Genomic DNA, 237,261 nt, shown 5'->3' with positions numbered 1-237,261 from the left:
ATCCCACCAACCGCCTGCCTGACTCTTGATCCGCCCTGCTTACCCTAACTGCAACCCTAGCTCAGCACTGAATTACTGTAGTACTACTTGCACTACTAAGGTCGCACTACACTTTGGCTTGTACTGTCATGGTCTGGTTTGCTAGAACCTGAGGTGTAATATTTTCACACAAGGTGGTGGGTATATGGAACAAGCTGCCAAAGGAGGCAGTTGAGGCCGGTGCTATAACAACATTTAAAAGACATTTGGACAGTTACATAGATAGGCAAAGTTTAGAGGGAAGGTAGACATAAAATGCTGCGGGACAGGCAGCATCTCTGGAGAGAAGGTATGGGTGACGTTTCAGGTCGAAACCCTTCTTCAGTCTGAAGAAGGATCTCGACCTGAAACGTCACCCATTCCTTTTCTCCAGAGATGCTGCCTGTCCCGCTGAATCACTCCAGCATTTTATGTCTACCTTCGTTTTAAACCAGCATCTGCAGTTCCTTCCAACACATGTAGGTTTAGAGGGATATGGGCCAAACATGGCACGTGGGATGAGCGTAGATGGGGCATTTAGGTCGGCGTGGGCTGAAGATCCTATTTCTGTGCTGTACGACTGGATGACTAATAACTGATAATTGATGTTGTTTGTCGTTGTGTTTAATGTGCCTGTAAAGCTGCAGTAATCACTTTATTCCTACGGTCCTGGTACGTATGATTAAATACTCTTGACAACAGGTCCTTTGCCTATTGCATCTGAGCTACTCCCATTTGCCTGCATCTGGTCCAAAACCTCCCTATCCAGGTGGCTGTCCAAATGTTGTACCTACCTCAACCACTTACTCTGGCAGCTTGTTCAATGCAGCATTTTGTGTGAAAAATTGTGATCCCTTTTTAAAATCTTTCCCCTCTTATCTTAAACCTATGCCCTCTAGTTTTACATTCCCCTACAAGATGAGTGTGGCTATCCAACTCATCTATTCCCCTCATGAGTTTATAAACCTCAGCCTCCCACACTGCAGGGAAGAAAGCCTCCGCATATCCTTCAAACTCAAAACCTCCAGTAAAGATAGCAATTTTATAAATCTTTATTTACAGTCATTCCAGTAAAACGATGCCCTTCCTCCAGTAGGAACTGGAATTGTATACAATACTCCAAATGTGGCTTTACTAAAGTCTTGCACAGCTTTTATTTCATCATTGCTCACAAAATCTGTCAATTATCTACTAAGACTAAACATCTAAGTTTCATTTTCAGTCATAGTCTTATACCTTAGATGCTTTTTAAAACTTCTCGTTTTACGCAAGTCTTTTTCACTTTAAAACCGACTACAATTATAGTATGGTTAAAATAGTCTCCAAAGTGAAATAGAGATGCTGCATCTGAAAATGATCAAACATGAATGTACACAAACCCAGTTAGAAACATAGAAAAATAGGTGCAGGAGTAGGCCATTCGGCCCTTCGAGCCACCATCGCCTCTCAATATGATCATCTAAAATCAGTACCGCGTTACTGCTTTTTCCCCAAATCCCTTGATTCCTTTAGCCCTAAGAACTAAATCTAACTCTCTCTCGAAAACATCCAGTGAATTGGCCTCCACTGCCTTCTGTGACAGAGAATTCCACAGATTCACAACTCTCTGGGTGACGAGGTTTCTCCTCATCTCAGTCCTAAATGGCCTACCCCTTATTCTTAAACTGTGACCGCTAGTTCTGGACTCCCCAAACATCGGGAATTTTTTTCCTGCATATAGCCTGTCCAATCCTTTAAGAATTTTATGTTTCTATAAGATATCCTCTCATCCTTCCAAATTCCAGTGAATACAAGCCCAGTCTACCCATTATTTCATATGTCAGTCCCGCCATCCCGGGAATTAACCTGATGAACCTACCCTGCACTGCCTCAATAGCAATAATGTCCTTCCTCAAATTAGGAGACCAAAATTGCACACAATACTCCAGGTGTGGTCTCACCAGGGCCCTGTACAACTGCAGTGGGACCTCCTTGCTCCTAAACTCAAATCCTCTCGCAATGAAGGCCAACATGCCGTGAGCTTTCTTAACCGCCTGCTGTACCAGCATGCTTACTTTCAGTGACTGATATGCAAGCACACCCAGGTCTCGTTGCACCTCCCCTTTTCCTAATCCACCATTCAGATAATAATCTGCCTTCCTGTTCTTGCCAGCAAAGTTGATAACCTCACATTATACTGCATTTGCCATGCATCTGCCCAAACACCCAACCTATCCAACTCACTCAGCAGCCTCATAGCAGCTCACTCTGCCACCAAACTTTGTGTCATCCGCAAACTTGAAGATGTCACATTTAATTCCCTCGTCTAAATCGTTAATATATATTGTAAATAACAGGTCCCAGCACTGAGCCTTGCGGCACCCCACAAGTGTTTAAGAAGGAACTGCAGATGCTGGAAAATCGAAGGTACACAAAAATGCTGGAGAAACTCAGCGGGCGCAGCAGCATCTATGGAGCAAAGGAAATAGGCAACGTTTCGGGCCGAAACCCTTCTTCATACTGATGGGGGGGTGGGGAGAAGAAAGGAAAAAGGAGGAGGAGCCTGAGGGCTGAGGGATGGGAGGAGACAGCCCGAGGGCGGGGAGGAGACAGCAAGGGCTAACACAATTAGAATTCAATTTTCATGCTACCAGGATGCAGACTCCCCAAGCGGAATATGAGGTGCTGTTCCTCCAATTTCCGGTGTTGCTCGCTCTGGCCATGGAGGAGACCCAGGACAGAGAGGTCGGATACGGAATGGGAGGGGGAGTTGAAGTGCTGAGCCATCGGCACCCCACAAGTCACTGCCTGCCATTCTGAAAAGGATCCATTAATTCCTACTGTTCGCTTCATGTCTGCCAACCAGTTGTCTATCCATGTCAATACCCTACCTCCAATACCGTGTGCAATCAGACCCAATGTGTCAAAATGGAATTGATGTAGATAGGCAAAATGTGATTGCTTAGACACTTCATATTGCCTGAGCTGTTGCATTAATTTCAATGCTTCAAGGGTACAGACGCAGTGAACTTCCTTTTTCGCAAAGTTATAAGCTTTCTATAAATAGGCACAATCATACTTAAGTACAAGAAGTGTAGGAATAGATTATATTGAGTACACAAGAGTCGCCATGTCTCTGGTGCCATTTTGTATCATTCAAGTCAAAGGCTGAAAAAATGTATCAAATTGTGAATATTTACAGGTAGACCCAGGGAGTGTGAATATTGGCTAGGGATTTGGGGAGTGTGTGAACATTTAGTAGTGGACGCGGGGAGTGTGTGAATATTCAATGGGGGTCCCAGGGCGTGTTTTCAATCGGTTTATCCTTGCCTGGAGAGCAATTTCCCAATCTGCCCAGCAGAGCCACACATTTTTTTACTCGGATGAACCTGAAATTTTTTTTTCTCTGCATGGATTATTATGGCCGTTTATCACAGAAGGATGAAGCTTTCTCCTGATATCTGTGTGAGAGTATTAACAGCTCCAGCACAACAACGATTTATGGATTGCATAATTTAATTATTCATCTTTCACATAGGGCTGTTAAAAATCATTAAGCAGCTTTTTTCTGGACACTGGTAGTGGAACTTGCAATTATTAAGAGCATTCAATCTGAAACCCTGAGACTTGTAATATATTACCAGCCGCATTTTACTGGATTACATTCTGGCCTAGATTCCAATCAGAGCATACCTTCAGAGAATTGAACACAAAACACTGGGCCAACATTACAATAACACAATGTCCTGGCCAAGTTATCCTCCCTTCATCTCTGGATCACCTAAACAAGGACACCTATTTAAAGGACTATTGCTCGTCTTTAATACCATAATCATATCCAAACTTGTCTCCAAATTCCTGGACCAAGAAATCAGCAACACCGCAAGGATGCATTCTCAGTCCCCTGCTATACTGCCCATACGCTCACCGTTGTGTGCAAAATTCAGCTCGAACCCCAGCTATAAGTTTGCTGATGACACCACTGTGGTGGGCTGAATCACAAGCACTAACAAGACAGTGCAGGAAGGAGATAGAGACCTTAGTGACATAGTGACAAGTTTTCTGGCGAAGGAGCTAATTATTAATTTCAGAAAATGTGATGGAGCACACACCAATGGTGGAAATGGTTGAGTAAGAAGGAACTGCAGATACTGGTTTAAACCGTAGACACAAAAAGCTGGAGTAACTCAGCGGGAAAGGCAGCATCTCTGGAGAAGGAATGGGTGACGTTTCGTGTCCAAAGAAGGGTCTCGACCTGAAACGTCACCCATTCCTTCTCTCCAGAGATGCTGCCTGACCTGCTGTTACTCCAGCTTTTTGTGCCTATCTTCATGGAAATGGTTTAGAGCTTCAAGTTCCTTGGTGATACGATATTATTGCCAACGATCTGTCGTGGACCTGACACAGGTACAGCTTCTTCCCCTCTTATCAGGCATCTCAACGGTCCTTCCATAAATAGTCACAAAACGCTGGAGTCACTCAGTGGGACAGCCAGCATCTCTGGAGTGAAAGAATGGGTGACTTTTCAGTCAAGACCCTTCTTAACCCGGTACTTCCATAAACTGGGTTAGTCCAATTCACCTCAATCCTTTGTGGACATTGGATTTTATCTATGGAACTGTTGTGCCGCAATGCTAAGAACTATATCCTGTATTGCCTCTCCTTTTCTCACAACCTTTTGTCTTTTCTTCTCTGACCTTTGTCCAACCATTTGCCAATCATCCCCCACCTCACCAATCAGTTGTCCTGGCTCCACCTCTCTTCCAGCTTTCCCCACCCTAGTACAGTCAGTCTGAATAAGGATCCCAACCCAAAATGTCGCCTATCCATGTTCTCCAGAGATGCTGCCGTACCCGCTGACTTACTCCAGCACTTTGAGTCTTTATTTGTCTGCTGTTCCTTGTATATCCCTGTGGAAGTCCTGAAATCTGAAATAACAAATAAGGCAGCATCGGTGGAATGAGAAACTTAACTTTTTCTCACTAAGTTTCTTTGTCAGAACTGAGAGAGGAACAAGGTAAACACAACAAGATGGAGTAACTCAGCAGTACAGGCAGCATTCCTGGAGAGAAGGAATGGGTGATGTTTCGGGTCGAGACCCTTCTTCGGACTGAGAGCCTGAGAGAGGAACAAATTGATCTGGACAGCAGAGAAGGAGGGGAAGAGTAATCAATTATCTACAATACTGATGCTTATTGGGATAGGGATGGTTTACTCTATTTGGCTTTGTGTGAATACACACCAACACACACACAGAAACCGGGAAGAGAGGTAGGGTCAGGACAAGCGATTGGTGGATACAGGTGAGGTGAGGGAAGTGTAAAAATAAAAGTTTTTTATTAAGCCAATGATTACATACTTTATACAAATGTATCCAACATCAGTGGATGGTAGTTTAAAAAAAGACAAATATAAATAAGAATCAATTTTAAATGCTGGAGGAAACATTAGCTTAATATGTATTAAATGATAATTAGTGGATTATACCTTTAAGATAGCATTAAAATGAAAACAATGTTTTAAATGATGCAAAACAGCAAACATATTTAAGTAAATGTTTGGACACAAATATGTACTATCTAACCATTCCAAACTGCTGCAATGACAGTAAAGATAATTAATTACCATCAATCTATCTCTAGAACAGAGATCTGCGGCACGGTGGCGCAGCGGTAGAGTCGCTGCATTAGCGCTTGCAGCGCCAAAGACACTGGTTCGATCCCGAATATGGGTGCTGTCTGTACGGAGTTTGTACGTTCTCCCCGTGGGTTATTCTCAGAGAACTTCGATTTCCTCCCACACTCCAAAGACATACAGGTTTGTAGGTCAATTGGCTTGGGTTTGTATACATGGTATAAGTGTAAAATGTCCCTGGTGTGTGTTGGCTTGTGTTAACGTGCGGGGATCACCGAAGGGCTTGTGCCTGTTTCCGTGCTATATCTTTAAACTAAACTAATATCACTTGGAACCCAGAGACTTATTGAGCATTGGGGATGTGATGAACAAAAAGGAAAGCTATTCACTGAATGTTTCTTGTAAGAATCTTTTCAAAGTTCAGCAGTGCCTTACATGTGCGTTGCATTTAATATCAATATACCACTTCGGGTGTTGTGTACTACAATGAATGAATCAAGTTTCATGAATATACAATTGCCCAACTTTTAAAGGGCCGTCAAACTATCAACAACGTTAACATTCATCTCAGTTTGCTCCTTGCACTACATGCATCGTTATGACAATGTCCATGGCTCAGGGCTCATCGCTGATATGGATGCATTGACGCAGACTTGATGTTAGTTTTTATGGTGCTTGGCATTTTACCTGGAAAAAAAAGAAGATATAAAACTGAAGGTAATCACTTTTATACTTCTAATCGAGCTCGCAGAAAGTACCGAATGTGACACCTGTGATAATTATACAGCATCCTTCATAATCAATAAATATTTGATTATTTTGTGACTTTGATAAAACATATATTATAATCGCTATCAACGACAAATGCAAGAACTGAACTTAATTCTGCAAAGTAATTCAGTTCCAGATTGAATTCCTAAAATAAGGGGAATAGAACATTTGAATGATAATAGAGCATTTGAACTGATAAATATATATTTTTTAAATGCCCACTTCCTCTATGCCATATACCGTAATTTTTTTGCCCTTTTAAGAACACATGTGGCACATTTTGACAGGCTTACTCTATATATTCCACAATTTTCCTTGAAATCTTAAGTGTATTCCCATTTGTAAAAGAATGTTCCAACCAACTTCCATTTTTACCCCTCTTAGTCTTCATATTTAAATCTTTAACTTGTATTGGAACTGCGTAACGAAGAACAATTCGCCTGTATTAAGCCAACTTCACTTAAATAGTTATTATTCAATGTTGCTAAAGCCTACTGGGTTATGTATTACATTATCAAAGCAGAATTAAAGATGCTTATATTTAAAGTGAGAATTCCTTTTGGATAATTAGAGATTCTCAAAATGAGAGGATGGCAATTTTGAGATGATGCAACTGAAGTTTTGATGATGATGAGTAACATTTTTGAGTTACATTATAAAGCTTAACAAATACACAAATAACCATGTTTTGGCAACAATACAACTTTCTACCAACACAATAGAAGGGAATACTGATACTGTACATGTACTGCTTACCTGGCTGACCTTGCTGTGATGGAACTTGGCCAGGCAATCCCTGTTGGCTAGGGCCACCTTGAACTGTCACCTGGGATAGGCTTGGACCTCCCTGCAGGCCACCTCCTGGAACAGATTGACCCGCAGGTACTGGGCCACCTTGGGGCTGTCTAATTAGTTTCGATAATCCTTTTCCAAATCCAATTGCTGCCACGAGAGCATTGGTATCAGCTGGGTTGAAGGTCTGCTTGCTCTGTCGTAAGGCTAAAAGAAACATTGCAAGTTCAAATGCTGCAAATTCTCACCAATATTAAATGTCTCTACAAAGTTAAAATTGGCCAGATCTTACTGGCCGGGACCTCATCTTCCTGGAATCCCTTCCCAGGTCTGCTGGGTAACAGAGCCTCTGGTGATGCAGTGAGGAGGCTCCATACATCATATAAAAAGTCACTTAAAAAACAGAATCAGTCTTTCAAATCTATCAATGAATCCCAGGCTTCAGCAATTTACTGTGTATGTTTTAAAAGCTGGATACTGCAGTCAGTCAGTTGTATCCAGCCAGTTTCTTTAGCATATCTATAAATCTTTAGTTTGCAGAAAAAAAGTATTGCGTTTATATAAAAAAAACGAACTGCACTTTTTAGTAATTAGAAAATAGATTACATGTTCTGCCTCCTTTCCTCGCCCAGGATGCATTGAAGGCAGAGCTTGAATGGAGAAAGACAAGAATTAATTGCCAATATTTAGCCCAAGTACTGAGGGTCTGAATTTACTAAATTATCATCCATGACACCGTACAGAAACTTTTTCTCAGTAACTAACTGAGATGCTCAGAGATGCAACAGATAACCATGTGGATGGATGACATAAAATATTAAAATATAGGCATCAGGTTTGAATTTAGGATCAACATGACTAACGGAATTATCTGATTCTTCTGCTTGTAGTGGCACAGTGGCGTAGCGATAGAATTGCTGCCTCAAAGCACCACAGACCCGGGTCCAATCCTGATCACAGGTGCTGTCTGTATGGAGTTTGCATGTTCTCCCTGTGACCACGTGGGCTTTCTCCGGGTACTCCGGTTTCCTCCCATATCCCAAAGAATCGCAGCTTTGTAGGTTAATTGGCTTCTGTAAATTGTCCCTTGTGTGAAACAAAGAGGAAGATGGCTGAACTTTATTGCCTTCCCTCACAGTGGGAAATGTTGATTTTGCTGTGTGGGGATGTTCATGTTAAATTCTATTGTGTATTGTGTTCTTTTTATTTGTATGGTAACTCAAATCTCACTGCACCAATTGGTGCACGTGACAATAAATGTAACTTGAACTTGGATGTGAAACTGGGATAATATAGAAATCGTGTACAGATGATCGTTGGTCGGCGCAGACTCAGTGGGCCAATGGTCTGTTCCCATGCTGTTATCTCTAAACTATGCTGTTAACGATGTGGCGATTAGATTTCAGAGCGCTTTTAACATTTTATTAGAAAATTGCACTTTAACAATTATGAAGTATTCTTTTGTTTGTCGCATACCTCCACTCTCAGACTCACGCTCTTCCCGGGTGTTGTTGAGTTTGTCAAGTAGGTTGCTGCACATTTTGTTCATAGACTGGACATATTTCTGCAATGGCAGTAAAACAATGTTGAAACATTACATGTTCACCAAATCAATTAATTAGCCTTAAAATTGAAACATGTCTAGAGCGAATGAGGGACTAAAAGAAATGAACTTAAGTTACGTAAGAAGTAGTACTGAAGAAATTTATGGGACCAAAACTCAACAAATCCCAGTATTGAAAATGGTGTTCTCTACCAACATTACATATATTCTTATTAAGATTAGTTTAAAAACTAGTGTGTAATGAAGCACATGAAGCTCGGAGTAAATGGTAATTATGCAGTAATGATAATTGCAACAATAAATACAATGGTCAATACAATACAGTAGAATGGTGCAAAGTTTGTAGTGCAATCTGAAGTGGGGCAAATAAAAATACTAAAGCATAATAATCGAATTAGGTGAACTTAAGAGTAACTCAATAAAACTCTAATGATTTGTTAAACATGATTTCTCCTTCATAAACCCATGTTGACTGACCAGTCTCATTATTGTTTCCAAGTATCCTTCTTTGATTCTAGTCTATCCCTGAGAATTGATATTGCAGTTTTAAATTTTCTCTTCCTGCATTCCTGAAGGTGAGGGTTACAGTTGCTACCTCTCAATTTGCAGGGACAGGACTGGGATATATGGTTTAAAAGATCATATCCAGTGAACTTGTTATCTATTTAGTGATCACTTTCAAAACTTTGGGATGTAGGTCCTGGGATTTTGAGCAAAACACAAAGTGCTGGAGTAACTCAGTGGGTCAGGCAGCAAATGTGGAGGGAATGGATAGGCGATATTTCAGATCAGGACCCGTCTTCAAACTGCTAGCAGTAGGGTAGGAGAAAACTGTAAAAGAAAGGTAGTGGCGGAAGTTTGTTTTGCTTAAGATTCCAACATCTGCAATTCGGTGCGTTTCCAGATTCTGGGATTTATTGGTTTTCAATTCAAATAATTTCTCCATTACTATTTTCCATTTAACTAACGGTAATTTCAGCCCCTCACTTACTCTTGACATGTTGTTCCCCATTATTTCCAGAAATTGCATTTCTTCTTCCTTGAAGATGGACATAGAATGTATATAGGACAGGGATACTTAGTAGAAGATTATAAAACGCCGAGAGGCACAGGTAGGGTAGCAGTTTGAATCTTCTTCGTAGGGTAGAAATGTACAATGCAAGAGATTTATGGTGAGAGGATGGGAGAGGGGGGGGGGGAGGAAGTTTAAGGGAGATATGCAGGGCATGTCTTTTTTTACTCAGGGACTGGTAGGCGTCTGGAACACACTGCCATGGGTGGTGGTAGAAGCAGATGCGATAGTGGTGTTTAAGACACTTTTAGAAAGGTAAATGAACATGCAGGACATGGAGGGATTTGAATCAAGTACAGACAGGAGTTGGTTTAATACGGCATCATGTTTGACACAGACATCGTGCGCTGAAGTGCTGTACTAATGTATGTTAAACATTTCCAAATGAAAATTATGCTGTACCTGGGCCACGTCAGGTGCCAGACGTGCTGCCTCTGCACTCAGTTGCTTTTCCTGTTCTTCAACTTCTGGATCTGGTTTAGTTCGGAGATGATCTGGAACCACCTCGTGACTGAAAACGGGAACTCGACCCTCTGTTAGTTTCTATGAAAGAAAGGCATGAATCGGCAGACAAGATTATAATCACCGAAACATTTCTAAACCTTGTAATTCCATAAGAATAAAAGGTGCAGTTTAAGTTTTGAAAGAAAATCAATACTTCTCTCAAAAGTATAGAAAGTTATATAATCAGAACAAAATTCTTCATAGGTTGCTGAGAGAAGCAATGGTAGAAGTTGCAGAGTTACTGGTCATATGCCTTTAAGCCTCCAAAGAATTACAAGTGATGTGCCCTTTTCTGGAGAATTACAAGTGACGTCCCCTTGTTCAAGAAAGATTACAAACATAAACACAAGAAGCATAGTTCAGTCTGTCTAGCTTCAGGGACAGGAAAGCTGTTGAAGATAATAATCTGAGAAAACATGAGCAGATACCCAGAAAATAAATAAATATCAACAAAGATTTATTAAAGAAAAATGACGTAGCACAATTAAAATAGTTTCACTATTACTCAGGCTTCCTTCCTTAAGCTGTTTTCTAGTACATTGATTTCTGTACTGGTTCTTACTCTTGATGAACTCAAAATGTCATACCTTTTTACAGCCTTGTTGACGTCTTAATATGGTTCCTTTCTTCTGCTTCCTTTCTGGATGTCTCTATCTCTAAGTCCCCTACAGCCTGTCTGTCTTTTTTTATTTTTTGTCTAGTTAAATGTAGTGTTGGTGTTTTTTAATACTGGTTTTAAATGTGTATATGTGGGGGGCGGGGGGGGGAAACTGTTTAAAATCTCTTCCCTGTCCGGGAGACCCGACCTTTTCCCTGTCGGGTCTCCGTTGTCGTTGGGGCCTAGCACCGTGGAGCGGCCTCCAACCTGAACGACCCGGGGGCTCGAGAGACTGCGGAGCTGCGGACTACTCACCATTGTGGGGCTGGCCGGCCTCGGAGCGTGGGGAGCGGTGGTGACTCGCTGCTGCGACTCGACTCCTGGGACTCGGAGGCTCCAGCAACGCAGCCGCAGGTCCGGTGGACTGGGACATCAGGAGCTCACGGGTCCGGGGGGAGAGAGAGACCGCTTCCCGGAGCTCCCGCAACGTGACTTCTCCAGTCGCGGGGTTTGAACGACCCGGCGCGGCTTCATGGCCGGGGGACATTACAGCGCCCGCCGGGGGCTCCAACATTGTGACTTTTAGACCGGGAGCGGGGCCGTAAATCGCCCGGCACGGCCTAAAATGGCTGTGGGACTTAGCATCGCCCGCCTGGGGCTTGGACATCGGGAGAGAAATGGAGAACAGGGGAGAGAAAAGACTTTGCCTTCCATCACAGTGGGTTCACTGTGATGGATGTTTGTGTGAATTAAATTGTGTGTATGTCTGTAGGAAATTGTCTTTGTATGTATGGCTGTGGAAACAGAATTTCGTTTGAGCCCCACTGAGGTTCAAATGACAATAAATGGTATTGTATTGTATTGTATTGTCAGGGAATTGCTGGCTGACTTAAAACCCATAAACACTCGCTACTATTTTGGTTACACTTTGTGACTTCCACTGCTCACTAGGAGGCAGAGCCTTTGAGGAGTCTCATATATTTCTCGCATCGTTGCTTATATCCCCTTTCCTCCAGAACATGACAATAGACAATAGGTGCAGGAGTAGGCCATTCGGCCCTTCGAGCCAGCACCGCCATTCAATGTGATCATGGCTGATCATCCACAATCAGTACCCCGTTCCTGCCTTCTCCCCATCCTTAACTCTGCTATCCTTAAGAGCTCTATCTAACTCTCTCTTGTGGGGCTGGCCGGCCTCGGAGCGTGGGGAGCATCCAGAGAACCAGCCTCCACCGCTCTCTGAGGCAGAGAATTCCACACACTCACACTCTGTGTGAAAAAGTTTTTCCTCATCTCCGTTCTAAATGGCTTACCACTTATTCTTAAACTATGGCCCCTGGTTCTGGACTCCCCCAACATTGGGAATATGTTTCCTGCCTCTAGCGTGTCCAAACCCTTAATAATCTTATATGTTTTAATAAGATCTCCTCTCATCCTAAATTCCAGAGTATACAAGCCCAGCTGCTCCAATCTATCAACATATGGCAGTCCCGCCATCCCGGGAATTAACCTCATGAACCTACACTGCATTCACTCAATAGCAAGAATGTCCTTCTTCAAGTTTGGAGACCAAAACTGCACACAATACTCTAGGTGCGGTTTCACTAGGTCCCTGTACAACTGCAGGACCTCTTTGTTCCTATACTCAACTCCTCGTGTTATGAAGGCCAACATGCCATTCGCTTTCTTCACTGCTTGCTGTACTGCATGCTTACTTTCAGTGACTGATGAACAAGGACCCCCAGGTCCCGTTGTACTTCCCCTTTTCCCAACTTGACACCATTTAGATAATAATCTGCCTTCCTTTTTTGCCACCAAAGTGGATAACCTCACATTTATCCACATTAAACTGCATCTGCCCACTCACCCAACCTGTCCAAGTCACCGTGCATCCTCATAGCATCCTCCTCACAGTTCACACTGTCACCCAGCTTTGTGTCATCTGCAAATTTGCTAATGTTACTTTTAATCCCTTCATCCAAATCATTAATATATATTGTAAATAGCTGCGGTCCCAGCACCGAGCCTTGCGGTACCCCAGTAGTCACTGCCTGCCATTCTGAAAGGGACCCGTTAATCCCTACTCTTTGTTTCCTGTCTGCCAACCAATTTTATATCCATGTCAGCACCCTACCCCCAATACCATGTGCTCTAATTTTGCCCACTAATCTCCTATGTGGGCAAGGATAGAGCAATTCAGCGCAGGAACAGGCCTTTCTGCCCACACTGTGCCAAACATGATGCCAAGACCAACCTTTATCTGCCTGCACATAATGCATATCCCTCTATTCCCTGCATATCCAAGTGTTTATCCAAAAGTCCTTTAAATGCCACTATCGTATCTGCCTCCACCACCACTCCTTGCAGCGGGTTCTTGGGACTCACCACCTTCTATGTTACAAAACCTGCTCACATATATCCGCTAAACTTTGCCTCTCCCACCTTAAAGCTATGCCCTCTAGAATTTAATATTTCCATCTTGGGATCTAGGTTCTGGCTGCCTACTCGACCTATGGGTCTCTTAATTATATATATTTCTATCAGGTATCCCCACAACAGAGAAAATATAATGGCTGCTCACATTTCTAGGGTGCTACTCGAGTACTGAATATGTTCCAAAATACTTTGCATTGGGAGCAATAAAGGTGAATTCTAAATAGCTACTCTAGATACAATCTCTTTCCTAAAATATTTGTTTAGATTAATAAATCACTTAATTGTAACTAAATAATTAATTTAGCTATATGGAGTTGGCTCAGCACTTGATATTTTTCACCTTTCAAGACTGAAAATATAATGAGAACCTTTTGATAATTTATAGAAAGTGCTTCACTGTGAACAGAATTAATTCATAGCTGGGCTGTATGAATTTGTAAGATTAAAAGGTAAAGTCATAAATTTCAATGCAGCCATTTGTGGAAGATATCATTAGGTAAAATATTATTACCCAAAATAATTTTACACAGCCTGCATACAGAGTGAACAACAAAATCAGTCTCAATTTCCTTGTGTTGGACTGCTACCAACCAGCATCCCCCCCCCATCCCACAGAACTCAAAGGTTTTTATTATGTGCAGGAAGAAACTGCAGATGCGGGTTTAAACCGAAGATAGGCGTAAAATAATGATTTCTCCAACTTCAAGTAATCCCTCTCTCTCCATCCTTCCCCCACCCAAGTCACGGCAACTTTTCATTCTCACCTCGCAAACAGCTAACAATGGCCTGTGTCCTTTATCTGTTACTTTTTTGCATATCTTTCATTCAAATATCAAGCAGGACACATCCCACCCTGCCAACCACCTTTGTACTCTGCTACCCTCGGGGAGGCGATTCAGGTCACCGGTAGACTTAAAAATAGTTTCTACCCATGTGCGATAAAAGAGCTAAATTCCAACAGAGAACACTGGGGAAGCAAAATATAATTCCAAGAAATGCCGCCAAATTCTTTTAAACTCTTTTAAAATACTTATTTATTATTTTACTAATAAGTGTACATATGTGTTAATGGTTGTCGTGTTTGTATTTTTTTTAACCGGAGGAGATGAAATGGAATTTCGTTGCACAGTTTGTGCAATGACAATAAACGTATTCATTCATTCATTCATTCATTTGTCTATATCTGTCTACAGAGAAATAGAGAAAAATAGATGCAGGAGTAGGCCATTCGAGCCAGCACCGCCATTCAATATGAACACGACTGATCATCTAAAATCAGTACCCCGTTCCTGTTTTTTCCTCATATCCCTTGATTCTTTTAGCTCTAAGAGCCAAATCTAACTTAATCACCATCATCAATCTTTAGTTTCCCTTTCCCGTGACTTTCAGTCTGAAGAAGGGTCTCGACCCAAAACATCATCTATTCCTTCTCTCGAGATACTGCGTGTCCCACAGTGTTACTACGGCATTTTGTGTCTATCTAAGGTTTTAAAAAAGCATTTTGTAACATCATGCCTTACTGAGATACTTATCAGGATTAAAATTGCTCCCGAAATACTCAGCAGGTTAAGCAGTACTTGTGAAGCGAGACAGTTACATTTTCAGCTCAGTGTTTGACGAAAGTTCATTGAGTTGAAAGATTAATTGTCTTTTTTGCATAAATCTTGCATGACATGCTGTGTTTATTTCTTCAATTATCTGTTTTTATATGCAAGACTCAGTATGTTGCTTTGTGTCACGTCTTTCCTTTCCTGCTTGAACTGGATGAATGTCAAAGTTATGAAGACAAATAACTTTTTTTTAAACTCTTGTCATTAAGGCATCATCAACCCATCCTATTTCCTTGGTCATTTTCTTGCTTTCACTGTCATATCGTTTTCCACGATACTCCTTTTTTGAAACATAATATAACTCCCCCTGTAAATTAATTGTTAAGTATTGAAGAATTCTGCTAGTAAACGTAGAATACAGAGGGAATTCAACTGGCTCTGCAATGCTCACCTCATTGCAAATAGTCACCATTCTTACTCTTTCTAAAGATATCTTATTGCACAAGGAGACCTGGGTTTGAGAAATCCAAGCATTACTGAAATAATGTGATAGTTGGATTCACGACATACCATTAATTCATCATCACGGTCAGGAGAGAGCAGCAATGGGATGATGACCTGATTTCTTAGAATCGGTGTTTTATCATTCCGTAGGAGCTTGTTCAAGGTGTTCAGCTGCCCAGATACCAGGGCAAAGTTGTCCAAGACTGAGGGCCTGTAGAACAGTTGCAATATGGGTAAGGCTCAGGCAGCTGCAGGAAACTTTACAGCTGATAAGATGTACGTACATCACAATTTGTAAAGAACATGGCAAGGCCTTTTTTTTTTTAGTATAGTCTTAATCGGAGTGAGAGAAAGGATCGAAATAAGCATATTTTGGACTTGAGCTTGTCAGGAAGCAGTGTGCCATAGACAGAGGACACATAGTAAGAAAAGGAACAACTGATATAAGCAAGTAGCAGATATTCAAACATATTAATGCTTACAAGTAGTAATCAATGTTAAGTTGAAAACTAATCGCTGTACATTTATGTTTCATTTTGCAACTTGGCTCTTGCTTACATCAATGGCTCCAATATAAATTATATACCTACTGACTATCACTTGTTACTCCTAACAGAATTCAGGCAAGGAACCCTTCCCTTCTCAATATTCAATGACAAAAAATAAGGTTTTGTGACCCCCCTTGCAAAAAATGAAGAGAAGTAAGGACAACCATTAAAGCCACATCCATGATATGCTGACTCCTGCTTGGGTGATCAATAATAAATATGCCAATATGCGGTTTTGCATATTTAAACCCACTCTGTTCAAGCTGGTTTGCAGATTTCTGGATTTTAAGGTGATATTTTCAAACATACATTGATGGAATTTGTATGTCAAAAAATATTTGCAATTGAGAGAAGGGAGCATGCTTTCAATGGGCATCATACCAGTTCATTCGGTCAAATTCATTCTCTAATTTCAGGATGAAAGCTGCCAAAGAGTTCTTCAGATCAGCCACACGACTGATAATTGCGTCCACTGATGACTCCAACTGCTTTTCTTCTTGTGGCTGTGAAAAGTGAACATTACATTTTCAATTGCATATTGCATTTTGACTGAAGTTTAATTTCAGAGGTGAAACAAGAATAACTTTGTTTGGTAATTTGGCTGCATTTTAAAAATAATGAAATCCAGGAGTCCTGGTAATTCAAGCTGTATCTAAACTTTGAATTCAGAATCCAATCGTGGGGCTGTACAGCATGGAGACAGGCCCTGCTGCCCATGACGACCAAGTTGCCTAACTGATCGAGTCCCACTTCCCTGCGTCTGGCCCACTTCCCTATCCTTGTTATTTTCCAAGTGTATTTAAATGTCACAATTGTAGCCGCCTCTACAACTCTTCCCCCCCCCCACCAAAGTTTATAAAACATCGAGGGGCATAGATAAGATGAAATAGTTAGTCTTTTCCCCACATGGTAGGAGTGTCTGAAACAAGAGGATGTTGGTTTAAGGTAAAAGGGAAAATATTCAAAATGAGCTGTGTACCACTATACTCATTAGTGCCAAATGCTTCTAGATGTAGCAACATAACAATGGTATCAAATAGTTTTCCATGTTGGTCAAAGATTTTGTAAGGATGCTCATTTTTCATTCTCACTTCCATTAATAGCTCCAATCATGTCTAATACAACCTGCGATACTGTTATCCCTCTGTAGCATTCATTGATGCCAAACAAATGTAACTTCTGCAATACTTCTGATATTGCAATTTAAGAGATTACCATGTCATTTGTCTCATTTTGTTGCCGCCCTTGTACTAAGACAGTTGCGTGTAATGTTACATTCTGATGCTACTACCGATGAAGATGACAGTTTCAATCCACTGGTCATAGCCCTACAATCAAAAAACAACCCTCCACCTTCTAACTCCTGCCACTAAACCTATTTGGAAGCCAGTGGCTAGCTTACACTAGGTACCATGTACTCAACTTTCTGGACTAGCTGACAATACAGGACTTTGTCAAAGGCCATACTAAGGTCTATATAGGCAACATCCAGTGCCCTGCCCTCAACAATCCCCTTGGCGATCTCTTTAAAAAATCCCAAATACATTTGTGGGGCATGATTTCCTATGTGTATCCTTAATCAATATTGGCTATCCAAATGCTGGTGCATAGTGCCTCTCGGAACCCCCTCCATTTTCTTACACACCATTGACGTCAGGCTCACCGGCCTGTAGTTCTCTGTAGGTAGTGGGAGCCTGCTCCCATTAATGAAAGGTTAAAGATTAATTGCTTTGGATGATGTGTCTGCTCGGAACTGGGGAAAGGGACATTTGGTGAGTCCATGTCTCTTCAATATAGCGTGCAGCCGGAACATCAAAGACAGGAGTAGGAATAGCCATCTGGCCGCTTCAAATCTACTGTGCCACTCTTCGCAATCACAACTGGTCTTCTATCTCAAACACCATTTTCTTCCACCATCTTCTTCTCATGACTCCCTCAATATTCAGAAATCTACTGATTTTGGTATTGAATGAACTCAGTGACTGAGTCTACCTAGCCTTCTTGGTGGAAAATGGCAAACGTTTATCACCCACCGACCTAAGAAATTCCTCCTCATCTCAATCCAATAGTCACCGCTTGATCTGAAATTCCAGACCCTGGTTTTAGACCTCAGTCGGGTTCCAGCCAGCCAAACCCTATAAAAATGTTCCAATTTTCAATTAAATCTCCTTGGAGTCTTTTGAACTCTCCTCACATGGCAGATTCACCTCCTTAGCGTTGCAAATTTTTGCTGCACTCCATCATCAACAATGATGATGGGGTGCAGCAGGTCTCCCTTGCAGATTGAATTTAATGAATTCTACCTGCTGTTTGGGCATCTCCGATCTCCAGCAAAACATATTATGAGCAAACAAAAATGTACATCTCTGGAAGAGCAGATTTTCTTTACTCTTCTCCTCAAATTCCTCTCCTTCATCTGTTTGTTAAAATCAATAGCTGTATAATCTCCTCCTCCCCCCCCCCCAAGATGTCAATGCTCTTCCAGTCCTGGCCTTTCCCCATCAGTGACGACATCATCCTGTGCTCCAGGTCATAGTGATACAGTGTGTAAACAGGTTCTTCGACCCAACTTTCCCACACCAGCCAACATGTCCCAGTTACACTAGTGCCACCTGTCTGTACTTGGTCCATATTCCTCCAGACCCGTCCTATCCATGTACCTGTCTGTTTCCTAAATGTTGAGATAGTCCCAGCCTCAACTACCTCCTCTGGCAGCTTGTGTCATATACCCACCATCCTTTGTGTGAAAAAGTTACCCCTCAGATTCCTATTAAATCTTTTCCCCTTCAGCTTAAACCTATGTCCTTTGGTCCTTGATTTCCCTACTCTGGGCAAGAGACTATGTGCATCTACCCGATCTATTCCTCTCATGATTTTGTGTACCTCTATAAGATCACCCCTCATCCTCCCACCCAGCAAGGAATAGAGGCCCAGCCTACTCAACCTCTCCCTATAGCTCACACCTCCTAGTCCTGGCAACATCCTCATAAATCTTTTCTGAAGCCTTTCAAGCTTGACAATATCATTCCTATAACATGGTGGCCAGAACTGAACACAATATTCTAAATGCGGTCTCACCAACTTCTTATACAACTGCAACATGACCTCACAACTTCTATACTCTGACAGATGAAGGCCAATGTACCAAAAGCCTTTTTGACCACCTTATCTACCTACGACTCGAACTGCAAGGAACCATGCACCTGTACTCCTAGATCCCTCTGCTTTACAACAATCCCCAGAGGCCTACCATTTACTGTGTAGGTCCTGCCCATGTTGGACATCCCAAAATTCAACACCTCACACTTCTCTGTATTCTCAGCCCAACTGGCCAATCGATCCAGATCCTGCTGCAACCTTTCACAACCATCTCCACTATCTACAAAACCACTCACGTTTGTAACATTAGCAAACTTGCTAATCTTACCCTGTATGTTCTCATCCAAATCATTGATGTAGATGACAAACAGTAACAGGCCCAGCACCGAACCTTGAGGCACACCACTAGTCACAGGACTCCAGTCTGAGAAGCAACCTTCCACCATCACCCTCTGCTTCCTTCCATGGAGCCAATTTGCTATCCATTCAGCTATCTATCCTTGGATCCCATGTGATCTAACCATCCAGAGCAGCCTACCATGCGGAACCTTGTTGAGCGCATTACTGAAGTCCATGTACACAACATCTACAGCTCTGCCCTCATCAACCCTTTTGGTCACGTCTTCAAAAAAAATCAATCAGATGTGTGAGACACGACCTCCCACGTAAAAATCCATGCTGACGATCCCTAATCAGCCCTTGCCCATCCAAACGCCTGTATATCCTATTCCTCAGAATATTCTCCAGTAACTTTCCAACTACAGATGTTAAGCTCATCGGCCTATAGTTCCCAACATTTTCCCTGCAGTCCTTCTTGAAAAGAGGCACAACATTTGCCACCCTCCAGTCTTCCGGCACCTCTCCTGTATTTAAGAACGACTTGTAAATTTCAACCAGGGCTCCAGCAATTTCCTCGCTAGTTTCCCGCAATGTCCTCGGATATATCTGATCAGGCCCTGGAGATTTGTCTACCTTCAAACGACAGTACCTTCAGTACTTCTTCGACGGTCAAACTCTGCTGCTCTCAAGACAGGGTTGGGATTTCGTTTCCTGAACCTCTAATGCTCTCCTACATAGATGCAGGAGTAGGCCATTCGGCCCTTCGAGCCTGCACCGCCATTCAATATGATCATGGCTGATCATCCAACTCAGTATCCCGTACCTGCTTTCTCTCCATACCCCCTGATCCCTTTAGCCACAAGGGCCACATCTAACTCCCTCTTAAATATAGCCAACGAACTGGCCTCAACTACCTTCTGTGGCAGAGAGTTCCAGAGATTCACTCTCCTGCCTCTCGTTGGGCGCTCACTCGGGGACAACGTCCGAGCCGAGCCGAGCTCTCACCCACATGTGCTGGCACCGTGAGTTATTGGCCTGAGTTACTGTGGTGATTGATGTTGGCGCTGCAATGAATGAAGGAATGGTGTTGATGTTGTTGCTGCCGCCGCCGCCGCCAGACTTCCTTCAGCTCATCAAAAGGACAGAATGCAACGTCCTCGACCGCCGCAGACGGGTGATTTCCCCCCCCACCCCCACAAAATGTCCACTGTTCCGCACCAGCCGAGGGAGGGAGGGGACAGGGGGAGTTTCCACGACCGCCGCCATCTCTCCCAAAGACCATATAGCGGAGCATCTTTCACCTCACCTGCATCGCCGCCGCTCCGCACAGCCGGAAGACAGCGCCGCTTCCGCTTCCGCCTCCGCCTCCAGAGCCAGGGGGTGAGAGGTCAGGCGGCTCGGGGCCGTGAGGAGGCGACAGCGGCAGCAGCAGCAGCAGCAGCGGCAGCAGCAACACCGGGAGCGGGGAAAGCGGGCGGAGGTCCCGGCATGAGATCGGGCACCGAGCATGTCCGGCGGCGAGAGAGACTCGGAGGTACAGTAAGCCCGAGCCTGGGGCACCGGCGCTGCAATGGGAGGGAGGGAGGGAGCTGTCAGCGGTGTGTAAACATTGGCTTACGCTGTGTGTGTGTGTGTGAGGGCGCGGATGGCAGCTGCACTGGGCGGGGGCCGGCCGGGAGTGCGCAGGGTGGAGGTGGCACAGGGTGTACACATGGTGTGTGTATAGGTTGGACGAGGTGCAGGGTAACACATGGTGTGTGCACACAGGGTGGGGTGGACCACTGCACACATGGTGGGCACAAGGTGGGAGACGCACAGGGTGTGTACATGGTATACTCAGGGTGGAGAGGGCAGTGTGTGTGCACAGGGTTTAGGGGGCACGGTATACACATGGGTGGCACAGGGAGGTGGGGCACAACGCATATACAGGGTGTGCACGGGGTGGATGGGGAATGGATGTGCACAGGGTGGAGTGGGTACAGTGTGTTCACATGGTAAGCAAAGGATGGAGGGGCCATAGGGTGTACACATGATATGCACAGGATGGAGGAGCCAGAGGGTGTACACATGATACGCACAGGGTGGGTGGGGGAGACACAGGGTATTCACAGGGGGTGCACAGGGTGGAGGGACAATGTATATGGGGTGGAAGGGCCAGGGTAAACTCCGGGTGGAGGGACAGGAAACACGGAGTAGGGTGCGGTGGTGGTCATGATGTGCACTGAGTGGGGTGGGGAAGCTGTGCATTGGTTTGGTGGGCATGGTGCATACAGGATAGCGAGGCACAGTCTACTGAGGGCTGGAACTGTCATGTGCAAGGATGAAGAGGCAGTGAATGGAGTGGGTGTGTGGAGGAGGTAGCATCCAGGGTAAGGGTGCAGAGGCAGTACACAGATGGCAAGGTGAGAGGCATGGTCCAAGTGTGCTCATTGTGGGGGCGATGTTGACTGTGTGCTCGGTACAGTGTGGGTAAGGTGTCCTGTGGTCCTGTGTACATAAGATGGAAGTGACATCATGGTGTGCAGAGTTTGTATTTCCTGGATGTGGAAGGGGGGCATTTTCTCTGGTGGGGAGCAGATGAGTTACAGTTCCTCTGTTCCCTGGGCATTAGGGGTGGCATGATTCCTGGATTCCTTTAGCATATGGGGCATGATGGCTGTGTACCCCTATATTGTGGGTGGGGTTGAATGATTCCTATGTTCTTTACATTCTGAGTTTATTCAATACCATATTTTTGGCTGCCTAATTGAAGTTCTCTTGGAAATCGAGATCAATAATATCTTTTGCATTACCCCTATTTACTTTTACAAAATTCATTATTGGAGATGTAAAATTTTCCCTTTAAAGTCCTCTGCTGACTACTAATTGTTATATATTTTTCTAGATCTTCATCTATTCTCTTTTGTGGGGATTTCATTATATTCTTTACACATGTAATTCACTGATTTCCTCTAATATTGGTTAATTGACTTTCACATTTAGAAGTAAACAATAATGATGTCTAGCATGTAGGTATTAAGAAGGCTACATTCTGCTAACACAAAATATAGGTCAGTTTAGAGATACAGCTCGGAAACAGACCTTCGGCCCACCGAGTCTGTGCCAACCAGCGATCCGTGCACACTAACACTGCACACATTAGGGACAATTTACAATTATACCAAGCCAATTAGCCTGCAAAACTGTATGTCTTTGGAGTCTGGGAGGAAACCGGAATAAAACCCACGCAGGTCACAGGGAAAACGTACAAACTTCGTACAGACAGTACCCGTAGTCAGTATCAAACCCGGGTCTCTGGTGCTGTAAGGCAGCAACTCTACTGCTGCACCACCATGCTGCCCATTTTGAAGTAAAAATCTGCTGCGAGGTTGGCACAGTGATGCAGCTAGAAGAATGCTGCCTCTCACGTTAACTTTTTGTGATCACGATTTATGGTGCTGTCACCGGAGTTTGCATGTTCTGCCGGTCAGCATGTATGGTGGTGGGTGCATAGAGCAAGCTGCTGGAGGAGGTAGTTTGGGCAGGTACTATCGCAAAGTTTAAGAAACATTTAAACAGGTGCATGAAGAGGACAGGTTTTGAGGGATATGGGCCAAATGCAGGCAGGTGGGACTAATGTCGATGGGACATGTTGGCTGATAGGCCTGTTTCTCCACTGTATAGCTGTCTTACAGTGCCAGAGACCTGGGTTCAATCCTGACTACGGGTGCTGTCTGTGTGAGTTTGTCCATTCTCCCTGTGTGTGGGTGTCACAGAGTGTGTGGGTTTTCTCTGGGTACTCCGGTGTCCTCCCACACCCCAAAGACGTACAGGTTAGTTAGTTTCGGTAAAAATTGTATATTGTAAACTGGTGTGCTAGGGTACGAGGTGCTAGTGCTAGTGTATGGGGTGATTACTAGTCGGTGCAGAGTGGACCTCTAAAAAAGGTCTGTGGGTAATGGGATAGTTGAAAATCAGAATGATCTGCTGCAAGTATCACTTGATTCTAGATCGATTGTTAATTGACAATTCCTTTTATATGCAAGAATATTGAGTGAAGCTGGATAACAAATAAACAATGAATGATGGCAAAAGTGGGATTTAATGGCCCTTTCTGGTCCAATGTTTTAGTGGGACAATGATTTTCTTGTGTTGTCGGATATTTATGTGTATTATATTTTTCCTAGGTGGAAGAAGCAGGACAGGTTTTCCTGCTTATGAAGAAGGAATATCGGATATCCCGCAACGTGAGATTAGCTTGGTTTCTCAGCAAGCTCAATCAAAACATTCGCCCAATGTCGCAGTCAGAGCTCGTGAGTGAAAGGACTGGGCCTGCATGTGGGGGGAAGCTGGGATTTGTTAAAAAAACCCATGAAACCAGACATTATTCTTGCCTGCCTCTAGCAATCTGGGCATGCACCCTGAAGATCAGCTGTATGAGGAACTGAAATGAGCTCGATATGCATGCTCAGTATCACATACTCACTAAACCTAAAAGTAGAATCAGTGGAAACCAGTGCTATTTTTGTACTCAAAAAGATGCTGATACGCATGTTAATTAAAAAATCAACAATTCTTGTCCATCAATATAACCCCCTCTTCTGATTTAATTTCATGATCAGTCAACTTCTAATGTTATGAGTTTAGTTTATTGTCACGTGTACCGAAGTACATTGAAAAGCTTTTGTTGCCTGCTAACCAGTCAGCGAAAAGACAACACATGATTACAATCTAGTCTTCCACAGTGTACAGATACAAAGGGGATAACGCGACTCGCGCTTAGTACAAGATAAAGTCCAGTAAAGTAATGTAATAAACAATTAACTAAACCATATAAAACAACACGTTAAATCTGAAACATTATTAAAATACTATATTCTAAAATAATTTACCAAACCAAATTTTTGAACAGATTTAACTTTTTGGAAATGTCTTACTGGTGCATACCGACTCAACAAAAAAAAGATAGTCCGAAAAAGGGTCTCAACCAGAAACATCACCCATTCCTTCTCTCCGGCGATGCTGCCTGTCCCGCTGAGTTACTCCAGCTTTTTGTGTCTACGGTTTAAACCAGCATCTGCAGTTCATTCTTACATTTTTTCTGCTTCAACAAAAAAAAACACTTGTTGAAACTAAATTTATAATGATCCAAATTTCAAATTAGCTACTTGACTAGAAAAATTGTAATTTCTATAGTAAATCCATTTCTCATTGTGTGATATGCAAAACTTTGTTAATCTCTTCACTTAGAATTCCAAGAGGGGTCTCCATTAGTGAGAAATATAATTGGTGTCACAGCGGAACATATGTAGTGAAAAATGGATATACCAGGAACTTCTGGAATCTTGAACAAACAAAAAGTGTTGTAATAACTCAGTGGGTCAGGCAGCATTTCGGGTCTGGACCTTTCTCCAGAATGATTATATTATAAAAATCCAATTGATCGAAAATCCAGATGATCCAATATGTGATTCGCTTGCTTCTGTATCCCATGATCTCTGCAAGCTTGTTGGGGCGCTGTTTCAAATCAAATCAAATCAAATCAAATCAACCTTTATTGTCATCTTGCAAAGCAACAATTGTACAGTGCAAAATGAGAAGACGTTTCCCAGGGAATACCGGTGTGCCAGGGCATTGCACATAAAACTTAAACATTTCAAACATAATAACAGTAAAATCAATCCAGTCCCATATGAAACAGTATAAATGGTTAAAAGCAGGTAAAACAGCAACATGAAAATACAGTAAAAACAGTCATTAAAATGTCCAGGGCAGCTGATTTGAGTGGCCAGTGCCAGAGTTATTAAAATGTCAGTGCAAAGCCGCAGAATCGGGTGGAGTGACTGCTTAGCAGCCTCACAGCCTGTGGCAGGAAGCTGTTTAGCAGTCTGGTAGTCCGGGCTTTGATGCTACGGTATCTCTTGCCTGATAGCAGGAGATCCAGATGTGTGTGGAAGGGGTGCAGTTTGTCCTTAGCTATTCTCAGAGCTTTTTTCAGGCAGCGGCTCTGGAACAGTTCTTGTACCGAGGGTAGGGAGATGCCAATGATCCTCTCTGCTCCCCTCACTACCCTCTGCAGAGCCTTCCTGTCTGAGCAATTACAGTTGGAGTACCACGTGGTCATGCAGTACGTGAGTACAAACTCCACCATGCCCCTGTAAAAAGTCCTGAGGATGTTGGTGGGGAGTGAGGCCTGTTTGAGTTTCCTTAGGAAGTGCAGTCGCTGATGGGCCCATTTGACAATCCCAGTGTTGTTCCTGGACCAGGTGAGACTGTCTGTAATTTGCACTCCGAGGAACTTTATGCTCTCCACTCTCTCCATCGTGGTGCCACTGATGTTGAGGGGTGTGTGTTTTGGCTGCGACCTCCTGAAGTCGACAATCATCTCCTTTGTTTTGTCATTTAATGCTAATTTGGTGTTACCGCACCAGTCCACTAGTTGTTTCACTTCCTCCATGTACATCGATTCATCATCTCCGCTGATGAGTCCCACCACTGTTGTGTCATCTGCAAATTTTATGATCTTATTGTCCCTGAATCTGGCAGCACAGTCATGTGTGAGCAGTGTGAACAACAGCGGGCTGAGCACACAGCCTTGAGGGGAGCCGGTGCTCAACGTGATCGAGCCCGAGGTGTTCTTGCCAACACGGACTGACTGCGTGTAAAGAAGTGTCATCAACACACTGTAACTTTACTTAGTTTATTCATACTGTAACATACTGTAACATTACAATGAGCACTAGCTGTACGTGGTCTGTCACGGGAACTAGAGAGAGAACAGTGGGTGGGGAGGTTGTAATTATACTTGTGATATGGGGAGTGGTTAGTAGTGGTGAGGTAACTATATTAAAGGTACATGCACATATCATCTACATCCTTCCCCTTAGAAACAAAAGCAACAAGGTAGTGACAGGGCGACCACGTCTCATTCGCTATACACGGTTACGCGAAGTCGCCATGACGGACAGGCGGCTTGACAACACGTCCTGACCGGGTTCGCATCTCGCCATCCTCCCTCCCTGCAGGAAAAAGTGGAGCAGGTGCAGGTGCAGGTGCAGGTGGCCGAACTGGAACAGGGGAGCTGGGAGGAGACGGAGAAGAAGGAGGGGACGCGGGCGCAGCGGCGGGCAGCGCGCGGGCAGGCGAGGGGGGCTGAGCCGGAGGAGGAGAGGACTGATAGAGCTGAGAAGGCAGCGACCGAGGCATGCGAGGAGCGGCGGGTGGAGCAGGAGACTGCAGCGGAGGAGCAAAGGGGTCCGTGGGCGGTGGTGGAGGCTCGTTGACGAGCCGCAGGTGTTGGCGGGACCGGCGGTAGACTGTACCCACATGGTCAACCAGATAGGACCTAGGCGAGCCCGCGGAGCCAACGACGGTGGCGAGCCTGGAGTGACCGGAGGGGGACTGCATGCGGACGACTTGACCGGGGAAGAGGCGCGGAAGGGGGCGGCAGGACTTATCATGGGAGCGCTTCTGGACCTCGTGCTTAAGGGCAATGCGTTCCTGGACAACAGCGGGTTTGAGGACGGAGGGCATGAGGGAGCGCTGGGCCATCGGGATCGGGGGCCTGGTGGTGCGTGACATGAGCCGCTGAGCAGGGGAGCACATGGCAGGGTCGCGGGAGATGTTGCGAAGGTTAAGGAGGGCAAGGTAAAAATCGGAACGAGACAAGCGACTATGTTCCAGCAAGTCCTTTGCACTGCGGACGGCGCGCTCGGCAAGACCGTTGCTCTGCGGGTACTCAGGGCTGCTGGTGTAGTGGTGGAAGTTCCAGCTGGACGCGAAAGCTCGGAACTCGGCGCTCGTGAACTGGCTGCCGTTGTCCGACTGCAGGCTGGCCGGGGAGCCGAAGGTAGCGAAGTGGCAGCGCAGCTTATCGATAACGGCCGAAGAGATGAGGGAGCGCAGCTGGTCAACCTCGAACCAGTTGGAGTAAGAGTCGACGAGGACCAGGAAGTGTTTGCCTCACCATTCGAAAATGTCAGTGGCAACCGCCATCCAGGGTAGTTCGGGTGCAGGCTGCTGTAGAAGCAGCTGTCGTTGCTGGTGGGGGGCGAGACTGTTGCAGGTGGAACACGAAGAGACCCTCTCCCGGATGTATTGAGCCATACCAGGCCAGTAGAACTGGCTCTGGGCGTGAGACAAAGTGGCCTCGGCCCCAGGATGACCGCGGTGGGCGGCCTGAAAATAGTGGTCGTGCAGTGCAGCAGGCACAACAACCTTGTGTCCCTTCACAATCACGCCGTCGTGCAGTACGAGCTCATCACGGACCAGGAAGTAGGGCACGGCACCAGCCGGCAAAGCGGAACGACGGTCGGGCCAGCCCTGCTGGATGACGGCAGCAAGCTGTTGCAGGGCAGGATCACTGGCAGTGTGCTGGACCAGGGACTGCATCTGCTGTGAAGGGACAATATTCACATTGAGCACCATCAGGTCAGACATCTCATAGGGGTGGCGATCGGTGGACGTCAGCGGTGCGCGGGATAGCTTGTTGGCCACGAACACGTCTTTGCCCTTACGATAGACAATCTCAAAAGTAAAACGCTGGAGCTGCAGCATCATGCGCTGCAGTCGGGACGAGGCAACATGGATCGGCTTGTTGAGGATGGTGACAAGCGGCTGGTGGTCGGTTTCGATGGTGAAAGTGTTGCCCAGAATGTAGTCCTTGAACTTCGAGCAGGCAAACACCACAGCCAGCAACTCCTTCTCTATCTGAGCATAGCGTTGCTCGGCCTGGGTCATGGTGCGGGACGCGTAGGAAACAGGCAGCTGCAGGCCGTCGTGGAGCTGCAGACAAGTTGCACCGAGCCCGAACTGAGAGGCGTCGCAGGTGATGACAATGGGATGCTTCAGGTCAAAAATTTTGAGTGTGGGGGTACTGATCAGTCTGGATTTCAGGACGTCGAAAGCTTTCTGGTGTTGAGGGAACCAAGCCCAGGCAGTGTCCTTCTTAGTCAAGTCCCTCAGGGGCGCGCTCAGCTCGCTGAGGTCGGGGATGAACTTCCCCAGGTAGTTGACCATGCCCAGGAAACGTTGCAGGCTGGGCACGTCAGTGGGTGAAGACATCCCGGAGATGGCAGTCGTCTTCTGCGGGTCGGGTTTCAGCCCCGAGGCTGTGAATACATGTCCAACATATGTGACCTCTGGGACGCGGAATCGGCATTTCTTGGGGTTCAATTTCAAGTTGATCTTCCGGGCCCGGTCCAGGACTTGGCGGAGGTTGAAGTCGTGCTCAGCGACGTCCTTACCATAGACCAGGATATCGTCAACGATGATGGCACACGGTAGACCGGCGAACAGTTGTTCCATTGTCCGTTGGAACACTTCGTTAGCAGAGTTGATCCCGAATGGCATTCGGAGGAACCGGAACCTGCCGAAGGGGGTGCTGAAAGTTGTCAGGTGGGAGGACTGCTCATCGAGCGGTATCTGCCAGAAGGAGCTCTTGGCATCGAGAACAGAAAAGACTGTGGCCGGGCCAACCTGTGCAGCGACGTCCTCTACTGTTCGCATGGGGTAATGCGGGCGTTTGATGGCAAGGTTTAGGTCTTTGGGGTTGATGCAAATGCGTATCTCGCTTTTGTCCTTTTTCGCGGCAACAACCATGGTGGAGACCCACCGGGTGGGTTCGCTCACCGCCTTCAGGATGTCCATTGTTACCATGCCATGCAGCGTCGATTCAACTTTATCCTTCATGGCGAAGGAGACACAGTGTGGTGGACGGATCACTGGATCGACCTTGCGGTCGACAACAATCTTGTAGTTGCAGGGCAGCTCGCCCAGCTCGTCATCAAAACGGTCAGGATATTCGATCAACGGGTTCATAAGGGCCTGCACCTTGTGGATGTCACGGTGGAAGGAGACTAGGCCCAAGTCCTGGCATGCTTGGATGCCCAACAGGGTGATGCAGTTGGAATCGAGAAGATAGAAAGTGAGGGGGCGAGAGGTTTCCAGTATCTTGCAGCGCAGAGTTGCCTTTCCCACAGGAACGAGCACTCCTCCCCCGTAAGCATGCAAAGTGGAGCGATCAGAAGTAACTTGCTCATTAGCCCTTATCTTCCTGAAGAGGCTTGTTGACATTACATTTGCGACCGCCCCAGTATCAATCTTCGCGGTGAAGGTCGAGTTGTTCCCAGTTACACGAACTGAAGGGTCCGTTATCAGAGCAGGTGCATCCAACAGTGAAAATATGCTGGTCTCCCCCTGGGAGGAATCCGAGTCAGACATAGGGAGTTCGTCAGGCTGGTTCTGGGAACCGAGCGCGCTATCAGCTTGCACCAAGTTGTTTAACATACGCCGTGGAGCAGCAACAGGCTTCCCACGGGAACGGCAGGCAGCAGAGAAATGGTTCAGTTTCCTGCAGTAGTTGCATGTTTTACCCAAGGCAGGGCACACATTGAATTGATGAGTGGCAAAGTTGCAATTGGGGCACCGCTGTGGGGTGCCTACCCTTGGAGCAGTGCCGGACCCCCGTGGTCGTGGCGGGGCCGTGTACCGCCGACGGCTAGCAACGCTGGCAAAGTTAATATCGTGATCAGCCGGTGACACCGCCGAGGTGACAGCTTCGGCCAGACGGCAGGCGTGCATAGCCTCGTCAAAAGACAGGCCGGGCTTCCGCAAAAGTTCAGCCCTCAGCTTTTTATCGCGTAGACTATAAACCATAATGTCCCTGGTCAGTTCATCGGGGGTCAGCGTGCCAAGGCGGCACCGCCTGGCCAGGTGTCGCAGCGCAGCGACGTAATTCTCAATAGATTCACCCGAGTTCTGACGCCGCCCGAACAGTTTAAAACGCTCTAAGATGCAGTTAGAGGGGATGTCGCACATCGCGGTAAACTTAGCCAATAAACATACCGGGTCCTGAGCAGTGTCACCCGCAGCGTAGACGAATGATTCAGACCGTTCCAGGGCATCGGGACCAGCCAGGTTGAGAAGCAGAGAAGCTTTGACTTCAGGGGTGGCGGCAGGATGGGCGATTGTGACATAGTGGTCGAAGTCACGTCTAAAGACATCCCAACGATGGGCAATGTCTGAATCGAAAACAAGCACATCGGGCTTGCGGCAAGAAGTGGCTATAACGAGGAAATAGAGAAAGGGAACGGGAAACTGGGGCAAAAGTAAAGAAACAACCGATAAATAGGAGGCGCAAGGGTAGGAGATATGACACCATGTAAGGAAGTGTCATCAACACACTGTAACTTTACTTCGTTTATTCATACTGTTACATACTGTAACATTACAATGAGCACTAGCTGTACGTGGTCTGTCACGGGAACTAGAGAGAGAACAGTGGGTGGGGAGGTTGTAATTATACTTGTGATATGGGGAGTGGTTAGTAGTGGTGAGGTAACTATATTAAAGGTACATGCACATATCATCTACACTGCGGTCTCTCTGTCAGAAAGTCCAAGATCCAGTGACACAGGGTGGTGTTGAGGCCCAGCAGGGTTAGTTTCTCCACAAGTCTCTGTGGGATGATGGTGTTAAAGGCTGAGCTGAAGTCAATGTACAGGATTCTGGCGTAGGTGTTTTTGTTTTCCAGATGAGTGAGTACTGTGTGCAGCGTGGTAGAGATGGCATCTTCTGTGGAACGGTTGGGCCGATAGGCAAACTGGAGGGGGCCTAACCACGGGTTGACCTTAGACAGGGTTCTCCGTGTGTCCATTGAGTTTATGATCAGGACTGGCTGGTCGGTTTGTAAGCAGGGGCTGGCTCTCCCCTTGGGTGTGGTGTTTGCTGCATCAAAACGTGCAAAGAAATTGTTCAGTTTATCTGGAAAAGAAGTGTCGGTGTCAGTTTCCTGCTGCCTTGCCTTGTACCCCGTCAGTGTTTGGATTCCCTTCCACATCCTCCTGGTGTCTCCTGTGTCCCTGGATTTTCTTTGCATAGGCACGTTTCGCTGCCTTGATTCCTTCTTCCAGTGCAGTCCTGGTAGATCGAAGAGCGGCTGTGTTACCGGCTCTGTAGGCTGCATCAATGGCCCTCAGCAGCGAGCGCACCTCTGCTGTCATCCATGGCTTTTCATTTCCACGTGCAGTGAAGGTTTTAATGACAGTGACATCCTCGGTGCACTTAGCAATGTAGCTGGTTACAGTTTCTGCGTACTCCTCGATGTTGATGAGGTCATCATAGGATGCTGCTGTCCTGAACACATCCCAGTCAGTGTGCAGGAAGCAATCCTGCAGTGCTGAGTCTGCTCCCTCTGGCCAGACCCTGGTGTGTTTTCTCTCCGCTCTGACTTGTTTTTGCAGTGATCTGTAGGCTGGTGTTAAAAACACTGAAATGTGGTCAGAGTGGCCCAGGTGAGGGCGTGGGTCTGCCTTGTAAGCCTCTGGGGTGTTGGTGTAAACCAAGTCCAAGATGTTCTCTCCCCTGGTCTCAAAATCCCCATATTGCTTGAATTTTGGGAGCACAGTCTTAAGGCTGGTGTGATTAAAATCCCCGGCCACCACAATAAAGCTGTCAGGAGATTTGGTCTGGAACTCACTGACGGCGTCATGCAGGGCTCCCAGTGCTTCGTTGGCCTTAGAATTTGCGTTAGCATTTAAATGTATGTTGGGGTATTTGCTGGAAGTATAATAGCTTGGAAAATCTGCCAGTCAGAGACTGCCAAAGTCCTGTGGATGCCAGAGTTTAACTATATATTGTAAACTTTTGCATTAAACAATCATAAGACATAGGAGCAGAATTAAACTATTCGGCCCATTATGTCATTAAAAAAACCCATTCGATCGTGGCTGATCTATTTCACCCATTGTAGATTGGCTATTTCATACTAGCCAATTATAGTGTTTGTTAGTAGTAACTCCGCCTCCTATGTTCTTCATATTATCAAGAGCTTGCTTACGCTAGTTAGAATGAATAGCAGCTCGGAGATGTGATGACTACAGATCCTTGCTGTATGTAGATTGCTGTATGTCAGAGAGCGAATCTTGCCCATTCCGCTCATGTTTATCGGGTTTTATTTTCTTCTGTTTATTTTGTGTGTTTTTTAATCTTAATCATGGCAAACTCGTGTCGCCGTCCAAGTCCTCTGATCTTTGATTCTGACATTGCTGAATGCTGGCGTCTTTTTGAGCGTGACTACACTAATTTGGCTCGCATCATTCATCAAAATTACCCCCCCCCCTGTTTAATTTGGTGGGATGAATGAATCGTGCTGACAACTTCACTTTTGCTCCTGCTGTTTTGGAAAATGACGGTCAGGTCAGAGTGCCTGCTGAAACAATCGACAACCTTGCGGTTGATCAGAAAGAGCTGTGTGGCCTGCCCTCTAACTACATTATTGAACTACATCATTAACTCACCCAGGATAAGCAGGTGAGAGCAATGCTTGACAGCAAGCCACGAGGTGAGCTCCTTTGCAACACTGATTTAACCTTAGAACAAGCAGAACATGCCGGTCGTATTTCTGAGATAACGTCTCCCCATATTGACTCTGCGCCCTTCAGTCAACGTTCGCAGCATAGTGTTAATCTTACAGACCTCTCCCCTCGCAACCCCCGTGCTGGGTCTGCAGTTTGTCGTCAATTCTGTGCTGCCTATGGGAAAACCTGCAATTTCTGCCTATACAACAGCTACTCTCTCAATATAAAGAACTGTTTAACGATGAGCTTGGCAAATACCACAGTGCTGTTGATCCCAAAGTTACTCCTGTGGTCAGAGCGCCACATCATGTTCCGTATGCCATGCGCGACCGAATACACACTGAACTCAAGCGCATGGTCTCCATGGGTGTTATTGCTGATGTTACTGACCCGTCTGACTGGGTTTCCACCCTGGTCGTTGCAACAAAGAAAACCAAGGAGGAGATCCGTATCTGCATAAACCCCAGAGATCTTAACACTGCCATCAAACGCCCGCATTACCCAATGCGAACGATAGAAGAAGTTGCTGCCCAGATAGGCAACGCAGCAGTATTCTCAGTTCTGGATGCCAAAAGCACGTTTTGGCAGATTCCACTGGACCCAGATTTGTCCAAACTCACCACGTTCGGCACCCCCTTTGGCCGATACAAATATCTGAGAATGCCCTTTGGCATCAACTCCGCCAGCGAAGTTTTCCAACGCACTATGGAACAAGTGTTTGCAGAGAACCCACGCGCTATCATTGTTGATGATATTCTCGTCTACGGACACGATCAGGCTGAACATGACGCCAATCTGAAGAAAGTACTTGACCGTGCCAAAGATATTCATCTTAAACTCAATCCCCTGAAGTGCAGGTTTCGAGTTCCAGAGGTTACTTTCGTCGGACATGTGTTCACAAGTGATGGTCTCAAACCAGACCCGTCGAAAACTACAGCTATCAACAAAATGTCTGAGTAAAGACGCTAATTATAGGAAGGATGTCAACAAAATAGAGAGAGTACAGAGGAGATTTACTAGAATGTTGCCTGGGTTTCAGCAACTAAGTTACAGAGAAAGGTTGAACAAGTTAGGGCTTTATTCTTTGGAGCGCAGAAGGTTAAGGGGGGACTTGATAGAGGTCTTTAAAATGATGAGAGGGATAGACAGAGTTGACGTGGATAAGCTTTTCCCACTGAGAGTAGGGAAGATTCAAACAAGGGGACATGACTTGAGAATTAAGGGACAGAAGTTTAGGGGTAACATGAGGGGGAACTTCTTTACTCAGAGAGTGGTGACTGTGTGGAATGAGCTTCCAGTGAAGGTGGTGGAGGCAGGTTCGTTTTTATCATTTAAAAATAAATTGGATAGTTATATGGACGGGAAAGGAATGGAGGGTTATGGTCTGAGCGCAGGTATATGGGACTAGGGGAGAATACGTGTTCGGCACGGACTAGAAGGGTCGAGATGGCCTGTTTCCGTGCTGTAATTGTTATATGGTTTATATGGTCTGTTCCTACTGACGTTGTGAGCTTACAAAGGTTCCTCGGAATGTTCAACTACCTTGGTACATTTATTCACAACCTCAGCGACATATCTGCCCCCCCTGCAGGGAACTGACACACAAGGACGCGGCTTTCGACACTCAAATTGCAGCTGGCTAGCGCACCTACTCTCGCCTACTTTGCTTTGGAATTACCAGTAACGCTCACCTGGGCTCAGCGTGGCTACAGACCACTACCGATGGCGATTTCAAGCCCGTTTCGTATGCACCCCGTAAGCTGACTGACACTGAACAGCGTTACGCCCAGATTGAAAAGGAACTGCTCGCAGTAGTTTTCGCCTGAATTAAATTCAAGGACTTTAACTTTGGAAAGTCTGTGACTATCGAGACTGACCACCAGCCGCTGGTCACCATTCTGACAAACCCATCCACGCTGCCCCAGCACGACTACAGCAAATGATGATGCAACTACAGCGATTTGATTTCAGCATTGTCTACAAGAAAGGCAAAGACATGCACATAGCAAACACGCTATCTAGAGCCCCGCGTAAAACCAATGAACAACAACTCTCCGAACAGGACCAATTCTCAGTATTGAAAGTCCCATCGTTGTGCAAAGTTTTTAAAAGCTTGGCTGGTGAACTGTCAGCCGTTGTCGGACTGGATATGTGCAGGGGAGCCGACAGTAATGAAGGTTTTGTTTGTGCCAACTGACTGTCTGAGCAGCCTAGCAGAACACACGGCTGCTGATGAGACCTTACAATTGCTCTCTGCTGTCATCCGGCATGGCTGGCCGAATAAGCAACACAGCACCCCGCTCGAGATACGCCCATACTTTCTGGTTCGCGATGAACTCGTATTACAGGACGGAATTATTGTCAAGGGCCACAAGGCAGTGGTCCCAGCAGCCCTCCGGGACAAATACTTTGACGACATCCACAGGGGCCACCCTGGCGTGGAGGCAACCCTCCAATGGGCGCAAAGCATGTTTTACTGGCCCGGAATGACCAAATACATACGAGAAAAAAACGAAGTTTGCGCCATCTGCAAAAGTCTGACGCCACATCAACAAAAGCAGCCTCTACTGCCGCATCCAGAACCCCTTCTCTCGTGGTCCACGTTAGCCACTGACATCTTCGAATGGCATGGGAAACACTATCGAGTCTTTGTAGACTCTTACTCCGGCTGGTTTGAAGTCGACTTACTTCAAACCACTACTTCTGAAGCGGTAATCGGAAGGGTTTGCAGGCCACCCGTTAGATATGGCGATTTTGTGTAATTCTGCAAATGTATTATTAACATCCCTCCTATATTGCTTAGCCACCGGTGCTTCTTTTGTTTCTGCAAGGAAGGATGTAGATTGGCTATTACACACTAGCCAATTATAGTGTTTGTTAGTAGTAACTCTGCCTACTATGTACTTCATATTATCAAGAGCTTGCTTACGCTATTTAGAATGACTAGCAGCTCGGAGAGGTGATGGCTGCAGATCCTTGCTGTATGTAGATTTAATAAATATGTGTTGTATCTTGATGTGTGTTCGAGTCGACTCATTACACCCATTCTTCTGTCTTCTAACTGTAACATTTGATGCCCTTACTAATCAAGAACCTATCAATCTCTGCTTTAAAAATACCCAAGGACTTGGCCTCCACAGCCATCTGTGGCAATGAATTACACCCTCTGGTTAAACAAATTCCTCCTCAACATTCTAAAGGTATGTCCATTTATTCTGAGTGTACCCTCTGGTCCTAGACTTCCCCCAGCACTGGAAACATCCTCTGCACATCCACTCTATCTAGGCCTTTCATTATTTTATAAGTTTCAATGGGATCCTCTCTCGTATTGGAATTTCACCATGGCAAATTTCACAACATGAATTCCCGTTCAGCTTTTTTTGATAAATTGTAGTAAACACAAACATTACCACGTGTTCTAGGGAGGCAATGGAAGAGTCTTCAGTCGTTGCAGTTTTCCTACTTTATTTATTAGATAAATGCCAGTTTTACACCAGAGCTTTCTTTATGAATAAAATGTGGAATTGTATGTATTTTTAAAATGAATGACACATATATTTTCTTACAACAATGTAATAATTTGATATTTTGTCTTTTTTTATAGCTCAACTCCAAGAATGAACTGGATGTTTTCAGTGTCCTACCAAAGGGCTGGCAGCAGGGTGACCCTGTTACTGCTCACACTTACCAATTAGTACCCTCAACCCATATTACCTTTCTTGCTCAGCGATATAGGTTTGTTATTGAATTGGATCTCAGTCCATCCACGGGGATTGTGGTAAGTAATTGTCTTATTGGAAGGAGAACACTGGATAACTTTGCATCTGATAAACATTGTGCACTTAATTATCATTTAAGTTGATGGCATAAGATGTACGCTTGTTACAAACGTTTTCTGCTCATTCATAGGAGAAAACAAAAGTTCACATCATAATTAAGAATCAGGGTAATGTAACAGTGGTTCTTGAAAATTATTTGGAGCCTGACTTACTGAGTATTTCCAGCATTTCATTCTGATGTCCAGCATCTGGAGACTTTTTTTTTACATTTCCAGAGCACAGCTGCAGATACAGCAAGGGTGGTCACAAAAAACCAAACTTGAAGACGTGCAGATGTTAAGGGGTTGTATGTCTGGAGGAGGTTACAGAAATGGGTTGGGGCAAGATTCTGGATGGATACAAAAATAGGGGTGGAAATTTAAAAACCTGGTTGCAATACTTCAAAAGTAATCAATTGAAGTACTGAAAAAGTTAAGGAAACATTCTCCCAATGACTTGCTTTTGAGGTATTGCTATAATGTTTGGTCTAGGGATATATGGAAGGTGAAAGGTTCTTCATAGATCTGAGATTACTTACTTTTTGATTATGCCTGCTGTTGTATTATGCACAATACACAGTATTTTATTTTATTCTTCACATGTTTAAATTATATTGTTTTATTTTTAATTATCTACTGTATATCGTGTGGTTATCCTAGCGAGCAAAGCACCAAGGCAAATTCCTTGTATGTATACATACTTGGCTAATACAATTTATTAAATTCAATTCAAATACACATTTGAAACTAGTTATTGAGGGTTTTCTCTTTTCCAACATATTTACTTTTCACATTAAGTGAAACTTTTGTTTGTTTTTCCAGGATGATTCCACTGGTGAGCTGATCTTTGATGAAGTATTTCACGCACTCTCTAAATGTTTGGTGGAATTGTTGCGACCATTTAAGATCCCAGGTACAGACATAGTGTTTCAGCCTGAGATCTTCATTACAATCCTTGCTTATTCTTCCATCATAGGACTTCAAACTCATCAGGTGAGTACCTTTTTTGTTAATTTTGAAGATCCCTTTGCCTTGCCTGAGACTGCCTATTTGTATATAAGTTACCAACATTGTGTTAGTGAATTAAAATTATGATATTAAAGATGAAAGGAAGAAACGTTTTTGGACATATGTTCAAAATTATTGCAGCCTCCGGAAAAGATAAATGATAAATTATTTTTAGAGTAATTCAGCGTGGAAACAGGCTATCTGGCCCTGCTTGCCCACACCGAGTAACATGTCCTATCTACACTAGTCCCACCTGCCTGAAGAATAAAAGTAAAAAAAACACATTTGAAATCTGATATGGATTGGGAAATGGGAAAGGGGTAGCAACACTTATAGGGGTGTATTATAGACCGCCAAATGGGGAGCGAGAATTGGAAGAGCAAATATGTAAGGAAATTGCAGATATTAGTAGTAAGCACAAGGTAGTGATTGTGGGAGATTTCAATTTTCCACACATAGACTGGGAAACACATTCTGTAAATGGGCTGGATGGGTTGGAGTTTGTAAAATGTGTGCAGGATAGCTTTTTGCAGCAATACATAGAGGTACCTACTAGAGAAGGGGCGGTGCTGGACCTCCTGTTAGGAAATGAGATGGGTCAAGTGGCAGAGGTATGCGTTGGGGAACAGTTCGGGACCAGTGATCACAATACCATTAGTTTCAATATAATTATGGAGAGGGTCAGAACTGGACCTAGGGTTGAGATTTTTGATTGGAGAAAGGCTAACTTTGAGGAGATGCGAAAGGATTTAAAAGGAGTAAATTGGGACAGTTTGTTTTAAGGGAAAGATGTGGAAGAGAAATGGAGGACATTTAAAGGTGAAGTTTTAAAAGTACAGAATCTTTATGTCCCTGTTCGGTTGAAAGGAAATAGTAAAAATTGGAAAGAGCCATGGTTTTCAAGGGAAATTGGACACTTAGTTCGGAAAAAGACAGAGATCTACAATAATTATAGGCAGCATGGAGTAAATGAGGTGCTTGAGGAGTATAAAGAATGTAAAAAGAGTCTTAAGAAAGAAATTAGAAAAGCTAAAAGAAGATATGAGGTCACTTTGGCAAGTTAGGTGAAAGTAAATCCAAAGGGTTTCTACAGCTATATTAATAGCAAAAGGATAACGAGGGATAAAATTGGTCCATTAGAGAGTCAGAGTGGACAGCTATCTGCAGAGCCAAAAGAGATGGGGGAGATATTGAACAATTTCTTTTCTTCGGTATTCACCAAGGAGAAGGATATTGAATTATGTGAGGTAAGGGAAACAAGTAGAGTAGCTATGGAAACTATGAGATTCAAAGAAGAGGAAGTACTGACACTTTTGAGAAATATAAAAGTGGATAAGTCTCCAGGTCTGGACAGGATATTCCCTAGGACATTGAGGGAAGTTAGTGTAAAAATAGCAGGGGCTATGACAGAAATATTTCAAATGTCATTAGAAACGGCAATATGCCGGAGGATTGGCGTACTGCGCATGTTGTTCCATTGTTTAAAAAGGGATCTAAGAGTAAACCTAGCAATTATAGACCTGTTAGTTTGACGTCTGTGATGGGCAAATTAATGGAAAGGATACTTAGAGATAATATATATAAGCATCTGGATAAACAGGGTCTGATTAGGAACAGTCAACATGGATTTGTGCCTGGAAGGTCATGTTTGACTAATCTTCTTTAATTTTCTGAAGAGGTTACTCGGGAAATTGATGAGGGTAAAGCCGTGGATGTTGTATATATGGACTTCAGTAAGGCCTTTGACAAGGTTCCTCACGGAAGGTTGGTTAAGAAGGTTCAATGGTTGGGTATTAATGGTGGAGTAACAAGATGGATTCAACAGTGGCTGAATGGGAGATGCCAGAGAGTAATGGTGGATGGTTGTTTGTCAGGTTGGAGGCCAGTGACTAGTGGGGTGCCACAGGGATCTGTGTTGGGTTCACTGTTGTTTGTCATGTACATCAATGATCTGGATGATGGTGTGGTAAATTGGATTAGTAAGTATGCAGATGATACTAAGATAGGTGGGGTTGTGGATAATGAAGTAGATTTTCAAAGTCTACAGGGAGATTTATGCTGATTGGAAGAGTGGGCTGAAAGATGGCAGATGGAGTTTAATGCTGATAAGTGTGAGGTGCTACATCTTGGCAGGAGAAATCAAAATAGGACGTACATGGTAAATGGTAGGGAATTGAAGAATGCAGGTGAACAGAGGGATCTTGGAATAACTGCACAGTTCCCTGAAAGTGGAATCTCATGTAGATAGGGTGGTAAAGAAAGCTTTTGGTGTGCTGGCTTTTATAAATCAGAGCATTGAGTATAGAAGTTGGGATGAAATGTTAAAATTGTACAAGGCATTGGTGAGGCCAATTCTGGAGTATGGTGCACAATTTTGGTCACCTAATTATAGGAAGGATGTCAACAAAATAGAGAGAGTACAGAGGAGATTTACTAGAATGTTGCCTGGGTTTCAGCAACTAAGTTACAGAGAAAGGTTGAACAAGTTAGGGCTTTATTCTTTGGAGCGCAGAAGGTTAAGGGGGGACTTGATAGAGGTCTTTAAAATGATGAGAGGGATAGACAGGTGCGGCCCGGGCTGTCGCCGAGGGAGGACGGACGGAGCCGCGGCTCGAGAGACTAACAGAGGCTAAGAGGTTTGCCACGCACTGCAAGGGAGCAGTGGACCAGACAGGAAGAGCGGACGGAATTACCACTAGACAGCCAAACCAGTAGGTAATTTACGGCTGGGGTGAGTACTTTCCCATTTATAGGAGGTAGGATTATATAAATAAGGGGTGTATCAATACAGTAATCCGGGTAGGGGATTCTTAAATAGGACCAGTTAATTACTTATATAAGATGGGCGGCCAGGAGATATGCCAATACTGTGAGATGTGGGAATTTGTCGACACCATTGATGTAGAAGATCCCTACAGCTGCAGTAAGTGTTTGAGGCTAGCGGAACTCGAGCTCCGCATTGATGAGCTGGAGACCCAACTTCATACGCTGCGGTACATCAGGGAGGGGGAGTATTACCTGGATGTTTTGTGCCAGGGGATGGTCACACCGACCAGTTTAACTAATTCAGTAGTCAGTGAGCAAGGAAAGGAAGGTGTGGCCATAAGCGAGGCAGGTAGGGGGAACCAGGAGGAGATGCGGCAGGAGCCACAGCCCTTGTCCCTGACGAGCATGACCGAGGCTCTTACTCAATGTGAGGACGGGATCAGGGGCTGTGGGAGGGATGAGCAACCTGGCTGCAGCACCGTGGATCGGGGCCATTCAAGAGGGGGGAGTTAGAAGAAATGCCGTTGTGATAGGGGATAGTATTATTCGGGGGGTAGATAAGGTTCTCTGCGGCCAGCAGAACATGTCCCGAAGGCTGTGTTGCCTACCCGGTGCTAGGGTTAAGGATATCTCTGCGATGCTGGAGAGAAATTTGCAGAGGGAGGGGGAGGATCCAGTGGTCGTGGTCCATGTGGGGACCAATGACAGGAAGGACGAGGAAGGAGGATCTGCTGAAGGAGTTTGAGCAGTTAGGGAATAAATTAAAAAGCAGAACCTCGAGGGTACTGATCTCCGGATTGCTACCTGAGCCACGGGCCAAATCGGCGAGGGTACGTAAAATTAAAAAGCTGAATGCGTGGCTCAAAGACTGGTGTGGGAAAAATGGGTTTGGTTTCTTGGGCCACTGGCACCAGTACTGGGACAGGGGGGATCTGTTCTGTGAGGACGGACTTCACCTGAACGGTGCTGGGACTGGGGTCCTGGCAAATCATATAACTAGGGCAGTAGAGAGGTCTTTAAACTAAGTAGCGGGGGGGGAGGTATCAAGGGGGGTAATAACGGCAGGGGTAGAGGAAATAGAGCAGGGTATCAGTGGGGAAGCGGAAAATCAAAATGTGACAGGAGGATCCAGAATGTGTGAAGATAAAGCTCTAGATGTAAAAGGGGCAAAAACGGAAAGGAAGGGTAGTAAAAATCATCTGAAAGTGCTTTATCTAAATGCACGGAGTATTCGAAATAAGATAAATGAATTAACGGTGCAATTAAGTATATATAGTTATGATATCGTGGCCATTACGGAGACATGGCTGCAAGGGGATCAGGACTGGGAGTTAAATATAGAGGGGTACTCGACAATTAGAAAAGATAGACAGGAAAGAAAGGGAGGAGGGGGGGCCCTTTTAATAAGGGAGGGAATAACGGCAATAGAGAGGAAGGATATTGCGTTGAAGGATCAGGATAGTGAAACAGCTTGGGTACAGATAGAGAATAACAAGGGGAAAAAAACACTAGTGGGTGTAATTTATAGACCTCCAAATAGCTGTGACGCTGTTAGTCAGAACATAAATCTGCAAATAGTTGACGCATGTAAAAAGGGAACTGCTGTAATCATGGGGGACTTCAATTTTCATATTAATTGGGCAAACCAAACTGGGCAGGGTAGACTAGAGGAAGAGTTTATAGAATGTATTAGAGACGGGTTCCTAGAACAGTATGTCACAGAACCGACAAGGGGGGAGGCAATCTTGGATCTGGTCCTGTGTAATGAAGCAGGATTAATTAAAAATGTCATAGTTAGGGACTCGTTGGGAACAAGTGACCACAATATGGTCGAATTCCATATTCAAATAGAAGGGGAGCAGGTTGAAACTCAGGCTAGGGTGCTTAGTCTAAATAAGGGGGATTATGAAGGTATGAGGACTGAGCTGATCAAAGTTGACTGGGATAGCAGACTCAAGAATAAGACGGTACATGAGCAGTGGTGTACGTTTAAGGATCTACTGTATAACCTTCAAGAAAAATTTATTCATATGAAGAAAAAAAGGGGTAAGGGTAAGAACAGTCAGCCATGGCTCAGTAAAACTATAAAGGATAGTATTTGGCTGAAGGCAAGGGCATATAAGGTAGCCAGAGATAGTGGGAGGGTAGAGGATTGGGAAGCATTTAAAGGTCAGCAAAAAATAACTAAGAGATTAATTAAGACGGGGAAAATAGACTATGAAAGGAATTTAGCGAACAACATAAAAACTAATAGTAAGAGTTTTTATAGCTATATAAAAAGAAAAAGGGTGGCTAAGGTGAACGTTGGTCCATTGGAGGGTGAGACTGGAGAGTTGTTGGTGGGGAACATGGAAATGGCAAAGGCATTAAACGAGTATTTTGTATCAGTCTTCACCATAGAAGACACAAAAAATATTCCAACGCTGGATAAACAGGGGGCGGTAGGAATGGAGGAGCTAAATACTATTAAGATCACCAAGGAGGTGGTATTAGGGAAATTAATGAGACTGAAGGAGGATAAATCCCCTGGGCCTGATGGATTACATCCAAGGGTCTTGAGGGAGATAGCGGTGGGGATTGTGGATGCATTGGTGATAATTTTCCAAAACTCCCTGGAGGCAGGAACGGTCCAAGTGGATTGGAAAATGGCCAATGTAACACCTATATTTAAAAAAGGAAGTAAACAGAAGGCGGGTAACTATAGACCGGTTAGTCTAACATCGGTGGTGGGTAAAATGTTAGAGACAATTATTAAAGAAACACTAACGGGGCACTTGGATAAACATGACTTCATCGGACAGAACCAGCATGGTTTTGTGAAGGGGAAGTCCTGTTTAACGAATCTGCTCGAATTCTTTGAGGAAGTAACAACCCGGGTGGATAAAGGGGAACCGGTGGATGTGGTATACTTGGACTTCCAAAAGGCTTTTGACAAGGTGCCACATAAGAGACTATTGCTAAAAATAAAAAATTATGGGATTGGGGGTAATATATTAGCATGGGTAGAGGATTGGCTAACAAATAGGAAGCAGAGAGTGGGGATAAATGGTTCATACTCGGGATGGCAACCGGTAACTAGCGGGGTTCCGCAAGGGTCGGTGCTGGGACCCCAGTTGTTCACAATTTATATAAATGATTTGGAGGAGGGAACCAAGTGTAATATATCAAAATTTGCGGACGATACAAAAATGGGAGGAAAAGTAGGGGATGAGGAGGATAGGAAGAGTCTGCAAAAGGATATAGATAAGCTAGGTGAGTGGGCAACAACTTGGCAGATGAAATTTAATACTAATAAATGTGAAGTCATTCACTTTGGGGAAAAAAAATGATAGGGCAAGTTATTTTCTAAATGAGGAGGAGCTGCGTTGTAATGCAACGCAAAGGGATCTAGGGGTATTAGTACATGAATCACTAAAAGTTAGTATGCAGGTGCAGCAAGCAATCAGGAAGGCCAATGGAGTTTTGGCCTTTATTGCTAGGGGGATTGAGTATAAAAACACGGAGGTCTTGCTGCAGCTGTACACAGTATTAGTGAGACCACATTTGGAATACTGTGTACAGTTCTGGGGTCCATACTTAAGAAAGGATGTACTAGCCCTGGAGGCAGTGCAGCGAAGGTTTACAAGATTAATTCCTGCAATGAGGGGATTGACATATGAGGAAAGGTTAAGTAGGCTGGAACTCTACTCTTTGGAGTTTAGAAGAATGAGAGGCGATCTCATTGAAACATATAAGATCGTGAGGGGCCTTGATCGGGTGGATGCACCGAGGATGTTCCCAATGATCGGGGAAACTAGAACTAGGGGACATAGTTGCAGAATAAGGGGGGGCTCTTTTAAAACTGAGATGAGGAAGAACTTCTTCACCCAGAGGGTGGTTAATTTATGGAATTCACTGCCCCAGGGAGCAGTGGAAGCAGAAACGTTAAATATATTTAAGTCTAAAATAGATGGTTTTTTAGCTGCCAAGGGGATAAGGGGCTACGGGGAGAGGGCAGGGATATGGACCTAGGTATGGTTAGTATAGTAAGACCTGAGTGATCTCCTGGACAAGTGTCGATCGCCTGGATTGGGGTCGGAGAGGAATTTCCCGGATTTTTTTCCCGAATTGGACCTGGGTTTTTATCCGTTTTTTTGCCTCCCCCAGGAGATCACGAGGTTCTTGGGGTGGAGAGGGGTGATAGCGGTATAAAGGGGAGGGTAGTGTCTTGTGTTCTGTGTCTTGTGTCTACTGTTTGTGGGTAAGTGTGTCTGTTTAGTGTTCAGCCATGAGCGAATGGCGGTGCGGGCTCGACGGACCTGGTGGTCTACTCTCGCACCTACTTTCTATGTTTCTATGTTTCTATGTTAGACAGAGTTGACGTGGATAAGCTTTTCCCACTGAGAGTAGGGAAGATTCAAACAAGGGGACATGACTTGAGAATTAAGGGACAGAAGTTTAGGGGTAACATGAGGGGGAACTTCTTTACTCAGAGAGTGGTGGCTGTGTGGAATGAGCTTCCAGGGAAGGTGGTGGAGGCAGGTTCGTTTTTATCATTTCAAAATAAATTGGATATTTATATGGACGGGAAAGGAATGGAGGGTTATGGTCTGAGTGCAGGTATATGGGACTAGGGGAGAATACGTGTTCGGCACGGACTAGAAGGGTCGAGATGGCCTGTTTCCGTGCTGTAATTGTTATATGGTTATATGGAAACACAATGATTTAAATAGATGGGGCTTTTTGTTTAACGTGCATCTGCATAGCGAGAAATAGAGTTAGCATTTCTTCAGAAGGGTTGTTAGCATGAAACATAATCCTGTTTCCCTCTCAACAGCATTACCAGATGCTGTCTAAGCCGCTGAATAGAGTCATAGTCAATAAGTGTTTTAGTTGCCTAAACTACGAAGCGTTTCTATTATTTTCTTTTTGTATGTTCATGCATAACTCTGTATTCTTTTTCTATATATTTACGGGATAAAATCAGAAGTAATTTCTGCACACAATTCATCCTTTGCCTACATATTTCTTTAGCTGGAATACCCATGTAAATGCCGAATGCATGTGCTTTACCTACCTTTTATATGTTGATTAATCTTTATCTTCTCTCGAGAGAACAAAGGAAATGGAGGCAGTAGTAGACTATTCGCCCCCTGTGCCCACTTTGCTATTCAAAATGAGCATGGCTGATCTTTCTCCTCAGCACCATTTTCATGCTCAGATCTTGTGTCCCCTGGCTCTCTTAAGATCTAAAAATCTATCGATCTCTATGAATATGGCCAGTGACGGCCTCCACAGCCCTCTCGGGTAAAAAAAACCCAGTCTGCTTATGCTCTCCTCTTGTAACAAACCTAGCATTTCACTAAAGTTAGGAAAGGGCGTTCACATCGCGGCCCTGTTTCCAGTAATCTTTCCACCACCACGCACAAGAAGCGCAAGACAGACACCATTGTACGCAGATGCCGAGAAGTGTGTTCAGCTCTGGCTGAACAACTTCTAATCTTGTGTGTGGACTCGATAAGAAGTAATTAGTTGAAGCAATTGTTATTTAATCCAATGGCAGTAAATAAGACAATCGAGGTATGGATACCATTCTGCTTTATTTTAGATGCAAGTGCTTTCCAATGATACAGAAGAGCGTATCTTTCACCACTTGCATTTGGAGCAATTAAAAATCCAGTCCAGGTGGTCATGATGAAATTTCTGATTCCAAATTCCCTTGTTAGTATCAATCCTCTTCAAGATACAAATGGAACTAAACAAATTACAGTGTCCCAAATCAAAAATAGTGGAAAAGAAAATGAAGTAGGATTCCAATACTGGTTGAGGATAGGAATTCAAAACACGCAAATAATGTATTTAAACTATTGTCTCGTTGAATGTGTAACGTGCCTAGTTGGAAGAAGACATACAATTCTTTGACTTCTAAACCTAAATCGAACACTCCCAGTTCAATGAGACAATAGTTGGGGCAAGATAGTATAAGCTAATGAATTACAAAAGGTATCTGGAAGAGGTGATGAAATCTGAAGTTACCAGAAATGTTATGTTGGAAATCTGAGACACAAAACACAATGGGTTTTTAATCTGAAATTAGTTGCATTTATTGATGAAGACCGCAATGTGCCTAGTTGGAAGATGACAAACGATTATCCAAGCTTGTGATGGTCACTTCACCAGTTTCAGTCAATTGGCTACTTCAATTTCTCTTGTATGTAAGACTTGGCATTATTTGTCTCTTGGCAATTTCAGGTTCAATTTGGGCTCTGTATATTGCTTCTCCTGAGATAAACTCTCAGCTATCATCTCTGCTATTTGTGTCATTCAATCTTAGATGGTCCATAGCCCTGTCACAGATCCTCGCTTTGTTCTTTCTGCTCCTTTCCCTCTGAATCTGCCACATAAAAAGTTCTAACTTTTCCCAGTTCCAATGGAATGTTTGACCTGAAATGTTGATGTCCACAGGTTCTGCTTGACCTGCTAAATATTTCCAGCATTTTGTGTTTTAAAAATTTTCAGCATTTGAAGGATTTCATATACAGTACGGATTGCTCCTCGCCTTTTATTGGCATAAGACAAGTTAATTTAAATAAGACCATTCTGGCCAAACTAACTGATTACTTTTTTTACACAAGTCTATCACATCACTGCTGTTTGTGCCGGGTTGTATGTCATTAGCAAATATTCTTACAACTGAACTTGTCAATGTCTATTCACTATAGGTTTTGGTTCAAGGCTGTCTGTTGGATCAAGCCAATTTAGAAACTTACCACCAGAATATCTATCAACAATTGCGTGCATTTGAAAACAATGTAGCTGAAGTTCTTCAACAACATTATAAACCCAAAGTGCAGGTCTGTATCTCAGAAGCACAGGAATGAAAACTTTAATTGCATAGCATGGTCTGGTGGTTTCTGTGCTAATTGAGTCTTGAGAGTCTAGAGTAAGACATGAAATTTGTATTTTAGTGTGTAACAAAGTGACTTTTATAACGGAGTACTTAATACCTTTCTAATGTGTGTGTTACTTTTGAACCAAGTGCACAAAATAAGGTGGTAAACTGAATCTTAGATGCAAGGCGGGGAAGCATTCCAAATCAAGAAGTAATAGTTCTGATTTGATAAAACAAGGAATTTACTTATTTCTTTCTTCCTTCCCATTGTTAACGAGGACATTTCTTGAAGTACTTTTTGCACCTTGTATTATAAGCAGAAAGTGAAACCATCTGATCTGAGATTGGAGATCTGATATTCTGTGCTTAATATGGGCAGCACAGTGGTGCAGCAGATAGTGTTGTGGTCACAATGCTGCAACCACTGAAGCAGTGGCTCTAGGATCTATGCCATTGTGCTACCCAACTGTCTATAACATGTGAATGTTGTGACTTTAGGTCTGTGCTTGATAGCTTTCTCAATTGAGTCACTGGTCTCCAGATATTGCAAATTGGATGCTGCAAGGTCTATTTGGCTGAGGTAGACAAAATTGCTGGAGAAACCAGCGGGTGAGGCAGCATCTATGGAGCGAAGGAAATAGGCAACGTTTCAGGCCGAAACCCTTCTTCAGAGTTCGGCCTGAAACGTTGCCTATTTCCTTCGCTCCATAGATGCTGCCTCACCCGCTGAGTTTCTCCAGCATTTTTGTCTACCTTCGATTATCCAGCATCTGCAGTTCCTTCTTAAACATCTATGTGGCTGAGTGTGACTTTGCCACGTTTGAATTTAGTGCCTTGCTCCATCCTAGGTGTTCCTTCCACTTTCATCCTTTCTCAGTTTGAGTGTGGTGCTAACGGTACACCTGAGTGGTTTGCCAAACCAGTTAGCAGTGAACCACAGTCATATTTTGACCAGACCAGGTAAAGACAGTAGATTAACCATAACCATATAACAATTACAGCACGGAAACAGGCCATCTCGACCCCTCTAGTCCGTGCCGAACACATAATCTCCCCTAGTCCCATATACCTGCGCTCAGACCATAACCCTCCATTCCTTTCCCATCCATATAACTATCCAATTTATTTTTAAATGATAAAAACGAACCTGCCTCCACCACCTTCACTGGAAGCTCATTCCACACAGCTACCACTCTCTGAGTAAAGAAGTTCCCCCTCATGTTACCCCTAAACTTCAGTCCCTTAATTCTCAAGTCATGTCCCCTTGTTTGAATCTTCCCTACTCTCAGTGGGAAAAGCTTTTCCACGTCAACTCTGTCTATCCCTCTCATCATTTTAAAAACCTCTATCAAGTCCCCCCTTAACCTTCTGCGCTCCAAAGAATAAAGCCCTAACTTGTTCAACCTTTCTCTGTAACTTAGTTGCTGAAACCCAGGCAACATTCTAGTAAATCTCCTCTGTACTCTCTATTTTGTTGACATCCTTCCTATAATTAGGCAACCAAAATTGTACACCATACTCCAGAATTGGCCTCACCAATGCCTTGTACAATTTTAACATTACATCCCAACTTCTATACTCAATGCTCTGATTTATAAAGGCCAGCACACCAAAAGCTTTCTTTACCACCCTATCTACATGAGATTCCACTTTCATGGAACTGTGCACAGTTATTCCCAGATCCCTCTGTTCACCTACATTCTTCAATTCCCTACCATTTACCATGTACGTCCTATTTTGATTTGTCCTGCCAAGATGTAGCACCTCACACTTATCAGCATTAAACTCCATCTGCCATCTTTCAGCCCACTCTTCCAACTGGCATAAATCTCTCTGTAGACTTTGAAACTCTACTTCATTACCCGCAACCCCACCTATCTTAGTATCATCTGCATACTTACTAATCCAATTTACCACACCATCGTCCAGATCATTGATGTACATGACAAACAACAGTGGACCCAACACAGATCCCTGTGGCACCCCACTCGTCACTGGCCTCCAACCTGACAAACAACCATCCACCATTACTCTCTGGCATCTCCCATTCAGCCACTGTTGAATCCATCTTGCTACTCCACCATTAATACCCAACCATTGAACCTTCTTAACCAACCTTCCATGAGGAACCTTGTCAAAGGCCTTACTGAAGTCCATATACACAACATCCACTGCTTTACCCTCATCAATTTCCCGAGTAACATCTTCAAAAAATTCAAGAAGATTAGTTAAACATGACCTTCCAGGCACAAATCCATGTTGACTGTTCCTAATCAGACCCTGTTTATCCAGATGCTTATATATATTATCTCTAAGTATTCTTTCCATTAATTTGCCCACCACTGACGTCAAACTAACAGGTCTATAATTGCTAGGTTTACTCTTAGACCCCTTTTTAAACAATGGAACAACATGCGCAGTACGCCAATCCTCCGGCACTATTCCCGTTTCTAATGACATTTGAAATATTTCTGCCATAGCCCCTGCTATTTCTACACTAACTTCCCTCAATGTCCTAGGGAATATCCTGTCCGGACCCGGAGACTTATCCACTTTTATATTTCTCAAAAGTGTCAGTACTTCCTCTTCTTTGATCCTCATAGTTTCCATAGCTACACTACTTGTTTCCCTTACCTCACATAATTCAATGTCCTTCTCCTTGGTGAATACCGAAGAAAAGAAACTGTTCAATATCTCCCCCATCTCTTTTGGCTCTGCAGATAGTTGGCCACTCTGACTCTCTAATGGACCAATTTTATCCCTCGTTATCCTTTTGCTATTAATATAGCGGTAGAAACCCTTCGGATTTACTTTTACCTTACTTGCCAAAGCAACCTCATATCTTCTTTTAGCTTTTCTAATTTCTTTCTTAAGATTCTTTGTACATTCTTTATACTCCTCAAGCACCTCATTTACTCCATGCTGCCTATAACTATTGTAGATCTCCCTCTTTTTCCGAACCGTGTCCAATTTCCCTTGAAAACCATGGCTCTTTACAATTTTTACGATTTCCTTTCAACCGAACAGGGACATAAAGATTCTGTACTCTTAAAATTTCACCTTTAAATGTACTCCATTTCTCTTCCACATCTTTCCCATAAAACAAACTGTCCCAATTTACTCCTTTTAAATCCTTTCGCATCTCCTCAAAGTTAGCCTTTCTCCAATCAAAAATCTCAACCCTAGGTCCAGTTTTGTCCCTCTCCATAATTATATTGAAACTAATGGTATTGTGATCACTGGACCCGAACTGTTCCCCAACGCATACCTCTGCCACCTGACCCATCTCATTTCCTAACAGGAGGTCCAGTACCGCCCCTTCTCTAGTAGGTACTTCTATGTATTGTTGCAAAAAACTATCCTGCACACATTTTACAAACTCCAACCCATCCAGCCCATTTACAGAATGTGTTTCCCAGTCTATGTGTGGAAAATTGAAATCTCCCACAATCACTACCTTGTGCTTACTACTAATATCTGCAATCTCCTTACATATTTGCTCTTCCAATTCTCGCTCCCCATTTGGCGGTCTATAATACACCCCTATAAGTGTTGCTACCCCTTTCCCATTTCTCAGTTCCACCCAAATAGCCTCCCTAGACGAGCCCTCTAATCTATCCTGCCAAAGCACTGCTGTAATATCTTCCCTGATAAGCAATGCAACACCTCCACCTCTTGCCCCTCCAATTCTATCACACCTGAAGCAATGAAATCCTGGAATATTTAGTTTCCAATCACAGCCCTCCTGCAACCATGTTTCACTGATCGCCACAACATCATACTTCCAGGTGTCAATCCAGGCTCTAAGTTCATCCACTTTTCTTACAATGCTCCTAGCATTAAAATATACACATTTAAGAAACCCACCCTCTCTTGTTCTCTGATTATTTTCTTTTTCTTCTCTCTCCCCTACATTTTGGGTCAGAGTGCTACCATTCTCTGCCCCCTGCTTCACACACTGACTGCTAGCTTTCCCAATTTGAGTCCCTCCCCCCAACCATACTTTGTTTCTCTTCAAGGACATTGATGATCAGATTTTGGTTTATTTTGGCAATTTATCAGTTTTTGTGATAATTGGACAAATTGCCTTTTTTCCATATCCCAGATTAACAACCCAATTTAAATTCCACAGTTGGTGTGGTTTGATTTGATCTCTTATCTCTGAATCCAGGTGTGCCAATTATTCCAGCAGTTTAACGACACCACCACCACAACTGTACTAATGTCAGATGACCTGTGAGGGATGGATTCACAGGAAGGAAATTGATTAGGATTTCTCTACAAGGTTGCATATTAAAAAAAGTGTTTTCAAATCCTTTAACCTTTGTTTTGCTTTCATTTACAGTGCATTCAGAAAGGCACATGACCCTTCACTTTTTCCACATTTTGTTACGTTACAGCTTTATTCTAAAATGGATCAAATTCTTTTTTTTTTTTTTTTAAATCATCAATCTACACACAATACCCCATATTAAAAAAGCGAAAAGTTTAGAAAATTTTGCAAAGTAATTAAAAATAAATAACTGAAAATATCACATTTACCCGTTACTCAGTACTTTGTTGAGGCACCTTTGGCAATGATTAAAGCCTCAAATCATCTTGGATATGATGCTATAAGCTTGGCACACCTGTATTTGGGTAATCTTTCCCATTCTTTTCTGCAGATCCTCTCAAGCTCTGTCAGGTTGGATGGGGAGCATCGATGCACAGCTATTTTCAGGTCCCATTAGAGATGTTCGATCGGGTTCAAGTCCGAGCTCTGGTTGGGCCACTCAAGGTCATTCACAGACTTGTCACGAAGCCACTCCTGCATTGTCTTGGCTGTGTGCTTAGGGTCGTTGTCCTGTTGGAAGGTGAACCTCTGCCCCAGTCTGAGGTCCAGAACTCTTTGGAGCAGGTTTTCATCAAGAATCTCTCTATACTTTGCTCTGTTCATCTTTCCCTCGATCCTGACTTGTCTCCCAGTTCCTGCCGCTGAAAAACATCCCCACAGCATGATGCTGCCACCACCATGCATCACCGTAGGTATGGTATTGGCCAGGTGATGAGCAGTGCCTGGTTCCCTCCAGACGTGACGCTTGGCATTAAGGCCAAAGAGTTAAATCTTGGTTTCATCAGGCCAGAGAATTTTGTTTCTCATCGTCTGAGAATCCTTTAGATGCTTTTCGGCGAACTCCAAGCAGGCTGTCATGTGCCTTTTACTGAGGAGTGGTTTCTGTCTTGCCACTCTACCATAAAGGCTTGATTGGTGGAGTGCTGCAGATATAGTTGTCCATCTGGAAGGTTCTCCCATCTCCACAGAGGAACTCGAGCTCTGTCAGCGTGACCATCGGGTTCTTGGTCACCACCTTGCCCAAGGCCCTTCTCCCCCGATTGCTCAGTTTGGCTGGGCGGCCAGCCAGCTCTATGAAGAGTCCTGGTGGTTCCAATGTTCTTCCATTTAAGAATGATGGAGGCCATTGTGCTCTTTGGGACCTGCAATGCTGCAGAAATTGTTTTATACCCTTCCCCAGATTTGTGTCTCGACACAATCCTGTCTCGGAGGTCTACGGACAATTCCTTCGTCTTCATGGCTTAGTTTTTGCTCTTTCATGCACTGTCAACTGTGGGACCTTATATAAACAGGTGTACGCCTTTCCAAATCATGTCCAATCACTTTAATTTACCACTGGTGGACTACAATCAAGTTGTAGAATAATCAATGGAAACAGGATGAACCTGTTATTTTTAATTACTATGCAAAAATTTCTAAACACCTGTTTTCACCGCTTCATTCTGGGGTATTGTGTGTAGATTGATGATAAAAAATATGAATTTAATCCTTTTTTTAAATAAGGCTGTAACGTAACAAAATGGAAAAAGTGAGGTGGTCTGAATACTTTCTGAATGCACTGTAACTAGTTGCTACCTGCTATTTTATAAATCTAATCTCTTTTGTCTTGTAATTGCAGTGTGATCGGTCAACTTTATCCCAAGGAGATACTGCTGATGTTTTTTATGATCAGTCTTCACAGAAGATACCTTTTTCCATGGTTACATCTGATATGGGGCTCGTCAACATGATCCGCAATGGCATTCTTGCACTTCAGTTACTGCCATCCAACTCCAGTGCAGGTTAATATTATTTCCACGAATGTCTTTAAAAAAAAAAAAAAAATCCTGATGTTTAATTCCTCTGCTTCGTAGAAATCGTATATAAATATGCTTTTTAGAAATAGGCCCTTTGACCCACTGAATCCACGCAGACCTCTGATCGCCCAGCAACGCTAGTTCGATGTTATCCCACTGCGTACGTATTAGGGGCTGTTTTATAGAGGCCAACGATTGTTCTCTTCATATCTCAACCTCGTCAATAGGTTTATTTAGGGTAGGGTATGGAATCTGGGAATCCCATTGTGATAGACATATTTGGACAGTATGCAACTATTGTTTGTTTATATAACATTAGCTCGAATGCCTGAAATGAAGGCAGGTAAGTGCTTCAGGTAAGAGGACACCTGGAGAATAGAAAAATAAAACAGGAAGAAATTCTTAAGATTGAGGTGTCCTCAGACTCTCAGGAGGGGCAGAGGATATTTTGTACATTTAGTCATCCTTCCTCATATGGGTGTTGAATACCCATTGCTAAAGTTCTGCCAAGTGTTTTCCACTGTGAAATGATCTTTTCAACTTGATACTATCCAAAATAAAATGGAATGACTTCTTGTGAATTCCACAAAAAAATATAAAGAATTATCGTGGCCTGGAATTTATAATTAAATGTTTAATTGGACCTTCAGCTGAACTCCGTTTTTGTTTCAGTTTTTGTAATTATGAACATTTTAGATGATTAAGGTTAAACATTCATCAAGCAATGGGATTTGTCTGAACCCTGAGCCAGAAATAGATACCAAAATAATAATTGTAATATAAGATAAGGTTCACTTTTTGTCAGTGGATTTGTGTGGCAGCAGTGCATTGTCCTTGCAATATTCCCATTAAATGATATTTACTTGCTTCCCTTACAGGTATAATAATCATTACTGACGGTGTAACAAGTGTACCAGATATTGGAGTGTGTGAGACGTTGTTAAACCAACTACGCTGTGGGATGATTGCCTGTTCCTTTATACAGGTAACTTAAAAAACAAAACAAGTCTTTGACCTCAAAATAGCAGCCTGTTTTTGTATGATGCAACCATTATTTTGCGTTTTGCAGGTTGGAGGTGTCTACTCGTATGATTGCAGTTTTGGTTATGTACCGAACTTGGAACTAATGAAATTCATTTCCATGGCAACGTTTGGCTCGTACATGCCCACGTGCCCGGAAATTACTGAGAATAACCTGAACATGAATGCCTGTCACAAAGCGTTCCTACTGTACAGCTTCTTGAGACCCGGAGAGTCCATGAACCCAGAGTATTACTGTGGCAAGTATATTGACAGAAATTTCTAGGATGTTTGCAAGAATTGATAGTTTTTGTTTTATATACATTGCTTTTCTTCTTTAAACCTAGTGTCTCAGCACAAACTATTCAATGAACATCTCGTGTCTGCCAGCAGTAATCCTGCACTGGCCATGAGACGGAAGAAGCACGCTGAGCATGAGGTGCATGCAGACCTTGTCAGTGTTGTGTCTGTAAGATTGCGGGAGGGCTACACTGTGAAGGAACTTAATATCACCAAAGGTAAATAAAAATGCTGTTATTGGTCAAACCTTTGAGGAGGACATTAGTGTGATAGGACGTGGTAGAGTCGCTGAGTGGGATAGATTCAGTTGATTGGGTGACTGTGAAGATTGTGCAGTTAGATTTCATGATAGTGTGATCACAACTAAGTACTGTTACTATCAAGGCAAAACTAACTTTGGAGAATTGGATTTCACAACCAAGACCTGTAGAGTTTATCTTCAACTCAATGTCTTGATAGGGACTCTTTTGGTTGACTTTGGTTCAACTATGGGATGATATATGTTTTTTTTATTAAGTACCCAACATAAGAGTGTGCTGAAATGCAAGATACTTTGCTTTTTTCCCCAGTAATCTGAAATTCAAGTATTTATTGTTCATTTTCTATTCTTAATGCAATGACCTTGTGTAAGATTCTGTATTGGAATGAACACCATTCATTTAGTTTTAGTCCTTGTTCTGCGAAGCCAAAGCTTTTCTGCCAATACCAGGAGATGTGTTGGAGAATGAGGGCACATTCTCCACTTTCTGGATGAGTGCAGCACTAACACCACTCAGAGCTTAACACCATTTGGAACAAGGCAGCTCACCTGATATCCAGCTCACCATTTGCAATGTTTACTCCCTCCACTGACTGATGTTTTACCAAGAGGACAGTATGTACCACAGCAGTACCTTTCATATTCTGCCGGACAGAGATCGGAAGCGCACGGTGCGTGGGAACCTACAAGTTCCCCTTCTTCTCACATACTTTTCAAATCTAGAAATGTGTTGTTAGTCATTTTGATACTTGGTCTGAATCTTGAAGCTAGCCACCCAATCACACTGGCACTGTTTCCACCAGAAATGTGCAGCTCACAATGCACGAATGAGCACGAGGAATGCTCTGCCATGAAAGGTTTGAGGCCAAGTGGCGAGAGGTGGGATTGATATGAGGTGGGATTGATATGAGGTTGCTTTGGCAAGTAAGGTGAAAGTAAATCCAAAGGGTTTCTACAGCTATATTAATAGCAAAAGGATAACGAGGGATAAAATTGGTCCATTGGAGAGACAGAGTGGACAGCTATCTGCAGAGCCAAAAGAGATGGGGGAGATATTGAACAATTTCTTTTCTTCAGTATTCACCAAGGAGAAGGATATTGAATTATGTGAGGTAAGGGAAACTAGTAGAGTAGCTATGGATACTATGAGTTTCAAAGTAAAAGAAGTACTGACACTTTTGAAAAATATAAAAGTGGATAAGTCTCCAGGTCCTGACAGGATATTCCCTAGGACATTGAGGGAAGTTAGTGTAGAAATAGCCGGGGCTATGACAGAAATATTTCAAATGTCATTAGAAACGGGAATAGTCCCCGAGGATTGGCGTACTGCGCATGTTGTTCCATTGTTTAAAAAGGGTTCTAAGAGTAAACCTAGCAATTATAGACCTGTTAGTTTGACTTCAGTGGTGGGCAAATTAATGGAAAAGATACTTAGAGATAATATATATATAAGCATCTGGATAAACAGGGTCTGATTAGGAACAGTCAACATGGATTTGTGCCTGTAAGGTCATGTTTGACTAATCTTCTTGAATTTTTTGAAGAGGTTACTAGGGAAATTGACGAGGGTAAAGCAGTGGATGTTGTCTATATGGACTTTAGTAAGGCCTTTGACAAGGTTCCTCATGGAAGGTTGGTTAAGAAGGTTCAACTGTTGGGTATAAATGCAGGAGTAGCAAGATGGATTCAACAGTGGCTGAATGGGAGACGCCAGAGGGTAATGGTGGATGGCTGTTTTTCGGGTTGGAGGCAGGTGACTAGTGGGGTGCCTCAGGGATCTGTGTTGGGTCCTTTGTTGTTTGTCATGTACATCAATGATCTGGATGAAGGTGTGGTAAATTGGATTAGTAAGTATGCAGATGATACCAAGATAGGGGGTGTTGTGGATAATGAAGAGGATTTCCAAAGTTAAACAGAGTGATTTAGGCCATTTGGAAGAATGGGCTGAAAGATGGCAGATGGAGTTTAATGCTGATAAATGTGAGGTGCTACACCTTGGCAGGACAAATCAAAATAGGACGTACATGGTAAATGGTAGGGAATTGAAGAATACAGTTGAACAGAGGGATCTGGGAATAACCGTGCATAGTTCCTTGAAGGTGGAATCTCATATAGATTGGGTGGTAAAGAAAGCTTTTGGTATGCTAGCCTTTATAAATCAGAGCATTGAGTATAGAAGCTGGGATGTAATGTTAAAATTGTACAAGGCATTGGTGAGACCAAATCTGGAGTATGGTGTACAATTTTGGTCGCCCAATTATAGGAAGGATGTCAACAAAATAGAGAGAGTACAGAGGAGATTTACTAGAATGTTGCCTGGGTTTCAACAACTAAGTTACAGAGAAAGGTTGAATAAGTTAGGTCTTTATTCTCTGGAGCGCAGAAGGTTAAGGGGAGACTTGATAGAGGTCTTTAAAATGATGAGAGGGATAGACAGAGTTGATGTGGACAAGCTTTTCCCTTTGAGAATAGGGAAGATTCAAACAAGAGGACATGACTTCAGAATTAAGGGACAGAAGTTTGGGGGTAACATGAGGGGGAACTTCTTTACTCAGAGAGTGGTAGCGGTGTGGAATGAGCTTCCAGTGGAAGTGGTGGAGGCAGGTTCGTTGGTATCATTTAAAAATAAATTGGATAGGCATATGGATGAGAAGGGAATGGAGGGTTATGGTATGAGTGCAGGCAGGTGGGACTAAGGGAAAAAAGTTGTTCGGCACGGACTTGTAGGGCCGAGATGGCCTGTTTCCGTGCTGTAATTGTTATATGTTATATGTTATATGTAGGCATTTCATGGCCAGTTTCCATGCTGTATGATTCTACAAATTTGTAACTAAGATCCATCAGTTCCAGAACCATTCTGGTAAATGTCTTGGTTTTTATTTTTGTTTATTTATGGGATGAGGTGTTATTGACATTGCCCTTATTGTTTCAACATCTGGAAGTTTGGAATGATTGGCAAATTTGGAAATGTTACAGTATTCCAATAACCAAGTCATTTATATACATCCTAAGCACAGCAATCATAACACTGAAGATTGTGGAACAGTGCATTCTATCATCCCTCGAATCTGAAAAAAACAAAACATTTTGTTTAACTTTCTACTTTTTTATCTTAGAGTCACAGAGTCATCCAGCAGAGAAACAGGCCCTTCGGCCCAACTTGCCCATGCCGACCAACATGCCCCAATTGACCTTAAGCCATTTAAAAAAATCCCTGCTGGCAATTAACGATACTGCTCCATGGTCCTGACTTTTTATGGTCAGCCTTTTATGTGGGAGATTTGTGATTTATATATTTTTCCTTTTGTTCATTTTCCGATGTTAGCTGGAACTCAGTTAGAAGTCAAGCTGGTGCTTCTTTGGAAACAGAACATGAGAATCGAGTACCTGGTGGTAGCTTCTTGGCCCCTGGATCCAACCAAGCGTTTGACCTGGGTGGAGGTAACAATGGAGGGCAGCTATGACATGCTCCATGATATTAGCTGTACCATAAGGAAACCCATTACTAGCCCATATCGCACCACAGTAATCCGTCGTTTCTGGACGACTCTGCAGAGGTAAGTATATGGAATGACATGGTTTTAATAACAGTTGAGAATTGTAAATACTAGCAGAACAATGTTTTGATTTGTGATTGGAAGAAAGAGAGAGCAAAAGCTCTGAGTTCCTGTGTATAAAGAATAAATAGGCTGATGTCTATTTTCTATACTTTCTCAGCATTAATCAGACGGATCAGATGCTGGTGCATCTCAAATCTTTCAACACAATTCCTGAACACTACACTATCCCGGAAAGCACCAAGAATGGGGTTCCGTTATTCTACATCCCTCCAGGGTCTACAGCACCGGTATTTTATAGTTAAATATGTTGCTAATATATAAATTGATCTTTGAAGAAATATAATAAATGTTATGGAAAATATACAGTGTCGTCCATAATGTTTGGGACAAAGACCCATCTTTTATTTATTTGCCTCTGTAATCCACAATTTGAGATTTGTAATAGAAAAAAAAATCACATGGTTAAAGTGCACATTGTCAGATTTTATTAAAGGCCATTTTTGTACATTTTGGTTTCACCATGTAGAAATTACAGCTGTGTTTATACATAGTGCCCCATTTCAGGGCACCATGATGCTTGGGACACATGGCTTCACAGGTATTTGTAATTGCTCAGGTATGTTTAATTGCCCCCTTCATGCAGGTATAAGAGAGCTATCAGCTCTTTGCTCCAGTCTTTCCATCACATTTGGAAACTTTTCTTGCTGTTTATCTACATGAGGACCAAAGTTGTGCCAATGAAAGTCAAAGAAACCATTATGAGACTGAGAAACAAGAATAAAATTGTTAGAGACATCAGCCAAACCTTTAGGCTTACCAAAATCAACTGTTTGGAACATCATTAAGAAGAAAGAGAGCACTGGTGAACTTACTAATCGCCAAGGGACTGGCAGGCCAAGGCTGATGACAGAAGAATCCTCTCTTTAATGAAGAAAAATCCCCAAACACCTGTCCGATAGATCAGAAACATTCTTCAGGAGTCAGCTGTGGATTTGTCAATTATCACTGTCTGCAGAAGACTTCATGAACAGAAATACCGAGGCTACACTGCAAGATGTAAACCACTGGTTAGCCGCAAAAATAGGATGGCGAGGTTACAGTTTGCCAAGAAGTACTTGAAAGACAACCATAGTTCTGGAAAGAAGTGTTGTGGAGATGAAGATTAACTTATATCAGAGTGATGGCAAGAGCAATGGAGGAGAGAAGGAACTGCCCAAGATCCAAAGCATACCTCCTCATCTGTGAAACACGGTGGTGGGGATGTTATAGCCTGGTCATGTATGGCTGCTGAGGGTACTGGCTCACTTATCTTCATTGATGATACAACTGCTAATGGTGGTAGCATAATGAATTCTGAAGTGTATAGACACATCCTATCTGTTCAACTTCAAACAATGCCTCAAAACTCATTGGCTGTGGTTCATTCTACAGCAAGCCAATGATCCCAAACATACTGTTAAAGCAACAAAGGAGTTTTTCAAAGCTAAAAAATGGTCAATTCTTGAGAGACCAAGTCAATCACCCGATCTGAACCCAATTGAGCATGCCTTTTATATGCTGAAGAGAAAACTGAAGGGGACTAGCCCCCAAAACAAGCATGAGCTAATGATGGCTGCAATACAGGCCTGGCAGAGCATCACCAGAGAAGACACTCAGCAACTGGTGGTGTCCATGACTCGCAGACTTCAAGCAGTCATTGCATTCAAAGGATATGCAGCAACATACTAAACATGACTACTTTCATTTGCATGACATTGCTGTGTTCCAAACACGGTGCCCTGAAATGGAGGCACTATGTATAAACACTGTTGTAATTTCTACATGGTGAAACCAAATTGTATAAAAATGGCCTTTATTAAAATCTGACAATGTGCTCTTTAACCACATGTGATTTCTTTTCTATTGCAAATCTCAAATTGTGGGGTACGGAGGCAAATAAATAAATGATGGGTCTTTGTCCCAAACATTATGGAGGGCACTGTGAGTTCATAGTACATGCACTCCACATTTTACGCATGTTTCATTTATGTGTCTTTATAATAACGCGTTTGTTCCTTTAATACCAAACCTTGATTTACACGCTGTTGTTTTCAGAATAACATGCTCAAATGTTTTGCTGACAGCATAGTCACATATATGTTTAATTTACCCATTTTTGAATTGCATGCTGCTTTTCAAGCACATAACCCCCGCATAAAACTGTAATTGATATTGTGGACTACTTAACATCCTGTACATATAATCTATGCATACAGGAGGCAAAATAACTGCAAAATGTGACAAAAAATTGCATGGATATTGAGTGTCTCTCGCAATGTACTGTCAAATGTGACCTTTCCATCTGTTTCTATTTAAAAGTACTCTTGACCGTGGATATTTACATAACTCCCTTTTGAGTATCCTTAGTTCCATTAAAATAATGCCAGCAAACTTTGCTTTTCAGTTTGTAAGCTTGCCAACTCAGTGGTAAGGTTTAGAAGAAGGAAAAGGGAAAAGATGTTGCATTTTTCAGAAGCCTGTCATTGATTTTGATTGAACAAATTTCGGGAATAAACATTATAGTTTAAACGTGGTCAGACCTTTAGTGATTTGTCATGTCTCTAAAGTGAAACATTAGCTAATCAATAATTAACTATTCCCTCAACAGAGGATGTGCAGTTGTTGCTTGGTTAAGTAACTGGACAAACACTCTGAGACCTGTTCGATTTATGTGGAGGGCTTGAATGTGTATAACACAATGCTATCTGGGCAATTGAGATTGAATTAATTAAGTATAACAGCATTGGTGAACAAGAAAGCTACCTTTATAAAAAATCCTTTCCTGATCTTGCCTGCCTATAGTCACAGACACACGGCAGATCGAAACAAAAGATTTGATGCACTGAGGTATAACAAATTCTTAATGTGCAAGTAACAATGAAACAATAGGGTTTTTTGTGTCACAACTCTATTCCTTGGGCTTTATTCTTTGGGCTGATAGCATACTGATTCAACAATAAGATTTAAATGTTGCAAGTTTAATTCCTTTTAGGTAGTTTTGGTGGGGAATGCTCGGACACGGGCCCTTCGCCCCAAGCAGCCCATGCCAACCAAGATGCCCTATGTACACCAGTCCATCCTGTCTACATTTGCCCTATATCACTTTAAACCTTTCCTATCCATTTACCTGTCCAAATGCCAAACTATAGATTACAAGAAAAAAATAAGGACACATTTTAATTTCTTACCCAAAGTTTCTACAAGTTGTTTTGGGTAATACTTGATGTGTTACCAAAGTAAATGTTAGATTGGGAAATGAATTCTGACCGAACTGTGGAAGTCTAACACAGATAAAACTTCAAAATAATAAAATTAAAATTAAGAATTAAAATTCTTTACATGCAAGGTGATCAATACTGAAAGAACCGATGAATAAAATAATAGAAACAGGAGGCCTGGAATCATTTAAAACATGGCTACCACAAAGTAGGGACTTTAATGTTGTTTTGGACAAGTAAGTTTGAGGACACCTGTCATTAAATCATAGACCATAGAGGCCTTTCAGTCCTTTTGCGCAGGTGCCAGCCAGCTCTTTGCAAGAACTATCCAGTTCTTCAAAATAATTTGATGCGTGAGTGGGAGTCAAACATCTTTTGTATCAGTACGAATGAGGTATTGCTGCAGCCTTTTCTGGAATAATGACCTAGCTTAGCTTTCAATGAAGTAAGGTCATTATCTGTGCATTAATTCTGTTATGATTGAATTATTCATTTTTATTGCCATTATGTATGCGATATTAATACATCGTCTTCTCTAGGTATTATCACTGCAGCATAGTGGTGCTAAGGACTCCAGTCAATCCCAGTTTGCCTCTTATTGGAAACCGATATTATCTATGGATGCCAGTTTCTGGCAGCGGTGGCTCCACATGCATCGCATTGGCATTCTGCTGGAACATGATATGTAAGTTTATAGTCACTGGATTTCTGTGATTCTTGATTTTGGATCTTTGGATTTTGAGAAGAAATCGTGCTGCTTCTGCACTAATGTTGCAGTTTCGTTAGAACTTAACCTTACGAGGAAGAAGATGTAGTCCATCATTGTTCTTGATTGATTACTCCTGTGCTTTGCCTCTCATAAACAATTTAGTGTCGCTAATACTTGTTTTTAATGCATTTCCAGCCCAGTGCCAAAGCACATCCATACTCCTGGGAGTAATGGCCGTTACAGCACCATCCAGTGTCGCATTTCTCTTTCAGCACTAACTTCCCTTCTAAGGGATTGGAGTAGTTTTGTGCTGGTAGAAGGATATTCGTATGTTAAACTCCATTATAAGTAAGAATTCATTTTTACTTAATACTTTCTGCGTATCGAATTTGGGAGGTTAAAGTTCATGGTGCATGCCGCATGTTACAAATGTCTCCCAACAAAAACAACATACTCCACATGTAAAAGTGATAAGGCACTTAAGATTGAAGGCTTAAGTTGAAATGTTTCTATAATTTAGTGCCATTGAAGTACTAGATAATCATGCCTTTTGCAATGTCAACTTGCTAAAGCCAAACTGTTTAAGATGCATAAGAAGGAACTGCAGATGCTGGAAAATCGAAGGTACACAAAAAAAGCTGGAGAAACTCAGCGGGTGCAGCAGCATCTATGGAGCGATGGAAATAGGCAACGTTTCGAGCCTGTCTGAATCAGTCTGAAGAAGGGTTTTGGCCCGAAACGTTGCCTATTTCCTTCGCTCCATAGATGCTGCTGCACCCGCTGAGTTTCTCCAGCTTTTTTGTTTAAGATGCTTATATCTTTTATGGAACCATTTGAGAAAAAAATATCGTGCTGAAGTGAGGAAACTCTCAACATAAGGTTTGAGTACTGGGATGGGGAGTCATTGTTATGTGTTGGAAATAAGTACTTCTGCATCCAATTTTTTACACCATTTTAAAGTATTTCATGAATCAAAATATATGTTTTCATTGACAGTGGAGCAGATCAGCCTCCTTCTTCCTTTTACCTTGTACGGGTTATTTCCAAAGCTCCATGCATGGTACTTCGTCTCGGGTTTCCTATTGGAATGCAAGCACAAGCTAGGACTAAGGTATGTCTTTTGGAACAGGGTATTGCTCGGTGGTTTAGAGCCCATAGTTACAGGGTTTAAGCTCCCCGACATTGAAGAATCGCTGATTATATTTCGAAATCAGGATGGTGTGTGACTCGAGGGGAACCTACAGGTAGTGATGTTCCCATGCACCTGCTGTCCCTGTCCTCAGTGTTAGAGGCTGTAGGGTTGGAATGTATTGTAGGCGCAACCCTTGGCGGGTAATTGCGGTACATTATGTAGCGGGTGCACAAAGTGCAACCATTTTGAACTAATGGTATGAGGGAAAGAATTGTTAATTGGGTGCCAAGCAGTCTCCAGCTTTTTTTAATTTTTGCATTAAATAATATAATTTGGCCGGCATGGTGGTGTAGTGGTAAAGCTACTGCCTTACAGCGCCAGAGACCCGGGTTCGATCCTGACTACAGGTGCTTGTCTGTACGTAGTTTGTACGTTCTCCCCGTGACCTGCCTGGGTTTTCTCCGAGATCTTCAGTTTCCTCCCACACTCCAAAGATGTACAGGTTTATAGGATAATTGGCTTGGTGTAAATGTGAAATTGTCCCGAGTGAGTGTAGGGTAATTTTAATGTGCGGTGCTCACTGTTCGATGCGGACTCGGTGGGCCGAAGGGCCTGTTTCCGCACTGTATCTCTAAACTAAACTTGCCTTATGTTTAGAAATGCTCAAAGTCTGGAGTAGATTGCTTTTTCCAGTTTCTGTGATATTTTGGTTGTTTTCCCTTCTCACTAATTGGCATAACACTTTTTAATTGCTATACTGTATCCATTATGTCACTTTTCACAAAGCCATTCTGATTTGGTCACTTAAAGGAAGAATGGTATTTATGCTAAACTTGATTAGGTTATAAATTATCTTGCGTTAGGATGCGAGTGTCACCTGGAAAACAAGCACTGAAATATTCTAAAATGAGTGTAGGCTCTAAATTAAATCTAAAATTGAAGTAACATAATGGTAAAAAAAAATGTCTCAGTGTAAAAGGTCAAACTACATTCTCATGTAACAGTTTAAATGTTTAAAGTTTAAAAAACACAATTTAGGATTAATCCATCAAATATCCATCCACCAAGAACGACCTTTTCTAGGTGCAATAAACACTCAAACTTGTTTCACTGGATTGTACAGTTAAAATTTCAAGTGGAAATTGACTGGAGTTGTGAGGCATGTTTTTAAGCCATGGATTGAACACCCCTGCTGCAGCTACAGTCTTAATGGATTGCAACAGGAGGAATTCCTTTATTCCCTGGAGATGATACACAGGTACACTGGAGACGCACAAGACCGCACTCTGGAGTAAACCAAAACAAATTGCTGGAAGAATTTAGTGGGCCCAACAGCATCTGTGAAGGCAGAGCCAAAACAAAGCAAGAATGTGTGACAAATTTAATGAACAGCTAATTGGAATTGGCAGTAGGGACAATGACGTTGGCGTAAAGTTGGGTCCGGTGGTTGTCCTCATGGTGGTGTTTGAATTGAAGAATTAGTTATTAGAGTCATAGAGTGATACAGTGTGGAAACAGGCCCTTCGGCCCAACCTGCCCACACCGGCCAACGTGTCCCAGCTACATTAGCTCCACCTGCCCGGTTTGGTCCATATCCCTTCAAACCTGCCATATCCATGTGCCTGTCTAACGGTTTCTTAAATGTTGGGATAGTCCCTGCCTCAACTACCTCCTCTGGCAGCTTGTTCCATATACCCCTTGTGTGAAAAAGTTACTCCTCAGATTACTATTAAATCTTTTCCCCTTCACATTAAACCTATGTCCTCAGGTCCTCAATTCACATACTCTGGGTATATATTGAATGAATGGCAGAGTAGCTTTGGAGTTGAATAGCCTCTGTCTGCCCTGAATCTAAGTGCATAAATATGTACAGTAAATATGAACATGAGTGTTTGTTTCATTTTATGAAAGTACTAATGCAATGAGGGATCAAATATGTGGTGACAATCCATAGGAATGAGGTGCTTTTTTTAAATTACCATTAGATGTCAAATTATTCACAATACAAAAATTATCCTTGAAATTAAATAATCTATCAGTACTAACCCCAATATTGAACAATCCTGCATTCAAACCATCTCTTATCGACTAAACATATAAACAATGGGATAGACTGGGGATTAGGAAAATAGGAGATATGTATGAATTGGGCAAATTGTTATCATTTCAACAATTAAAATCAAAATTTAAACTGAATGATAATCAATATTTTAAATATATACAGATATGTGACTTTATGAAGAAATATATACATAGATTTCAAACTATATTTTTAGACCCTTTAGAAGAAGCAATGAATATTAAGGCTGATTCACAAAAACTAATATCATATTTTTATAATAGTATATTAAATAGAGAATTACCCTCAACAGAGGCACTAAGAGAAGATTGGGTACATGAACTGATGATAAAGATCCCGAAAGATAGATGGGGAAAAGTATCTGATGAACACACATAATTGTTCCATTAATGCAAGACATAATTTAATTCAATTTAAATTATTACATAGACTACATTATTCAAAAACGAGGTTGAATAAATTCTACCCAAACGTCACTCCCAGCTGCGATAAATGTTTGTTTCAAAACGCCAATATAACACATTCATTTGTAGGATGTACAAAGCTGAATAAATTTTGGAGCGATATATTTGATATATTTACAAAGCTCTTCAAGTCAAGAATAGAATCTAATACGGAATGGATTATATTTGGAATAATAGTAGAAGAATTCAATTTAAACAAAGACCAAAAAGTATTCTTTAATTATGCGTTAATAATTGGAAAGAAATTGATACTTAAATTTTGGATAAATACAGCTATACCAACTATTAAAATGTGGATTAGGAATATGACGGACATAGTACAACACCTTGAAGAAATGAGACCGCCTAATAGATAAATATGACCAATTCTTAAGGAGTTGGTCCCCTTTCATCGACTTTTTGGAATCATGTGATGCAGCAGTACCGTAAAGATTACTGATTTCAGGTCAGGTCGTGAATAGATTTACATCTCCGAACAAAGATTTGAAAATTTCTTTTTTAAGGGTCTTTTTCTCCTATTTCTATTTTCTACTTTTTCTTTTCTTATATACACACTTCACGTTTTTCTATTTTCTACTATCTATTTTTTCTCTTTTTCTTCTCTCTATTTTGTTTTTTTTACTTCCTTTTCAAAAACATGAAACTAGAGGTTGTACATAGAATGTATTACGTTATGACATCGTTGACACCTAAAATTAGGCACCACTATTATTTTGTACTGTATTAACTTCTAAAAAAATTAAAAAAAAAACAACAAAAAAAAGATGTCAAAAACTCTTTTGAGTTTGTTTGTCAGTGAAGTATTTAATGACGAGGAGTCAACTATTTCACCATTTATAGTAAAACAAAATTCCAGTTTTGGCCAGTGTGGCCTGAAATTGAGTCTGTGTGTTTAGCATGGTGAATATTGACTCCATAAATAGTTCTCTCTTGTGTTGAATATGTTCTATTTGTATTGCCAGATTGTGGATGAGCTACAAAACCAAATACTCTCATTGCGATTTCCCCAGCGGGTGCAGAGCAAAGAAGCAACGCCAAAAGTCAAGCGAAAACTGCTCGGAAATGCCTCTCCTTCAAAATCTCCCCCACTTCCCGCCACCCAGCTAGCACTTTCTGATCGACCTTGTGTTGTAATATTGAAGAAGCCACTGGAAAAACTCCTCCTCAGGTATTGGCGAGTAGAAAATGAGTTGGAAACCCCTGCTTTGTCAGCTCACCCCTTCCAGCGTTTTCCTGAATCCGTAACTACATAAAGACGCTAATGAATAAAAAACAACGTGTAACGATAATCAGCATATCCACACATTGGTATGCCTATATCGGGACCAATATGAATATTATCATGTAGCAACATTAAAATTAAAAAGGGGCGTGAATTTAAAAAAAAAAATATATATATATATATATATTCATATTTCTATAATGTTTGAAAATAAAAAATATATAACAATGCCACAATTGTACGCACATGATAAGAAATAGAAGCAAGATTAGGCCATTTGGCTCTCACATGCCTGCATCATCCTTCAGTAATATCATGGATCTTTTAAAACAAAATCTCAGTTATTTCTTGGTGTTAACCTCAAGTCTTTTGATTCACCTGGTGTTTATAATTGTCCTGTGAACTGTCCAATTCGAGAAAAAAAAAATCTGATGTTTTACATTCAAGGTATGAGAAGCTACCAACAGACTATCGGACTCCCTTTATCTTGAACCTGGACAACTGTGGACATCTTGCCTCAATGTCAGGAGCAACGACAATGACAACCAATCGCACAGCTTCATCCACGTTGGCCTCCCTGTCTCGTTACTTCTATCATCAGCGCTGGGTGTGGTCTCTGCAGCCAGCTTTGGGGCCATCACTACCCATTATTTCAGCAGCACAGATCCTATCTACTCTTACTGAGTAAGACTATTACTAATCAACCCACCTTTATAAGCGATTAATTTGATGATGAAGGTTCTCACAACGATTTGCAGTGTTCTTCTCCACATCCATTTGTCATGTGTTATATTCCACGTTTAAGATGTGGGTCTCGACCTGAGATTTTTGTCTAGTTCCAGCTCAGCTAGTTATTTTCCATGTGTTGCTGTTCATTGTTTCTTAAAATATGCATGTGTGAAAGCGTAAGACTGAATATGCACGGAATTCTGTAGTTACACAGCTATTTAAAAAAAATAGCGCAATGCAATAAACAAACCTTACTGACGATAGACAAAAAAAGCTGGAGTAACTCAGCGGGACAGGCAGCATCTCAGCAGCTAAACAAACTACTGTATGGGTTGAACTGAACATGTTGCAGTGATCTGTGTTTACAAGATACCATCTGCTTCAGATGTTTCCTACTACGTGGCAATGGCAACAAGCCATGCGCAAGGGGTTCTCTTCATGGGAACACGTTGTGGATTATTTCTTTTAATTGGGAAATTCATATTTCCTAAGAAAAAGTAGGAATTCACCATTCTGGTCTGAAAATCGAATTTTTCTTCGCAGTGGCAAGTGCTTTCCCTAACCATTTGCCTCCTTGCTGGAGTGGCATTTGCCTGGAGCTGAATATCATGGAACAACTTGTTCTACATAGATGACGCTATCCTGATTAACCAGCTCCACCCAAAAACACTTTGAATTTTGAATAATTTACTAACATTCAAAAATATTCAAAAAACATCTAAAGCGATGGAAAATAAATCATATTAAAATTAAATTATTAAAATAATGCTTAAATTGTTAGAACCTTAAAACAAATATATTTAAGACTGATTAAAAAGGTTTCTTCCTCACAGCCGGTTCTATCTATCAAAATGCATGGAGTTGCTAAATTTGGTGTATGTGTAGAAAGGATGATTTCCCCTTATAATTAGTGGAGATTTCGACCTATACATTCATACAGAAGTCTTGAACTTCCTGACACTCAACAGATCTGTGTGGAATTGTTAACATGTCTCAGAAAGATTTGGGCCAGTGTTATGTCTGGAAGATCCATGAAAGATATTTTCTTTGGAAAATATTTATTTAGATTCATATATTTGTAATACTGTGTTAGTATTTGCAGAAGACCACAGGATGGGAAACGTTTCAAACTGTAGTTTAAATAGTTTCATTACTTACTTTGGAAGTTTGGAAGAAACAGTTGAAATCCTTTCTTGATTCATTGCATAAAAAATGAAACTTAAGATACTGGAGGGGTAAAAAGGAATATATTCTGCAAGGAAAAAAAGGAAAGAATTCTGTCTGTATCACCACAGTAAATAAAGATCAGCAATGACAAAAATCTAATAAAAACAAAGTGTTGGACACATTCAGCGGATCAGGCAGTATGGTATGGTGAGAGAAACCTAGTTAATTTTTAAACCACTGACCTCCTTTCATTGCTGTCTGGTAGAACCATTACCTTGCAGAACCCGATCTCCTCGAGTTAGCATTTTCTCTGTGTGAACACGTGGATTAATTGACCACTGTTTATTGTTCTCAGTGTTCAAACGAGTAGTGAAATCTGGAGAAGTTGATGGGAATGTGGGTAGAACAAAATGGAATTAAAGTAGGATTATTGTAAATGTGTGTTTCAGTTAATATAGTAGACTTGGTGGACTGAAGGGCCTGTTTCCTTTATAATCTGTTTAGTAAATGGAGATTAATTAATCTCCAATCAGCAACAGTATAACCTTTGTCCTAACTCTCCTATTTTCCTCATTTTACAATGTAGGATTCGTTTGTCTGAAGGGTTCCATTTTGCAGCAACTGGAGATGGTATTGTCACCATGGTGATTGAATTGCCAATAAGGGTAAGGATAAAGTGCTCCATAGAATGGAAAAACTTGTCTGGACGTGACTGTGAATTCTGATTGGAAATAATAATCCTTATTTTAAAAGGAACTGGTCTATGAGTGAGAAGGATACATAAGAATCTGCCAAAGAGATTTTACAAGTATTTTAAAGGAAAAAGGCACCTAGAGAGAGAAAAGAACCCTGTCACAAACCATGGTGGTCATCTACGCTTTGAACTGCAGGAGATGAACAAGGTCCTCAATTAATATTTCTCCTCTGTTTTTACCATGGAGAAAGTCGTGAAGACTAGGCAATTTGGAAAATTAATGCAGATGTCTGAGGACAATCTATCAGTCAAAGAGGAGCTGGCTGTTCTAAGATGTTTGCTGTTAGAACAATCTCCTGGGCCTGATCAGAGATATCCATGGACACTGGGAATCTAGAACAGAAATTGCAGGAGTCCTGACGTAGATATATGAATCACTGTTAGACTTGGGTAAGATGCAGGAAGACTGGTGGGTGGTTAATGTTGTGCCTGTATTTAGGAAGGGCTGCAAAGAAAAAACCTGGAGATAGACACAAAAAGCTGGAGTAACTCAGCGGGACAAACAGCATCTCTGGAGAGAAGGAATGGGTGACATTTCGGGTCGAGACCCTTCTTCAGACCTGGGGTCTTTAGAGCAGTAAACCTAAAATCTGCTGTCGGAAAGTTAGTGGAGAAGATTCTGAGGGCTAAGATATCCACGCATTTGGAAAGCCAAGGGTTGATAAATGTTAGTCAGCATGGTTTGTGCATGGAAGATTGTGTCTCATGAATTTGATTGAGTTTTTTGAAGAACTAACCTTGAAGGTAGGCAAGGGCAGGGCCATAGATGTGGTACATTTGAACTTCAGCAAGGCGCTTGAGGCATTTTCAGATGAGGCGATTTTTTACATCATGGCGTAAATCTCTATCGGAATATGTAAAAATGTCACCGCCTCGTGTTTTCGAGGAGGTGTGAAACGCAGACGAACAAATACACACACACACTCAAATACACAAATAAATACACACACACATCCAAGATCAGAGTTTTATACGTGTAGAGAAAGATAGATGATGGTAACTTGTTCACACAGAATGTGATGGTTATTATAGTGAACCGCCACAGGAATTGGTTGAGATAGGTACAAGAACAGCATTTAAAATTCATTTGGACAGTTATATGTTTATGAGAAGTTTAAAGATGTATGAGGCAAATGTCGGCAAATGGGACTAGTTTAGATCATTCGTTGGCATGAATGAGTTGGGCTGAAGGTCTTGTTTCTGTGCTATATGACTCTGACTATAAGATTTGTTTACTGTGAGCTCTCTTTAATTAACTGGTTGCAGACTTTCAGATAAACACATGTATACTTCAAAAGTCAATTATTCAGTCCTGAAAGTCAATGCGAGGACTTTGTTTTGTAACTTAAGTGCACCCTTTACAGCAACATTTCATAAATGTTCTTGGAATGGTTTCTCTGGGCCTGTTTGGAGCTGTTTACTAATGCAGTTTGTGTTGATACAGGGCAATTCGAGATCCGAAGATGATAATGATGAGCTCCACACGTGCCTGGTCCAGTACATCACCTTTCCACCTTACTCCACTTCAACTAAAGACAGGTAAAATTTCAATGAGTAAATCTTTTGTTAGTGATTTTTATGCGGTTTGGAGGCAGGAATCCCTTTGACCTGAGCAAAGCAGATTAAAGAGCATTATCTTTATAGTCTTGATGCGCAAACAAAATTACTTTATTAAATATTTAGTAATTTTATCATGGGGTTTCGATCTGAATAGATACTCCATGAGAGATCTTGCCATTTTAATTTTAGATACGTGGGAACATATTATGGTAATTTAATGCACAGATTTATTTGTGGGTGAGGTTGTTAGCATGACCAGCATTTATTATCCATCCCTAATTGCATTTGTGCAAACTTTGAACTGCTTCAGTCTTTGTGATAAATGTTCTGCACAGTGTTGTGGTGAAGAAATTCCAGATCTTGAATCCAAAATCAATTAATAAGTGATCTATGTTTTTAAGTCATGATAATTTGTGACGTGGAAGGGAGTTTGGAGGTGGTGAGATTTCCATTTTGGCTGATGGTGTACAACCTCTTCAGTGTTGTTGGAACTGCTTTCAATCCAGCAAATATAAAGTACTTTGTCGATCTTGTTATGGGTGGTGCAAAGGCTTTGGGGTGTGAGAAAGTGAGCCACCTTCTGCAGTCTTCAGCATCTGACTTGCTTTTAATGCAACTGGTCCATCCACTACACATCCATAAAGGAAACCTTCAGCCTTGGCTGTGCTATTCATTAACCCTTTCACATTCTTCATAATCAGTTACCCTCGTCAAACACTAGCCCCCTATTATCAATAGTAGTCAGTTTTATTCCTCACATACACATATATATGCAGTGAAATGAATTTGCCAGCAACGGTACAATTAAAAAAGACCACACAATACACAATAAGATTTAACACAAACATCCACAACAGCATTCTTCACTGTGGTGGAAGGCACTAAGTTCAGTCAGTCTGATCAGTCAGTCAGTAATATCAAAGATCTTTTAATTCCTTACTCTTAATTACATGTTTCTACCCATTGGATCCAGGGGTAAAGATTCACACATCACTTGTATTGTTATCATGTTCGGTGCAGAAAATAAACAGATCATCTATTATAAATCACTAAATGGACAACTAGTCATTACAATTGTTCATCAGTCTGATCTGTTATTAACTGCAGAAGTTGATCATTTTTTCTATTTTTGTGATGTTATTATATATCAAATGTTATTTGCTTTATTTTCCACAATAGCTTGCTGAATTCTTTGTTGACAGGAGGTTCAAACGCAACTTCATATCTGCCTCCAATGTTCTCTTAGTTTTTCTACAGATGATGATAATGACACAGAGGTTGAGGCCATTGAACTTGACACAGAGTTAAATTTGGTGACTGAATGCTGGGTGGAGCCTCAGAGTGGCTACGTGGTCACTCCTGCTGATAGTCGAAAGTACTTGAATGGATTGTCTTATTTAGATGTTCCAAAAGCGGTAAGTCACTTGGAAAGTAATTTTAACTTGGTCTGCTGATTGGCAACCCATCCATCTTCTGAAGAATAGTCTCGACCCAAAGCGTCACCTATTCCTTCTCTCCAGAGATGCTGCCTGTCCTGCTGAGTTACTCCAGCATCTTGTGTCTATCTTTGGTGTTAACCAGCATTTAAGGCAGAGATAGATAGATTCTTGATTAGTAAGGGTGTCAGGGGTTATAGGGACAAGGCAGGAGAATGAGGTTGAGAGGGAAAGATAGATCAGCCATGATTGAATGGCGTAGACTTGAAGGGTGAAATGGCCTAATTCTGCTCCCATCGCTTATGAACTTGTGAATCTGCAGTTCCTTCCTACACACATCATCCATCTTCTTCTTTGACTGATTTTAACCATTTACAAAATGCCTGTAGTTACCCCAAACCTGTGACCTCTACCAACAGGAGGAACAAAGGCAGCTTATGCAAGAGAGAACCACCATTGCATATTTCCCTTCAGGTTGTGCACTATCCTGACATGGAAATATATTGTAGTTCCTTATTAAAAGCCTAAAACTACCCACTTGGGAGCACCTTCACCAAAAAGGCTCCAGTAGTTGAATAAGGCATCTTACCACCAACATTTGAAAGATATTCAGGAATGGGCAATAAATGTTGGAAGCATTGGCCATTGCCAGTGACATCCGTGTCTGGTATATGAATAAAGAAAAAGATTTTTGGAATTAGTGAGTAGAAATCTGCCCAGAGGGAGAATATATACGAACCAAATGCTATTGATCATAGACTGTGATAAGAACATACGAAAATGATGCAGGAAGAGACCACTTTCCTGCCCAATCATTATATTCCCTAATCATCTAGCTATGTTATTTAACAGAGAAATAAAAAGTTAAACTGGGGAAAGGGTAAAAGGGGAGAAGCAGAGTTATCATATGAAAATGATAATAACGTATTATGAGTGTAGAAAAAGTTACACATGTTTATTGTGCATACCTGGTACTATGCCATGCGTGTTTTATATGCTGGTGTCGGACCCACAACTATGTCCTCCTTTTACTGAACATGTTTATGTGCTTGTTTAAATGCCACTTAAATGTCATGATCGTATCTACTTCCTCAATCCCAGTGGCAGTGTGTTCCAGGCACTTATCACTATCCCTTAAAATAAATATTCCTAGCGCAGCACTTTTAAACCTTCCCATCTCCCTCAATGCCCTCCAGTATTTGACATTTGCACCCTAGGTAAAATGTCTCTACTCTATCTGTGCCTCTTATGATTTTATAAACTTCTATCTGGCGTCTCCTTAGCTTTTGACATTCTAGAGAAAACAATTCCAAGTTTGTCCAACCTCTCCCTATAGCTAATATTCATGAATCCAGACCATATCCTGGTGAACCTCTTCTGCATCTTCTCTGAAGCCTCCCCATCCTTCCTGGAATGCAGCAACAAGAAATGCACAAACATGGGTCGAACCAAAGTTTTACAAGTTTTGTATTTTGTATTTTATATTTTGCCTGGGATGAATAGTTGATACTATTTTATGATATTTTAATAAATGTGACTTTGCTTTGTAGATTTACCCACAAGACCACGCATGTGTATCTTCCTTGTTGACTTTTGAACATCTAAGTCAACTTTGTCAGAATAAAGAATCCATCCTGCCAATGTGGGGGTCAAGGAGCGCTGAAGGTAGGGATCAAAGGTCACGGAAACCAGGAACCTAGTAAACCTCAGATCCTGTGAGTGTAGCAAATTATTGAAGAATTAGCTTTCCCAAATAATGACAGATTGTTCTGTGACTTATAACCCCTATCCACTCACACCAGGAAGCATTAATACCCTGGAGCATAGCCCCACTCCATCACCTTTGTATTAATTAATAAGATCGGTGAGGTAATTCCTGGCTGAAATCTCCCTGAATCTGTTTAATCAATGTATTCATCCCTACGCAAATCGGAACTATTGAAATATGTGTATTTTAAGTATAATATTGTCATTATTTGCATCCTATAATGTTCTTTGATTTAAAACTTTTCATCCTAGTTTTCATCCCCCAGCATGGCCACATGTCTCCTGGTCTTTCTAAGATCCTCTTCCACCCTTTAAGACCTTTATGCTCCATTTATGTGGACTGCCATCTTATTCATTGTACCCTCTTGGCAATGACTGGCTAAGGCCCTAAGCTTTGGAATTCTCTTCGTAAAGTTCTCTGCCTCTCTATTTCTGTTTCTTCCTTCGATACTCCTTAACGCCGACCTCCTGCTGGTAATAATTGATAATTATTCCATTACTCTCGTGAAGCATTTTAGACCTTTCTTACTGCATTAAAGATAATATGAGTGCAATCTTATTACTGTATTGATATGAAATGCATTGTTTAGATTATTAATAATAGCTAACTAGAATGCCTTTTAAAATCCCTTTTCCTCCAGAGATGCTGCCTGACCTGCTGAGTTACCCCAGCACTTTGTGTCCATGCCATTGGAATCTTTTGATTAACTCCATCTCTTCCATCCCTTTTGGGAAATTCTTTAGGCTTGTGAACTGAATGCCACTATTACCGAATGGAACAATTCTTCACTAGTTATAATCATTGAGTTCTCCAGTGTCAGTTATAGTATATAGCATGGGACAGAGTAAATTTATACCTACTTGGTCATTGGTGCATCTCAACTGCAGCCCAATAAGAGTTGACTGTACTATAAGGAATGAGGTAATCAGGCTGAACTTGAGTCCGTTAGACATTACACTATTATTGATTTCCATTTATATCACGGAAATGTTAATCTTTGTCCTTGATCCATTAGGCGAAGATGTTTACAAAATTTACATTACCATTGAGCTATTGATTTTGAGTTGTCTCTGCAGTCTGATCCGTTGTAGATGGTATTAAGTCAAGTCTTTGTTAAAGATTACCATTGATTCCTGATGTCAATCTTTATAATCAAGATTTCTTGGAATTAGTGGATTGACCAACATGCTAAAATATACTGAAAGGCAAACTTAGATTTAGGATTTTCATTTGACCGCATTGAATCTTTATGGAACTATTTCTTAAGTAGTCGACAGAGAAAAAGAAATAATGTATGAGGAAAGCAGTGATATTAAAGAGTTGTGGTCAACCTTTCTAAACATGGTGCTGCGTTTTAACTATTTAATAATAGTATAATACGGAATTGTGTTTATCATCATGTCCAATTAATAGGTATCACACATTTTAATTGCCATATGCACCAATACCAGATGAATGAAAATCTCACTTGCTTTACAGGCACATTAAAAACAACACAACAAATAAATATGCAAAAAATGAGCAGTTATTTTAGGCAAACCAAAATAGGTAGTGCAACTTTAGTAGTGCAAAGTCAAAAATATTCGGTGCTGAGTTAGGGTGGGAGGAAGTTTTTCTTGAACCTAGACAGAACAATTCTCAGACACTTCAACCACCCTCCCAACAGTTGCAGCAAGATGAGAGCATGGCCTGGGTGGTGTTGGTCTTTGATGATATTAGCTGGCTTCTTGAGGAAACAATTCCTGTAGATCCCTTCAATATCTGATGGACTGGACAATTTGCACCACTTTCTGCAGCCTCCTTCATTCTTGAGCATTTGAATTACAAAACCAGTTGTAATGTCACAAGTCAGCATGCTTTCCATGGTACAATTTTTCTACGCTTGTTCTCCTTTCACACAAAATGGAAGGGAAAACTTGGTAATTTAAAATATCAGCTAGATATTTTTTTAGATTCAGTAACTTCTAACTTCCTAATTTTAATCGTGTCTATTCATTTTAAGCATTCGCTATAATAAATCTTCAATGCTTGTGCAGGCAAGTTATTTAATGTCTTACTCTTTCACAACATCTAAAATATTTTCTGTTCCAATTTCCTTTTTAATATAACCCACCCTTAATTGGCAGTTAAATGCCCTATAAATGTGCACCGGAGGGATAAGGTAGAGCTTTCATTAACATGATGCACTGTTTTCAAACTACTGTGGGATATGTGCAGACAGGAGCAATTGTTTGATTGGAAGAAATGTTGGTCAATGGAATAGTCAGGAATAATATACATGGGACTGAAGCCTCCTAATAGCCCTTGCGTTCCCTCTCTCTCCGTCACCTTCCCAGTTCTCCCACCAGTCTTACTGTCTCCGACTACATTCTATCTCTGTCATTCTATCTACATTCTATCTCTGGCTATTGTTTCGCTGAACACCTCCGCTCAGTCCGCCTTAACCTACCTACTTGATCTCCCAGTTGCTCAGCACATTAAACCCCCCTCCCTTTCCCAATCTGACCTTTCTGTCCTGGGCCTCCTCCATTGTCAGAGTGAGGCCCAGCGCAAATTGGAGGAACAGCACCTCACATTTTGCTTGGGTAGCTTACACCCCAGCAGTATGAACATTGACTCCTCTAACTTCAAACGTCCCTTGCTTTCCCTCTCTTTCCATCCCCTCCCCCTTCCCAATTCTCCCACCAGTCTTGCTGTCTCCGACTGCATTCTATTTCTGTCCTGCCCACTCCTCAGACATCAGCCTGAAGAAGGGTCTCGACGCTAAATGTCACCCATTCCTTCTCTCCAGCGATGCTGTCTGTCCCGCTGAGTTACTCCAGCATTTTGGTGCCCAATGTTCATATTCTTGGGAAAGGTTTTGTTGTTTTACAAAACATTGTACATAGTTCCCCCTGGACATGTTCTATTTTTCTGAATGTTAATTGAATACTGAGTTAAAACCGGAGTCAGTGGATAGTAATAGTTATGAGTGAAAGTCATCTTTTTTTTTTAATCAATCCCGGGATTTAGTGTTTTCTGCAATGCCCCAACTCGTGTACAGCCTTGATCAATTAAGCCTAGATGGAAATCATGGCCTATATGGCATGCTGCTACAAATACGCAGTACCTTTGACTGGACCATCATTTATAGTTTCTGCGTGGCCTGTTTGATTTTTGCAGATCAGCAAAATCTAAAGTTTTCAATAAGTTAACAAATTGATTGTTGTGTAATTGCTTTATGCTCCCTGCAGCTATTATTATTGTCTGCTTTATTGCAAACCTTTGACTGGAATGTTTTATAATTATTCCTATTATTCTGCTTGAGGGTTGGTGCATTAGTTTCCATAGATTTTTTATTTACCTAATTATAAGCTATTTGATACACTTGCTTTTAATTAAAAGTGACATCTATAATTGTCGGAGAATACTACATATGGTGTGTCTTTCAGTCAATAACCAACTACATTTGAACCCTCTCTCCATTCCACAGTCCACCTAGAACCACTACCTTTTTCTTTTTGTTTAAGCAGATGACAATGAAGGAGAGAACGATTTCATTCGAACTATTCCATTTCAGTTTGATCTGATGAAGCTGTTACCAAAATGCCAACAAATTGAGTTACTTTTTCCCACTTTGACTAAAGGTAAAGTACCAGTGTGTTTTTCTGAAAATGCGAAACTTCCACATGGGAAGTCTTAAGTAAAGATGCACCTGAATTGCCGTTATGTTATCCAGTTCCACTTGTTCAGTTCAGTTTTATTTGTCATATGTAGGTTAACACAGGCAAATAAAACATGAAAGAAATTGATACTTACATTTTGGAAAAATACAGCTATTCCAACTGTTAAAATGTGGATTAGGAATATGACGGACATAGCACGCCTTGAAGAAATGAGACTCCGACTAATAGATAAATATGACCAATTCTTAAGGAGTTGGTCCCCTTTTATCGACTTTTTGGAATCATGTGATGCAGCGGTACCGTAATGATTACTGATTTCAGGTCAGGTCGTGGATAGATTTACATCTCCGAATAAAGATTTGAAAATTTCTCTTTTAAGGGTCTTTTGCTCCTATTTCTACTTTCCACTTTTTCTTTTCTTATACACACACTTCACGTTTTTCTATTTTCTACTATCTATTTTTCCTCTTTTTCTCTTCTCCAATTTTTCTTTTCTTCCCTTCTTGTCTTTCTTATTTTCTTTTCAAAGACATAAAACTAGAGGTTGTACATAGAATGTATAATTACGTTATGGCATAGTTGACACCTAAAATTAGGTCCCACTGTATTGTTTTGTATTGTACTAACTTCTAATAAAATAAAAAATAAAAAAAATAAATAAAAAACACAGGGTCAACGGTACAATGAAATGTTTTTGACAAGACAACGGGTCATGATATTATGATATTATACCATTGCTACATCACTTGCTTGCTAATCTAAGATTACAGATAACATAGGGACAGGGGTCAGGAGATAAAATTAGTACTATCCAGACGTGTCTGAAGAATGAGTAGAAAATCCCTTTTTATTGAAATTCATTTTTATGGATTCTGTTAATTTAAAGTCCATGAATAGCACAGGGGAAATGTAACTTGTTGAGCTCACTCAGTCTCAGTCTGAAGAAGGGTCTCGACCCAAACCCATTCCTTCTCTCCAGAAATGCTGCCTGTTCTGCTGAGTTACTCCAGCATTTTGTGTCTATCTTCGCACCAAAGGGTAGGATTGACTCTGGTTGCGGTGACTTTTGAGACAGCAGCATCACCAGCTGCGTCACTGGGCCTGCCCATAATGACTAAGTTGGCAAGTGGTTTTGACATGGGATGAAACTATTCTCAGTTTTGTGGTGTGAGGGCTTGTTCTGAGAAGCCCACGTGACCACTAACATTACACAAGGTCCTAGTGCCACTCGGCTTCATGCTAATCAGTTTTAGGAGACTTGTATTCACTGGGCTTTGTTTCTTTCTGGTAGACCCATTCAAAGTGTGACACCATCTGTCTGTTTGATGCTCTTGTGATCTATTCCCCCAAATCTATTTGAAGGCTGGGTTCATGTGTATAAGCTGATCATCTGTTGTCTCTTTTCTTTCAGGAGAGGATGATGAAAGTTCAAAGGAAACAAATTCTTTGCCCAATGAGATTCTATTGAATCTTTTCCATGGCTCTTTGCAAGAGACCCTCAGTGACCGGGAATTGCCATTGTCTGACTCTGATCATGCAACTTTTATGCAGCAAATTGTTCAGCGGGATCGAAATGGTCATTCCATTCCTTTCAATTTACCAGCTGCAAAAGGTAACATTATGTGGATAGTGCTACATTAGTCTGTATCAATCAGTAAACCACAAGATTTGACTTTTTTTTGCATTAGTTCACGATCTATTGACTGTGTCAAAGAGTGGTTGTACTTGTTAACTGTGTGTTTCAAGAGCAGGATTCTGCTTCAATTCAAATTTCAATCAATACCAACTAAAGCAAGCGAATTGAAGAAGGATCTCGACCCGAAACGTCACCCATTCCTTCTCTCCAGAAATGCCGCCTGTCCCTCTGAGTTACTCCAGCATTTTGGGTCCATTGTTCTTGTCTGCCAATTGAGTTCTGTGGTTATAGGGCATGAAAATAAATTCATAAAGTTAATGCAATCAGACTAATGCTCCTGCAGATTGATTAATTGTTATTTACTGCTTCTTACATAGAAGAACCATTGAAAGTGTCCAAAAAGCCAGAGAGGCAAGAAACCGTGATGTCATTGCATACCCTGGGGAGTAATAAAGAGGTCATGGGTTCAACCAGTACCTTGCAGGTGAGTGTGGGAAAATGTAGTTGTAATGTGGGGTGACAGACACTGGATTGTTAAACGCATCCAAAATCTTTTCCTTATTGTGCAAGAACCCCCCCCCCCGATACGAATACTGCCTAATATAAACTGTATTGAAACTTCAGACCTTCAAGGTTTTGTTTGTGTTAAGAATTTAGAATTTCTGCTTTAGTGCCTGCCAATTCCAAAGGGAAAAGAATCAAGATGTTTCAAATTTGACAAGCTTCCTTCTAATTATATAACTGAGATAATGATGATGAATGAAAATTGTATTTGAAGAATGGTAATGCCCCTTGGGTTGAGGCTGGGCTATTACATATAGCAACAAATTGGAGAAATATCACATTCTTGACACTGCATTAGTCATTGGTATGCTGGTTTTGTGTTTTAGATTGAAAAGTCAAGATAATCTTCTCAGGTTTATATGGTGAAGAGGAGAGTAATATGACAATGTTTCAACTACTAACCAATTATTTAATCTAAGACTGCTTCCAGTGGTTGTCTGCTGCAATTGGTAAACTTCCACATTGCTCAGAAATGATAATGACCCATGCCATGTGCAAAATTTTATCAGTTAAGTTTGAGAACAGTTTTTTCTTTTGTCCAACAAACAATCTGCTGGGGGAACTCATCACATCACACAGCATCTTTGGGGGGGATTTAGACAGTGGTCGTTTTGGGTTTGGATCATTCGTCAACCCAACAATCCCAACTCAAAATATCAACTGATCGGCTCCCCCCCCCCTCCCCCCCCACAAATGCTTGACCCATTGAGTTCCTCCAGCAGAGTCTTTTGCTCCAGATTCCAGTATCTGCATTCTCTTGTATTTCAAGAGAAAATAGTGATAAATGTGTTGCCCACAGCTGTTATCTAATACGAAGAATGATTGTGTCACGGTGAACTTAATCACTTGAGATACATTTAGAACAAATGATGAATGGATTCTCCTTTTTGATCATGTCCTAGGATTTAGCTTTTAACTTCAAGTTCTTGACAATGGTAATAAAATATTTATACAGCCTTAAAGAAGTTGGGTACTGTTTTATTATGATTGCCTATTTATGCCTGCAGGTCGCATGCAATTGTTTTAATAGTTCCCAATTCAAGATTTTCCTCTTGTGTTCCATACTTGACACAATATGCATTCCCTAAACAATGTTTCTAAATGGAGAAAGTGTTTTTGTTTGCAAATTACATTTTTACTGTATTAAGTATAATTATGGTGGTCTCTAAAGGGTGAGCGGGTAGGAAAAGCTTGTGATATTTTAAATATTTTGTTAGTTTTTATATTCATCAATCATTTGTTCACATGGGGAGGATGAGGAATACAGGAAGTTTAGTTTAGAGATATAGTGTGGATGTAGACCCTATGGCCCACCTGCGCCGACCAGTGATCACCTGTACACTAGTTCTATACACACTAGGGGCAATTTGCTGAAGCCAATTAACCTACAAATCTGGACGTCTTTGGTGTGTGGGAGAAACACCCGGCGAAAACCCACGCGGTCACGGGGAGAACGTTCAAACTCCGTACAGACAGCACCCACACTTGGGACCCTGGTGTTGTAAGGCAGCAACTCTTCTGCTGCACCACCGTGCTGCTGGAGAAACGTCATGGCTGATTATCTAATCAAGGAAGATTAAGAATGGGCAATACGTGCTGGTTTTGCCAGTGATTATATTTCCCGCAAATGACTAAAATATGCTGGCACTTCCTGTTGTCGGAGGCAGCTTCAGAATTATTTGTTTGAAATTGCATTACTTAATGATTTGTAATAAACTTGTTTCTCTTGATTAGAGTGTTGGAAATACTGACATGACAGAAGATAATGTAATTCCAGTTGAAAATGAGAGTACTCCTCAATGGAGATGCTACACCAAATTTGTGAATGCGCAGCAAATCCTACTCACCTTTTTACCAGCCACCTTTACAGGTAAATTTTACCAATGTATTTTTATTCTTGGGCTCTCAAGTGTTTTAAGAGGGAAATTAATTTTCACTCGCCTGTTATCACAATTCATTTCACATGTTCCAGTCTCTTGGTTGTATATGATGGATTTTGATGCTCAGACTGTATGTCACTTCCATTTTTGTCAGTTTCTCTGTGTTGTGTTTGAAGATTCACTGCGAAAGATGGGGGGAGTGATTGTTTCAAACCATGTCAGTTTTAACTAAAATAATATCGTTCTTGGTGAAAGTATTTCAAAGGAAATATCATTTTCCATGAATTAAATCCGCATGCCACCGAAATCCTGGCAACAGGTCAATCTCCCACTCCATGGTTATTGAAGTAAGATGGACAATGAGAGACACCTAAGGAGCTGCACAAAATAACTTGTGCAACAAGATATAATGCCCGTCCTTGTACCTCCTCCCTCGACTCCATCCAGGGTCCCCAGCAGTCCCTCCAGATGAGACAGAATTTCACATGCACCTGATGTAACCTCATCTACTGCATCCGGTGTTCCCGATGTAGCCATCCGTACATAGCGAGACCAAGTTTAGACTCGGCGACCGTTTTGCCGAACACTTACTCTCGGTCCGCTAAGGCTCTCCCAGCTGCTAACTACTTTATCTCCCCTTCCCATTCCCATTCTCATTCCCATACTGATCTTTCTGTCCTGGGTTCCTCTATTGCCAGAGTGAGGCCACCCTCAAATTCGAGGAACAGCACCTCATATTCTGCTTGGGTAGCATTCAACCCAATGGTATGAACATTGAATTCTTCAGTTTTAGGTAATTTTTACAAACTCTTTCCTTTCCCCGTTTTCTTTCTCCCCCCCAACACATCCCCCTCCCCCTCCCCCTCCCCCCACACTTTTTTGCACCCAATCTCTTCCTCTGAAACTTGGCTGACCTTGCACCAGTCCCCCACCCACCATTAAATGTCCATTAAGCAGCTTCACAGTTCGCAACTATGCATCCCTCTTGGGCTAACACCTGGCTCTGCCCAACATTTGGCCTATCAGGGAACTTCCTCGCCTGGGGTCATCTGTTGCCGGCCCTGATTTGTCCTTATTTTTGTTTCCATTTTGTTTCCTGCTCTCCCTATTACAATTAGTCTGAAGAAGGGTCCCAACCTGAAATGTCACATTCATTTTCTCCAGAGATGCTGCCTGACCCACTGAGTTACTCCAGCATTTTGTGCCTAACTTGTGAAACAAGTTTGAGTGGATACAATAATTTTTTTTTTTTAAACCAAAAAACCCTGTCTCTAAATCTTTAGTTCAGATCTCTCTGTCCCTTAATCTTTCTTTATGCAGCAAGCATTTCCTTTATCTGAAATCACTGTGTGCTATCAGGGGTGATGTGGGATTATTCTTAGTTAGCATGTTGTTGCACTATTGTCAGAGGTTGGACAGATGTTGGACATCATGGACAACCACCGTGCTAAAATATTCCTCCTAGAGTATTAGTAAGCAGGTGTGCATGTTGGTTCATGCTGGACTTTATTTGAAAATTATGGTGATAAAATAAATAGAAACAATAATTAAGGATTAGAAATGAAAATGTCTTGTGTCCAATTTGTTCAAAAAATGTGAGTTGTAAAGTTTAAACTATCCAAATTCATTTTCATTAAAAATGTACTTCAAATTCAATCAGTAACAGATGTTTTTTTTGCATAAAGACCCCTATTAAAATGAACAGCTTCTTCCCCTCTATCATGCTTATGAATTATGTTTATAAATATAAATGAATTATAAATGAATTTCATTTATATGAAAAACTTTCACCTCTCCCCCATTGTGCACATTGGATTTAGTCAATATAACTAACGTACTACAGTGTTGAGAACTATATGTTGCTCTCTGTATCTTCCCATTTGCTATTGTACTAGAGTTTGACATGATGGTATTTATATGTGGTATTTCTGTTCTGGTTGGATTGTATGCAAATCAAAGCTTTTCACGTGATGCTAATAAACATTAAATAACTTAATTTCTAACTGATAATGCAATAGAGAGTAAATAATTCACATTACATATTTTCTTTAAATAATTTTCTTTCTATGCTCTTTTTTCTATTAAGATATGCAGCGTCTAATGGGTCCCGAGATCGACGAGAGTACAAAAAATGCTGGAGTAGGAAACGAAAAGCTGTTACAAGTAGAAATCGAGTCAAGTTTGAGTGAGCATTTGGGAGGATTAAGCGCAACCTCAACCGTAAAGAAATCTGAAGTGGGTAGTTTTGGCGGACTTGATTGTGAAGCTGGCCAAATCACAATGAGTGCCTCAAAGAATAGTAGCACCAAGATAGATTCTATATCTCCAGCGCAAGAAAATCAGTCTGCTCAGCCTACATCATGTTCGTCTCCAATCTCGAAAATTGGCAATGAAATGTCATTATTTGATCTAGAAAAGGAGAATGTACAGCCCGATACAGGTAATGGTTGTTCTCAGTGTAACGATAGCTTCTGCATTCGCGCAATAAAGTGCAGTAACTCTGTTGGTAGCACACATTATCTCAGCCTGAAAGCTGTAGATTCAAGTTTAACAAGTTTTATTTTACCCTTGAGCTCAAAATCTAGGGTCACTTTCCAAAGTAGCACTGTATGAATGGTGCGGCATGGACAATGCCATCTTTTGGGTAAGATTATGCCCTCTCAATTGGATGCAAAAGACCCCAATGAATCAGGAAATGTTGCCATTGTTCCGGCCAACATTTACTCCTCAGCATGTAAATGTTCTAGATTACAATAGTGTCTCCCTTTAAACACTTTGAAATGTGAGGAAGTTGTAGGATCTACTGAATCCCACGACAGAAAGCAAAGAACATACGACACTTAGCTGAGCAAGACACCTTGTGTCACGTTTATTCCAGAAGCCCCTTTTACCTACATTCTCACTAATCATAACCCATGTGCAGATAAGTGCGTCTGCCCTTGGAGTTGTTATTGAGCTCTTGTGGCTGGACTTTCTCGTGAGGCTGCTGGCGAGTCGCCAGTGGTGACAGGTTGTATGCAAAACCAACGTGGGCGTGAAGGCGCCACAAAGTGGGGGAAGAGGAGGAGAGGGGGGGGAAGAGGAAGGAGGAGGGGGGGAAGAGGAGGAGAGGGGGGGGGGAGAGGGGGGGGGGGGGGGGGGGAGGGGGGGGGGGAGGAAGAGAGGAGGAGAGGGGGGGGAGAGGGCGGGGAGGGGGGGGGAGGGGGGGGGGGGGGGGGGGGGGGGGGGGGGGAGGTGGGGGGGGGAGTGCCTTTTTACTTCAACCCAAACCCAAACAACCATTAGCAGGCAGTGCTTTTTACCTCTAACCATATTTTCATTTTCAAACCAAATTAAGGGTACTCACAGTGCTGTAGACATTTGTCAGTGTCATTCAGAGCTCTGATTGAGGCACACCACTTGCAGAGACTGATTGAGGCACACCACTTGCAGAGACTGATTGAGGCACACCATTTCCTGGTTTTATAGTCCCTCCCCCTCCCTCCAGCAGGGGCAGCAGAGAGAATGGGGAATTTTGTAAAAACATTAACATCTCTGTCAATTTTCATCGACGGGAAAAATCCTCAGCACACATGCGGCGGAGGGGGGCTCTGAGCGAGGTTACCAAAAATGACAGCCGTAGGTGGCGGCGTACTCTCAGAAATCGCAGCACAGAAAGCCAAAACCGGTCAAGAACAGACTTTTAGTAATATAGATGCAAATTTGTCTTTCTTTAGCATTCTATTGAAATATTCTGGCATTCGTCCTTTTTGGTTAGGAGTTCAACAATGGATGATTTTATCAGTGCTTGAGCATTCATTAGAATGTGTTACGAAGCCATTCTGATAACTGGCCCATTTGGCATTACTGACACTTATTCTAATACACACTGCCAGGTAGTCAGTATTTGTTTTATTATTATTATCTTTTTTTTGTTGCTTAATGAATCTGCTACCAACCTGCATCACCCTCCTCAGATACCGACTCTGGATCTTCAGAAATGAATAAGGAACGAGTGGAGTTCAGTTTACCCCCGAAGAAAGACTTTCACATCTCGTTTAGCCGACAGTCATCTCGGATTGACTCCAATGATCCAAACCGGCTTCAATGTCCCATCTACGTATACAACTGTTCACTAGATTCATTGAAAGAGCAACTTGTGAATTCTTGCATAGAGCGGTCAAACCGGGACATTTATATCAGGTATGGGCTTTGTCTTTCTTTATTTCTTTCTGGTCAGAACATCCTCGCCCACCATTGTTGGAACCTCAACTTCCTTCTTTCTATTAAAATAGGATTGATTTACTTCTAAACACAATGCTGGATATAATAGTCATGAATTATTTCTAAGTGATCCTGACTACGGTGCTGTCTGCATGGCGTTTGTAAGTTCTCCCCATGACTACATGGGTTTTCCCTGGGTGCTGTAGTTTCCTCCCACACTCCAAAGACGTTGAGGCTTGTAGGTTAATTGGCCTTGGTTAAAAAAAAATAATTGTCCCTAGTGTGTAGGGTAGTGCTAGTGTACGGGTATCACTGGTCAGCGCGAACTCGGTGGACCGAAGGGCCTGTTTCTGCGCTGTATCTCTAAACTAAACTGAACAGGTTATATTGATCTGTTTAAGAAGGAACTGCAGATGCTGGAAAATCGAAGGTACACAAAAAAGCTGGAGAAACTCAGCGGGTGCAGCAACTGCTAAGCCTATCACCTGCCACTGATCTTGAGTGTGCTTTCTGGTGTAAACTCTGAACAAGATCCGAAGCATTACATGAGCTTCCCACTGGAAATCCAACAGGTGCTTTGACAGTTAAGCGATGTGTCTCAACTAAATCCGTCAAGCCTTTAAAAAGTGGATGGCGTACTAGTACTGTGTTTAGTGCTGCAATCTCACAGCTCTCTGGACTTGGCTTCTATTAATTCAGTTAATTAGCTGAGGCAAATTAATACTCCGAGGCAAAAGAAGTGAGCAATGAGTAACAAGGCTGCAAAGAAATAAGAGGAAAGGTATTGGGACTGATAGGTTTGCTCTGCTGGGAGCTGGCATGGGCCTGATTGTTCAAATGGCCTCCTATGTTATGACAAATAAATTAAACGTTGCTTTTAAATAGCATAAATGTGAACACAATTAAATTAAAAATATAACTTCTCTTGCTGCTCTTTCTTCAAATACCTGTACACGGAATTTTTGAGCCTTTGCCAGGTTCACCAAATAGATTCCCCAGCAATAGTAAGAGGAAACTGGAATTCCACATTCACCACAGTGTCAAATCGTAATAGGAACAATAGTGACAATCTATCGGGAAAGTTTTGTAAGCCTTGTTTAGTAAAGGTGTCAAGGATTATGGGGAGAAGGCAGGAGAATGAGGTTGAGACAGAAAGACAGATCAGCCTGATTGAATGTCGGAGTAGCCTTGATGGGCTGAATGGCCTAATTCTGCTCCTACAACTTATGACGTTAGGTCTTCTGTATTTGTGTATGCTTGCACTCATATCCTGAAGCTGCGCACAGTTACTCATACAATCTTTTATTATTTTAGTGAAACCGTGACTAAAATTGTCACTTTTGAGTTTGCATTTTTAATGATAAATAAATGAAAACACATGTTTTATCAAAAAAATACACTGTTGACATTGGCTAGGAGCTTCTATGATAGTTTGAGGATGACTTAAACTGGTAACCTTGATTGGCTTTGACATGGTGACATCAGGAGTCGGCAACCTTGTTCTGCATAGGGGCCAGGACCCATGTCTGAGTGGATGATGGGCCATATCTATCGCCATAGTGTGACACTTGGTGTTTTTCGCATTTGTTTTCATGTGTTTTTCAATTACTTTTCTGCAGTTCCCAGGTCCCTCGTGTGCCCTGGGACTAGCTGCAGTTCCCAGATCAGTTTGAGTCCCCGGTACTAGCTGCAGTTCCCAGGTCAGCTCGTGTCCCCGGGACTGACTCTAGCGCACAGGTCGCCTGTGTGCCCCAGGACTAGCTGCAATTCCCAGATCAGCTCGCGTCTCTGGGACTGGCTACAGTTCCCAGGTTACAAAAACGAATTGAAAAAAAATACGGCTGCGGGCCGCTTGATTTCAGGTTACGGGCCGGATATGGCCCGTGGGCCGTGGGTTGCCGACCCCTGGCTTACATAACGCGCCCTTATTTTAGTGCTGTAATTTGAAGAAATAAGCAGTATGCATGCAATGCATATGTAATGGTCAGGCAGATGCATAAGAGCAGACATTGGATTGCAATTGCATCCTTATCTGGGTTAATTATATTTTTTAATATTCTGAATAGAACTGTTACAGCCTCTGGTATTGAGATTAAAGGAATTGATGACCAAGTTAGTGATGCGGTCATATTCTGGAGAAAATAATAGGCACAAAGATGTGCTTTGGTAGCAGACAGCAAAATTTAATGAAAAAAAATTAAACGGAAGATTTGTTTTTCGTTGATGCACATTTAGCTACAGTCAGTTTGCTGGAGTCAATGCCAGCCTCCGGGCTTTGAAGATCTCATTTAAGATGATAATTGGATGCAATGGGGGCCTCGGGAGAGATGATTATCTTTCGAAGCAATGTCTCCTCATTGGTTTCTTGGGGTGCAGGAAACTACTTGGTAAATAGAAGGCAGACGGTAGTGCACTTCTTTGGGTGATAACGTACCAACTGAAGAAAACTTAATAAAGGCTTGGTTTTACAAAGATCTATTGCTGATCTTCAGGAGATGCAGTAGCTTGATCCAAACACTCTCTTAAACAATCACCATAGAGAGATGGAAGATCTCTGGAGGCTTTTAAAGAGATTGGAAGGTGCTCTGTATGGATTTATTTTTTTAAAAAAGAGGCCATTTGAATACATGCCAATGTGGAATTTGGATTTAGTTGAGATTAGTTTGGAGATATCGCACGGAAACAGGCCCTTCGGCCCACCCGAGTCCGCGTTGACCAGTGATTCCCACACACTTACACTATCCTACACACTATGGATAACTTTACATTCATACCAAGGTAATTAACCTACAAACCTGTATGTCTTTGGAGTGTGGGAGGAAACCGAAGATCTCGGAGAAAAACCACGCAGGTCACGGGGAGAACGTACAAACTCCGTTCAAACGAGCACAGAGACTGCGAATACTGCAAATCATCTCAGCTTTTTTTTGTCAGTGGTTCCTACAGGCACTCCTTGGATTAGGAACATACAATTTATTGTCACCAGTACGTAAAGACAAGTTGTGATCCTTCGCCTGGGTTGAGTAGGCGTGCTCGCTCAGCCTCTGAATTAGGTGGTTGGTATTACAGTGCCTGCTTGGTCTTCCGTCATTACCGCTCCTGTGATCCTTGTTCACAAGGTTTTTATTCACTTGTGAACAGTTTGGACTCACAGGAATGGAAGCCTTTCATATAACCATATAACATATAACCATATAACAATTACAGCACGGAAACAGGCCATCTCGACCCTTCTAGTCCGTGCCAAAAAGACCCAATGACCGTGCCATGACCCAAGAATTGCCTGAATTTCCATTGTGTGCAGTTTTATAAGGAGATTCTTTGACCGCTGGCTCCTGGGAAAAATCGAGTGTTTAACAGATCTTAATTAATTCTATAATGAAAACAGTAGAGCCAGCAGCATCCTGCAAAATCGCCATGCCTTCTGTATGGAAGGATTGAAAGGCGGAGGTGAATATTTACCAATTGTCAGTTACAGTTACATCTTTGTGATTTATCTTGCCTGATGCCTCAACTGCAAAATATGGGCGGTTTCCTTTAATATCTTTATAAACGTAATCTATTATCATAATTAATATGTCTGACTGGAATGTATAGGAAGGAACTGCAGATGGTGGTTTAAACCAAAGGTAGACACAAAAAGCTGGAGTAACTCAGCGGGTCAGGCAGCATCTCTGGAGAGAAGGAATGGGTGAGGTTTTGGGTCGAGTCTTCTGAAGAAGGGTCTCGACCCAAAACGTCACCCATTCCTTCTCTCCAGAGATGCTGCCTATCCCGCTGAGTTACTCCAGCTTTTTGTGTCTGACTGGAATACATTTTTTTGTAAAATAAGTCAATCAGTGGTATATGTCAGAGGGGTATATTTGATCACTTCATGGGGTTCTTATTTAAAATATAATTAAAATAGAAGGGACTGTATATACTAAACAGGTCAGATTCATCTGTGGAGAGAGAAATGAGGTTATCATTTCAGGCCAATTACCTTTTCATTGTCTGAATGTCAGTCTGAAACGTCACCCACTCTTTTTCTCCAGAGATGCTGCCTGACCCGCTGCGTGACTCCACACATTGTGTCTACCTTTTCATTAGAATTGATTAATTGTTTTGTTTTGATCGTAGGATCCATATTGTATTGGACAAGGATATGGTTCTCAATTGCTAATAATTGTGTCAACATTGATTTAAGGTCCATGTCACAGGAAAAATCGGCAAGCTCATCGTTGATGGATCCAGTATTACAATTCCACAGGAACAAAGAAGTTGGCAACTATTGCTGCTTATTGCAAGAGCACTATCATCAATGTTATGTAAACGGTAAAAGCAGTCACCTGGTTTTGCTGAGGGTACATTGCTCCCTCAAAATGCCAAACCTCACCAGCATTTATCCCAATTTGTGTCAACATTTGAAATGCTAGATAGCCCTAATCTTTAACTTTGCACATCCGTGTTCATCTATTTAAAAACTTATATATTGGGAAGCATTATGATCAACATAACCAATCACATTTTTGCATGTTATCTAGGATTTGTGATCTAATGGCAATATTCCCCCCCCCACCCGCCTTCCCAATTAAAAGTGTTGTTACTTATACTTATTAGCATATAAAAATTGTCATTGGCTGCTTCAGAAATATTGAAAACTGCTAATTGATTGAGACATTGCAGATATGTAGTTTGACCTCATTGTTAGTGTTCCTTTTCTGCAACCCAATTCTAAAATAATAATTTCTTCATGGTACATTTCAATTTTGAAAAAGAAAACCCCTGTAACTTGTGAACGTGAAAATGCTCCACGATAGCAGAGATTTTAAAAATCCTCACTTATTTTAGTTAACAACTGTTTTTTAAACACTATTGAATGTGCTTCGTGTAACTGTTTGTCAAAAAGAAAATAATTGTATGAAGCAATTGATTTTTCTTTTATGTTTTACTCGCATTGAAATTATAAATAGGCTTAATTTGCTCATGGCATTTCCAGCATTTACTTCTAAATGTCTTATTTTTAATACTAGTCAACAAGCTACTTCATCATTATGTAGAGATTTCTTTTAGCTAATTAAACCAGAACTGACTGCACATCAGTCATCCATGCGGCATAATTTCATTGGACAAACATTAAAATCATTAGCTTTGAAAAATTACGTAATCCCCGTGTCCATTTTCTCCCCGTCTAAAAATGTAATTGATTTTAGATTGTCAAAAGTTAGCCTCAATGTGTTGCTCTCCAGAGAAATGTCCTTTCAAGTGTCCAGTTAGTAGTAGGCATTAACACTCTATACACTGTGAATGAGGGAGCCATCTTCTAGCTTCTAATCTGACTGCCATACAAGCACCAGACAAACTTTCTCCCTTTTTTTAAAGAAATAAGTTTAAACCATTTTTGCCAAATGTGAGAAACTTGTGGATTTTCTGGTCACCAAGATTTAGATCATATCTCCGTGACATTGTCTGCCTTCTGGAATTGTCATATTTTCATAGCTTGCATTAGCTTAGAACATTTATCCTTTTAGTTTCTCACTCACATTTCCTCAGATCATATCACTATATCTCAACTATAAAATTAATCTCCTTCTCACTGCATCGTTGATGTATTCAAGAGAGTGTTAGGGCTAACGGAATCAAGGGATATGGGGAGAAAGCAGTGATGGGGAATTGATTTTGCATGATCAGCGATGATCTTATCGAATGGCGGTGCTGGCTCGAAGGGCCGAATGGCCTACTGCTGCACCTATTTTCTATGTTTCTATGTATCCCTCCCTATGTGACCTTTAAGCCTTATTTTCCTGCTAATAAATGACTACAGATTGCCATCCATTGCCCTTTAGAACTTGCATATCTCTGCTTTATAACATTAAAACAACCCACTTATCTGTCTTAATAGTATTTACTTTTCTAAGGTCCTCAGTTATGTAAAGGCCTTTTAACTGTGTGTCCTTTCCAATTCCTAAAATCATATTCAGCTCTGCATCAAAGTAATGAATGGCATCCTCTAAAAGGTGGGGCACGATCACTCTGTATGTCAAAGGTGATGTGTAAATGCTGTTTTTTTGTGCTGACCCATTTTTTTTAACTGATTCATTTAACCAATGCAAAACATAGATGATCTTAGGAATTAAATTTCTACCCTGTTTAGTAAAGCATGGTTCTCGTTTTGCATTTAGCTAGATTTTTTGAGTAATGTTTATAGTTAAAGGAATTTAAACTATGATATGTAACAGGATTAACTCAAGAAGAAAAGATTAATTCGCAATAATTCATTCCCTGATATTGTGAATTAATCTTTTTTTTTTCTCTTCAATATTTGTAATATTTACCTTTAGTACAGGTGAATATTTTGAAATCATCATTAAGGCCTTTTTTTTTAACCCTCTCAAAGGTGTATTTAGGAGCTTGCAGCAATCCTATTACATCAGCTCTCAGGATCTACTAACAGCTACAGATTACTGTGAGGAGGTGTTACAGGAAATCGATATCACAGCTTTTCTGCAGACACTGTGTGGACACATAAGATCGTTCCGTGAAAGTCATGACCTGCAGCTGTGGAGTGATCATGAATCTAATCCCACAAAGTTTATGATTGGAGGAGGTAACATTGAGGATGAAAGAGTGCAGAGGGGTGTTCTTGCTTCTACCTCAAGGTAAAATGTTTCTTGGTGTTACCTTATTACCTGTCCTTTAACTTCAGTCTGTAATACCATCAAGTGGCCCTCTGCATACCATAAATAATGATGACCGATTTGTAATGTTAGGATCCTTTATGATCAAAGCATTAAAATTCTTAAGAGTCAAGAATGTTTAATTGTCATATGTATCAGCAATGGAGTTGCTGTAGCTTAACAGTGCATAACACACAATATAGCATAATCAATAATATAATAAATTATTAACAGTAATACTAGCTAACCATAATAGTGCAAAACCAAAGTCGTTAGTGCAATTGAAAACACTGCCCATGGAAGATTATAGTCGCTGAGGTAGGGGTTAGTGTTGTGCAAAGCCTGATGGTTCACTCTGGGAAGAAGCTATTCTTGAGCCTGGTGGCCACGGTTTTCAGGCTCCTGTACCACCTTTCTGATGATGGTAGGGAAATGAGAGCATGGCCAGGGTGATGTGGGTCTTCGATACTGGCTGCCTTTTAGATGCAGCACTTCCTATAGATTCCGTTGGTGGGGAGGTCAGCATCTGTGATGGACCAGGCAATGTCTACAAAACCACAACCGCTTATAAAATTATTTACCTTCATTCATATCATTCAATCTACCCTTTAACTTATAGAGCTAATATTTCAATGAATTATTGATTCGGCAACAATTGACATTTTTAACCTAGTGTTCAGAAGATATTCGGGCCATGAAGAATTTCCTTGGTTTCCCATTCACCAACACAAAGCATTAATTATGATCAAGTTTTATAAAAATTATGAGAACTCATATTATTAAAACAAACAAGGTTAGTAGGAAATTGTGCAGCAGATGCTGGTAAATCTGCTGCACTGATCTACAGTGGCTTGCAAAAGTATTCATACCCCTTGAACTTTTCCACATTTTGTCACGTTACAACCACAAACGTAAATGTATTTTATTGGGATTTTATGTGATAGACCAACACAAAGTGGTTCATAATTGTGAAGTGGAAGGAAAATGATACATGGTTTTCAAATTTTTTTACAAATAAAAAACTGAAAAGTGTGGCGTGCAAAAGTATTCAGCCCCCCTGAGTCAATACTTTGTAGAACCACCTTTCGCTGCAATTACGGCTGCAAGTCTTTTGGGGTATGTCTCTACCAGCTTTGCACATCTAGAGACTGAACATTTTGCCCATTCTTCTTTGCAAAATAGCTCAAACTCAGTCAGATTGGATGGAGAGCGTCTGTGAACAGCAATTTTCAAGTCTTGCCAGAGATTCTCAATTGGATTTAGGTCTGGACTTTGACTGGGCCATTCTAACATATGAATATGCTTTGATCCTAACCATTCCATTGTAGCTCTGGCTGTATGTTTAGGGTCGTTGTCCTGCTGGAAGGTGAACCTCCGCCCCAATCTCAAGTCTTTTGCAGACTCTAACAGGCTTTCTTCCAAGATTGCCCTGTATTTGGCTCCATCCATCTTCCCATCAACTCTGACCAGCTTCCCTGTCCCTGCTGAAGAAAAGCATCCCCACAGCATGATGCTGCCACCACCATGTTTCACAGTGGGGATGGTGTGTTCAGGGTGATGTGCAGTGTTAGTTTTCCGCCACACATAGCGTTTTGCATTTAGGCCAAAAACTTCAATTGTGGCCTCATCTGACCAGAGCACCTTCCTCCACATGTTTGCTGTGTCCCCCACATGGCTTGTGGCAAACTGCAAATGGGACTTCTTATGGCTTTTTTTCAACAATGGCTTTCTTCTTGCCACTCTTCCATAAAGGCCCGATTTGTGGAGTGCACGACTAATAGTTGTCCTGTGGACAGATTCTCCCACCTGAGCTGTGGATCTCTGCAGCTCCTCCAGAGTTACCATGGGCCTCTTGGCTGCTTCTCTGATCAATGCTCTCCTTGCCCGGCCTGTCAGTTTAGGTGGACAGCCATGTCTTGGTAGGTTTGCGGTTGTGCCATACTCTTTCCATTTTCGGATAATGGATTGAACAGTGCTCCGTGAGATGTTCAAAGCTTGGGATATTTTTTTATAACCTAACCCTGCTTTAAACTTCTCCACAACTTTATCCCTGACCTGTCTGGTGTGTTCCTTGGGCTTCATGATGCTGTTTGTTCACTAATGTTCTCTAACAAACCTCTGAGGCCTTCACAGATCAGCTGTATTTATACTGAGATTAGATTACACACAAGTGGACTCTATTTACTAATTGGATGACTTGTGAAGGCAATTGGTTGCACTGGATTTTATTTAGGGGTATCAAAATAAAGGGGGCTGAATACTTTTGCACGACACACTTTTCAGTTTTTTATTTGTAAAAAAATTTGAAAACCATGTATCATTTTCCTTCCACTTCACAATTATGCGCCACTTTGTGTTGGTCTATCACATAAAATCCCAATAAAATACATTTACGTTTGTGGTTGTAACGTGACAAAATGTGGAAAAGTTCAAGAGGTATGAATACTTTTGCAAGCCACTATATATCCAGAATCATAAATTTAACAATCACCTAAAACAGTAACATGCGAGGAAAAAGTAGCAGATGGAAAATTCAGAATCTTTTAACAAAGGAAAGAATAATTATTTTAAACAGAAACGTTAAGAGTACCAAAAATTAGAGTAGAAATGGGATTGAATAATTTTCTTGCAGAGATCAGGTAGCATTATAGTTATCTGTTTGTCCTTATACAGTTGTGTAAAAAAAGTAGAATTCTGTGAGTTTCCAAGCAAGGTTCATGGTAATTGTCATTGATGTGAGGTAATGGGGACTCCATTAAAGGCAGCATGTATTGGGTAAATTTTGTACCATCATTTCACAACTATTACTGGAAATTACTTCAGTACGTTGACTAGAGATGTGAAGAAACACTGTCGGGGAGCATCAAATCAGTAACGATTATAATATTGTTAAGTTTCAGTTTTTCTGGTCACTTGCTTGTTTTCTGTTTTGCTACATCAGCATAGAAACGGAAGATCTCAATGAACCGGATTTGAGGAGTGTTGCATCTAGTGTTGCATCTCCTGTGACACAAGAAGAAACTAAAATAAAGAAGGTCTACCCAGAATTTCCAGTCTCTCTTCTTCAATCCAACCAACAGTGTGAAGTCTACCCCAACTTGCACAAAATCATTCAGGTAAAACATTGAGTTAACAGCAACTTCAATAAATTTAGACGGCATGAATGTAAAGGGGATAAAGAAATACCTGGAATGATGACAGGGCTTGGTATGAGGGTAGCTATTCTTACAGATTGGGTAACCACAATAATTTTGACAGCAGAGGAGAAATGGAGTGAGTGTATGAAAGATTAATGAAATACATAGGTCATGTTTGAGGCAGAACATCCATAGAAACACAAGTAGGTTATTCAACCACTCATGCCGCATCCTCCACTTGGTAAGATTATGTCTGATCTTTAGCATTAGTCTCACTTTCCTGTTTGATTGCCCTAATAACTGAATCTCTTTATTGAACTTGATGTGTTACCGAACCTTTACAGCTCTTTTGTTTTACGAATTGTAACGAATCACGACCAATGCAAAGACATTTCTTCTAATCTCTTTTTTTGAGACTCTGATCCTCGTTCCTGATGCTCAGCCTATGGGAAGCATTGTTCCTGCATCAAACATAAGAGTTTTGTACATTGTAATGAAATCACCTTTTATTTTATTAAATGCAAGATAATATAGGCATAGTATGCTTAACCTTGCCACATTCTCCTCATCTTAGGAATCAATCACATATGCCCTTTTTGGGGCGGGGATTCCAGTTGTGGTCATACCAGATCCATGTTTAATTGCAGCAAGACATTATGAGAGTCATACCCATTTGGCCCAACTTTCCCACACCAGCCAACATGTCCCAGCTACATTAGTCCAACCTGCCTGCATTTGGCCCGTAGCCTTCAAAACCTGTCCTATCCATGTAACTGTCTAACTGTTTCTTAAAGGTTGGGATAGTCCTTGCCTCAACTACCTCCTCGTACCATACACTCACCACCCTATGTGTAATTACTCACTTTTTTTTGCAATAAACACCTGCCTTCGTAATTAATTGCTGTACCTGCATATTAATTTTCAGTGACTCGTGTACAAGGTTACGCACATTCCACAGAGCACCCACACCTTTCAGATTATCACCATTAAAAAAAAACTCAACCTTGCTATTTTTCCACTGAAAGTGGTTGACCTCACATTTTTCTGCACGTTGTTCATTCAAATGCTCATAAGAGACTCAAATTAACCAGGTGATCTTATTTTTACATATGTGTCGCAGCTCTTACCATTTTCTTTTTACATTTCTTAATACACTGCTCTTTTACTCTGCATACCATGTTTTGGGGCTTTTCCTTTGAATGACTAAATATTCTAACATCTGCTGAAGGAAGTGATCTCATTCAGTAAATCTGTAGTATTTAATGATCAATCCCAGTCTGCAGTGACAGAAAAATAAAAATTTATTAGCATTTGCCATAATTTGTTTGGGCCTTTGCTTATTTGATGGTCTTTCACAATGCAAATTGATTATTAAAATGTAGATTTAAAACTAACAGCTGGCAAAATAAATGTCCAACAAGTATCAATACCTTATTTTAAAACTTGTGTTTACAGGACAAATTCCTTGAGATTGGACGGCAACATTTCAAGACCGTGCCTTCAAACCCGTACTACTTCTTTTACTGTTCTCCCACAGCCAAAAAAGAGGCAAGTTTGCACTGGCCTGCACTGTAATTGGGAATTGACTTTAAGATGTTGAAAAGGATATTAAGTCAAGCTCCAAATTGTGTGTCTAAAGGAAAGGTGCAGATTATCAGCACTGCAGGTCACAAATTAAACAATACTGTTACAATTGTGATAATCTCAATGAGATTATCGGAATCAGTTGTGTTGTAAAGAGCAACTAATTTCAGATTGTTCATGCTCCCTGATCATAATTTAACTGAAACTTCAATAGAAATATTACATAAATAGGAATAACCTCTTGAGAGAGGAGCTATTTCACTATTTTGCTTTAATTTATCCTGCAAATTGTTTCACAGGCATGATAATTGCGTTATTCTCACAGCCCACATGTCCACTTGTAAATTATTATCACGACTCATCTATTGGAAGCATCAGAACCACACAAGGCCAACCTGTTTGATAACCAAAGGTAGACACAAAATGCTGGAGTAACTCAGCGGGGACAGGCAGCATCTCTGGAGAGAAGGAATGGGTGACGCTTAGGGCGGAGACCCATCTTCAGATTGATTGATAATCATATGTGTACTTGCTTGGTGGTTTAAGATTTGGAAGAGTGAAGTAAATAGGGAAATTCACATGCTCTCTCTACACTTCATGAGCAGCCTTGAAATATTTTACGTAGCTAATCTTTCACAATTTCTCAAGTTTGAGATTGGCATTTCTATTCTTAGGAGGAAAAATGGAAGGATTTAGCACAGAATTATACTAAATGTAGTGCTTTTATTTTAAAATCCCCTTCATCTTGTGATGTTAAATTTTTGTGGAATAAGAGATTGGTAACATTTATTGGCATTCATCTGCATATATTCAATTGTCAGGAAGCTCAAATCTTAATCTAATAGGTGCTGTAATTGTTTTTACCATAGTAGCGCACCTGTCGTGCAGCAGAGGGAAGAATGATCATGACTGCCCCAAGCAAGTGCACTTTGCTGCAACTGTGCATGTTTCCATAGACTGCATGTAAATGCTGTAAATAAATATATATTTCTTCTGACTGATTGATCTGCCTTCATAGAAAATAGGTGCAGGATGAGGCCATTTGGCCATTCAAAATGATTATGGCGGAACTTCCAAAATCAGTACCCCTTTCCTGCTTTTTCCCCATATCCCTTGATTCCGTTAGCCCCAAGAGCTGGATCTAATGGGCCTGTCCCACTTCTGGCAATTTGTCCGACGACTGTCACAGTCGTAGCAGGTCTCCGAAAAACCGGCGACTGGACCCTCCCTACAACAATGTCTACGACAACCTACCATCTAGTCGACGACAAGCTATGGCAAGCTACCGACAACCGGCGACCCAATCATCGCGACTTGGGACGTCCACCTACGATCACACCTACGACAACCTACGACGACACCTACGACAATCTATGACCACACAGGCGACAACCTACGACAACCGGTCAACCTACGTCCACCCGCGACAAGCTACGACCCTGTCGACGACAACTGAAAACAATTCAGTTGCCAGTACCTGTCGCCGGTTGACGTAGGTTGACGTAGGTGGTCGCCAATGGAATTCACCAAAGTCCGCACCCGGTGACAAACAACGTCACCTGGCGACAACCTGTGTCATCCTGGCGACAATCTACGACAGCACCTATGACAGGAGAAGACAAGCTACGTCAAGCCCACAGTCGCCGAAAAGTTTTGAACATTTCAAAATCCAGCGGTGACCAGAAAAACTTTACGACACTTTAGGCGACTTGAAGGGACTACTCACGACCATACAAGCGTCACCCCGTGACCATGTGAAAACAGCCTAGTTGCTAGTAGTCGCCAAAAAAAACGCCTAAGTGGGACAGGGGTATTACTCTCTTGAAAACCTCCAGTGAATTAGCCTCCACTGCCTTCTGTGGCAGAGAATTCCACAGATTCACAACTCTCTGGGTGAAAATGTTTTTCCTCATCGCAGTCCTAAATGGCCTACCTCTTATTCTTAAACTGTGACCCCTGGTTCCGGACTCCCCCAACATCGGGAACAACACTGTAGTAGATCCCTGTGAAGAATCTCCCATCCAGTATCTAGTTTGATGGTTTAGCAAGGGCTGATGAACTCTGCTTTACAATAAAAATGCCCTCAGGACTGGAATGCCAAATGAGCTTGAGGTATTTCAGTTGCAAGTAGAAGTTGTGTTCCTTTGGTTGTGTGTCAAACGGGTGGTCCAGGCTAATGGCTTTTCTTCATTAGCCGTTTTTATCATTTGTGCTTAGAAGTGAAATCTAATGGCTGGTATGAAAAGAATGGTAACTCTTGCAATGGAGATTTTCTGAATTACACTTTGCTCTGAAATTTATAGGAAGAAAATTATCAGGATGAAAGGCAAAGAAAACAGAATGACGAAAACGATCTCTCTGAGTTGGAGATGGCAGGGGAGGACGGTGAGATGCTTTGAACTTTTGCAATGTGGTCTGATTGCATGTTGTGACCACTAATTTAGTTATTAATTTCTCAATAAGGAAGCTACCGAACTTGGGAATTAAGTTTATGTTAAATACTATACATATTGTTGACATCCATAATTTTTGAGTTGGATGAAATATGGTCAGATGCAAAGTGTTTGGGCATCTATACTATATTTGATCAATATATTTTGCTATTCTTAGAACTGTTAACTTTATGGATTGTAGTTGCATCTTAAGCATGACTATTGAACATGGAATTTGCAAGTTCAATACCTGATTATGATTTGGGTATGGCATACAGTTTTATAAAGTGTAATTAAAAGAAACCACATGTATTTGTGGTCTTGGGATTCTACAGCTCAAACCTAATTAAATTTAAAATGTAATTTAATTTCAAGCTCTAAATATTTCCTCTCACAATCTTTATATTTCACAATCCTGTGGCAACTATCCTTGTGGTTGTCAGAGATGACGAAGATAGATGATTTTGAGAGAAGAACCCACTGAACATTGGATTAAACTTGTTCTCAATTCCTTTTAAAATGTTTCAATATCAAATAATTCTGTCAGCCATTAAAATGTAATTAATATCTTACTCTGATACTATGATCGTGATGTTTTATTGAATTGTGCTGCCCTTTCTCTAAAAATATAATTTTAATGCATAATTCTTGGCTTTGGTTATCAAACCAAGCGATTGGCAAAATTTGCCGTAAATGAGGGGCAGAGGTACAAGATGAGGCGAGTCACGAGAAAGCAAACGTGGCTGTGGTAATGGGTCTGGGTTAAGATGTGATCCTAGAGTTGGAGGGAAATGGGAATCAGGTACAAGATGGAGGCTTTACACCCCAGCGGTATGAACATTGACTTCTCCAATTTCAGGTAGTCCTTGCTTTCTCCCTCCTTCCCCTCCCATTCCCAGCTCTCCCACAGCCCACTGTCTCCGCCTCTTCCTTTCTTATTCCCCCCCCATCCCCACATCAGTCTGAAGAAGCGTCTTGACCCGAAACGTCACCTATTCCTACGCTCCATAGATGCTGCCTCACCCTCTGAGTTTCTCCAGGATTTCTGTTTGCCGTAGATGAGAATCACTAGCCAGCAATGGTAAATGAAGGGTTTTGCAGGAGCAATTAACTCTGCATTTATTTTCCTGAAATCTGACAGGTAGTACGTCTGGATGTTGTGTGGTGACGGAGAGTGATCCAGATCTGGAGGTGGAATATAGGGAAAAATCTGACAAGGAATTACAGGATGCCGATTCCCTCTCTGACACCAACACGGTGAACAGAGACGATGATTCATTCAGTGTTCTTGGGGGAGATTCTTTAAATGAGCAAGACTTTCCTGATCAGGAGATGCCACCATTATTTATTCATCTTACTTGTTCCCTTGGCGGAAAGAAATGCTGTGGGCCGTTCTCGGTGGAGTCCATACCAGTGGAGTCACTGCCCACGTGCCTTGGTAAGTGCAAAGTTGAAGTTTAGAAGGAAAATTGAGGTAATGACACAGATTCATAAAGCTTAGAACCAGACTCTTAAATCCACCCTCTCTGTGCTGACCATCAGGTAGCCATCTGCACTGATCCCATTTGTCAGAACTTGGTCTGGAGCCTTCTAAGGCTTGGCGATTCAAGTACTTGTCCAGATACTCCTTAAATGTCGTGAGTCTCTGTCTCCACCTCCCTCTCAGACAGTGCATTTCAAATTCCCACCACCCTCTGAAGGGGAAGAAAAAATCTCCCTTATCTCTCCTTAAACTTTTAACCCTGTGCCCTCTGGTTGCTAGTATAGCCACTAAGTTTACAATGAAAACGTACTTAATTTATCCATTCTCTCCTCGTAACTGAGACCATCCTGGACAGTGTTCTGGTGAATCTCTGATTGCAGTCTAATGACACAGCTAGTGACACATCCCTGTACATCTGTATTTGATGAAGGCCCGTAAATGGCAGATGAGCCTCCAGCTTTAAACTGGTAAATTAGCTGTTAACCAAGAGGGAACTAGCTGCTTTAAACTGGAACCATGTTCAACCAGGAACATTAGTTCTCTCTCTTATGACAGTCTTTTTTCAAGAGTCATTTAATATTATACTGGAAATTGTTTCCAATTGTTTTGTTCCTTTGTTTAGGTGAAATTATCAGCAGCCTGGAGAATTTTCCAGTCAAATCGATCGATCTAAATAATCTTGTTATCACCTTGGATATTTTTGTGCTGACTCTTCCCTTGGAAATTGAGATTATGCCTGTTGATGTAAACCACCACAGGTAAGTTGAGAGGCAAGTTTGTAGTTTTGCAACTTTTGGAACAGAGAACAGCACAGCATAGGAACAGGCCCTTCAGCCCACAATGTCTGTGCTGAACTTGAAGCCAAGACCAACCCTTATCTGCCTGCACATAATCCATTTCCCCCCCATTCTGTGCATATCCACATACTTATCCAAACATCTCTTCAATGCCACTATCATGTCGGCCTCCACCACCAACCCCGGCAACGCGTTTCAGGCACTCACCACCTTCTGTTTATTTTAAAAAAAGCCTCGCACCTCACTCTTAAACTTTGCCCTCTCACCTTAAAGCTATGCCCTCTAGTATTTTATATTTCCATCCAGGGATGTCTGCCCTATCTACAGTTAGACAGGTACATGGATAGGACAAGTTTGGAGGGATATGGACCAAGTGCAGGCAGGTGGGACTAGTGTAGCTGGAACATGTCCAATGTGGGCAAGTTGGGCCGAGGGGCCTGTTTCCACACTGTATCACTCTATGACTCTCTCAGGCCTATCTAAGACCTTTCTCTCAGGTCTGCCTGCAACCTCTGGGGTTCCAGAAAAAAACAATCCAAGTTGTCCAAGTTGTAATCCAGGCATCATTCTGGTAAATCTCCTCTTTACCACCCTACCTACTTGTATTGCCACTTTCAGGGAGTTATGGAGCCAGACTCCAAGTTCTTTCAACATCAATGTTGTTCATGGTCATGTCATTAATTGTATACTTTCCCCTTGCATTCAACCTCCCAAAGTGCAACACCTCACACTTGCTCAGATTAAGCTCCACCTGCTATTTCTTCACTCATTTCTGTAGTTGATCGATACGCCGCCGGACACTTCAACAGCCTTCCTCGTAGTCCGTAACCCCAGCACTCTGGGTATCATCTGCAAATTTACAATATATTAAAATATAAAAAATTTGCAAAATATTCAAATATATGTAATGCAGAACACTTAATTAGCATTTTCATTACCTGTGACATTATTCCTATTACTTAGCTTTAGTATGTTAAGTAACATTTTATATAACCCATAGCAAACATTTTATGGAGCCCATGAGCAATTTTTCTTGGTCTTTAGTTTAGAGATACAGCAGCGGAAACAGTCCCTTCAGCCCACCGGGTCTGCGCCGACCAGCGATCCTCGCATATTAACACTGTTCTATATACACTAGGGACAATTTTTACATTTACCAAGCCAATTAATATTCCGCTTGGGGAGTCTGCATCCTGGTGGCATGATCATTGAATTCTCACAATTCTGTTAGCCCTTGCTGTCTCCTCCCCTTCCCAGCTCTCCCTCAGCCCTCGGGCTCCTCCTCCTCCTTTTTCCTTTCTTCTCAGGGTTTTGGCCCGAAACGTTGCCTATTTCCTTCGCTCCATAGATGCTGCTGCACCCGCTGAGTTTCTCCAGCATTTTTGTGTACCTTCAATTAACCTACATACCTGTACATCTTTGGAGTGTGGGAGGAAACCGAAGAACTCAGAGAAAACCCATTCAGGTCATGGGGAGAATGTACAAACTCCATACAGACAGCATCTGTAGTCGGGATTGAACCTGGGTCTCCAGTGCTGCATTCGCTGTAAAGCAGCAACTCTACCGCTGCGCCACCATACCGCCTGTCTTTTAACACCGATTTCAACTAATGAATAGGCAATCTCAAGAGGGCTCTAAACTGTAGTTATTGCCCACAGAGCCCTCTGCTCTAGTGCCCTGACGCACAGTCATGTGCCATTTTGAGCTTGCCAGTTTCCAGCACTTGTTAAAGACTTTTGGCTCATCAAGATTTAGTTTCCCCACAAGAGCCAGCTAATCAAATTCTAGTCTGATGCTTGTTCCCCATAATGTGCCCCTTATTCTCTTGATAAGAATCTTTAGAGAAGGCTGAGTAGGTTTGTGGAAAAGAATTCCACTGACTTACTTGCCTCATTAAAAAGTAATATACTTGTACATGTGCACATTAGGTATGTGCATAGGACAATAAAACTCGACTAATTTTAACCAACAATTTTTTTAAATTTGCAATTACCTTCAATTTGTATCCTTTTGTGACTATCTGGCCAATCGAGCTGAAAAAAAACGAGTTATTATCTGCAACCATTACAAGGCCACTCTGGCAAGAAGCTAACATAACAATATTGTCATTTGTACAGATTGCGTACTTGGGTAGTGTTAAAGTAAGTGGAAATCCATTTACCCAAACAAGCAGTGGTTGAATATAAAGATGTCTGAAATATGAACAGATGTCTTTGTGTGATGTTCAATTTCAGGCTACATTGACTTCCTAGTACTTTTCCCAAGGACAGCTGTGCTATTGCAGATTAATTTTGTAAGTAATTCTTTGCAAACATATTCCTGTCCCTAGGTACACATCGGAAAGTAGCAGTTCCATGAACCGATCACCAGGACAACCATCATCGTATCGATCTGATGAAGAGCTAATGCAAAACATGGATCAACATGTTTCCACCACAGATGAGAGGTGCAGTCTTCTGGGAAATTGTATTAAAATAATTCAATCTGTTGCAATTGCTTGTATAAATGATTAATATTTACATAATCTGTCATGTTTGAAGGATCAATACATAATTTTAAAAATGATTAAAAATAAATGTAATCAAAAGTAAAATATTAAGTTTACAATACAAAACATGTTGTGAACCCCGTCCTCTGCCAATATAATATCCTGAACAGAAGGCTCAATAAATTCTAGGGCAAATTACTGCAAATGCTGGAACTCAGAAATAAAAACATAAAATGCTATAAATTCACAGCAGGCCAGGCAGCATCTTTGAGATTCTGATGAAAGGATTTGAAAAATTAACTTTGTTTCTGTCCCCAGAGATGTTGCCGGACATGATGAGTATTTCCAGCATTCTATGTTTTTAATTTGGATTATCAGAGCATTAAGAAGCCTCTTACAAATACCCATTATACATTACCGATAATTTCAGTAGGAAGCATTGACAGTTGAACTACAGGGAATGTCATCAGATGCTCAGACATTTTGTTCATAAAATCATTTTTTTCTGGCTTCCCAGACTTCATAACTCAAAAGTTCAGAGCTTTGAATTTAATTTGTGGACGTTCAATCAAAAGACTTCTTGGATGCCAAGAAGCACCACATCATGTGGCACAGGTTGGCTTACTTGGACTGTCAATTACTAAAAGGACTTTACTTTTCTGAATCCATGCTAACGTGTTTTTAACAGGATTATGAGTGCATAAGTAATATTTGCCATTACTTCTAATTCTCAGCACTGATCCTTTACTTGAAATGGAAGTGACATAGTTGGTCATTTTGGATAGGAGCGCAATAACCCCTTTTCAGTCTACCAGAGGTCCCCAGCATTCAAAGATCTGCCTCATAATGATCATCATCATATCATAAATCTTCCTATCTGCCTTGTGACTGTCCATAACTTCTGTCTTATTTATTGTGAACTAGTAGATTATACTTAGATTATTTTAGTTTAGAGAAGGTATTTTGCTTATGTCTTCTTTTGTGAATAGTTAGAGAGAGTAGTCATCAGATATTTGTTTAAGAAGGAACTGCAGATGCGGGAAAATCGAAGGTACACAAAAATGCTGGAGAAACTCAGCGGGTGCAGTAGCATCTATGGAGCTCCATAGCTGCTGCTGCACCCGCTGAGTTTCTCCAGCATTTTTGTGTATCCGTCATCAGATATTTATTGTTTTGTGCTTTTCCTCACCTATAGTGTTATTTATTATTCATCTCTATTTAATATCAGCTTAGCTGAAAAATTGTATTGATACAATCCAATTAGTGTCACTGACTATTCTTTTACATGTTTCTGCTCCTGAGTTTATTCCATTTAGGAATAAATCTACCCACAAGATTTATGATTTTGTACAAGCCATTCTTCTTTCTTTTAATTTGGTCATCTACTGTATCTCTGAAATTATCTATTCAGTTGGTGTCTATTAGTTTGCCAAGTTCGGATTCTGCATGAGCAGCGTTTTATTTGTTTTACTTTTCTTGTACTGAAGTACAGCCATTACTGTCATTGTATTCATTTTGGTTCTTATTGAATTTCTCTTTCATATTTCCATATCTGTCTCTTGGTTTTGAATCTTGCTGATGCAAGATGCTAAAGCTCCATCATTTTGTAATTCCTACCCCAATCCTCGTACTGACAGTATTATGGAGTCCACTAATTGCCAGTTCTGCTCCTTCATTTGGATAAAACAAAGTGAATGCAGAATCTAGTTATATCGCACGGCATCGTACATGCACTGGATCAAGAAGTAGTAATCAAACTTTGAGACTGGTGTCAAACTGCTCACAATGAACTTAGTAGGGTCAGAATTAAATAATTTAAAAATATGAAATTTGACCCCAACCTACTTAATTTGCATGTACCACCTAGTGGCTGTGTTTAGTTTAGAAATACAGCCTAAAAACTGGCTCTTCGGCCCACCCTGTCCACGCTGATCGTCGACTTTCACACAAGTTCTATGTTATCTCCTTTTTTTTCAACCACTCCTTACACATGAGCAGCAATTTACAGAAGCCAATTAACCTACACACCCGCATATCTTTGAGGTAACCCGGAGGAAACCCACATGGTCACAGGGAGAACGTGCTAACTCCGCATAGACAGCACGCGAGGTCAGGATCAAATTCGGGTCTCTGACGTTGTAAGGCAGCAACTCCACCAGCTGCACCACTGTGCCGCCACAATGTTCTACCTTGCTAAAATGAAACCTTTTATTATAAGATTTAAATCCAGTTCTCAGTGTGGTTTTAATTGTATTCGTTTCCTGCTGGGCTTAGCATGATTTCTAGTGTTTTTTGTCATTATTTTCCAGGATTGCAGAGGCTTTGAGTGATCCACTTTCCAAACTGCCAACGTTGCACAAACAAGCTGTCCTTGCTACAATGGATGAGGTAATGTCAAGAATATTGATCAATGTGTTGGAAACAGCCATTTTGCATTTTAGAAGGTAAAACACCTTTAATTTCTTGTTCTGGTCCGTAGACATCTCAGTAATACAAAATCACTCAGTGTTACAGTGATTTTTCGAGGCAATCTTCAAAAGCTGGATAAAAACATTCTCCATCCAGATGCTTTAAACTGTCCAATATCAATTGAAAGTCCGAATTTAAGTGTTTCCCATCTTGCCTACAGTCGCTAATATGAATGGAAACATGAAATATGAACCAAAGAAAAACATGTATACGATGGCTATGTAACCCATTAAGTCAGTCTCTGCTTATGCTTGTAGATAATATCTTCAATGATTAATCCTGCAACTACATTTGTAATCATTGAAAATGATATCTATTTAAAACATTTAATATGGAAATAAATCCTGTAGCACTCGATTAAGTAAAATCGTAAATTGCACTGAATTGAAGAAGATATAAGGTGCGATAACTTGAAACTTGATTGAAGACCAACCAAACTCATCCTCAAACCCCTGACCTAGGACTCGGCATCTTCCCCCTGCAACAATATCCTTGACTTCATGAACCACAGGTCGCATTCATTAAGGATAGGCGACAAAAGATCCTCCACAATATTTCTCAACACTGGTGCCCCACAAGCCTGGGTACTCAGCCGCGCACTATACTCCCTACACTCTAACTACTGTGTGGATGAACTACTGTGTGCTCTAACTACATTTACAAGTTTGCAAATAACATCACCGTAGTGTGTTGGATCTCGAACAATGACAATGCCGATATCAATCTCCAGAAGGAGATAAGTGCTGAATAACAGCAGCCAAAATAGCAACTGCTTTCTCAAATGTCAGCAAAACAAAGGAACTAGTTATTGACTTCAGGAAAGTGGGGTGGAATGCACAAGCATCATTGCATCAATGATGTGGAGATGGAGATTGTCAAGAGTTTAAAGTTCCTAGGAATAAATATTACTAACAATATGTCCTGGTCCAACCACAAGAAAGCACATCTTGATTTTTGACATGGCTTTAATGACTTACTAATATTTACAGATGCATCATAGAAACAACTGGATTTTTCTCAGATAGGCTTGGAAACCTCTTGGCCCAAGACCACAAGAAATTGCAGAGTTTTGGAGGCAGCCCAGTCTATCACGACTCCATCTACACTTCATGCTGCCTTGACTAAGCAGCCAACATAACCAAGCACCACTTGGTCATTGTCACATGTGGGGCAGAAGATACAAAAACTTGAAAGCATGTACCACCAAATTCCAGAACAGCTTCTTCCCTGCTGTTATTACACTCTTAAATGGACATCTAGTAGGTTAAGGCTGTATTCCCCATCTCACAATCTCATCCCAGTACTGGGGTCAAGGAAAGAGCGTCCACGTCGCGGCCCTGTTTCCACCAATCTTTCCACCACCACGCACTAGAAGCTACAAGACAGACACCATTGTATGCAGATGCCGCGAAATGTGTTCAGCTCTGGCTGAACAACTTCTAATCTTGTGTGTAGACTCGATAAGAAGAAGACCTCAGTACTTGCACTTTTTCATCTGCTCTTTCCCTGCAGTGTTAACTCTAGTCTGTTTCCTTTCTCCTTTGCACTACCTGGTGTATGGTGATGCAACCAGTTGGTATGCTCTCCACCATATACTTACAGATGTTTAATAAGAGTATTTGGCGACATACTGAATTTTCTAAGGAAGTGGATGCGTTGATGATTATTCTTGGCAATTTTTTCATTGTGCTGGGCTCAGGATGGATCTTCAGAGATGTGCATGCCCAGGAACTCAAAGCTTACTCAATTGTACATCAACTTCATTTTTCCATTCAAAATAAATTGTGACCGATTACTTTTTGGCTCTCTTTATTTAGCATTAAGAATCAAAACACACGTGTTTCATAACGTTTTGTGTGGTTTGCCTGTTGCCTATTGTTTTCTAAGTTATTCTGAAATGCCATCCTTTCTTTAGATTCATTGGCTCCTAGAAGATGAAATTGTTTCAGCACTGCGCCATTCAACAAATATTACTTTAGCTACTCTACAGAAAGTATCAGATCATGTGTCCAGATCAAAGGGCAGGCCCCGATGTCACAGCGAAGTGGTTCCTTTGCAGTTTGTTTTTGGACCGGAGCAATCACTGGAGAAATTTAAAGAGGTACACGGAATAATGAAGCTTAGTAGTAGTTTGTTACATTTACAAAAAGAAGCTGACCAAAAGAAACCCCATCAGACCATTGTTCTGCACACACATTTGCAAGACAATGAGCAATGTTACTAACTTGCTAAGGTCACGAAGGTACATATTGCAAGGTTTTAGACCCCATATGAGTTGGCAGGAGTTTAAACATTAAGTTAAAGACAATGTAATGCACACACTCCTCCTCACAATAAGTCTTGAACTCGCCCAAGAGCAAAGTTCTGTTGTATTAAATCTAAACTAGGAGTTATGGAATCAGTATCCTTTAGTACAGAAAAAGGTCCTTTGACCTATCAAGTTCTCAGTGTCCATCAAGCACCAATTTACGCAAATTTATTTTTGTTCTCTTCTCATTCCCATCAACTTCCTCCCAGATTCTGCCACCCACCTACATTGGAGTGGCCGTTTAACATACAATCCTGCGTATCTTTGGGATTAGTTTAGTTATAGAGATGCAGCGTGGAAACAGGCCCTTTGACCCACCGAGACAGTGCCGACCATTAATCACCCATTCACACTAGTTCTATCCTACAGACTAGTGACAATTTATAGAAGCTAATTAACCTACTAATCTGCACATCTTTGGAATGTGGGAGGAAACGAGCAACCGGAGGAAACCCAAGCAGTCACAGGGAGAACGTACAAACTCCACCCAGACAGCATCCTTAGTCAGGATCGAACCCAAGTCTCTGGCGCTGTAGACAGCAGCTCTACTGCTGCACCACGGTGCTGTTCTGCAGTAGGAAACTGGAGTACACAGAAACCTACTGGTCATGGGTACAACCCGATAGATGTAACACTGGTCTGAACCTGTATCACTGGAACTGTGAAACATCCTTTTCCATTCCAGTCTTGCCAGGATCTAACAAGAGTCTAGACCTCATCACTCGTTTGTTATGCCATTGTTTTAACTCTCACTTCATCTGTTTTTTTCAATGTAAGGAATTTAAGCGGATGAATCTTCCAGGGTACCACCTCAATGGAGAAGCAAACAACTTTTATTACTTATCTGTGAGCCGCCTGCATGTGCAGAGGGCAGAGGCAGGGCAGAAGCTTTCCCCAGAACTCCGAAAGCAAAGCCTGGAGAGCGAGTGCCCAGCTGTGGCGATGGCTAGTGATGAGAGTGCAGATGCAGAAGTAGCTCGGATCTGCCATCAACGCCAGGAAGGTTGGACAAAACAAGTTGAAGTAGCCATACCATTGTCTGTAATTGACGGAGAGAAGAGTGAAGAGAAGTCACAGGTAACGGTTTTAAGTAGTTTCAATGCTTGAGAGTTCAGTTGGTTAAAGCAGTGATGCTATTTTTCTGCACAGTTGATGTGTAAGCTCTGCAGAAGTGGACTGTAGCAGTGATGGACGGTTTTGTAGCTGCTGAAGTAATTTCATTCATGTTCGATTGGATTTCAGATATCGTAATGTTTTGAGAATTAGATGAACAGCATGGTTTTGGGATCGAATGTACTAGTCTTTAAAAAAGTTGTTTGTTTATTTAAAGCCGATTCTTGGTATACATTTTCATATTGCATGGGCTTTGTATCGGGGGAAAATGAAGAGCCACCAGATCGGTAATAAAAAAGGAGCTGGTTTATACCAAAGATCTTTACAAAATACTGGAGTAACTCAGTGAGTCTGGCAACATCTCTGGAGAAAATGGAGAGGTGACATTTCGGGTCGGTATCTATCTTCCGACTGATTGTTGTTGGGTGGGGGGGGGGAGAACTGTTAGCAAGAAAGCAAATCGGGGATGGCAACAGATGAAATCAGGCAGGGAGTTTCCCTGATAGGCTGATTGGTGGCTAGGGGCGGTGTGATCCCAAGAGGGATATATATCGTTGCAAACTGTGGAACTGGTTAACCGATTTTTAGTGTACGAAGGGGGATGGGCAAGGGGAGTGTTTGTAGAAGTTACTTAAAATTGGAAAATTCTACATTCATACTGCTGTGTTGTAAGGTACCCAAGGAGATTAGGATGTGCTATTCCTCCAATTTGCACGTGGCCTCATTCCGGCGATGGAGGAGGCCCAGGACAGGTCAGAATGGGAATGGTAAAGGGAGTTAAAATGCTTTGCAACTGGGCGATCCAGTAAGCTTTGGCGGACTGACGCAAGTGTTCAGCGAAACGGTCACCGAGTCTCCGCATCGCCTCGCCAATGTACAGGAGCCACTAGATCAGTGCTTGGCTTAAAACAATTTCACCAATTTCAAGAAGTATAGACTATGGTGACAGGTTTATGTCTATGGCAATAATATAAATTAATGATAATCTGGATGTGTGCATGATATACAGCAGGGGTTCTCAACGTTTTTCGTTCCGTTTACCCCTGGCAACTTGAATAGCACATAACAATGTTATTTCACTTATTTATGAACATCTAATGATGAACAGATGCTAGAACCAAACACAGTCAATCAATGAGAAAAAATATGTACAAATCCAGAATCAACAAATGTACCACCTGGGTAGGCGAAATTTACCCCAGGTTGGGAACCCTTGGTATACAGGATTAGATTAAGATATAGAGCAATACAGCAGAGGAATAGGCCCTTAAATCCATGATGTATGTGCGAACTGTGACACCAAACTAAATTAACCCTATTTGCTTGCCCTTATGTGAAGTATACATTGCCCACATATGTTCATTAAACTTGTCCCTCCCGCCTCAAACCTATGCCTACTAGTACTTGACATTTCCACCCAGGGAAAAAGGCTCTGACAATCTATCCTATCAATCCCTCTCATAATTTTATATACTTCTACCATGTAATCTCAGGGCCTCGAGAGTGAACAGTCCAAGTTTATCAAGAGGTCCAGCACTGACTCCGTGTTGAAATCCACTAGTCACAGCCTTCCAGTCAGAATAACACCACTTCTCTCTGACTTCTATGGCCGTCAACTTTGAAACTAACCTCCCAAGACATCATGGATCCCATGTAATGTAATCTACTGGATCAGGGTACCAATCATTGAACCTTGTTGAATGCTCTACTAAAGTCTAGGACGACAAGATCCACTGCCCTGCCCTCTACATTCATCTTTGTTCCTCTCAAAAAACTTGGGTTCGTAAGACATGACCTCCCCGGCATAAAGCCATGCTAATTAAGAACATAATAAATATTTCTTATTAAGTAAATAAATCCATGCTAGATTTCATCTTTCTTTTTCTTCTTGACTGAACAGGCAAAATTTGGGAAAAGTTAATATTTTGACCAGTAAGTGTGGGGTCAACATAAGCATTTAAAATAGTTATGCACAAGCGGTAGTTGATATTTCAGTCTGCCAAAGGAAGGAGTGGAATTGCTAACAAATATCATGAACATTGTTCTTCTGGAACTCATTTTCATTGCCATTGAGAGTCAGAGAGGAATCTCCTCAATTTGTCCTGGATCATCTTGGCTCCACGTATTCAGTTCTTCAAGTGGATTTAGATGGCTGTTGCTGTGTAAGAGGGCAGTGAAGTGACTGATGTTTAATTGGACAATAACTGTATGCGGCAGGTTTGATCGGCTTGCTGGCCCTTCCATTTCTGCCAGTTTCATATGTTATTTTAGTTGATTATGAATGGTACATTGAATTAAACGTGGTTCGTGCCTTTTTATGGTGCGTTTTTCCAGATTTCACTTGAGGAAAGTAAACTGACTTCTGAGAGAACAGTAATAGCAGCAGGACCTAATGGAGCATGCCCTGCATCAGCTGAACTACTGGAGGAGAACATGGATGGGAAAAACTACCTCCCAGTCACACAACCTGACCAACAGGATAGGGGATTTACGGTGATCAGGTCTGAGGGAATCCTCACCAGCCCGCCTCTCCTGCAATCGAGCCCAGGTCCTGAGAAAACTCAGGTGGCAAATCCACCATCGCAGACGTCTTCTGCTGTGAGTCTTGCCGAGTCTGTACAGTCCATTATACCTGGCAGTACAGGTATGTCATTTTTTCATCTAATACAGATAATAACTTGGCAGGCATGGTTCTAATTTATTTTACTGTCATATACACCAGGATGCAATGAAATTCCTAGTTCACTTGAAGCTCACAGAATGAACGGTATATATACAGTAACTATAATGCAGTAATAAATGCAATGACAAGTAGCAGAGTGGTGTGATTTGTCTGCAATCCGAAGTAGTGCAAAAATAATTGAAGCACAATAACGGAATAACCAAATGATGTAGAGTTAAGAGCAAGCATATGTGGCAGCAGAGCCGGAAAAGGGGTGTGACAAAGATGATGGGTTCAGGAATCTGACAACAGCAGGAAAGAAGCTGCTCTTAAGTCTGGATGCCCAAGCTGTCAATCTCTTGTATTTACTCCCAGCTGATAGAAAAGAGAACAGAATGGTAGGCATCCTGTCAATACTTTCAAGCTTCCTGATGCAGCGCATCATGGAAATAGACTGGTTGGAAGAAAGTCACAAGCATGTGATGGACTGGAGTGTCTTCACTACTCTCTGTAGGTTCATGCGGTCAAGAGCAGAGTGCTTGCCATGCCAGGCCGAGATGCATCTCGTCAGAGTACTTTGTATAGAGCATTTGTAGAAGCTCGGGGGAATCCTCGTATTCATGCCAAATGTTTTCCGATGACATTGAAAGTAAATATGGCGACGTGATTTCATGATCATCACAACAGTGTGAGGGACCAGGTTAGGATGCTGGTGATATGGATGTCCTGGATCTTGAGTCGGTCAACCATCTCTACAGATGCTCTGTTGATGAGGATGGGTTTGTCGTTTCCTTAGATCATCGTGCTGACATTGAGGGCTAGATGATTGACCTGACACTTTGACACAGGTTTCTCAATCTTTCACCTGTACTTTGTCTCATCGTTGTTGATCTGGCCAACAACAGTGGTATCAGTGGCAAACTTCATGATTGAGTAGGTATTGTACTTGGCCACACAGACATTGGTGCACAAATCTTCTTGATACGCTGCATTCCCATTTATATAGGTGTATAATAATTTATTTTCATTATACTTTCGATATTTTCTCTTAGTCCCCAAATTTGTTGTTCTCTCTTTGGGATCAATAATAATAACGAAGACTACCCCCAGCTGGCAAGGGCTCGTGTCACTTGACCTTTTGGATTTGGGGATTTTTGAGCAATTATATAGATGAACTGTCAATCAGATAAAAACTGGCATTGATTTTTGGCTACATGAGAGTTGGAATCAAACCATGAAACTTAGAGAAATGTCAATCTGTATTGTCCTCTTTTACCCCCCCCCCCCCCCCCCCCTTACTGGTGTGTATCTTGCCCTCATGCTGTGGAATTTGTTTTTCTCTTTCCCCTCTCTCTTATTCCTCTTGTAATGTTTGTTTGGCTATCCATTGTATGCCTTTGTGAAATTCCTGACCCCCATCTTTTGTCTCTGTACTCTTAGGTTATGGCAAGCACAGACCTAGCCGAGTACAGAGTGTGGTCTCCAGTCAGGGCAGCCTGGATTCTGATCTTTTAGGTGAGAAACATTTATCTGTGACCTTTTTCTTTTCAACCCAAAATATTTTATGACATTGAAGCACGTGCATGGAGCAAATGCACATGCTTCAATGTCATAAAATAAATTTCCAGAAAGATTAAGCACTGTCAGCCTCCTGTGCCATAACAATCCCAGGACTCCTGATTTCCCAAGGTTCTGTATCACAGCAGTAAGTACAGTATCATATCTCTAAGCTACTGCAGGTGATGGAAGATTGGTTACAATCTGGCTCCATGCCCATATTATAGAAGCTTGTGTTTTCTGGTTGGGAAACAACAAATAAAGCAGAGCTTTCAGTTCTTGCTGTATGAGGCAACAGATAAGGATTTATCTGAACCACATGTAATAACCTGAACTACTTGTATCTTTTCAGAAAGATTAAGGCACGCTCTTTGGAAAAACTACGCTTTAGGCTGAACTGCATATTAATGATTAGAATTGTTATCCTGTTATGATGCTGTTTTAGAATGCAAAGGGACTTGAGAGTGCTGGTGCAGGATTTCCAAAAAGTTAATTTGCAAGTCGAATCGTTCGTAAGGAAGGCAAATACATTTATTTCAAGGGGACTGGAATACAAAAACAGGGATGTAATACTGAGGTTCTATAAGGTGCTGGCCAAACCACATTTGGAGAATTGTGAGCAATTTTGGTCCCCATAGCTGAGGAAGGATGTGCTGGATCTGGAGAGGTCTTGAGGAGGTCTACAAGAATCATCCCAGGAATGAGTGGGTTAGGACCGGAGGTCGCAACTTAGAATTTAGAATTAAAGGATGTTCCTTTAGGAAGGAGATGAGGAGGAATTTCTTCAGGTGGTGAATCTGTGGAATTTGGATTTTTGGAATCCATGGATATTTTTAAGGCAGAGATAGATAGATTCTTGATTAGTATGGACGGCAGGGGTTATAGGGAGAAGGCAGGAGAATAGGGTTAGGAGGGAGTGATAGATCAGCCATGATTGAATTGCGAAGTAGGCTTGATGGGCCGAATGGCCTAATTATTCTTCTATCACATGACCTTTGACTTTGTGATCATTTATTATGTAAATATGTGACAAATGAACAGTCTAGATGGTCGACCACCATAACAAAACAAAACAATCTTTTCCCTTCCCGTTTGATGTTTTGTTGGCATTTGTCTGCATCTCGTTTTCTTCTGCAATTACTTCATCAAAGGGAGTACAACCTTACTATGGACAGGCTTCACAGTGTCTGTTTCATAAAACATTGGAGCAGAATTAGGCCATTCAGCTCATTGCGTCCACTCCACCATTCAATCATAGCTGATCTCCCTTTCCCTCAACCCCATTCTCCTGCCTTCTCATCGTAATGGTTGACACCTTCTTAATCATGAACATATCAATCTCTACCTTAAAAATACCTAATGTCTTGGCTTCCACAGATATCTGTAGCGAGGAATTCAACAGAATCACCACGTCAGGCTAAATACATTTCTACTCATCTCCATTTTGAAGGCACTTCCTTTTATTCTGAGGCTTTGCCCTCTGATCCTAGAGTCTTCCATTACTAAAAACACCCTTTCCACGTCCACTTTATCTGGTCCTTTTGTTATCCGGTAGGTTTCAATGAGATCCCCTCCTCATCCTTCTAAACTCCAGCGAGTACAAGCCCAGAGCCATCAAATGCTCCTCATACGTTAGCCTTCAAAAGCTGCTCATACGTCAGCCTTCAAACGCTCCTCATATGTTAATTGTGTCATACGTTCTTTTGTGTCATGACTTGCTCTTTCAATAATAATCACCCATTTGTTGGTTATTGTTAAACACTTTGCACTTTCAAAATTTTGTGCCTGGGTTCTTTTCTAAACCTTGTACCTCTTAAAAGAAACCCTTTACACTGAGGTATAGAAACATAGAAAATAGGTGCAGGAGTAGGCCATTCGGCCCTTCGAGCCTGCACCGCCATTCAATATGATCATGGCTGATCATCCAACTCAGTATCCTGTACCTTCTCTCCATACCCCCTGATCCCTTTAGCCACAAGGGCCACATCTAACTCCCTCTTAAATATAGCCAATGAACTGGCCTCAACTACCTTCTGTGGCAGAGAAGGTGCTTTTGTGAAAGACTATCACAATAATTTGTAACTGCTCAGAGGCTATACATTCATTCATTCATTCTGAACCTGTATCATGCCTGCAAAGGACGTGTAATTCCTGTAAATCTTTTATTGCATAGTCAACACAGGCACAAAAGCCTTTATCTTCTCCTTTTTCTGTTGGATGCATGCCAAGATAAACACGAACCACAGATGAGATCTCTTATTTAACCCCAAATTGGGCATTAATCTTGTGACTTTGTTGGTCTTTCTGGCACTTGTGAACCATTATCCTGTGCATTTGTTCATCCAGCTATCTGGAGAAAGAATTCTCCTTGAAAGGTTAAATGTGATGCTTACCTGATTACGGTGGTCGTGAATTAATGATTCTCTACTTGTCCATTTATAAACAATAGACAATTGACAATAGGTGTAGGAGTAGGCCATTCGGCTCTTCGAGCCAGCACTGCCATTCTATGTGATCATGGCTGATCATCCCCAATCAGTACCCCGTTCCTGCCTTCTCCCCATATCCCCTGACTTCGCTATCTTTAAGAGCCCTATCTAGCTCTCTCTTGAAAGTATCCAGAGAACCGGCCTCCACCGCCCCCTGAGGCAGTGGAGCATTATCGTCAGCGCCTAAAAGCACGTCAAAGGGCATTAATTCCGTTTTGGGGGCTATTCACAGGTTATGATGGAGGTAGCAGTGACTCTGAGTGTGATGGTGCCACAATGAATGAACAGGATCCCAGATGCCCGCTGATGCCTGAATTTTGGTTGATCATCCGAATTCATCAAGATCGAGTTGAAGTTTACTCTCACACACGGTTTGTATAAGATGCCGTCCTAATAATGAGATATACCTACTCTGTCTTTGTAGTTGAGAGTTTCGGGAAGTATTGTATCTTAATCTATAAAGGAAATAATGTCAAATGATGATCTGAAGTTACACTGTAGATGCTTACTAAGTAAGGAAGGTGAATGATTCATGATTATGTCAGTTATTTTCTAACATGTTAGCTTGGTAAATGTTTTGTGAAATCAGATTGTGCTACTGTTTGTTGATGGCATTTATATTCAAACTTTGTATTAATTTAATTGTCAACCCGCCATCTCTCTGGGTTCTTGAAAAGCACATCAAATGAAAATGTCCAAACTCGGTAAGGTAAAATTAAATTTGTTTTGTTTTAGAAATCTAATTGGAATAAAGGATGAATCTACCGTTGAAAAAGAGGAAGAACTTGAGTATTTGCAGCTCCATCGAACAGTAGTAAAGAAAATTGGCGAGATTTGTCGTGTGGTCAACCAGGTAATTGTGAACGTGAGATTGAAGATTGTTTTGCATTTTGGAATTGTGATTTTGGTCTGGTGTTAATCTGAAGGCAGCTTCCGGCAGGGGAGTGAAATAGTCAGAAGTGCCAACTCAGCAGATCGTGCAACGTGCGTGGCACATATCCCCATGAAGATAGACACAAAATGCTGGAGTAACTCAGCAGGACTGGCAGCAACTCTGGAGAGAAGGAATAGGTGATGTTTCGGGTCGAGACTCTTCTTCAGACGTCTCTCACCCATTCCTTCTCTCCAGAGATGCTGCCTGTCCCGCTGAGTTACTCCAGCATTTTGTGTCTACCTTTGATTTAAACCAGCATCTGCAGTTCCTTCCTACACATATCCCCATGACACTGTTTCAGCTGTATAGGAACTGTATATCATTTGAAGTCGTGGCTCCTTTTGTATGCGGCACAGAACAAGGACTACATTTAGATTCAATAATATATCTGCTTTTTCTTTGGTGACGAAAAGAGTGTATCTACACTATTAGAAAGGAGCCATGGCTGGAGGTAGCTGAGGAGTGAGCAGCCAGAGTGCAAAGCCTCAGTCTTGCAGGGACTGCAGGAAGTGTTTTAACAAGCGAATCTAGTTCAGAAAAGTGAGTCCATTTGCTGAGTAAGCATTTCCCCCTATATTTAAGGCTGCCTTTCACATTGCCTTGCCAAACTCAATCTCGTCATGTCTAACATATCAATGCTCGCACTCATTCAACAATCTGTAGCAGTTATCCTTTTTATGCACTTTTTAACCTCCATTTGTTCAAGTACTATTGCTGCTCAATTCAGCAATGAGTGGAATTTATCTGTGCTTTTGTTTTTAAGTGAATGCACCTCATTGTTCGTGTGGCTTTCATCTGGTCATACTCCAAGTAAAACTCAGTACGTCCACCCTATCTATTTCCCACATGATCTTGCATACCTCTGTTAGATCACCCCTCATCCTTCTGCGCTCCAAGGAATAAAGTCTTAAGGGCCCGTCCCACTTGGGCGTCATTTGTGCGTCATTTATGCAACATCATTTACGCGTCACGACGCACGACGCGGCATGGTGCGCATTACATGCGCATGGCGACGTAGGCAGTGACGCGCGGGGCGCCCCAGGATTTTGGGATGTACAAAATCTTCTCGCACCATCTGCGTGACGCGCAGATGACGCCCAAGTGGAACAGGCCCTTTATCCTGCCCAACCTGTCACCACAGCTCAGTCTCTCAAATCCTGTTAGCATTCTTGTAAATCCTTTCTGCTCTCTTTCCAGCTATTGACATCTTTCCTATAACAGGGTGAGCAAACCCATTACTACAAACGTGGCCGCACCCATGTCATATAGTGGCCCTGTAAATCATCCAGCACAATGACGAAGAGAGTTTGGTTTGCAGAAAGGAGTTTTGTAACAAAATAACATTTACGTTGAAGGGATGTGGCAGTAATTTCAGAAATATATAACACGGGGATATCTGCAAAACAATGAGTGGAACAGAAATAGGAGCACGGGGGAAAAACTGGATTAAAAACTAAGATGGAGAATCTGAGGTGTGAGCAGCCAGAGTGCTGGCTCTGGCTTGCAGTTGTAATAATTGGGATTTAAAATTTCACCATTTATTTCTGTTAATATTATTACAGTAGGATCTGGCATTCATGTAGGGATAAGGACAATAAAGATGATAATCATGAGGCTGAAATCATCAATATTTTCAACCAAAATATACCACCTCACTTTTACTGACACTGAATTTCACCATCTTATTGATCCTGTGTTATTGCTCATTATGATCCTATTAGTGTACTCTACAAAACTGAAGATTAATACTAATCATTCCAGGAATGATGAAAGGCAAAGTAATGTGCCAGATCAAATGGAATTAGGGTTTCGGGCTCATGGGATGTTAAGAATAAGACCCGACGTAGGTTAGGTCATTTATATAAATACAAACCTTATGCAGTTTTGGGTTTTCTGTTTCATTTTACATAGAAGTGAAAGTTGCAAACCAACGACAAATCTTAGTACAAATGAATTGGGTGGGTTTTTTTGCCACATATCTGGATGTGCAAGCATCTTGAAGCATCCTAAGACTATGAAAGATAATATATGAATATAATTTCCTTTTTATCCATAGTGAACAGAATCCATTCCAGAACAAAGGCCCGAGAGGACACCTTTATTGACGTTCAATCTGACGTTTATTGACCACTTGAGAAATTCATTTTAATTCCAACTTTCATCTTTCTCCATTTCGATATTTAATCTCATTTCTCTCTGCACCAATTTTTGTACCACTCAATGTACTCCAGTGGTTTCCTGTGTTATATCTCGCTACAGGCTTTCTGGAAATGCTGCGAGAGCTCTTTCAACATTAATGTTGGTTTTTTAAAGCTTATTTTCTCTTCTGTAAGCCTAGTTGGTGGCATTTAATTATTTTTTCTTCTGCAGGATATTTTGTAATTACATTTTTAATTAAAGATTACAAAATTGACCCAACCATTGATGTCAAGTAAGTTTAATTGCAATGATCTAGGCTAGTTTTACATTCTGTTTAAAATAGTGGTATCATTGGCCATTCACTAATCCCTTGGAACACATTTACTCTCAAACTCAGAATGTAATTTTTCTGCCAGCTCTTACCCTATTTAGCTTAGAACCCTAGGAATTATACTATTATTTTCAGTTTCACCCATTTTAAAATAAATTGATTCTCTTTTCCTCTCTTTTCATTTACTATATAATCTTTATCAAATTGCTTTTGACTGTCTCCGAATTTACTTCCAGTCGAATATTCCTCTTGTGGACATTGAAGCAAAATGTTTAAGTATGCTGTTAGATTTCCACTTTTTCTTTACCATTGATGCCCGAGGAAGAATCTGAACAAGATTGGTATGGAGAGAACTCCAATGTACTGCACTGAATGGGAATCTGTTCCTTCTGTACATCGCAATCTGATCCTTGCTGCAACTCGACTGTACCTCGGTACACATGACAATAAACTAAACTAAACTGCACCAAACCAATCTTTGCACTCTTGCCCAAACAACCATTAGCAGTATTTAGCCCATGATGATGATGACGTTGCTTGATCTGGAGCTGGTCACCAACACTGACCGTTAACTCATGTTTTGTTATGTGCTTTGTTTCTGTTTCTCAGCGTTTGTTGCTTCAGGATCTACACGATAGTCATGTATGCAATTCCTTACTTGTGGCTGAGAGTGAAGAAGATATTTGGAAGAATGAAACCCCATACACTTCATATCGCCCGCGGATTATCGCCAGTGATGGTATGTAATTATTTTCCTAATCGGCCAGCTTTGTTTAATTTATATGGGACGTTTTACTCTTTTCTTTCTGAAATACTAGTAAATCTATAGGATGTTGTAACCAAAACAAAATATTTAAAAATCTTTTTCTAATGTGTTGCAATTTAATTATTTTTATTATTCCTTTATTCAACAACAGGTCATTATAGAGTGTGCCACTTGTTGGAGTATATCAGGTTCAGGCATCTTATCCAAAAGTATGTAGATGTAGAATTAAATCTTGGTTGAAAATCAAAATGATTTAGGCCCATGTCCTAGATTTCAAACCCATTCAACCTCACCATCCCCACTAAGGGCAGAAACCCTATACCCTGCCTATCCTATAAATTTCATTATAAATTCTCAGAGCCAATACAACATTATTCAATATAATCTTTCCCTATTATTTAAACGTTTGGATCCCAATAATATTAATTCTAACACCATTCTTTTTTTTATTTTTTTAAATAATATTTTTATTAGAAGTGGACATATTATATAGTATAGTTACATATTATCGTAAAAACTTTTCATATACATCAGTCATACATTATTAAAATTTTCAATTGTCGATTACTTCTGCTTCTAGTGTTTTTTTTATATAGAAAAAGAGTGAAAGAGAGAATAAAGAGTTACAAATATCAAAAAAACAAAAAAGGTGGAATGGATTACTTATAATATGTCATTGGAGATAGGTTCGTAGATTATAAAGTATGACTTTTCATCTAATCCTGAGTTCAAGTTTCAGTTGGGTTTTCGTGCTGGGCCAATCTATCCCGTCAGATAATTAATGAATGGAGCCCATATTTTATCAAAAAGTTCTTGTTTGTCCATTAAGACAAGTCTAATTCTTTCTAGATATAACCATATAACCATATAACAATTACAGCACGGAAACAGGCCATCTCGTCCCTACAAGTCCGTGCCGAACAACTTTTTTCCCTTAGTCCCACCTGCCTCCACATTTTAATTGTGGGGGTTGTAGGGCCTTTCCAAAATTTTAATATTAATTTTTTTCCGGTTATTATACTGTAGTCGAGGAAATTTCTTTGGCTTGTTGTGAGTGTTAAACTTTGCTCTGATATTCCAAGAATATGACCATTCTGAAGTTCAGTATCTTTGCTATGAATATAGCCATACCGATGATAATAGACGATAGGTGCAGGAGTAGGCCATTCGGCCCTTCGAGCCAGCACCGCCATTCAATGTGATCATGGCTGATCATCCCCAATCAGTACCCCGTTCCTGCCTTCTCCCCATATCCCCTGACTCAGTTATCTTTAAGAGCCCTATCTAGCTCTCTTGAAAGTATCCAGGGAACTGGCCTCCACCGCTCTCCTAGGAGTATATCAGAGAATTCCACAGACTCGCAACTCTCTGTGTGAAAAAGTGTTTCCTCATCTCCGTTCTAAAAGGCTTATACAATACAATTACAATTACAACACAATACAATTCAATTTATTGTCATTTTAATATTATCCTTTATTCTTAAACTGTGGTGCCTGGTTCTGGACTCCCCCAACATCAGGAAAATTTCCTGCCTCTAGCATGTCCAAACCCTTAATAATCTTCTATGTTTCAATGAGATTCTCTCTCATCCTTCTAAATTCCAGAGTATACAAGTCCAGCCACTCCATTCTCTCAGCATTTGACAGTCCTGCCATCCCGGGAATTAACCTTGTAAACCTACGCTGCACTCCCTCAATAGCAAGAATGTCCTTCCTTAAATTAGGGGAGCAAAACTGCACACAATACTCCGGGTGTGGTCTCACTAGGGCCCTGTACAACTGCAGAAGGACCTGTTTGCTCCTATACTCAACTCCTTTTGTAATAAAGGCCAACATGCCATTTGCTTTCTTCACTGCCTGCTGTACCTGCATGCTTACTTTGATTGAACAAGGACTCCCAGATCCCGTTGCACTTCCTCTTTTCCCAACTTGACACCATTTAGATAATAAACTGCCTTCCTGTTTTTGTTACCAAAGTGGATAACCTCACATTTATCCACATTAAAGTGCATTAAACTATGTTACCTTTCTACCCCCTTAGATGTACAAGTTAATATTATTATTGATTTTTTTGAGGGGTCTGAACACTTCATTTTGGTGCTCCATTTATGTAGATCCCTAAAAATTACTTTGGAGCACCACTTTCTGGTCCTTTATGCATTTTGAAATCCATCCACAATTTTTTTAATATTGGTATTTCTTTGTAATTAGTTTAGAGATACAGCATGGAAACAGTCCGTTAGGCCCACTGAGCCAACCATCTATTACCTGTTTACACTAGTTCTGTTACCTCACTTTTTCATCCATTCCTCACGAACTTAGGGGCAAGATACACAAAAATGCTGGAGAAACTCAGCGGGTGTAGCAGCATCTATGAAGCGAAGGAGATAGGCAATGTTTCAGGCCGAAACCCTTCTTCAGTCAGACAATTTTGTGTACCTTCGATTTTCCAGCATCTGCAGTTCCGTCTTAAAAACCTTGGGGCAATTTGCTGAGACCAATTAACCTAGAAACCCGCACTTCTTTAGGATGTGCAAGGAAACCAGAGCACCCAGAGGAAACCCACATGCTCACAGGGAGAATGTGCAAACTCCACACAGACTGAACCCAAGATCATGATCGAACCTGCGACTCTGATACTGTGAGGCAACAACTCCACCAGCTGTGCCACTGTAGCCTTCTTCTCTGATTTACATCTATTTTTGTGATTGTCAAACTCATAAATTCCCTTACCTTATGTCTATGCCATAACTATTATATTATCCAATACACGTTTTGTGAGAAAGTATGACAAATTTTCTTCCATTTCATGAATCTGTCTCAAAGAGATCCAAATGTAAAAGCAATGTACCGTGGTGGTTTAATAAACGAAAACAAACAAACTGGTGGTATTGAACAGCTGGGGAAACATCTGTGAAGAGAGATGAATTCTTTGGTGAATGATGTTGCTCCGGAATTGTACAAAGCTGGGGCGGCACAGTGGCACAGTGGCGCGGTGGTAGAGTTGCTACCTTCCAGCGTCAGAGACCCGAGTTCGATCCTGACTATGGGTGCTGTCTGTAGGGAGTTTGCACGTTCTCCCTGTGACTGGGTGCGTTTTCTCCATGTGCTTCGGTTTCCTCCTGCATTCCAAAGACGTACAGGTTTGTAGGTTAATTGGCCTCTGTAAACTCTCTAGTGTGTAGGATAGAACTGGTGCACGGATGAACACCAATCAGAGAGGACTCGGTGAGACAAAGGGCTTGTTTCCGTGCTGTATCTCTAAACTAAATTGGGGGGTTAACACATTGGAAGTTGCAAGGAAAAGGGAAAGTGGAAAAGAGGAGGGATCAAGAGAGATTGTTTGTGATGGGATGGAACGTGGGAGCGATTAATAGCAAGCAAATGATTGTGAAAATCCAAAGGGGACAATGATGTGGCTTGAAAAGTAACGCTTGATTGGTTTTAGGAAGGTGGAGATGGAAAAAGCAGGATTATTAACTACAAAAAGATAGCACTCTGGTCACTGAAAATCTGAATTTAAAACTTATTTACTTACTTACTGCCTATTATGCCTCCTGGCATGTAGGGCAGCAACGAAGGCCCTCCACTCAGCAGTGTTGATTCCTTCAGTTGTTGTTTCCGTAACATATTTGTTTTACGAGACATGGTTATTAGCCCTTGTGCTCAACCTCCAACCTGAGGGCCAGTGGATCGCTCTTCGTCTCGCCTCTACCCTTCGACCTGTCCAGCATGGGAGACCCTAACAGGAGTCGAATCTCCCACTGGCATAGCTCTAGGGGTCACTGAGACACACAAGCTCCCCGACCACGACAAGGTTGCAATCCAACGGGGAGAATTTAAAACAAAGTAATGCAAATGCACCACATTTTAAATTGTTGAAATTGAGTCAATATTCCAGGTATATCTGAAACTGAGTTTTATAAGGTGTCAGCTTACCTTCCTTTATATCTTGTGTGACCGTGTTCTAAATTCAAGATCCCAGATAGGTTTTTAATCAGATTCTCAACTTCAGCCACCTTCAATTACATGGACATGTACACCAAGGCCTCTCTGTTTCTACAATTGTAATTCCAACTTTGGTGTCATTTATAAATAATGTTGATGCTTCCATACTGCCAGCTTTAAGTCATGAAATTATACTGTAAGAAGCAGGTGCCCCAGCACTGATCCCAGGGGTACATCACTGTTTACTATATCCAGTCTTAAAATTAGCCCTTTATACAACTTTTTTTTGTCTTTAAAGTAATTTATTATCCATGTTGCTCCCCTTTTCTATGAGCTTCACCTTGGTAACAAGCTAATTATGGGGCACTTTAGTAAACATCTTGTAGAAGCTTCCATATATTTATCAACCATATTGCCCTCATCAAGCTTTTTCATTACCTTGCCTCAACTCTCAATTAGATTATTTAAACAGAATTTACTATTTGCATACATACTTGTCCAAAAGCCTGTTAATTTGTCCAGGATTAATTTGTTAGATTAAAGTGTCTGGCCACTAATTAGTGGTTTAATTCTTGCTGACTTTTTAACAATTCTCAATTGCGTGTCATTACCTCCATATCCGAGCTGATTGTGGCCTGATCCACATGCAGTTTATGTTTTTACAAGCTTTGTTATTTTGAACATGTGCCTTTTTTTGTATCCCATTTGAACCCAATGATTTATCTATTTTTCTTACAGGCTGCTTTACTGGTCGCTTCCCTTCATAATCCATTTAGAATTTAATTTCCCTCTTATTTTAGCTGTGGTAACATTTCCCTCAATAAAAACAGATGCATAGTTGTCATTTAATTCTCTAACTATGTCTTCAGCTGCGATCCTAATCAACTCCATCTTTCCATTTATGATCCATTCATTATGTATATGCATATCATTGCTGCAAATTAATCATAAACTCTTTAACCCTTATTTCTTATTTTGCTTCCTCTCCGGACATTCTAAATTTGGCCTGGTTCTTGCTTGCATTATCAATCTGAAAATTTAATATCTATCATGTTTCTCTGTTTCATTTTATTACTGATCTCTTTTATCATTTAGAAAGATAGCGCTTTGGTTGTGGCCTCCTTGTGAAGGCAAATCAGTTCAGGACATTAACATAAACTGCATCAATAAATATTCTCTTCTCTGCTAATTTAGTTAGTTCCTCAAAATTAGCTAGATACAGTGTGTACAAAGTATCCATTACACAAACATGTTCATTTCCATCAGCACCAATGTTTCCTAAGTAACTTTGACCTTGATTTATAGATTTCTGTAACTTCCCCACATTAAATGTTGAATTACTAAGACAATAATATCCCGGTGTCTCTCCATCATACCTCCCTAATAATTAATTGATCTTAATTGATCTTATTGACAGGTAAGTTTAAATATGGCATAAATAAATAGAAATCTAGAGTCATAGAGAAATGAAAACAGGCCCTTTGGCTCAACTAGTCGATCTCAACCAGGAGCCCATCTAAGTTAGCCCCATTTGCTCGTGCTTGACCCACATCCCTCTAATTTCTTCCTATCCATGTACCTGTACAAATGTCCGCTAAATGTTATTTTATCTGCCTCGCCACATTGCAGTTTTTTCCACCTACGCACCACCCTCTGTGAAAATGTTGCTTCTCGGGTTCCTATTAAATCTTTCCTTTTCACAAACCTAGTTCTTGAATCTCCAACCCTGGGGAAAAGACTGTGCATTCACTCTTTCTGTGTTCCTCTTGATTTTATACACCTCTATAAGATCACCCCTTGGTCTCCTATGCCCAATCTCTCACTAACTCTCCTCAAGTCTAGTGCAGCAGGATATTTATGAAGAAAGGAGTGAAACTAAATTCATTGCAGTAAGGGTTATCCCCCATTTTTCAGAAATGTATTTTGCAAGATTATAAGAAAAGGTTGGATTTGACTGCTTTCCTGTAAGGGTTATCACAACTCAGTAATAAAAATGACTGAGTTACAAAGATAATTCCACTTGCATCAGGATAAGTCCGCCTGTGATTTCAACCCATAGATCTTCTGTCATGTTCAAGTCAATGTGTTTGAAATAAAGCTATTAAACTCTACAATCAAAAGGATTAACAGATGTACACCTTCAAATTGCTATGTTAATAGCCTTGATGTAGTTTCGTCTTAGTTTAACATCTTGTAATAGCGCAGTAATCACATAGCATGTATTACTGTCTACATTTTTACATTTATTCTATTCCTCATAAATTGCTGCAATTTTAATAAGAACTGATTTAATTGCTTTCTGAACCGAGGGAGACGGCTTCCATTTAATTTTATCTGTTATGTAAAAATATCTCATAGTTTCCGTCACAAGCACAATTTACTTTGTGTTCCCCCTAAGTCTGTTTTTGAAGGAATTGTGTATTTGTTTAATTATTCCCCCTTAAATCACAGATTATTCAGCAGATGATACCTACCAAGCAAGGGATTACTTGGCTGCCACAATGCAGTTTATACCAGGCCATTTTGCATGTGAAGTGGTGTGGAAAACCATTATACATATTCATCCTCGACTGAAGATGGGACCCAACATGGGTGTTGCAAGAGGTGGGCTAAATTTAGTTGATCTAGCAATGCATGTTCAACAGTTTTTGGATTCACTGCAAACCTGAGCAGATGTTCTCAATAATTAATAGGTATATAAAAATTATGAAACACTTCCATAAGTAAGATAGAGCCTTTTTTCGAGTAGTGGGGGAATCTGGAATGAGAAGACATAGCTGTAAATAAGAGGCCGGTCGTTTAAATTAAAAGCATGTTGAAATTTCTTCTTGCAGAGGATGGCGAATCTCTGGAATTCTCTGCCCCAGAGAGTTTTGGAGGCTTGCTCTTGAAGTATGAGAAGGTGCATAAATATCTGTAAGGTCTGGAATTGAGAGCTGTAGGGATCTGGTCATGGGCATTGAGTAAATTGATTGTGACTATAATGAATGCCGGAATAGGCTTGGGCTGCGTGGCTTACTGCAACTAATTTTTGTGTTGTAGTCACTTAATTTGTATGTGGCCATCTCCCACCATCTGGTCTTGGATCAGAGTGGTGTTCCCATTGGCCCCAGGCTAAATGGAATCCGCATTAAAAGATAGTTTGTAACTTTATTGACATTATCCCAAAAACCAAACAGTATTTTGAAGCACACTTATTAGTAAATTACATGCAGGTGTTTTGAAATATGGTGGAAATTCTCAACAAACCAGGCGTAGCTGTGCTTCAGTTGAAGAAAAACACCTCCAATGTTAATTTGTCATTTCCCTTGATAGATGCTATGCCTGCCCTTCCAGATGTGTTCAGCCTTTTCTAATTTTCTTTTGTTCAAAATCTAGTTACAAAAGCTCGCAAGATGAGATAAACCTATATTGAACTATGTCTAATTCTGGGCACCACAATTTAGGAACAACTTGAAGATATTGAAGAGGTTACAGAGGAGACTTACTCGAAGGTTTATAGTGCTGAAGTATTTCAGTACACAAATAAACTCTGGAAGCCAAGGCTATTTTCCTTGGAGGACAAAAGGTCGAGAGTAGGTTTAATCGCTTTAAAACATGAAAGTTGTGATTTATAGTGAATCTTTCTTTCGGGTGAAAGTTTAATAACGTGCCGATTTAAGGTGAAGGACAAAAGAGCCAATCACAATATTTTTTTTAAAATAGCTAAAGTACGTGAAGAGCGGAAGTGATTGGAATTTGGAATCTGCTGTATGATAGATATATTTCTGTACTGGCCTTCAAGAGGAAATTGAATCAATATTTGAAGGGGTTTAAAATCGCAGGGATACCAGAAAGAATGATGAGTGTGACAGAAGTGGCTGCTTATTGAAAGAGCCAAGTCACTTGATGGGCACACTGCCTCTGGCTTGTTTTGATTCTCCAAGTGGTCATATGTCTGCTAGGTTAAAATAGTGCCTTCAGATTTAAATGCAGCCATTATTCCAACATGCACTTCTGGCAAGATATCTAAAAGGTTGTGGGCATCTAAATAAAAATAAAAAAACTCAAGCTATAGAGGTAATTCAACATTACACCATTTTATATTTAGTGATGAATTTTGCCCCATCCCCTTCCTCTCTCATCCACAGCTATGTGTTGTTGGAAGAAAAATAGATGTACTAATTTAAAATTTCTCTGTATATATTATAAATGGATGACTTATTGTGCATCTTTTTTTTCCAGCTATTCAGGCCCTGCGTTCAGTTCTAAATGCTTTCTCAGTTGTGAACAGGAAAAACATGTTTGTGTACCAGGAAAGGTCTACAAAGTCTGTATTTTATCTCAGGTAAGAAGGCACTCCAAAATCCATTGCCTGTGAGGCTGAAGTAATTGGTATTAACCTGGTAATTTTGCACCAGTCCGAACAATCGGAGAAAGCCAGAGAAACTAAAAGAATCGGATGTAGGTTGGGATTGAAATGTGTTGAGGCAGCAGAGAAGAGGTGTGATCCATGTCTGTTGAGCCGCATCCCTGACTGATGTCCTTGAGAGGGGAAAATTATTAGTTCTGTCTATTTTCAGAAGGCATTAGTCTCAGTTAGAAACATCCCTGGGTTCATTTTTCAGGCAGCAGGGGTCTCTCAATTGCACACAAGATGTTGGAAAACATTTCCAAATGTGGTTGTAACTTTGGTTTTGTTTCAGTAAAATACCTTTGAAGAACAGTTTCTGGATAACATTGATTCGATGCTCTGGTTTATAATGCAGTTTAGTTTAAAAATATGTATGCCAGAAAGGAAAGGTTTTGCTTATGAATGTAGGAGTGAAGGAAGTCGTATCCTGATTTTCAAATGATACCAAAACTGCATACATAATAATTGTAAAGATCAAAGGCAATGCTAGAAGATATTTTAAGATATGGTGAAAATCGTAAACATTTTGGATTTTTCATTTGAACAGAGTGGAATATAGACCAAATTGGTGAGACCACACTTGGAGTACTCTATGCAGTTCTGGTCACCCAGCTCAAGGAATGATGCCTTTAAGTTTGAAAGGGTGCCGATGAGATTCACCAGAATGTTACCTGGGCTTGCGGGCTTGAATTATATGTGGAAAGGTTGAACAAATTTGGACTATATTCTTTGGATTCTAGAGGCTGAATGCTGTACAATATCATGAGGGACGTGGATAATGCCCTCGTTATTTTTCCAAGTTGAGGATTCTGAACTATAGGGCATAGTGAGAAGTGAGAACTTAAAGTGAGAAGGGAGAGTTTTAAGAGGGACCTTGGGGCAATATTTTCACTCGGAGGGTAGTCTAGCTGGAGCTGAACTACCAGAGGAAGCTCTAGGTGGATATGATTATGATTTTTAAACAACATTTAGCCTGGTATACAGAAAGGAAAGATTTGGAGAGGTATCGATGAAATTAAGGGTTTGGAAATCTAGATTGAAATGAAAATAGTGAAGAAAGACTACACAGTGAAGAAAGCTAATGGCACGTTGACCTTCATAACGAGAGGAGTTGAGTATAGGAGCAAATAGGTCATTCAGCAGTTGTACAGGGCCCTGGTGAGACCATACCTGGAGTATTGTGCACCGTTTTGGTCTGCTAATTTGAGGAAGGACATTCTTGCTATTGAGCGAGTGTAGTGTAGGTTCATGAGGTTAATTCCTGGGATGGCGGGACTGGAATATGATGATAGAATGGAACGACTGGGCTTGTATTCACTGGAATTGAGAAGAATGAGAGGGGATCTTATAGAGACATATAAAATTATTAAGGGATTGAACCCGCTAATGCAGGAAACATGTTCCCGATGTTGTGGGAGCCCAGAACCAGGGGCCACAGTTTAAGATGTAGCGGCAGGCATTTTAGAACTGAGTTGAGGAAAAACTGTTTCACACAGAGTTGTGGATTTGTGGAATTCTCTGCCTCAGTAGGCAGTGGAGGTCGATTCACTGGATGCATTCAAAAGAGAGTTAGGTAGAGCTCTTAGGGCTAGCAGAATCAAGGAGTATGGGGAGAAGGCATGACAGGGTACTGATTGTGGGTGATTAGCCATGATCACGTCGAATGGCGGTGCTGGTTTGAAGGACCGAATGACCTACTCCTGCACCTATTGTCTATGTATCTGTGTAAATGCACTCGCCCAGTAAGCCATCTTGATCTGTGTGGACAAAATGGGCTGAAGGGCCTGTTTCTTTACTGTGTCACTCTATTACTTTAAATGCTATCAATCAATCAATACAAGAGTTGGGCCAAATGGCCTGTTTCAGTATTCAGTAAAATTCTGTCATAATTGCTCAATGGATCATGTTGAATTAAAATAAATACAAATGATTTTGTCATTGTGTTTTAAGCACATCAAATATAATTCAGTTTCTGCCTTTTCCATTTGCTCTGTGTTATTCTGACAGGCTGTCTGAGACAATATGCAGTGGAAATACACCCGATTCAGATAGAGAGTGTCAGTCCATGCTGTTTTCTCGTTCATTGGCTCTAACACGCAGTCAGGAACCAATTCTTGTGGACGATCTTGGGGTAAGATCAAATCAGGAACATTTTATAAACTCTTAACAGCTCAACTCTTAGATGAGTCAGGATAAACTATGCAATCATATCAGGCTGCAGAATGTATTGCTAAAATTAATGATTGTAACAGAAAGCCTATCAATATTTCAGAAAAGGTATGTGAGTGGTTGTACATTTGTTAAAGAATGTGTGATATTGTGATGTTATAGTCTTGATTTGTTCAATGAATTGAACAAATTGAGAGATTAAATGTTTTGTCTCAAATGTACAGGCCATTGGCAAGACCACGCTTGCCATTGTGCATTGAGCGCAATTCTGGTCATCTAGCCATGGCAGGAAAGTCATTAAGATGGAAAGGGTGTAGCAAAGATGCACAAGGATTTTACCAGGACTGGAGAGCTTGAGTTATAGAGGGAGATTGCGTTGTCTAGGACTATTTCCTGGAGCACAGGAGGCTGAGGGGTGTTATAGATGTGTATACAATCATGTGGGAAATGTATAGGGTGAATGAATAGATTTTGTTTCCCTGGGTGGGGAAATCAAAAACTAGAGATCATACGTTTAGCGTGAAAGTGGAAAGATTTAATAGGAACCTGAGGGGCAACGTTTTTATACAGAGAGTGATGTGTAAATGAAAAAAAGCTGCCAAATAAAGTGATTGAGAAAGATAACATTTAAAATACATTTGGACAGGTACATGGATAGTAAAGACTTAGAGGGATACTGGCCAAATGCAGGCAACTGGGACCAGCTTAGATGGGGCATCTACGTTGGCATGAACAAGCTGGGTCGAAGGACCTGTTTCTATGTTCAGAGTGGCCGGATAGATCTTTTTATTCCCCCCTGAGAATAGGAGCCTGAGGAGTGACCTTGTGAAGGCGTATACAATCATGAAGGGTTCAGATAAGGTGGATGGTCATGGTTTTTTTCCCGACGTAGGGGAGTCTAAAACTAGGGAACACAGGTTAAGATGACGATGGAAAGATTTAATTAGAACCTGAGGTGCATTTGTTTGTAGAGGGTTTGGTGGGTAAATAAAAGAAGAAGAAGCTGTAAGAGGGTACAATTACAACATTTAAAAGACATTTGGACCGGTACATGGATAGAAAAGGTTTAGAGTGATTTGGCCTAATACAGACAGATGGGACTAGCTCAGACAGACATCTTGGTGAGCATGGCCGTGCTGTGCCAAAGGGCCTGTTTCCATTGTATATAACTCTATAACTAGATAATTAGGTGTGACACCTAGTATAAGACATTATCAGACCACTTCTCATAACTTTTGATTTTCTTTTCAATCTAGATTTTCAAACACTCTGATTCCACATCCTCCCGAAGTGCAGAGTCATCACGACCCATAGGCCAAGTGGATAAGCACATTCTGCTCATGGTACATGGCGTAGGACAGGCAGGTAAGTCTGTTACCAGCGCTACAACAGGAAGATTATCCTGGGAATTCAAGAGCTGCAAATTAAAAAATGGTGTCTGAGAGAAACAAGTAAAATTGGCTAATAGATGTCAAATTGACTAAATTTAGCTCCAAATGTTTGACGTAATATCAAGAAAGCCCTTCTAATCAAATTATTCTTTTAAAATGTCAAGTCTTTGTTGAAATGTCGTGTACACTGTCATCTGGATGTGAGGACAAAGCATTTTAATCAGCTGAACCCCAACAGATCATTTTATTCTGTTACTAAATTGTGTAAGGTGTCCTTGAGACTCTTGAAAGGCGCCCATAAATATAATTTATTATTATTAGATCAATACAGGTGCAGGGCGAGGGCACGACCAGAGAGAGGCGAGAGAGAGAGAGAGAGGGAGAGAGAGAGCGAGAGAGAGAGAGAGGAGGAGAGAGGGGGAGAGAGAGAGGAGAGCGAGGGAGAGAGGGAGGAGCGAGCGAGGGGAGAGAGAGAGGAGAGGAGAGAGGGAGAGAGAGAAGGGAGAGGAGAGAGCGAGAGGGAGGAGAGAGAGCGAGAGGAGAGAGAGAGAGGAGCAGAGAGAGAGAGGAGAGGGAGAGAGAGAGAGGAGCGAGGGAGAGGGAGAGGAGCGGAGAGAGCGAGAGTAGGGAGAGCGGAGAGGGAGAGAGGGGAAGCGGGAGGTAGGGGAGAGAGGGGGGAGGAAGGGGAGATGCGGGACGAGAAGGTAGCTGTTATAGTTTATCTCTGGCTCGTTATCTCTCGCTTTCTCTCGATCGTGGCAGCTCTTCTCTATCTCTCTCTTTCTCTCTCTCTTTCTCTCTCTCTTTCTCTCCCTCTTTCTCTCCCTCTTTCTCTCCCTCTTTCTCTCTTTCTCGCTCTCGCTCTCTCGCTCTCGCTCTCGCTCTCTCTCTCGCTCTCTTTCTCTCTCTGTTAATGTGCACTTTAACCACATGTGATTTTTTTCCTGTTACAAATCTCAAATTGTGGAGTACAGTGGAAAATAAAAAAATGATTGGTCTTTGTCTCAAACATTATGGAGGGCACTGTATGTACTTTATATGGTATATTGTCTTTATTAGATTATATTTATGAGTATTTTGCAGTAATTACAATATAAAGTGCTGTTATTATAGATCGTTTGAAAAACGTTTCTGGTGTTTACAGGGCCTGAGATCACAGACGAGTTGGTGAAGGTTCTGCGGAGGCGTCTGGATGAGGCAACACTTGATATCATTACCGTCATGCTTGTCAGGAACTGTAAACTGACTCCTGCTGATGTAGAGGTATAGCAAACTCTGCAATGTAATAGACACAAAATGCTGGAGTAACTCAGCCGGCAGGCAACATCTCTGGAGAGAAGGATGGGTAACGTTTAGGGGTCGAGACCCATCTTCAGACTGATGGTCTCGACCCGAAACGTCACCCATACCTTCTCCAGAGATGCTGCCTGTCCCGCTGAGTTATTCCAGCATTTTGCGTCTATCTTCGGCTTAACCCAGCATCTGCAGTTCTTTCCTACACATTTTGTCTGCAATTTAATAACTATAATGAAGAGGTGGCTAGTTGCAGGGAAGTTATCAATATCTCACCAATTGGAAGTATGAAGCTGAAGCTCGATGTTATGTGGTTAAAGTTGCATTTGCTTGAGGGAAATGATGGTAAATATCCCTTCTTAACTGCTTAACCATCTGCTGCAGTAGCAACTCTAAATGGGCCAAGTTCAGTTGTTGAGCCTGCAGTGGGGAGCAATTTACTGAGTCTTGCGAGCAACCACATTCACACAGCCCAGAGAATAACATCAGGTGAAACTAGTCTAAAACCACTTGTCCAAAGACAGAGTTGTAAAATAAAAAGCCACATTGTGAATGAAGGACTGTAATCATTTTTATCAAATCACAAAGCAATGTTGATTCCATTGTGTCAGAAAGAACGGCAGACGCTGGTTTAAATTGAAGATTGACACAAAACACTGGAGTAACTCAGCGGGACAGGCAGCACCTCTGGAGAAAATGAATGGGTGACATTTCGGGTCAAGACCCTTCGTCAGACTTTAATGTTGATTCCAGTTCAGTTGTGATGCTGCAAAAGAAGCCCACAAGATGGCAGCAGTGGATTGTTACAATAACTTGATTGATTTTGTTTTCAAAGATGAAAACTTTAAATAACTTTAAAGCTTAATTCAGCAGAAATATCAATATTGTACTAAAACTTTTCCCTTTGTTCCCAACATTCTAAATTTCCGTGTGTATGCAGGGTTGTGTTGGCAATCTTTTAATCTCCTTAATTTGTATCTTCTTCCAAAACGTCTGGCCACAGCCTTCCCATGTTCACACATGCTGCTCACATTTTTTCCCTCGACGGGATAAACGTCTCCCCGTCGCATTCCAACCAATATTTCCAAAGTTTTAAAAGTTTTAATCGTTTATTTCAAAAAATTAACTGCTTTTCTGTGGGAGATTCTTGCAGCACTTTCCATTGATGATGTCACAGTGCCATCTCACAGACGTCCAATCACAATGGATCTCATTTACATATGACATCACAATGGGACAGGGGTGCGAGATTGCAACATTCACGTGTTTCCACGAATGCAAACCTGGTGTGCACAATCGATAAGATCAAATAGAACAAGTTGTCCTCCTACTCCATCTCTAACCCTCCTCCCTCCCTACCCCTCCCTCTCTACCCCCTCCCTCTCTACCCCCTCCCTCTCTACCCCCTCCTCCTTCCTCTCTACCCCCTCCCTCTCCCTCTCTGCCCAGCTCCCTCTCTGCCCAGCTCCCTCTCTTCCCCCCCCTCTTTCTATCTGCTCCCCCTTCCTCTCTGCCCCACCCCCTCCCTCTCTAGGGAGTGGTGAGTATTGGGCCCTATGGGTGAGTGGTGGAGTATTGCGATTGGGGACCAGCCCTCCTCCCCTGTGACGCTGCATGTCCCCTCCTTACCCTTCAATCTCTACCCCCCCTCCCCCTCCCTATACCCTCCCTCTCTACCCCATTCACCCTCTCCCTCTCTACCCCCCTCCCTCTCCCTCTCTACCCCCCTCCCTCTCCAACCGCACCTGCGCAGTTAGGGGCTATGCGTGAGTGGATAGAGCGGGGGATGGGGGAAAAGGAACAAATAAATAATATTAATATAATATCATGGGGGGGGGGGATGTGTGTGTGTGTGGTGGTTGGTGTGTGTGTGTGTGTGGTGGTTAGTGTGTGTGTGTAGTGGTTAGCGTGTGTGATGCCTCAGGCCGCCCCCTCCATGGGTCCCACTTGGCCTACTATATATTTTTAAAAACTTTTTATCCACTGTATTCCAACATCTTTAAAAATGTTCCCTTGAGTGGCCATGGTCAACATGATTCTTCACCATTCTATCTTCCAGATTATATCTTGGTGCTTGGCCTGAGAGTTTGTGATGGATTTCAGTAACCCAAGACCAATAAGGTTAATAAGCCATCCTAACGTTAGCTTTTTATTAATTTTGCTTTTCCTCCCCATCCAGTTTATTCAGCCTCCTGGGACAGGTCCAACAGAAGTGGTGCAGTTCACGATCTCTCACAGATGTCTACCTTGGCTTTATGCTGCTGCACATTACCTCCGCCAGAACCTGCTCATTTTCCTTCATACGCCAAAGTACACAGACAGTAATGTGGAGCATCATTTCCAGGTAGTTTTCTGATTCTGAAGATGTTGTTTTATCCTTAGAAGCAAAACATGCAGTATTTCTGCTTGGTAAAGGACATGGTCAAATGTGCACAACTGTACCTATCTCTATGTGCCTACATTCTGCAGTGTTTCAGTTCTGTGAATGCTGCTGATTATATGCGTCCGATTTCTAATGGATCAACTTGGGTCCGATGTAGCCTGTTTTAAATTAAATGCTTAATTTTAACTTAAAGTGCAGCTTAATCAAGCCCAATCCAATAATAGTCAGATAGTCATAGTAATAGTCAGGGGTTATGGGGCAAATGTGGTTGAGAGGGAAAGGTAGATCAGCCATGATTGAATGGTGGAGTAGACTTGATGGGACAAATGGCCCAATTCTGCTCCTTGAACTTATGAGCATATTTGCAGCATGGACAGATGTTAAATCATGGCTAGAATTTTAATTTTAATTTATTGCTTATTGTGAAGATTCCACATCATAAGCAGCAGCAGATGGGAGATTTAAAAACTTCATTTTGGAATCTAATTTACATTTATGAAACTTTGAGCTTCCCACTCAAAAACAAAACAGAGTGACATCCCTGTGGAAATTCATGGAGAGTATACATATTATAATTCCGCAGTTACTATATCTACCCAAGTTGTCATCTTGTCAAATATCCAATTGCGGAGTTAAATCTGCAAATTGTTACATAATAGGAATTAATTAAATTAATTGAGCACCAAGTATTAATGACTTGCTGTCGCGTTGTATCTGTGTACTGTGATTGGCACAATCATGCGTATCACACTCCATGTGCTGTTCTTTTTTCTTGTATCTACTGAGTGTTAACAAGTGTCATTCTCGTGTTAACAAGTGTCATAATGTATAAGTGGATTGGGTGAGGTGAATATTTTATGATGCATTGATCTGAGATTATCTTTGATGACGTGAAATTGCCTCATTTTTAATTTTTGCAGCACTACCCTCACGGAAAAAATGTATCTGATGCAGACATTTACCTCTACAATAAGCCTGGCGGTCAAGGAACTGGTGGGAAAGGTAATAATTTCCCTTTAAACTTGATGAAATCTGCATCAATTTTTAAAGGGACTTTCATCTCTCTTACAAGTAAAAGGAAAACCATATCAACATTAAAGTTTAGTCATGCATTTATATAAATGGGATATTCTGCCCTAAATCAGTGTAAAGCGGCTATCTGTGTAAAATGTAAAACATAGCTCGATCTTAGGATTCACTTTTTCCTTCCATTGTGTATCCAGCTTCATTCTGAAATCAGTTCACTACAATTGAAATACTTAAAATTTCTTAACTAAGTTTTCTCGCAATTATTTATCTATTGGCATAAGATCCTATCAGATGTTGGTCGAAATGTTTTGCATGGTAGTTAATTGAGTAGGGTCCTATATACCTCGGCTGCCAAAATTATAACTAGACATGGCCATTATTCCACATGCTACATAAGTGAGGGTGAGAAAACTACTCTGTCAATACCAAGATCTTCCCGTATGGATTCAATTGTTTGAGGGTTGTTTTTTTCAAGTAACTCAGCAAGCTATTAGCGCTCTACTTTGGGATGCAGAAATACTGCTTTACAGACAAGCTGTGGCAGCCTATAATGATTCTAAGAGATGACCATTCATGACATGACATTCGCCGTCCCATCAGAACATTTTCTTTTTGTATAGAAAGCAAGAAGTAAAGACAGCAGCAATTTCAGAGCGAAACCAATCTTGCAGCTATTAATTTGCTTGCTTGGTACCCTTCAATTACATTTTTTTTTTCTTGGCACAAGCTGTGCTTGTGTTTCAGGGAACAGGTCTTATTTTAACTTGAAGGATTTCATTTGGCCTATTGCATTGGGTGTATTTATCAAGGAGTAATAGTGAAGTGTCATAGCTTGTATTGGAAATGTTACCAAGGTTGAAAAGAGTAGAAGGGAAGATAAATGGGTAAATATTAATTCTAAGAATCTGATACTAGGTGTGGAGAATTGAATTGGGACTAAAGAAAAACAGAATGTTAGTGAAGTGGAGGGACACTTGTTTCGATAGTTTATTAGCTGCGATCAATAGTTTTAAGTGCATGACACACTATTTACCTAAAGATATTGGTGAATTAAAGGTATAAATGTAACTTTATTTCTTGACTCTGAAAAGGACAGATATCTGGATATGGTTGTCTTCAGAGATGCATAATGATGTTTAATAAGGCAGTGCACTCAAATGGTTTCCTTAATAAAGAATGATACACGATCATGTGTATAACTTGAGATCGTAATCTAATGATTTATCTTCAGTTATAATATAATTTAATTTTAATAGAACCAATATTTAAGGAAATGAATATTCCAACAAGTTGATCTGATGCGTGAAGAAATAAATGAGTGGAAGGTCTGTTTCACACTGAGAAGCTTAATTCTAACTAAGTAAGGCAGGATGTAAGATTTTAAACAAAATTTGGAAAAAACTTTTTTTTGGTGTTTTTTTTTTTTTGCAATTAAACGCCAACGATGTCAGTGCTAGCAGGAGCAACACTTCATCAAATGTTGTCCCTCAGTACCAGCATCAGCCACTCTTGGTTAAATATACGGAACCCAGCTCCATTTGCTGTGGAAGAGTTTTGAAGGAGTTTGTACTGCTGCATCAGTGTGAACATTCAGTGTCTCTGTATATGGTCAGAATACCAATTCCTTTGCGATCCCTGGGAAGGCTAGTGTTGTCTGAGCAGATTTCACAGAGGACGTTTACAGCCAATACTCAAGGCAAGTTTAACACACTGGTCTTTTTTTTAAATTTTACCTCGGGTTTTAAAAACCATAGACATTTTGCAAGTTTTTTTTTAATTGGATGAAGGTTGTAGTGCTTTGATGTGGAGGGAGCAATAGTGTGTTTGAACAAAATATCCAAGGGGACAAGTACATAGGGGAATGCAGAGAAGACAAGGGAAAGGGAGGGCAATAATACTGCGTAGAGAGGGCAGTATTACGCTGGTGGATGGGAGAAGACATGGGAAAGCTAAAGTTAACCAAGAGAGATAAGGCCAAAATATTACTGGCTGTGATTGGGAATCATGGTGCTGCAGCAAGTGGGGGTTTTAGGGGAATTGATATTTTTCTGGGGATCAGAGGAGAAAAGGGGAGATGGAATCCTGGCGGATGTGGGGAAGGAAGATATAACATGGGATTTTGTAATAAGATGAATTGAAAATGTTGTGGGAATAAGAAAGTACTAAAATAGGAGATTAGCATCGGGGGGAAGATACTAGCATGGGTAGAAGGTTGGCTGAATGGCAGAAGGCCAAGAGGGGTCTTTTCCTGGTTGTTTCCCATTGACTAGTGGTGTTCTGCACAGGTCGGTGTTGGTGCTGTTACTCTTCACTAGTGGGAGTGTCTGGGACCAGTGAGCACATCCCCAGAATAAAAGGATGTACCTTTAGGAAGGAGATGAGGAGGAATTTCTTTAGTCAGAGGGTGGTGAATATATGGAATTCATTGCCAAGACTGCTGTGGAGACAATGAAGTCATTGGGTATTTTTATACCGGAGATTGACAGGTTCTTGATTGGCAAGGGTGTCATAGGTTATGGAGAGCAGACAGGAGAACAGGGTTGAGAGGGAAAGATAGATCTGCCATGATTGAACAGCAATGGCCTAATTCTGCTCCTATGACATGAATTTATGTAAGCCATAGCTGATTTGGAGAATACATGGGAGATTATGGGAAATGCTTGCATGATTAAATAATGGCAGAGAAAGAGAAATATCAGTTTTGCAGGGTACAAATTGCTCATTTGAAATATAGCTGACCACAAGAATATTTAAGAGGTATTTAACAAAGTCTGAAACTGGATTAAAATATCAGATTGAATTATGTTTGCATGCCAATGTTTTGTGAACTTAAAAGGTAGTGAACTGGAACTTAATATTAATAATTGGCCATTATGTTGTAAATTGTCTGATGTAAGCAAACACTGTTCACCTTGGTAATAATTATCTGTCAGCATTGTGAATCTTCTCGTTGGTGATAGTGTCATGTTTCTGCATCATAATGGTGCTGATTCCTTTAAAAAAAATACTGATAGAAGCAGTATTTTTGATGGCAATCACAACTACAAACGATTGTCTGAAAAGGCCTTTTGCTTTTACTTGCTTTGCCTACCACTGTAGATGGCTAATGAAAATGCTTATATCAATAGCTCAGCACCATGTATTTGAGGAAAGGGGTAATATATTTTGCAGATTTCTTAGTATGTTGGCTTCAGCCATTTGCAGATATCACTGGGCACTGATGTTCATAAATTAAATTGATTCAGTCTTTCAACAAGAGTAGGCCACTCAACTCCTGCTTATTGAATGACAGCTGATATGTTTTGAGGCTCCATTTACACTTCAGTCTCACCATTCCTAGGCCGCATACCTTTATATAAATTGCAACAATTGACCCTGCTTATTTGATTTTAGTTTAATTTAGAGCTAGAGCATGGAACCAAGCCCTTTGGCCCACCGATCCATGCCGACCAGGGATCGCCCATACACTAGTTCTATCGTGCATACTATGGGGCAATTTACAGAAGGCAATTAACCTACAAACTAGCACGTCTTTGGAATGTGGGTTGAAACCGGAGTACCCCGAGAAAATCCACGCAGGTCACATGGAGAACGTACAAACTCTGTACAGACAACACCCGCAGTCACGATCGAACCCAGGTCTCTGGCCTGTAAGGCAGCCACTCTACCGCTGCACCACTGTGCCGCCCTTATTGGGGCATGGCCTATTAGGGAAGTAAGTTTTCATCAGTTCATGTGTGAAAACATGTTTTCTTATTTAATTCCTAATTATTTTCAATTGCACATTATGTTTTATACTGGATTTCACAATCAGGAATAATTTCTCTATCTACTCTTATCAAAATATTTTTTGATTTTAATTATTCAACTTTGTCCACCTCAGGCAATGCGAGCCACAATTTGCCAATCTCCCTTTATAAGCTTACTATTTAAGGTCTTCTTTCATTCTGGTGACTCTGTTCTGTCGCACTGCCAAGGCCAAATGTGTCTTTCCTGAGATTCATAGCCAAAGTTGAATGCAGTGCTCCAGATGGTGTTTGATAAAGACTATACAACTGAAACATAATTTTTTTTTTTTCTCTGCTTTCGTATTCCAATCCTATTTATATAAGCTCAATATTCCATTAGAGAGTTAGATTATTTTCTATGTATCGGCTAGATTTTTTTCACAGTTTTTTGTATATAACCTCTTCTCTGCTCTGCAAACTTGTAACTTAAAATAAAAAAAATATTGCAGTTGGCCTTCCTCAGAACTGGTGTGGGTGTAATCCGTGCTCATCTTGTCTGTTTCATTCACCTTGCCTGTGTCTCTTTGTAAACTGTCTCCCTTCATTCAGACAAGTTATTTCATCTCCCTGTTTGGTGACACAAAATCACAAAGGTTAACTGGACTGATTCCAACACAGGGAGAAACTTGATCTCAATGTTTCACTGCGTGGTGTTGAAATCTAGAGTCAAACTCACTGGACACAATCCTTTCATTGGGAGTTTTCTGTGCTGTGTTTGATGTACCCTCCCACAATATAAAGATTGGGGCCAGGAGTTCAGCAGCCTCTTAGATCAAACTTACCCTACATCACTCTCTTTGTTGTTGAACATTTTCTCCTGAGGATCTTGCAGCAACATTTCAGAAATAATTAAGAGTTTCTTTTGGGAGGGGGGGGGGTTATAATTGAAGCAGCATCTTAATTAATGTAGAGAACTAGTTGCTTTGAACCTTTTATGTTTGCCCTATTTATTTCCTTGCTCTCCAGCAAATAGTATTAGTGCCACATCTTCCTTACAGCTTCTCTACAGCAAGAACAAGCAGAATTGGCCGAGTGGAAAGAGCAGCGCTAACAGAGCTCTCCAACATTTTGTTAAACAGCAGTGCTTGAAATGCTAGATGTTGTGGTTCCCTTTCAAATGGATGGAACCGTGCTGTGAGCGGCGTGGGATTTTGGATGTGCATTTGCTCAGTACCTCTGAAAATGTGAGAAGAGTCTGTAAATCTGTCCTCCACCTTCCCCCCTCCCTCAATGCTGAAGTGGAGCAAATGTCTGATGACCTTGAATCTCAGAAGGAGGTCATTTAGCTCATCGAGTCTCTGCCCTTCCTCAGGGTGATCCCATCAGTCCCATTCCCCACTTATTTCTATGTAACCTATTTATCTTCTGCATGGGCATCAACTACCTCCAACCCCATCTCTGATTCTCCGGTGCCCATGTTCACTGGGGTTGATTTACAACCTGCATGCCCTTGGGACAGATGAGGAGACCAGAGCAGCAACTAAAACCTATGTGGTGTACACATTTTGTACAGGAGATCAGGCTTGGACCCAATTACTGGAGCTGCGAGGCAACTGCTATTTACTGTGCCAATGTCATTGCCATTGTAGATGCTGGTTTTACACTGAAGATATACACAAAATGCTGGAGTAAATCAGTGGGCCAGGCAGCATCTCTGAAGAAAAGGAATATGCAACGTTTTGGGTCGAGACCCATCATCAGACTGATGGGATCTGGACCTGAAACGTCTCATATTCCTTTTCTCCAGAGATTTGCCTGCAGTTACACCAGCATTTTGTGTCTATCTATTCTGCCATTATCCCTGCCTTTTTCTTGAAGCTAGCATTTTTTACATGACTTAAACACAGACGAGAACTGAATCATCTGAATGCATTAGCCTTTTTTTCGATAGTTCATTTCTTCATTCTAGGTTTTGTTAAGTTTGTATAGAGCCTCTCTTCTAATCATATGATGTTAAAGGTATTTTAGGTGCAAAGCCATCTATGAATTTTCTTTCATTGATGTAGGTACCATGGTGGAACTTGTGCATCATCTATTTCCACCCTCCCAGTTCCAAGGTATTGCTTCTTTTGTAAATGCAGCAGTGTGCTTTTAAAACCCTTTCTCACAGCTTATTTATGTTGTTGATTGTCTTTTCGGAATCTCCCAATCCCATTTCACTACCATTTTGAGCATAGCCACCATGACCTATTATTTTGGCACAAAGTAGCATTTGATTTCATGCCAATTGGTACTCAAGTGTGCGAACTTCTGAGGGGAGGGTATTATTAATGTTGCATGTTGCTGCTGTTGCGCTCTGCTGCATGTTTAACAGTAGGTTATTTATAGTACATGGTAACTGTGGTTCCTAATGGCTTTACCGAACAGTTAAAACAAATCTCTCACCTATTATATTTTGCTGTTACTCTCTAAAGCTGAACTGCAATTTCTAAAGTGATGGCCAGCACAGTGGGCAGAATTGGCTTTTCTGAATCTCTCAATCCCATTTCGTTGCCATTTTGGATATGGGCACCATGATCTGTTATTTTGGTACAAAGTAGCATTTGGTTTCATGCCAATCAGTGCTTTAGTGTGTATGAACTTCTGAGGATTCTAATTTGAATTTGGAGGTTTCCAATTTGTTGCCTCAAACACAGAACGATTCAGATTTGATGTTCCATTCTAGGTTCATGCGCAGAATAACACTCTGTTGCAGCACTTTTGGATGAACCTTTAATCCAAGACTCCATGTGCCTGCTCGAGAGATAGAAAAACTTGTTTGGGCCAATTTTGAAAACGACCAGGGGTGTCAGTCAATATCTACTTAATTAGTATTTTAAAAACTAATTTCTGTTCCATATCGCATTGTTGATTTGGAGAGCTTGATTGTACATTAAATGGCGGGTAACCTTATCGAATTTACAACAATAAATGCACATGAAAAGTATTGTATTGCCTGCCATGTGCTTTAAAAACAAACCATTCTTTTCAAAAGAAGTTTGACTGGTATTACGTTGAAATGCATTTTGGTTTAAAGTTTAAAAATGAGAAAGTTCTGTGTTTTGAGTGATGTTATGTATCAGCCCACTGTATAGATCTAAAGTAAGTTCAGGGAGGCTTGAAGAGTTCTTGGGCGGTTACTGTAGAGACTGAAACAGAAACTTAGAAACATAGAAACATAGAAATTAGGTGCAGGAGTAGGCCATTCGGCCCTTCGAGCCTGCACCGCCATTCAATATGATCATGGCTGATCATCCAACTCAGTATCCCGTACCTGCCTTCTCTCCATACCCTCTGATCCCCTTAGCCACAAGGGCCACATCTAACTCCCTCTTAAATATAGCCAATGAACTGGCCTCGACTACCCTCTGTGGCAGGGAGTTCCAGAGATTCACCACTCTCTGTGTGAAAAAAGTTCTTCTCATCTCGGTTTTAAAGGATTTCCCCCTTATCCTTAAGCTGTGACCCCTCGTCCTGGACTTCCCCAACATTGGGAGCAATCTTCCTGCATCTAGCCTGTCCAACCCCTTAAGAATTTTGTAAGTTTCTATAAGATCCCCTCTCAATCTCCTAAATTCTAGAGAGTATAAACCAAGTCTATCCAGTCTTTCTTCATAAGACAATCCTGACATCCCAGGAATCAGTCTGGTGAACCTTCTCTGCACTCCCTCTATGGCAATAATGTCCTTCCTCAGATTTGGAGACCAAAACTGTACGCAATACTCCAGGTGTGGTCTCACCAAGACCCTGTACAACTGCAGTAGAACCTCCCTGCTCCTATACTCAAATCCTTTTGCTATGAAAGCTAACATACCATTCGCTTTCTTCACTGCCTGCTGCACCTGCATGCCCACTTTCAATGACTGGTGTACCATGACACCCAGGTCTCGCTGCATCTCCCCTTTTCCTAGTCGGCCACCATTTAGATAATAGTCTGCTTTCCTGTTTTTTCCACCAAAATGGAGAACCTCACATTTATCCACATTATACTGCATCTGCCAAACATTTGCCCACTCACCCAGCCTATCCAAGTCACCTTGCAGTCTCCTAGCATCCTCCTCACAGCTAACACTGCCCCCCAGCTTAGTGTCATCCGCAAACTTGGAGATATTGCCTTCAATTCCCTCATCCAGATCATTAATATATATTGTAAATAGCTGGGGTCCCAGCACTGAGCCTTGCGGTACCCCACTAGTCACTGCCTGCCATTGTGAAAAGGACCCGTTTACTCCTACTCTTTGCTTCCTGTTTGCCAGCCAGTTCTCTATCCACATCAATACTGAACCCCCAATGCCGTGTGCTTTAAGTTTGTATACTAATCTCTTATGTGGGACCTTGTCGAAAGCCTTCTGGAAGTCCAGATACACCACATCCACTGGTTCTCCCCTATCCACGCTACTAGTTACATCCTCGAAAAATTCTATAAGATTCGTCAGACATGATTTACCTTTTGTAAATCCATGCTGACTTTGTCCAATGATTTCACCACTTTCCAAATGTGCTGCTATCCCATCTTTAATAACTGACTCTAGTAGTTTCCCCACTACCGATGTTAGACTAACTGGTCTGTAATTCCCCGTTTTCTCTCTCCCTCCCTTCTTAAAAAGTGGGGTTACGTTTGCTACCCGCCAATCCTCAGGAACTACTCCAGAATCTAAAGAGTTTTGAAAGATTATTACTAATGCATCCACTATTTCTGGAGCTACTTCCTTAAGTACTCTGGGATGCAGCCTATCTGGCCCTGGGGATTTATCGGCCTTTAATCCATTTAATTTACCCAACACCACTTCCCGGCTAACCTGGATTTCACTCAATTCCTCCAACTCCTTTGACCCGCGGTCCCCTGCTATTTCCAGCAGATTATTTATGTCTTCTTTAGTGAAGACGGAACCAAAGTAGTTATTCAATTGGTCCGCCATATCCTTGTTCCCCATGATCAGCTCACCCGTTTCTGACTGCAAGGGACCTACATTTGTTTTAACTAATCTCTTTCTTTTCACATATCTATAAAAACTTTTGCAGTCAGTTTTTATGTTCCCTGCCAGTTTTCTTTCATAATCTATTTTTCCTTTCCTAATTAAGCCCTTTGTCCTCCTCTGCTGGTCTCTGAATTTCTCCCAGTCCTCCGGTATGCTGCTTTTTCTGGCTAATTTGTACGCATCATCCTTCGCTTTGATACTATCCCTGATTTCCCTTGTTATCCATGGATGCACTACCTTCCCTGATTTATTCTTTTGCCAAACTGGGATGAACAATTTTTGTAGTTCATCCATGCAGTCTTTAAATGTCTTCCATTGCATATCCACCGTCAACCCTTTTAGAATTAATTGCCAGTCAATCTTGGCCAATTCACGTCTCATACCCTCAAAGTTACCTTTCTTTAAGTTCAGAACCATTGTTTCTGAATTAACAATGTCACTCTCCATCCTAATGAAGAACTCAACCATATTATGGTCACTCTTGCCCAAGGGGGCACGTACAATAAGACTGCTAACTAACCCTTCCTCATTACTCAATACCCAGTCTAAAATAGCCTGCTCTCTCGTTGGTTCCTCTACATGTTGATTTAGATAACTATCCCGCATACATTCCAAAAAATCCTCTTCCTCAGCACCCCTGCCAATTTGATTCACCCAATCTATATGTAGATTGAAGTCACCCATTATAACGGTTTTGCCTTTGTCGCACGCATTTCTAATTTCCTGTTTGATACCATCTCCAACTTCACTACTACTGTTAGGTGGCCTGTACACAACACCCACCAGCGTTTTCTGCCCCTTAGTGTTTCGCAGCTCTACCCATACCGATTCCACATCCTGCAAACTAATGTCCTTCCTTTCCATTGCGTTAATCTCCTCTCTAATCAGCAACGCTACCCCACCTCCTTTTCCTTTCTCTCTATCCCTCCTGAATATTGAATACTTCTACTACTGTTCAGAATAACTAAAACTTCCAAAGAAAAGTAATTGATTTAACATTTTGTTATCTTTCACTCTCCAAAGATGCTGTCTGACCAGATGAGCATTTTTAACAATTCTGTTTTTATTTCAGTTTTCCGACATCTGCAGTATTTTTAATTATGTACAGATTAAAGTTTGCCTGGAAAGATGTTTGATCTTCCCATCTGGTTGTTGCTGCTTCTGCTACCTTGTTGCCCTCTGAGACCTTTTGGCAAAACGCAGTATACAGGCACCTTATATTATATACGGGGGTTACATGCTTGAAAAGCAGTGCGTAATTCAAAATGAGTAAATTATACATATACATGACAACGCTATCAGCAGTAAATTTGAGCGTGTTATTCCGAAATTACCAGTGTGTAAATCAAGCTTTGGTATTAAAGGAACAAGTGAATTATTTTAAAAATGCATAAATCAAACACATAAAATGCGGGGTATCTTTATACGTGTATCAGCGGGCTATGATTAAGGGGTTCTGTTTTCACCTGTTTTGAGGACTCATGGTAACCTTAAGTTTAAGCATGAGGCAGGCTTATTCATTATTTTTATTGCTACAATTATAATTGGTGAACATCGTTTAGTTTAATATGTACATAGGTTTGCAAAGCTAGTAATAATTTACAACTTAATATTTTAGGACCAGAAAGATTTTGTGACTATTACATGTAATGTACCAGAAGCAGTGAATTTTTACAGCCTAATTAACTCTATAACTATCAAATATTATTGGTTTCACTACTACCTTCAGTTTGTTGCAATGGGATCTTTTAAACGAGCAATTGCACCTCCATATCATCTTAAACAAGGCCAATATCCTGAGATCATCCAGAAGGATTTTAAATGCAAATTAGTGTTTAAATGGGATTTGGAAGAGGCTTGGAGGTTGAAAATAGGTGACTGATTTGGGGAATGAATTCTGGAGCAGAGAGCCGAGGCTGCTGAATCTTTACGAAACCTACAAACTTAGCGACTGAAATTGGGGTGAGACAAGACTGAGAATGTTAAAATCCAGGCTTTACAAGACTGCGAATCTATGCAGTTCAGAGTGATGAATGGATGAACCTAGATGGTATAGAGATGCTTAATAGTTTTGAATGAGCTCAGGCTAATGGAGATTGGAAACTAACGCCAACTAGGTAAGCATTGGACTGTAAATTCTGGAGATCACAAGTATGCATGAGTATTTTAGCAACAGGAGAATTAGGTTAGGGCTAAAATTAGGGAATCCGACAGAAATGGAAATATAAAGAAGCTGTATAAAAGAAAAATATGTAATCGGTTTATAGTGACTATAAATCTTTCATGCCACAAATTAGACTTTTGAGACAACTCAATTTTTAGCTTACACACAAACGTGTGGAGGAATAAAATTCATGGAGCGAGATGTCATATTTACAAAGTATGAATAACCAGCATAACCAGCACCTCTAACTGCCCAAGAGAATATGGAAGTGAGCTATTGCCTTAATTTACTACAGCCCATTTGCTGCAGTTGAGTTTCAAGTCTGGGATGCAGGAACCTATTTTCATTGTATATTTTCAAAGCATGCATCCACATGCAGGTGTAATCCATTTTCATATCTTTGTGGTTAATTTTTGGGCTTCTTGTGGAAAAGTCAAACTGCTTTTTACGAACATAAAGTAGTCTGGATTTATATAAAACAAATCATCAGCCTTCTGGTTATCCAAATAAATGGTTTGGCTCGTTTCAGAACATTTACCCAGCATACACATTGGAAGCCTTGAACTTTTTTTTGGTGACTTGCTTAAAATTAAACAGTCATAGAGTCACACAGCGTGGAAGTGCGCACCTGATCATATTAATCCCATCTTCCAGTACTTAACCCACAGTCTTCAATGCCTAGGTAATTTAAATACTCATTCTAGGCAATTCTTAAATGTCAGCAACTTCACTACTCTCTCAGGCAGTGTGCTCCAGGTACTCGCCATTCTCTAGGTAGAAAGGATTCCCCTGATTCGCTCGTAAATCTGTCTTCCCAACCCTATATCAATGTCCTCTATTTTTATATTCCTCCGCAATGGGGAAATGTTTCCTGCAGTCTCCTCTGTAATCTTCATAATCTTTTATACCTGAAATATATCCCCCTTAACCTCCTCCACTCCAGACACAATAGACCTAACCCCAACAGTCTCTCATCATAACTGAAATGCTTCCTCCCGGGTCAATCCCCAATGAACCCTCTTCAGCGCTGTCAAATCTTTCCTATAGTGTAGTGTACCGGATGTAAAACTCCAGCTGAGATCTGACTAATATTTTATAAACATAGAAACATAGAAATTAGGTGCAGGAGTAGGCCATTCGGCCCTTCGAGCCTGCACCGCCATTCAATATGATCATGGCTGATCATCCAACTCAGTATCCCGTACCTGCCTTCTCTCCATACCCTCTGATCCCCTTAGCCACAAGGGCCACATCTAACTCCCTCTTAAATATAGCCAATGAACTGGCCTCGACTACCCTCTGTGGCAGAGAGTTCCAGAGATTCACCACTCTCTGTGTGAAAAAAGTTCTTCTCATCTCGGTTTTAAAGGATTTCCCCCTTATCCTTAAGCTGTGACCCCTTGTCCTGGACTTCCCCAACATCGGGAGCAATCTTCCTGCATCTAGCCTGTCCAACCCCTTAAGAATTTTATAAGTTTCTATAAGATCCCCTCTCAATCTCCTAAATTCTAGAGAGTATAAACCAAGTCTATCCAGTCTTTCTTCATAAGACAGTCCTGACATCCCAGGAATCAGTCTGATGAACCTTCTCTGCACTCCCTCTATGGCAATAATGTCCTTCCTCAGATTTGGAGACCAAAACTGTACGCAATACTCCAGGTGTGGTCTCACCAAGACCCTGTACAACTGCAGTAGAACCTCCCTGCTCCTATACTCAAATCCTTTTGCTATGAAAGCTAACATACCATTCGCTTTCTTCACTGCCTGCTGCACCTGCATGCCTACTTTCAATGACTGGTGTACCATGACACCCAGGTCTCGCTGCATCTCCCCTTTTCCTAGTCGGCCACCATTTAGATAATAGTCTGCTTTCCTGTTTTTGCCACCAAAATGGATAACCTAACATTTAGTTGAGCATATCCTCCCTCCCTACTCTGGAATTCAGTGCCTGAGTAGTGAAGGCCAATATCTCATATGCTCCCTTACCCACATTATCAACCTATGCTGCCACCTTCATGTGCACCAATCTACTGTACCATTCATGGAGTAGCTCTTGTTTATGTTGAAAGCTGTAACTGTAAGCTCTTTGTGCATATTAAGGAATGTTGAAATATTGTTACAATATTTGTAGGAAAAGAGCTTATGGGAGTTTTCCCGCTGCTTAAATGAAACTACAACAAAATGTGCAATTCCCCCACCCCATATTTCTCTTCCCCCCCCTTGCCAGAGGTTGCACCTTCAACTAGCATCGCAACCGGCTTCGACTAAAAAATTACCGATTTTTAAAACGGCAACTTATTTTTAATCGCAGCCGGTTTTGAATTTTTTGAAATGATCGTCGGAACATAGAAGAAGCGGAAACCACTTTCGACCATTAGGGAGACTGACAAAAACCTCCGGGGAACCGCACGGAAACCTTGGGTGGGGCGCAAAGTCTCCAGAGGTTTCCGTTCAGGTTTCCTAAGTGGGACAGGGGCATTACTAGTTGCTATTTCTATTTACTATTTTCACTGCCTTTTTATTATATTCCCCCTCTCCCCCCGCAGATCATTCTCCCACTGCAAACAATAATAATATGTTAGTGTATATTGCGCGTTTGATACTTGTCTATTTTTCTCATGGAGTCCAATCTCCATAAACCATAGTTTGAGGTAGTTTGACACTGTATATTTCAATGGTCAACCAAGCTATAAGCAACAAAGCAAAGTAGTGGCATCATGGTGAACCAGTATATAATTTTAAATAATGTCTTTTAGAAGTTAGTTTTATTCTGACTCTTGAACTGGTGATAATCATTTTATTTGGTGTGTGTTCATCCCAGGCATTGCCTGTATTGCCTTATCCATCGTGGATCAGCAGGGAAACTCCGTGGTGACAATTCCACAACTGGCACAAGCAGACCCGTCAAAACTGTGCTTTGGCATGGATCTCAATCAGGAGGCAGATTTCAACAGCTTGACAAATGTCTTCAGATATGAGAGCAACTCTGAAGGGAAAATAACAGGTAGCTGCTTGTATATTTCCAGATGTAAAATTGTACTTGATTCTGAATGTCTTCAAAGCAACTTGGGGGTAGGAGCATTAATGATGTATCCAAGATGACATTTTTTTGAGGAGATTAGTTTAAAAAAATCTTCAGCAGAACTGGATGGAATGGACAGATACTCATTTATTGTACAGCAGTCTGAAGAAGGGTTTCGACCCGAAACGTCACCTATTCCTTCACTCCATAGATGCTGCCTCACCCGCTGAGTTTCTCCAGTATTTTTACCTACCTTCATATTTATTGTACAATCTTATTAACTTGAATAGGGTGGAGAATTAATTGTCCAGCCTTTTAAGCTTCCCCTGAATATAGTCTGGCGGAGGAGTTCTTACAATGCGTTATAGTGTCATTGAGTTGCACAGAACAGAAGAGGCCCTTTGCCCACCACTTCCATAACTACCTTTATGCCCATCTACACCAATCCCATTTGCCTTCTTTAAGAGCATATCCTATGCCTGTTACTTGGGGATTTTGACACAATTATAAAGGTGGTGGTCAGTATGTCCCCTTAAATGATAGTTTCCTGACAAGTGCCTGCTGCAGTTGCTATCATGTGCATTCCTTACCACTTCCTATATTAATCCGGAGCACTTGCTAACCTCTGCTTCTTCACCCTCGTGGTATCTAACAGAACTTTTATCATAGATTTACTGGAAGTTGACATGTACAATGTCACAATGCTTTCCAATATCTATGGAAAGTCACTTGCTCCAAAAGATGAAGCAGCTTGGTCAGGTAGCATCTTCCCATTATTCATTCTTAGTCTTCGGAGTAAAAATCCGGTGGTTCTGGTCCGGACTCACAGCTTTTACTTTCATAATTCAGAGTAAGTTCAGGATTCCCAATTAAAACTGTAAGTCATTTAAGTTCTGTTCAACTGATTGTGATACAAGCATGCTCAGCTGCTGGACTACTAAAGACACCAAATGGGGAAATGCAACTCGTGAGGGCAGTTATCTCTTTGGATGCTTCATCCCTGGTCTTAAATGCCTGGAGAGTTTTGTGCAGTAATATGATTAAATAGTCAAATGTAGTTACCAAGATTCAGGTATAAGTGAGCACCACACAAGTAGACGTTCTGATGCATATCACAGAATATAGCTGTAACCGTCTGTCCCCAGTTTGAGCATACGGCTGTATGTAATCGTTGTTTTATCATTTTAGAGCCAAACACACTTGTACGTTTTGACATCTGGGAACAGGGGAACATTAGTCTCCTGCAGCTTACTGAAAAACTTCAGAATGGCCTCCGTCATGCTCTTTGCGATGTTGTGATGGAGTTTCGAATGCTCCAGTGCCCTCTGTGTGTGGAGTCTTACTATCTAGAGAGTGACAGCGGAAATGGTAAGATGTTGAAATCCAAATCAATATAACACAGCAATGAAAAAAAATGTTACACGCAATAAGCATGCAATTCAGCTCGTTTTTAAAGTGTCTTGAGAATGCTTATTAATGTAAGATGATTTTTGTAATGTGCTTAAGGTTCAAATGGGATAGGTTGGCCTGCTCATTTAATATTTTACCTTCCATGTCCTGACATATCAAGTTCTCTCCTGTCTGCATTAACCCTCTAGCCTTTATGTTTTCATCCCTGTGTTTGTATCCTGTCATGGTTTACCCCCCCCCCCCCATAATCTTCAGTGGCTCATGATTCCACATGTTTATCTAACCTTCTAAACCTGGTCTTGTTCAACACTACCCTCTTCTTACCGTATCACCTTCAACAACTTAATCCAGTACATTTGATAAAGCCTTACATAAAGTGTTACATATAGAAACATAGAAATTAGGTGCAGGAGTAGGCCATTCAGCCCTTCGAGCCTGCACCGCCATTCAATATGATCATGGCTGATCATCCAACTCAGTATCCCGTACCTGCCTTCTCTCCATACCCTCTGATCCCTTTAGCCACAAGGGCCACATCTAACTCCTTCTTAAATATAGCCAATGAACTGGCCTCGACTACCCTCTGTGGCAGAGAGTTCCAGAGATTCACCACTCTCTGTGTGAAAAAAGTTTTTCTCATCTCGGTTTTAAAGGATTTCCCCCTTATCCTTAAGCTGTGACCCCTTGTCCTGGACTTCCCCAACATCGGGAACAATCTTCCTGCATCTAGCCCGTCCAACCCCTTAAGAATTTTGTATGTTTCTATAAGATCCCCCCTCAATATCCTAAATTCTAGAGAGTATAATAATAATAATAATTTTATTTTTATTTATTTTAATTTTTAATTTTTATTTTTTATCTCTATTTATCTATTTATTTATTTATTTATCTATTTATTTATTTATTTGTTTATTTATTTAGACTTGGTATAAACCAAGTCTATCCAGTCTTTCTTCATAAGACAGTCCTGACATCCCAGGAATCAGTCTGGGATGTCAGGACACAATCCATTGTGTAGGAAGACTGCATATGCTGGATTATTCTGAAGATCGACACAAATTGCTGGAATAATTGGCGGGTCAGGCAGCATCTCTGGAGAAAAGGAATATGTGACGTTTCGGGTCGGAACCTTTCTTCAGATTCTTCATCACCTATTCCTTTTCCCGAGAGATTAATAATCTCTGAGTTACTCCAGAATTTTGTGTCTATCTTACTTGTCCCTTTCTGTCTTTCAAATCGTTCTTAAATAAGCATTTGATCACACTTTTGGTTTTGGCATTAATTTTTATTTTACAATGTGCTCAAATTTTATAGATAATTTACTTTAGAGATACAGCGCAGAAACAGGCCCTTCGACCCAAAGAGTCCGCACTGACCAGCGATCCCCGCACACTAACACTACCCTTCACACTCTAGGGACAATTTTACATTTATACCATACCAATTAACCTACAAACCTGTGCGTCTTTGTAGTGTGGGAGGAAACCGAAGATCTCGGAGAAAACCCACGTAGATCACATGGTGATCATACAAACTCTGTACAGTCAGCACCCGTAGTCAGGATCGAACCTGCGTCTCTGGCGCTGTAAGGCAGTAGCTCTACCGCTGCGCCACTGTGCCGCCCATTGACACAAAAAGCACTCCTGAATCTTTTATGAGACCCAGAATTTCACGTTTTGTTTTTGTCTGACAAGCATTGCTTAACATTTCTATCCACTACTTCTGTTCCTTGTCAGGTCAACTCACCAAGTCTGGGTCAGAGATTAAGGAAGCAATCAACCTTTCTGGAAGTAAAAACAGTCCTGTGTCCATGCAAGTTACACCTGTCCAAACCTCTAGCCCGAGTAATCCAGAATCTACCACTCCCACGAGCAAGACCAGCCGGCGCAGCTTCTGGGATATGCTGGTGAGTGCAATGTTTCACCCAAAGTATGAAATATTGTTGCAGCTATTTTGGGCTGTATTGGCAATGTCACTGTGTTTCAGAGCATGTTTTACCTCAAGATTAAAAGGTAACTGGGAACATGTATTTTTTAAGAGCAAAACCGATTTCTCAGACACTGGTACTCCCAAGACAACAGACGACATAGTTCTGGAGAGGACCAACGACAGTCACATTCGCAGGAGGCACAAGACGGAGCATTTAAAGCAATCTTCCATTCAAGAGCGAACATCGACAGTAGAACTGGAGCAAACACAGCGCCAGGCGGTTTCAAGAAGGTACAGACCATACCATTGATAGGATTTCCATTTATCTGAGTCAATTTCCCGCATTAAGCAAGTGGCAGTAGCCATATCAACTGAAAAGGACACAATGTGCTGGAGTAACTCAAGGGTTCAGGCAGCATCTCCAGAGAAGATAGTTGGGTGACGTTTCGGGTCGTCACTTATCCATGTCTAACCCTGTCAGCCTGACAAGGGTCATGACTCGAAACGTCACCTATCCATCTTCTCCAGAGATGCTGCCTGACCCGCAGAGTTACTCCAGCACTTTGCGTCCTTTTGTGTAAACCAGCATCTACAGTTCCTTGTTTCAACCATTTGAACTGTATTAGGGGATCTCCTTATTTCTAAGCTTCACAGATCAAGTCTTCAGTTGGTCTATGAAACTATTTGGCATAATGACTGAGGTTGATGTTCTATCCTTGTGTACATTTGCTCATGATGTGCTTAACTTCTGTCAGTGCAGTAGTCTATAATTTGCACTATTTTTCTGTTGAGGATTTTGAATGTACCCTAATTCGCATTGGAACTTTCTCTGAGAGAACTGTCCAAGAATATTGAGTACAGTGCTGTACACCAGTCTGTAACTTTTGCTGTCATCCCCATTCACTTTATTTAAATTGCTGACTACCATGACACTGATTAGATTTTATTGAGTTTACATCTTTATTCCTTTGGTAAAGAGAATATTCAATAATTTTCAATTGAAAATCAGATGTGTGTTCATGACCAGCTGTCCACAACCACATCAGAAATCGCGCACCATTTAATACTCCAGTGCATGCGTGTGGCTTTCTAACAAATCAATATATCATTGCGCTGATTGTTAAATCTCCACAGGAAACAGACCAGTCAGCTGGAGGAAGGAGACCTGGGTTCACTGAATCAGCTTTTCCATGTCACCTGTCAGCAATGGATGGCATTCATGGGGGGAATTGGTAAGTACATATTTACTTTAATTTTTAGTTCTGGAGGTACAACGTGGAAACGGGTCCTTCGGCCCACTGTGTCCGCTCCAACCAGCGACCCCCCGCACACTAGCACTCTCCTACGTACATGACAGTTTTACCGAAGCCAATTAACCTACAAACCTGTACGTTTTTGGAATGTGGGAGGAAACCAGAGCACCCGGAGAAAACCCACGCAGGTCACAGGGAGAACGTACAAACTCCGTACAGGCAACACCCGTAGTCGGGATCGAATCAAGGTCTCTGGCGTCATAAGGCAGCAACTCTACCGCTGCGCCACCGTGCTGCCTTTGTAGAAAATACTAAACAAAGATGGGCGTTGACATGAAAACCTCAATGTTTGTTGCACATTCACTGATTAAGTGATCGGATGAATTGATGCTAAATTTTGCCTATTCAGAACACTATCTATTTTAGCTTGTGCAGGGAAATATATGCACTCTGTGTGTAAACCATGGCTCAAATTCAAGCCTGAATTTGAGCTCAGAATCTGGGCAGATGATTTTTGTGTGGTACCAAGGGAGCTCGCATTGTTAATAGCATTGTCTTTTGGATGAAAAATTAAGCTGAGGCCCCTTCTGGTCAGGTCCTGTTTTTGTTTTGGTCAACATGTATTTCTCAGTCAATAGTTGGCCAGTAATGGGTGTTAGCAGAGTGAATTAGTTGTCAGTGTTTCAGTATAAACAGTGTCAAAAATAATTAGGAGAAACAAGGCCAGTTTACAAAAAAAAGGTGCAAATTGCTGAAATAACTCGGCAGTTCTGCAGAATGGAGAATGGAAAGCCTCATTTGACAGTAGATGCAGCGGAGACTGAGAAATTGAGAGTAGGGGATAGCGTCTTTGCAAGAAGCAGAATAGGAAGAAGTGTAGTCCAGATATCTGGGTGTCTAGGTTTGTAGTCTGTCCCCTTTGATGGAGACAGAGAGATCAAGAAAGGGGAGATGGGAATCAGAGATAGTCAAAGTGAATTTGAGGGCAGATAGTGGTAAAGTTAATGAAATTGGCGAGTTCTGCATGGGTGCAGCATAGTCATCAATGTAGCAGAGAAAGAGGTGGAGGACCCCCCAACTCCCCCCCCCCCCCCCCATCCTCTGCTCCCCAGACACAACAAGGATAGAGTTCCCCTGGTCCTCACTTTTACCCCACCAGTCTCTATATCCAACACATTATCTTCCGACATTTCCGTCACTACCAAGATGATCCCACCACCAGTTGCATTCTCCCATCTGCCCCCCCTTTCAGCCTTCTGCAGTAACACACTGTCCAAATATCTCCTCCCTCACCTCCATCCAGGGAACCCATCAGTTCTTCCAGGTGAGGTAGAGGTTCATGTGCACTTTATCAAATCTCATCTACTGCATCCGAATGTTCCCAAAGTGGCATCCTGTAAATCGTCGAGTCCAAGCGTAGACTCAGCAACTGTTTCGCCAAACACTTGCACTTAATCCACCAGGGCCTGCTGCATCTCTCAACTGCCAACTATTTTAACTCGTGCAAACTGAACGACACGTTATATTCCACTTCTGCAGCTTATCACCTGACAGTCTGAACAATGAAGTCTCCAATTTTGAGTTAACTACATAACCACCCCCCTCTCCCATTTCCTTCCCATATTGCTCTCTCTCTCTCCCCCCCCCCACTCCCACTGTGCCCCACCTAAATTGTACTGATTTCTCCTCTCCGCCTCCCCTTCCTTCTTTCCTTCCATTAGCTTCACAATTTGCAACCCTTCAATTCTTGTGTCTCATACCTGTCTTTTCATCTCTCAACTTTGTCCAACCATCTGCCTATCAGAAAACCTTCCTCGATTGCATCAATCTATTACCTGCCAGGCTTTGCCCTGTCCCTCCTCTATCCCAGCTTTCTTCTTTCCCTTCCCACCCTGGCCCTCACCCCACAATCATTCTGAACAAGGGTCCCAACCTGAAACGTCACCCATCTATGTTCTCCAGAAATTCTGAGTTACTCCATTACTTTGTGTCTTTTTTTTGTCAAAAATAATTAGAGTCATATAGTGTGGAAACAGGCCCTTTGGCCCAACCTGCCCACACCGGCCGACATGTCCCAGCTACTCTAGTCCCACCTGCCTGCATTAGGTCCATTCCCTCCAAACCTGTCCTCTCCATGTACCTCTCTAACTGTTTCTTAAATGTTGGGACAGTCCCTGCCTCAACTACCTCCTGTGGTAGCTTGTTCCATACATCCACCACCCTTTGTGTGGAAAAATGTGCCCATCAGATTCCTAGTAAATCTTTTCCCCTTCACCTTAAACCTATGTCCTCTGGTTCTCGATTCATTTGGCTTTGGCTTTCTTTGGCTTTGAAATAATTTGGGTTATCCTGAGGATGTTATCAGGCACTGCGTAAATGCACATTCTTTTGAAGATTGAAGTTCAACTGTCGTACTTTGTGGATCAAAAGCCACTTTAATTTATTTATTACTGTGATGAGATCATGGACCTCAGTCGAAGTGCTGAAAATTAAAATTAATAGTATTTCTCTCTCTGTAATGTGACTCTGTCCACAGTACATTTAGACGTTTTAATGAATGGAAATGTTTACTGAGTCTCCCATGCGCAGCTTAATTGCCCTCATCAATCTCTTTGTCCACAAACAGAACATGTTGGTAAAATTGTGGGCCAGAATTGGCCAGGATTCATTCATCTCCTGTCGCATTTTGTATTGAAAGTACTTCAATTAAAACACCAATCTTTTAAAGTCCAGCTGGGCAAACCTGCAGGAGCAATAAGTTATAATAAACTCAGAGATGTTTACTGCTGGAGTTCCGATTAGTCTTTCTTCAGAGCTGATTACCTCTCTTTAGCTGGAACAAGCCTTGGGTGTGGAAGAAACCAGTGATTCTAACATCCAAGAGTAAAGACATGACCTGCCGTTTTGCCAACTACAAAACTATTGCTTTGCTGTAAAATCAGGATGAAATTGCATCTGTTTTTTAATATGAAAGAAGCATTTATAAGGTTGCAGAAATTTAATTAAATTCTAAAATAATTCAAAGGTATCAGAGGAGTAAGCTTTCAATGGCCGTTTGTATACAGTTTTTATTTTTATAAATTGACCACATTATTATTTAAGGGTTGAAACCCAAACTAAGTTTGACTGCCGTTTATAGGGAGAGAGCTGCCACGTCAATTTTGTACATCAGACTTATTTTATTTTGAAATCCTGTAAACTTGCAGATTTGAACTTAAACAACGCATAAGATGGGACTTTTAAAATATACAAACACCAGCGCATGAGTAATTGGCATGGTGATGTTGCCTTCATGTAATAGAAGAATTACATGGTCTGTCAGTGTATAAGAATGAATAAGGCTCTAACTAAATCTCTGGACTGACATCAAATAATTGTGGATGAGTGGCATCCTGGATATCCAAAATTGTTCAAAAATACTTACATTTCTATTTCAAAAATCGAAAACGTCAAAAGAGAAGGAGGTCAGAATCCCCATGGGAGGCCCGTAAGTCCTTGTGGGAGCATCTAGGAGGCAGGCCAGCATTTCTGTGGGAGCTTCTCGGAGGGAGGTTATAGGAGTCATAGAGTCTAACAGCGTGGAAACAGGCCCTTCGGCCCAACTTGCCCACACCCGTTAACATGTCCCATCTTTCCATATCCCTCCAAACCTGTCCTATCCAAGTATCTGTATAAATGTTTCTTAAATGTTGTGATAGCACCTGTCACAATGATGTACTCCAGCAGCTCCTTTCAATGTACCCACCCCCCTTTGCGTGAAAAAGTTACCCCTTGTGTTCCCATTAACAAAAAATTCCCCCCCCTCACCTTAAACCTATGTCCTATGGTGGAGATTAGCTTAAAGTTGGGATCAGCAGCTCATTGCAATGGAAGCCTGAATCTCCAGTGGATATGCAATTGCAGCAGTCATCATTTAAGTAGGGCATTGGTTATGAAGTACTGCGAGTGCTGAAGTACTTAAAAGCTTTGAAAGCTCTTTAATGTTGACGAATGGAATCCTATAATATATGTACACTCACGAGAATTAACCTGAAGGGTGTCTAATTATGAGTTTAAATAGGTCATAGAGTCATACAGCACGGATTTGGGCCCTTTGGCCCAACGTCAATTACAAACATTAATCTGTTAGTCATGTCCCTCCCTTAGCTGAGTTTCTGCATTGGCTATAACTTCCCAGTCGCATGTATCTGTCCATGCCCAGAGTTCATATGCCTTACCTGTCGGGCTTTTAGCATTGAAATAAATACAATTTAATCCAACCATCTTCCTTGCGCCCTGCGATGCTCCTGCCTATCCTGTCTACTGAACATGGTGTTTGTCTTGTGTACTGATTCCAGCCTCCCATCTGCCCCACTGCCTTGTTTGATCCCATCCCCTGACACTCTAGTTTAAACCCCCTGGAGTAGCACCGGTAAACCCGCCCGCCGGAATATGGATTCCCATCAAGTTCAGTTCCAACTGGTCCTGAACTGGCCCCAGACAGGCCCCAGAAGAGATCCCAATGGTCCAAAAATCCTGCACCCTGCACCAACTCCCCAGCCTTGCATTCACCTGTCCTATCCTCCTATTCCTATCCTCACAAGCGCATGACACCAGGAGTAACCTGGAGATAACTAGCCTTGAGTGCCTGCTGTTAAACCTTCTGCCTAACTCTCCTGGACTCACTCTGCAGGACCTCGTGCACTTTTTCTACCTTTGTCATTTGTGCCAATGTACATTACAACCTCTGGCTGCCCACCCTTCATCTCTCACACCCCCCCCCCACTACCCAGCCGGAAATGTTTTGCAGCCGCTCCGAGACCTGGTCTCTGGCACCATGGAGGCAGCGAGCTATTCTAAAGTCTCATTTGCTGCCTGAGTTTTCTGTCTGTCCCACTATCTAGCGAGTCTCCTATCACTGTCTGACCTTTTCCCCTAAGAGAGAAGTGCAGTCTGCTTTCAAAGCTCCTGCATTAGTGACAGCATAATTAACTGCAACTCAAATCAGCAGTGAAATGTACATGACTGGATGATAACTCTGCAGATAAACAAAATCCTTAGATTATTACAGGTCCTTAATAAAAGCCATTTGAAGGATGATTTTTACTATAGTTTCATTGTAACTTGACAGCTATGAGCAGAAGTGCTTTGAAATCCAAATGATATTCTCATCTGTAATTTTAGCCATTCAATCTTGATAAAGCTGATCGAAGGTTCCTTTTGAGCACAGTACATTACATTACTTTAGAGATACAGCACAGGGAACAGACCCTTCAGCCCACTGAGTCCGTACCTGTACACTAGCACTATCCTACACACTAGGAACAATTTATAATTTTACCAAAGCTAATTAACCTACTAACCAATACGTCTTTGGAGTGTGAGAGGAAACTGGAGCATCCGGAGAAAACCCATACAGTCACATGTTTTGATAGTGATTTCCGCCCCTCTATATACGAGCATCTGCAGTTCCTTTACATATCATGCTCACATGATGTGGCGTTGCATTATGGAATATCACAATGCTGCCTGTTTACTAGGTTTGTACCCCCTTCTCCCCAAACTCCAGGCGGGGGTGGTTGCCTGTATTTGTTGTGTGACTCCAGACAACCTCTCAGAATTCCTGAAAAGTGAAGTGGGTGGCTTGGTCTGTATATCATTGTTACTGTTTCCAACTGTTAGAAATGTACCAGAGTGTCTTAAACTTCCCATCCATTTTGTAAGCAAATATTACTTCCTCAGAATGAAACTGCTACAAACTTAGAATTTCTCTATTGGTGAATAGCACAATTAAACTTACTCTTTACTCCCACTGTTCTTTGTTACCACTGCATTGACATGACTGGATGTTATACTGCATTTTATTGTCTCATTTTCTCTCGTAGGATGTCCCTCGGTACAACAGTGCTCTGTTAATATTGGCTCCCGGTTTCTACTCAGCTCCATTCTGACAGAGATTGTGAATTTGGTTAGCAGCCTTGCCACTGATACAACTGTTAAGATCTTTGAGAATATTAGGTAAGTTTCCTGCTCTTGGGATATTCACTGCAGTGGTTGAGCAGCATGTTTTGAGACCTATTGTTTCATCACACAGTGTGAGATCAAGACAAAGCAATGTAGAAGTAGTGCTGAAACATTCATGGCTCTGCAGGCAGGAGAACAGCACCAAGGCATTGATGCAGATGTGGTAAAGTGTCGGAAGACATGAGCTAAAGTGGTGCCGGGCAAGAGGAGTGTGGGGATAATGGGGACAGTGCTTTGACAGCGATTATTACATTGCCCACACAGCTCAGAGCGCTATGTGCAGTATAATAAGCCTCCCAAGAGGGAATGTGAACAAATTATAAAGAATACAAGGCATGGAAACAGGTAATTTGTCCCAACCTGTCCATGCTGGCAATTATTCTCCATTCAAGCCTTCTGTCAACTTTCTTCATTTAAATCAATACCTCTCTCTCTCTCTCATAAGCATGTCTAAGCTCCCCTCTGTGAGTTGCGTCAACCACTCCTTGTGGTAGCAACTGTACATATTTTAACCATGAAGTAAACAAGCTTCTGAATTCCTTTTTGGATTTCTTGGCATTGATATTATATTGATGCTTCTAGTTATACTTCTCCACACAGGAGGAAATATTCATTCTATATCCATTCTCCAAAACCTTTCAGCATTCTCTCGACAAAATTAAACCATTCTCATCAACCTTTCCTGATATGGTGCACCTGTACATTTCTGGTTTTATTCTGATGAATTTTCCCCGCACCCTCTGCAGTGCACTCTGTGCCTCCAGTGCCTCTGGCCCTTTTATAACATGGAGGTTGCAACTGTCTTCAGTACTCGAGTGTGGAGTAATCAACAGTCATTATAAATTTAATATAATTTTTGAATTGTATCCTTCTGGAAATTAACCTGAGTGTTTAGTTTGTTTATGTTTTAATCATAAAATTGGTCCAGCAAGATTTTTTTCCTTTTTTGAAATCCATGCTGATTAACGATTGTTATTCTTTCAGTGTTTAAGAAGGAACTGCAGATGCTGGAAAATCGAAGGTACACAAAAAAGCTGGAGAAACTCAGCGGGTGCAGCAGCATCTATGGAGCGAAGGAAAAAGGCAACGTTTCGGGCCTGAAGAAGGGTTTCGGCCCGAAACGTTGCCTTTTTCCTTCGCTCCATAGATGCTGCTTCACCCACTGAGTTTCTCCAGCTTTTTTGTGTACCTTTATTATTCTTTCAGTGTCTGTTTATCCCTCTAGTGTCTAGATCATGCTGCCACAAGCTTGTCACCCAAACCCAAACCTGAACCTAATCGAAACCATCACATATAACAGCAAATTCCAGTCCATTCATTTATAGATGATAGCATCGCTGATCGATAAAGACTTCATGGTTCTGCAGCCTCGGGCTTATTCTTTCTTAATTTAAGAGGTAATGCTTTTTGAATGGAAACTAAAGTGTTTCCCCCCTTTGTTTGTGTTCTAGCTCTCCGCATGGCTCCACGTTCCTGCCGTATTCGCTCAGTCAGCATTCCAGTACCCGTCCTGGTGCTGCAAGACAGTTCATTCTGATAGGACGGAATTTCCACCAATGGCGTTGCAGTACTGAACAAGGTATTGATATGTCTGAAGATAGACACAAAATGGTGGAGTAACTCAGCGGGACAGGCAGCATCTCTGGAGAGAAGGAATGGGTGGCGTTTCGGATCGAGACCCTTCTTCAGACTGGTTAGGGATAAGGGAAACGAGAGATATAGACGGTGATGTCTAGAGATAAAGAACAATGAATGAAAGATATGCAAAAAAACGATGATAAAGGAAATAGGCTGTTGTAAGCTGTTTGTAGAGTGAAAATGGGAAGCTTGGGTGGGGGATGGATAGAGAGAGAGAGGGAATGCCGGGGCTACCTGAAGTGAGAGAAATCAATATTCATACCACTGGGCTGTAAGCTGCCCAAGCGAAATATGAGATGCTGTTCCTCCAATTTGTGTTAAGCCTCACTCTGACAATGGAGGAGACCGAGGACATAAAGGTCAGTGTGGGAACGGGATGGAGAATTAAAGTGTCCAGCAACCGGGAGATCAGGTTGGTTCACGCGGGCTGAGCGAAGGTGTTCCGCGAAATCTGTGTTTAGTCTCGCCGATGTATGATAGTCCACATCTTGAATAACGGATACAGTAGATGAGGTTGGAGGAGGTGCAAGTAATCCTCTGCCTAACCTGAAAGGACTTTCCGGGTCCCTGGACAGCGTCGAGGGAGGAGGTATAGCGACAGGTGTTGCATCTTCTGCGGTTGCAGGGGAAGGTACCTGGGGAGGGGGTGGTTTGGGTGGGAAGGGATGAGTTAACCAGGGAGTTGTGGAGGGAACGGTCACTACGGAAGGCAGAAAGGGGTGGAGATGCGAAAATGTGGCTTGCAGTGGGATCCCGTTGGAAGTGGCGGAAACTTCAGTGGATTATGTGTTGTATGCATCGGCTGATGGGGTGGAAGGTAAGGACTAAGGGGACTCTGTCTCTGTTGCGACTAGGGGGAGGGGAGAAAGGGCGGAACTGCAGGTTACCGAGGGGACACGAGTGAGGGCTTCATCTATGATAGGAGAGAGGAACCCGCGTTCCCTAAAGAATGAGGACATCTCGGATGTTCTAGTATCGAACACCTCATCTTGGGCGCAGATGCGGCGTAGACGGAGGAATTGGGAGTATGGGTTTAGAGTCTTTGCAGGAAGCTGGGTGGGAAGAAGTGTAGTTGAGATAGTTGCAGGAGTCAGTGGATTTGTAATAGACGTTGGTCAATAGTCTATTTCTTGTGATGGAGACTGTGAGATCAAGAAAGGAGAGGGAGGTGTCGAAGATGGTCCAAGTAAATTTGAGTGCAGGATGAAAATTTGTGGTGAAGTTAATGAAGTCCATGAGTTCTGCATGGGTGCAGGAGGTAGCACTGATGCAGTCATCAATTTAATAGAGTTCGGGGATAGGGCCAGAGTACGCCTGGAACAGGGATTGTTCAACGTACCCTACAAAGAGGCAGGCATAGCTGGGGCTCACGCGGGTGCCCATAGAAACATAGAAAATAGGTGCAGGAGTAGGCCATTCGGCCCTTCGAGCCTGCACCGCCATTCAATATGATCATGGCTGATCATCCAACTCAGTATCCTGTACCTGCCTTCTCTCCATACCCCCTGATCCCTTTAGCCACAAGAGCCACATCTAACTCCCTCTTAAATATAGCCAATGAACTGGCCTCAACTACCTTCTACGGCAGAGAATTCCAGAGATTCACCACTCTCTGTGTGAAAAAAGTTTTCCTCATCTCGGTCCTAAAAGATTTCCCCCTTATCCTTAAACTGTGACCCCTTGTTCTGGACTTCCCCAACATCGGGAACAATCTTCCTTCATCTAGCCTGTCCAACCCCTTAAGAATTTTGTAAGTTTCTATAAGATCCCCCCTCAATCTTCTAAATTCTAGCGAGTACAAACCGAGTCTATCCAGTCTTTCTTCATATGAAAGTCCTGACATCCCAGGAACCAGTCTGGTGAACATTCTCTGTATTCTGTACTATGCTTTGGACTTGGAGGAAGTGGGAGGAGTCAAAGGAGAAGTTGTTGAGGGTGAGGACCAGCTCTGCTAGGCGGAGTAGAGTGTTAGTAGAGGAAAATTGGATGGTTCTGTGGTCGAGGAAGAAACGGCTTAAAGGCCTTCCTGGTGGTGAAATGGTATTGGTTCATAAGATCATGTGATAGGAGCAGAATTGGGCCATTCGTCCAATCAAGTCTACTCCACCATTCAATCATGGCTGATCTATCTCTCCCTCCTAACCTCATTCTCCTGCCTTCTCCCCATAACCTCTGACAGCTGTACTAATCACTTTACTTTGGTTTACTTTGCAGACTGGGCAAAACCAGTTAACCTTGTACAAAGTACTAATCCATAGTGAGTTTTGCCTTATTCAGTGTTATCCAAGTGTAAGAGTTAGACTATGTATTATGATGAAGATATTCACTGTATCTCTTGATATTCTCTCAGGAAAAAAAGAATTGACATGCATTAAATAGATTGAGATTACTTTGAACAGGTAAAGTGTAGGACATGTGTAGAAAGGAACTGCAGATGTTGGTTTAAACCGAAGATAGACCCAAAACACTGGAGTAACTCCGCGGGTCAGACCGCATCTCTGGAGAAAAAGAATAGGTGACGTTTTGGGTCGAGAACCTTCACATTGATCAGTGTCCATATGACCAACGATAGAAGTAAAATTAGAATCCTAGCCAAATCTTATCAACTTAAGTAAAACATTTTGGATATTACTTTTACAGCTTGGGCTTTGATCCCCAGGAGAGGAATGATAATCTGTCTCCATGATTGGAAGATGGAGCAGTCTTTGGATGCTCCTTCCATTGTGGAGCAAAGGTGTGCATCAGTGAATGGAAATGTGAAATAAAAACACAAAATACTGGATACATTCAAGGTCAAACAGCATCTGTGGGGAAAATAAAATGTTTACTTTCTAGAATGAAGACATTAGCTCCAGTTCTGGTGAAGGGTTACCAACACAAAATATTGATTGATTGATATGTCATGGAAACAAGCCCTTTAGCCAATGAGACCTTGCTGACCATCGATCATCCCTACTTCTGTTACCCTTTCATCAGATGCTTCGCACTGTAAATGTAATCAATTTTAGAAGAAAAGCTCTTGAGCATTAAATCCACTTACTTACATGTCCTATTACCGAGTGAAGTCTTATTTAGTCTTTGAGTCTTGTGAGTGCACAGTACTTGAGTGTGGTACATCTGTGAATGTTTTATGTTGAGTGTTTCCAGCCTTATATCCTTATTTCATTGTCGAGATGATCCTCTCGCTTTCTGGTAGCTGCTAATTATGATGTGTGGAATACAAGGGGAAATGGGGGTGGAGGAAAGAAAGCCTATCTAAATGTTTCAGTACAATTTGAAATTTACAGAATACATGAAAAGGATTCTTTGGATTAAATAATGATGTTAGTCATTCTTGCTGGGAAGTCAGCATTTTTATAATGCTTAATAAATTACATCCCAGTGAATGATTTTCAGCACACTGCTGAATTATCTTATTCCAGCTTGTCTCAGAGTCTCATACCAAAAGAAAGTTTCACAATAGATATATCGTGGGTCATTTTGACGCTTGGTATTCATGGGAAAGCTATTTAATTGAAGCGATCAATCAGGTTGATTTGTTTTCACACACAACAGTTGTAATAAATTTTAGAAGATAAGGTCTTGAGCACTAAATCAACTCGCTAACATGTCCTATTACCGAATGAAGTCGTGTTTATTTTTGAAACCTCTGTGTCCTCGTGAGTGCCGAGTGCTTGAGTGTAGTTTGGCTGTGAATTGTTGATGTCATGCTCTGCTATGCTGTGCTCCTCCTACTTTATGTGCCTACAGTTGACTGTGATGGTGATGAAAGCAGACCTTTGGTAACTAGTATCAAACGTAAGTCTCACCAGATCATTTTTATGGTGATATTGGTGGTGGGTTAAACTTGTCATGGAATTTCAGAATATTGAGGTGTTTAGAAGGTTTAAAGGCAGAAGTTTACCATAATTTGTTTATCCAGAAATATAGATGACCATTAACATGCATTCATCTGAGAGTTCAAGATGCACAATAATGTTGGAGCAATCTTATCCACCCTCCCAATCAGGGCTCCATTGAAAATATCTACCCATGTATCTACAGTATGTCAAGGCTTTAGTGTGAAAAAATGACCATGCAGTTGCAAGCATTTCCCACTGACTACTGTGCAGTTTCCTATCCTGTTGATGTTTGCACCAAGGAAATCCAACAGATGAGTTAAACGATCCGAGCCACATTACGATTCCCACCTCTGCTACCAAACAATCTTGGTTTGCCAGTGAGATTAAGTAAAGTCTTGAGTCAAAAGCGTAGTCTGAAAACCTACCAGCCAAACAACATCCCCAATGAAGTGCAGACAAATTGTAAGCTGTACCTTGCCATATCCCTCCTCAATCAGCTCTAATGTAGCCATAATACAGTACAAATTAAACCCAACCTTAAAACATTTAAGTATCTGGACAAAAATCACCAAAGAACAGAAGGTTATTGTCCAAGTGTTGGTAAATAGGGTTAGTATAGATGGATTGTAGGTCAGCGTGGACAGGGTGTTCTGAAGGGCTTGATTCCATGCTGTATGATGACTACAATCCGGTGAGAACGGCCAGGGACATCGGGCCTCCGTAGAGGCAATTGCGGTGGCCTCAATAGGCCTGACTTTGGGGTGAACATGGGGTGGGGACTGGACATTGTGCCTTCCTCCACAGTGCTACCCACTGTGGGGGGATGATTTTTTTGTCTAATTGTAGTCTTGTAGGTCTGTGTCCAAGATGGCTGCCGTGAAGAGAGAGTGAACGCTGGCGCGCTTTTGCTGCCGCTGCTCTCTCTTCACACTGTGTTTTTGATTTTCTGTTTTTGGATTGAATCCTGTTTTTAATTTGTGTCTCTGTGATGTCTTTATTACTTGTTATATTCCGATTATATGTTATTCCGATATACTATGTAAGGTGTCCTTGAGATGTTTGAAAGGCGCCCATTAAATAAAATTTATTATTATTATTATTACAATCTAACACCTCACTTACATTTATAACCAAAGTAATGGAAGGAGTTGTCAACCCTGCTCTGAAAGTAACATTTGCAGATGCTGATTTCTGATGCTTAGTTTTGACCTTGTTGGAACCAGGAACAGGGTACTTATTGTGGATGATCAGCCATGATCACATTGAATGGCGGTGCTGGCTCGAAGGGCCGAATGGCCTACTCCTGCACCCATTTTCTATGTTGTACTTGAAATGACAGTAAAGGGGGCCATTTGGCACTCGGTAGCAATCCTATTAATCCCATTCTCTTTCTACTCATTTTGCTTATACCACCTCAACATTCTCCCTTGCACATGGCCATCAGTCACAGGCCCTTCGATTCTTTGCATCAACCTAGATTACAGGATAATTTATGATAACTAACTAACCTACCAGGATGTGGATTTGGGATGTGGGAGGGAGCTGCATCACAGCACGAATGGTCACAGAAATAATTTGCAAAGTACGCAAGTACAGCACCAAAAGACTGATTCAGACCCAGACCTGTGAGGCAGCAGAACTAACTGCTCATTCCGCATGCTGTACCTTGTTACAGCCTCCATACAAACATGGCGAGAGCTGTATTCCATTAGTGAAGTGCAATTAGGGCAACATTTAACTGAAGACATGCCACAGAGCCTTAGTTAAACCTAAGGCTGAGGTTGAAGAAAGATATATTTCCAATAACTGGAGCAGGGCCTGGTAAAAAAGGAGGATGGTTATCTTTATTGGAGGCCAATCGCTAGGCTTAAGACATCACCGCAGTATCTGAAAGCTTCATGGATGGAGACTGGAATATCGATCTGCTTTTCGATAGAAACACCCCTTGGAGTGACTTTTATTCTTCATTATTATGCCTTCTCATGCTGTTATAGTTGAACTAACCTTATCAGGGATGAAAATGCAATACATGGCTTACCACTCTGGAATGGTGTGATCGACGTCCCATGTGCTGTGATATCTAATGTGCTTTCTTAATTTTCCATGAAGTACTGCTTATTTGAAAATCAAGTTTTATTAACAAGACTGGGAAATGGATTTCCTCGCAGTTTTATAATGTCTGAATATTATTTCCTTTCTCTTTATCTTTCCATGAAAAAAATATGAAGCTCACAAAGGATTTCAGAGATTTGAGGCTGTGGAGTTCAGCACCACGGAGAAATCGGGTGATCCCACAAGCCCGGGAATGAATGGAAAGGGTATAGTTCCCCGGCAGCGATTTCTCATCATAGACATTATCGACAAAAAGGTACCTTACCAGCTACAGTAATGCAGTAAAATTATTTAAACGTTAACTGTTAGTATAAAAAAGGGTGCCCTTTTTGATAGCTATGACAATTTTGAAAGGAAAATAAATGATTGTGGCAATTTCATCCTGCACATTTTATGAAGAATCAAAAAGGTATCCATTCTGGAAGAACCTTACCAGGTCCCTTGACTGCTACAATAAGGCAGTGAAATTCTTTAAATGTTACTGTTAGTATAAAATAGGATTTTCCTTTTGATTGTCATGGCAATTTTGAAAGTAAAATTATTGATTGCGGCAATTTCATCTTATACATTTCCTGAAGAATGAAATGCGCTTTTGTAAATCAAGTCAATGTTGACCCATTTTTAATTTATATTGGAAGTGGGAAGCACTACAACGATAAAGTCCATCAATATTAATAAAGGGAAACGATAGGTTAATTTATAGGTGCAAATGTGTTTCCTGAAATGCTAAAGGTCATATTCATTTGTGGATGCAGGTGGCATTGCTATTATTGCAGTATTTGCAGTCTTTTCTATTGACATGTTTCTTTCACTATTTCTTTTTAAAATGCATTCTGTACTCCATTTACCAAATAATTTGTTTATGCATGCTGACGGACTCTCATTCTTTTTATTCTAGTTGATTTTGTATACCTATAATTGGTCAGTGGATCTGGGAATGACATTAAATCGGGAATTAGTTCGTCTCATCCAGTGGCAAAATGCACGCTCTCATGTGGTGCATTGTCTCCTCGTTCAAAAAATGGGGCTCTTCCACCACTACTGTTATGCTGACACACCTGTATATGATGAATCCAAACAGGTAATGAACCTTATGATTATTGTAACACGCATAGTCTATCTTTTACAGGCTTACGAGTTCATTACGTTCTTACGAACATTCATCAGATAATGGCATATGCCAGTGTATTCCCTTTCACCATAAGTAAGGTTGTAGGTAATATGATCGTATTCTGTTGAAAATAATATTAAAGTATAATAGAAGGTTGCAGTGAAAGGTAGTTTGTGAATCTGACAGCTGGTAAAGAAGGTTATTTGAATCCAAAAGTGAATATATGTTCATTAACCACATGATTGAAAGGACCACAGCATGCTTGAGGTGAACGAAAGGCAGAAATGTTTTCCGACTGTACAAGCATGTTAATGTATGTTTTATGCTTTGATTGCTATTGGGCTATGAACTGCTTGAAATATGCTTTAACCAGTAGATGCTAATGAACTGAATAGTTTTCTGCTCTTTGAAGATTTTATTATTTGAGTAATGGAATCAATGGAAAATAAAATTATCTAAGTAACCTAAATGACTTCAATATATAACAAGCATGAAAACAGAATTTCTGTGACAGCTCCAAATTTCAAGAGTAAATGGAAGACTGAACTTGCTATATGTTGCTATTGGGTTGTCCCCAAAATTGATGGATTTGTATTCACCTATTGTTAGATAGGAATACTCAGCAGCCAATTTGCCCTACACAAAATGTTGTAAATAATTAATTAATCTCACATAGAAGCATAGACAATAGGTGCATGAGTAGGTCATTCGGTCCTTCGAGCCAGCACCGTCATTCAATATGATCATGTCTGATCATCCAAAATCAGTACCCTGTTCCCACGTTTTCCCTATATCCCTTGATTCCATTAGCCCTAAGAGCTGGTTGACATGGTGACTTTGAGAGAGGAATATAAGCCAACAGATCTGTTCCATTTTCATAGAATCATAAAGTCCATCAGGGTGGAAACAGGCCCTTCAGCCCAACATGCCCACGCCAACCAACACCGCCACACTACAATTTTAGATAGTGTAATGGGATCGTAACCCAAGTGCAATCCAAAAGACTAAATCTCCATTGCATCAGAACCATAAGTCTGTATCACATATTAGAGCCAGTAGTTTGGTGTAACTGAAATTTTGTAATAAGACACCGCAAAATGAGAGGTCATACAGCACGATAACAAACGTTTCAGCCCGTCTTCCCCATGCCGACTAAGATGCCCATCTACACTGGTCCCACCCGTCTGCGTTTGTCCCATATCCCTCTAAACCTTTCCTATCCATGCACCTATCCAAATATGGATTTTTTTCCAGATTTTTGAAGTAATCTTTCATAGTTTTTTTAATTGAAACTAGATTGCAACACAAGTGACTCAAAGGCATGATTAATTGTAAATAATTTGCCTTATTAAGTGCTGGAGGGACTCGCCTGAGAAATGTCAAATACCACCCTCGTATTCCAGATTAGATTCTAATGAAGTGCTATTATGGCTATTAAAATGTTGTCAAATTGGAAAGAGTACTGAGAAGATTTACACGGATGTTGCCAGGACTCAAGCGTCTAAGCTACAAAGAGAGGTTGAACAGGCTGGGACTCTATTCCTTGGAGCACAAGGGTTGATCTTATAGAGGTGTATAAAATCATTAGAGGAATAGATCGAGTAGACGCACAGAGTCTTTGCCCAGAATAGAGGAATCGAGAACCAAAGAACATAGGTTTAAGATGAAGGAGAAAAGATTTAATAGGAATCTGAGAGGGTAACCGTTTCACATAAAGGGTGGTGAATGTATGGAACTAGGTGCCAGAGTAGGTTGTTGAGGCAGGGACTATTGTAACTTTTAAGAAACAAGTAGACAGGTACAAGTATAGGATAGGAAATGCAGGCAGATGGAACGTGTTGGCCAGTGTGGCCAAGTTGGGCCGAAGGGCCTGTCTCCACGCTATATGACTATGACTCTAAGATAAGTGAAATTTTGCATAGGACTGGGTCTTTACCAAACTTTAGATTGTCTAGTGCTAAATTATAATTACAAAGTTAAAACAACGTCATGTGGTTGGGCACATATTAATGGTGCTTCATGCACTGGCAGCAGGCATTAAATGTCTATGAACTATTTAGTTCTCCATTTCACTTGCTTGCTGCCTTAAGTTTGGAAGAGTAACTGAAACGTAACAAAATCAAATTAGCATCTTAAAGTAGATCTGTAAAATATTGTTGCTGAACAAGTACGTGCAAAACATGAATACAAGATGATTTGCATCAACATTCTCGTAAGTTACAAAAAAATGACCCTTAACTGCAAGCTATAATGACATACTGGAACAGATGGCTTGTCTTTTGAAGCGTGCAATTTTGAAATTAATTTAATAACGTGTTGTACAAAAGAACTATGTTGTTTAATAAAATTGTTCAGAATTGTGCAGGTACTTGCCTTGAAAGGGGTGGCAGGGCAACTGAGCATGCTGATAACAGCCATTGTTGTGCATAGGCATTCCGAGCATTGATCAACATGACTGTAACTTGTGATGGCAACCTGCTGTTAGGTGCTGTCAGCCTACATTAGGGACAGTGTCTGGATGTTAACAGTTAAATGGGAAAAATTTATGCCATGGTGGACCACCTGTTCACAAATGTCAGTACACATCAGGAGCACAAGCTGAACAATAACAAAGAGCAGAATTGTGACCTTTCCAATCCACAACATTGTGCACCAATATGTTCTCTCCTTTGAGCAGGCATACGTGAACATGCCCACTTTTTATTCAGTTCTAATTCCATGTTATCACTAATATATAATTTGTGTAACATTATTTTTGTGAACTGACTTCTTACCCAGCAAGAAAAACCAGCGGAATGTGTTCTTGGATGTTCTGGAGTGTTCCTCTTCTAGCATCTTCTTTTAGCTATTAGACAAAGATGTTATCTCTTTGTAATAAGAGCAAATGAAAGAAGCAGATGACAGCATACAGATATTGCTGTATTGTAACTGCATTCAGCCAACTGATTTGTATTATAGTTTTATGCCAGAAATTGTTTGTGCTTACTTTAACAGCCGAAGCATTGCCACTTTGCGAACAGTTTGCACAATAACAGAATTTTGTGTAAACTCTATCAAACTTGGTGGAACATTCAATGGTTAGCAGAATTCAGGGTTAAGGAGCTAAGTAGCTTTTGTCTATGAATTCTGATAGCAGTGAAAAACAAAGGCACAGAAGGCAGGAACTCTCAACATTGTGGCTCTAGAACAAAAGCAACAGATAGATAAGGATAATAAGCTGTTGAATTGCATGTTCTTGTATTAATTGGGAAGGCCAATTCCATTATTCTAGCAGACATTGATGAAAGGGGATTATATATAGGCCTGGTGCTTGATTTAGGATATGACCAGATAAGATTGTTTTAATCATTCCAGTTCTCTTGGCTGTATAGACAACACTATACAGACAGCATTTACCTCAGCTAAGAGGCCAGTCATCCGAAATTGGGACGAGGACATTATTTCAATAAATTAAGTCCAATTTATCATGTGACCTAAGATGCAGGTAGAATGAAAATCTTTCTTGCAGTAACACAGGCACATTTACTCTGATCACACATGAAAATAAAAATTATATGCAAATTACAACATTCTACAGGGCAATGAAAAGGAAAAGACAGGACATTAGTACAAAACACAATTAGAAAACAAGTCTATGGTGGTGCAAAGAGGTGATTCCATTGTAGAAATTATTAGGTGAAATGCTGGCATCCCAGAAGAATTTCCTCAATGACATTAATGAGATTTTTTCACTTGCATCGCTATCAACAGACTTCAGGTATATGCTGGGTCAAGGATGATAAAGAGAATGGGTTGCAGGAACCCTTGGGAGTTCAATGGAGCCAACTACTACTATTGGATTCAAATTTTAAAATAATTAAACATGCTCTTTTGAAAGAAAACCTGTTGGACTAGGCCAGAAAAATGAGTCGAAGGATAAAAGAAGATTTATTTTCCCTGACAGTCCGAAAACCAGCACTTGACCACGTTAACATTTAGAAGTAACCTAACATTGCTTCAGGTCATACTCTCCAGAACCAGTCATTTTTGCCCCTGTTTTATGTCGGGAAAGCAGACATAAGAAGCTCCAACTTCTCTCCTGATAAATGGTACTCTGTATCTCATGTTGCAGTGTCTTTCGCATAACTGCATGGGTAAGCTAGCATGATATATTTCCCTGCAGCTCTAGATAGGTGTAATTCTGAATACTATGTTAAATATTGAACATTTGAAAAATACCACCAAGAGTACATGGAATGAATGATCATTTTCAGCTGTCCCTGAATCCCATGAAGAAAACCCAAATATGCCAATTGTTATCAGGGAACCTCTGAGGCACAGAAAGGGTTACTACTTTGTGGTCTAATTATATTGAAAAGAAACTGGAGCATATTTTTTGCAGTATAAACAAGTTTGAACCTTAGTTAGGAATCTTGAGAGACAGCATGTTGATAAGTTATAAAACTTGAAAGGATGTTGATTTCTCTCCACTCCCAGACGAGAGGATGTCTTTGAGCAGACGTTATGCAATATCTTTGCGAACCTCCCCGCAGCTGGTGGTGTTCATGAGAGACTTCACGTCATTGTGCTGGACACCCAAGATGAATTTGTTTTCAAGGCATTTTAGTTGAGGTCATGCACTAAATGCAACTGAAGAGTTAACACAAGCAATGCTCCATATGGTGTTCAGAGATTCATTCAATAGCAAACATGAGTATTGTTGGTAATTTATATTAAGAACTTACACACAGATAAGTGATATTGATTTACCCAACGTAGATATAGGTAGAACAAGAGGAGGGATGCATAATGCAATACTCATGCATGTTAAAGCAATTTCAATCTCTGTAATGTGCATAAGGGCTTAGGAATAGAAGTATGAGTAGGCCATTTGGCCCTCAAGCCTGCTCTGCTAATCAATAGGATTGTGGCTGATCTTCAGCCCTGTACCCTTTCCCTATATTCAATTCAATTCAATTCAATTCAATTCAATTTATTGTCATTTGGACCCATTGAGGTCCAAACGAAATGCCGTTTCTGCAGCCATACATTACAAACAAATAGACCCAAGACACAACATAATTTACATAAACATCCATCACATTGCTGTGATGGAAGGCCAAAAAAACTTTTCTCTCCACTGCACTCCCCCCCCCCCCCCCGATGTCAGAGTCAAAGTCAAAGCCCCCGGCTGGCGATGGCGATTGTCCCGTGGCCATTTAAGCCACGCCGGGTGATGCAAGGTCGCACACCGGGTCTTGGTGTTAGAGCCCCCTACGCGCGCTCGCAAACTCCCGCGGCCATTCCAAGCCGCGCGGGGCGATGGTGTAAGGCCCCGCTCCAGGAGCTCTTCAACCCCGCAACTCGGGCGGGAGAAGTCGCCGTTGCGGGAGCCCTGAAAAGCGGTCTCCCTCCAGGGACCCGCGGGCTCCCGGTGCCGCCCGCCAAACCCGCAGTTGCAGCCACCGAATCTCCGGGGGTCGGGCCGCAGCAGCGTCCACCACAGCTCCACCCGCTCTGGACTCGGCCAGCTCCGCGACGGTGAGGTGAGTAGTCGGCACCACAGCCCCCGGTCTTCCTGTTGGAGGCCGCTCCTCGTTGCAGCCCCAACGACAACGGAGACCCGACAAAGAAAAGGTCGGGTCTCCCGTGCAGGGAGAGATTTAAAAGTTACCCCCAACCCCCCCACACCACCCCCACCCCCCCCACACACATACCCCAACAAAAATAACAAAAACTACATTAAAACATAGACATAAAATAATAAAAACGCAGACGGACTGCAGAGGCCGCTGCAGACGAGAGTCGCGCCGCCTACCGGATCACCTAATTCCTCTAAAATCCAGGAATTTATTGATCTTGGTTTTAAATGCAACCAATGGCTAAGCCTCCAGAGCCCCTGGAATAGATAATTCTAAAGATTCACCAATCTTTGAGCAACCAAATATCTCCTTATTTCAGTTGCAAATAGCCTACTCTTTCCTTTGAGACTGTAACCCCTAGTAGAAGACTCCTCAGCCAGCAGAAACATCCTCCCCAAATTTAGCCAGTTGTACAATACGATACGATAAAACTTTATTCATCCCCGGAGGGAAATTTGCCTGCCGACAGTCACAACACACGAAGGTACACGAAAACGTGAAATTAAAAGTGAAAGCAAAAAGAAAAAGACAAGTGTCTGTTGTCTGGCTGCCGTGTGCACAGCGCCTTCACCGGAACAAATGAACAAACAAACACAGACTTATCCCCTGGACAGAGGATTCTAAACTAGAGTGCCCCCCCCACACCGGGTCCCCTTTTGTTCTCCCACCGTCCCTCACAGTGGTCCCACCCTGGCCTGGTCCCCATTGTCTCCCCCCCCTCCCCCCCCTCATGCTCATCGACCGCGAGGCCCCACTGCCGCCGAGGACCATGCTACCGCCGCAGAGGCCCCACTGCTGCCGAAGTTCCCGCTGTCGAGTCTCCTACTGCTGCCGAGGCTCCCATCGCCGCCACCCGCTGAGGCTCCTTCGGCCCAAACCGCCCATACAGCCCAACGTCACCACAGTCCCCTGGGAGGTCTATGGGGTGTCGGACCTACCGGGCATGTTCTGGTCTTCCGTCGTCGTTCTGGTAGTTGTTCGGCGAGTGGATCGGGCCCACGCAGCTCCTCGGGACATTCCCACCACGCGCGTGGCTCACCGGAACGGCTCCCCGTTGTGTGTGCTTCAATGAGGTTACCTCTCATTCTTCTAAACTATAGAGGCCGAGCCTACACATCACTTGACAAATCACCTGAATATCCCAGAAACCAAAGTGAAAACTGAAATGGTCAGCAGGTCAGGCACCACCCATGGACAGAGAAGCAGAGTTAATGTTTCATGGCCGAGATTAGAAGTGGAAATGAAAGGATCCAATTTGGTGCATCTTTGTGGCTCCCTTTCTATCACAAATCTATCTTTTTTTTACTAAAGAGGCCAAAATTTAACATAAACCTTATGTGGTCTCACTAAGGTTCTATATGATTGTATCAAGCCATCTTTACTCTTGCACTCAAATTGTGTTGCAGAATGGTCAATGTGCCATATGCCTTAACTGCCTGTTGTGCCTGCATGCTGGCTTTCAGTGACTGTATAAAGGGGCTGTCCCACTGCGGCGACCTAATTGGCGAGTTTAGAAGAGTTTTCCCTCGACTCATACTCGCAGCATGGTTGACACGAGGTCCTAGGAGGTCTTTGTAACTCTCCTTCATGCTCGAGAGTAGTCCCCGCGCACTCGAGGTCTCAGCTAGGTCGCGGCATATTTTTCAACATGCTGAAAAATGCCCGCGAGTAAAAAAAGGTTGCCATGCAAAAAAATTGATATTTTTTTTACTGGTAGGTTTAGTAGCAAGGTCGGCATGTTATTCGTAGTAGGTCGGCATGTTATTCGTAGTAGGTCGGCATGTTATTCGTAGGTAATCAAGGGTAATAGAAGGTAGTCGTAGATAGTCATCAACATAGTCAAAGGGAGGTCAAAGGAGATCGAAGGAGGTCGTCTTCACTCTCCACTATTCGGTGTCCAATTTTCCCGAAGCTAGTCGAATCTAGTCTTCAACATAGTCGAAGGAGGTCTTCTACATAGTTGAAGGAGGTCTTCAACAGGACATTTTTGCAAACTCTCCTAAACTCTTCTAAACTCGCCAATTAGGTTGCCGCAGTGGGACAGCCCCTTAAGGACATTAGGTCCCTTTGAACATTGTTACTCCATCTCTCACCATTAAAAAAAAAGTTTATTTGTTTGGAAGACGGGTATTACTTGTATAATATGTATTATTGTTTATAATCATATTTGGTATTGATCCTTGGACTTTTCGGCAAGAGCCCATTTCCTACAGATATAAACACTGAAGTATTCTCTTTAAATTATGAAGGGAATTTTTGATCCACAAGAATTGTCACAGGTTTTAAATCTTCAAATAATCTAAATTCCATAAAGGATTATCAGGTCTGATCATTGAGAAAGGTGTTGAAATTGTATGTCAGTAGAAGACACAAGCTTCAGTGTTTATAATGTTTTCATCTATTTATTATTATTGTGATGTTTACATTCTCTCTCATCCGCTCGCAACTCTTTCTGTCTTATGCCCCTGTCCCACTTAGGAAACCTGAACGGAAACCTCTGGAGACTTTGCGCCCCACCCAAGGTTTCCGTGCGGTTCCCAGAGGTTTTTGTCAGTCTCCCTACCTGCTACCTCCGGCAACCACCTGCAACCTCCGGGAGCCGCACGGAAACCTTGGGTGGGGCGCAAAGTCTCCAGAGGTTTCTGTTCAGGTTTCCTAAGTGGGACAGGGGCATTATTCAACTGAATGAGGTAAATTATTGCCCAACTGGTTGGAATTTAGAGGGTGGTTTGACCTATTTCTGTTATTATTCTAAATTGCAAACTTGAAGCAATCTGTCCATAAGCTTGACTAAGAGTTGACGGAGTGTCATTCCCTTTGACAGATCTCATTGGATAGGACACCTTCAATGCTTTTAGTTCTAACTAGATTTTAACAAATTTGATTTCTGCCAGTTATAGTCGTTGCAATTGAAAATGTGTTCTAAAAGTAGACATCTTTCAGTAATTTCCATTGAATCATGTTATCTGAAGTCATTACATTCAGTTAGATTTAAGTCTCATCATCCCTTTGTCTACGCAGGAAGCAAATCCGTTCCTTCATTCCACATTGGAAGCTGATTCACTTATCAAGAGCCCAACTCCCCCACCAAGTAAGGAACAAGGACGGCTGAGCTCAACAAACAGGAGTCTTCCACCTCTTCACTTCCCACCAGAGATTGTCCCGTTTGATGAGGCACTGCGAGACATCACGGTGCCTAAAACAATGAAGCAGTCACACGATGCTGGGCTGTTTGACCCAGTTTCACGCCATGGCGCACAGTTCCTGGAAATCAAAAACCTGGAGCGGAGAGGTGAGCAAGATACAAGCAATGCAGATTTTATATGAAAGCATAGTGTGGAAACAGGCCACTCGGCCCAACTTGCCCACGCCAACCAACATGTCCCATCTACACGAGTTCCACCTGCCAGCATTTGACCCCAAACCCTCTAAACCTGTCTTATCCATGCACCTATCCAAATGTTTCTTAAACGTTATGATACTACTGCCTCAACTACCTCCTCCGGCAGCTCGTTCCATAAACTCACCACTCTCTGTGTGACAGGTTCCTATTAAATCTTTCCCCCCTCACCTTAAACCTTTGCCTCTGGATCTTGATAAGTGACAACATCTAATGTATATAATGTAATATATATCATATACGCACCCATTGTAATTTATATAAAATTATCTATTGCACATCTATTTTTGCATGTGGAAAAATTAATGGAATTCCAAATGAGAATGACTTGATTATCTGCAAGCAACCAAGTTGTGCTTGAAGGGCAAAAAAATAATAATTTCCTTCCATGTTCATTTTTGTGTAATGAATAATCACTGGAGACAATTGGAGCTATATTCACTTATGTTTTATGTCACTGTTACATGAATGTCACTTTGGTTTCTCTGCCTGAGTGATAAGTGTATGTAAATATGTAATGTTTAATTGAATTTGTGTTACCATGATTCCTTCAGTCATTGAAAGTCGTCTTAGTGCTGTCAACACATGTTTCCTGATACGTGCTTTTCCCAATATCACTCGAGTCCTGCATCTCGTTTGCAATAGTTTGTCTACAATTTTTCATTACTTTTTTTGAGAATTTCTACTGAACAAATGATATGGCACGGTTTCTGCCTGGAATATATTTTATTCAAGTTCATTGGAGATTAGGTTTCTAATGATCGGTTGCCACTGAGTTCATATTGTGAGCTTTAATTGTATATAGCATGTTCATGTCTACTTTTATCTTCACATTTAGCTTATTGGATATTGCACAGAGCAATGTTGAGCAAATGCAGAAATTTTAAGATGAAAAGGGCTGCTCATTGGAGATAAGGTTAGGTAATCTAATACACCGACACAGCTATCTGGAATTGTTTTTTAATTTAATGAATTTGCATGGGTTCCTTGAAGGTTATTTAAGGTTACTTTATCTGGTGTCAAGCTGGATTGTACATGATATCAGGGCTTCAATATTTGACTCACCTGTTCAATGTGTCAACTTAGAACTAGAACATTCTGTAAAGAACTAGTTTGTGACCCGATCTGTTTTTTTCTCCTTTAGAAATGGAGAAGCAAATGAAAATTGAGAACTTATTTGTGACATGGCAACAGCGTTCTGCCCAGTCAAACATGCCCATCACTGTAAGTAACATTCTGAAACAGTTATTATATTTTATATTAATATAATAATAAACTACAACTATTTTACCATGCTCATCTACTGGAAATATAAACTCTGATTCTCTCTCCACTAAAAATGCTGCTAATCTACTGAGTTTTTCCAGCATTTTCTGTTTTATTTCAGATTTTCAACATCTGCAGTTTTTAAGTTTTCAACAGTGTAGTTAGTGGCTCCTTGAGTATTTGCACATCATGATTAACTATTCTGCGAAGTAGGAAGTAAATGCAGTAATCTCTCAATGGTTTTTCTGGTTTAGGTTGGTGATCTGGACACCCTGAAACAGTCCTCACGACTAGTTCACTACTGTGCCACGCCATTGTTGTTTGATCCCATTTTCAGACAACAAATCCAGGCAGAGCAGCAGGTTGGATCCGAGGGGAAGGTAAGTCTGTGGTTTGTGTGTTTTAAACCCATGTTGCCACTTGAAGCAATTTTTAAATCTGAGTAGTTGGTGGTGAGTTAGCACACTCTGGAATGATTGGGAAATGGGAAAATCCAAACCATCAGATTAGAATAGCAAAACGAGTCCCTGCATGAGAGATGGAATTAAAGACGTAACCAAACTGAGCACAGCAGTCCAAGTGCGGCCTTACTAAAGCCTGCAACATAGTGTCCCAATTCCTGTACTCTATGCCCGACTGATCAAGGCTAATGTGCCAAAAGTCACGTTCACCACCCTATCTATCTGCGATTCCACTTTCAAAGAGATATATATACTCCTGGCTCCTTCTATTCTATAGCACTCCCCTGGATCTGATTGTTCACCATGAAAGTCTTATCTTGCTGTGACTGCCCAAAATGCAACACCGCCCACTTATCTGAATTGAATTCCATTAACCATTCCTCATCCTATTTGCTTAGCTGATCATGATGCCAACCTTTTGACAATCTTCACAGTGCTGTTTTAGTGTCATCTCCAAACTACCAACAATGTCTTGTGGCTTCTCATCCAAATGATTTATATAATTGATGAACAACAATAGGCCCAGCACTGTCCTCTGTGGCATGCATGCCACTAGTCATAGGCCTCTTACCTGACAAACAACCTTCTACCATCACCCTCTGCTTCCTACAATTAAGACAATTACCTATCCAAGGAAGGAAGTACATTGTGTTAGTGTGAAGAAAGGAAACATAAATAAGAAACTTGAAGAATTGATTGGGGAAGGCATAGAAATTAAAGAAGTCTGGAAAGTTTTGAAGGAATGGGGAATGTTGGATGATAAATAGAACTATGCTGTATCATATGAAAATATAACTGACCTTGCCTGAGTTAAAACTAATTGTGTATTAAAGATCAGTCATGCCATGCCTAAGATCAAGTCACCATCTGTTATAAATCTGGAGTTTGCTGAAGCAAAACAAGAGCCTCGAGTGGTGCAGAGAGGCAGTGAGCATCTGCCAATGTATTGCCAGGCAAGAGAGTCGCATCTCTTTAACTATCCCTATGTTGCTACTCTTTGCAGGGAGATGTCTGTGCCTTGAATTAAATCGAGCACTTGCTGTGAATTTAGAAGACTTTAAATATTGCTTTATTTATTTGTCCAATCACCGCAGACAAATAAAATTAATGGAGGCATACTCTATGGGAAACACATTCCTTAAAGAAGTAATTGATCATGTGCAGCTCATCTTGACTAATAATGCCATTTAAATTACCTGCTCTGAAAACTATTATGTGGTATACGAAATAGAACTTTATTTTGGATCTGCCAGGATGGATCTGTTGAATGCTTCTGCTGCCCAGAGCTGTAACTATCCCTAATTTGGCCTCTGGCACAAGGGCAGCTGGTATGAAGAATGGCATTGGTGCACTTTTGAGTCTTGAGTTTAGATTAGTTTAGTTATACAGCACGGAAACAGGCCCTTCAGCCCACCGAGTCCACACCGACCATCGATTCTCGCACACTAGCACTATCCTACACACAATAGGGTCAATTTTTCATTTTTATACCAAGGCAATTAACCGACATACCTGTACGTCTTTGGAGTGTGGGAGGAAACTGAAGATCTCTGAGAAAACCCACGTAGGTCACTGGGGAGAACGCACACACTCCCTGTAGACAGCACCTGTAATCAAGATCGAACCCGGGTCTCTGGCGCTGTAAGACATTAGCTCTGCTGCTAAGCCACTGCGCCGCCTTTTCAGTTCGGATAAGTGGGTGAGCAAAGAAAGTATTCAATCTGAAGAAGCCCATATTAATTAATACCTGGACATGTTTTATGGTAATTCAATGCACCTGGAAAGGGAGATTATTCTGCACTTAACAAACAGCATTCACCTTGGTGAACATAAACATTCGCCATATATTAATTTTGACCATACTTGCAGATTTATTGAGCATAATAATTAAAGCAAGTGTAATATTTTGAGGAATCAAACTGTATTTCTATTTCATATCTTACATTTAATGTTGGCAGAATTTTACTTGCATCAAGATTCTTCTGTCCTTAGGGAGATATGGTTTTATTCTTCCTTTGATAGTTTTAGCTTTCATTACAGACATATTCATTATAGGGGCCTGCCACAACTCACTTCAGAATTTGTAACTTTTTTATTCTTTCGGTATAATTAGTTAAATTGCATGAAAATATTTCAATTTTGTAACTGGATCCACATACAGGGATTTGACCCAAAACATTGACTATTCCTTTTCTCGTACAGATGCTGCTTGACTCTGAGTTGTTGCTCCAGATACCAGCATCTGCACTTATCTCCAAGTTTTGTTACCCACCCATTTCTCTGCTATATTTTTCTGTTTAGTTTAACCTTTTATAGTTTTTTTTTCTCCACGTGTTCTCTGACCTCTTAATTTCTTTGTTCATTGCTGCATATAATCAGTCACTCTCTATTAATGTATGACTAAACATGAAAAGGAAGCGACACGGTGGCACAGCGGTAGAGTTGCTGCCTTACAGCAGCAGAGACCTGGGTTTGATCCGGACTTTGGGTCCTGTCAGTACGGAGTTTACACATTCTCCCTGTGACCGCATGGGTTTTCTCCGGGGCCTAATTTGAGGTAGGACATTATTGCTATTGAGGGAGTGCAGCGTAGGTTTACAAGGTTAATTCTCAGGATGGCGGGACTGTCATATGCTGAGAGAATAGAGCGGCTGGGCTTGTATACTCTGGAGTTTAGAAGGATGACAGGGTATCTTATTGAAACATATAAGATTGTTAAGGGTTTGGACACGCTAGAGCCAGGAAACGTGTTCCCGATGTTGGGGGAGTCCAGAACCAGGGGCCACAGTTTAAGAATAAGGGGTGAGCCATTTAGAACGGAGACGAGGAAACACTTATTCTCACAGAGAGTTGTGTGTCTGTGGAATTCTCTGCCAGAGGGTGGTGGTGGCCGGTTCTCTGGATACTTTCAAGAGAGAGCGAGATAGGGCTCTTAAAGAAGCGGAGATATGGGGAGAAGGCAGGAACGGGGTACTGATTGGGGATGATCAGCCATGATCGCATTGAATTGCAGTGCTGGCTTGAAGGGCCGAATGGCCTACTCCTGCACCTATTGTCTATTGACTCCGGTTTCTTCCCACACTTCAAATGCATGCAGGTTTGTAGGTTATTTGGCTTTGGAAAAATTGTAAAAGTAACTGTCCCTAGTGTGTACGAAAGTGTTAATGTGCGGGTGATCACTAGTCAGCATGGACTCGGTGGGCCAAAGGGCCTGTTTCCATGATGCATCTTTAAAGTCTAAAAACTCTAAAGTCTAAAACAAATGGGGTGCAATTCATTGAGATTTCACAAATGGGAATCTCATAAGGCAATATCTCGTGAAAGAACTGTGCTTGATCTTTTTTTTCCTCCCACAGTTTAATTAAATTCTCATTATATTAATTTGAATTTGCTTGATAAACTGTAGCTTGGTTTAGAGTTAAAATGCAATACCACTCGTCTACATTCTCTAATCATCTCTCGGATATACAAACAGGGAATAATTACTCGGGACCTCTTCTTGTTCCATTTGTGTGCGTGCGCGCGTGTGCATGCGTGCACGTGTACTAATTAATCTTAATGCTCCTGAGGAGACCCAACACCTGGTCAGTGTTGGTGCTTTTGTTGCGGGGAATTGAAGATTCCCTAGAATACATCTTGTGCCCTTGCTAGTTATGGTACACTGATTCATCAGCTGTGTGAAGATAGTATGTGGTGATCACAGGTTACTTTGATCATATTCAACGTATTTCTACTGCACACCATCAATTTGTTTCAAATACAACAAGCCACAAGGATTTTTTTTTTGCATTTGGATAAAAACCACGAAAGCCCCGAAGTCTGTTCCCTCTTATACTTAAATCAGTGTACGTCTCTTCCTATCTGCCTCCTCCCCCTTATAGTCTCAATTTAAGCAACTACATTTCCAATTCCAGATTTGATGTTAATTGGTGGCTTCTGTTCTGTATGATTCATCAAAGGATTTGTGGCGCTGAAGTAAACTATAATCTATCCTTTTTATTTATAGCATTCTCAAAGCAAACAATATTTATTGTGGCTGGCAGTCCTTTACTAAATTGTTCAAGTCTTTTCCTTCATTGAATTATTGCTTTGAGTTAAGCTAACTCCTTCATGGATGCCATTGATGTTAGGCCACAGGATGTGTAGTTTTCCCGATCAGGCTTGTTGGTTTTAATTTATAAAATAACCATGTTACAGTAATTGAATCGTAAGCCTGTATTTTCCACTTCACTGAATATAGAGCCTATTATCTGTGGCTTACTGGAAATCATTTTTTTTCCTTTTAAATGCTCAGATCAATCAGGAAAAAACACGCATATAATTTCAAAAATGAGTTTCTGTCTTAGTGATACTTGCATGTGAGATAAAACATTCTAAATAGGAAGTTTTCATGTTGGGATTCATCTTTCGTTGGATCTCTATAAGCAGGCAATTTTCCAGATAACATAGTCAATTTGTAATCCTGTTCAAAATGGGGCCATCGATAATTCAGGAACTTTGAGTTTATCTTGCTTGTTTGTGGTAGAATGGATTTATAAAATCAGGGCAAAATTGCTGAAAGTTTAGTTATCGACTTATTGACCTTTAACTGCATTTCATTGTCTCTACTGCATTTCGTTGTCTCTGTACTGTACACTGACAATGACACTTAAAGTTGAATCTGATCTAACATAACAATTGTATTTGATTATCTCACTAAAACACAAGAGATTCTGTTGGAGCTTGACAAGGCAGATTCTATTGGGATGTTAACCCAGTGGGGGAATCTAGGAACCGAGGGCAGGATCATAAGGATATAAGGCTCATCATGTAAGTTGAGATGAAGAGTAATTTATTTTTAATGAATCTCTGGATTTCTCTGCCTAGAAGGTTGTGAATATTGAGCCACCAGGTATGCTGGCTACAATGCAAGTTTTGGTGTATTATTGTCGCATGAATTGAGGTACTGTGAAAAGCTTTGTTTTGTGTGCCATCCAAAAATACCAGGTACACCATACAATCAAGTCAAATTCAAATACAATAGATAGAGCAAAGGGGAAGTTACCGAATACAGAATATAGTTCTCAGCATTGTTGCACATCCGTTCAATGGACAAAGTACAATGTCCTCATTGGGGTAGAGGTGAATTGCACATTTCCCTTGCTAATGGAAGGACGATTCTGAAGCCTGCTAACAGAGGGGAAGAAGCGTGCTTTCAAGCTTCTGTACCTTTTGGCCGATGGGAGCAGGGAGAAGAAGGCATGATTATATTGGCTGCTTTTCCGAGGTAGCGTGCAGTGTAGATGGAGTTAATCAAAGTCTAGTCTTTGTGATGGACTGGGCTACATCTGTAACCCTCAGCAATATCTGGCAGTCCTGGGCAGAGCCGTTCCCAAACCATGCTGTGATGCAACCCAACAACATGCCTTCTCTGGTGCATCTGTAGATGTTTGTAAGAGCCGCTGGTGACATGCCGAATTTTCTCAGTCTCCTCAGGAAGTAGAGATGTTGGTTCGCCACCTTCTCTGTCGCATCAATGTGGTTGGTCCACGACAGGTCATTGGTAATATTATTGACAAGGAACATGAAGCTCTGTACCATTTCCACTTCGGCATCATTGATGTTCAGTTTAGTTTAGAGATACAGTGCGGAAACAGGCCCTTCGGCCCACCGACTCAGCACGACCAGCGATCCCCACACATTAACACTATCCTACACACACTGGGGACAATTTACATTTATACCAAGCCAATTAACCTACAAACCTGTACGTCTTTAAGTGTGGGAGGAAACAAGATCTCGGCAGTCGCGGGGAGAACGTACAAACTCCGTACAGACAGCACCAGTAGTCGGGATCGAACCCGGGTCTCTGCCACTGCAAACACTGTAAGGCAGCAACTCTACCGCTGTGCCACCGTGTCGCCCCAATATGCCCAATGTTGATTGGGGCATTTACTTCACCATGCATCCTGGATTACAGCGGAGTTAAATGCTATAGGGATCAGGCATTGGATCAACCATTATCTTATTTAAAAACCAAAGCAGGCTTGTGAAGTTGCATAGCTTTCTCCTGCTCCCATTTGTTATGGCCCTATATTTTAGAGAGATTTAGAGACCATTGTCAAACAAAATAAAGAACTTCGACTTGTATAAAACATTTTAGAACTTTTGGGAATCCCAAAGCGTTTAACAATTTGTGAATGTCATGTTTTGGCACAAGAATGGATTTTCAAAACATTTTTTGGTAAAATGCCAAACAAGAGATTGCAAAAAATAAGTTATGTTGTCTTGAAGTGAATGTGGCTTCATAGAGTTCTTTGCCAAGTGGGAAAACATAAAAGTCATATGAACGTGATTTTTTTAGATTGCTGTATATTGTGATTGCTGGAATTTCTTCAATTTTACATTTATGAAAATTGGTTTCATGTATATACAAAACATTGCGCTTTAAATTAGAACAAGATTGTAAGAAGTAGTAAACTGGTAGGTAGAGGGGAGGATGCAGTTTAGTGCAGGTCAATGTTTTGAATGTCAATCCTTGAATAAATGTTCATGCACTCGCCCCCGAATTACAAGGTCAGCCAAAAGCATTCAAACTCTGTTCTCCAATCTTGGACAGTTAATCTAGGTTAACAATACGGTGCAGAACGAATGAAGTAATGCACATTTCAGTGGTGCTGTATTTCTGGTGCAATAGTCATGGGACTGTACCGCATAGAAACCGACCAACATGCCATACTGGACTCACCCCATTTGGCCCATATCCTCCAATTGATATAAATGTCCAAAACACTTTTAAAAGTCACAATTGAATCTGCTTCTCCTGGCTACTCATTCCGGACATAGATTACTCTCCGAGTGAAAAAGTTGCCCCTGGGGTTCTTGTTATATCTCTCCCCTCATGCTAATACCTTCTTGTTTTAGAATCCTTGTCAAGATCTTCCTAAAGTCCATAGAGACAACATCCACTGCCCAGCCCTTATCAGTTCTCCAGGTGACCTCTTCAAAAAATAATTCTCAAGATTTGTGGGACTCGAGTTCCCAAGCACAAAGTCATGCCGACTGTTCATAATTAGTCCATGCCTATCCAAATGCTGGTAGACCCTGTCCCGAAGAATCTCCTCCAACAACTATCCCACCGATGATGTCGTGCTCACTGGCCTGTAGCTCCCTGGCTTCTCTTTGCCTGAGGCTTAAAGATGATACAAATTTCTCTGCAAGGACCTCTGCAATTTCCTCCCTAATTTTCTATGAATTCTAAAAGGATGCATTTGGACAGGCCTGAGGGATTTATCCACTTATCACACTTTAAAACCGCCAATACCTCTTCTTTAGTAATTCGTATATGATCATACATCATCTCTCTTGCCCCTTAGCTTCTGTGATATTCTCAGTAAACACAGATGAGGTATTAATTAATGACTCCCCATTTGCTGGTGTGACGGCGCCTAATGGCAGCGGCTTGACTGCAGTCCGTCTATCTTTTTTTTTATTTTTTATTTTTGTGTCGTTAAATGTATGTTTGATTCTAGTTTTATTATTTTTTTAGCTGTGTATATGTGGGGGGTGGGGGAAACCGTTTTAAATCTCTTCCCTGTTCAGGGACCCGACTTTTTCCCTGTCGGGTCCCCGATGTCGTTGGGCCGGTGGCGGCCTCCGGCCGGAACTAACCTGAGGGCTCCAGTCGCGGAGCCTGCGGACCTGCCCTCGCGGAGCCCGTCGTCTTCGGAGCGGGAGGAGCTGTGGTGGCGCGTGGCTGCGACCCGACTTCGGAGCTTCGGAGGCTCTGGCCGCAGGCCCGGTGGACGGTAACATCGGGAGCTCGCAGGTCCCTGGTGGGAGACCGCTTTTCGGAGCTCCTGCAACGGCAACTTCTCCCGCTGGAATCGTGGGGTTTAAAGGACTCAGAGCGGGGTCTAACATCGCCTGGCGTGGCTTAACGGCCGCGGGACTTACCATCGTCCGCCGGGGGCTTTAACATCGGGAGCCCTAGTTTGCCTCAACGTTGCAGTTGGACTGCTAAACAAGAGGAACAAGGGAAGAGATAAGACTTTTGCATTCCATCACAGTGAGGAGGTGTTGGAGATTCACTGTGATGGATGTTTATGTAAACTGTGTTAAGTGTGGGTCTTGTTTTTTTTTGTAATTGTTAAGACTGTAGAAAATGCAATTTTGTTCAATCCAAGCTGTTTGAATGACAATAAAAGGCATTCTATTCTATTTCTTGTGGATCTACACAAAGACAACGATGCAGATTTTTAAGGGAACCTATTCTTTCTCTAGCCTCCCTTTTACTCTTAATATACCAGTTGAATCTCCTAGAATTTTCTTTTACGATGCCTGCCAAATGTTCCAATTTAACCAAATATCTAGATGGCAGTAAAACAATTCCTATCACATTATTTTGGGGATTAAAAAGTAGAGTTCTAATATTTCCTCGCCGATATTTAGGCTTGAACCAATATCACTAAAGAGAATATTTACTAATTTAAAAAAATCTCGTGAATGAATTTTGGGCCCAAATATGCGCAAACTAACTGCAAAATTCCCCTTCATTCAAGCATGGTTTCAAAAGTGTCTTATTGGTTTTGACATACCAGGATTTGAAAGAATTGTACATACGTTTATTTGTCTCCTTAAAGCCTAATTTAATGCAATGATGGATTATTATTTTTGTGTCTTCATAATTTCTGATTACTATTCTTCATCTGATTGCCCTTCCCTAGAAGCGTCATCGTTCGAGTGACTCCACAGCATCAGGGAGAGACCGAAGCCATAGCTGTGATTCTGTAGAAACAATGCCTTTTAAGCTGAAGGAGGAACAGTGGCTGGGCGAGATTTCCAATGCATTCATGCAACAGTATATTCAATATCTACAGAGCATGGGCTTTATCCTGGTACAGGTCCGCCCACCCTCACCGACGAGAAAGTAAGAAAGATAGCAGTTTAATACAAGCTGCCACAATTGTAAACCAAGAGGTTTCTGTGTTCAATTTATGTAACTGAAACAGTGCAGTTACTGCAGACTTGATATGACCCATTTAGTGCTGTTGCCTCATGGCACCAGAGACCAGGGTTCGATCCTGACCACGAGAGCTGTCTGTGCGGAGTTTGTAAGTTCTCCTGGTTACCGCATGGATTTTCCCCGGATGCTCTGGTTTCCTCCCACATTCCAAAGGTTTGTAGGTTAATTGGCTTCTGTAAATTGCCTCTGGTGTATGTAGAATGCGAAAGTACGACAACATGGAACTAATGTACAGGTGATCGATGGTCGGCGTGGACTCGCTGGGCCAAAGGGCATGTTTCCACACTAAACTCTAGATTTAACTAAAACTGATGTATCTTTGTAATATAGCCTCTAAATAGATGTGAATATATGTGATTTCTCGCAGCACACTGACCTAATACTGTGAAATGATTTAATCAATACTCTATTCATCCTTATATCATGTAGAAATGAGTAAACAGTGCATTGCACCGAAATAATCCATGTAGTTTAAATGTTGGGTAAATGAAATTGTAAATATCCTCAGTACAAACTGAAAGAAAGCCATTTTCTATCGGTTGTTCCATCCTTTATTTTAACATTTCCACAACACATGGAACGTAAACAAAATGCGATCAGGTGGAATGTTAAACCAAATGGTAGAAAGGATAAGAAGGGGAACGTATCAGATAGTTTCTGCTTTTAAAACTATTTTCAGCCCATTTATATTCAAAATAAAATTGTTTTGACTCAGAAGGCCATTTAACTCAACAGTCTGTGTGTCAAGTCCTCCTTGAAGAACCTCATCATTCTTTCCCTGTAATGCTGCAACTTATTCTCCTTCAAGTGCCTAACCAATTCCTTTTTGAAGGCACTGCCTGATTCTGTTTCCATCATCCCACTGCTTCCATCATTTCAGATCACAGCTGCTGTGTTTAAAACAAAATATGATTTTTCACGCATTCTTTTCTCAAACTACTTTGATCCAAGGAGAAATAATAACGGGCACCATTAGACTTCCAAGGCTGGTATGAATTAATCACCGTTGGTTTATAAATCTCATTTGTAACTCGAGCAAGAGTTTGAGTTGCAACGCCATGACAAAAGAATGTTTACAGCAATTAATTTCCCAATTGCTACAGCCATTGTTGTGTATTGCAACTATGCACCATCTGTTGCAAAATATTATATGTGTAATACAGGTTTCACGTCTTTTAATATATAAACATTATTTAATGATAGGGCAGGATTTCTATACTGCTCTCCGGATTTTTCAATAGAAATAGCATCCACCAAAAAAGAAAGGGAATTTTGCTGGACTTGGTTTATTGGATTCTTTATTTTTCTAATTTCAATTCTTTAAAAAAAATTGGAAGCGTTCATTCTAATCTACCGAGTAATAATGGAGTTTGCCATGTTTTAGCCAGTCATTTGCTTAAAATAGTGTGTCTCCCTAATGATCAAATTGATTTTGATTTCTTAAGCCCCATTGCTCAGTTCATTCTACAGGATGCAGCATCTACCAGGATGTGTTTCCAGACACTGTTATCAGACAACTGAATCATCCTACCACAACTAGAGAGCAGTCCTGCACCACTATCTGCCTCATTGGTGACCCTCAGACTATCTTTGATCGGACTTTACTGGCTTTATCTTGCACTAAACATTAGTCCTCTATCATGTATCCATACACTGTAAATGACTCGATTATAATCATGTATTGTTTTTCTGCTGACTGGTTAGCACACAAAACCGTTTCACTGTACCTCGATACACTTGACAATAAAGTAAACTCAATACAGGGGCCCATTTGCTGGGATATCTAACATTTATTCCCCATTCCTAATTAGCCCTGTGAAGATGGCAGTGATGGCATGTTAAACCATTGAGGTTCTCATGAAGGCACTCCAACAATGTTGTTCGGGAAGGAGTTTATGAATTTTGACCTGGTTCTCTGATAGTGTAGGAAATAGCTGCAGATCCAAGGTAGACACAAAATGCTGGAGTAACTCAGCAGGACAGGCAGCGTCTCTGGAGAGATGGAATGTTTGGTGTTTCGGGTTGAGACCCTTCTTCAGATTGATTCTCTGATACATTTCCAAGTCAGGATGTTATGTGATTTGAAGAGGAAACTGCAAGCGGTGGTGTTCCTGAACCCTGGTGCCTTTGTCCTTTTTTGGTGGCAATGGTTGTAAATTTGGAAGATGTAATTAGAGAAGGCTAGGCAAATAACTAAAGTATATTTTGTAAATGGTGCACTGAAGACGCAGTTACCTGATTTGGTACCCAGTTATTCTCGTATTGTAGCATTCACTTCCCTCTTTGATGGTCGGTACATTTCCCTCACTGTGGTGACAAGCCCAAGTGCTGAAACTGACTCTCCTCTTCTGCTACAATTTTGTTCCCTGTTTGCACATATTGTTGTGTAGTAATGGAAGATACTCCACATTTGCCGACATTATTCCAACATTATTCCAGCATTCCATCTCAATCCCAAAGCCAATGTTTCAGCCAATTCTCTTTTCTAACACTAATTCTCACTGTCCCTGTTTAGATATTCTGCCTATTGTAATCCAGCACGGAGTCCATTGATCATATTTTAATACTAATCCCATATTTATTTTTTTACAGTTTGGGGCGAACGCGGCCAGTGGATTCGAGATCTGTAACTTCTATCCACAAGCAGAAAAGTGATGATAGTCCAAAGGTGAGCAGGGGACAATGTTCAGAGAATAGTTTGTAAGTCACTATCTGTGAAGTCCTGCAATGATAATTGTGGTGTTAGAGATGAATTGCACAGAGTCACTGACTGTCATCTATTTTATTAATAAACGCATGTCTACATTTTCATTCGAAGCAGGTTAGCATATTTCATAATGTAACAGAGAAATAACATATGAGTTGGTAACATGTGCATTCATTAATATTACCGATTGTCATTTTTCTGCTGCTTAAATTGCAATTTTATGACCCATGACTTTTCTGTATCATTGTGAAGACTTGACAGCCGAGGATCACAGCATGCTATCCTCCCACTGTCCTTTTAGACCAACTGGAGAGAATACTTCCATTGAAGCAAAAATAAAATATGCAGAGCACTTAAAAATAATGAAATGGCATAATAAGTGACTTTTGCATTGCCAAGCCTCACTGCAGGTCATGAAACAGGAAGATATTTAAGTGCAAGCTTCAGTGTTGATCACATTCATAGCATAATTAAAATGAATGATGCTGGTTGATTTTGGACCCCATTACTGTCTGGACCATGCCAGAGAAGTAATCGGCTGCCAGTGATATATTGTGTACACTTGCTATTGAGCCACCAGGGAAAGCACACTTGCGTGGCTTTGGCACAAAAAAAATGTTGCTATCCAAATCCCAGGCCAGCAATGCAACACCTACAAAACTAAGCTATTTGCCACATGGAAATCTGGTTAGCCTACATTGCAGGAATAGCACTGCTAGTGACATTCTGGGTCACGTTGACATGGTTTTTCTCCGGTTTCCACCCATATCCCAAAAACCTGTAGCCTGAGATTTAATTGTCCAATAGTCCTTAGTGCATGGGTCAGTGTATAATAAGTGAGGAGTGCTGATGAGAATGTACAGAGAAGAAATGGAGGATTAGTGAAGGATTATGGTTTATGGTCAGCGTCCTTTTCTCTCTTCTACCTTCTGGGAAAGGATACAGGAGCATGAATACCTGGACAGTGTCTTGCTCTTGTACTCCGAAATAACTCACTTCTTACATGAGGTGCAGCCACATGTTCTTAACACCATTTATTTGGTTATTCCATTATTGCAATTTTTTTCTGTTGTCCTACGTCAGTTTGCACTAATATGTTTGCACCATTCTGCGGTTTTGTATTCGTTGTAATCTATCATTCCCTGTATACAGTGTACTCTGAGCGAACAAGGCATTTCATCGCATAAACTGTATATGAAAGTAAACTAATCTGAATATTTGGATTGGGTCTAGTATCAATCATTGTGCTGCCACATATGCAATATGCATGCATTCAGTCGGTATGGCAACATTTAGCACTATTTCTAGTGAGCAGCAAAAGGAGCTTGGCATAAGTGTTAATGTCACCAAATCTGTACAACTGGGATCCCTTTTCACCTCTCCATGTTCAACTTGATGCCATTTTCACCAGTTTCGTCTTTCTTAGATGGATGTAGCAGTACTAGTTCATGAAAGCATTGTTGAAAATCTAAGGGGCAACTGCATGTTTTGTTTAGTTTAATTTAGAGATACACATGGAAACAGACTAGTTGGCGCAAAGGTCAATGTCAACCATCAATCACCCACACATGTTTTATGGTGTCCTACTTGCTCATCCACTCCCTACACATTTGGGGCAATTTTATAAAAGTCAATTTAACCTACAAACTCTCACATTTTGGGATATGGGAGAAAACCGGAGCACGTGTGGTCACGGAGAAATTGTAAATTCTGCACAGACAGCATCCAAGGCCAGGATTGAACCCTGGTCTCTGGCACTGTGAGGCAGCTCTAGCAACTATGAAACTGTGCTGCTCTTAGCCAAATGGGGACCAAGATAATGTTTTTAGACACTCGGAAACGGTGTAGATTTTAGTTCAAATGCTTCCTTATATTATGTCACTTCATATCCCTAACGCAAGGCCATACATAATCAATACAAATATTATCTCATCTATTATGTTGCCTGCCAATGAAAAAAAAATATATATATATTTGCACTCTGTTCAAAAAATCAAGTCATGCTTCGATTTTTAAATATATTTGAAATTGTTTGGAGTTTGCTGTATTGGTCTTTAATTTTTGAATCGCGCTCTCACAGAAGCACACGACATTTCAGCATGGATACAAAAGCAAGAGTTAAGCCACTTACAATAACCACTAAAGTAAAGCTGAAGTTGGCCTCATGGATTACTGTGCAAATTGTGCTTCACGGTCTCTCGTTTGTTGTATCCCTGAATTACCCGAGTTCTCAGATAGATTTGAGTTTTATCCAGTTGTGGCTTACTGACATAGGTGAGCTATTTAATCCCACAATTGGAAAAGGAAGCATTTCTTTTGTGGGGGTTCATGGGTTTGTTGCTGCAAAATCGCTGTGTGATGTTCACTCTGCCTTGCCTTTGTTAAGCTGATACTGTACAAAGCAGTTCTCGCCCAGCATTACGCCCTAGGCATGCTGTAAAAGATTGTAATATTTGCAGCAACCGAATTACGATTTATGTGTTGAAACCTTTTACAGAGCATGGATGGCTCCAGTGTAATAACCTATCATCTTCAAAGAGCTCTTCCAGGTGGAATAGTGCTCATGGAACTTGCTTTTCAGGTAAGGACAACACACTGTCCCTGCAAAGGTATCGGACATCCTTCATGTGACTAATTAACCACCTTTTAATTTTGTAAATTAATCAAATTTATTCTTCCTCCACATGAAAAAAAATCGAGCACTATGAATGAGAACAGTCAGAATGATCCAGTGAATGATGTTTGATCACGTAACTCATGAGTGGGTGTCGACCTGGATATGTAGACTGCAGATAAAATGGATCAATCTGCGATAGTTTATCATATTTCTTCACACATGGGAATCAGCGGGTAGATTTTCCCTCCAAGTGACTCATTTAAGTTGTTTATCAAAAAATTGTCAATGTAGTTTTGTTTGTGTTTGTACAATAATGGCTTTTCTTTATCCTCAATCATACTTTGCACTTTCACATTTGAATTGGTTTACGTTTTAATAGAGTTGAAAAGGCCATAAAGAGAGTCTTGATCAGAAATTCTTCTCCAGTTGCACAGAGATTTCTTATTTCAGAGCCATCGTAAAAGTTAAATGTCACAGACTATGATCATACTGTTGATTGCTTTTCAGCCATCCAGACTTGAATGAATGAAAACTTCCTCCATATTGGCATCAGGAAGATTGAAGCTTTTATCTTTTCCACCTGCCACAAACGCTTCTCCAAGCCAATAATTCAATACCTTTCTTTACCTATGGTTTACAATGAACCAGACTGTTGAAAGGCATGGTGCTGTGAACTGCATTTCAATGTGTCTTTTCCATCTCAAAATGCCTGCAGCTAACTCTATCCCTTCTGGCAGGGTGTGCAATGGAAGACCCACATATCAGCCAGGATCTAGTTGGGATCTTGCTATTGCTGCAAAGCTCTTGGATCTCAGTGAAGTAATTCATGTAATGCTGTGGCATTCTCAGATCATAGTACTCGATACAGTACTAGAAATTCTGATCCCACAGGCAATATTCAGTCACTGTGTTAAAAGATAAAATAATGGGTTCCCTGCATAGCAGTGATGTTAACATAATTGTATTCTGACTTCCTACTGCAACAATCCTCCAAGCAATAATAATTGTCAAGCAAATCTACAGTGTCTTCCACCGGAAGTTATAGCAGATGTAATCATTAGTTAGAAGTGGTTGACATTCCCATCATGTTGACGTATTTGTTGAATTTCAGCAGAGTACATTCTGTTAATCTACTTTGAGAATCATAATGGCTTTAAGTTCTCCAGGAGGGCTAGCAAAACACCGATAATTCAAGGGGTGCACTTGTAATAGATATATCCATCAAGTTTCATGTGAATCACATATTTCTGCGTTGGCTTGCATTGGACAGTGCAGTCAGCACGTAACAATGCAATTGACTTACAACACTAGATGGCAACAGTGCCCTTCTTTATTTAGAATTCAGTACCATTTACTGGAGAGTTGAATTATTGAAGTAGCTAGAATATTTGTACAATTGTATCTATTGAGTTTTTAAAGACTTGCAAATGGAGTGCATGATTTCGGGAATTGCATTCACCTTCCTTCACTATTGTAAAAATGCAAGTGCATTTGCCACTGCCGTACCCGTCTCGAGACATTCAGTCCTTTAATAGAACTGGATATTGAAAAATAAGTACACATGGTAGCTGATACTCCCAAGCATTTTATTTGCACTAATAAGCAAGGATGAATTTATCACCCTTGTGTCTCCTTGTATATTCTATAGAACTTGGGTCTCCTCTTGCAATCTGCACAGCTTGGATGGTTTAGTCAAATTTTCATTGAAATAAAACTGCCTGTATTACTGAACGTCAAAGTCCACCTGGCCCACTTTTGTTCCTACCATCTAAATCATTGTACAGCAAATCAAACGTATTTGAGTGTTAGAGACTTGCAGAAATAGAATTGAATGTTCCATGATGGTTTTGGGGATTGCATTCCTCTTCTGTCACTATTGCAAATGATAAGCCTAGTGGCCAGTTTTGTTACAAGACCAGTGAATACTATGCATTCAAATCTTTATTCTCTAAAAAGAAAAAAGAAAATTAGTTTTTACTCTTTCTGATTTCCAGGGTTGTTACTTCTGTGTGAAACAATATGCCCTTGAATGCTCCCGGATTCCAATGGGACAAACTGTCAATTCCCAGGTAACTGAAATTGAAGATATATTTCACCTTGTGGTCATGCTACATTTTAAAGTAAGATTAAGCTAACCTAAATTAATGAAGCTTAAAAAGAAATCAAGGCTACACAGCATAGCTCTTAACAGATGGATGTTTAAAAAATATATATATATTTTAGATTTTAGACAAAATATAAAAGGCTTTTGCTTCGTTTTCAAACGGCATCTTAACCAGACGATGCTTGCTTAAAAATTATTAATGATGCTTAGCTAAATTAAATCTGATCATATATGTGGATCAGGCAGCAAACTGACAAGACCTGGGATCAGCCCTGATTTAACTGAATGGCAGCATGGAGTTGAGAGGCTGTTTGGCCCTCTTCCTTAAGTAGTGCAGCTTATTGGAACCATCTTATGGGAACATTAACTGATCATTCAATCTATTCAACTTGGTCACTGTTGACCTGCTTCTAGCACTTTCTTGGGTTCGGAATTACCTTGGTGAGAAACATTAAAAACAAGTAAGCATTCACATAGTTTAATTCAAGAAAGTGCTGCTACCATTGAGCCACTGGTATGAAAGGAAAGGTTAACGAGCCATCAGGTCTTTGTTCCTTTCTTACCATAGTAATGGACCTGTTTAAAATATAGCAATTTATTGCTTCTGACATAAATTTGCATCAAAGTCAAAGATGTTGTATAGGAAACTATTGTTCCACAATCCTTTTGATATCTTTTGAATGCTTTAAAAGCACTCAAAGTAAATAGTTGACAGATGTTTTTAATATATGTGTTGCTGAACCTGTAAAATGACTTGGTTCTACCCTGGCCATTTTATCTATATCTCACCATCTGTTCAGAAAATGTTGTGTAGATTTGATTTTTCTGAATGATTTGTATCGTTTGTTTTGTAGTAAGAAATTTGTTTAAAATTATACCTGCATGTTTTTAAGTAAAAATAGTTACCCGTCTGCATGTTTGTAATTAATTTGTAATCTCTTCGTAGTCTATATGTTCAGTTGCTTAAGGCATTTGATTGAGGCATTGCCACTTAATAGTTAGGGAACATTTAATCATAGATTCTGATGTCTTTTGATAGACAAATTTGGATTTAGCGTTGTAAGCAAAATCTGAGAGAATAAATCTATAATGAAATATACAAACAGAGCAATTTCTTCCCAATCCCAAGAGGCCAAAATGTAGAAAATGTTGGGAATTTTACAAGGTTTGAACTTTATCTCAGTTGTGCGTGCGCGTGTGCTTGTGTGTGTGTGTGTGACAGGGTATCACAATCAATGAGTATTTACTTTCCAGTCATAGTTAGGGAACCAAATTTGCTTTCATTGCGAGTATTTACTGGGATCACTTTCATCTCCTTGGAGTAAATGATTTGTACGTGAGAAGTAGCAGAAGGACATACTTGATAATCAACGGTTGAGTAACTTCGCTTGTAGTGAAACCTCATCAGCTTCTTCTAAAAGTTGCAGTGATTTATCTCTGATTTAACGATCTAATTTTTGAATATTTTGGAATCAAGAGGAAATTTAATATAATTTAATATCTTGCAAGCTCTTGAAACATTGAAGAATAAAGAATTTCAGGCACTAATATCATTCCTATTTGGTGTACTATTGTATAAATATGAGGAACCTGCCACTGCTTGCCTATTACGAAGAACTTCTTAAAGAACATGGATAATGACACTGATTAAAGCTGGGAACGATAGATTGCTATAGTCTGGATCTTGTCAAAATGATGCAAAGTTTCTGAAGGAGACACCCCAATGTATAAAGACAGCTGTAGTTATATGTTAGTGGAGCTTACATTGCAGTAAATTATCTAAATTATACTGAACATTTGCTTTGGTTATTTTGTTCCTGGATCTATATTTCTAGGACAACTGAGATTGCTTCATAGATCAATGTGCTGGGGATTTAATTTCAACTACAGAACGGTATCAGGAGCATATTTATGTGATGCACACAGTGCATGCAGATAACCTGAGATTGGGCAGTTTATTAAGCCAGTGGATGTCATACTGTTGCATAGGCGGTGAATTGGGTGCTAGATGAAGTAGCAGTTTACAAAGTTAAGCATGTCTTCACTGTATACATGGAAGAATGGATTTTTGCAAAAGATATAATTTATCCTTTCCAATGTCTTAAGGCTTTGGTATTTAAAAAATGTGATTTGGGTTGTGATGAGTTTAAGATCTGAATAACATGTTTGATGGACCGCATGGGGTGTTGTTAAGTTTTATGATTAATCCTGGCCGATGGCAATGCCTCTCTTAAATGTACTGTACCTAGAATAGAAACTGCATGTATGTCTATGTTGAGTGCCATATCCATCTCCATTCCTGTCTCCCATTAGGGCTCTCTAGTGTCCAAAGCTCGCGTCAAGTGCCTTGCCGAAGTGAGTTCGGTCTCAGAGTCAGCGGTATGTCCCAAGCTCCCGAGGCCTCTCTCATAAACTCTATCTTTCCCTATTGCACACTGACTTTCCTTCTGCTAGTCTTGCTCATTCTCTTCGGACTCTGACTGTCAGTCATTGTAAAGGCATGTACAGTGGATCAGGTGGTACTGACATTGTGCTCTTTTTTCCAATTCGTAGATGTTCATTTTGTGTTGCACTGTTCAGCAATTACTGGGATTTGATGACTGGAAAATGGGGAGAATCCATCCCCACTGTTTTCTTACCACTGCAAATGCATGTTGTTCATTTGCTCAGATTTCATATGCAAACTAAAATTGCTGTCTTCATGCAAGGAGAAAAGCAATAACTAGGATTGATGCCCCTTCTAGAAACAGTACCAACACTGCCATTTATATTAGATGACCACTCCTTTCCACCCCTTTTCCAGCCTAGGTCTTATCTGTTATCTGATAGCACTAAGTAAACAACATATTGCACATGTGTAGGAAGGAACTGCAGATGCTGGTTTAAACCAAATATAGATACAAAATGCTGGAGTAACTCAGCGGGACAGGCAGCATCTCTGGAGAGAAGGAATGGGTGACGTTTAGGTTCGAGACCTGAAGAAGGGTTTCGACCTGAAACGTCACCCATTCCTTTTCTCCAAAGATGCTGCCTGTCCCGCTGAGTTGCTCCAGCATTTTGTGACTAGACACAACATCTTGCATATGTTTTGTACTTATGTTAAAGGACAACACACAGTGGTTCATCGATCCATTGGTAATAGTGGAGAAAGAGAGATTTTAAGGAACTTGGCAAAAGTGAGTGAAATCCAGAGCAAGGATTTAGCTGGATGACAGAATAACTGTGAAAGATGAGTTGATCCAAAGTGAGTTTGCATTTCAGGCCTGAGTCAGATAAATGAAGGGAACTCTAAACTGAATTTGAGGATAAATAAAATTAGGAAAAGGAAGACTTAGTAAAAATTTAAACATAAAATTTGACGTTGGAAATCTGGGAACCAACATTAATCAGGGAGCAAAGAAAAATGGGTAAGTGGGACTGTGTGAGCAGTCTGAAGAAGGGTGCCGACCCCAAATGTAGCCCAACCTTTTTCACCAGAGATGCTGCCTGACCCACTGAGTTACTCCTGGGTGCTCTCCGAAGAGCGTGTCAACTCAGCCCTCTCATCGTGGCCCACTTGCTTCTCTGGCATTTCCTAGGCCCTGTAAATTCCCCCAAACCAAAGTACTTTACCCGTCTAACTCAATGCAGGAGAACGGCACTGCAGTTGGACTCGTCCATAAGATGTCCAATATTTGCTACGCTTATGCCATTTTCTTCGTAAAGGTAGAAAGTTTCTATTTACGTTTTCTGTACTTGTATGGGGACAACAATTACTCTTTGAATTATCGAGTTTTCATTATCAACACTTTGCATAAGAAAGAAAAGTAATTGGTTTGCAAAAATGTGCCAAAAGCTGTCAGTGCAACCAGATGGACATCTGTGGAAATGCTGGAAGAATCTAATGGTGCTTCTAATACTGAGAAGGTTAAATCACTATGAAGTGTTACTTCTGTGGAAATGTGAGCACCAAGGATGCTCAATGGGATTTCTTGGGTTATTCTGTTTAGCAGTGTTGTTTTTTGAGGCTTCTTTGAGTGCTGGCTTCCTATTTTGGTGAGTTGACTGCACAACTGCTTGTGCTATTTATACGTGGCAGCAGTATTAATTGAATTATTGGGGAAATGGAGTGTTGTGCATCTATTCCAGCATGATGTCTTAAATCAGTGGATTTCTTACTTCAGGGAGATGTGTCCTGAAAATTATTCCCCCTATAGGACATGTCTTCTCCAAACAATGCAAATTTAAAAATAACATTGTTCTCAATTTCCCTGAAATGAAGATGAGTTTGATTTAAATTTTTTAAAATTTAATATAACTTGACAAAGTATAACAAGAACATTTTGAAATTAAAGATGAGAGCTTCAGACTTAACATTGTGTGTTCCAGAGGGTTTTTTTCCCGTAAGTAATAAAAATGAAATATAGCTGCATTTTATTGCTCTGGATGTAAGGATTGTAGGCAGACTTGCTGCAAGACATCATTCCACAGCTTTAAATATTATTGCAAGTACTTGGCTAACATCAGTGAGTGGGAGTAACATAATCTAAGTGCCTAGTTAGCTGCTCACCTTGCTCTGCTTCAACTTAGCCATTTTGTGATACCACACATAATGTTTCCTCTTATTTGCCAGAATATTTGCCAACCCTCTCCTTGTCCACTGTCAGTACAGCTCTGATCTGCTTTTTTTTTTCATTCACAGCAGTGAAGAAAGGGTGAACCAGGAAAAGATATTTGATCACATCTATTTTCTAACCAACTGAGCCAAGTGCACATGCTTTAATGGGTATCCCTCGGTTAGGTTAATTATCTGGGAACAGCCATCTACCTCTGATCATACATTATAGTGTTAACCATCTTTTTGAAGATGGACACTTCTCAGGGCATCCTCTAAATTATAGCTTCAAAACAACAAGCTTTTAATATCAAATGGGATATTGTGGTCAAAATGAAGACTGGAGCAAAGTGAGAGGATTGGTTTAATATTCTATGCTGTAGGTGATTTGTTTGGGCCCCAAATCTGTTCAAACTCAAGGATGAATTGCAGAGTTAGAGGGGAGATCTAATCAAGGCTTTTCAAATCATAATGAGTGTCGGTGAACGGGATATGATGGAATGTTGTTGTTTACAAATAGTAGAAAAATAACAATTGTCATTATAAGGCTGGAATAGACGGAATACATTTTCTACAACTTCATAGTTTAAAAAAGCAGCCTTTAGATTCAAGATCGGTTGGGAATCTAATTTCTGCGTGATTCACCGACAAGTCTGATAGTGACTTCCATTCACTATAATACTAATAAAAAATGAACAGTCTTGGGGTATTTAAATCAGATTTCAGCTTTACTACACAGGAGGATAAGTTTTCTCAGCTGCTCCAAGATTATAAGTTTACTGTTCTCTCCTGCCTTGTTCAAATGTCAGATTTGTTTTCAAGTTTGTTTGATCCAAGAATAATAATGTTTAGGATATGTTAGAAATCCCTGAAAAGTTAAAAAAAAAATCAAAATAATAATTAAAGGTTTTATCAATGGAGTCGGATGATTATTCTGAATAATTATAAACGAAGATGGCAATACATAAGTTGTAATCTGCCAAGAGAATTTTTAAAACCGATGACTGGTTCTTTATTAAAATGTACAGTGCAAATTCTTGGATCTTTTACATCTTTATTATATCAGAATTAATATTATCTCTTCTTTCATGGGACGTAGTCATGGGTTGAGCAGTTAATTTGAAGCTCAGGTTTCCATCCATGATAATTGAACAATGGAATTGAAAATGACAAGAGCCATCGTCATTTCACAGTATTGCAGTGATTCAATCATTTTAATATTACAATTATGGCACAATTTGACATAACTAAAACATTTGTTTAAGTAAAGGGAGATTTGCATGAACGCAGTGGGAACAAGCCATTACCATGTGAGTCGGGAGCATAATCCATAGCGTAACCTGTTGTCTCTATCCTGGCAGCTTTCAATGTTGTTCACAGAGGAGTGTGACAAGGTGCGGGATCTAATGCACGTTCACTCCTTCAGTTATGATTTCCATCTGCGGATCATTCATCAATATCTGGTTGGCCGGCAAATGACTCTGAGACAGGGATACCACCTCACTAGCTTCCTGGAAGATTTTATCTGTCACCATCCAGATATTCCAAAGTATGGAAGGAATCACATCTTTGAAGGTGAGAGAAATGTAAAGCTGAAAGCATTAATATTTATTGTTGTTAAATAGGGTATTTAAAAGAGCCTGATTTGCAACCTTATGTCCTTGCTAAGTGCTAAGTTGTTGGTTTTTGGTTAGATTTATAATTCTTATACTTCACCTGTATGTGAATCAATTTCTCATATTAAAAATAGTTTGCAAAAATCGCAGCATGACTAAGGAACACAATGGCCATGAATGTAGGTACAAAATGCTGGAGTAATTCAGCGGGTCAGGCAGCATCACTGGAGGAATTGAATAGGGGAGATTTTGGGTCGAGACCCTTCTTCAGACCTTCAATGGCTGATGCGCTGAGTTACTCCAGCGTTTTTAGTCTGTCTTCTGTGTAAACCAGCATCTGCAGTTCCTTCCTGCATATAGCCATGAATGTGTCAGGTTTACAAATGAACTGCTGATATCATAGTCGCATGTGGATGTGAGGGTTGGAGGAAGAAACGCAAATAAAAGATACAACATGCTTGACGTTGATGCATGTTGAAAACATATCAGACGTAAAATGGCTAATGAGAAGAATGTACATTCATTTCTAATTTTTTGATCTGGTTTTAAAAATCCATTTTTTTAGGGACTATAGCCCTCTCCACAAACATGACAACAGCTCATCAGCTCTATAACTATATCACTGATCATGCCAGCATCTATGGAATGAAGCCACTCCGCATGTCAAGAACAGCAATGAGTATGGATGGAAGAAAGGGGACCCAGAATACAGAAATGCATGAGTATGCATTAGTGGCACTCTGGAATAGGTAAAAATAATTTTCTGCAAGCTGGCCTGTTAGAATACTTTTCTTCAGATTATATTGCTGCCTCTAATTACATTATCAATTGAAGTTTAGTTCCTTTGCAAAGAACCTAACTTAAACATCATCAATACTTTTGCTGGGAATCTGCCCCTTGAACCATAGCAAGAATAACTTGCACTTTACATAATCTCTTTAATATACTAGTATGAAACGTGTTGAAGTGCAAGTGTAGGTTGGCAGAGGGCAGGTGATGAAATAACTGAGTTTAAAGAACCTGTAAAGAGGGAGGAGAGACAGGGAGGCTAAGTTGCTTTCTAGAACTGAAGGCACGATCACCAGTGGTGAAATAAAAAACTGATACAAGCTCAGAATTAGTATACAATTATCTTCAGAGTCCTCTCGGGCTGAAGCTGATTGCAGAGATAGGAGGGGCGTGGTTCCTGGGGAGATTTAAAAAGAAGGATGGGTCTTTTAAAGTCAAGGTTTTGTATTACCAAGTGCCAATTTAGAGCATAGCACTGAAATAATTGATGCTTGCAACTTCGAAGTTGGACAATGGAGTTTGCGATGAGGGTGGAAAATAGTCCACGCTCAGTCCACCTTGGTCTACACGATCTCCCAGTTGCTAAACATTTTAACTCCCCCTCCCATTGTCAGAGTGAGGCTAAACTCAAATTGGAGGGACAGTACCTCAGTTTTCGTTCAGGCAGCTTACAACCCAACGATATGAATATGGATTTCTCTAACTTCAAGTAACCCTTGCTTTTCCTGTCTCTCTGTCCCTCCCTCACCCTAGTTATCTGACTAGTTTCACTGTCCTGATTAATTTTACTCTTTGTATGCTTCGTTGTCATATTCCCCTCAGCCAACAATGAACCATTCTACATTTCATTGATCAACGTCTGCTTTGATATATCGTTTTCACATCTTGCCCTTCTGTATTTCTAGTTTCCCTCTCCCCTGACTCTCAGTCTGAAGAAGGGTCTCGACCTGAAACGTTACCCATTACATCACACCAGAGATGCTGCCTGTCCCGCTGAGTTACTCCAGCATTTTGTGTCTGTCTTCGGTGGGAAATAGGAGGCTGGCTAGAAAATATCGGGGGGGATAGATGTCCAAAGGAAAATTTGACTTCCTACAGCTTTACTAGCTTCTTCGCTCTCCTTTTCAGTTCTGATGAAGGTCTCCGGCCTGAATAGTTGACTTTGCTTCTCTTCCACAGGTGCAACCTGACTTGCTGAGTATTTTCAGCATTTTATGTATTCATTTTTGAAATGTCACCATTTTATGTGACAAATAAAATTGACTTTGACTTTGTTGGAGACAAAAGCATGGTAAATTAATGATTATGGGAGGTTGAGTGAAGATGCTGAGGTTGAATTGAAGGTAGACAAAAATGCTGGAGAAACTCAGCGGGTGAGGCAGCATCTATGGAGCGAAGGAATAGGCGACGTTTCGGGTCGAGCACAGATGTAAAATTCAACACTGCCTTTTCTGATGGTACATGCCGAAGACAATGGATGGATGGATACCGAATAGGGGCTCTGCTGCTGTGCTACCCAGCAAATTAAATTTCCGTCTTCACATTGTCTCCAGTCAAAGCAAATTCACCTCTAATATGCACCCTTCAGCACTCCTTGATCCTCGATTAGCTATGATTGGTTTGAATCCAGACCAAATTATTAAAGCCTCTCATTGTCCAAAATTGCACAGAATATTCTGAATCTTCTTTATCAAATCATACTCAAATTTAGAAATGTTTTTTTAACCTATTAGGGCAGCTTTTAGATTAAATTGCATTGTAACTGTCCAAAAGCATAGATGTGTTCCCAAGTCATAATGTGTCATGCATGTATTTCTTTGAGCATTTCAAATAGGACACATTTATCCATTCTAATAAATATTGAATTGTCAGCTTTCACATATGATTACAATCGAGGTAGCGATATTAGCTTAGAGAAACAACACAGCATTTTTGGAGGTTATGATATTGCTGATAGGAATTTCTGACTTAAATGCAGATCTGGATCGTATAAAGACTCTGAAGGAATCAGACACCACGATGAGTTTGACGTATCCCTATTAGTGTGCCACAGCGCAGGACCTTTCGAAGAACAGCCTGAAACAGAGCGCAACATGCTTCGGTGAGATACACCTTACCAATTCTGATTCATTTAAATGCTGGTATTTTATATGTTGCTTCTTTTTCATATCCAGGAATATCTGTATTTTTTGGAGGGTTTCAAATCTCTTTGCTCGGTTGGAAGAGTGGAGTAGTCTCAGCATCTGGCAATGCTGCTGCTGTGAAAATTGTGGACCTATGTAGAATTTGTGAGTGAAAAGGGAATTTGGATAGGCAACTAAAAGAAGATAAGGTACAGGATTATGGCGACATTGCGAGTCAGTAAGGCTGGTTGTGAGCCATTTTGAGCCAAATCACCTTCTTGTATCAAATGTCTTTGTATCAAATGTTACAAAGAAATAAATTAGGAGCAGGTGTAGCCCTATAACTCTCAAGCTTGTTCTGCCATTTAGAACATAGTACAGTTTAGCACAAGAATGGGCTGCTCGGCCCAAAACGTCTGTGCTGAACATGATGCCAAGACCAAGACCAACTCCTATCTACCTGCACATAATACATATCCCTCCATTCCCTGCATTTCCAAATGCTTATCCAAAGTCTCTTAATCTGCCTCGACCACCATCTCCGGCAGCACATTCACCACCCTCTATGTAAAAATAAAAGTTGCCCCGCACATCTCATTTTAGATCATGGCTGATCTGATTATAATTTATCTCCTGTGTACCTCTGCAACCTTTCACCCACTTCCTAATCCAAGTCATTTGAATACTTCGACGAAGCTCTCAAGATATGGTGTGTGAGAAAAGATACCTAGAGATGCTCCGCTTTTCTTTCAATTTTGAGGGACGTGAATTGGTAGTTTAATTGGGTACTGTAAATTCCCCCTAGCATGTGGGTGAGTGGCTAAATCTGAGAGAGTAGATGACAATGGTAGTAGAATTAAAAATGGGATTAATACAGAATTAATGTGAATGGGCGTCGAGGGTCATTGCAGACTTGGTAGACTGAAGGGTGTTTCTGCGCTGTACATCTCTATAGCAGTGATAAATCAAAAAGATTGAGGCTTCAGAACCAATCCTGTTGCCTATCACTCATTGCATCTCACCAGCCAATCAGCTATCCAATTGAATTAAACCCATTTTGTTATTTTTTTAAAAAGGCAAGAAAAATAACTTATGTTGCTCTTTGTAAGAAGAATATTTTAACCTGATTATTGTAACAATATAGCACCTAATTGAAGGTTTTCTGAAATACACCATGTTCACCTGCTAACCACACCAATATGCTTCGTTCCTTAACCATGAGTGTTTATTTTCCCCAATAACTTTCTTTGGAGCATCTTATCAAATTTGTCACTCTTTAGTTATTTTTCAGCCTAAATTTTAACATCTTGGTGTGAAATTGCTAATTACCTTCAAATAAGATATGCGTTTCTATCATAATTGAAGCATGTATGATTGTTTACCTAAATGGTGATTTCAAGAATTGTTATTCTAAGAAACAAGATTAAATTAATTATAGAAATTGTAATCTAATGTTTCCAAAGTAAATCGTCTACTGATGTCTTGCTCTTTGACACATCTAATTAGCAAGCGTAGACCTATTTGACACTATCCTTGGATACAAGTGAAACTACTTGTTAATTATGCTGTTGGTCGATTTGTCTATAAATTGTAATTGAAGTCATTTCTGAATGGGATATGGTTCATCAGGTAACAGAGCATGGCTGAATCTGATCACAGTATTATGGTCCTTTAATTATCTTGTAGTGTGGTCAATGTCAGAACCATGGCAAAGGTGGAGTCTTTGAAGAATAAGCGAGTTGGGTATTCTGAAAACGCAAGGAATTATTGGATTTGTCAAAGGTCGTTCGTTATAAACATTCTTGGCAGCTCTGCTGCTGCATGGACACAGACCTGCGTTTCATCCGTAGTCATGATCGAACCCGGGTCTCCGGCGCTGTTGAATTGCTACTGGACCATCCCCATCCTCTCCCGAGTGTCCCATCCCTGTCCCGGGGCGGCCGGAGATGTCTGGGGTGACCCTGGACTGGCGGGACGCCGGCCTGTTGCAGTGGCGGCCCAGAATTACAGCCAGCACAGTGAAAAAGTGCTTACTCTAGCTCAACTCTGCCTGTCCCGCCGGGTTAACCGACAGCCCTGGACTGAAGGGACACCGGCCCAGACTTACAGCCAGCGCGGAGTAGAAGCGCTAACTCCAGCTCAACTCTGCCTGTCCCGCTGGGTTAACCGACTGCCTGGACTGACGGGACACCGGCCCGGAGCAGTGGAGTCAGCGCTTCTCCGCGCTGGCTGTAAATCTGGGCCGGTGTCCCATCATTCCAGGGCTGTCGGTTATCCTGGCGGGACAGGCAGAGTTGAGCTGGAGTTAGCGCTTCTCCGCGCTGGCTGTAAGTCTGGGCCGGTGTCCTGTCAGTTCAGGGTCACTCCGGACATCTCCGGCCGCCCCCGGACAGGGATGGAACACTCGGGAGGGTACCGGGACGGTCCAAAAGCAATTCAACAGCGCTTGCAGCGCCGGAGACCCGGGTTTGATCCTGACTACGGATGAAACGCAGGTCTGTGTCCATGCAGCAGCAGAGCTGCCGAGAATGTTTATAGCGAGTGACCTATGACCTGGGCATGCGCAGTCGGAATACCGAACTCGTTTATTGAGAACACTTTTTGCAAACCATATTGAAATAGTGGTTATTGGACTAATGTTGAGGGGTAGGGAAGCTAAAGAAAATCCAAGGAAGATAGGTCGCTGAGCTAAAGTCCTACATTAGATAATGTATGCACTTTAAAAATATGATTTACATTCTGCTTGCAGAAAGGATGTAGTTAAAGATGTAAAGAACTTGTATTGGCTAGCAAATTTTTAGACATTGTAAAATTGATATTGATATATATAAAGTATGATGCATGGCTCATGAATGCGAATCAATAGCATGGGACATTGAATTTGGTAAATTTAAAGTGTCCCTCTCTCACTCCTCACCCCCCCCCCCCCCCCCTCACCCCACCCCCTTCAGCCCCTCCCCACTGCCTCCTGGACAAGTAGTTTTTTTTAATGATATATACATTTTTCCCCATTTCATGGATGAATCATGATTGTCCTTTATTACAAATTCTAAATTGAGCCCTCTCCAAGACATACAGATATTTCTGTTTGCCAGCAACGGGGCATGATGAATATGGTCACATAAAGCACATGGAAGATCTTATGCTTCATTTCACCTTGAAAGTAAATGTAGTTTGCTTGTGTCTGGTCCTTCACCGAATTACACCTGCCTAAAAGATTAAAAAATTGCGAGTCATTTGAAATAAACCAAGGTTTGATCTTTCTTTAAGGTTACGATTCTACGTGATAATGACAAGCTGCAGGGAGCTCTTCCCGAGATTAACTGCTGACATGCGACGTTTTAAAAAATTACCAAGAACTCGGAGGGAATCTTTGGAGTTGCCGAGAGATTCGCCAGTGTTGGGAAAATCTGATCCCGAACGGAGAGAGTTGGATCCGGATGGGTGGGACGAGACGACAGATTCCAGCGAGTTTTACTCCCATGGGAAACAATTGAAGATGGCTCCAGAGCTGTTCTATTCCTCTCCACTCTTTCCTTTACTGACATCGGAGGTAGAAAGTGCCCAGGAACAGATTGCGGTGATGGTCCAACAAGCAAAGTCTCACTGTCGCCGTGATGTTCTCTGGCAGCGTCTCTTCCTGGGAGAGCATCTGTCTTCAGACAAACACAAAATGAGCAAACTGTCCTTTGCTGAACTGGAAGAGTTACTTGGTGCTGTGCATAGCAAATCCATTTCGGAGATTGACCCGCAGCTGGTGAGAGAATATTCTGTAGTTAACATTGAATTTTTACTTTCAATACTATAAATCCGCAACTCTTGGTGGCTCAGACCCTTTCTCCTGAGCATCCTGACCTGTTCATTGGCATGCATGTAGTGGAGTTTTATACTTTTGAAAAGTGATGTTGGTCCATTGGTGTGAAGGGGACTGGCCACACAGGAAATGCAATGCACTGGAATCCAGCAGCTGTCCTGTACATAGTAATGGAGAAACAAGGAACTGCAGGTGCTGGTTAAGACACACAAGGTCACAAAGTGCTGGAGTAACTCAGCAGGTCAGGCAGCATCTCTGGAGAACATGGGCAGGTGATGTGTTGGGTCGAAACCTTTCTTCAGACTCAACATCAATGGAGATCTATCTGAGCCACCAAAGATTCCTGGAGAGTTGATAATTTGAAGTCACTTCTTATTTTGTCATAATCAACAGTGATAGACTAGCTCTCTTGCTGAATATTCCATGGGGTGAAGATCAATATGTTGTGTGATTTTTGTTTGTGATATTACATAGTGTAGGACATATTTTATATTTAATGTTCTCTTCAAAGTTGGTGGATTGTATCACCTCAGATGGCAGATGCACCACTGTTAAAGTCGTTCCATTGAATAACATTTCCCATTATATTGAGATCAAAAATAATTATACCTTTGGATGTATGAAAGATGTAGCTGTGGTAATGTACAGTCTTAAACCATTGTTGTGGTGAGGTGAAGTTTTTGAAATTCATGGATATAACTTTTCCAAAGTCTAATCTAAATTCTGAAAAGAGCAGCAGAAAGATTAGCAGTTCCTCCCGTCATTGATAACGCCATCCGATATTACAGCATTGTTAGAAACCACATCATCATCAGAAATGAGGAATGGAAGTGTTGAGGAATGAGCACTTTTGTACTCCTCAGCAGGCAGACTGGAATAGGGCTTGGACTAACTGCTTCAGCAGTATGCCTTAATTTCATCTCCAGCACCAACTTCATTCTTAGATAGAGTAATCTTTTTCCTATGATCTCAATTTTCATTACTTTACCGAAAAGCAATATTATGTACAAAGGAAACAAAACTCTATTGTCACTCATAAAGCATGTGTTTTTAATGGGTCAATCCTACTCACACCTTTGTAGTTATTCCTTCGACCCACTTATCTTGCATTTATCATTACTCTTTTGTTTCAGGATTGCTTCCTATCGATGAGTACCAGCTGGTATCAGAGTTTGATCAAGGTTTTACTCAACCGTTTCTCCCATAGTTGTCGACACTTTGTAGATGCAGATAGAGGAATCCAATATCTGGTATGTTAAAACCTAGCATCTGACAGATTTGCATCTGTTGTGTTAAACACAGTGGCACAGCTCATAGAGATGCTGCCTTGCATTTTCAGAGACCTGGGTTCAATCCTGACCTCAGATGCAGACATTGTGGAGTTTGTACATTCTCCCTGTGACCGCATGGGTTTCGTCCGGGTGCTCCCATTTACTCCCACATCCTTAAATGGTAAATTAGGTAGTTGGTAGTTTGAAAGGCTGTTGACATTTTCCCTCGCTTGTAGGGGAATGGCAGAATCTGATGGTGGGAGATGATGGGAATGTGAGGAGAATGAAATGGGTTAGTTTGGGATTATGTAAAAAAAAGTTGGGTACTTGATGGTCAGTATGGATTTTATAATAGTAAGGGCCTGTTTTTCTACTGTATCTCTCTATGACTGTCAGAGTATGTTATTGTAAATGAACTTTTTAGACGTCAGGCAACTATACACTAAATAATTGGTTTAATAACTTAATCATTAGAAGCTAATAACTTAATAGATCTCCTTTTGCTTTAGGATAATATGTTTTATCATACATGCATCACTTGAGAAAAAGATTTAAGATGATTGATTGACATCAGTTGCATTTTTGCCATGCAGTACTTGCTGGTGATGTTTTTGAGTTGAACTACAATGATTTTGTTTGAGATGTTCAAATCAGTTGTCATGATAAAGATGATTATTTAACTTTGAAGAAAATGGGCCAAGATATTGGCAGCTACGGTGTGGCTGCAGATACTTTATAGGGATGTGGGCTCTGTCCAGGCCTTGCAGAAGCAATGTTTTGGTTGGGAGGATTTGAGATGTAGGTTTGTGTTAAAATCGCACAGGTGGATACACTTGTGGGAGTAGGGCCATGTCTCTTGATGGTCAATAATGAGTGGACCAGCAGATGGGTGAATAGGGTTCTGGATTGTGACGATACTGCAAGCCGGGCGATAATGACACACACTTCTTTTGGGGAGGTTATTTGTAAAACTTAGACTCTTTTGATGAATGGTTATAAAATGTTAGACTTCTTCTCGAAGGGAAAATTAATACATTTGCTCTGAATTTACTCCGACATTTCTGTGCCCTAAAACCAGTTGAGGTTTAGATATATCCTGAGCTGGAAGCATTTGAAAAGCTTGTTTTCAAAGCAATATTTCAATATTGAATATGTTTCATTCGCAGACCATCAATAGAAGTGCCGAGGGCTCAATGCAAAGGTCAAAAGTCACCAAAATACTGCTAATCATTTGGCTTTACACCAACTTTACAATCAAGGCTAGCTCTCCATCTTTTAGAATGCCGCAGGGTCCCATTTGGGATTGTAGTCGTCCATTATTAATGTGTTATTGCAATAATAGCATGATAAATCATTAAACAACACAAGGTCACAAGGTTATTGCTCAGAAGGAGACCATGGGCATCAGTATCAATAAGAAATTTTGTCAAAGCAATGTAAAATGTATCCTGTGCTGTTGCTCTTGCCCTGTATTCTCTGCCTCAAATTTTTATCAAGTTTTCTCGAGTAGTTCAAAAAGCCGGCTCCAACAACTGTTTACTTCATGCTAAATGAAAATGTTAAACTGTTCATCTCTCTAAACTGGTTCTATACTCAGTGGAAGCAGTCTATTACATGTCAGACAATCAGGATGCTTCATAACATTTAAAAAACTGATTAGGTTTTCTCCATCTTCACAACAGCAATGAAAATAATCCAAAATATCGTACTTCTAGTCTCTTCTCAGAATTAAACTTTGCAATACCCGATGAACTTGCATTGAACATGATTAGTTTAATTCCCTTTTCCTCTAAAGCATGCCATTTAATATTCCACATAACGTTTACACAATGATTTTTTTTTCTTGCACAATATATACCTAATAATGTGCTTGTCATTTTTTTTTTGCTGCTTTACTTAATCATGCAGATGATTTTGGTGACTTAGTTATTTTAATCCTCATGACGCCTATAGATCAGCATCTTTCCATTGGCTATATACAGGCAAACCTGAACTTACAGTTTGTTACACTATTTATGTCATGCAAGTTCACCAAAATGGATATATGGTCTAGTATGAACAGTCACTTCCCACAAAGTCATACTATCTCCACATGATTTCTATTAGCTTTGTATTTTTGAATAATGTAGTCAAGATTTAAATGGCAGTCTTATTGCACCCCGATCCCTTCTGCTGCAAAAATATCTGTATGTATGTTAATTTGCATCCATTACATTATTTTGCCAATAACTTCTGAAATACTTCATTGTTATTGAGTCATAGAGTTATACAGTATGGAAACAGGCCCTTCAGCCCAACTTGCCCACACCAGCCAACATGTACCAGCTACACTGGCCCCACCTACCCGCGTCTGGCCGGTTATCCCTCCGAACCTATCCTTTCCATGTACTTGTCTAACTGTTTCTTAAATGTTGGGATAGTCCCTGCCTCAACTACCACCTCTGGCAGCTTGTTCCATACACCCACCACCCTTTGTGTGAAAAAGGTACCCCTCAAATTCCTATTAAATGCTTTTCCCTTCACCTTAAACCTGTGCCCTCTTGTCCTCGGTACACAAAATTGCTGGAGAAACTCAGCGGGTGCAGCAGCATCTATGGAGCGAAGGAAATAGGCGACGTTTCGGGCCGAAACCCTTCTTCAGACAAACCCTCTTGTCCTCGATTTGCCTACTCTGGGCAAGAGACTCTGTGCATCTACCTGATCTATTCCTCTCCTCATCATTTTTTACACCTCTATGAGATCACCCCTCATCCTCCTACGCTTCAAGGAATTGCTCCCAGCCTACTCAACCTCTCCCTATAGCTCAGATCCTCTGGTCCTGGCAACATCCTCGAAAAGTCCAGGCAACATCCTCGTAAACCCATTGTTCCCATAAGTTGTAGTGACTACATTTTATAAACACATTTCCAAACTGAATTTCCTAAATTGAACTTAAGTGTCATCACTGTTTTTCTTCAATCTCAACAAAATCTATGCATGCTAACTCTGCGTCTACCATCCAACTAATTCCCTATTCACCCATTTTGCTGCATTTATACCATCCATCAGCATTCTCTAAGAAGGGCCTTCCCCTGAAAAAGAAGACTCTCATAAAAACACATTTTGTTTACAGTATCCACTAAGATTGTCACTGCATGACTCCAGGTGTTTTAACTCCATGGGCGATGTTGGATAAATGAACATCTCACATTGCATTGATTTAACAATGTGAAATGTCAAAGCAATTGTAGACCTGACCCATTCTTATTCTGTTGATGAATACTTCCCTATCTGGAAATGATCACTTGGAAGATAAATGCGCCCTTCCCCTCATTTATGAAGCTACTGTCGTTCCCCTTTGCTCTATCTATTGGACTTGTTTAAACTAATTGTATCTTTGTATGCTATATCTCATTTGTTTGGATAGCATACAAAACAAAGCTTTTCACTGTACCTTGGTGCATGTTACAATAATGAACGTAAATCTAAATCTACAAAGTGTTTGACCGGCCTTACAAGAATAGACATGTAGCCAGTGTCACCTAAATTTCTCCTGGTCAAAACTTCTGCTTATTTTCTGAAAGTTCCTGTAATTTGGGGGATTTGTACAGTTTTCAGATACTTTGTTTATAAATGAAAATGTGTTGTCTGTCACTGAGTGGTTCTAATGTGGTGTTTATTCCTGTGATCTTGTCATGTGGCACTCGCCTGTATTGGGCAGAACTGCGGTATTCTGTAACCCCTATAACAGTGATCTACCTTCCTTACAGGCCGTGTTGAATCAGAAATTTATCGACTGTTTTGTTCTCATCTTCCTTGATTCACAGTCTGCAAAGACGGTAAGATCTTAAATCCTCCCACATATAGAATTTTTATTAAAATCGGATAATGGTGGACAATGGGGAGGGGGGAGAACAAAGGACATGGGGACCTGGTGTGGGGGGGAAGCGCTGTGGGGGGGGGGGGGGGGAGACAAAAGGAGGAGCCGATGTACATTGTATCTTTGTCTGCGCCATAGGTGGCTGCTATTTGTATACATTGGGGATACAAGCAAAAAATCTCACTGTGCCTAGTCACATGTGACAATAATGTATTCCATGGTGGAAACACTCAACATGTCTGACAGCAACTGCAGGTGTTTCGAAAATATTCTGCTTTTCCAGCAGTGACTTTTTGACACTCATGTTGATTTCTAAGGTTTGACAGAATGCTCTGATATGGACAGGATAAATGTTGTATAAAACTCACATGGAAGGGATTTCCAATTGAATTCTGTTTGAGAGGACTCCGCACATCTTCATTTTGAAGATCAGTCATAAAGAGGATTTATTGCTGTCGATTATTCTTTTAATACGCTTCCAGTCGATTCAAAGAAACTTGGATAACCTATCTGATAACTTTATATAGAATATAAAGTTTTTTTCTGAAGAAGGGTCTCGACCCAAAACGTCGCCTATTCCTTCTCTCCATAGATGCTGCACCACGCGCTGAGTTTCTCCAGCATTTTTTGTCTACTTTATATAGGTGGATACAAGGAACTGCAGATGCTGGTTTACAAAAACCGATACAGTGCTGGAATTACTCAGTGGGTCAGGCAGATTCCTTGGAGAACTTGGATAGGTGACGTTTCAGGTCGGGACCCGAAACATCACCAATCCATGTTCTCCAGAGATGCTTCCTTGACTGACTGAGTTATTTCAGCACTGTATCTTTTTGTGTAAACAAACATCTGCAGTTCCTAACATTGTATAGGATTTGACCTAATCAGAGCCATCACAATGCCACATATCCTAATTGCTGTAAAGTGGAAATTTCTGATGAGCATGCTTGATTACCTCAGTGTATTTTTTTGACAAATTGAGACTTTATAATAACCTATTAAAAGATATATGCACCATTCCTGAATAACTTTTTTTCCACCCGTCCCTAGAATTTAAAGGTCGTATTCAGAGAGCCACTTCCCGCCCAGCCACAGAACAGCGAGAGCCCCCTACCTCAGCTTGTATCCATGTACTACCACCTGGAGTCTGTTATCAACACTGCTTGTTTCAACCTATGGACTGGTATGCTACAGTAACAGACTGCAAATCCACCTGCTTTGACTTTGAGAGTGGTCTCCCCCTCTGCACCAAGCTCTGCGCACACACTGCTGTTATTCCATTGCTTGATGCAAGAAATTGTGGCACTGCAAGCTTCATACAGAGAAGTATTAATTTTTTTATAGTCCATTCTATTCATCCACATTTCATTCATTTGAACTTCAACGATTTTAGGGAATCCTTAAAGGGATTTGTGGGCACCTCACAATAGTGAGCCTGCTAGATGTTTGTTTATTAATTTATTTTATGTAGTAAATTTATAGCATATAATAGTTAATATATGCCATCACATTTGTTTGGAGTTTCCTTTTGAAATCTTTGTTCCCCTCCCTTTCTTCATCATGTTTATTTCATCGGTGTACAATGACAGCTCAGGAAAGTTGAACATCCAGAGGTTTTTTTTCGAAGCATCGTTCAGACAGCAAGACAGCATTGAGGCTTTAGGGCAAACTACATGAAAGGTCTCGCCCTCCCCCATCAACGTGATGAACTGACAAAACTCATCACAGTGTTATGGACAGATTTAAGCAACTAAGTGCAGTGAGAGTGTGTACCTGAGACTGCAAAATTGTAAATGAAATGTCTGGGCTGTTAAACCTAAACCTTTTAAAGATTTAGTTTTATTAGCTGCCTGTATTATCTCAAACATACAAACACTGTAACATAATTGAATATATTTTTGTGAGATTCGCAGGTATCATTTTAAAATTCAGACTGATTTTCACATTTAAAAAAAATCAAAATCCTAATTTCTTTGGAATTACTGGCACCGGTGGCACCAGTTTCATCCGTGCTCTGGTAGAGGTGTTGCTTTGATCATGAAAATGAAGGTGCTAGTGCATCTTGAAATGTGAGCTTGGAATATTTCAGCGGTTTTAAAGCACATTCCTTTGTAAAATTTAAACAGTCAACTACATTTAGTTGCTTTCTGCACAATGTCACCGTGCTTACAGATGATTAATAGTAAGTGAAAATATTTGATGTACATTATGTATATAAATGAAAATGGCTGAATTATCACTGTAAAATAATAAAGTTATATTAATCATTTTCTCTGAGAGTTCCCTGTTTCTCTGTACCATCTGAATGCTCCTTGGTCTGCAAATACAAGGGTGTTTTAATTCCCTTTTTATGATACTTTTCTGCCATTAATATTTTTAACGTTTCATTATATTTGGATACTTAACAGAAAGTGGACAAAATTGTAGGATGTACTCTGCAAAATCTGAAAAATCCTGAAATCTAATTTGATAAAAATCTTCACAGTCAAAGATTTTAATTCTTGGAACCTGTGAATGTGGTACAAAAAAAAACTTGTAAGGATAGTGAATGTAGAATAAATTGATTAATTGAGCACCTGTGACAGCTGGATTTGGTAGTAGTTAATCTGGAAAAGCTGTTTCGTTTAACACATCATCTTATTGAAGGTCAGTTGAAGCTGCAGAACTCAACTCAATCTGTCATTTTACAGCAGCCATTCGATTCTCCTTTCCATTCTCCTTATTGAAGCATTACTCCTGCTACCAGAGTGAAGTGGTAGCATAGACTTTTGATAAAACATCATAGTCTGTAAGCAAATGCATGTAGTGTTAAAGCTGTGATGAGCCAGTCGGTGATATTGACTGATCTGTCATTCCCAATTTACTCTGGGGGTTAAAAGAGGCAAAGCAATTCCATAACATATCTGCCAACAACCTGTTCAAGAGCAACCTGCCAACAACCTGTTCAAGAACAACCTGTCTGAGGAAGGGTTTCGGCCCGAAACGTCGCCTATTTCCTTCGCTCCATAGATGCTGCTGCACCCGCTGAGTTTCCCCAGCAATTGTGTGTACCTGTTCAAGAGCAAGATTGGCAGAGGATTGGTATGTGTTTATTAACCCAACTATATACTACACCCTGGATCTTTCACTTTGTTCTACCTACTCGAGGTAAAGGAACCGCTTGGAGGTAGTGATCATAATATGATTCGTTTTAATCTGCAATTTGAGAAAGAGAATGTTGAATCGGAAGTGGCAGTGATGCAGTTGAACAAAGGTCAGCATGAAGGAATGAGAGAGGAACTGGGCAAGGTAGACTGGAAAGGGATCCGAGCAGGAATGACGGTGGAACAGCAATGGCAGGAATTTCTGGGCATAATCCGGAAGACGCAGGATCATTTCATTCCAAAAAGGAAGAAAGATTCTAAGGGATGTAGGAGGTAACCGTGGCCGACCAGAGAAGTTAGGGATAGAATAAAACTAAAAGAAAAGATGTATAACACAGCGACGAGTAGCCGGAAGCCAGAGGATTAGGAAACTTTCATAGGACAACAGAAGGAAACAAAAAGGGCAATACAGGCTGAAAAGATTAAATATGAGGGGAAGCTGGCCAGGAATATAAAGAAGGACAGTAAAAGCTTCGTTAAATATGTTAAGGGAAAAAGAGTAGCAAAGTCAAATGTGGTTCCCTTGAAGGCAGACACAGGTGAAATTATTATGGGTAATAAGGAAATGGCAGAAGAGTTCAACAGGTACTTCGGATCTGTCTTCACTAAGGAAGACACAAACAATCTCCCAGATGTACTGGAGGACAGAGGATCTAAGGGGATAGAGGAACTGAAAGAAATTTTAATTAGGCGAGAAATAGTATTGGGTAAGCTAATGGGACTGAAGGATGATAAATCCCCTGGGCCGGATGATCTGCATCCCAGGGTCCTCAGGGAGGTGGCTCTAGAAATAGTGGACGCATTGGTGATCATTTCCAATGTTCAATAGATTCAGGATCAGTTCCTGTGGATTGGAGGATAGCTAATGTTATCCCACTTTTCAAGAAAGGAGCGAGACAAAACGGGGAATTACAGACCAGTTAGCCTGACTTCGGTGGTGGGAAAGATGCTGGAGTCAATTATTAAAGAGGTAATAATGGGGCATTTGGATAGCAGTAAAAGGATTAGTCCAAATCAACATGGATTTATGAAAGGGAAATCATGCTTGACTAATCTGGAATTTTTTGAGGATGTGACAAGTAAAATGGATGAAGGGGAACCAGTGGATGTAGTGTATCTAGACTTTCAGAAAGCCTTTGATAAGGTCCCGCACGGGAGACTGGTATTGGGGGTAGGGTGTTGACATGGATAGAAAATTGGTTGGCAGACAGGAAACAAAGAGTAGGAGTGAACGGGTCCTTTTCAGAATGGCAGGCAGTGGCGAATGGAGTGCCGCAAGGCTCGGTGTTGGGGCCGCAACTGTTTACCATCTATATTAATGATTTGGAAGAGGGAATTAGGAGCAACACTAGCAAGTTTGCGGATGACAAAGCTGGGTAGCAGTGTGAACTGTGAAGAGGATGTTAGGAGGTTGCAGGGTGATCTGGACAGGTTGACTGAGTGGGCAGATGCGTGGCAGATGCAGTATAATATAGATAGAGGGTATAATGAGGTTATCCACTTTGGCGGCAAAAACAAGGGGGCAGATTATTATTCCAATGAGGTTAGGTTAGGCAAGGGGGAGGTGCAGCGAGACCTGGGTGTCCTTGTACACCGGTTACTGAACGTTGGCGTGCAGGTACAGCAGGCAGTGAAGAAAGCTAATGGCATGTTGGCCTTCATAATAAGAGGATTTCAGTATAGGAGTAGAGAGGTTGTATAGGGCTCTGCAGTTGTATACGGCCCTGGTGAGACCACATCTGGAGTATTGTGTGCAGTTTAGATCTCCTAATTTGAGGAAGGATATCCTTGTGATTGAGGCAGTGCAGCGTAGGTTCACGAGATTGATCGCTGGGATGGCGGGACTGTCATATGAGGAAAGATTGAAAAGACTAGGCTTGTATTCACTGGAGTTAGAAGAGGGGGGATCTTATGGAAACATATAACATTATAAAAGGCCACACTTAGAATAAAGGGGAGGCCATTTAAGACTGAGGTGAGAAAAAAACTTTTCACCCAGAGAGTTGTGAATTTGTGGAATTTCCTGCCACAGAGAGCAGTGGAGGCCAAATCACTGGATGAATTTAAGAGAAAGTTAGATAGAGCTCTAGGGGCTAGTGGAATCAAGGGATATGGGAAGAAGGCAGGCACGAGTTATTGATTTGGGATGATCAGCCATGATCACAATAAGGGCCGAATGGCCTCCTTCTGCACCTATTTTCTATGTTTCTAATGCAGTTAGGTTTGGCTTGAATAAATTGATGTATAATATATTCTGATTTGGTTGGAAAGCCTGCAAAACAAAGTTTTTCACGGTACCTCGATACAAGTGACAATAATAAACCTAAACCATCCTCACTACTGTATTCTAAGGTTATCTAAAGGGGGGGGGGCAGGTGGGATGGGGGGGCAGGTGGGATGGGGTGGGATGGGATGGGAAGCATCAGTCTATATATTGGAGTAACCGTACATGTGTTTGCTCATTCTCAGAGTTCAATGGTTCTTTATTGTTATGTATGCACCACCACACCACCACCACAGTCCTCTCCTCTACCGACCGCCTCTGCATCTGAGGGGGGTGCCTCCTGCAGCCGATCTTGAAGGCGCTGAGGTAATACCCAATCCCTCTCCTACCAGCCAACTCCTCATGTCCGTCGCTGCCAGCGGCTCCCTTCTCGAATCTCTGGCCTTCGTGGCTCCGAGCTTCCCCCGCACGTAGCCGTTGGCTCGTCTTTCTCAGCGGCTGACGGGTCTTTGTTGTGGTCGGTCGCCGGGCCCATCCTTGCCTCTTCTTCTCGGCATGGAGAAATTAATTTAACTTCAGTTTTTGTCTAAAGAAATGGAAATCCAGCTTCCTCCCAGGAGCACTCCATAGTGTTACACAAGATACTGTACATACCCTGTACATTTTATACTGGGAGCTTTACTTGTTTAATAAAGGAACAGTTATTCCTCTGCTTAAGCAGCATTTTCTATACCTGAAGGAGAGACTTTTAATAATTCAAGATCCAGATATACTTTGAGACTGATTAATGATATGGAAAAAAAAAAATGATGGCCGTTTCCATTTTTTCTTTGTTATAATGTAGTCAGTGTTCCAATCTGTGGCTGGAACTTAAAAGCCGTTAGGTTGCACAGGCAATCAGATTGAGTGTTATCAACTAATGACAAATTGCCCATCTATCCCATTGTCAATGAAGCAGTCACTGAAATTTATCTCAAACTCAATAGGGTATCCAACCATGTAATATAGTTATCATACATTCATTTCAAAGATAGAGAACTACATTGTGGCCTTAACAGATAAATTGGGTGATGTTTTAAAAAAAAAAGTGGAATTAAAGCACATTATTTGCAAAAGTAATGTAAAACATAAGTGATTTAGAAATGTATTAATGATTCTTGTTTCTGCCAAGGGAACAAGTATGTGCAGATTTGTGTTATAGTCAGTTACTATCACAATGTTTAAAAGACATTTGGGCACCATAGGATAGGTTTAGAAGGATATGAGCCAAATACAGGCAGGTGGGACAAGTGTAGATGGGGAATGTTGGTCGGCGTGGGCAAGTGGGGCCGAAGGGCCTGTTTCCACCCTGTATGATTTTGACTATAACAGTATAGATATTGCACAAGATTAATGATAAAACCCATGAAATGTTCTCATATTAATAAACCGAACAAGAACCTTTTTCCTTCTTTCACTGAGGTCAAATGACTAGGGAATAAACACAAGGGATCCTTCTCCATGCCATTGTTTTTATTTCTAAACCATCTGTGGTTAGTTCTACCTTTGGGAAGAAAAAATATTCAATGGATGACATTGACTGTGTTTTTTAATATTAGGAAAATATCATTGGAGGGAATAAAATAATTTGTAGCATCATACCCAGTGTAGCCATAATTTTATCACCAGTTATTGGATAATATTTTTATCTTATTTTATTGGTGGTACATGTTGGATATGAGGTCTCAGATTTGGTTAATTCCTTGAGCATGTGTTATGCCATTCTGTCCCTTGTTAAATGGAAAGTTCATCAACTGAAACTCTAGTTTTAGGGTTCGTAGAAGTGGGAAGTGAATGTTTTGGGGTCTCTGGTTTTCAGTTAGTTTCCCATGGCATTTTATGATTGTCACCCTATTACACGCGGGGATCACTAGTCGACACAGACTCAGTGGGCACAGACTCAGTGGGCACAGACTCAGTGGGCACAGACTCAGTGGGCACAGACTCAGTGGGCCAAAGGGCATATTCCTACAATGTATCTCTAAAACAAAAAAAAAACCTTATTGCACTTAAAACAAATATGCTCTTTGTCTTGATTTTACACCCAAGCTTGTGGGAGAACTATTCAGTAACCTGATATTAACGGGGTAGAAGCTGTCCCTGAACCTGGTGCTTTCAAACTTTTGTATCTTCTACCTGTCGGGTGAAAATGGTCCTTGATTATGTTGATGTCAGCGTGAGTGTAGATGGAGTCAATGAGGTGGGGGGGGGCTGTCTGTTTTGTGTGATGGACTGGGCTACATTCACAACACTGCAATAAGGGGAAGTTCAGGCGTGCTGGAAGAGCAACGGTAGTACTAGGGGGAAATTGTAGTTGCTGCCTGATATCAACACATTTGCATTTTTAATAGAAAGCCACGCTGAACTTAGTTGGCCTCATTGACACCCTCCACCTCAGATTACAATAAATTGTTTTTTCTATTGTTGCAAAATCCCTTGGGGTGACCCGAGACTCGTAATGCAAGATTTTTGTTCTTGTATGTAGGCACGTGGGGACCAATATCCTGCCTAGTTTTGACCACCCAGCTGGCTTGTATTGTGCTGGTAAACACTTCTGCTTCCTGATATTGCTATAGAAAGAAACTGAAGACTTGTTCAAAGTTGTGAGTCACATATCATCAATAACCATCATAATCTGTATCTTGGATGACATTCATCTGCATCTAGTAAGTTATGATATTAGGGTGTCGGGAGTTATGGGGAGAAGGCAGGAGAATGGGATTGAGAGGGACAGATAGATCAGCCATGATTGAATGGCAGAATAGACTTGATGGACAGAATGGCCTAATTCTGCTCCTATAAACTTATGAATCCTCGTTCCTAAGGGAATTATTCTTTCCTTCGTAGTGAATTTTTCCCTATATTCTGAGATTTCCTTGCATACGGATTAGAATTCCAGCATAATTGTAATTGCATATTATCTAACTCTCCTGATGCTTCCAAAGATTTAAAAACCGTTTTGTTTCCAATTGTATTCTCACTTTCAGCCCTAATGATCATTTATTTCACATCAGTTATATAATTTCTGATATTGTTCCAAAATATTTATTTGTGCCCAAACCTACCAATATTACTTTCAGAAGTATCTTCTGAAGTTCTCTTCACATCTATTAATATATAAAACTGTGTGCCTGCAGTCCGGCTGCCTTTCTGCCTTTTGATTCGTTCCCATCGTGTGATGTCACAATGCCCAATGCTCGCAGATGTCCAATCACAATGCCCAATGCTCGCAGATGTCCAATCGGAATGGATCCATTTACATGTACGGCTTCCGACTGCATTTCTTCCTTTGATTCACTGCAACTCCGAAACCAGACGCAGAATCGCCGACATATTTTCCATTTCGGTAGAGATTTCACTTTTCTTTCTAAGTATCCGCTCCTCATTACATTTCGTCGTGTTTAAGTACACGTTTTTAATCAAATCCTTCCCCCCCCCCCCCCCCCCCCAATATTTCAAAAATAAACTGGCTTCTCACCCATAGAAGCAGCACCAGCCCCAGCCCCTGGTGAACGTTCCATCGTGTGATGTCACAATGCCCAATGTTCACAGATGTCCAATCGGAATGGATTCATTTACATATGCCTTTGCAGGAGCCCCAGCCCCTGGTGAACGTTCCATCGTGTGATGTCACAATGCCCAATGCTCACATATGTCCAATCGGAATGGATTCATTTACATATGCCTTTGCAGGAGCACAAGCACTTGGTGAACGTTCCATCGTGTGATGTCACAAGGCCCAATGCTCAAAGGCATTGTTGCCATAGAGGAAGTACAGAGAAGGTTCACCAGACTGATTCCTGGGATGTCAGGACTTTCATATGAAGAAAGACTGGATAGACTTGGCTTGTACTCGCTAGATTTTAGAAGATTGAAGGGATATCTTATAAAAACTTACAAAATTCTTAAGGGGTTGGACAGGCTAGATGCAGGAACATTGTTCCAGATGTTGGGGAAGTCCAGAACAAGGGGTCACAGTTTAAGGATAAGGGGTAAATCTTTTATGACCGAGATGAGAAAAACATTTTTCACACAGAGAGTGGTGATTCTCTGGAATTCACTGGCACAGAAGGTAGTTGAGGACAATTCATTGGCTATATTTAAGAGGGAGTTAGATGTGGCCCTTGTGGCTAAAGGGATCAGGTGATATGGAGAGAAGGCAGGTACAGGATACTGAGTTGAATGATCAGCCATGATCATATTGAATGGTTGTGCAGCCTCGAAGGGCCGAATGGCCTACTCCTGCACTTAATTTCTATGTTTCTATGTTTCCCTCTCCTCACCGCTCTCCCACCCATCCCTCTCTCCCCACCCCCCTTCCCTCTCTACCCCACCCCCTTCCCTCTCTCCACCCGCCCCCTTCCTCCTACCCCTCTGTCCCTCTTCCATCACTCCCCCTACCCCTCTCCTCCTCCCAACCCACTCTCCCACCTCTCCCCCCTTCCCCCTCCACTCTCCCTCCCCACTCTTTCCCCTCTCTTCCCCCAATCCTCTCCCCCTCCCCCTCTCTCACCCCCTACTCCGCTCTCCTTTCCCTCCCAAATCTGTCCTGTTTCCTCCTCCTCCTCCTCCTCTCCGCTCCCTCCCTCTTCCCATCCCCCTCCCCCCACCTGTGTGTTTGGGGGGTGGTTAATGTGAGTGTGATGCCGCAGCCCCCCCCCCCCCCCCCCCGCATACGCCGTTGGGGAAACAGACCCGACGGGTCTGCACTTGGTCTAGTTAATATATAAAACTCTCGTCCCATCCGTCTGGCTGCCGTCCTGCTGCCTTTCTGCCTTTTGATTCGTTTCCATTGTGTGATGTCACAATGCCCAATGCTCGCAGATGTCCAATCACAATGCTCAATGCTCGCAGATGTCCAATCGGAATGGATCCATTTACATGTACGGCTTCCGGCTGCATTTCTTCCTTTGATTCACTGCAACTCCGAAACCAGACGCAGAATCGCCGACATCTTTTCCATTTCGGTAGAGATTTCACTTTTCTTTCTAAGTATCCGCTCCTCATTACATTTCGTCGTGTTTAAGTACACGTTTTTAATCAAATCCTTCCCCCCCCCCCCCAATATTTCAAAAATAAACTGGCTTCTCACCCATAGAAGCAGCATCAGCCCCAGCCCCTGGTGAACGTTCCATCGTGTGATGTCACAATGCCCAATGTTCACAGATGTCCAATCGGAATGGATTCATTTACATATGCCTTTGCAGGAGCCCCAGCCAATGGTGAACGTTCCATCGTGTGATGTCACAATGCCCAATGCTCAAATACATTGTTGCCATAGAGGGAGTACAGAGAAGGTTCACCAGACTGATTCCTGGAATGTCAGGATTTTCATATGAAGAAAGACTGGATAGACTCGCCTTGTACTCGCTAGATTTTAGAAGATTGAGGGGGTATCTAATAGAAACGTCTAAAATTCTTAAGGGGTTGGACAGGCTAGATGCAGGAAGATTGTTCCGGATGTTGGGGAAGACCAGAACAAGGGGTCACAGTTTAAGGGTAAGGGGGAAATCCTTTAGGACAGAGATGAGAAAAACATTTTTCACAGAGAGTGGTGAATCTCTGGAATTCTCTGTCACAGAAGGTATTTGAGGTCAGTTCATTGGATATATTTAAGAGGGAGTTAGATGTGGCCCTTGTGGCTAAAGGGAACAGGGGGTAAGGAGAGAAGGCAGGTACAGGATACTGAGTTGGATGATCAGCCATGATCATATTGAATGGTGGTGCAGGCTAGAAGGGCCGAATGGCCTACTCCTGCACTTAATTTCTATCTTTCAATGTTTCCCTTTTCTCACCCCTCTCCCTCTCCCACCCAACCCTCTCTCCCCCACCCCCCTTCCCTCTCTACCACCACCCCCTTACCCCTACCTCTCTGTCCCTCTTTCACCACTCCCCCTACCCCTCCCTCACCACTCGTCCGTTTCTATCCCCTTACCCGACGCCTCTCCCTCCCCCACCCCTCCTCCTCCTCTCCCCTCCCTCCCCTCTTCTCACCCACCCCCCCCCCCCCCCCCCCCCGCAAACGCCGTTGGGGAAACAGACCCAACGGGTCTGCACTTGGTCTAGTTACCTTTAAAATTAGCTGATCAGAGACGCAGCGCTTTTGACTTGACTCCATTCTCAAAATGACTGCCACACCATCCTGGCCACACACTCATCTCTCCGCTGCCATCAGGAAGAAGGTACAGGAGCCTGAAATCTGGTACATCCAGGTTCAGCAACAGCTACTTCCCCACAGCCATCATACTATTAAACACAACTTCAAACAAACTCTGAACTATAACAGCCTATATTGTACTTTATCTGTTTATTTATGTGTATATATATGGTCTATGGTACATAGACACACTGATTTGTTCTGTATTTATTCCTCCAATATTCTGTTGTGCTACAGCAAGCAAGAATTTCATTGTCCTGTCTGGGACACATGACAATAAAACTCTCATGACTTGACTCTTGACTTGATCCCCATCTCCTCTAGGTGTCTCATGATATAACTAACTTAACTGTCTGTGGTTACTGGAGTGTAGCCTAACAATGACCAATTCAGCCTCTTTAAATAAACATGAGCTAGATATTCTTGACCTATTCAAAGTCATCCTGCATCAACTGTTTGAATTTGCATTAATTTCCTCAAAACTCCCCTTTCAACATGAGGCAACCTTCCTAATGGATGATATTAACCTTGCCCATAATCAGCTCTTCCAGCTGCTAATGCTCTTTCTTTGAAAACAAATCTTTAATTTCAAAACAATTTTCTCATCGATAATGCTTTTAAATGATTAACCTTCGCTTGATATCATTATCGTCTGCTGTTGAATTATTCCTTTTGATTTCTGGAATGCCCTCCGTGATGTTATCATATTTTAATATATTTTGCTAGTTTCGTGAATGCCTTCATTCTCCACCAATTCCATAAATTTCATCATGAAAATGTATTAAGAGAAGGGGCAAGTCATTTGGTCCCTCACTCTAGCTTTGTCTTCCAATAAGTTATTGAGTAACCTGTGCCTTTTCTCAAACTATGTTTTTAGTCAGCCAATTATATTTAAGGTACAACTTTCAGCCACACCTTTGTCATTATTGTAGGAGGGTCATAAAAGTTTGGGTGAGGAATGGGATGGAAGTAATACAAATCTGATATCATTGAGACCATGATATTTCTTTGATATAACATTCTGAAAGAACCTCCACTTTTGCAAAAAATTGTAAAGATGAGAAACTTCAGGCCCAGTACTCTTTAGCTCTTAGCAATCTCACCACACTCTCCACCACCCAAATAAATCTCATTGTTAGAACATGATGGGTGGAGGAGTAAGCCAATGTTGCATGCACTTGTAATGGCGGCAATCAAATAATGGGTAGCAAGGCAATGGCAGGAATCAAAAAACAAACATGCAGAAAACTAACTCAGTGGGTCAGGCATAACCTGTGAAGGAGAATGGACAGAGGACATTTTGGGGCATATCCTTCTTCAGACTCCATAAGGAAAACTAATGTCAGATGTTCTGGATGGCGTGGAACAGGATGGAAAGTGCCACTGCCTCACAGCGCCAAAGTACTGCGATCGATCCTGACCTCAGGTGCTATCTGTGTGGAGTTTGCACATTCTCCCTGTGACTGCATGGGTTTTCCCTGGGTGTCATAGTCATAGGGTGTGTGGAAACAGGCCCTTTGGCCCATCTCACCCACACCGGCTAACAATGTCCCAGCTACACTAGTCCCACTTGCCTGCGCTTGGTCCATATCCCTCCAAACCTGTCCTATCCACGTACCTGTCTAACGGTTACTTAAACGATGGGATAGTCCCAGCCTCAACTACCTCATCTGGCAGCTTGTTCCATACACCCACCACCCTTCGTGTGAAAAAAGTTACCCCTCGGATTCCTATTAAATCTTTTCTCCTTCACCTTGAACCTATGTCCTCTGGTCCTCAATTCCCCTACTCTGGGCAAAGACTCTGTGCATCTACCCGATCTATTCCTCTCATGATTTTGTACACCTCTATAAGATCTCCCCTCATCCTCCTGCACCCCATGGAATAGAGACCCAGCCTACTCTACCTCTCCCTATAGCTTGCACCCTCTAGTCCTGGCAACATCCTCGTAAATCTTTTGTGAACCCTTTCAAGCTTGACAATATCTTTCCTTTAACATGTTGACCAGAACTGAACACAATATTCTAAATGCGGTCTCACCAACGTCTTATACAACTGCAACATGACCTTCCAACTTCTATACTCAATACTCTGACTGATGAAGGCCAAAGTGCCAAATGCCTTTTTGACCATCTTATCTACCTGAGACTCGACCTTCAAGGAACCATGCACCTGTACTCCTAGATCCCTTTGCTGCTCAACATTACCCAGAGGCCTACCATTTACTGTGTAGGTCCTGCCCTTGTTTGAGGTCCCAAAATGCAACACTTCACAATTCTCTGTATTAAATCCCATCAACCATTTCTCCGCCCATTTGGCCAAAGGATCCAGATCCTACTGCAATCGTTCACAACCATCTTCACTATCTGCAAAACCACTAACTTTCTTCCCACAACCCAAACACATGCAGATTTGTAAGCTAATTGGCATATGTAAAATTGTTTCTAGTGTGGAGGGAGTGAGAGAGACAGTGGGATAACATAGATCTAGTGTGCATGGGTGATCGAAGATAGACACAAAAAGCCCAGTGGGAGAGGCCAGGGCCAGCCCTATGGGGTGTGGGGCTCAATTGGGAACAATTTTGGTGAACCCCAGATTCCCAGCCAAGGTGTGTCAGCCCAGTTATTTAGTATATATTATGAAATTGTACACTAGGTGCTATGGATTATACACTGTGTGAATCTCTCCTGCTCCCTCCCGTTTGCCTGTCAGTAGCTCCGCTGGCTTCCAACCTTTACCGTAGCAGCTAATTATGTGATTGGACACAATGGCCTTGGAGACAGCGGCTGATTGGACGGGAGGAGACCTATTTGTTGATTGGACGGGAATTTTAAGGCAAGCTGGTTGGTGATTGGATGCAACCCCCTTAGAGACAGCGTTTGATTGGCCGCCAAATAGAATTGTCAAATCTGTAACAAAAATCGCTGGTCGATGTGAACTCAGTGGACTATCTGGTTGTATCTCCAAACTAATCTGGTTGTATCAACCAGACTATCTGGTTGTATCTCCAAACTAAACAGTATAACATGCAGGTACATTCATTTAAAATTAAATTCAGTGATTATTTCACATGATTTCTCACTGTATAAAGCTCAATATCTGACCAATTTCTGTTTAACACGTTTGGTCTGCCGTGAGCATTTTTCTCTCCCAAAACAGTTCAAACCGATCAACGAACCAAACAGCAGTTGGACGCAGTCATAGAAACATAGAAACAAGGTGCAGGAGTAGGCCATTCGGCCCTTTGAGCTTGCACAGCCATTCAATATGATCATGGCTGATCATCCAACTCGGTATCTTGTACCTGCCTTCTCTCCATACCCCCTGATCCCTTTAGCCACAAGGGCCACATCTAACTCCCTCTTAAATATAGCCAATGAACTGGCCCCAACTACCTTCTGTGGCAGAGAATACCACAGATTCACCACTCTCTGTGTGAAAAATGTTTTTCTCATTTCGGTCCTAAAAGATTTTCCCCTTATCCTTAAACTGTGACCCCTTGTCCTGGACTTCCCCAACATTGGGAACAATCTTCCTGCATCTAGCCTGTCCAACCCCTTAAGAATTTTGTAAGTTTCTATAAGATCCCCCCCACAATCTTCTAAATTCTAGCGAGTACAAGCCAAGTCTATCCAGCCTTTCTGCATATGAAAGTCCTGACATCCCAGGAATCAGTCTGGTGAACCTTCTCTGTACTCCCTCTATGGCAAGATTAGGAGCCTAAAACTGTACCAATACTCCAGGTGTGGTCTCACCAAGACCATGTACAACTGTAGTAGAACCTCCCTGCTCCTATACTCAAATCCTTTTGCTATGAATGCTAACATACCATTCGCTTTCTTCACTGCCTGCTGCACCTGCTTGCCTACTTTCAATGACTGGTGAACCATGACACCCAGGTCTCGTTGCATCTCCCCTTTTCCTAATCGGCCACAATTCAGATAATAGTCTACTTTCCTGCTTTTGCCACCAAAGTGGATAACCTCACATTTATCCACATTATACTGCATCTGCCATGCATTTGCCCACTCACCCAGCCTATCCAAGTCACCTTGCAGCCTCCTAGTTTAGAGGGGTTTAAACGGTTTAGAGGGCTTCAGATGGGTTCAGGTGTGTTTAGAATTGTTTAGAGGGGAATAGAGGGAAATAGGGGGGCAAGAGGTGTTCAGAGGGTCCCAGAGGGGTTTGGAGACGTTATAAGCCCCCCATGAGAAATTGTAATTCTCTGAAATTGAAGATAGACATAAAGCTGGAGTAACTCAGCAGGACAGGCAGCGCAGCGACTCTGGAGAGAAGACCCTTCTTCAGACTGAACTGAACTCACGTCGGTGAGAGTACTTGTGATTGTCTGAAGAAGGGTCTCGACCAGAAACGCAACCCTCTCCCCAGAGCCGCTGCCCGTCCCGCTGAGCCACCTTCAACTTCAGAGCCAAACAAAAAACACAGAGTGCTGGAGGAACTCAGCGGTCAAGGCGGCTGCCTCACCCGCTGGGTTTCTCCAGCATTTTTGTCTACCGCAAAACGTCAATGATTCCGGGAATGCTGAGGCAACAGGGTGAGAGAGAGGGAGTGGGAGAGCTAGAGAGAGACGAGATGGGGAGCGGGAGAGAGAGCGCGAGAGAAAGAGGGAGGGAGAGAGCAAAAGACAGAGAGACACAATGTGGGTCGGTAGGTGAATGACTAACCTGCACACCAGGAAGAAGCCCCTTCTCGCGGTCCGGGGTCCTCACTCATGATGGTGAGTTTAATGAAATTCTCAACGTGTCATCGATCTACATTCCTCAGTAAATGTAATTGTGTTTTAAACAAGTATTAATGACGCCGCGTGAATTTTATTCAAAGGAACACGGCGTCATTAATACTTGTTCAAAACACAATAACATTTACTGAGGAATGCGGATGGATGCAGATTGATGACATTGCATAACAAGGTGTTAACTACTTGCTGTTAAGAAGTTCTAACAGTACTAGTTAACAAATCGTTTGTGTCTGATGGCCGTGCAGCGGTTGTTATACATGTTCGTTTTAAAAAAATCCGGATGGCGAATTAAAAAAAAATCTTTATTTAACAAAGCGAATTCGTATTTCCGTACGAAATACGGAACATTAGTGCGGGGCTCCGCTTAGGCGCGGGGCCCAATTGGGAGCAATCGGTCAAATCGGCTTAAGGCCGGCCCTGGGAGAGGCAGCATCTCTGGAGAGAAGAGATGGGTGACGTTTTTGGTCGAGACCCTTCTTCAGACTGAAAGTCATGGGAAAGGGAAATGAGAGATATAGATGATGATGTAGAGAGATAAAGAACAATGAATTAAAGATATGCCAAAAAGTAACACTGATAAATGAAACAGGCCATTGTTAGCTGTTTGTTGGGTGAAAACGAGAAGCTGGTGGGGGAGGGATGGAGAGAGAAAATGCCGGGGTTACTTGAAGTTGGAGAAATCAATATTCATACCTAGACACAAAATGCTGGAGTAACTCAACGGGACAGGCAGCATCAAGCTGCCCAAGCGAAATATGAGATGCTATTCCTCCAAGTTGCGTTTAGCTTCACGCTGATAATGGAGGAGACCTGGGACAGAAAGGTCAGTGTGGGAATGGGAAGGAGAATTAATGGATCAATGGTCGGCATGGATTTGGTGGGCCGAAGGGTCTGATTCCACACTGTATCTCTAAACTAAGCTAAGACTGAGATTATAAAGAAATAGGAAAACAAGGACCTGGCATAGCAAAACATTGGCAAGTAAAATCAATAAAAATCTAAATATGTTTAGATATTGCAGGAATCAAATATATGTTTAAGATATTGCAGGAATCAAAATAATATGTGTTTAACATATATAAAGAATAAGCAGGTAACTGAGGAATCAGTATGGGCAATGTTGAGACCAGAAAACCTAAACTGTGAGTGAGGCAGAGATAAGGTCCTTTGTTTAATATTTTGTGACTGTCTTCATAAGCGAATGATTCAGATGTTATAGTTATGGGAAATATGTGTGGAACATTAGATTGGATAAACTTGGTAAAAGAGGAATCATCAAGGGTTTTTTATCTTTGAAAATGAATGAATTCACAAGCCTGGAGGAAATACATCCAAGGCTATTAAAAGCAGCAAGGGAGGCAATTGCAGAGACATTGCCTACAATCTTTTCTCAGCTTCTCTCCAGCTAGATTAGTGATGTCAGTACTATTGTTTAAAACGGGGAAAGGAGATGAATTGTGTAATTACAGGTCAGTTAGTTTTACTTCAGCTGCGAGCAAATCATTGGAATCCATTGTAAGGGACAGTGTAACTAGAGACTATATCACCATGGATTTGTTAAAGGAAATTCATGCCTGGGTAATTTGAATTTCTCAAGGAGATGACGAGGGTTGATGCAGATAGGGCATTTGGCATGCAAGGCCCTGTATGGAAAGCTAGTAAAAACAAAACCTGTGGAATCCAAAGGAGAGGAATAGATTCAATCAAAACTTCCTCGGTGTCAAGAAACAAGGGCACCCTGTTATGGGAAAGATGTTGTCAAGCTGGAAAGGGTACAGAGACGATTTATGAGAATGTTGCCAGGGATTACAGGGTCCGAGATATAGGGGGAGGTTGAGTAGGCTGGGACTGTTCCTTGGAGCGCAGGAGGATGAGCGGTGATCTTATTGAGGTGGATAGGATCCTGAGAGGAATACATTGGGTAGATGCACAGAGTTTCTAGCCCAGAGTAGGTGAATCGAGGTCCAGAGGACATAGGTTTAAGGTGAAGGGGGAAAGATTTAATATGAATCTGAAGGGTAACATTTTCACACAAAGGGTGGTAGGTGTTTGGAACAAGCTGCCAGAGGACATAGTTGAGGCTGGGACTATCCCAACATTTAAGAAACAGTTAGACAGGTACATCGATAGGACAGGTTTGGAGGGATATGGACCAAATACTGGCAGATGGGACTAGTGTAGCTGGGACATGTTGGGTCTCAGGGCCTGTTTCCACACTGTATCACTCCATGAATCTAAGGATACAACATTTGTTTTTATCACTGGAAGGCTATTAACATGTATATCTCACAGGGCCCAATGATCACTATTTTGCTATTTATCATAGTTATTACTAATGATTTAGATGTGTGTATATATATATATATATATATATATATATATATAACATTCAGCAAACATGGTTTGATTCTATGAAACTGCTGTTGCTGAACAGGACATGGGTCAGAAGCACAAGACCGAGTGGGTATCAGGTGACATACCACTGGTTGTACTCCTCCCGCACCCTCCCCAACCCCTCTCCCCAATCCAGTAAAAAAGAGATCCAATATTGTAGGCAGGAGTAAATGGTATTTATTTTCATCATTGCCACCATGCACCATGTTGGTGAGACTCCACCACGGTTGGTAAGACAGTGTCATCAGCACACTTTAATAGCAGAAACAAGGAACTGCAGATACTAGTTTATACCAAAGATGAACACAAAGTCTGGAGTCACTCAGCGGGTCAAGCAGCATGTCTGGAGAAAAAGGATGGGTGATGTTTCATGACCCGAAACATCACCCCTCCTATTTCTCCCCAGATGCCGTCTGAAGAAGGGACCCGACCCGAAACATCATCGATCATTTTTCTCCAGAGATGCTGCCTGTCCTGCTGAGTTACTCCTGGGTAAAAGTCCAACTATTTGCTGAAATGAACCAAAACAACATTGTGCACCTATTCAGAAGATTGTCTGAGTTGTGGGTGAGAAGGATCGCTGGATATCTGGCAAGACAGATGGGTCCAGTTACCTAATGTAATTGTGGACCAATGCAACGGACTGGATAGTTAACTGGATAGTTAACTGTATTATTGAAAGGATTGTTACTTTGAGCAGCAGGAATGTCCAGAAGACACTCGCACACGGTGATTTACTGACTCTACTTGAGCGGACCACTATTGTGGGAGACACCCATGAAACACTTGCAGACAAGAGTTACAGACAGCAGCCTCGACCACGGTGGCTATAAGAACTAATGTCCCGACAGCTACAATGAAGCTGCATGAGGAATGAAATTAGATGAAGATGTTACTTTGCAAATTCTCTCAACGAGTGAAAGGTATATTTCAGAAACTGCAGGAAATATGGCTGACAACTTAATGTCTTTGGAAGAAAAGCCTTCACACAGTAATGAGCTCGAGCAAATTAAATCAAGTCAAAGTAAAGTTGGCAAGCTCCCAAGATAGATAGCTGATCTTCATGAGCTGCTGTATCAGTCAGCATTTCCAGAGACAATGAGATGGATGGGAACATGTATGGCACGGGGTCGGAAAAAATAAAGCAGTGAATTCTTTGGATATCCCAGTCCGATACCCAGCTGGGCTTCAGGACTGAAGGTCAAGATAGAAACAGTACTGGTCGACAGAGGACCAGAAGGAAGTCTATCTTTTAAACCAGCAACAGAGAATGCTGTCAGTACATGGCATGTCATGTAGGGAGAGACCAATAAGTGAATATTTCAGGCTGATGACCTTGCAACAGAACAAAGATGCAAATCAAACATGTTTCAGTCATGGGGAAAAGTCTGAGCGGTGGAGGAAACAAGAGCAGTGTT

General features: G+C 41.4%; 2 protein-coding genes across 10 annotated transcripts; one reads left to right on the top strand and one right to left on the bottom strand.

Annotated features, from left to right (window-relative positions):
* Window positions 1–5,192: 5,192 nt before the first annotated feature.
* med8 (mediator complex subunit 8) lies at window positions 5,193–20,788 on the bottom strand. Of its 5 annotated transcripts, XR_004413335.1 has the most exons (8): window positions 20,715–20,787; window positions 16,352–16,473; window positions 15,489–15,633; window positions 10,233–10,373; window positions 8,671–8,758; window positions 7,159–7,401; window positions 6,179–6,318; window positions 5,193–5,217 (listed from the first exon to the last, which is right to left on the bottom strand). XR_004413335.1 is itself a non-coding variant. In XM_033028846.1 (7 exons), the coding sequence occupies exons 1-7, from the start codon at window positions 20,718–20,720 to the stop codon at window positions 6,254–6,256; spliced, it is 810 nt and encodes a 269-aa protein (XP_032884737.1). In that variant the 5' UTR covers window positions 20,721–20,787; the 3' UTR covers window positions 5,330–6,253. The 5 variants fall into 5 exon arrangements, 4 of the variants coding, with proteins under 4 accessions (XP_032884737.1, XP_032884739.1, XP_032884738.1 ...); XM_033028846.1 differs by lacking the exon at window positions 5,193–5,217 and having other exon boundaries at window positions 5,330–6,318; XM_033028848.1 differs by lacking the exon at window positions 5,193–5,217 and having other exon boundaries at window positions 5,956–6,318; window positions 7,168–7,401; window positions 20,715–20,788.
* A 6-nt stretch (window positions 20,789–20,794) lies between these two features.
* szt2 (SZT2 subunit of KICSTOR complex) lies at window positions 20,795–219,398 on the top strand. Of its 5 annotated transcripts, none has more exons than XM_033028842.1 (74): window positions 20,795–20,942; window positions 23,575–23,700; window positions 36,350–36,523; window positions 37,385–37,555; window positions 47,038–47,169; window positions 53,159–53,321; window positions 54,215–54,321; window positions 54,406–54,616; window positions 54,704–54,874; window positions 58,241–58,472; window positions 58,633–58,762; window positions 62,272–62,417; window positions 62,637–62,789; window positions 63,438–63,552; window positions 67,080–67,285; window positions 67,787–68,023; window positions 69,822–69,900; window positions 71,434–71,528; window positions 72,796–72,964; window positions 74,536–74,650; window positions 78,266–78,379; window positions 79,830–80,030; window positions 80,432–80,538; window positions 82,353–82,488; window positions 84,585–84,938; window positions 86,455–86,680; window positions 90,888–91,015; window positions 93,078–93,339; window positions 96,299–96,473; window positions 97,950–98,042; window positions 100,382–100,463; window positions 101,652–101,948; window positions 102,616–102,751; window positions 105,120–105,236; window positions 107,588–107,666; window positions 109,663–109,848; window positions 110,833–111,132; window positions 113,503–113,812; window positions 115,271–115,345; window positions 118,109–118,247; window positions 118,612–118,729; window positions 121,890–122,019; window positions 128,445–128,597; window positions 130,218–130,320; window positions 132,394–132,517; window positions 133,812–133,920; window positions 135,091–135,209; window positions 137,419–137,583; window positions 138,543–138,624; window positions 152,383–152,565; window positions 153,772–153,951; window positions 155,730–155,899; window positions 156,032–156,213; window positions 157,057–157,154; window positions 163,040–163,172; window positions 164,630–164,757; window positions 168,567–168,614; window positions 170,887–171,026; window positions 171,669–171,851; window positions 180,524–180,794; window positions 182,047–182,126; window positions 182,423–182,548; window positions 191,335–191,537; window positions 194,226–194,301; window positions 196,838–196,921; window positions 198,952–199,026; window positions 201,375–201,440; window positions 205,017–205,230; window positions 205,837–206,020; window positions 208,039–208,161; window positions 211,454–211,940; window positions 213,131–213,247; window positions 217,018–217,086; window positions 218,178–219,398. In XM_033028842.1, exons 1-74 carry the CDS (start codon window positions 20,916–20,918, stop codon window positions 218,322–218,324), a joined length of 11,346 nt encoding a protein of 3,781 aa, XP_032884733.1. In that variant the 5' UTR covers window positions 20,795–20,915; the 3' UTR covers window positions 218,325–219,398. The 5 variants fall into 5 exon arrangements, with proteins under 5 accessions (XP_032884733.1, XP_032884734.1, XP_032884732.1 ...); XM_033028843.1 differs by having other exon boundaries at window positions 78,263–78,379; window positions 80,435–80,538; XM_033028841.1 differs by having other exon boundaries at window positions 78,263–78,379.
* Window positions 219,399–237,261: the final 17,863 nt, after the last annotated feature.

The sequence above is a fragment of the Amblyraja radiata genome, chromosome 10 (genome assembly GCF_010909765.2).
Source record: "Amblyraja radiata isolate CabotCenter1 chromosome 10, sAmbRad1.1.pri, whole genome shotgun sequence".
Taxonomy (NCBI): domain Eukaryota; kingdom Metazoa; phylum Chordata; class Chondrichthyes; order Rajiformes; family Rajidae; genus Amblyraja; species Amblyraja radiata.
Note: the sequence above shows the minus strand (reverse complement) of the source record. Positions and strands in the feature narration are given on the sequence as shown.

Coding starts and splice junctions, on each gene's coding strand:
- med8 (XM_033028846.1), bottom strand. Junction 8,759..10,232: donor TGGCACCTGACGTGGCCCAG/GTACAGCATAAT, acceptor CTGCCATTGCAG/AAATATGTCCAGTCTATGAA. Junction 7,402..8,670: donor GCGTGAGTCTGAGAGTGGAG/GTATGCGACAAA, acceptor TGTTTCTTTTAG/CCTTACGACAGAGCAAGCAG.
- szt2 (XM_033028841.1), top strand. CDS start 20,916: ATGTCCGGCGGCGAGAGAGACTCGGAG. Junction 100,464..101,651: donor GGAGATGGCAGGGGAGGACG/GTGAGATGCTTT, acceptor GAAATCTGACAG/GTAGTACGTCTGGATGTTGT. Junction 211,941..213,130: donor CGGAGATTGACCCGCAGCTG/GTGAGAGAATAT, acceptor CTTTTGTTTCAG/GATTGCTTCCTATCGATGAG.